General features: G+C 38.3%; 23 protein-coding genes and 1 long non-coding RNA gene across 33 annotated transcripts in view; 17 read left to right on the forward strand and 7 right to left on the reverse strand.

Moving 5' to 3' along the window:
- Positions 1-3,357: 3,357 nt before the first annotated feature.
- Positions 3,358-12,760, forward strand: LOC131780427 (interferon regulatory factor 4-like). Of its 2 annotated transcripts, XM_066167497.1 has the most exons (10): positions 3,358-3,481; positions 3,766-3,842; positions 4,014-4,405; positions 7,096-7,226; positions 9,409-9,556; positions 10,153-10,253; positions 10,789-10,825; positions 10,939-10,973; positions 11,064-11,145; positions 11,781-12,760. In XM_066167497.1, the coding sequence occupies exons 3-10, from the start codon at positions 4,021-4,023 to the stop codon at positions 11,936-11,938; spliced, it is 1,077 nt and encodes a 358-aa protein (XP_066023594.1). In that variant the 5' UTR covers positions 3,358-3,481; positions 3,766-3,842; positions 4,014-4,020; the 3' UTR covers positions 11,939-12,760. The 2 variants fall into 2 exon arrangements, with proteins under 2 accessions (XP_066023594.1, XP_066023593.1); XM_066167496.1 differs by lacking the exon at positions 3,766-3,842 and having other exon boundaries at positions 3,429-3,481.
- A 1,272-nt stretch (positions 12,761-14,032) lies between these two features.
- LOC131780445 (interferon regulatory factor 2) lies at positions 14,033-21,976 on the forward strand. The gene is made up of 5 exons (XM_059097054.2): positions 14,033-14,138; positions 14,965-16,552; positions 18,692-18,732; positions 19,582-19,705; positions 20,837-21,976. Exons 2-5 carry the CDS (start codon positions 16,162-16,164, stop codon positions 20,983-20,985), a joined length of 705 nt encoding a protein of 234 aa, XP_058953037.2. The 5' UTR covers positions 14,033-14,138; positions 14,965-16,161; the 3' UTR covers positions 20,986-21,976.
- Positions 21,977-26,158: 4,182 nt separating this feature from the next.
- On the forward strand, positions 26,159-26,929 carry LOC131780466 (transcription factor VBP-like). Its single transcript, XM_059097071.2, has one exon. It carries the CDS (start codon positions 26,159-26,161, stop codon positions 26,927-26,929), a length of 771 nt encoding a protein of 256 aa, XP_058953054.1.
- Positions 26,930-30,612: 3,683 nt separating this feature from the next.
- On the forward strand, positions 30,613-35,587 carry LOC131780447 (uncharacterized). Its single transcript, XM_059097057.2, has 6 exons — positions 30,613-30,804; positions 30,963-31,305; positions 32,488-32,640; positions 32,819-32,935; positions 33,738-33,851; positions 34,733-35,587. The coding sequence occupies exons 1-6, from the start codon at positions 30,781-30,783 to the stop codon at positions 35,101-35,103; spliced, it is 1,122 nt and encodes a 373-aa protein (XP_058953040.2). The 5' UTR covers positions 30,613-30,780; the 3' UTR covers positions 35,104-35,587.
- A 3,140-nt stretch (positions 35,588-38,727) lies between these two features.
- LOC131780465 (uromodulin-like) lies at positions 38,728-43,117 on the reverse strand. The gene is made up of 6 exons (XM_066166358.1): positions 42,990-43,117; positions 42,533-42,863; positions 40,767-40,919; positions 40,276-40,392; positions 39,532-39,651; positions 38,728-39,095 (listed from the first exon to the last, which is right to left on the reverse strand). The coding sequence occupies exons 1-6, from the start codon at positions 43,002-43,004 to the stop codon at positions 38,728-38,730; spliced, it is 1,104 nt and encodes a 367-aa protein (XP_066022455.1). The 5' UTR covers positions 43,005-43,117.
- A 1,723-nt stretch (positions 43,118-44,840) lies between these two features.
- LOC131780469 (uncharacterized) lies at positions 44,841-67,010 on the reverse strand. 2 transcript variants are annotated; one of them, XM_066167524.1, is made up of 28 exons: positions 66,952-67,010; positions 65,974-66,289; positions 64,586-65,352; positions 64,139-64,173; positions 63,605-63,619; positions 62,521-62,739; positions 62,355-62,396; positions 61,717-61,772; positions 60,718-60,907; positions 60,244-60,399; positions 59,469-59,761; positions 58,998-59,078; positions 58,233-58,360; positions 57,811-57,882; positions 57,610-57,668; positions 56,773-56,855; positions 56,175-56,289; positions 54,411-54,478; positions 53,741-53,808; positions 53,199-53,339; positions 52,762-52,836; positions 52,210-52,299; positions 51,694-51,765; positions 50,289-50,458; positions 49,305-49,412; positions 48,471-48,830; positions 47,747-47,863; positions 44,841-46,370 (listed from the first exon to the last, which is right to left on the reverse strand). In XM_066167524.1, the coding sequence occupies exons 2-28, from the start codon at positions 66,270-66,272 to the stop codon at positions 46,272-46,274; spliced, it is 3,978 nt and encodes a 1,325-aa protein (XP_066023621.1). In that variant the 5' UTR covers positions 66,273-66,289; positions 66,952-67,010; the 3' UTR covers positions 44,841-46,271. The 2 variants fall into 2 exon arrangements, with proteins under 2 accessions (XP_066023621.1, XP_058953058.2); XM_059097075.2 differs by having other exon boundaries at positions 64,139-64,176.
- Positions 67,011-67,147: 137 nt separating this feature from the next.
- On the forward strand, positions 67,148-105,803 carry LOC131780473 (uncharacterized). Of its 2 annotated transcripts, XM_059097078.2 has the most exons (66): positions 67,148-67,389; positions 67,836-67,908; positions 68,452-68,562; positions 68,989-69,113; positions 70,458-70,641; positions 71,582-71,986; positions 72,277-72,405; positions 72,828-72,913; positions 73,994-74,060; positions 74,181-74,225; positions 74,758-74,897; positions 75,584-75,803; positions 76,291-76,388; positions 77,025-77,102; positions 77,910-77,943; positions 78,426-78,529; positions 78,706-78,787; positions 79,491-79,604; positions 79,888-79,956; positions 80,272-80,403; positions 80,785-80,836; positions 81,105-81,165; positions 81,678-81,768; positions 82,278-82,415; positions 82,626-82,778; positions 82,922-82,981; positions 83,409-83,560; positions 84,019-84,112; positions 84,393-84,443; positions 84,691-84,791; positions 85,245-85,407; positions 85,599-85,696; positions 86,001-86,067; positions 86,533-86,588; positions 87,058-87,132; positions 87,631-87,715; positions 88,102-88,164; positions 88,324-88,462; positions 88,848-88,912; positions 89,189-89,302; positions 89,931-89,983; positions 90,439-90,537; positions 91,564-91,653; positions 93,612-94,025; positions 94,535-94,598; positions 94,737-94,832; positions 94,981-95,118; positions 95,302-95,409; positions 96,030-96,100; positions 97,247-97,310; positions 97,963-98,062; positions 98,401-98,456; positions 98,531-98,631; positions 99,041-99,141; positions 99,738-99,826; positions 100,224-100,289; positions 100,891-101,004; positions 101,267-101,323; positions 101,741-101,836; positions 102,064-102,109; positions 102,258-102,313; positions 102,917-103,003; positions 103,104-103,161; positions 103,713-103,913; positions 104,094-104,140; positions 104,661-105,803. In XM_059097078.2, the coding sequence occupies exons 1-66, from the start codon at positions 67,250-67,252 to the stop codon at positions 104,754-104,756; spliced, it is 6,882 nt and encodes a 2,293-aa protein (XP_058953061.2). In that variant the 5' UTR covers positions 67,148-67,249; the 3' UTR covers positions 104,757-105,803. The 2 variants fall into 2 exon arrangements, with proteins under 2 accessions (XP_058953061.2, XP_058953062.2); XM_059097079.2 differs by lacking the exons at positions 67,148-67,389; positions 67,836-67,908; positions 68,452-68,562; ... (3 more) ...; positions 72,277-72,405; positions 72,828-72,913 and adding an exon at positions 73,387-73,516 and having other exon boundaries at positions 104,661-105,800.
- On the reverse strand, positions 105,745-110,797 carry LOC131780462 (origin recognition complex subunit 5). The gene is made up of 5 exons (XM_066166359.1): positions 110,594-110,797; positions 109,034-109,549; positions 108,236-108,440; positions 106,976-107,200; positions 105,745-106,272 (listed from the first exon to the last, which is right to left on the reverse strand). The coding sequence occupies exons 1-5, from the start codon at positions 110,795-110,797 to the stop codon at positions 106,022-106,024; spliced, it is 1,401 nt and encodes a 466-aa protein (XP_066022456.1). The 3' UTR covers positions 105,745-106,021.
- A 281-nt stretch (positions 110,798-111,078) lies between these two features.
- On the forward strand, positions 111,079-113,755 carry LOC131780475 (cholesterol 24-hydroxylase-like). Its single transcript, XM_059097080.2, has 4 exons — positions 111,079-111,687; positions 111,981-112,314; positions 112,909-112,981; positions 113,120-113,755. The coding sequence occupies exons 1-4, from the start codon at positions 111,079-111,081 to the stop codon at positions 113,625-113,627; spliced, it is 1,524 nt and encodes a 507-aa protein (XP_058953063.2). The 3' UTR covers positions 113,628-113,755.
- Positions 113,756-113,772: 17 nt separating this feature from the next.
- On the reverse strand, positions 113,773-121,134 carry LOC131780476 (endoribonuclease LACTB2-like). Its single transcript, XM_059097081.2, has 7 exons — positions 120,961-121,134; positions 119,949-120,115; positions 118,703-118,929; positions 116,431-116,583; positions 115,676-115,747; positions 114,748-114,829; positions 113,773-114,348 (listed from the first exon to the last, which is right to left on the reverse strand). Exons 1-7 carry the CDS (start codon positions 121,131-121,133, stop codon positions 114,302-114,304), a joined length of 921 nt encoding a protein of 306 aa, XP_058953064.2. The 5' UTR covers position 121,134; the 3' UTR covers positions 113,773-114,301.
- Positions 121,135-121,193: 59 nt separating this feature from the next.
- On the forward strand, positions 121,194-124,520 carry LOC131780439 (sperm microtubule associated protein 2-like). Its single transcript, XM_059097048.2, has 5 exons — positions 121,194-121,321; positions 121,394-121,457; positions 121,876-121,940; positions 122,545-122,611; positions 123,418-124,520. Exons 1-5 carry the CDS (start codon positions 121,246-121,248, stop codon positions 123,980-123,982), a joined length of 837 nt encoding a protein of 278 aa, XP_058953031.1. The 5' UTR covers positions 121,194-121,245; the 3' UTR covers positions 123,983-124,520.
- Positions 124,521-124,590: 70 nt separating this feature from the next.
- Positions 124,591-132,118, reverse strand: LOC131780461 (exosome complex component MTR3). The gene is made up of 11 exons (XM_059097067.2): positions 132,000-132,118; positions 131,865-131,922; positions 131,516-131,594; positions 131,016-131,061; positions 130,511-130,576; positions 129,599-129,661; positions 129,292-129,352; positions 128,542-128,627; positions 128,187-128,231; positions 127,434-127,544; positions 124,591-126,715 (listed from the first exon to the last, which is right to left on the reverse strand). The coding sequence occupies exons 1-11, from the start codon at positions 132,084-132,086 to the stop codon at positions 126,611-126,613; spliced, it is 807 nt and encodes a 268-aa protein (XP_058953050.2). The 5' UTR covers positions 132,087-132,118; the 3' UTR covers positions 124,591-126,610.
- A 447-nt stretch (positions 132,119-132,565) lies between these two features.
- LOC136281009 (uncharacterized) lies at positions 132,566-134,646 on the forward strand. Its single transcript, XR_010717519.1, has 2 exons — positions 132,566-132,917; positions 133,143-134,646. It is a non-coding gene; the product is annotated as an uncharacterized lncRNA (long non-coding RNA).
- Positions 134,647-142,104: 7,458 nt separating this feature from the next.
- Positions 142,105-153,881, forward strand: LOC136276880 (uncharacterized). The gene is made up of 4 exons (XM_066166946.1): positions 142,105-142,182; positions 142,261-142,331; positions 146,273-150,759; positions 152,115-153,881. The coding sequence occupies exons 3-4, from the start codon at positions 146,312-146,314 to the stop codon at positions 152,131-152,133; spliced, it is 4,467 nt and encodes a 1,488-aa protein (XP_066023043.1). The 5' UTR covers positions 142,105-142,182; positions 142,261-142,331; positions 146,273-146,311; the 3' UTR covers positions 152,134-153,881.
- Positions 153,882-159,370: 5,489 nt separating this feature from the next.
- Positions 159,371-167,503, forward strand: LOC131780433 (uncharacterized). 2 transcript variants are annotated; one of them, XM_066166945.1, is made up of 4 exons: positions 159,429-159,495; positions 161,324-161,418; positions 161,582-166,311; positions 166,875-167,503. In XM_066166945.1, exons 3-4 carry the CDS (start codon positions 161,724-161,726, stop codon positions 166,901-166,903), a joined length of 4,617 nt encoding a protein of 1,538 aa, XP_066023042.1. In that variant the 5' UTR covers positions 159,429-159,495; positions 161,324-161,418; positions 161,582-161,723; the 3' UTR covers positions 166,904-167,503. The 2 variants fall into 2 exon arrangements, with proteins under 2 accessions (XP_058953023.2, XP_066023042.1); XM_059097040.2 differs by lacking the exon at positions 161,324-161,418 and having other exon boundaries at positions 159,371-159,495.
- Positions 167,504-170,401: 2,898 nt separating this feature from the next.
- LOC131780460 (uncharacterized) lies at positions 170,402-187,088 on the forward strand. Its single transcript, XM_066166360.1, is given in 6 exon segments — positions 170,402-170,695; positions 170,697-172,035; positions 172,038-172,300; positions 172,302-174,987; positions 180,976-185,688; positions 186,629-187,088. Coding segments are annotated over 6 exon segments (9,348 nt in total). The 3' UTR covers positions 186,682-187,088.
- A 3,083-nt stretch (positions 187,089-190,171) lies between these two features.
- Positions 190,172-197,129, reverse strand: LOC136281000 (exosome complex component MTR3-like). Of its 2 annotated transcripts, none has more exons than XR_010717514.1 (11): positions 196,986-197,129; positions 196,851-196,908; positions 196,502-196,580; positions 196,002-196,047; positions 195,497-195,562; positions 194,585-194,647; positions 194,278-194,338; positions 193,527-193,612; positions 193,177-193,221; positions 192,240-192,417; positions 190,172-191,164 (listed from the first exon to the last, which is right to left on the reverse strand). XR_010717514.1 is itself a non-coding variant. In XM_066167120.1 (11 exons), exons 1-11 carry the CDS (start codon positions 197,070-197,072, stop codon positions 191,060-191,062), a joined length of 807 nt encoding a protein of 268 aa, XP_066023217.1. In that variant the 5' UTR covers positions 197,073-197,129; the 3' UTR covers positions 190,172-191,059. The 2 variants fall into 2 exon arrangements, 1 of the variants encoding a protein (XP_066023217.1); XM_066167120.1 differs by lacking the exon at positions 192,240-192,417 and adding an exon at positions 192,471-192,581.
- Positions 197,130-197,631: 502 nt separating this feature from the next.
- LOC131780434 (uncharacterized) lies at positions 197,632-210,248 on the forward strand. Of its 4 annotated transcripts, XM_066166993.1 has the most exons (4): positions 197,677-197,711; positions 199,831-199,920; positions 201,820-206,309; positions 207,640-210,248. In XM_066166993.1, the coding sequence occupies exons 3-4, from the start codon at positions 201,859-201,861 to the stop codon at positions 207,656-207,658; spliced, it is 4,470 nt and encodes a 1,489-aa protein (XP_066023090.1). In that variant the 5' UTR covers positions 197,677-197,711; positions 199,831-199,920; positions 201,820-201,858; the 3' UTR covers positions 207,659-210,248. The 4 variants fall into 4 exon arrangements, with proteins under 4 accessions (XP_066023092.1, XP_066023090.1, XP_066023093.1 ...); XM_066166995.1 differs by lacking the exon at positions 199,831-199,920 and having other exon boundaries at positions 197,632-197,711; XM_066166996.1 differs by lacking the exons at positions 197,677-197,711; positions 199,831-199,920 and adding an exon at positions 197,806-197,835.
- A 2,379-nt stretch (positions 210,249-212,627) lies between these two features.
- LOC136280972 (uncharacterized) lies at positions 212,628-220,937 on the forward strand. The gene is made up of 3 exons (XM_066166992.1): positions 212,628-212,697; positions 215,016-219,745; positions 220,309-220,937. The coding sequence occupies exons 2-3, from the start codon at positions 215,158-215,160 to the stop codon at positions 220,335-220,337; spliced, it is 4,617 nt and encodes a 1,538-aa protein (XP_066023089.1). The 5' UTR covers positions 212,628-212,697; positions 215,016-215,157; the 3' UTR covers positions 220,338-220,937.
- Positions 220,938-223,829: 2,892 nt separating this feature from the next.
- Positions 223,830-238,541, forward strand: LOC136280702 (uncharacterized; the record flags this gene model as incomplete). The annotated part of the gene is made up of 2 exons (XM_066166361.1): positions 223,830-228,375; positions 234,481-238,541. Coding segments are annotated over exons 1-2 (8,607 nt in total), but the record flags the coding sequence as incomplete, so codon positions are not given.
- An 8,455-nt stretch (positions 238,542-246,996) lies between these two features.
- On the forward strand, positions 246,997-255,173 carry LOC136280898 (uncharacterized). Its single transcript, XM_066166680.1, has 3 exons — positions 246,997-247,125; positions 249,541-254,304; positions 254,722-255,173. Exons 2-3 carry the CDS (start codon positions 249,699-249,701, stop codon positions 254,748-254,750), a joined length of 4,635 nt encoding a protein of 1,544 aa, XP_066022777.1. The 5' UTR covers positions 246,997-247,125; positions 249,541-249,698; the 3' UTR covers positions 254,751-255,173.
- A 4,261-nt stretch (positions 255,174-259,434) lies between these two features.
- On the forward strand, positions 259,435-270,029 carry LOC131780429 (uncharacterized). 2 transcript variants are annotated; one of them, XM_066166681.1, is made up of 3 exons: positions 259,435-259,547; positions 263,947-268,401; positions 269,342-270,029. In XM_066166681.1, the coding sequence occupies exons 2-3, from the start codon at positions 263,973-263,975 to the stop codon at positions 269,392-269,394; spliced, it is 4,482 nt and encodes a 1,493-aa protein (XP_066022778.1). In that variant the 5' UTR covers positions 259,435-259,547; positions 263,947-263,972; the 3' UTR covers positions 269,395-270,029. The 2 variants fall into 2 exon arrangements, with proteins under 2 accessions (XP_066022778.1, XP_066022779.1); XM_066166682.1 differs by lacking the exon at positions 259,435-259,547 and adding an exon at positions 261,037-261,196.
- A 1,735-nt stretch (positions 270,030-271,764) lies between these two features.
- On the reverse strand, positions 271,765-280,610 carry LOC136280900 (exosome complex component MTR3-like). Its single transcript, XM_066166685.1, has 11 exons — positions 280,495-280,610; positions 280,360-280,417; positions 279,961-280,039; positions 279,456-279,501; positions 278,951-279,016; positions 278,028-278,090; positions 277,646-277,706; positions 276,581-276,666; positions 276,232-276,276; positions 275,479-275,589; positions 271,765-274,039 (listed from the first exon to the last, which is right to left on the reverse strand). The coding sequence occupies exons 1-11, from the start codon at positions 280,579-280,581 to the stop codon at positions 273,935-273,937; spliced, it is 807 nt and encodes a 268-aa protein (XP_066022782.1). The 5' UTR covers positions 280,582-280,610; the 3' UTR covers positions 271,765-273,934.
- Positions 280,611-281,096: 486 nt separating this feature from the next.
- LOC136280899 (uncharacterized) overlaps positions 281,097-284,634 on the forward strand; it is a 15,279-nt gene continuing 11,741 nt past the window's right edge. Inside the window, exons 1-2 of the mRNA XM_066166684.1 lie at positions 281,097-281,163; positions 281,242-281,319. The gene's annotated coding sequence lies outside the window, so the exon portion shown is untranslated. The remainder of the gene's footprint in view (positions 281,164-281,241; positions 281,320-284,634) is intronic.

Raw genomic sequence — 284,634 nt, forward strand, 5'->3', positions numbered from 1 at the left:
CATATTCAGACTGTAAGCAGCTGCTAGGATTTGCTACGATTTCATGTTATCCTTTAATCTTGGTGGGTGATCATATTTGAGGTTATGCCAATGAGAATGGCTGCAAATGTCATCTTCTTCCTGTCTGGGTATTGTAATGAGACAATCGAATACGCATAACATACCGGCATTCACACCCAAGACAATTGTTTCGACATAACTGTACGGCCTTGGAGATAAAGGACAAGACAACAAGTAGTCACCGCCTTTAATTGAGTTTAATTTTCAGTCTGAAGTTAATAGAAGTCAAAATCCTTTCATTTAAAAAGTTCGGCTTGGTTTCGAGCTTTCATGGAGATAGCACGGTTATCGCAGCGATGAGAAGCAATCGTTTGGTTTTACCCCGGTTACAGAGATCTCAGTAGGCAGACTTGCCCTGCAGCATCGCAGTTCAACAAACCAAACGTTTTAACCTTTAAACGGAGCCAGCCTGATTCAGTGGCGCTTGGTGGGACAAACCAAGTGGGAAAATGAACATGAAGGTGCTTGTGCCGGTGAAATGTAACAAGTGATGATTGTCTACTTAAACTGAGCACCTTTTGGCTTTCTACCATCTCATTTGAATGAGTCGTGAGAGAAATCCTTTGGTGATTAAAACCACTCACGAAAGCTGATGTCAATTATTCCCCATGTAACCTCACACAATCCTTTACGGCAAGAAAAAATTGTTAGAGCGTGTTTCACCGTAATGACCTTGCTTGCTTCAATTTGAATCTAAATAGTCTCGTTATTGGCAAGTCTTTTTTTAAGGACTCTTTTATTTTGGGGACTTCCTATTTGCGAATTTAAAAGTATAGTGATATTTTTCAAATCAAGAAGGACTTCTGTTACAGCTTAACCGTATATTTCTAAAACTGAGCATTCTGCAAAACTGTAAAAAAATTTATTACATTGTCAAAGTGATTACATTAGCGGAGTCGAGACAAATAGTCAAGATATATAGTAAGTTTAAGGCTTTCTTACCTTTTTCAGCTACCCACTGCAACTGAAATATGAAGTGAAGCAATCATATGCATTAAAGATCAGGGCCTAACGAACGCTTGGGGTCGATCACGAAGATGGCGTCATTGAGATCGCTGCGGTTGCTGCTGGGTATCTGGGATTGGGAGGAGGGGTTAAGCTCCCTCCCCTCCCCCTCTTACCTCCCATGTTGAACCTTATGTGGTGAGGTTCGCTTAAACCCTTCCTGGTTTTACAAACAGGCGCAGAATTTTGATCAATTAGTCATAAGTTGGTTGTGGATTCCAAGGGTGTTGCAACTTTATGCTTTTAAGTTTTCAACGCCAAATGCTGGGATAGGAAAATTACCTAAATGTAAAATTCTAACCTATTTTTCTAATGAATTTTATCATCTATTTCTTGATTACGGCACTTCTTTAGATGTGAAACAAACACACACTTTTTTGTCACGACTTTGTGGACCGTACAGTACACCCTTAGGGAGGATTCAAAGCAGTACACCAGCCCCCCTCCTCCCCCTCTTAAGAGGACACTTGATTGCTAAAGTTGGTGTCTGCTTGATTGTTACGAAACCAAAACTTTCAAGGCGTACTTGGAGCTTGTAGACCGTTTAAAGGCTAAGAAGCGACTCAAGTAGGAACTCCATCAACTCTCTTGTAAGCGGACACCCTTGTGAATTGGGAAAAGTGTCCGTGTCTGCTGCTCTGTGAAAGGTCATATTTTTGTTGATTTGCAAATTAAAGGGAAATTTCATTGCCAAAAGTCTATTATTATTCATGGGTGTCCGCTCACAAGAGAGCGGAAAGAAAAGAAAAATCCAATTTTCACTTTCATAAGTGTTCGCGTCCGCTTTCGAGAATGTGTAAATGCAGAGTTAGGCTGGGAGGGACGGCGGGGAATTAAAATTTGGAAACTGTTCGCTTATGGTGGTGTCCTTCACCGGAGGGTTGATGTATTTAAAACAGGTCTTGCTCGGCCATTTTTTCACGCTTAATAAGTTTACTCTCCTGTTCCACGTCCACAACTTAACATGTTTGATGGAGCGTTCTCACAACTTCTTCAAATCAGATTCCGCGTTTCCACTGAAACTTATATCGTTGTTACCCTACCGCGACAAGAAGTTCTTTTACCGATGGTCTTTTGAACTTGTCGCTCTAGAGCTATATTGTGAGCGGACGAAGTCTCGTTTTAGTAATTTGCAAACAAAATTAATCACCAATTGATGTTTTCAATTCCCTTCGGCCAAGCTCTGATCCTTCTGGCTCCATTTGAGTTAGTGTCCCTCGAATCCGATTTGATGACACCTCCAGTAGCTTGAATTAACCAATGCTCCATTAGATTTGGCTCTACAGAGTATTTGAAGCAGTCAAAAATGCTGTCAAAATCAGGTATTGAAAAAAAAATTTATTTCAAAGTAATTCTAAAGCAATTTTTGTTCTGCGAAATCTTTGTCAAGTGTACCTTGGTAACCTTGCCCAGTCACGAGTACCCGTGGTGTGGCCCTCTTTGAACGCGGAAGTTGAATTTACAAGCTATTTTTAAACTATTAGTGCTTAGGTGTGTTGAGGGGTGCGGCTAGGAATTGATACGCCTTTCATTCAAAAGATTAAATCGGATAATCTAACACCGCGAAAAAGCGACCGAGCTTGGTGTAAAGATGGCACAGATAGATCATTCAAAATCGAGACCAGATAATACAACCTTCGTCGAATAGTATGAAAAAAGAAATGTTAACTGTTGGTTAACGGCAGCGACCTTTTCGGTGAAAATGATAAAAAATAGACGATTTTGTCATACAAAATACTAATTTGCATTATGATAAGTTTTCCTGGAAGCGGAAGTCATTCACTCCACGTGGAATACTTGATTTTTCATAGAATAACCCTGCCCTTCAATCAAATGGATCGAAAGCTGAAAACAAAAGAAGACGAAATATTATCAGCGACGATCTCTTGCTGTTTCAGTTTAAGCGTGGTTTACTTCGGGTGAACATATTGAATTCTCGACTAAACACAGCTTCCTGTCTGTCTCGAGGAGCCGACGGTCCAAAGACCGGACCTGTCACGCAAACTTCATCCCTGACTTTCGCACCAAGGGTTCCCTTTCGGATTTTAAAAGCCACTAAGTTGAAAATTTATATCTTTCATTTTTTAATTTTTCCACTAATGCAAAATTTACGGAAGAAATTGCTGTGCTGCCGCGTAAAACTTCATCTTCGCCGGTGAAGTATGACCTTCTGAATCAACACTGACTAATTTGTGAATATATTAGCATAACAAGAGCATAAAGCTTGGTTAAATTTAGCACATGATCGATGATGATAAGAGGTAAAGCTTAGCTCAATAGATGTCATTTTCCTCATTTCATCGGGAATATTTTGTTAGTTAGAACTCTGATGCAGTAAATTATCCAATAACTGCATGGAGTAGGGAAATTCGCCAGAGATGAGCGACTCACAAGACCGTGACACAAGTGTTGTTTGGTAAATATTACACTCGATATCATCGCGAAAGAAGAATAACCTTTCGCTTAGCCATTCATACAAGGTTTCGCAACTATTTCTTTCGTTTCTGAAACGAAGTTATTTCGTATTCGGTTTCTTGTTTAATCTTTCACTTTTTGTGACCCTAATAGTTGAAAACAACAAACTAACTCTGGCTCTGATTTCAGCGCCATACATTATGCGACTTTAAATAGAGTAAATAACAAGTATGGAAAATACGTAAGAATCAGGTTATTCAGTTTTTCTCGCTTTTAACTTTCTAGACAAAATAAATAACAGATCAACGGGAAATACCGTACGTTGATTGGTCAAAACATAGTGACGTCAATTCTCGGAAAAGGTAGGGGACTCCCCAAAATATCATGTGAAAGCTAAAAAGTGTCACTTGCCTCGACACTCAACTGAAACGTAAGCTGCATAGAGTACAGAAGTCTCTTCCATTTGAAACAAAGGCTTAAGATTTTTTTCACTACAAAGTCGCAGTACCTTTACTCAGGACATTATTCCACAGCAATTTCATGATGCCAGCGGAAAGACTTCGGCTTCGCGCATGGATTGAAAAACAAGCAGACAGCGGAAAGCTACCGGGTCTCGAGTGGGACGATCGAGAGAAAGGCATCTTTAAAGTATCGTGGAAGCATGCCTCAAGGCAGTGCTGGTCCTACCCTAAAGACGCCTGCGTCTTCGAAGGTTGGGCCATACACAGTGGTCGCTACAGGAAAGGACACGACAGACCTGATCCGCGGCGTTGGAAGGCGAATTTTCGATGTGCTCTGAACGCCCTCCCGGACATCGTCGAGCTTCCAAATCAAGGAATAGCACGAGGCCAAGACGCTTATAAAGTCTATCAGATAGTGAAGAAAACAGCCAAGAAAGACTTACATAACAAACGACAAAACAAGGGTGAGTAGCGTGCGTGAAGTTCAGTTTATAAACAACCACGGCGCTTAGCAGCTGCGAATTTACTAAAATTATACAAGTCCAGAATGCTTATCGAATCGATTTTTTTTTATACTGATTTGTTTACGTGTTAAATTTACCGAATGCTTCCCTAGGAACAGTTTCTCTGAAAGAGACTGCCCCAATAGTCGGGAAAATATAACAGAAAACGTCTACGCTTCGTATTCGTTTGTCTGGATCATTGACTGACGTGACCTAAGCCGGAAATTTTAAACTTTCATGCACATTTTACCCTGTATTTCAGTTTCCTTGAAGAGAAGTCGTGGAAATAGTCGTTCGATAGTTTACCACAATTCTCTGTTGATTTTAATGAATATTTCTTCCGACATCTTTTGGAAAGCGTGAGGGAAAAGTCAAACCACACAACAAAGCGTGACCAATTCCGAGAAAGATACGATAAATTGTTTATGAGAGCTTTTCCGAGAAAGAACTTAAATTAACTCAATTTGCATATATACTTTAATAACTGAAATGACTGAGTTCTTATAAGCTTTTCACCAAGAAATGGCGCGAGCTTTAGCAAAATTATGATACGAAAAAGAATATTTTGAGATCTAGAAAGATGATTCGTTTCATACTTCCTGGTTGGCACGCCTCAAGGAGTCGTCCGGAAGAGCTCTCAGTTCTCCATGAATTAACAAGAAACAAGAAGACGCCCGAGAGCTCAAACAAGAATTGCATATCCAAGCTAAAACGTTTTCTTTGTAATTTCGCGAGCTTCGCCTAAAAAGGGCAACTGGAGTCGCCAATGTGTATTTCAGACATAGCTAGTTGACGCGGGAATAATCTTGTCGAGTGGTTCGGGATGGTAAGTAGCCTTTAAATTCAAGCTTCGAACCAAGGGTTGAACTTATTCGTATTAGGTTCCTAGTTGCACTCTTTGTTTGAAACTAGGAGGGTTCGGAAGTCTTAACGAATCTTTCAATATCGTCGTAGAATACTGAGATGCGATCTTATTGGACCACTCACGGTGTTAGGTATCTTCATTATTATGCAACAGTCGCGTATCCTAGCTGACGCGTGGAAACTGTGTCCTCAATAGACTCGGGGAATAAACTTTGCTGAGAAAACGCCTTCACACGCGAACTTGCATCGCCGAGAAAAGCAATAAAGCAACTGATTTAATGTGTGACTTAGACTCTAAGAATAGTTAACAGCACGAACGTTGCAAAACCTAGTTGCATTTGTTGCTTGCGGTGACAAATGTGTTCAAAACACTGACACGACGCTCTCGGTTATTAGAATCAGTCTGGTATATCATAAATATCGTGATATTGTAACTAGAATGTACGTTTTCTAGACAGGATTTGTTTCTAAGAAGTGCATATCATAAATCACTGCTGCAATGATACCCAGCTCCATTGTGTACAGCTTTTCAAAAGGTATACAATATTGGTCCACATCATCAGAATAGGCATTGCTTTGTACAACTGCAGAAGCTTAGATCAATTTTAAGAGCGAGAATTCAATCTTTCAAACGTGGCATTACGCATTGCACCCTGGAGTGGAGTAAAGTATTCAAAATTAGGGTCGAAGAATGCGGAATGTGGTCAGTATCGAATCTTTCTCTGGCAAACCCCGCCTCATTCTATGATGAGATGAATGTCATCAGCCTAACTAAACCCTGTTGATCAAGCTATTTACTTACCCGTGGGAAAACGAATTAAGGGCGTCTAAATTTAAGGCGAGCTAACTCTGTGTCAAGAGGCATTGCTTAGGCAATGCGGAATTTGTTGCCTTTGTTTTATTTTAGAGTAAACTACGATGTATTTAGGATCTTCTTCAAAAAAGGGCAATGATATGATGAGTGCACATAAGTCTGCGTCGTTGGGTGTAATTGAAGCGGTGGCTTCGTAACTCACGTCATTCGTATCTAAAAACGACAAACAGGGCCGGTCAAAGAAAAACACTTCAAAAATGTTTGCCGACGGTTCTTCGAGTGATTTTTGTAAACCTACGTTCTTTTAGCTCAGTGCTGTTTTAGTAAAGAATTCACACGTAGCTTCGGAGTACCGTCTCCTGGAAATTTCGGAGCCGCTCTTAGTTCACCTTATTGGCAACCTTATAACCTGAAACGTATCGTGGGCAGCTCTGCTGTGTTGCTGTCTTACCTCTTTACACTCATCAGATAATCAAATAAAAGGGGTGATCAATGCCGAAATGAACTGATTAACAGCTGCAAATCGTTTCTGTATATGCAAACTTTTCATAAAAGTCATCATCTTTTTATACGGTTTAGTTTGCTGAGCTACGCATGACTAACTAAGGTTCAAGAGCCCCAAAGAGATTGAAAAGACACATACTGTTAACCGTTGCTTCCAACTGAGAGGAACAAGAAATAGTTTGACATAACAGAGGGTTTGAGTTGGTTGAGGATAACAATCAATAGACTGATGAATGCTCTTCAAAAGGAATGGCTTTAATTTCGATTTGGCGAGAAGTCTTCGAAGAACGAGGTCGAGTGAACGATTTCCTTCTTCCAGAAGCTCCAAAAGTCGAGTCGAAATTCTTGTTTTACCATCTTCTGTACTTAAATCAGCTTAGCTTTTAGCCAACGTTGAACTGCAAGAACATGCCAGAATAAATGTATGATCTGAATAATTTTTGATCTGTAATTATTTGTTTGTCTCCAGCGCCTACAGCATGTGCCTCAACCAGCACTGCTACAACTCCAAATGTGACACCTCCGACGAGAGAACACTCCTCAGCAAAGAGAGCGGCTAGAAGTGATCCTGGCCCGATGAGGAACAGGCAGAGTATAGGGGTAAGTGATCTTGGTTAAAAATTACGGCGATCACAGTGGGATATTAACAGTTTGTTTAAGGGGCAAACTCTCCTGTTTAGTTTACTTTTCCCAGAGAAGCGGCGGTCTAAACAGAGTCAAATGCTCTCTACACACCTCATAGTAGACAAGCGATTACAGTGAGAGATTCACCGACTGTTTAAGAGATAAACTACTAGTAAGCTGTCTTTTTCCTATCACAGAGCAACGGCAGTCAAAACAGAGTCAAATTCTGGAAAACACTTCACAAATATCGTTCAGTCTATGTCTTTGCAAAACACACATTAACAATTAACTGACCCCAGCTAACTTTATAGATCGTTTTAAGGTTGAAAATATAGGTTTTTATCGTTTGAGGATTGCCGACTTATATGGCTAGTTAGAGGCTAGATCAATGTCAAATAGAGTTTAGGATGGCAATCTCAGTTGTATTCAAATCGGAAGAGCGACACAAATCTTAAAAGCCACATTTGAAAAATGCATTTTGGTTCGTTTAGAATCGTCCTTCCAACTAAAAATTTGTGTCCACGATAAATACCTTTTAACGCTCTTGAATTTTACCTTCAAGCAAAACCCATTGGCAAAACTAAAGGTTACAACATCATTGTAATTAATTTTTACATTCGATTTTAATTGTATGATGATACTTCTTGGAAAAAGGCCCGATTTGAACAAGCCGAAGATCCAGCGCGTCTGTTGACGAACAGAAACGTTTGTTCAAGGGTGACTCGCTCTTTTTTTGTTTTTTGTTTTTTTTTTTTTTGTGGCCAAAAATTCAGCGAAAGGTGTAAGAATAATGCACGTTTTTTTTAAATCATCTACCTGAAAATACAAACAAATATTTCCGGGAAAAAATGCCCCTAAATTAAAGACGTTCTTGCGTAATCCAAGACAATAAACACCCCTTACAACTAATTCTTGGAATTCTTATTAACTAGAAAGCTCAATTCTGTGTTTATCTTCAAAACTTCAGATCACGAGTTAAAAAAATAACAGACATGATAATTTATTTTCTTAGAATGTGGAGATCTAAAAGCTTTTTAGAAAACAAAAGGAGAATCGTTCAACTGAAAGAGGAAATTGAAAGTTTTGTGGTGCGAACCGTTTGTGGTTTCGCTTTCTTTAAGTTCTTCAGTTCGTTTCAGTGTAATCGTTGTGAAAATACAATTGGATTTGCGTTGCAGCTTATTTCAGTTTCGAAAGCTGAATGAAGGACGTCATATGAACGGTGAATCTTTTAAATTTGTCCGGATCGTACGGGTTTGTTTGAATTCATAGGGAAAGAAAAATCGCGGGGAAAACCGTATTAGCACAGTGCAAGTGTGCAACAATACAAAACTATTTTTCTACGACATTAATTACCTATTTCTTTGAAATAGCGCCCTCGGTTTAACTTTATTGCGCTATTCGTGTTTTTCGTATCTTTTACTGAATAAAAGCAGGAAAAGCACTCTTTGTTTATTATGAGCTCTTTCGCTTCCTTGTGAGTGATCGGATGATTTGAGTGAAAGTTTTAGTCCATTCGTTTGTCCAAGTCCCTTTTTCATTAAAGACGAAATGAAATAATACCTGAATTTTACAAAGGGAAACAATATGTGGAACTCTGATGCGCGCCGCTATAAAAATGAGGAGTGACTCTAAGTCCATGCAGCTAATTGTGGGTCTCTTCGGTGCACCATAAATGTACTATATTCAGAATAATTGACTTTAACTAAAAACTTCCTGTGAAATCATACGCAAGCTTGCAACCTTGGACACAATTGCATCACTAAGAATTTAGTGTTGCAACGCGCTAGATCCTCAGGGAATCTATTTTGGTGAGAGTTCTTCCTCCTTTTCCATCGCTGTAACCCATATTGTCTCCAAGGAACTTAACTCCATGTCATTCAAGTCACATCTGCATACATTAGTGCGCCAAACTTACGCATTATTTATTTATAAAGTTTATCATAAAGTTTATTTTAAAAACTGCGCCTCATTTGCGAGATTATTTTTTACAGCGAGAGTGTCTCTAAGTCAGTGCGGTTTGCTAACGATTCTTCGTTGTAAATTAATCTTTTCCTAACCATGAACATCCGTACTCGGTGTTTTTCAGAGTTAAATGAAAGAGAAACCACACCAAACACTCTCACCCCGTGACTCACCACATTTTCTCGTTACACAGGAAACACCAAGGAAGGCTCCTTATTACCCTCTATCGGGTACTAAACCCTTCAATGGCTTTGGGTTTTGGCCAACCTTTCACACCTGGCCACATCTGTTGGATCACGATTACATGACCCCATGGTTCGACCCAAGGCCTGAAATGAAAGGTAGATATTGCAAATACTATGCACTTCAGTGTTTATAAATCAAGGGATGGTTTCATTTAAGTCGCAAAATGCTCGAATAACTTATTCAAGGCTAGATAAAACTATTGTGATTAATAGCAATAAATGGGAGGTTTATTAGATCTTCACTGGTGCATTACACAAAGGTTGAAGCTTTCTTGATTATATTTCAGCTCTCGATGGTTTATCTTTAATCTTTGGGTTTTGTTCTTTTCTTTGCGCTATTTATGTACACCGCCGATTTTTCCTTAATATTTTCCTCTGCGTTTTGTCATGCCATGTAAATTTTTGGTTTCCTGTTTCCACAAAGCCATTTTTGTTGCTTCTGATTAGCTAAATTTGGTAAGTGCTATGGTTCGGCAAACTAAAGAAAACTGATACTAGCTAGGATGCTATCTCCTTCTGTGTTGAGTGAATTGTTTTGTTCGTCCGCCTCGTTCTCTCTCCAGATTAATCTGATAGCTTCTAGCTATCCCCAAAATAGGTATCACCGATCTACTGCCGCTACTGGAAACGCAGTTCTCATGCAAAGTACTGACATTGTCTTGTACCCAACTTTTGGTGTCTTCTTCCTTTAGACATTGGCGTTATGACTCAACCAGGTATTAAACAGGAACCTTTGTCTCCAGATGATGGGATGATGCCTTCATGCTCACGAGACCTTAATGAATTGGATGAGGTAATTCATCATGGCCCACCTGTTAAGTAGGAGTGGAGATAATTCATCCATGCATCTACTAATTTTTCGAGCTACTGAAAAAATCTAGTGAACGGGCAAGAGGGCTTAAACTGAGCTAAGAATCACTGTATTATTCACCCAGTGCCCTTACCATTCGGTCTCAATGACTTTTTTTCCTGAACTTGAATTTTAAAGTCTGATTGCATCCTCTTTAGAGAAGAAGTCTCTTCAATAGCTGTTCTAGGACACCTTGTGCCTGAAGGTTCAATATTTTCTTTAACCCCTTCACTCCCATAGGTGATTAAAACAGAATTTCTCCTTACATTATCAATACAATATCAAGCAGACCTGTGATGAGAATAAAGAAAAATATTAATTAGGGGATTATTAGTTGATCCAATACCAAATTCTCCAAACTAACATCACAAGACTTGTATGGCAGACAGTAAGAAGAATTACTAATGAGATCTTGGGAGTTAAAGGGTTAATGCCAGACACCTAAGACACTGAACAGTAGGTTCCTTTTGTTTTCCAGAGTTCCACAGAGGGCGCCAAAGTAATAGTCAAAGAGGGTACGTTGATGCTGTGAAGTTGCTTTTATCAATATACTGTCCCGATTGTATTCAGCAGTGTTCTAGCTTGCTGACTTAAATGCTAACCTTTCCTTCCTTATTTCCCTTTTCAGAAGACGAAGTCCCCAGTGATCAAGAAATCATCGATGTAAGAAAATTTTACAACTGACACACACTTTGAAGATGATATTCTTAAAAGGGATAACCCAATAAGATCTATTTTTCCCTTTCTCTATAGTTGGTGGACCAAATGTCAGAGCAGAGTGGGTCTTCACTTGACGAAATGGAAGGAATGGAGGGTTCCAATGATCCTGAACAAGGTAAAAAAAGCCATGATGACAATATAAAGATCTACATGTGAAAGTTTCAAAAGCCTCTCATGTACCTTTCGCTACCAGGATAAATCGAATAGGAATTTCTCATAAAGATGTAAACACATATTTATGTGAAAAAGGAGGGGATATTGATTGATTTAAACTGAGCTAAAATGATCAGAAATGTATGGCAGACAGTTCAGAGAACTGATTTTTACATGTAGATGTTGGAGAGGACCGGGTTAATCTAACGTCTGTTTAATTTCATCACTTTAAGCAAATACCATTAAGTGTGGTTACGTTGAATTGTCAAGCAATAGAGCAGAATACAAATCGAATTTAAAAAAAGTAACAACAATAATAACAACAAAAGAACGAAAAAAATTAAAAGATAAAAGCAGAAGAAATCTCATCTGCAAAAAAAAGCTTTAATTTAAAGGTGGTTGAAAATAAATCTTGCATAGCCTTTTCTTACCGCAAGAGAACTGGGAAGATAAGAAGTTTGTTTGTTTTCTATCCCCAATTGTTTCTATCAGGCTATGCAAATGCGGAATAATTCCTCTGGTCTTCCCATAAAATGTCACCCAAAAATACACGTGAATCTAATGTCACGACTGTATTCTTTTCTTTTATTTCTGCAGAGTTCGCTGACGAGTCTTCTTCTCCAAAGAAGGGCCCTCCATTGCAGTTGGTCTTGAAGTCCGAGGGCTCAACTAACTATGGGAATGAATACTCTGCTACCCTTCCTTTGACACCAGACTCCACTCGGGAAATTTTAAGCGTCATTAACAGATCGTAAGACAGTTAAGAACTCTTGTCGAGATTTAAGTCAGTACAGTAAGCTTTAATAAGCAAAGGGAATGAATTTTCTCACATGATATAGGAGAGCAAAATAAATGATTATAAGAGGGCAACTTATGACCGGCATGAGTGACCATCCTCTTCAGTGGATGCCGGCCCAAAGGCGACAAACGTAGTGACTGCCAAGACTTCTATCTTCGTAGGTTTTGTGTCATTTTTGTTCAGGTTTAGCAGTTCCCTATGCTCACAGATTGTTTGATATAGTAAGAATCCGGTAAGTAATGTATTTTAAATTGAATTAAGTTGAGTGGTAGATACATCAGCGACCGTTTTGGAATTTAAACCTCTCTGTCATATAACTCTTTCAAGGAAAGCTCAGATTTTCTAGAAATGATCACTTCTATCGAAAAATTAGTGGTAATTCATCTTCAATCACCCGCAGATATTTTACCACCAATGTGTACATGCTTGGCATGTGCTGGCACAAAGCAGTTCTTGGATTAAGTGGCAGACATCACCAAATTTAGAAAGAGTTTACTTGTTGTTTCATCCAGTCATATTTTTTGTGAAAAAACTTTTGATCAGTTGTTGAGTAAAAATAATTTGATAATTATTGAAATTGAGTACGAGAGAAATTGTGGTAGTACTTCCTTATGTAATGACTGAAACTTAGACATCATCCACATTACCGAACCCTGTAAGAATGGTCAGTGTCAAGTTTCCTTATCACCTCGTTTGTAGTCTATAATTAGGTTCGAAACTGTACGTTAAGCTCCGTCGGAGTGTAATTCTGTCATGGAAAATAAACGAAATGTGTTTACAGGGTGAAGTAAGTTAACCGCTCAACCCCTGATGATAGCGTTTAGCATCTATTTTCTCCCAACACTCTCAGCCCTAAATCAAACATTAAGTTCAGGAGAATACAGGAAATGATCACCAACTAAAGAAGCTCTTTATTCAAATTGTTAAACAAATTCTCCTCGTCAGTACCTGACAGGGAATGTATAGAGAATAATATGGAGAATATAGATACTTTTATTAAGGTGTAAAGGTTAAGTTTATTTGTGAGGGAAGATCAAAACCACCATGAGCAAATTTTGTTTTGACCATCTTTCACCGAAAGGAAAATCTTTTTCAAGAAAGAATAATTCCTTCTAGGTCGTAATACTCTAACACCAGTTCAGACCTGTCTGGGAATACATTACAAGCATATCTTCTGAATATTCAAACCAACATATTTTTTTTTTCACGAAAGTCTTCTTGTCCAACCCTCGATTCAGTTGCAGACGGAGAATACAAAGACATCGACTTTTACCTCCAAAATTAATTTTTGGCAAAGATTGTCTATTTGAAATAAAAATAATTCACACTTTTCACACAAAACGTCGTCGCTTTTTAACATTAATTTTTAAATAATATATTTATTTTAAAATTTCTTTTAGATTTTAAGCGAAATTCCTGGCGGTATTTTATCGACAAAAGTTTGAAAAATTCGCTCCGTATGAAAAATTGAATTTTCAAAAATGTTGACATTTTGGTTTAAGTTTTCACATGCTTTGTCAGCATATCCAATAAATGCTGTGTTGCACTTTTTTTAGCTAACAATTAAAAATATCACGATTACCTCATCTCCCAGACAGAAAAACAAACGCTTTTAAGATGCTAAAGAGACTCTCTCTAATATGACTTGTTATCGTATGTCAGAGTAGTTCGAAAAATATATATTTACAAGTCATTTTGTAATGTTATGAAACGCTTACGCAGCACATTGTTAATTGTTCCGTCTATGCGATTTTTTAATTTCTTTACGAACTGAAATGTAACTTTCTGCCAAATGAATTCCTCAGATAGACATGACAGCAGCTCAATTTCATGTAAAATAAAATATTTCAATAGCCACACCAGCTTTAAAAATTTAAATAATTAATAGGTGCAGTTTGTATGATCGCCTCAAGATTGTGCTTTCTAAGCAAATTCCCACAAGACCAGGCGTTGCCATCGTAAAATAGTTAGATTAACAAAGGATATAACCAGGGGATTCCCCGTTAGTTTTGATGCCAGAAATATTTATCATTTAGCACTTAAGTGCAGCTTCAAAACATTGGGTGTGAACTTTATCGGTGTTTGTTTTTTTTCACCTCATTGCCGACTAAGCCGAAATGGTGAAGAAGGAAATGGATATACCGCGGGAGACAGAGGTAACGTGCATCAAAACTTCATTTACATCAAAAAGTTGATCTCGCATTTCAGTCTTACCACGAGCCCACATGATAAACACACGTTTCGTGACAAATTCAAGCTTTATTTGATCGAGACGAAATTGCAAATGTCATAAGTATTGCAAATTCAAATTAGCCTGCCGACGTCAGCAAGTTAAGCTCTTTGGATTAATACATTACGCCTAAGTACACTCGTCAAAACGTAACCTTACGAAGGCTGAAATGATGCTGTTTTCGGGTAACCTAGATATATCGCCCAATTCAGTGAAAGTATTTTGTACCAAAGCAAAAGATTTGTCGTCGGATTTGAAACCCATGCGGATGTTGGCAATCTGTTGTGCTAAATCCCAAGCGGCGTGTTCTGTCACGCGTTTTCTTCGACAAGACATAGAAAATACATTTCACCTGTATTTTCTGTGTCTTGTAGTTGTTGTAACTGCCCAGTTGCTCCACACAAAATCGTTTTTGTTACGTCTTTCCTTTACAAAATTACAATCGTTGACCTTGGCGTGATCGCACACATAACGGGATTGCGTGACAATCGAAAGGAAAACACTGATGTACTAGCTTTCTAGACATTATTCTTCAATTATCCTAAGGTACGGAGACCCTTTTATTTTTCCAAATACTCCGGGTTGGAAATATCTCGGCCTGAGGTGTGAAGTCATCAAATTGTATTTATTGGCTAAAGGCTAAATGCACTTCGTACAGATCTTTCGAAGCATCGATCTTCATCCAAAAACTTTGATAAATACGACCGATAAGGGCACTTGCGATCTAAAGAGCGAGAATATTCTTTTCGCAGGTCATCAAGAAATGTAATTGAAGGTGGCGCAGATATTGAAATGACTTTGTAAGAGGGCGATTAAACATAAATTTTTCTGCTTAGACTGCTGATGTGAAGCAGTAAGCTGAAGCGGAACATTTTATAACGATTATTTTATCGCTGCTTTCTACACCGCGAGAATGAAAATAATCACGAAAATTGTATCATGTTCAGCTCTTAGATAACCATCAGGTCCACTATTCGGGGATTCCCCGTCTAGGACTCTGAAGATATTTGCGTTTACATTAATCGATGGCTAGCATCTTGCGACTAGAGAAATAGTTCTAATAATAATAAAGGCTGAGACAATTTTATTTGTTTCTTTATAACATAGAACTAAGCGAAATTTGAACCGCTTATGGCCAATGCAATAAACAATTTTGGTTAAAACTCAATTCGGATGATCATCCCAACCGTTCAATTTAATGAATATACAAAAAATTTGCATTTACCGATTTAGCAAAAGCTAACTTATTGAATAGAGAAGTTACTTCTTCTTATCACAGAAGAAGTCTAGTTAGAATTGCTACCGAAAAATGAAAACGAGCTCCTCAGCGATCGAAAACTGCGTCGCTGCATTGTTTACAGCTGGTTACTTGAATAAACATGTCTTCCAAAAAGGGAAAAACCCCTTCTGGTAACAGCCGGTGCGATAAGTTATTAAATATTTACGTGGAATCACATTTGCAAATCATAACAATACCCTAAAAGAGATCATAAAAAGACATGGCGTGTAGGTTTTAGACACAAGAAAAAAATATGCTTCGAATGCAATAAGATCTTTTCAACGTGTTTTTGACAGACAGGCGGACCGGACAGGATTTCAAAGTACTGTGAGCGTTAACAATTGTCAATTGATGACGCCCCCCGCAAAGGGAAAAAACCCTTTTGAAGGGACTTCCCCTAAGACGAAAGGGCATATAAAAATTTGAGAACCCTAAAACGTCGGTAGAGTATCCTCGGCGAAACGACTGACGAAAGACCCTTTGCGCTTCAACTTAAAAGCGAAACCGAATTTTAAATCCGCTGAAATTTTTAGTTTTAAAACTTGATGTGAGCTAGTACTGGAAGAAAAAGCTATTGCCATTCATCTTGATCGGGAGAAAAAAATTGGCCTTCGACTTTAAAGTCGTTTCCTCTAAAGCGAAGGAGGGAGGGAGAGAAGGAGAAAAAAATATGCACGATTACAGCAAACTGTCGGGAACGAGAAGAATGCGTTTCCGAGAATGGTTGATCAGCAAACTCGATAGTGGAGAAATTACCGGAGTGCAGTGGCTGGATAAACGGAGAGGAGTCTTCAAAATTCCTTGGAAACACGGTTCTGGTCGAAACTGGTGTCCAACAGATGCTAATATATTCAAAGAATGGGCAAAACATTCTGGGAAGTTTGTGGAAGGCAGAGATAGAGCGGATCCTTGTAAATGGAAGACAAACTTTAGATGCACTTTAAATGCTCTTCCCGATTTCGAAGAAATTCGACAGCAAAGCATTCCGCGTGGCCCTGATGCCTACAAGATTTACAGGTTGAACAAGAAACAAACAGATCTTGTGAAGAAGGAAGAAAAAAGTAAGTTATCCGGGAAAGCGTATCTCACACAGGTTGTTCTCCGAATAAATTACATCCACGCTTTCCGGCTCATTTAGTAACATAAGACTCGTGTGGGAGAGAGAGTCCATATTTGCCTCTAGAATGTTTTGGTTCGCCAAAAGTACTTTGAGTTAACGAAATCCAGAGGGCATTACGCGCACAACTAAGAGGTTGACCTTGTCGGCAAGATAAGGGAATGCTACATAAAATTTAGCCAAACCCGCATTTACCGAATCGGTGAAGAAAACACGCTCTTTGAATAGCTTTTCAGTCACTGTGCTAGAAAGTGAAATAAGAGTACCTCGATATGAAGCAAATAGTATACTGACTACTGATAAGAAAAAAAAAACCAGATTTTTAAGAAACGCCATAAGAGTTATTGGAATTAGATTTCTTTGTTTCGGATATAAAATATTATATGTCCATTCCTCTTATCTAATATCAAGAAGGAATCTCTTTAAGTCTACCACACCTAATCCAATATTAATTCTAGCTTCAGACGCAGACGGAAATTCTACTATCAAGGAAAATATGCTAAGTTGGCACAAGTGTTGTTTTGACGAGAAATGCTTACATAAGCTCAAGCCTATTTTTCATGTCACATGATGCGTGGATGTCACATGATGCGTGGATGCCACGCTCGATCGCCCACATACTGTTCACTATTTATAGCTTTCCGCGTGATCGACCTCATATATGTGATTGTTGATTCCAAGAAAGGTCGTTGAATGCTGAACGCGTCAAAACAAACCCTCTGATCTAATTTACATTTTTCTAGTGTTTACCTTTGCCCTCAAAACCGAAAGGTTTCCACGTTTATAGATCAAGATGCAACACAAAGCGGTTTCTTTTGGAAAAACATCCGATACGAAACTACATAAGAGAGCGCCAACAACTGATTTCAGACGCTTACGATATCAGTTTAAGACATCCTGGAAACCCTTATGTGAATTATGTTCCAAATTGAAGAAAGCAATTAAAACTCATTTCCTTTGAAAAATATTCGACGAAAGAAGCTAAATTCAAAAAAACGTTACATAATCATTTCTATTTTGGCGCTATTACCTCAAAACCACTTGAATACACCGGACTAAGCCTTTGTTTAGAGAAAAATTACGTATAATAAAGCAAAGAAACAAACGAAGCGAAAGTGGTCTGGAAATTGGATTCTAAGAATTTTAATGACGATCATAACTGCCCAGACATTTTACGGAGACAAATAAATAAAAAATTATCGTAATAATTCTGTGGTCAACTGGAATGGATAATTTTCGAGCTATTTTTAATTTCCTACGCAACAGATATTTCAGCTAACCTACTGAAAGTAAGCGTTAATTTTTTAGTCTAACTTGAGCGCTCATGTTTGTCTTTCAAGATAGACTCTTGGAAACATGTGGTTTGACTGTTACCTCATGTTAGCCTGATTATTCGGATGTCTTTAATTCTGAGCACAAATTGCAAGTGCAATACTTCAACCTTATACTAGTTAGCGTACTCTCCATTTGTAAACAACTCACAATAACATTTCTGATGCTTGAAAGATTTCGCGACAATTTAAAATGCGGGCCTTTAGCACATGTGATATGTTCTCGGAAGAGACTTGGACTGTGATTAGGAAACTGCAGGTAGACTGTCTGCGTGCCAAATAGTCAATCAGGGACCTTAAGCAAACTACGACGAAGACAGCAACGAGGACGTGGCAAAACACAAGATCTAATAACCTGAACAATAGCTCAACACGTGAATTTTCAAACTTTGTACATTTCGCAGCCGTCCTCTGCACTTTGTTCATTTTGTAGCCGTTCTCTGCAAAACAGCAACATGAAATCACTAAAATTTGCGTGGTCTGAGAACAGAAGCTTTTCACACGCGTTACTCTGAAGTAAAGGTGTATCCAAGAGACAGTAAAAACCTCCAGCCATTTGGGAAATTCTAACTAAAAATAAAAAGTAGTTTTTCAATCGACGTCCCTCTCGGCGATGCTGTCGTGATTGCTTAAGGTCCTTACTTAGTTATTTTCCGAAGACGCCCATCGAATGACAATGTGTAGGCCTGTCGACTAAAACTGATCCACATTTAGAATGCACTGACATAATTTCTGACAATGTATATTTGCAGAGACTGAGGTACTTGGGTCATTTGAAAGAGTAATAGTTGAGGTATGTAACATCTTTGAAGGGGGTAAGTTTCTAAAGAAACTGTGTTGCTGCGTCGGTGGGAGAGTGTAACAGGGTAATTCAGCATTATCAACTGAGTTGATAACGTAAATGAGCAACCGTTAAATAATGGTTTTCTTGACGCGCACTTGAGGGTAAAGCAGTTGACTATCAAAGCGGAAGTCTATTATTTCTCTCACGCTCGTGACAAATAAACCTGAATTTGACAGACATTTAAATTCTTAGTTTCAGTTTTTGTATTTAGCGAGGAAAATCAATCAAATCACATGGTTATTATCTGCGCCATGTAAAAGCATGTCTTCAGATTTCAAAGAATAGCCAAACCTTCCATAATATTTCTGAGAATGCACTGAAATTTACGCTATGGACGTCATCATGTTCAAAAAGAATCGGTAACCTGGCCTCACGCGCCAAAGTAAAATGCGCGATCCGCAATACAGCCGCTTCTCCGTTATCGCCAAGAATAGTTCATTGTGTCATGGCTGCTCTTTTGTATACTCGCTTTTGTATAGCGCGTGACCTATCTCAAACCATTGCCATGAGAAGTTAAAAACGAACGAGGGGAGAAGGGGGGTGAGTCTTTGTTACGGCATAAGAATGAAGCTCGTCTACTATGCAAGATTTAAAATGGCGGCGTCTGTGATTTGAAGACAATTTTTATTAGTTATGGTTTCAGGCTGAGAGATCGAGCTGCCGTATACTCGCTGATTCTTGTAAGAGGTCCACCCGGTTTTACGATCTTTTAACCCCGTCTCCTCAAATAAGTGCATGGATCTGATAATTAATCTCACATAGTTTTTTTTTATCGAGGTTACGCTTTTATTTCGCCAGATGGTGGATGACATGTTGAATTCCCCCGGCGATGCTAAATCTGAGGAGGAACCTGTGGTGGCTCCTCGTGCAAACTCAAAATACCCAGCGTTCGAGAGTCTTGTTGCGAGCAAGTCTAATCAAGGTACGTTATCACTCTTAATTAAAAGCGAACTTCGATTAATTTAAAAGGGAAGGCTGCGATACCTTCGAGCGTCCCACAAACAGGATAGGAACCTTAAGCAAACCATGACGGCGGCGGCAACGAGGACATAGAAAAACAAAAGATCTAATTGTACATTTCTTAGCCGTCCTATGCAAAACAACAACGTGAAATCACCACAATTTGCGTCGTCTGCGAACCGAAACCGCGATGGCAAATTAGTTTAGTTTCCATTTGGAAATCAACGCTTCTTTTATACGTTATGCTGGAGTTGAGGTGTGGCGCCGTATGAGACGGTAAACACGTGCAGCCATTTTTGAAATTCTAATTAAAGGTAGAGATTTATTTTTTAATCGAAGTCTTCCTTGGCGTTGCCGTCCTGACTGCTTAACGTCCCTAATATGCCTACCAGGGCAGTGAGAAGGAAAACTAATTCTTAAAATTGTTTTCAGCTTCGTGTAGCCTTGCCTCTCCTCCCTGTAAATTAAAGCTGTTGGGTATTTCAGAGTATTGGGACCTTAGGAATAGACGATGAATCACATATCAGTTCTCACGCACCCTTTAGTGACCAGAACCTGGCGTAATAGGCTTCCCACCCCATGAAATTGTTAGACACCGTCAGATTGAAGTTTAATGCGGAACGCAAACCACATTTCCAAGTTTGTCGTTTACTGTTCTCTGTTTGCTGTTCTCGGTATACCACCTGAGAGTCATGTTGATTTTGAGCATGTATTTTGAAGCTGCCTTGTTGGATTTTAAGGTTAAGCAGCAGTTGTTGTTCAAACCTCGTAAAAAACAAAACTGTTGGCTTTTTTATATCAAAATTCAATTGAAATAAGAGACAAAGATCGTTTTTGTATATCAGTGATAGGTATACGTGGGATAACAAAACATTCCAGCATATAAAAGCTGAGGTAAATGACTTACGCGAAAACATAACTCTTGCTGTCGAAAGCGTGAGGGAATTCTCGCCAACGTAAGGCTGAAGTCTGCTCCGCAGTAAACGTCGATCTTAAGATGTTTACCGAATCATTAGGAACCATTGAATGCCTTCAAGTTAAACTGGCTTCTCAATTTCCACCAAAATCTAATACGCTGATTTTTGTTCAACAGATGTGACTCGATTTTCATATACGTGGTATTTGGCGGCTTGGAACGCCCTCGGTGTCGATATGCACGACGAAAAACAAAGCGCAACTTCTGAAGACGAATTTGTTGACGTTGAAAATGTTTCGGTTGAAAACGGAGAAATCAGCAGCTAAGGAGTCCAACCTTCTCTCCTAGAGAGATGTCTGAAATCGTCTGTGTAATCAGTGTCATAAGTTTTGAAAGCAAGTCTAAAACACGTTGAAGGACTCGGTAACCAAAAGAAAACTTCTCATTGTCCCCTCAGTGGAGACTGGGAGGGAGAAAGTCAAATACCGGGTGGTTTCATGTCTAGGTAAGGTACAAGAACAAAAGTTATGTACATAGAGTTATGTTAATATCTTGAGTGTAAATAATGTTATGGGTTGCGTGCACTTGTGAAATACTGGTAGGTTAAGATTATACTGTATGTAGTTTGAAGTGGTACAGAAAAAGTTCGAAGTAGCGCTACTAAACGTATAGTTCATAAAATGACAACTGGCCCTTTGAATCGGGGGAGGGCCAAAGTTTACCACTGAAATTTATGACTGATCTTGCCTCGTAAAAATTACAAACTTATTTCACAAAGAGCTTCTTGGAAATTCCAATCTTCCAAGATGACTGCCACCAGAGGAGAACTCCTATTACCCCCCGGGTAATAGGAAACTGCGTCTATAATAAAGCATCCCAAAGAACTGCCAGCTAATGCACCTTCTAGGTCGAAAGGGAACTTTGAAATTAGTTTAATGAACAAAACCACTAAACTAACCCACTGATGCAGAAGTCCGTTGTAACCAGTTCACTTCATAACGCTCGCTTGGCAAGATTTTAGGTTGAACTGTAATTCCGCTTCAAAGATTCATATGCAGACTACACAAGGATAATTTTTAGTGTTCCAGTCACTATTAACACCTTCCCATTTTCATAGGCAAGAATCTTATTAAGTCTACCTATTTCTAACAACTTAGGTTTTAGAATATTTGTAATAATAAGGGTTTATGATAGGTCTTCGTCACGGAGTTGGCTACTTCTTTTTCGTGCCGTAAGAACAATAACAAAAAAAATGAAGTTGATAAGAACTGTAAAATTTATCTCGTGTTTTAAGTGAATAAAGGCTTGACTCGAAAAAGTGGCGATTGTGCTTTGCATGACTGTTTTTCTGTTTTTGTGGTTTTTCGTTTAGAAGAGGAAAGATGAGTCGTTTACTGCTGCAGTGGTAAATCCAAATACAACGCCATGTTATTGGGATCAGAATTTCTTTCTTCCAAATGTACGCTCCCAAGAACCAACCTGCTCGTGGCCGTTACGAAAACTCCTTAATCCACTCTGTGAAACTCTTTAGAGCGAGTTTAAGTTTTTTTTTTTTTGTAGATCTAAATTGACTTCTGACATACCAATTTTTATGCGCAAGAAATTTTTCAACACTTAGAACATAGAGGACAAAATTGCTAAATGCTGATTGGTTGAGACAGAGGGCACTTTTCCGATAATATTTCATTGCGTAAACAACGCATAATCGACAATTTTTGCCTTGTTTTTGTATAATCTAGAGACAGAATAATTTATAACGTAAGCGCTTGGCTTGGTTTTGAACCGCAGTGGACTGACAAGGCAAGTTGCTGCACTGTATAGTAAATTTGAAACGGCTTGCATGCTTCGAATTCTTTTGGTCGCCGAGTTTGGCCCCGATCATATTAAGAAAGTCAAGCTCATCATTTCAAGATCGATTTTCTCGGAAATTCCTGAAGGGATGAAGCTTAAATGTAGCGGGGAGAATAAGCAACATTTCAGCGATCAACAACCGTCGCTAGTGAGGAGAGATTTTTTTCTAGCGTTCATTCTAATTTGGAGTGGAGGAGGTCGTATAGCTGGCAGCCACCAAGTTGCAAGCCTTGTCCACCTTTCTTCTCTTAGCGGTCTCCGGCCGAAACAAATTTCGTAAAAATACGCTTCAAACGGCCCGTGAAGGCTAAAAAATATCACAAATGCGTCCATTAAAATTTCATTGAACTTTATTGAGATATTCAGACCGAAATGTAATTTAGATATGCAATTTTCAGAGCTTTATTCGTAACACTCATATATTTTGTTCGTCTCACGTCAACTCGTATTAACCACAAACAAATAGTATGGTCTGCCTGTGCGACAACGGCAAGGGTAAAAACGACGCGAGAAAACAAAAGATTTAATGGGTAGAACAATAGCTCAGTATGTGCACTTTAAAACTTTGTGCATTTTTTGGCCGTCCTCTAAAAAAACAACAACGTAGAACCGCCAAAATTTGCGTTGTCTGAGAACAGAAACTTCCTCGACAACTTATTCAATGTTCCATTTAGTACTCAACACTGCTCACTCACGTTATGTCGAAGTTGCGATGTGCCACTGTTAGAAAAGATAAACACATCCAGCAGATGGATTTCTCTAGCTAGAAATACAATTTCTGCAAATCGATGTCTTCCACGGTGTTGCTGCCTAATGTCCTGACAAGCTGGGTTTTCTAACTTTCAGGAAATTGTCTTAAATAAGAAGGACTAGAATGCCTTGCTTGGAAAAATATTCGCAAAGCATGCAATTTGTCATCTTGGTTAAATAGGGGACAAAGATAGGGAAATGAAAACAAGAAATGATGATGGATTAGTAAAGTGCGTTCGATGTAGCTTCTTAAAAGTTTAAGGCGACATGGCTCACAGTTCTGATTCGTGTTAACTCATTTCTTTTGATCAAGAGGTTACAATATTTCTGCAGATCCTACCATGGCATCCAGGACTGAAGCCAGTCAAGATGCCCGCGTAACTTATGCGGACGTCTTCAGTCTCTATCTGAGATCGAGGCTGAGTGTGCCAGTCGGTCGAAGATGGCGTCAAAAAGCTGAAACAGTCTGGCTTCGGAACGATATTCACAGGGAATTATAAAACCCACGGGATAGATTCAACAAAATAACCAGTATGCGTTCTCTTACGTCAAACGCAATAAAATATAATCGAAATATTCAAACTGGCTCATCGTTTGTGTCTCCCTATTAACAGAAGAGCATTAAAGAGTCAGTTTTCCGGACGCAACAACTGGCAAAAAAGCAGTCTGTGTTGATTCCCACCTTTCCGAGATGTTTTCTTCATTAAAAACGTCGAATAATTGAAATCGTAAACGGCTGAGAGCGGATGACAAATGGGTTAGCTCTCGCCGATACCCTTCGGCCGAATTCATAGAAGGAATTTTATTGGGCCCCTGCAGACTTGTTTGTTTAGTTGAACGTCTCTGCAAGTACATAATAATCTAAGAGAGATCAAACACAATACAACATTTAGGAAAAACAAAACGGCTAAAGACAAAAACTGAACTTCTTGCCCTCTACCTCTGGCAATTTTTACACTCAATGTAAAATATTTGAGAACCAGAGAATTTTTTAGCGTATTTCTATCGGTTTGATTTCGGGATGATAAGAAAAGTGAGAAAAAACAAAAAAACAGGGCAGGAGACTTCAGTGTTGACACAAATTTAGGAAACAAGAAGCAGCTGAGTGACACCTGCGTCTGTAGTCTCGATTAACAATTGAACTGCATAGGAAAAACACTTTGTTTGGCCTACACAATTTGGTGAATTAACTTGTCTCAGAGAAATTGGTTTAAAGGCCACGCTCAAAGTAAGCTACAAAGGTCTATAGAAAAAAAGTAAAATAAACGAGGTTTCTAGAAAATAATGGTAAGCATTGTGAACCCAACTTTATCACATATATACTGAGATTTACTCACTGTTTTCTTCATTAGAAAATCCACCTAAAAATTCTGATAGCCGATCACAACAGCGAAATGGCCTTCTCACACGTGCGTAAAGCGTTTCGTCCAATCAGGAGAGACTTGTCAAAACATACCATTGATTTCATTCAATAACTTCAAGTCCTTGCGTGCAAACATCCATAGCGAGAAAACTTTCATACCGAAATTGCAAAAATACTTGTACTTTTAGAAAAGTACAAGAATTATATTAGAACAAGATTATATTATAGAGCAACAAAACAAAACAAAACAAAAACGCGAGCTGAGACGACAAGAGATGTGAAGCTACTCATTGAAGCTTAAAACAAGTAACTTAAAAAGGAGGGTAAAGGTAATAGACCTAATGCAGCACAAGCCATAAGCGATGATGAGATCATTATTCTCTACAAAAAAGCCCCCTGGGAATTTCAAATGGGGAAGCATTGATAAACACACTTTGGCTCTTCCATTCATTGCATTTTGATCTACCAGGGTGTGGTGAAAACAAACTCGTGCGGAAATATCGTACGTAAGCACTTAATTTACATGTTTTTTGAAATTCCCCCAAAAATTGTAAATTCTCAACCCAAGCAATTTCCGCTTCAGGCCTTTTGGAACAGAGTTACGTTTTCACGGTCAGCCACTCCGCTCTGGATGTACGTGTAGTTTCTAGTGTTAAGTGAAGTCTATATAAGACAGTCACTACTAAATTCTGTAACCTCTATGTCTCACAGTTGCCTTACCATCACCCCGTCTTCGTTAGCCATCTTTCTCTGTTTTGAATTTCAACATTAGCAATATATTTCACCAACATTTCCATTATTTTCTTTTCGTTTTTTCTTATCGTTGAGCAGCGGCGAAATACGGTCATAAGAAAATTTTGGATCTGTCAAATCAAATATTATCGATCAATTTGAGGCAAGCTTTATATTTAACAAGTTTGCTTGAAAATCTCTAATGGTATCACAAATATTTGCCACGCCGCTGTGCCTCGTGGAAGTAAAAAAAAAGAAACATAACTTCCTAGCGATCAATAATTCCCCAGGTGAAAGCAGAGCAATAATCAACAACCGGTCATTCGTTTTTGTCCATTTTTGTTTTTTTGAAGATTTGATGTTGACAAGTTGAAATGTAGTGGTGACAGCAATAGTGACAGCAGTAGTGGTACCTCCAGCCGAAGTTTGCCTTGCAGATTCTTTGCGTACTCCAATCGCAAAGCCTAACCTTGGAAACCAAATTCCTACCCTGGCAAACGTGTAAATTTGAAGAGAAATAGACTGCAACACCTGGGTGTGCACGATAACAAGTAACGCCCAGTTGGACCGAGTTCAGGACATAGGAAATCTTCTAACCAAAACAAACTCCATGTAAACTTTGCTCTGCTACTCAATGGTTTTCACACAAAAGCGAACAAGCAGATGTCTCTCGGATGCTTCTTGTTTACCGAGATTTATTTATTTGACGGGAAGGATAAAATAAACTGTAATAACACACAGAAATGGAAATGAAAAAGAACAGAAACGCACTGAACTAACGCATAACCCATCGACCTCCGAAGATGGAAAGCCGAGGATCTGTAACAGCTCGCGAAAGCTTCCCTAGTGTTTCTTTACAGTATCAAAAGCTTTTGACATCGAATGAGTACTCTGTACGCGTTTGGGACGTAAACGATCCATTTGCATTTCCCTTCAAAAGATCGAGCCTGTTTCCACCAAGACATGGCCAGACCTACAATCCAGGAATGTGGAAAAGTCAAACTCAGTTTGATAAATTTGCCAGGATGAGTATGTTCAGCGAAGGTCTATCACGCCAATCGCCACTCTTTTCACCAAAACAGCAACGTTGGCAATCTGTGGATGTGAAATACCCATACTTAACATCCCTTTATTCTACAAATGTAACTGCTCCTGCCTCTAAACTTGATAAAAAAGAGGATTCATCAGGAAGCCCGAGCTCATCTGCACAAGAGCCACCACCTATTAACAATGGGACCGCAAACTTTTCAACAGAAAAGAGTGTATTTTTGAACAATGGGATGGAAGAGAAGAAAATGGAACTATACACTGGTAAAACTACACGGCAAGACGAAGAAGGGGTACAATCCGAAGATAAGTTCAGCTTAGCTATGAGAGAAGAAGGTTACTGGGAACGGAGAAGGAAAAACAACCTTTCAGCAAAGAGGTCACGTGACGCGCGACGATTGAGAGAGCAGCAGACGCAGAAAAGGGCGACTTTCTTTGAGGAGGAAAATCTGCGTATCCGAGCAAAGATAAACGCCTTGGAGGATGAGAATCATCGTCTGAGGAGGCTTATCAGTAACCAAGTGTGATGCTTTCACCAAGGGCGAACTTCTTGAGTAACAAACATTGCTTTAAGCCATCGGAACATTTTTTGAAAACTTCTAAAACTTGCCTTAGGCGACTTCCTTTGAGGAGGAAAATCTGCGTATCCGAGTGAAGATAAACGCTTTGGAGGATGAGAATCATCGTCTGAGGAGGCTAATCAGTGACCAAGTGTGATGCTTTCACGAAGTGCGAACGTCTCGAGTAATAAACATTGCCTTGAGCCATCGGAATCTTTTTCTAAAAACTGCTAAAACTTGCCTAGTTACATAAAAAACTGGGATTTTTAGTTGAGCATGCTAAAAAAAAAACTTGCAAGAATCTAAATTTCTTCTTAAAATTATGATGACGAGAGACGGCGAATGAAAATATGCATGACATGGAAAATCATTAGTTGCAAAATGTTAACAGTGTAGAGGTAAACAGGCCACCTTGCCTTATTAAAGATGGCTCAACTTGACTTGTTTCATGCCTGTTCCAAACCTACAAAGCGGGTTTTTCTCGGCAAGTCAGAATTTCGGTGCAAATTCACAACGAATGATTAGAAATGAATGATAAGAAAAAGGGAAAAGACGAAAGACAAGAATAACTAGAAACGAAACTGAGGGAGATTTTTGCGGGATTCTGGCAAGACAATGTATTTTGTATAAAATCATTCGCCTCTTCTCCAATTAGACTTAAAGTGAGTTTTATGCAGTCCTTATATGGCAACACACGATATTATGCCATATGTGTTGTGTAACCATTGACAGCCATTTTTCAGCATGTTATCATTATAAATTTTTAACGTGTTTTTTTTCAGAGCTACGACGGGAAGTCGAGGGGACCGCTCTTAGCGCAAGCGGCACTTAAATGCAGTGTACCTAACTGTTTGCGCTTTTCCAGGCCTCTACGTTCTGAAGAGAAAAAACTTCATAAATTCTAGACTAGCCTTCCTTAAGCTGCTCACTGGGAAGGAAAATTTCCCATGTTTTTGCTTTAAGAAAATTGAAGCGACAAACCTACCGGATCTTCATTCAGGAATTAATTGAAAATCAACCGCTTGCGAAGAGAAAGCCGTTAAACTCAAGATTTATGGTTTGTTGTCCGCGATTTCAACTTTCATTGAATAGTTTTTGCCAAGTTTTAGTGTACGTAATACTTTCTATAAAATTTAACGAGGACTCGGTGAGAGCTTTTATTTAGTCATAAGCGATAGGAAAAAAATATTGTGATGAGAGAAAATAGTGTACCGCAAGTAAACAAGTGCATACGGCTCGATGTTGTTTTCTTTCGATTTTGCTGCTTTTGTCTTAGTGCGGTCTAATGACTTTATCTAATTTTTTAGAGTTAAGCCCTCACAGTGAAAATTAATTTCATAAATACAACTGACCTTTTAAGTATAAAAGTAAAAATTTCTGGTTGGGTACCCGGCCATTGCGTTCATTTATTAATAAATGAATTTCAGCCTTAATTTCTCTGGTCAACATTTCCTTGTTTTGACGGCTTTTATATGAATCAACAACTTGATCGCAAAATAAGGATCAATTCATAATTCTCCCTGAAAAACTTCACTCAAATTTTTTTGTCGTAAAAGCAATAAACTACACTTCCTATCGGCTTTACCGGCGCAGTAAACTACTTGGGATGTTGGGAGAACACTCCAGAAGTCTGTAAACCACTCAAACACGCATTAATAAAATCATATACCTGGGACTAAAAAAATAACCTTATATATTTGCGCTAATTCACTACTAAATATTTGGTAGCATTGAAAATCGGTGGATCAGTTCTTGACACATAGTCAGCAGCGACCAACCTGGATCACCAATTTTAACTCGTTAAAAGTATTTCTTATATGGCAAGGTAGTCATGAGGTAAATTTGTGCTTCATGTTTAATCTTACTAAGTCTGTATTTCATTTTATTTTGCACGGAAATGGCCATAAGCCGTGTCTTTTTGTTCTCGGAAGCCGGAAAATTCAGATAAACATCAAGTTTATTCCGATTGCTCGAACCGTACTGAGCTAGGAACATTGGTCCTCGGTCGTTCCTGTATGACACTCGCTGCGCTTAGTCCGCACTGTTACGACCTCGGGCCAATAATCACACCAGTGCGGTCCTCGCGCTCGGTTAGTAAGAAGTTAATAATCCAGTTAATAACGTCGTAAGTCGAGTAAAATTGAATGAAAGTACTTGATTATGCACGAGGAAATATTTTGTGATAACATGACCCTTTTTCGCAGTAAAATAAAAACAGATACATTTAATTTATCCAGAACGCTTGCAATCTTTGTCACTACTAAACTTCAAGTTCAAATTCAAGTTTTTCATCACTTAAATGGCATTCAGGATACACTATTCCCTACCCGAAAAATAGTGTTGTGGCAAATTGAGGCGGAAGGGAAAAAAAACAATTTCAAAATATTATTATTGTGAGGTTGAAACTTTCAAAGAGCTCATGCACAAATATTAAAGAGTACAAGAAACCTTAAATAATTGAATTTTAAAAATCATAGCCTATAATGCACACAAATGGAGACAGCAAGAAGTTGTAAAAAACAACAAGAATAAGATGTAAAAAACAGTTATGATTTGCCAAAATTTTGATTTAAGTATATACGTCAACAAAAGTCGACATCACGCATGTTCGATTTGTAATTTTATCTCACGGTTTCATATTCAAATTTTCTGCCCGTGTAGCCGAGAGCCCAGCGACAGTCTTCCGTGATATCAATGTTTATACGGATGTATCTGCTCCTGCAACTTATTGTAGTATTGTCCCTACATACAATGTAACTGGGAACACGAGCGATACAGTACAATAGGAACCAGATAAAAGAAAAAAAAGAAATTGAGCAAATGACCACAATTTATTGTTTTCTTGATGCGAGGATCGATTTTCCCTTTTAAATCAAATGCGAGGGTTGTCATTTTTCAAGATAGGATAAATAATTCTTATTTATTACTTGGTCTTTGTTCGGCAGGTGTATTTTTTGTTTTCCCACGTCCCACGGATCAATCTGCGGTGAACAGGCAACAGCGAAATTAAAATGTTTATTTTACATTGAAATTCGTTGATAAGTCGATGGTAATCGCGCACGTACCTTGATTATTGTTGGTAACTAATACTGTTTCCTATGGCGGCAGTGAAGAAAACTTAAATTTGTGCGTCAAGCAACGAAAATAAACCATTTAAAGAAGATAAAACCAATTGATTCACGCTGATTTTGGTGATCTGCTTTCTGAAAAAAAAAATTAATAGGATAAAAGAGGCACCGTAGACTCTGAATCAGAAATGCTTGCAAAATAAATTATTATTGAGCCGATTGTTTTTACCTCTGCGGCTAATGACAAATGCACTCAAAGAAGTCAAAATTTTGTTATCAAAATCTCCCTGCACATGAATAAATAAAAGGAAGATTGTTTGTAATAATATGTGACGCAAAGCAGGTTGTAAGGTGTTGCAATGAAAGGCTAGAAAAACACACTGTGACTGCTGTTGAAACTGGCGCATATTTTGTTGGAAAAAAAAAATAAAAAAAAAATCAGAAGAGAGTTGCGCCCTACTTTACTACTTATAGCTTTTATAGGTTGAAATGAGCAAACACATCGACTAACAAGCCAACCAAATTTACTGTTAGGCGGCTTATTAGTGAAAGCTTTATTCAACAGCTAATTTATTAGAGGCTGGCGTCAAGAACACGGATGTAATCGGAGTGTTAGCAATTAAGGGCAACGGAAATCTGTCCCTGACGAATAAGAGAGCAAAATTTAACCACATTTCTGACAGTACTCACGTATTCTTGGCGCTCGCTGTCGGGAACCTGAGCAAGGATTTTGCCAACGATTGACGAAAGATGAAACAGAATCACAAAACGGAGGTGAGAATCGTGCAGATTACTGTTGGTTTGTTACAATAACAGCTAATTTTGGTAAACATTCTTTTTTTTTTAAGACATTAAGAGTTACTGTGTAAACCGTATGACAATTGTAGCATTTTTACCTGCTTTTAAATGTTCGTTTATCTTTTCACATGCAGGTTAGCCGCCCAAGGTTTCGCCTATTGTCGCTTTTATGCATAGTTAGTCGTTTCATCGTGATTTTGCACAACATCGCAAATGTTACTAGCGACAGTTTGCAAAGCGGTGAGAACTGTGTATCATCTATCAAAGGAGTTGTTCTCGTGAAACACAATTACGCATCATTTGTTGTCCAGAACATGTTTGCGTGTTATTACCAGTGTAAAGGAGACAGACGATGTCAGAGCTTTAATTTTTATGAAAAGACGAAAATTTGTGAGCTGAACAACCGCACTCAGATCGTGGGACATTTGAATTTTCAGCCACAGGAGGGCGCCTTTTACATGGAGAACCCCTTCAGAGGTATGAAGTCTATTTCTTAATTTCCGTTCTTATCTGTTGTCTCATTTTGTAAATAGCAATTACCCTATGAAAACGATAGAGAACTGACCCTTCTATTCTCCAAACTGGCTACCAACACTTAACTAAAATCTGTCTTCAGAAAACACAATTCCGATGGCAGGAAAAGGCATGATACAAATTGTCTGAGCAGCGAAAGGCAGTTTCAGGCGACTTGCTTGTCTGGCAAAAAAACCTCATGAAATTGTGACAGTTACGAAAGTTTTTAAGACTTGAGGTACGGCACAAATGTGTGGGCCGGATCTATTTAAAAGTCTATAATATCATTGTTATATTATCAGTCTTTTTTTACATCTTTTGACAAAAATTTTCTCAGCTGAAAAAGTAGAAGGCTAAATGAAACTTTGGAAGATGCTAGAATTGAATAGGGTGTGCTTAATTTGAAAATTTACAGATTTCCGGCAGATTAATGAGTAAAAATTGAAATTTTAAGCCGCCATTTTCGACGCATTTGAGAGGAAGTCGGCGCTTAGTATCATTCGTCCTTAAAACAAAAGATTTTGATTTAATTAGTGTCATTGCTGTTTCCCATTACGTACAGTGTACGAAGGATCATTGAGGTAATTGCAGTCTTCATCCAGCCGTCTGTCAGCCGCGAAGTGCAATATTACATTAACATAAAAAAGATATCCATAGCGGTCGTGAATATGACCCATTCAGAAAGGATTGTTTTCAAGGACGGGGAAGTTTGATATGGACCGAAAATTGCCAAGTCATCCTCATGAAATATCAAATAAAGCCATGATTCTCGTGAGTGATCTGTAAATTTAGCAATTGCAGCAAAGACGCCTTAAAGAAATTCAAATTCCCAAGGGAATCGAACCCGTGCCTTACAGACTTATATTTGGACTAAACGTTGGAAGTGGAGCACATTTTCAAGGGTTGTTATTTCCCGTGGAGGAACCTGATAACGATTTGTATCAAATGAAATTTATTTCATTTTAAATTGCCTCTGAGAATGTATAGTTTATAGTTTGGTCCCATAGGGTGGTCACGACACTGCAATTTGTCTTCACCCGGAGATCACTGATTGATTACTGCAGCTAAGCCTTGTGCAAAATTAAAATTTTTATCTTAACCCAGAGAAGTTTTAATCACATGTCAATTTCTCTCCCGCTACTTAAGCCACTCCAGGCTCCTTTTCCGAGCTTCCTGCAATCTCCTGTCAAGAAATAAAGGAAAGTTCAGGCGGACTGGTACCTAGCGGAAGATTTTGGTTAGATTCAGGGGAGTCTGGTGACAACCTCAAGACAGCTTACTGCGATATGGAAAGAGGAGGTGAGAGCCTGTGTCATGTTTTGCCGATTCATTTACTTGTCCATCCATTTATGTGTTTATTCATGGGTTTACCTCATTTATCATCTGAAATTACAGCACGTTGCATTGTTTATTTGTCAGCAGTCTAATTCGAAAATTTAATAAGATTAATTTTCCACCCTTTGATCTACGCCTACAGTCATCGTGGAATGCACCGCCAATCCATGTCAGAATGGTGGCTCATGTGACTATCAGGGGAAGGGACAGTATACATGTCGTTGTCCACAAGGGTACAGCGGGGATCACTGCGAAAAGGGTGAGAAAATAAAATTACCAAGTAGAGTGGGATGAGAAGAACTTAAAATGGTTGTAGAATCTCAAGCATACATTTTTACTCTGTAACTTTTAGGTGTTCAGGTAAGAGAAATTATTGACAAAACCTCAAACATCAATGAAAAATAAATCAGTACAAGTATCATTGTCTAATAATGTACATAAAAAATTACGCGTTTATGATTGGCTGACAACCAGTGCATTCTCATGTAACACGAGTGCAAAGTTGTAACAGGAGTGCAAATTACAAATAGTGCGCGTACGCTTTCACAATGTCGTCTGACTTGACTTTCTGGGATGTTTTTCGTGCACATTTTTAACAAGTAATAACACGATTTCTCTTGCATTTGATGTAAAAAGCACTTGTAAATTTTCAAAGACTACAAATTAGACTTGCCTTACTGGCTCGTGCAATTTTGTTGTCTTTGATAAAGTTACTCGTGCTTTTTAACACCAAATTTCACTTGAAATTATGTTATTACTTATACTCATTATATTAATTAAAATAAGTAATTTATCGTTATTGTTTTCATCATGGATTTTATGATAAAAACTGAGATAATGACAATAATAATACTAATAATAATGATGATGATGATGATAATAATGATTAAAATAACGCATATCATCACTTTCATTATCGGTATCCTCCTTATCAATAGACATTATCATTAATTCTATCCTATTAAGAACATTTTATTTATCATTGCTCTACTGTTTGATATTTCATAGACGTCGCATGGAGATTTTAAGTGAAAAATCATCTTCTTTCATTCTTGTCATAGACGCGTGTTCCAGCCAGCCATGCTTGAACGGAGGCATATGCAATGCTACCGCGAGTGGTTTTACATGTTCATGTTCGCCATTGCTAACCGGTGTACGCTGCGAGATTGGTATAGGTAAGTTTTGCGATGAAAGCAATTTCAAAAGGCACTTTATACTTATTGTCAGAAGTAGCTTGTGATTGCATTGGTTCTGCGCAACAAGACTCAATGACTTGTATATGATATTGGCACCATCATCAGCACGATGCTGACCAATTTCAATCAGATTAAGTTTTCGCTCGTCAGATTTCACCACGCTTCAGATCCTTTGACCCCTGAGAGTGACTTGCATCTGATGGCTTCTTACAATTTCATCCCTGACTCAAATATCATGGTCAATGGAATAAAGAAAATGACCACCAACTTCAGATGCTCTTGATTATTAAACAGATTCTCCTTGTCAGTTCCTTAGAAAATTATAGAGAACAGTATGGAGAAAAAGCAAAAGGGAGGCAAAGGGTTAGTGTGGTCTGTGAACCAAGGCCGTATCAAGAGCTCATGCAGTGAACTTTCATCTGCCCCTGTATAATACCAGCTGTCCTCGTTACTAAGGTTTAGAAAACTGCTCTGTAATCTCATTTTCCCCCGTGGGATATTCCACTTCTCGTCCGTTTTTCAACCGGGTCGCGTTACTCTAATGATGGTGATTTCTAGCAGTCCACAGTATTTTCAGTTAATACACACGGGGCGGACTGTATTAAACATCAGGGCCAGCTAAAAAAATGTAGTCACAGGTCCAAACTTTACAACATTAAAACTATTTAATAATAGTAATGATAGTAATAATAATAATAAAACTAATATTGATGATGATGATAATAGCAAAAATTTATACCGCGTAGGTTCTACACTCATAATCAACTGTACTCGACAATTTCATAATGTTTATGCGTAAACTTTAAAGTTTATACTTTAAACTAAACTTTAAAGTTTTAGTTCTTTTCGTTGCTTTTCAGGGGTCGGGTGTGATAATTACATAACGAACAATGACCTTGATCGGAGTGTTCATGTACGTCAATCCAATAACAATGGTAAATGCGATAAAACGTTGTTAGAGGGCTGGTACCGCTTCAATAGCACCGCGGGCACAAGAATACCAGACTACTGTGTGAATACGACAATGTGCAACACTCATTCTCCTGGTTGGCTCAACGGGATCCACCCGACCCCGCAAGAGGGTGCCGTGAACCGCACTATTTGTTTCCATTTCGGCTCAAACTGTTGCGCGTGGACCTCAGCTATAATGATGAGGAATTGTGGGTTGTTTTCTACGTATAAACTGTCACCCACTACACAATGTTCCCTCAGGTATTGTGTGACAAATTAGACTGCGTGACACTGGAAGCTAAGTAGCATAAAGCTGAACGACTTGGCTCAGTTCGACTCAGTGGCAAAGTAGTTTCCAAAGAGGCTTTTGACTGGCCAGATCGGGGAAGTAAAAAGCTGTACTAGATACTAAAAAGAGTGATAGATGTAGATAAACTAAGGTAACCAACTGAGGACAGCTGTGGTTTCATTCAGAGCACTCACCATCATCATTTAGGTCGGGAATCAAACGTTTCGGTGGGAGATGACATGGGATAGAACATGCTTAGAGGAGTTTTACATTGCGAGTATTATTCTCACGCTTATGAAAACAGACAATTTTGTTGTTAGCTGTGTTTAAAGTCAGAGTACACATGCAAATCAAAACTACTAAATTCTACAGCTTCCTTGAAAAAAAAAAGTGATATTAGTCCACAATTTTACGAGGGAACACGCGATTAATTGTTTATTATGTAAAGGGCAAAGTTTCTTTCGCTAAGAAGGTCAAAAACGCATGTTTACGTGCAATTTTGTAAGTTCAGTTAGCGGAAATAAAACCGTAAAACGTACGAATCAGCTGAATGGAATTTCATCTTTACACAACAATACTAAAGCAATAATACCAGCCCTGCTTAAAAACCCGTGTGTAAATCTTGTTTTTCTTCCACGGCGGAAAAAGTGAAGTCAAATTAAATGCTTTTAATAACGTGACGTACGGGGATTTAATGCGACTTTTAGTCCCCGAATTACTTCGGTTTCTGTTGTGGAATGCACAGAAGAACGGCTAAATTGCTAAGAATTAGCAAAACTATGTATATAGTAGAACTCAAAACAAGGTAATTTTAAGCAGTTTTTAAAAAAGATTCCCATGGCTCAAAGCAATGTTTATTACTCAAGAAGTTCGCACTTGGTGAAAGCATCATCTCATCCTCCAAAACGTTTTTCTTTGCTCGGATACGCATATTTTCTTCCTCAAGAAAAGTCACCCTTCTCTGCGTCTGGTGCTAGTCGTAGGGCGTCACGTGACCTGTTTGCTGACCCGTTGTTCTTCTTTCTTCGTTCCCAGTAACCTTCTTCTCTCACAGCTAGGCTGGATTTATCTTCCGATTGTACCCTTCTTCGTCTTGCCGTGTAGATTTACCAGAGTGTGCAGTTCTGATTTGGTTTCTTGTATCCCGTTGAATTATTTGCAATCCTACAGTTAATAGGTAGTGGTTCTTGTGCAGACGAGCTTGAACTTCCTGATTCAGAGGCAGCAGCAGTTACACTTGGACAATAAAAAAATGTTTGGTCTGCAATCGAAACTTAACAGCGATGTTGAGTATGGGTATTTCACATCCACAGATTGTCCTAAACGTTGTACTGTGTTTGATCTCTCTAAAATCATTATGTAATCGCAGAGACGTTGAACTGAACAACCAAGTCTGCAAGGATCCAATGAAATTCCTTCTATGAATTTTGCCGAGGGCTATCGGCGAGAGCTAACCCATTTGAAATCCGCTCCCAACCGTTTATGGTTTTAGTTAACGGTATTTAGTGAGGAAAATTCATTGTGAATGAACTCAGCTGTACTTTGCCAGTTTTTGCGTCCCGAAACGTTATCAAACGCACTTTTGTTACTAGACACAAGCGGTGTCAGGGTTTGAATATTTCGACTGCCTTTTACTGCGTTCGACATAAGAGAAGGTATACTATTCATTTCTTCTGCTTTTTGACGCCATTTTCGACTGACTGACTCACTTGGCCTCGATCTCATGCAGGTATCTAGACTCGTTTCGATCCTGAATGCCATGGGAAGATCTGTAGTAACATTGCCACCATTAAATCGAAAGAATTTAGTTACTACTAATCAGAACTGTGGACTAAGCCACCACACAACGCTCGAAGGCTTAATTGTATAACGGACTTCATTACGTAGAACAAAAATAACCTTTCGAAAAATATATAGAACGCGCTGTACTACCATGATTATTCAAATGCTATCCATGGTTATTTCTAGTTTTTATTCCCGTATGTATATCTGATTTTTTGAAAAGATGGAAAACTGCACGCTTTGCGAATGCTGGATGTGTTTAAAGTTTCTTACAGCGCCACATCGCAATTTCAGTATTACTCGCGTGAACAGTGTTGAGTTCCAAATGGAAAACTGAACAATTTGTCGTCGGGATTTCCGCTCTCAAATCACGCAAATTTTGGTGATTTCACGTTGTTGCTTTTTTAAGAGGAGGGCTAAAAAATGCACAGATATTTAAAATACATGAATAAAGGGGGTAAGTTTCTAAAGAAACTGTGGTGCTGCGTCGGTGGGAGAGTATAACAGGGTAATGAAGTGTTATCACCTGAGTTGAAAACGTAAATTGGCTACCGTAATAATAATAATAATGATAATAATAATAATTTATTTCTTATAAGCGCTATTTACAATGACAGATCAATAGCGCTTTACAATTAGTATCTCTAAATACTAAAATCTCAACTAATTCAAAAAATAATTACATCTTACAGTTAACTTGGCTATATACAATTCATAACTTAACCACTATTGGAAGAATTGCCTGAAAAGAAAAGTCTTGATTGAATTCTTAAAAATTTCTACAGATCTAAGTAAAGAGTTTAAAGGCTGACGTTTCGAGCGTTAGTCCTTCGTCAGAGCCATTGGAGGAAAGTGTGGATTGTGTATGCGTTTATATGGAGAAAATGGAGCAAATAGTGGTTTTGGTTAGGTTCTCTATTAGATATCATCAAGAAAGACGACCACAACTTTTATTTATCGGACTATAAAATTCATTACAAACAGACGAGATTACATGATGATTACATGATGATTACATTATGATGCTGCAACATCCATATAAGCCATTGTCTACTGTTTTTATTGTGTACGCTCCATTTTGATTGCAAGGATGGTTGAAGATTGTGTAAGTTCGTTTTCCTTTATTGATATGTGAAGCTCTATTGGGCTGTGTGCATTTAGTGACATGGAGTAAATATGATTTCCAAACTTTAGATTTTTCTTCTGCCGTCAAACGAAATCCGCAAAGGAATACGAAGAAGGTAGTGTAAGAGAATAAGGAGGGGCCGAAAAGATAGCAAGGTACGGACTCCAGAAATTGGAAACAAATGCATGCAAAACTGATGGTGCCTAAGTGTACACTTTGGGAATTATTCTTGTAAATTATTAACCAAACTACCAATTTCAAGCTTAAGTCTTTACACCGTATCATCAGTATGTATAGTTTCCATACTGTTTTCCATACATTTTCTTAGGTGCTGAGAAGGAGAATTTGTTTAACAATCTAGAGCTTCTTTGGTATGTGATCATTTCCTTTATTCTTCGGTGTGATTCAGGGGTGATATTGTAAGGAAAATAAGATGCTATTCTATTTCGAGAATCTCCTTTTAAGGTTTTCTTCTTAATTTTCAGTACCATCAAAAGGTGAAGCTGAAAACTGTCATAAAGATAATGATAATTCCCTTCTTTTGTGACAAACGAGGGAAAAACTTATCTTGGCACAAAGAAAAATCTTATTAAAATTTAGTGTCAACTCCGTGCTCATCTTTGAAAGATTAAAGACGTAACTTTCAGCTTTGTTTTTCACAAACAAAAGGAAGTCGCCTCCCGCAGCTGGTTCTAGAAACTAAGGTTTCAGTTGGTCACGCAATAACGAAGAGTGCATGGGCCTGGTTTAACAAGCTTGTAAACGAAAAATTCTCCACAATTCTTCACATCAATGGTGACTTTCCAGTTGCAACATTTATCGCCCCAATGAAAACAAACGGTGAGAGCGACAACTCCTTCCTGGAGGGTGGGGTGACTCCCACTGAGCCAGCCAGGTGCATCTGTGTTACACATATTCTTTGGCACACAAGTTGTAGGCATCTTTGAGCCTGCAGTGCTGTTAAAGCGATACCAGCCTCCAGAAAAGGCGTCGTCACATTTCTTTGACCCACCTGATTGATATGCTATGCTGCGGTCTTCCTCTGTGTCGAGTAAGTAAGAGCTGCACTCTGCTCCTGGAAAGTAAGTCAAACTTTTTCCTTATTATCCGAATGCGTAGTCGGTATCGCTAGAAATTTCACGGTTGTTTTGCGCACATTATAGAAATAATGGTATTTTTTTCAATGGAAAGCTTCAGCTTCCCTTAAAAGTGTATGATAATATGATTTAAAAGAAACTTGATTTTCCCTCTACAACTGGTGCTGAGTGGAAAAAGTCAATATGGCACCTTAAGTATCATAGCGTATTTGGTATGAGCAATTGTTCCTAAAGAAGCATGAGAGGCTCCTGCTTTATTTTCAATGAGGGAGAGGGAGCAGCAGGGGGAGGGGCCTTAGCCCCACCCACCTCCCCCCCATCCTCCCTTAAAAATTCGATGCCTACAGTCAACGAAAGCGTACCATAAAACCGGCATCCTACAATGCAGAAGGAAAGTTGGAAACAACAACTTACCCATCTTCAGTTCACAATGTTTGCCAAACAATGGTGATGTGCAGGAGCAATTGAAACCATTTACCAAATCAATACACGTGCCTCCATTCAGACACGGATTGCTGGAGCACTCGTCAATGTCTGCGTCCGATTGAGCAATTGAAAAAACCAAAAACCAAAAGCAACTGTTTAATTAACTAACCGTTACTTCAGTTGTCCACAATATTTATGATAAATTGTTCTCGCACAATTCATAAGCCACATTAACGAGAAATACTTTTCGCGCACATTGATTTGCTAACTTGGAGATGATTTACAAAGCGCTGCTCGCCTCCAGTCTCCTTCGCAGACTTTCTTAAACTCGCTACGCAACGCTCCTCCTCACTAATGGTTGTTTAATTTAGAACTACATCACTTTCCCTTTTCTGACCGATTAGATTTTGGTTCCTAAACTCTGAAACCATTCGCACCTCTAGAGGGAATTCCATGCCACTGTCAATTTGATAACTAACAGAAAGTGACTCTTGATAAAAGACACAAGAGACTCCTTTGTTTACGCAGGAGAGCAAAACGAAATTAAACAATTAGTCTCGTACGGAACAAAATTACCAGCTAAATTCACGATAATTTGCTACATTGTCAGGAAAAGCAATTTTTTTGGTGCATTTGTTCTTAGCTTTATTAACTGTTGATAAAGTAAACTTCATTCACAAATTCATACCTAAATAATTATTCGGTGAACAATCGTTAAGAAAAAAAACTTACCAATTTCACAGTGCTCCCCAGTGTACCCTGGTAAGCATCGACACTTGTACTGTCCCTTCCCGTAGAAGTCACACTTTGCACCATTCTGGCACGGGTTACCTGAACACTCTACAATCACTGGAGAAAAAAAAATGGCTAAATCAGTAAAGGTTCACAAATAAGTTTCGGTCATAAAAATGAAATCTAGCCTGGGTCATCTTAGTTGTGTTTTATTCTTAGGGAGGTCATTTTATTTTGATATAGGCATCAGCAAACTTCCATAAAAGAGAGGAACGAAATGCGATAGACTGCTACCCCTCCCTGGCCCAACAACAGTCAACTGATAACAAAGAAGTGTGCATACCCTGATACGCAGTTGTTCAGATACTGATCCAAGATATGCCACAAGATTCGCAGACACAACTTAGCCCCTTACTCAATATTTAACATAAGGATTTTTATAAGAATTTCAACAATCCTCAAATTCACACGAAGTTTTCATTAGACCTAACCTTCTCTATCCATATCGCAATAAGCGCTTACAGGTTGATCTCCAGCTCCTTTCGAGGTTAGCCAATATCTACCACTAGGGGCCAGTCCTTCGGAGGCGTTTTTAATCTCTTGGCATGATGAGGCTGGGAGTACTGGTGACGAACCAAGGAAAGCTGTAAAGCAATAATAGTTCATTTCCGTTTTACATAAGAAAGACACTCGAGGCTAACTTCACAACAGATTATTTCATCTCCTTTTCCGACTCTGAATATCTGTTTGAATGCAAAGAAGACGATGTTTAAATTGCTGAACCTTTATTGCAAATCTGGGTCCGAACCCAACCCGACCAGCGAAATCTTACTCGAAATTCTACTCAAATATCCAATTTGAAATTGAACTGTGAGGTCTAAACAGTAAACCATTTTAAATCTGGTTTTAAATCCTACCTTGGTGACAAATATTTGTGAGCATTATATTTTCATAGGTAAATTTTTAAGATAAAAGTTTTTAGTTTCTGTGGCATACTTCGTCGTTAAAATACTAAAAATTCAACAACTGGGCTGGAGTTTCTTGTTTTATAACAGAGGGCAAAATAAATTAAAGCTGACTGGCTGAGACAGAAGGTATTTTTCATCAATTGCCGCGGCCAAAACGACTTAAAACGAGAATATTAAAAGAGGCTTAATTTTGCCTAAAGGTGTGATAATTCATAAGTAGCGAATGCTTTTTAGCAGGGCTGAAAAGAAAAACAGAACAAAACAAAAAACACGTGATATTAATACTTAATTTTACTCGGCCTCATGCTATTTACCTGTACTTAAAAGCATTTCTTTTAGTGATAATGCAGTATCCAAAATTCTGAGGGTGATGGTAATGTGATCAAAATTAAGTTAGTGTACAGTCGAAAACTTTTGTCAGGTGTCTTACTGATTTATGAATAAAAAAAATTGTCTATCCGCTTTCACAGGCAAAAGGCAGACGTTTGTCCAACGTACAATATATTTCATACAACAACCATTAAATTATTCCGTAGCTAGTTTTAACAAATGAAAGGTATCAAACGGCTTTGCTTTGTAGATGATACGTCTTGCTGATAATTTGAAATCAGCTGTTATTGCTATTTATTCATCGTCTGATTGAGAAAGCAAGCAACGGTCTTAGTTGAAAAAGTGTGCGTGGAAATAAACGTGGGCCAAAGAGACGCCCTCCTGTTTTGAGCTGAAATGAATTTACAAAAAAGAAAAATACGGCGGTGGGAAAGCTTTGAAAAAAGAAAAAAAAAACCAAACACATTTACATTCAACTTAAACGTTATATACTGACCATATTTGGAAAATGTTTATTTTTGTTTGATGTTAATATTTATCATTTGCCGTTTGATGGTCGGAAATTATGCATTACATTAAGTCTCAAAATTTTCAAAAGACGTGGAAAATATGAAATTGGTGTAAAATCAAACGGATTAGCTCTAAAAAGAGGGCACTCTGACCCTAAGCAAACATAAACTTTGATTTTCAACATTGCCTAAGAAAAAATCCCTAACTTGTCTAGGTCTATTTTCAAAAGTGCTTTTAACTTAAAATGGGTTGATATTCGGCTGCGAAAACATTCTGTGACAGAGATCCATTAAAACTGTTAGACTTAAAAACAGATTCATTTTTTGAAAGAAAAGAAAGGGCCGCTCTGCAACTCGCCCGCGTTGCGTTTGTTACTTGCAGCTTATATTATGTTATATGAGATGTTTAAGACGAAAAAAATACTCTGAATTTTAATTAATCTAAGTTACCTCGAAACGGATTTTCCAAGTAAATTATATTTGCATTTGGCACAAAATGGTACGGTCTCACCAAACGTGTTCGGTTGTTTAACTCGCACAAGTTGTTGTCTTTGTTGAAGTTTATGCTTTGGCAGATGTCATCTCCTTTGCAAAGGTAGTAACAGGAAAACATATCCTGTGTCCTAACAGCTTTGAATGCTTGTTTCAAGAGACTAAATCTTTGAATGGAAGTGACGCATTTATCACCAAGTAAACTATTGCTGAACACGATTGGCAACAATAAGATGGAGTAAAAATAGATCAGTTTGATGAAGTGTGCACGATGAAACTTTGAAAACGTCTGTGGATAAAAGCAGAGCAACATCATCTATTGGAAATAAATTGTCCCTAACTATAATAGTATGTGTGAATCGTAGAATGACGAAAATAGTCTTCAAAAGCTACTCTTTCTAATATAATTTCTTACCATTTCTGAAGGCATTTCCTGTGTGTGCTGGAGAGAAGGAAAAATTGTTGCTGAAAATTAGATTTTCTTTTCATTAAATATAGCGACAGAGAGGAAAAATAGAGCGAACGCGGGCTTTTTCCTTTGGATAAATAAACCAGAAAGCTTCCAGTTTATGCCACCTGCTTTCTTTAAGTAAGACGTAGTAGATTCGGTCAATGGCTGTGTTTTGTAATTAAATAAGCCAGGTGACAGATTGCCCCGAAATAGCCCTAACTTAATTTTTTTGTGTGTAACTTATGCGGCGTTAATAATTCGTAATTTTTATTTTTAGTTGGTGAAATTGTTTGAAAAGGAAAATGAAATGAGCAATCATTAAATCTTAAAATGAACACACATTTTTATGGTTAGATTCACCAGCTTTCTGTGTGTATCAATAATAACTTCTAGGTTTAAGATGTTACGGTAGAATATAATAACATGCGTTAAAATTGGCATGGCTAAAACGAAAGTAAACAAGTCAAAAACCTGCGATTGTCTGATTATAACTTGACATTCGTTTGTGAAATTTAACTAATAATCGGCGAACGGGAGGGATTGAAGCGAGAGAGTGTCGAAATGGAATGTATTCATTACTTTTCCCTTAACTGTATTGTGATTGTTTCCCAAACATCACGCCACTGTCTGATATGCAAAAGCAATATCAATCTTAAATCTCTATTTCTTCGTAATACGCAGTTGTTGTTAGTTGTTGTGGCTAATCGTGAGTGAATAGCATCTAATTCTCTCCTTAAAGTATCACCACTGAATCAAACCTGAAGGTCAGGAGAGTAGAGGAAATGATCAATGACTAAAAAAGCTCCTCGTTGATAAACAATTTATGCATAATTAAGGCAGCGCGCAAACAATGACCATGTTACGCGAAGCAAGGTAGGCGCTAATCCAGGTTTGACTGCCATGGCAACGCATAATTCCCACACACAGTAACACCCGGATTGGCATGGATCAGTGCTATAACAATTACACTAGGTAACACCAATTGGACCGAGCATGGACCAATTCAAAGCAGGTATAAGACAACTTTCACTTGGTGCCGAATAGACATAAAAAAGGTAGTACAGTTATCAGTGTGTATTCAATCGTTTTTTTTTCGTTTTTCATTCCTTTCAAATGAATAACCTATTCGAAACTTACATTACTAACAACAAAGAGCAATCAAAAGAACATTTCACCTGAGAAACGTAGGGCAAATGAATGATCTCTTATTGCTAAACAAATTTAACACAACATGCATGCGTGACCTGGCCCCGAAGGTTGGATAACGCTATCAACTGGATCATTCTCTATTCAGTAGATAGCGAAGGAGGTTTTGCTAACACTCGTCCACCGGATAGCGATTTATCTGCTGGATAGTGTAATTCGCCCTAAAAACAGCTGGGGCCTGATCCCCTCAAATTACCAACTACTAACCAATGCAGTTGCAGATATCAGAACTGTGCTCTGGTAGGGGCAGCCCAGGTGCCACAAGCGACCCGCTGTTATCTTTAGGCGAGTTAAATAACAGTGTTTTAAACGATGGCAAGACGTAGGTATCCAACATTTTCAACACAAGAGTCTTCTTATTGGTGATATCCAGTTATTCTTCCAAAAGCACAGGCTTGGACTTAAATAATCTGTCAGTTTCTTTATGAATAGCTAGGATAGGATTAAACCAAGATTGTGACCGGATACAGATCTCATTCCAAAGGAAGGGATTTTATCTCAGTTCATTTTTAACTCGAGGTATATCAGTTATCCCAGGACTAATGCAACATATACCGTCCGTGTTCCTTGAGGATAAATTGAGAATATCAAGACGTGAACGGCAACGGGCACTTAGAGAAACAGAGATTTAATGAGCACAGCAATAGCTCCGCACGTGCATTTAAAAAAATATTCACTCTATAGCCATCCAATTCTAAATGGCAATGTGAAAACACCAACGTCTGTGTTGACACTGATGGAAAATTAATCAGATTTGTAGATGAACTTGCCTATTTATATCGAAGCGAGGTGAGGTCTAGCACCCTTAAAAAGAGTAAACACATACAACCATTCATGACAATCTTAAGGATGCTCGAAAGGGTTTTTCGTTGTTGCAGTGTTTGTGAAACGATGGAAGATACAAAGAAGGATATTTAATGGAGTGGGCAAACTTTGTCTCCTGGCAACTCTATTGCTGGGCTATACTTTGAAGGTACTTGTGACGTCATATCAGTTACCATGGCAACGCAAAGGTCCACAAAAACGTCCACTAAATTTTAGTTTTTGTAAATTATCTGAAAAACTAATTCGGTGACCTACCATTTTTTTGTTGGAAAGTTCCCTAAATTCTTTAACTTTTCAGACAGTATGGAAAAAATTTATCTCGTAGAATTAAATATATTTAAAGAAAATGCGATTTATGGCTTACAGAAAATTCTACTGGATAATTTTTCCCGAAACTTTTATATTTGAAGTACCATCGTGAATGGTGCGTGCATGCAAAAAATCAACATAGGTCGCCAAACAAAATTTCGAGCTAGAAACAGATGTATTTCGCCGATTTTATTTCCGGTTCGCGCAATTTCAAGCAACATTTAACTTCCGGTGTGCTGATTTTTATCCATTCTGCTGACGCGTGCATCTTAGTTATGGCGTGTGTAGATTACGCGCGCGCGCGTGCATCTAAAAACCCTTTCCAGCCTCCTTAAGATAATCGAAGTTTTCTTTAGCGTCGCTGTTCCGACTGCATAAGGTCATGATAACTTAGTGGTGAGGAAAACGAATGGACGCCGCTTGAGTTGTCTACATGAGAAAAATTCGAAACACACGATTGCCTATTCCTCCAGCATATCTGAAAACGGGAGTGATTTATGAATGAATGGCCGTTTTTATGCTAGAGACGTTAAAGTTGTCTAAGACGTTAAAGTCGTCTCGAGACTTTAAATTCGAGACGGTAAACTACCGTTTTTATACTTGACGTTAAAGTCGTCTCGAGACGACTTTAACGTCTTAGACAACTTTAACGTCTCTAGCTTAAAAACGGCCAATAACTGGAGATCGATTGCCGAATAAATAAAGCCTGAATGGGGATCCAGTCCCCTAGCTTCATCGTCTCTCAGGAAAGCTCCTGGTTTTCCTGGTTAATCAGTCACGGATGAACTACATGTTTATCAGCATGGCCATGCTGCCGATTTAAAGGGAGACATTGCCTTTTCAAATCTCCATAATTCTCAACATCCTTTACAATCCAGGAAGCAACACGTGTCCTAACATGCCATGTCACGTGGTGACCTGCTTGACTAAATGGAGTCTTGCCAGACCCGAAGCGCAACCTGAGGCGAGCCACATGTAGGATTGTTTATTGGGATTAAAACGGACCTGGGAAAAAAAAAAAACAACAATAAACTTGACATATGAATCAAACCAGAAGATGAAAGTAGTCACAACAAAAGTAGTCAGTGAAAAAATTCAATGTCTTTCTAACACTTTAACTCCCAAAATATGATGGTTAATTCTCCCTTCTAGCTTCTACACAATTCCTTGTAAATTATTTACGACAGTTTGGTGTTAGATCAAGATAGCAACTTCTAGCTGATAAGTTTAAGTATTCTCATTACCTGTATGGGGAGATATCGGGATAGAGAGAAGTTACACATTAACCACTTGTGGGGGTTAAAGGTTAACTTGAATTCGAAATGGTGGAATTGCCGTAAATAAGGCTTTTCAAAACTCAAGCTTTCAAGATTACATTGTAAATGTGAAGCGACACTACCTCTTAACATAAATAACTCCAAAATGAGTTTGAAATTCCTAACCACTGACATTTCCAGAATCAAAGTACATATTATAGGTGGTAATCACACAAAGTTTCAAATAAATGAAATAAAGTGGGCGTTTGTAAGGTTTTGGGTAAATTCAATAGCCCAGGGGTCCGAATCTCGAAAGTCCCGAAACCATATTTTGAAAGAATAGAGAACCAGGTTCTGTCACCCTACTAAATTCAGCTAATACTTCTTTATTAAAATTTTCAAACCCTTTTAAACACCCATCTTAAATGGAAACATAACAGCTTTGCGGGCCTGGAGCTCTTTTCTTGAAGTTCCTGAGGGCCCGTTCCTCGAAAGTCCGGAAACTCAACAGGCCCGATACCATATCTTAGAATCAAAATTTAAACACCAGAGACGCAGGTTCTGGCACCCTAACCAATCCATTCTGTTTCTTAAGCTGAAATTTTTGCTGGACAATTTTTGAAAAATTTTAAACCCTTCTGGCGAATGAAAACATAACAGATTTGTGGGCCCGATAAGTTACCGGGACCTTCGAGGAACGAGCCCCAGGTAACTCTACGGGCCCGTAAAGCTGTTCTGTTTTCACTGAAGATGGGAATTTCAAGTTTTGAAATTTTTATAATAGATTCATCAGCTAGAGAAACAAAGTGGACTGGTTTGAGAGCCACAAACTAATTTGCTTTTATTTCAATTTTGATTTTAAAATATAGCTTCAGGCCTGATAAGTTACCGGGACTTTCGAGAAATGGGCGTCGGGTAACAAAAATGACTCTAAATAAGACCATCTTCTTAATTTTTGTCGTATGTAGTTCTTAAATCAGGTGCTTTCTTGTAGTGTAGACCCTTTTCCTCACCATTAATTTTAAAAATTTCGTTTACTTTTCATTGGAAAGGGTAGTTTGATACTGCTGAAGTAATGACGAGAAGATTTTACCACAACTCACGCATGTCACGAATATTTCGCACCTTATGTATCGCTTGAGGATTGGCAAATTGATCATACGGAATGGTTTGCATAGTGCTCGGCGAAAGAAGGCGTTTGAAATCTGGATCTGATTTGTCAACTCTGTCCTTAAACTCCAACTAAAAGAGGAGATGAAAAACATACATATGCATCATGTCGCCAAATGATCATAAGCAAAATATTTCACCTGTTACTTTATGATACGAAAAAATATAATGAGCGTTATTTTCACCGACGTAAGTGAATCAATAGTAAAAGAGTAAATAAATAACTTGATAGATAGATGGATGAGTGAATAAATAAGTAGAGAAGGAGAGACAAAAAAGTCACCCAGAGTGTTAATAAGCGAAAGATGATGTTATTCGGTGAACGAAACAGTCAAACTTGAAGAAAAGAACTCTGAGCGCTCCTAATAGAAGTCAAACCCAGGACCCTCTGACTAGTACTTCGGATGCTCTACTATTGAGCTTTAGGAGACTCGTGGCAGGCTTGGCCGCTTAACTAGGTCCACGGTGACAAACTTTCTCCATACCACAAGGATAAGATTGTCGACATGTGACGCTTCTGCTCAATGATGATGTAAATAAAGATGGCAATTTTAAGCTTAATATTTTTTAAGTGGAAGATGATGCTATTTGATGAACGAAACTAGCATACTGAGAGAAACGGAACTCCAAGTGCTCCCCATGGGAGTCAAACATACGACCTTCCGATTAAGAAACTTACTGCATTAACATCATGAAACACAAGTCTGTGTTTCTCAAACACTTCTCCTAAAGTCTTTGGTGGAGTGGGTGTTCCCTTTTTTGCGTCAGCATCTGTTTTCCCAGACGCATTGGTGGTTTCCATCATCTCGTCTGCATCTGATTTCGAGGTTGACACGTTCATTGAAGATCTTTCTTTAGAAGCAAGGATTTCTTTCATCTTCCTGTCAGCAGATGAACCTTTGTCACCGGCAGAACCATCCGTTTGAGTTTCCTCGACTGAGTCAGCGTTTTTCTGTTCTCTTTGAGAAAAATCTTCCTTATTTTGTTCACTAGATGAAGAATTACCAGCAATTTCTTCCAAAAACGCCCTGTAAATGCCCTTGAGGAAATAATAATAATAAATATAAGATTTTTGGCTGTTGGAACGAGCCTCGCTTTCTTCGCTCACCTGTCGCTTCCGTTCTTACAAACACAGTTTCCATTTTTTTTCAGTGAGGATGTGGGTGAGAATCTCGAGCAATGACAAACCAGAAGAACAGGTGATAAGTGATACAACGAATACGTCTTTTTGTATGAATGCGTCAAGAAAATATATAACCAACTTAATTAGCTGAGTTACTTTTCCAAACGATTTTTTCGAGAGTAAATGTCTGATGAAAAATGACCAGCGATTGTAATATAACTAGTCAGTAAGTAACTGCTGTGAGTTGTTCGAGTGAAAATGTCGTTCAACGATATATGGGATCATCTGATTAAATGTGACATTATCAGGGTTACAGACTTAATGTAGCGAAAAGCTTCTACCTTGCGGAGATCAATATTAGACATCTAAAAGTTTAACACTCATTCTTACAAATCTAGCAAACGTTTTCCGTTTCTTCGGTAAGACATGGACAGCTACAACCTCGCCGGCAGCATCACCACAGGCCAAGATGTTTGACCACTCAGACATCGATATACTCTGTTGAAGCGTAAAAGAAAAAAGCTCATTACCTGTTATCCTCAAGCCAAATATGACTAATTTCCTGTATAAGGGCGCTTTTTGATTGAGTGTCGTGAAAACAAAACCCGAAATTAACGGCCAATCAGAGGAAAGAAAAGTACCATCAAGAGCCAATAAGATTTCAAAGAAAAAAAAAACCACCCAAATGCCTAAAGCGCGGGAAAAGGCGAGCGACCACGTCGTGATTGGTTTAAGTTTTGCAGCACGAGTTTTCTGGACCAATGACAGAGCGAAGTAATAAAAAAAAACAACAACAAAAACAACAAAGCCATCCCGGTTTACCTTCGACACTTATTTGAAAATTACTCTTTAACCCTTTACACTCTAACATCAGTATGCATATTCTCCACACTGTTCTTTATAGATTTCCAAAGGTGCTGTCAAGGAGAATTTGTTTGCTAATCAAAAGGTTCCCTCCCTGGTGACCATTTCCTTTATTCTCATGACCTTGAAGTGAGATTCAGGAGAGATATTGTAGGGAGAAATTAGATGCTAGTCACTCTTAGGGGTTAAAGGGTTAAATGATTAATCGCCACGGTAGGCTAACTTACGGCACGAATCCGTAAATGTATAAGGAAAAAGTACGCAGGGAGACTGGGTGACGCGGTCACATTCACCAGGGAGAGGGAGGGGAAAAAAGTGCTTCCCAAGGCCAATCGCGCAATGACTGTCCTAATCTATGTAATGAAGGCCGCAAAGGTCACACTCGAAAGAGCTTGCCAAGAAGACCAAGATTGGGAGGGGCAGTGATGGGATCTATTAGCGAGCTCATTAGGAAGGCAGTCGGTGAAAAGGATGATTGTATATCGAGAATTTCCAAGACAATGTACATACCCAGATTGTGCAGTTATGCGTGGACGCTAGATTGGTCAATCTCTCATCTTTGTTGGTTTGGAATGTGAAGTATCTTGCAACGCACGGGTACGTCAGATTCTGAAATGCATCGTCTTCACAGCTCATAATATTAGCAAAACCGTACGGCCAATGAATCTCATGCGGTACACCTGTAAGTTGTGAGGCAAAAAAAGAAAAAAAGATTTAAATATCGCTCTAAAAACTCAATTTTGCTACAATGCTAATTTTGGACCTCATCGTAGAAACCAAGTTAGCCTACAAGCACGTCTCATTGTAAGCGCTTCTGCACGAGTGTTTCTTCGCCCGCAGATAAGTAAGGTTCCTTGAGAAACGCAAGTCGAAAGAGGTCTGCAAGGGGTCTAGCACTGAATCACCGAGGCCCACTGCTTACGTAAAACCACGGTTTGGGTTAGACCTTGTGTAAATGACCGGCCCTCATATTTCAGTGGTAGAAAGTACTAATCGGAAAGTCGCAAGTTCGACTTCCATTGAGAGCACTTGGAGTTCCTTTTATTTATTTATTCATTTATTTATTTATTTATTAGCGATATTTATGCAGGCTTGCTCAGTTCAGCTTCAAGCAGGTTTGAATAGAGGCCTGCTTAGGAGATATTGAAATAAAAGTTTACGTAAAAAAAGTTTACGTAAAAAAAAATGGACTTAGAAATATAAAACACTAGAGGAGCCCACAACAAATTACAATTTACACTTAAGATAAAAAGCATACATTACATTTCATAGTACAACGCATCAATTACATAAATGAAGTTTGAGAAGTTTCTTAAAATTAGGCCGGCAGTTAAGTCATGTTACGTAGTTTATTAGTCAGAGTATTTCACGCATTTGCACCTTTGTAACTAAAGGAACCTTAATATTTCGATGTTTTAGCAGGGGTAATTGCAAAAGGTCTCTATATCTGGTATTGAAGGCATAATATTTGCAGGAAAAACTAGATCCATTCAAGGGATAGGCGAGCGTGAGACCGTGTAGGCATTTAAACGCTTGGAGGCAAGTGTGATATTTCGTGTGATTTTCTAAGGAGGGCCAGCTAAAAGTACCGCCTACACTTTCTACTGTACGTCCTTCGATGATACGAGCTGTTCGAAGTTGCAATTTGTTCAGGAAGTCTCGATTTGTTTTTCCGCAGCCATCCCAGATTACTCAGCAGTAGTTGAACGGTAAAAGTATCATTGGGTCATAGAATGTGCTCCTTTTGTGTCATTCACTGAATAAGATCATCTTTCACATAAATAAAAGTGTTCATTAAGCACCCCAGTAACCACCTCTTTTAAATGGGCATAATTCACCGGTCATGTAATTCGTAACAGTTACTTTCTTTTTCATGTAAACAATAAAATGAAGCGAAGTTGATTCAAACGAGTACCTCGTTTTATGACAGCTACTGGCATCAAGGGAGACTTAAGATCCCACACTTTATACAATCGATCATAACTCCCTGGAAATCAGACACAAAGACATATAGTTAACCCTTTGACCTCAAGAGTGACTGGCATCTAATTTCTCCTCACAATATCAACCCCCGAATCAAACATAAAGGTTATGAGAATAAAGGAAATGATCACCAACTAAGGAAGCTCTTGATTGTTAGACAAATTCTCCTTGTCAGCACCTTAGGAAATGTATGGAGAACAGTATGAGGAAAATTTATACTGACGCCAGGGTGAAAAGGGGCAACTGATACAACTCACGATATCAAAAAGATCAAACGGTGAAAAATGTGACATGAAATGCGTTGTGGTATCAAGGAAACGTCCCTTCCCCCCCCCCCCCCTCCCTAACACCCACTAACTCCTGCGCTAATCTTTTCTCATCTTACTGCCACTGATGTCAACATTGCGGCATAGTTGGTATACCTGTGATCACAAAGTTTATGGTTTACCTGTCACAAGGTAGTCGGGACATTCTCGACACCAAGCGAGATCTTTGATCACTGATGAGTTCGCCAGAATATGAAGGAAAGGAGCCAGACCTGCAAAAGATGACATTAAAAATATAAAATCAGCAAACTATGCAGTAAAAAGACAAACAAACTTCCATCTCCAGAGAATTACACAAGAAGCCACCCATTGGTATCTCTTTATGAAATATTGAGATTGGAGACTTTGGAAAATCATTTATCCTTCGATGATGCCACCTATTTGAAAAGGCAGTGAATTTCTACTAAAAATAGGAAGGGAGAGCTTTAGAATATAACCTCTGCGTTGGTTAATTAATTTTCTGAGTTTCTGGTACAAATAGGACAAAAGTTTACACCATGTCTCAAAAATTGTAAAGGATGTCTCATTCATTCGTAGGCCTAAATTAAGTCTGTGTTCATTTAGTCATTATACAAATTTCTTTCCGAGACGTTCAGTAATCACCACTGCCCTACAGTAAAGGTTAAGTCTGGAAGCTATCGAAAGTCAATGGGAATGAGTACGTGTATACTCACGAAATGTTTTTCCTTCATTCTCGGTTTCCTTTAGCAACGGCGATTCTGTCGTGAGATTCCATATTGCCACCGATCCTGAAAGACGTGTCAACATTAGCATGCAATAAACCCGAAAAGGGTTCGTTCAAGGAAAATTGCTGCCCCTACCCCCTAAAAAAACAAGACACTGAGGTCGATTTTTATTGTACATTCTATCAACTCTATCACTCTAGGAATATCCAGCTTACGAAGTCAATAGTAACGATTAAGGACAAATGTTAAGCCTGAGTTGTAACACCGATACCATTCACTAAAATTGATCTTTCACTCCACAGGCGCTTTTTAGAAATTACAACTGCATAGCCAAATTACCCCGTCAAATTATATGGCAACAGGTGTCGGTGCTGTGGAGGAAACTTCTTCAAATCTATTGATTTTTAGTGCTAAAAAGTTCTCACCATCAGAAAATCCAGCCGCTATCTTCTCGTGCATGGCACAGGGAAACCACTTTGCACACCAAGCTTGACCACTCTCCCCACTATAAGCCACGCCCAAGGAACATGGAATCAACTTAGCATGGGGAATAGGACGAAACATCACTGATAATGATGAAAAGGAAGATTCATTAAAAATCTGTTTGCGTCACTGTGGTTATCTGAGACAGAACTGGCCGATAATACAGTGTATGAAACAACTATAGAATTTTACCCAAAATCAGCACTTGTTCCCGATCAGTTCTTGCACTTTGTTATACCTTTTCGAACGGTTCTCCAGCATATCATCATATAAGTCCCAGTTTGGCCAAGCCGAAATACCCATGGCGCGACCAGACCGGTGGTTTTCAACAAAAACCAAAAGAATGTGCGAGGCTACATGCTGTTTTGGATACTCACCCTAAAAACGCAATTCGCCACTTCCGCTAAATAAGGAAGTTCTTTTAAAATTAATTTTTTGCTAATCCATGAAAAAAAACTGTTTAAAATCACGTTCAAAACCACACCTGTCATAAAATTGTTCTTTGAGTCCTTCACTTTTTGGGTAGATTCCAACTCAGATGGCCAAGGAATGCTGCAAAACAAACAGCGTCATTATCACTTACATCGCTGATCCAAAAATTGAGTTGAACAGAAGAGAAGCAAACATGGCCACTACTTTAAAACTATTACCCATCTTTGATCCTTTTTTCTCCGGTAATGTTGTACTGCATCTGATTTAAGCTGTTGTAAGTCGTATCTACGCCACTCGTCTACTATTTACAGATAACTACAGAAATTCTTTTTTGCTGTATTTTTCAGTTCAATTTCGAAAGACTCTAAGACAAGCCTTCTTAAAACATGGCCAGATTACGTCTCGGTAGCCTATTTTCAATCATGAAGGATTTCAGAACAAGAAAATAAATGGATGGCGAAAAGGTGGCCTGACAGTTAACAAAATATTCACTGTTCGGAACACTGAGGTGTTTGACTTGAATTTTGTCGGTTATTGACCAACATCAAAGTGAACTCTTCTCCATTAAAACTAAATAGTTTATCATGTCTTTCGACAATTTAATCCAATCAATTTTCTGGTCAAAAATATCATCCCAATCACCGAAAAACGCTGTGTATCACAGTGTGTGCCTAGAGATGCTGTGAATCATAACTTTACAGCAAAAAGGTTTATTAAATTACCTCAGAATCCGAACCAAGCCATCGCTACATGCTACAACCATAACACCAAGACGAGGAAGACACTCTGTCTAGCAAAGATGGCATAGTAATGGAATCAAATATCTGATTGGTGCTACGTTGGAGGGGGGAACTACAAGGTAATTTGGTTTTAACAACTGAGATGATGATGGTAAATTTTCTTCTCCCTAAAGATTTTCTAAGAGCCTGTTTACTAGAAGGTGGGAGATCCCAAGTAGGTTGGGTAACTTTTCTAGCCGTGGTCGAGAAAAAGCCCGCGTTTACATACAATTTCACAACCCCAGGATCCCGGGGCGAGGTTGTTGGCGCGCTTGTAAATGGGGACCTTAAGCAAACCACGACAGCGACGGCAACGAGGACATGAAAAAACAAAAGAACTAATTGGCAGAACAATAACTTAGCACGTGCGTTTTAAAACTTTGTATATTTCTTAGCCGTCCCATGCTAAACAACAACGTGAAATTACCACAATTTGCGTCGTCTGCGAACCGAAACCGCGACGGCAAATTATTTTAATTTCCTTTTTGAAACTGAACACTTCTTTTATACGTTATGCTGAAGTTGAGGTGTGGCGCCGTATGAGACGATAAACACATGCAGCCATTTTTGAAATTCTAATTAAATGCAGAAATTCATTTTTTAATCGAAGTCTCCCTTGGCGTTGCCGTCCTGACTGCTTAAGGTCCCTAATGAAACATGAACGCCACCCCGGCTAGGCGGGTTTCCTTACCCGATAGACCGCGCAATCCGCCTGGGCGGGTTATTCCACCTATCATGTAAACGTGATCAAGATAAAAAAGAGATTAAATAGATAGGCGGGTTACTCCACCTAGGCGAGTTACCTCACCTACCTAGGGTCTCCCAGCTCCATGTAAACAGGCCCTAACGCGCGCGTTTGGAGCGTTAAGCCTTCGTCAGATTGATTAGGGAGTTTGAGAAACGACGACGGCGACGCCGTGGACAACGTAAGTTAAAAAATGAACTTATATTTTACCTACGAATCTCGCGATACTCTAAAGTCATTAAGTCTGTTTATCTCTGTCAAAACTATCTCGAAACTGAATACGGAACACAGTGTTGAAATAAAAATTTAAAAAATTCGCCGTCGCTGTTCACGTTCTCCAGACAACGCAAAGTTTGGTCATTTCACGTTGTTGTTTTGCATAGGACGCAAAGAAATTTACAAAGCTTTAGTACGCACGTGCACAACTATTGTTCTGCTCATTAAACCTTTGTTTAGTGACGTTCCCGTTGCCGTTGCCGTCGTGGTCTTCTTAAACTCTCTAATGAGGAAAGGCTGACGCTCAAAACGTCAGCTTTACAAACTTTTTACAGCGGTCAAGTTACTCAGCTGATAAGACCAAATTATCCTGTAAGGACCATGATCTGAATCGAGTCACCTAAGCAAGTCTATTTTTGGATGTTGGCTCCAAAAATTTCAAAGTGAAGAGAACGTGAGAGCCAATAAAGGCAACGAGTAAATGGCTCTCTGTCATTCCTAATGCCGCCAATCGGTATTCAAAAAATAATTTCCTACCAAATTTCAACTTCAGCAAAGCGCGTCTCATGATACAAGTGGAGGAAAAGGCAAACAACATCTTTGAATCTAGCTCCTAGTCTGACTTCGAGATCAAACAACAGGAGGGATTTTTATGGATTTCATCAGTTTTGACTAGTAAGCAATCACGTCCATCCGCCTCTCTCACCATGGGAAATGTTTATTTTAAGGGGGCATAGTGTACTTACTTGGTTTTCATCAGATAAGGAAGGTTCCCATGTTCCAGACGGACACCAGCTGATGTCCCATATGGCACCAAAGTCGTGCGCTATGCCGAGTGAGAAGGTTGGTTTCGACCCTGAACTGAAAGAGAGAAGAGCTTTCCAGCTAAATTGTGAAAAGGAAAAGGGCTTACGTTACTTGTCGAGCACTGATTCTGCAAGCCCTCTTTTGTTGGTAATAAAGGGATCCTTTAGAATAAAAATCACAACTTACAGTTGAAAAGAATTGAAAAAGAACGTTGTTTAATACAACTTAAAAATATCTGGTTGGGTAAGTAAATAAACAAATGAAATAACCATAAATGTCACCAACAGTTAAAGTCAGAGGAGGCGATTGCGACGATTTTACATGGAGTTTTGCAGTAACTGGTTAAGTGTGACCGCTAAGAAATCACTTTTATCACACAAACGAGAGTCGCACTGAATATATCTCACACTAATATCTTCTTTGTTGTAAGATGTTTTTTAAAATGAGGAATTCAGTAACAACAAAAAACATTAAGTATATCTATAATACGCGCGTTTGTAAAAAAACTCTAGCAAAAAAACTATCATTAACTCTTACCTAGCTGAGTTCACTTTTAACTGACCAACATTCCACAGTTGTATAAGTCCTTTTCTTGAAAAGCATTTATGAACATTGTGAACCTAAGATGAAATAATGCGACGCCTTAGATATGGGGCAAACATTTGAAAGAAAGTCATTTTTTTCAATTAATATATATCATACAGGAACACCGTATCAAGTAGGTCATGGTGATCAAAGTGTTTCATTTTAATATACTCTAACTGCTTCTTGAGTTCACTGAGAGGTTTCTTTGGATATTCTTTATGGCTAACTAATCTTTGAGCGAACTTCCCATCCTGTTCTTGAACAGCACAACTGGTCTTAAATGTCGCTCAGCGAGAACTAAACAGAGAAATTCTGTGCTCTTTTTTGTGCTGCGGTAGCATTATTCTCCATTAGGAGAGAAAGGGACAGTTGTGATGATCTCTGTGTGTCTTCTTAATCGGTTACCAAGTTGGTTGATTGGTTTAATCAACTGAGTTGATAACGTAAATTGGCCACTGTTGAGAGTTTCAAAGCTGACGTTTCGAGCGTTAGTCCTTCGTCTTTCGCTCTGACGAAGGGCTAACGTTCCAAACGTCAGCTTCGAAACTCTCAACGGTGGCCAATTTACGTTATCAACTCAGTTGATAATACCAAATTACATTGTTATACTCTCCCACCGACGCAATACCACAGTTTCTTCAGAAACTTACCACCTACATTCATTTACCAAGTTGGTTGATTCGTTCTTAGTACCTTGAGTTTGTTGTTACTTTGCTTTCTAAAAGACCACAGCACTTTGATCACCCTTATGAGTCATACTTTAGATTATCAGACGTTCTGTCGACTCACCTCGTCGAATGATCTATGCGTGCTAATTGCCAAATACTGATCTGAATTCTTGGTTGAGTCTAAAATACATATTACAAAATAAAGGAAGGTAAATAATGACACGTCATTAGTTTTATGGTTAATTTTTTGTACCCCATCTGAATAACTGCATCAAACTCCTAATAACACAGGTCTGAAAGGGACACAAACCAGATGAGTTACCTGGTACTGGGCACCAATCCATTGCCCAGACTGGTCCACCAACATTGAAGGTCACGTCACCATGGAGAGAACCTGACAAGAAGTAACTTTATTGGTTAGCAGCAAAGCACAAGGCATAAATTATCGGCATGAAATACAGCGGGATAAGTTATGTCATTTTTCATAGTATTTCATGTTACATTAATTTATGGTTGTAATTTTTGCTATTAGACTTGAAAAAGTGTTCTTTCTTTCATTTCGAAAATATGATGCTCATCTTTTGAAGATGATCGTTTGGTTTTTTTTTTACCAGGACAGAGCAATGTAGAATTCACTTCTTATAGTATTTTCTTCAACTCGAGTGACTTGACTCGTCCACCTAAGTGCCCCAATACACATTATTTTCAAAATTTAATTGAAAGAGGCTCCGTTGAATATCTTACTATGATCTTTAGATGTGCTTTCAAACAATGGAAGTTTTGTGCTCTCCTCTGAGCTCTGACTGTCTCCTTTTCTTCTTATTTGAAACGGTGGTGAGGTGGTTGCTTCAGGTAAATACTGGTCGACTTCACTATCAAAAGAGGAGAAAAATCGAATCAAATAAACACATTCAAAATGGTGAATAACTCGGATAATTGGTCTTCAGGCGTTTCTCATCAAAATATGATACAATATATACTAAAATAATAATGATAATAGCAAAAATGACTTTATTTTAGCTTTTCCATTAGATGGCTCTTTATCTGAAATATCTAAGTATAAATATAAGTATTGATAAACAAATTCTAAAAACTGTGGTTAGTGTATCTTGGGAAAAATTAGTTGTGACTAAGTGAATTAAGAAAGTATTTGAAGTTATCGTTGCAGAATATTTTAGATGAAGGATAATCACTATCAAGTGTATCTTTATACTTAGACGTTGTATTTGCCAAGTACCTAATGGTGTAGCAGGTTTCCAGAACATACAAAATCCAAAGGACCTTTTACAGTCATGTGATCACAGCCACAAACACATTTTTAGAGAGGGTTTTAGATCCCAAACATATCCTATTTAAGTGTAAACCTTTTTTTACAATGATCATTAGCAGAACTTTTAGTAGGCCTTATCTGGACTAAGATACACGCACTATACGGACACTTCATCCATCACACATTGGAAAATTCGAAAATGGAATACCAAACGCAATTAAACCTTGACAATGACTTACCTAAGCTCAACTTTACACCAGTATGAGGAGGAGGGTCTCAAGTTTGGGAACAGGTCCTTATGTGTATACTCTTGCTTGCGCCTAAAGATTACAACAGTAGTAACACACAATCAAATTAAGAGACCCTGAGGTACAAAATGAGTTCTTTAACAAACAAAAAAAAAGGCAACCACAAAATGCTATTTCCGAGTTGCACACAATCTCTGTTTTGACAATGGTAGGTTTAAACCGTTTGCTATGGAATTAATTGGTCAGAGGTTTTGCACTTATCAGTCTCGTTTCAAAAGTGAGGGTCGTCGTACGGGAATTTTTTGTGCAATTGATGGGCAATAAAGGAATGCAGGGGCCGCAAAAGCCATAGAAAATTAATCGATATCAACTCGGGCGTTTCATCTTTTAAGCGCACCAAAATTTCAAAGTTTCTGTCTTGCGCATATGCTTTTCATTACCACCAAGACTTTACTGTTTTACCAGCTTTCTGTTGTTGAATAACTCTCCGAGTCCTTTGCCCCAATAGGTCCAAATCTCACATCTTCACCAGACGTTCTGTTAGGCGGTTGTCTCTTTTTTCTTGGTTTCTTGAACTTTGCTCTCGTGTCATCCCAGACAACAATTTCTTCGGCATCCTCCAGGTGGTCATTTAGTTCGCTACCACTATCGTCGATCTCTTCAATCTCTACATCGTCACTGTCATCTTCACTCTCTCCTGAACTGGCAGCTTGAAAATCCAAATCACTGCTGTCGGACTTCTCCATTCCCTTTGGCTGTTAATTTACAAAAAGTAAATCACATGTAAGAGCTGGCTATTCTGATAGCCTCTCTGACCCTTTGACCCCTCACAGTGACCAGCATCTAATTTCTCCTTACAATATCTTCGCAAAATCACACTTAAATGTCACGAGAATAAAGGACATTATCACCAATTAAAAAAATTGTTGATTGTTAAAGAAATTGTCCCTAATAGTACCTTGGGAAATATATAGAGAACAGTATGGAGAATATGCGTACTGATATTAGGTTATGAAGGGTTAATCCATTACAGCACAAATGGACACGCAATGAGGTAACTGATCATGTCGAAATGAAGTAGGCTTAACACGAACAGCGGTAAGATGTCTTAGAGGTGGGGTTAAACCACTGGTTGCCGCCTGTTAATGAAACCCCGGCAGCAATGGATGTTATCAAGAACAGCCATCATTTTGCCTTAATTAATGACACTGTTCTTTGATTAAAAAATAATATTTACCATATATCCAACATGAAGATGCTTGATGTGCTTCTGGATGATTAGTAAGGATAGATACTTTTTGCCACATGCCAGACACTTGTAAGAGATTGCTTTCGCACAGGATTGCAGATGCTCTTTGAGGCTTGACACTGCCTTAAATGTTTCTGAACACCCCTGAAGAAAGTCGAGAATGAAAACAAAATATATGTAAAACCAGGAGTTTGAATAACTTTTTCCATACGCGGCTGTGCAAAAAAAAAAGGCTGCAATGCTGGCACAACCCAAACATGACAGCCTTCACATGCAGGATAAACAGACAGCAGTAAGAGGTTTCACAGGTGGCGGTAGACTAGCAACCAGCCTAATTACTGAAACTCCAGTGCAACACCCGAAAGAGTGCATAATTTTTTATGTCTGATACTCTCCGCACCTGTGTCTTACCCACAAAACATGACACACAACACTTGACTGTCATGCAGTATAAAAACTCACCACGCCAGGACAAACAATATCTGACTCTGTCTTCAGCATCTCATTCCATTTGTCCTCTTGCTCCTTTGAAACAACTCTTCCTTTAATTTTGGATATCAGCTGGCCAAGGGCTCTCTTTTCTGTCTTTTTGGCTAGATTGATTTCTTCAAGTTCTTGGTCTGTTGTTATTTGCTGCACCTTTGATATGGCCCTTTAGCGATATAATAATAATAATAATAATAATAATAATAATAATAATAATAATAAAGTAATGAAACAGATTAAATTGGCTGAATTCTAGAAGGTGAGGCTTGCATCTATGGTCTGTCGGCCTAGGATTTTGCTTTCTGGTAGCATAACTACAGCTGCATGACCCAAAAAACTGTCCTTAATTCCCATGTAAGTAGTTAAAGCGCCATGTACACTTAAAATTCAGGTTCTTTCCCCTTAAATGCATTACCCTAGGAGCAGGTCCCCTGAGTATTGGTGGGCATGGGGGCCAAAATCACAAGAAAAAAGATGGTCACTTGACAACTTGTCTCTCATTGCTTTTCCGCTTATGGCCCAAGCACTAACAAGAGCTTGAAAGTAGGTTGTCAATTTGTTGGAAATTGTTTCACTCAAACACATGTTAACACTTCTTCAATAACAGTGGAGGGTGGGGAGGGCAGCAATACTTCTCAGGAACAAGGAAGTCACCATGGCAACTGCACAGCAGGCCACTTCAAGACACCTGTCACACAACACCTACAAACTGGTATGTGGAATAAATTTTCACCCAAAAGTGGAAGGGGAGAGGACAGAAAATAGAAAGAAAAGCGGCAGGAAATTCAAGCAAAAACATGTAGCAATGCCCCTGAAAACCTCCCAGGGTTAAAGCACTGCACTGACTTGGTTTTAACCAGACCTAAATTGTAGCCCCATGAAAAGTAAGCGAGAGAGCAGGCAGCAAAGAGTGGGATTCAAGATTAAGACACCAACAAGAATACTGTGTTGCATTCCTGCAGCGTTCCACTTTACCTTGAAGCTGCCTTTCTTCTTCTTCTTCCACTTGGTAGAATTTCAGGCTCCTCTTCCTAAGAAAGCAAAAGGCTAATCAACATCAAAAGTCCTCTATCTCAGGCTTCAACTGACATTTTGTTAAGCTTTACAAAAAGTGTCTGAGTTCCAGAACACTTTAATATCAGAGTACAAGGATGAACATCAGGGTCAGATGATCAAAGAGTGGATCAAGCCATCCAGTGGATAAATTATTATCCAGTGAATAATGCACTATCTACCAGATAGAAATTTATCCAGTTAAAAGTGTTATCCATTATATATTAAGCGAAAAGGACTATGGGACATGAGAATGAACTGGCCATGTTGTTATAAGAAGCATGCTTTGATTAAAGTTGTGTTTAGAGTCAATCCTATTGTTTTGTTGGTCATTGGACCCCAAACAGCACACATCCTTTGAGCAACGTGGCCATAAGTTTTAAAAATGGAAGTGCTCAAAAATCTCACATTTTGAAAGTTAGTACAAAAGAATCCTAAGGGCATCTAGGTAGAAATAAAAAGTTTGGATATCAATGGTACAGGGATCTAAGTTGGAAGCATAAAAAAAAATGTTTCCATAGTAACTGGAAATAAGAAAAAACAATTTAATCTTGCTGTACCTCATCCTTAACCTCAGAATGATCACTGTTGATGGGTTCACTCTAGGTAGAGGAAAAAATACATTAATTACAGGAGATAAAGATGCATGAAGACAGCATACACAAAATAACATCATCTGCATCAAGTATCTTGCATTAATTAAATTGGCACAGTACAAAAAGTTACCTCTGTGTGTTTAGCCTTCATATGATATGTAAGTCCTGGATAGGACATGTATTGTTTTCCACAAATCTCACAAGGAAACTTCTCTCTCTCCTCCTCTTTTATTCCACATATTTTCACGTGGCTTTGGTATCCAAGGGCAGTCGTGAACTTCGCTCTACACCCCTGGTTTGGGCACGCTAAGGACTGTCCTGACTTCACGAGTCTTTTCAGTCTTGTAGACTGAAATAAAAGATGTAAATATTCTAGGCTGTTCATACTACAGTTAGTAAAGGCATGGGTGATGGTGAAATGTTACAAAATTTGATGCTTAAGTTTTCCATGCAATTTAACTTAATCATATGAGTGTGTTTCATTTAACTAGCAGTTTCATTGAATATCAAACAAACTCGTCTATGAAGAAAAAAAACAACTTACATCAACAACAAAAACAAATAAAATGAAGGTCATTTCCAGGAAAAACTGTTCAGTCACTGAAATTTAACACCCCCATGATGAAGATCATAGAAAATTGGAGGGCTCAGAGCAAGAACGATCCCTTGATTTTTCAGCCATTTTTGAAAGTGTCCACATGCCAAAATTCAACTACTTCTGAACACTTTCAAAAATGGCCGAAAAATCAAGGAATTGTTCTTGCTCTGAGCCTTCCAATTAAGCCTTTAACTCCCAAGATCTCCTTACTAGTTCTCCTTACTGTCTCTTGAATGATTCTCATTATGTTAGTTTCGAGAATTTGGTATTGGATCAATAAGTAATCCCATAATTAATAATTTTCTTTATTCTCATCATTTGTCTGTTTGATATTGTATTGATATTGTAAGGAGAAATTCTGTCTTGGTCACTCACAGGAATTAAAGGGTTAAACATTTACATTTATTATTATAGTGCTTCTTATTTGCAAGTTGAAAATTGTGAAGTTAATAAAATCATGTATCTCATGTATCTAGGATTTCATTCAAAATTACATACATCAATAGTTTGCTTTCCTAGATTAATTATTATAGGACCATTATTTATTGCCTTGTAAACAACTGGCATCTATTCACATGATTCTGCATCATGATGTGTTTCTAATAGGAAACATCACCTCAGCCACTTCCTTCTGTTGGAAAAAAATTAAAAGCAAAAGGTATCAATGTATGATCATCACTTAACAATGATCTAGATAACAGCATGAAAATATATGTGATACCCTTTATGATGCTGTTCAACCCTTTCAGTCCCAAAAATGCTCTTGCGTAAGGCGGTTTTGAGTGGCATGTACAATTAAGCCTGCAGAATCTTTAAGGTTTAAACGTGGGAAGTTTGTGGAATACAAAATGAAATAACTAGTTCTTGTACTTAGTAGTTTCTCAGAATAACAAAAAACAAAAGCACATTTAGTAAGTTGTTTTAAACAAAAAGGTTTTGGAGCAGTATAATGATGCAATTCTATGTAAAAAAATTAATTGAAACCAAAGTTGGGAAATTGAAGGTTAATATCACACTGCTCTCTTGTAAACACGACTTACTGTTCCTAAATAAATTCATCATAATGCAGCAACTTTTCTCAAAAGGATTCCACCTGACTGATACACTTAGTACACTACAACTAATTTTTAAACCTCAATGTTTAACAAACCTTTGATAATCTGCCCTTCTTTGCTGGTTTGGCAGCTTCTTTTCCATTAAATAATGATATGAAAGAAAGTGACTATCATGAGTAAGAACAGTACCTAGACATTTAAGAAGGACTCTTACAGTGTGACCACTGATACCAGCTTTACTTTCCAAAACTAATCACAATCAAACAACACAACATGATCAAACAACACAACAGCCGATTTATAAAGACCAATGAGGGAACACCAGTTCTTCTAACTGAAATAATAATGAGGATTGAAATGCGCTAATAGCAGTGTACCAATGTGCTACAAATAGCGACACGTAAATAATTGACCTCATCTCCTGATGAAGACTGGCAGTATTGTGGTTGATATGTTGCGATCAACATCAAAAAAGACTCTATCATGAGACAAATGAACAAAGTTTATCTCTTATCATCATTATCCTCATAAATTCACTATACCTGCTTTTTTGGTGTCTTTAGCTTTTTTCTTAGTACTTTCTTCATCATTTTCAAAATCATCATCATCATCATTATCTCTATCCTCAGCATCATCATCATCATCATCACTTTCCTGGCCAGCACTGTCATCATCATCACCATCATCATTCTCATCATCAATACCGTCACCATCCTCAATTACAATGTCAACTTCATTGGCAACATCACCTTCATGAACATTATCCTCTCCATCACCAACAATATTGGTACCTCTGTCCACTTTATCATTACCAATTCCTCTCACTTTTTCATTGCCAACATTAACAACATCAGATTCATAACTGGCAGTGTCACCTTTGCGCTTCCTTCCATGTTTTTTACAAGGTCCCTCAATAACATTACGACTTTCCTCTAATGAACTTTTTGGTTTTCTTCCTCTCTTTTTAGGGGTATTATCTGAAACACCAGCTTCACTGTCCTCTTTCCTTCGTTTGTTCCCCCTTTTATTTTTAGTTGTATCTTCCTCCTCATAAACAAAAGTGTTTTTTCGAGGAGTCCGTACTCTTGTAGAAGTTCTTCTTCCAGTGCCATCAGAATTTTCTCCTTTCTTGGGTAATTCAACTGATGGAGATAATGTTTCACTGGCATCCTTGTTCATCTCCGTCAAATCAAAAGTTACACTGTTATTGTTCTTGGCTGATGTATCTGTATTTTTCTTTGGTCTACCACGTTTCCTCTTTACGGTTCCATTTGATGAAGCAGCATTTCCCTCCATTTCATTGAAAATTCTATAAAGTAAAAATTGATCCTTACTAATAGTAGACAATTTATGCCTGGTCCAATTGTCTAGGAAATTTCTATCATTGTGGGTTTCTAGCGGAAAATATTTATTTGAAAAGTTAAATCCCACAGCTTATTTTGAATGAGGTAATGTATTAAAATTGCTGCGACAAACTCTCAAATAACTGGAAATCATTTCAAGATACAGGAGGAAGGGTGATGAAGTTTAGAGCTTAGCTTGATAGTCAAATAAAGTGACATTTATTAAGTGACATTTTATTTCAGATATTCAAATATCAGGCATCTTCTTAGGACCAGTTAAGTGCAAAATCATTTATTCAACCTGCCATGTTTGATTTGGAGCTAGAGTGGACAGTGGGGGAAGGGGTGTGGAGTGGCCAAAAGGCAGCATAACATTTCCTTAATCACCCCCACCCCTCTCCTTATTTTTTACTGTCACTCACCCCCTTAGTACAAATTTCTTTCTCTTCCCAGCCTTCCACTGCCATTAACATCAAAGAATTGGCAGCCATAATTTTCAGTTAATTAGGCCTGCTCTGAAGGCTATAACATAGTATGCATGCCCTGTGGTTTTATCACCTTAACTAATTAAACATAACATAGCTCACCCTGGACTTGCTAGTGGACTTCTACTCTCACTCCCTGAATGATCCAATGTTCTGTGTTCACGTAAAGCAATTCGAGACTGAAACGTTTGATTACACTGCTCACACTTAAACTTCCTCTCTGATGAGACCTCTTGGTGGTTGGCTCGTCTAACATGGTATTTGAGGCCCCAGAGAGACTTGAAGTCTTGATCACAGCCTTTAACAGGACATAGTACCAGCCCATTTTTTAACAGTTCCTCTTTTAGTTCATCCAAGTTTAGTTTGATAGGTAAGTCATCTGTGTCTTTTAGGAGTGACATCGCAGTAATTACTCAATCTATAAAAGATGTGGCAAATTATGAATTAATGAGCTGAATTACAAATGCTTTTTAATTATTAAACTTGGAGTCAATTAGAGCTCAAAGTAAACCAAGCAAACCACCTAGAGCATATCTAACCAAGTTGTGATTGGTTTAAGTATCGAATCTGATTAATTGAGAAGGTTGCATACATTTTCTGAACCAATCACAGAACAAAGTAAAGCAAAGCTCAAGCAATTGCATGTACTTTCAACACTTAATTTTAAATTTGTGTAAATAACAATGGTAGTCTGAGTAACATCCTATTTAAGTTTAACAAGGCAAACTGACACGACACGATTCAGCACATTATTTTCATACATTGCAGACTCCTGTTGATTAAAATTTTAAACAAATGTAACCCTGGCTTTCTGAAACATATCGATTTAACTGGAAATAAAATAAAAAAGAGAATTTAAAACAAAGAATTGCGCCGTCATGTTCAGCCCCAGCAGGTCTCGAACCAGCGACCCCAATAACCACGTTGCGAATTCGCTCGCTAAAACTAGCATGGTTTCACCTCTGCTTCTCTAGTAGAAATCTTTTCACCGGGGAAGATTGATAAATGCAATGTAAGGATATTTTGGTAAAAATTGACATTCAATTGATAGAAAATTTAACCATTTTTGTTAAAACGTACCTCTAATTTTTCTAGTTTACGTTTCAGTAGAATGCGCCATCTTGTTTCATCTGAAGCTGGTCGGCGTGGATTTCTGGTAGTCTGGAACTGAATAAACTGTAGCTTCCGGAAGCTGCCTGTGACTTCACATCCGGTGGATTATGAACTATGAAAACGAGGCTTTCGTTGGTGGACTTGGTTACCAGGTGAAATATGGCGCCCAAAACAAAAGTACTAACAGTCCTAGATCGGAATGGTGTTCTAATTGACTTCTAGAATTTATGATCGCGATCGCAACTTTTGCGTAGATTACAAGAATATGGAAGGAATTTATGAAGTATCGTCTTCTGAAAAAGTCAAATCTCTGGAAGAAGATCTAAAGAAAGAGCTGAAGGAATTACAAAATGAAGTCGAAGAGGGAAATTTCCTGAGCTCGTCTGCAGCGCCAAAGGCATTCGGGTGAGCCACTTGTTATCAGTTCAGTCTTTTTAAACCTTTGCGGTGAAAAAATCGTTATCTTGTCTGTTTGTCATCTATCTGTGTTTATATTTTTCCATTCGACATCAGTTTATGCTCAAGATCAAGTCGCGAAGTTTGAATGAAAATGATTCAAAATTACTGTCGTATTTTACTGATTCTGGTTGGTTTTTTGTAATCGACGATACAAAAAAAGGTGACAGTTTCGATTGCCGTGCTGACGATGTCACGGTATCAACTGATCAAAGTTGACTATACACTCTTATTACCAAAGATCTGAAGACTATGAATAATTCACAGACAATGAGGATAAATTATTAAATTGCTGCTGACAGCTTTGTTCTGTCCTCACTTGAGAGTGTGTGATGAATATTTGCTCTTGACAGTGATCAAAGTGTTTCCTTTTTCAATTTTTTATTCTCTAAAAGATCTGTTCCGTTGCCTAAGGATGTCGATCACTTTAAAAGAGAAAGGAAGCTTGCCATTAACAAAAGTCTTCAGGTACTGTATTTATGTATGTTTGTTGTTGTTTGTATGACTTTTTACGCCACTGTAATTTTGGTTATAATGTACATGAAAAAAATTACGAGCTTAAAAATTACGTCAGCGTTCTAATTGACAGATAGCTGTGTTAATCTTCACTTACCAATGCATACTGTCAATCACCACATACATGTGTTAAAGAAGGATTTAAGGAATGTATATTCTAGTTATGTTTATCCTGTTGGCAGGTATGCAGCAATGCATACTATCAATCACCACATACATGTGTTAAAGACAGATTTAAGGAATGTATATTCTAGTTAGTTGTTTATCCTGTTGGCATATAACTTGTTTTCCTGCCCTTCTGCGGATTTGCCTGTGGGAACCATGGGTGTCAGTGAACTTTTTTTCCTAAAGCAGCCATCTTGGTTTTGTAACATTTCAAGCTTGACAGTAAATCAGTTTATTTGATGACTTATTCCTGCTTATTCAACTGTTCTGCTATAGAGAACAACATGTTCAAGCTACACTAAATCTTTCCTGGTGGATTTTGCTCTACAGGTTCGCGAAGCTCAGCCTTTGATTATACAATCAGATGTGATGCAAGAGGAGATGACCAGCTGTTGTCAAGTAGAATATACTGCAAAGAGTATTCCACTTTTGCTTCATCAGGTCAGCTAAAAGTAAAGAGTCTTAATTACACTTCTTTGTGGTTCTCAGAATGACTGATCGCTTCATGCGATTTAAACATAATGGAATGATACTATTTTAAGAACTAGTAAAGCCTTTATACAGGCCCAAGTGGCCCATGGGGCCAGTGCTTAACTCCAGTTTTCTTAGCATGAAGCGGCTAGGAGTATTGCCACTCCCCCCTGGATGGGATGTGAGTCCATCGCAGGGTTACCACCAGCACATTTGCTGGTATCCATCTGTACACCTGGGTGAAGAGAAGCACTGTGAGAGTAAAGTGTCTCGCCTAAGAACACAACACAATGACCCCGGCCAGGGCTCAAACCCGGACCACCTGATCCAGAGTTGAGCACACTAACCATGAGGCCACCACACCTCCACTGAATTTTTGGTTTTTCTTTTTCACAGTTTTTCGTGGACAGAATAGAACACTTGGTTCAGTGTAAACACATGCACATGCTGCGCTGGGCCCGTTTCTGTGAGCACACAAAGGCCATAGAAAATCTGTTTCCTGTGTACCAGAAAAGGCTCAGGTTAGAATGCCAGACCTGCTTATTACTCACTGACAATTAAGAAGTCTTTACATCCATTACATCAGTATGCATATTATCCATACTGCTCTCTATACATTTCCTATGATACTGACAAGGAGGATACACACTCAAAACCTCTTTAGTCGGTGATCATCTCCTTTATTCTCATGACTGTAATGTTGGAGTTGGTGAGGATATTGTTAGGGGAAATTAGAAGCTGGTCAATCACAGGAATGAAAGGGTGAATTGCAGTTTTGTATTATGTGGTTTTAAAATGGGCCATCCACCATTGAATTTTTTGCATATTTGAAGAAGATTTTGGTTAGTATAGGATTATTTGGAGTCTCAAATTGCACATGAAGATAATTGTTTTATATACTTTTCTGTAGCTGAGATAAAAATTAGAGTGTACTTCTCCTTTACCCTTAGACTTTTAAGAGTGACCAGCATCTAATTTCTCCTGACATTATCATTGTAACCAAAGATTGAGATCAGGAGAATTAAGGAAATGATCACCGACTTATACTCTTTTGATTGTTAACCAAAGTCCTACTAGCAGTGCCACAGGAACTGTGTAGAGAATAGTGTGGATAAATAATGTATACTGACGTCACATATTATGTTCCTAGGCGAGCATTCCTTATGTTCCTAGTCGAGCTCTCAGGTCTACTGACCAACTTCTACCGGAGCAACCAACACACAAGCTCAAATTGACTGGCCTGAGGGCTTTCTCAGTGTGTGCGCCTTACCTCTGGAACTATTTGGTTCCATTTGAGATTAAAAGCAGCGCATCTGTCTATTTTTAAAGCTAAGCTTAAGACCAATCTTTTTCGACAAGCATATTTTTAGACTTTAAATTTTTATTTAATTATAGGTTATGATAATTTGACACTGTAAAGCGCATTTGGGCATTAGGAAAATGCGCTATAGAAATAAATTATTATTATTATTATTATTGTTATATCCGACTGAATTTGAACTTTATTTGGCGATATCCATCATACTGTATCTCATAATTGAAGATACTTCACGGTAAAGATACATGTCATAATTGTGGTAGGACTCTCTCTGTGAATAAGCGCAGTTGCACATGACTAATGAATAAAGGGGTAAGTTTCTAAAGAAACTGTGGTGCTGCGTCGGTGGGAGAGTATAGCAGGTAATTTAGTGTTAACAACTGGGTTGAAAACGTAAATTAGCCACCGTAAAGGGTAAAAAAGCTGACGTTTCGAGCGTTAGCCCTTCGGTGGCTAATTTACGTTTAATTTACGTTTTCAACCCAGTTGTTAACACTAAATTACCTGCACATGACTAACCCTTCTTTACCTCCTCTGATATTATTAGTTATATCATGGAAGAATATCAAGATTGTCTCCAGCGCGCAAGAAGGCTGGCCGTGGCATGTGAAGTAACTCTAGCGGGAGGCGATTCGGCGATGAGTGTAGTTACCATGGATGATCTACTGATTTACAGTCGATGGTTCATCTGTATGTTGCATTCAGTGAAGAATATTCATGCATTCATCAGGGTGAGTGTGTTTTTGCGAGTATAGAGCAATTTTCAACTGAGTGTCAGAAATAATCCGAGATTGTTCTGGTTTTGCTTTACTTTGCGCTGGGATTGGTCCAGAAAAACTCGCGCTATCCTCCCAATCAATCAGATACAAACTAAAATCAATCGTGACCTGGTAATGAGCGTTCTCCCTCGCTTCAAGCAATGTACTTGTTTTTACTTTGAGTTCTCATTGGCTAATGATGATGTACACCTTTCGTCTGATTGGTTGCCGGGATAACTTTGTTTGGTGTTCAACGCCCTACTCTTTAGCCCATTGTTTGGGATTTAGTGAAGGCCTGAAGGAAAGCATGAAAGTGTCTGTTTTGATTGACTGCGTTGGTGTTTTTATTGGTTTATCATTGCGTAGTGTGTAAAATTAGAGACTCTAATAGTGGAAAACGAGAAAAAAAACCTGTTGAGTAAAGTGTTGGTCATCTCGTGAGAAAAACACTTAAGAACGTGGTGCACAGATCTCGTATGATTGTGACGTATCTTGTTATTGGAAGACACATCTATTGGGGAACAAAACTCGTCTTGTCGAAAATGCGACCGATCATCGTGAGATGTAAAAAGCATCTCCTACGGAACATACCTAATACTTGCAAAAAACAAAAAATACGTCGCTGGAGAGGAGACACGTCCTTTGAGAGGCGGGGCACATCTCGCCAAAAAAAATTCGTATCCAGCGAGATGTGAGAAAAAAGTCACCGAGTGAAAAAAACGACATGCATTTCGTTAGAAACGAAAAAAAAAGACATTCGAGGAAAACAGGAAACGAGACATATCTATATCTATCTTATGAAAAATGGGACATCTCAAGAAATGTATGGCATTTCACGAGAAACCTGGTGGTTGACATTGAGAAAGTTAGGCAATTTCAATAATATATAATCAAAAAACATTTTTTTTCTCAGACGGTTGAGTGGCTTCCTTTGACACACAAGAACACTATTTTACCTCAAGTCGCTGAAAAAGAAGAAAAACCTCCTGAACAGGAACGAAAGGCCTCTGTGGGACCGCCCTCCAAAGCACGAGGCCAACTGAAGAAGATTCTCAGTCAGGTGTCGATTACGGCCCATCTCCATGTCCTGAGGCCCCAACCCACCCCTGATGCTAGTCTTCCACCACCTCCCCCTCTTAGTCTGACCCCATATCAGCTGGTGTCAGGAACGAATCCCTCCATTGCGGCTGCAGCAGCTGCTTCGGGCGGAGGGTTGGCGTCTGACGAGATAAACCTGAAGTTGCCACTACACGAGACAACTTTTACCACCATAAAGCCGCTGTTGGAGTTCTTTATGACTTGTTATGCTGTTGAGATGGTAAGGAGAGAAAACACTTGACCCTGTGTGGATATAAGTTGTTTCATTGCATATACATTTACTTTTTTTTCCAAGTGACCAAGACATACTTTATTCCTGCAGTGTCAATACAGTGTCAAGTAGACAAGTGATGAGAATGAAGAAAAATAGCAATCGATCTAAATTTTCTGAACTAACTTCTTGAGAATTGCACGGCGAACAATGAGGAGAATTGCTAATGGAATCTTTGATAGTGAAAGGGATAAACAATTTTCGTCATCATTTACACGAGTTTAACTCTTTGTTTGCAGGACATCAATCAAATCAACACTCATGCAGATGAAATGGATCTCTTTACGATGGTCTCCAGGAGATTCAAAAAAGTTTTCTCCAAACAAGAACAAATGAGAACTTTCCCCGTTTACGATGCTTCAATCGAGGTCAGTCAGATGTATGCACTTGTGCGTCTAGTAGGAAGCTACAAAGGCGTCGAAGATCCTGTAATGATAAATATTTGTTGCTTAACTTAGAAAAGAAAGTAACATTCTAGTCGAAGGATTTTGATGAATTTTGTTGACTTACACGTTAATGCGTGTCCATGGTGTGGTACATTCTCAAACTCTCGCTAGCTAGGCAATCTAAATGCAAATCGTAACCGAATAGGAAAGTTTGTTGTGATACAGCAGTGACTTTATGTACAGTGTCATGTTGAATTCAATACATCGACCTGACTGAATGTTACATAGACACATTTTTTTTTAAGAAGTAACGTAGATAGAAATATTTTCTTTCAACCTGATGCAGTGGAACGATTTATTCGTCCAGAAGTTGTTCCTCTTTGATATATCCTTTTGTTTTACAGGAGTTTGGAGATAGCAAAATAAGAAGCGAAGGAGCCTTGCACACTTTCAAACAGCAGTCGAACTGGACCTCTTTTAATTCTCTTAGGTACTGCATCTCAGCTTTTGTAATGGGAAATTATGTGACTTGCGCACAAGCAACCAGTAGTTCAGGGATTTTAATAACATTTTCTATAAAAGGATGCCGATGGCGTAATAGGCGGTTGTGCCCAGAGGGGTCTGTACCGCGTAACTGAAACACGAGAGCTTGCCCGCAGACTAAACAGACGGCAGTTAAAGGTTTTACAGGTAGCGGTAGACCGCCGGAAAACCGTTTTTCATGAAACCTCTGGTGGTAACTCGTCTTCCTGAAATCTAACACACATTAAAAAAAAAAAAAAAAAAGATGTCTAACTGTCTCCACAGCGAGAACCCCTTTCACTCAATTTGTTAGCCCTTTACACCCCACCATCAGTATGCATATTCTCCGCACTGTTCTTTATACATTTCCTAAGGTGCTAACAGGGAGAATTTGTCTAGCAATCACGCTTTTTTTAGGTGGTGATCATTTCCTTTATTCATCTGACCATAATGTGTGATTCTGGGGTGGTATTGTAAGGAGAAATCAGACGCTGGTCATGCTTGGGGTTTAAAGGGTTAAGAGAAGCGAGAGCAGATAAGAGAATGGCAAACGGTGAAAATTTGCACCAAGGTAAAAATTTCTCCCTTGGCCGTGAACAATTGGTTTTGTGATTTTTCTACGAAGTGTAGTTTTGGAAGTTTTAGGGTTTTTTTCGTGAACTTAAAGCTCGATACTACTGGAACGAGGTAATGGATGTAATTGCATGTACCTGTGGCTGATGATCAATAATTGGAAATACTCTTTTCCGGGACTTTTAGGAAATGGCTCCAAGATCTAGTTATTTGAAATCGAGTTCCCAAAGGTTACTTATTTGTCGCATTGTTTTACATGGGCAAGGAAGATTTACCAATAAACCTTTGTTCCGGCCTCATAGTGATGTTAGTATTGAGAAAGCTGACAAGAATCTGCAGATTTAATGAGCGAATTAGAATTGCCAAGATTTTCTTGTCGTTATCATCGTGAAAAACACTGCTACTTTGTATTTGCTTTACCAATATGTATAAATGGCTTATGTGAACTCTGTTGTGTTACTTTGCCCTCCTGTAGGCCAGAGCAGGCCTCAATTCAAGTTAAGGCCATGACAAAGCTGAAACATAAAGGCAACATCGATGAGGTAATATGATGCAACCTTTCCAGTTTTACCTACTGTGTGGTGTATTTTTTTTTGAGTTTAATTAATACTGATAATAACAAATGATTCTGACGTAATAATATTTCTCTCCTATCCTTTTAGTTACTTAGAGCTCATTCACGTTTCCTTCATGTACAAGATGGCCAGGTGAGGTGAAATGTGCAAAAAATAACTTGAAATGAAATGCATTGACGTCTGCTTTCACAGGACAGTGGTTTTATTTCTCATCCCTGACCTTGCTGGTAGATTTGCCTTCTATATATCATATACCTCATTGTGCCGATACAAGTACATGTAGAAAGTTACTCATAAGTTGAATGATCGCAATTCAAATGAATACCATATTTCTGTGATGACCCCAAATACCGCCATAATATAACCATATTTCATATTTAACCACTGTGAGCGACTGATGTACAGTGCACATAATTGGTAAATGACTGATAGTTCTTTATTGATGTTGGCATAAGAACTTTACTTAAAGCAAAGACTAACTGATAACTCCCTTAAAGAAAAGAAAATATCTCGAAAGTTTCCTGGCCATATTTGTGGAAAAGCCGCTGGCTTCTCTTAAATTTTTTGGGTGCGTTATATAGGACCCTATATGTAGCTTGGTGCTAAGTTCTTTATTAACACCGTTTAAAAAAAATTGTTGATTTTGAATATACTGCTTCTTTAGAGAATACTATCATCATTAAAAGAACATGCTAAAGCTGTCTTGGAGCCGCCAAAACCTCATGCAGTGTCTGTGACGACTTACCGCGCTGAGAATGACACGGCTGCAGTTTGGAAACGTATCTTCAGCTATGCTTCTGTGAGGTAAATCTTTGATATCGTAACCTTTAAGGTGTTTGACCCTTGCATTAAGCGTGGTAGTTGAGTGAATCTTCTCACTGCGTGAGATATGTCTTCTTGCGGGCGCCCGTGAATCGGTGTTTGGTCAGCAACGCTTCGGGGTGTGCACTTTTTATACCCTTCAAAGAGGAAATTTTTGTACAATTTCATAAAGATTTCCCCAAAAAAAGGCGCAGGTCACCAATGTGTTTACAGTATTGGGTTATTAGCAGATCTGCCAAACACCGGTAAAAGATTTTGTTGTTGTTAGAAATAACAAGTGTATACACTCAATTGCGGTTGGCGAGAAACCGGCTAAGGTAGGTTAGTCAATACACATAGGCGAAAAAAAGGAGAGTGTTCCGGGGAATGAAAGGTTTACATATGCTAAATTTTGGCGATTAAGCTCTTAATTTGAATCTATTGAAATTGCAGAAGTATTGTACGAGAAAACATTATTCGTCCAGCCACTTAAACATATCCAATTGTAAACTACCAGTGATTTAAAGTTAGCGCTTAGCCGGAAACCTCGCGGAATACTCTAGAGCATCACTTAGACAAGATTTAGCAAGTTTTGCGTCCAAACAAATCAACCTAAAAATGTCCATTTTCTCATCTGTATGTGGAACTCATAGCTTTTCTCTTGTCATCTTCTTTCATTTGCTGAACAGTTTGAGCTCCAAGGATGATGTTCTGGAGTTTGACACCAAAATCAGTGAAGACGACATGGGTGGTAATAGTAACTCCACTGGTGAATTTGATCTTGGTACTGCGGTGGAACTTCTCGGCTTGGATGACGAAGATGCTAAGACTCAGGCCAGTAAACTTCAAGGCGCCTACATGTCCTTTCTCCTTCTGAGGCACCTTAGGCTAAGGGATCTGCAGAGATCGGTGAGAAATGGTCCATATTTCATAAATGCCGAGAGTATATTTTTTTAATAAGCGTGTCCAAATGAATAAACCGCGAAGGGCCCACATTGCCTACGTCCTTCTAAGGCACCTTAGGCGTAGGGATCTCAATTGAGGGGTGATGAATGGTCCCCATTTCAGTATTGATAAGGGAGGGGGATCTTTTCCAATGACCGTGCCCAAGGGATTTATCCACAAGGGACCTGCAAGCCCCTTTTCCCTCTAAGATACCTCAAAGGAAGGGATCTTTAACGATCGGTAGGAAATGGCCCTTTTCACTATTTTCGGGAAATGGAGGGGGGGTCTTTGTCACTATGCGTGTCCAAATTAGTTAGCCTTAGGAAAGGTTGTAATATATTCAACCGTAGAGAACATGATTTAAATGACAGTAACCTGTCTGTAACAACTAAGAAAAGGTAAAGATTTTTTTCACAATGTACAAGGCTTCGTTTGAATTGTAATTTTTTAGTGCCTTGGCATACTCAACTACTTCAAGTCAACTGAGAGAACGTTAACGATTAATGATGGTGGCTTGTCACTGGAAGGAGGAAAACAAAAGGCGTCCAAGTGAGTCATCCGTTCTATCAAACGGGAGTAATGTGTTAAACTTGTGTGCTTGTGTGCATGAATATCAGGAAAAGCACTGTCATGTTGAAAACTCTCCTTTCTACAGTATGTTCATCACAACCATAAATTGATCGACCGCTTCCCCAATGAGGTTTTCGGGGGCGAAGCTCATCAAATAAGGGAATTACGGCGTCAAATCGACGTAAATTGGATAAAGACCCCAACTGATTGGGGGGGGGGGGATTTTGAGAGCATCCAGGGAGTTGAATGTGGGGCTGCCAAGAAAAAATTATTGACAAGTCACAACTTCTTAGCTTCATTGTCACTGTCCTTTTTTCTCTTCGTTGAGTATAAATGAGTAGAGAATCCATCTTCGACATCCTCACCAACATGTACTTCTTTACGTTGAAAATCACGTGCCTAATGACGATGCATTTATTGCCCTAGGGGAAGGGTTTGAGGAGAAATATTTGGCTCGCAGTGATGAAGTATTGAACGAACTCCGCGATGACCGAAAGGCCAAATGATGTCCCAGCCGGCTCTTCGTTCACACACGTCAGCTGTAATTTTAGTTTCCTAAAGAATTGCGTGCGTGGAACCTTATAGGTTATACGTTAAATTTTATTACCATTTCAGACATCAAGTGTTCCATGGCGGTGGAATTTCAGGTGTTGGATCACATCAGTACATTCACAACACTCCGGCTGATTACAGGTAAAATTTTAGAGGTAGTTATATCATCGGCTAAATTTATGTTTTCAGGCAGCCTGAGATCCTGAACATGACATCTTATTAACCCTTAACACCCTTAACATCAGTAAGCATATTCTCCATACTGTTCTTTATACATTTCCTAAGGTGCTGGTAAGGAGAATTTGTTTACTGATCAAAAGCTTCTTTCGTTGGTGATTATCTCTTTATTCTCATGACCTTAATGTGTGATTCAGGGCTGATATTGTAGGGAGAAATTAGTTGCTAATCACTGTTAGGATTTAAAGGGTTTAAGGGGGTAGGTTTCTTGAGAAATTGTGGCGCTGCGTCGGTGGGAGAGTATAACAAGGTAATTTGGTATCTCAACTGAGTTGATAACGTAAATTGGCCACCGTTATGAGTTTCAAAGCCGAAGTTTCGAGCACTTCGTCAGAACGAATGGTATCTGACATCTTGACATGACTTCTTGACTTGACTTCATGACATCTTAGTGTTGAGTTACGGTAGGGAACATGTCTTATTAGATTGTGAGAAGGTACAGCTGCATCGGTAAAACTTTTGAGACTTTTATCTGTATTGTGGCTAGTATGCTTTGATTTCACTGATTCTGAAAAAAAGAAATTGATAGGAGAAAAGAAACGTTTCTTTATTTCCCCCGCATCAGGCAATTTATTTATTTTAGTCCAACTTTTATTTGCTCCTGGCTATATTTAACTTTGTTACAATTTTCTTGCATGAATACTCTGGTTTTGCTTTCAAATAGGCTCTGTTGCTGATGCAGCTTTTTATTTCTATTTTATTCCTTTAAAGGGTTGAACAGTCTGAATTCATGGAGTTTTCAGAGGTGAGTGTTTTTGTGCTTAAGCCAGACTAGCGAATGCGTTAATTCTTAACACCCTAATATTAAAATTCTTTTTCTCCACACTGTTTTCTTTACTTTTCATATGGTACTGACAAGGAGAATATGTTTGACAATCACAGCATTTAACTTCTTTGGTTCTGTGATGATTTTCCGTATTCTCATAACCTTTATGGTTGATTCAGCTATGATGCTGTAAGGAGAACTTAGATTCCGGTCACTTTTAGGGAATAAAGAGTTAAGGAGACGAACGTCAAAAAAAAAAACAAAACAAAATAAAAAAACCCAACGAATAGTTGACCGTATGAATGTTGGCGGGTCATACACGTAGCAGTGTGATGTTAAGAAATCACTGAAAGTGGAGAGAAATAGCCGTTTAAGAAATGATTGGGAATCTATGACATAATGCCTTTCTTTTTGCGCCTCGGGCGTTTTAACAATTTAAGCCTGTGTTCAACCTTTTCCAGGTCGAAAATCATGATGACTTCATTACAACTGAAGAAGGTCGGGTGCATATTCAGGACCAAAGAGGCTACTACATCTTGTATGATACGGCGCTTGCAGCCTTCAAGTAAGTGCATTTTCCTTTAACACCAGCGAATGATGACGCACGGCTTGTTCCAAATTTTTTTTCCTCTTAAAAAAGAGTGTAAATAACGCGACAAACGACAAGCAAAGTTTACACAAGCTTATATGTTTTTTGTTTGTTTTTTTGTGGACGTTTAATGGTTTGATACTTTACTACAGGGAGCTGGAGACTGAACTTTTGCTTGTGGCCACCCATTTCCTTCAGAAAGACAAAGATTTGAGGCTTCCCAAAAATTCAAAGGTTAGTGATATTGATCATTCCACCATTTAGCCTTCGTCTAAATGTCCCCGTTGCATTTCAACGCTTTGATCATTATTTTTGGCGTGGTGGAAAAAAAGCGGTCACTCTTTGCGTGTCTATAATCTCTTGTTCAACACAGAATGATACATTGATTATGTTTCTAGATTACTATTACTGTAATAATAATAATAATAATGTTATTTATCTAGGGAGCTCACATCATCAAAGGTGTTATTCAGTGAGGCCCTGCCAAAAAAAAAGAAAAATGTTAAATTTGAAAGGTTAAAAATGGTTAAAAATACAATATTAAAATGTTCAATAAAATTACATTATAAAATGAGTTAATAAATTGCGGTCTTCAAGGCTTGCTTAAAAATTAAAAGTGACCTCATGTCACGTATTGACTTGTCAAGACTGTTCCATTCTCCCAGTCCTTGATATAAAAGGCGCTGTTTTCCATCAATGCGCCTAACTCACGGTAGGTAAAAATTGGATTTGCCACGAGTATTATAAGACCGTAATACCCTATAACCGGGTAGACTTGACAGTATATTTTGTGCTTATATCCTTGATATAAAAGGCGCTGTTTTCCATCAATGCGCCTAACTCGCGGTAGGTAAAAATTGGATTTGCCACGAGTATTATAAGACCGTAATACCCTATAACCGGGTAGACTTGACAGTATATTTTGTGCTTATATCAGTTTCAGGGAGATCACATTGATCTGGCAGCGTATGGTCATCAGCAAGTGGACAGATTTGCTGTTCTTTTGGATTTATGGACAAATGAAGCTGCATATTTGGAAAACAAGAGACAGGTAAATGTCCTGACTAGATACTTTCCATATATCTGTGGTATTTCCTGGCGGTGCAAAGGGCGGGTTTTACGTCATTCAGTAGGGGGAGATGTCAGCCTCATGGATATTGCGCTGGACCCAAAGTGGTGGATTGGCTTGAATTCAATTCCTTGCCTTTGTCTTTGAGCTTTTTTTAGTGAGCGAGAACCTATAATACCACAGTTCATAAATTGAAATTAAAGTTTGAGGATATCTTTTTATGTTCTTTTAATTTTTTATTTATTTATTCGTTTTGTTTTTCCAGCTGTTAGACTGTTATCTGGAGGCTTATCATCATGTCTTTGACCCAAAAGAGAAAAAACGGCTCGCTCAGGTTTGTCGAAGTCGAAATGATTGAAAATTTTTTATCAAAGATCCCTCAAAGTTTTGAGTATTTATTTCCACCTAGGTTTGAATGTCTTTTGTTTGTTTGTGTCCATTTTTCTTTTTTTATAATTGTTTAATAGTTTTTTTTAATTTCCTTGGAAGTTTTCTTCCCAATTTGATAAAAAAGACATATTGATGTCCATAGCTGGTACCTGCAGGGGCGCTGATAAGGGTTACGGCGGGAAATTTGTAGGTGATAAATTTTTCAAGTTGGACGAACTGTAGCATAGCCCATTTGATTCTCATTATTTTTCCATCTCAGATTATGGTTAATGTGATGCACTCGAGACCAAGATACGATTTTTCTGCTGACTACTTTGTGAAGACATATCGAGCTGAATGTGTCTGTCTGCGACTTCATTGCAACTTAATCAAGTCAATTCTTGACAAACAGGTGTAGTATGGAAACATGTATTTTGGCACACATTTATTCGGGGGGCACCTCCAGTTAAAAGGCATTAACTTGTTCCAACAGTTAGAGCTTTTGTTAGAGTGATTGGCTTATAATTTATCCTCACTTTATCACCCTTGATACTGTGAAAGTCATGAGAATGAGGTAAATGATCACCTATTTTAGAAGCTCCTGATTGTCTAACAAATTCTCCTTGTCTGTACCAAAAAATGTAAAGATGACAATATAGATACCTATGTTAGTGTGTAAAGTCTGTAACTACCAAACAAAATCTTAAAAATTTTACATGTATAACATTCACGTTAACTTTGATTTGCAAACGAACTCACAGAGAGATCATTCAATTTTTTTCTTCAATTTCAGATTGACGATGAGCGAGAGTACATTCAGAAAGTTTCAAGGGAAGATAATTCTAGTAAGTTGAAAATAATTATTTGATATTAGAACTTGATTATTTTAACAAGCTTTTCGCAGATCATGCTATTATTTGACAGGGGAATGCATTTATTTCTTCTGCACCTAATTATACTTGGTGTAATGAAACAGGGACACGTTTTATGAAAATTTTATGATACTTAAAAAGAAGCATTTTACAAGCCGGCAAAAGAGGAAATATAAATTTTTGACTTAATAGAATGATTTTGATGAAACCATAATCTTTTTATTTAATGTAACTCCTACAGCATTGTTTGGTCTTCCCCATCGGATCATTCCTCAACAGCATATTGCAGTGAACACCAGTCGGTAAGGAAACTGATACAGATATCTAAAGCCATTTTAACATTTTGCTTTGGTATGATAAAAAATAAATAGATTCCAAGTTGCCGTGGGTCACCAGAAGTGGTAAGAAGATCAGTGACGCACTCAGCTGTGCCTCGTATGCCACTTTTTTGTCCTTACCACAGTTGAGGTAATCTGGGATCTATTACTGAACTGACGCGAAGCAACATGAAATCTATTTGTTAATCTGATTTGAACAGGCCAATTTGTTGCGATTTTCCTCGATCACAGGTGCTCTCTCCCTAACCACATCGCTTTTGCAATACAGAAGCCTTTGAAGAGGGACTGTCGCTAGCCTTAAAAAAACACAAACGTACGAAAAAGCCAAACTTTAGCGCCAATGGTGAATTTTTTTTACAGCCATATAATAAATATATTTTCGTATTAAGCTTAAACCTTGTGGTCTTAAATTTATTCTATTTCCTGATGACGCAAGCATGTATTAAAACTTTACTATGAATTGATTTTTGTCACAGACCCGCCCTTAGATACGTCTACATGTTGGAATTCCATCCATCCCTTGGTCTAGCCAGCAGAGTATACGAGGCATTGCAGAGCGCTTTGAAGGTATGCATTTTTTCCTTATTTTTGTAACTTGCATTAAGTATTTCTTGGTGGATTTTTTGAGTACTAGGCTGTGCCTTAAAAACAAAAAAAAAATTAAACTCACTTGCTCATGCATCTGTGAATTGCACTCGGAAGCAAGTCATCAAAAACCTTTAAATCGTGAATATCATGGAAGATCCTCTTACAACACGACTTTGTAAAACTGTTGGCTGTTAGTTTGGTTAAAAAAGGGTAAAGAAACTAAGCCGCCAAGGTAATTTTTGCTCAGCAAGCATCTTCAGCACTTTCAATTTTATCGATATTATCAAGTAAGCATCCTTACACCCTGACATTTCGTTCACTTATTTATCTATTTAGTTACTTATCTACCGACTTATCTATTTATTTCTTCATGCATTTTCATTTTATGTTATTTTAACCTAATATGAATTTTTTTAATGTGGACTTTTATCTCGTAAGTGATCATGGTATTTTCCCAGTTTCTCAACGTGATTTTCGCCTCTTATTAGATGTTTATCCAGATACACAAACCAAAAAGTACAGGAGAGATGATATCACTTGAACGTCGCTTATATGAAGTAGCACAAAAGGAATGGGACAGTCAGGAACCAACTGGCCACTCATTTGCACTTCAGACACAGAAAGACGTGAGTACCACAGCCTTAAAACAAGGGGATGGGCCACTGTGAACGCTTCATTGATAACATTTTATATAAAAGGTTGATCGTTGAAGCTCCTATCGCAATTTCTGTCATAATTTCTTTTAGTCTGGTACTTTCACTATGACAAATTGAACCGATTGTCAGTAAACGTTAAAAATTAATATCTAACACCTCAATGTTGTTCTTTCATCTCAGCTCTTTTCTGAAGTATTCGTGGAAGATCCTATCTTTGTTTGTGAAGTTGCACAGTCCCTGGTAAACCAAGCTTTCAATTCCAAAAAGGGTGGACGAAAGTCTGTTAAGGAAAAACAAAAGGTACTCACGGAAACCTGGTCAAAACTGTTGGAGGTAAGCAGTGCGATGTCTTAAACGGGTACATACCCAAAAAATAGATAACTAAATAAATAACTTTTGTTTTTACCTTTTTTGCGGTGTGAGGAACTTTACAAATGGTAGAGTAAGCGGCTCATATTTTCCTTTGAATGTTTCAGGTTATAACTTTAAGACACAGGCTCATAACTGCTGCCCAGGAAACAGATGTAGTCACGAAGGTAAGTGTGTTTCCTGGACGATTACTCAGGAAGTCTTTCTCTGTTTAACACCCTATCGCGACAGCAATCCTCTGATTTACCTACATTAGTATGGATCATGGCCATAGGCCATGCAATCGCCTTGCCCAAATCCCAGGAGAGGCAAGTATATGCAAATCCTCTCAAGCCAGAACTTATCCCAGTTTCAGTATTATGAAGCGACTTGGACTATTGCTACTATCTTGTAAATGGGATATTTGTCCATGGAAGGTTGAGTTTCACAGGACAGTTTCACCAGTGTAAAAATGGCAGGATCTACGCGCATGACATTCTGCATCACAGTTAGACACTCCCATCTCTTAGAGACTTGCGCCAAGTTAGAAATTTACTCATGCTAAATTCGGTGATGCTCACCTCAAAAGAGTTAACAACATTTGTGTTTCCACAGGCATACAAGCGACAAGCCAAAGAGATTGGATTTGATGAATACCATGCGTTTCTTCGTGCCGTGTCGTTTGACTTTGCACAGGCAAAACCAGATGCTGAGATACAAAATGTTCTCATTACCGTGGTACAAGAAGATGATAGTAGGGTAGACAGGTGATAACAACCCTTTTCCTTTGTTGTTGTTCTGGTTAAGTCTATTCGGCTCTATTCAGAGCTTTTCTTTTCTAAGTGTCCCGAGACCAAAACTTAAGTAACCACTGTAACGATATAGATGTAATCGTTAATTCATTTCCGGTCTATGTTACGTCACTAATGCCATGGTAACCGGCAGACCATGCTTTCCGCTTCAGCTTTTCGACCTGTGTGTGTGTGCGTTGAATAAACAATACAGTCGTAAAACTGTTTCTGCCTTCTTGTTCTACATCCGAATAACTTTACAACCACAACGGCCAATCGGTAGAAAGGAAAACATCAGAAAGACACTTTTTGGTTTTTACCATGAAGGATCGTTTCCCAATGTCCACAATTGAATATGTTTATACCGTGTTATTCTGGTTTTCATTTTTCTTCCCCATGTCTCACTCTATCTGGGTTTCGCACTTTTTTTTCAGATACACACCAGCATATACTCCTCTGGCCATTCAAGAACTGGATGAAAAGCATTTGGGCACGTTCAGCTTTCGCACAAGAGAAGGAGTGTTGCAGGTATGTTTATAACACATCGAACAACCCAGTGTATAATTGTATAAAGATTGCACTAAACAAAGGTCTTTAGGATGTGAACGAGGTCGAGGTGCATACTTTATAAGACTATCTACAGGCGTCAAAAGCTGTCTGAAATGATGCTCGTTATTAACAGATCGAACTTCGGCTTCGCTTTTATTCGATTTTGTTAATCGCTCACATGATTACAGACCGAATTGGACTCTTCTCGGTCCTATAACCATTATCAATCGTATATGTGATCAGAATCCCTCCGTTGCAGATTATGTCAGGAACAGGCGTGGAAAAGTTACAAACGATCCTAATGGCTCAGGTCAGTACAATTGATCAACCTTATCAAATATCGATCGATTATACGAAACGGTTTATTTTCGCAAATTCTCTCTCTTTCAATACAAGCTTTGGATGGATACCTCCACCTCCATGCATACTTGTAAATTTATCAATAGTGCTCAATTCGTTTTACTTTTTTTTATATCATGTGATTTTCGGTTGGATGATTTGATCTCTTATAATTACTTTGGACACCTTGAGTATCTGACTTTTTGCTTTGCCTGTAGGTTGTTCACAAAAACCTTATCATTGCATCCATTCTTCAACTTGACGGCTGTTCAAAAATCATCAAAGCTGCAAAAGCGAAGGAAGCAGAAACCGAGAAAAGGTATTTGTCCAGAGGTTAAGTCAATTAAACTGCAAGATGAAAAATGACATTGAAGTGCTTTTTTTGACGTTGCAAACCCCAAGGGAAATTCATTCTCGAAACTATTGAGGATCGAGGATCGAGCCGCTCGAAGAACGTTTCGAGGACCTCCATCGCAGTTTCGAGAAAATAAGTTCTTTTTTTGTAAAACAATAGCGAAGGGCAAAGTACAAGCTAAGTATTTGAAGCATCTAAATTATTCTTTCATTTTAATCATTGGTTTTTTTTTTTTTTGAGAACTTTGATTTTAATGTGGCCATTTTGGAAACGCCGGGCCCTATAGGGTGCGATAAAATGACTGAAATGTCGCTTCTGATCTACTTACATGAATGAATTAAACAAAGCCTGAACAAATGCAAAATTTTGTCCTCCCAAGCGGTAACCTGATTCTCTTGAAATTTGATTCGCTTTCAGCGCTGGATTGTCCCCAGGCTCCTCGCATGACACTTCCTTTGCCAGTCGGCCTAGTTCAGGCGAGGGAACGTCTGCTCATCTTGCACCATTCTCCACCAAGAGACTGGACCGTGAGTTTGAACGTAAGCTTCAGGAGGTGTTTGTATCGGTGCAGTTGGAGAAGGTGTGTTGCAAAATAGGAAAACATCTTTTATATAAATTCTTGTTTTCTCTTTTTCAGCACAATGTTTGATTCTTCCAAAATATTGCTTTTTCCCGCTGGACTTTCGTTTATCAATTAGAAATCACGCTACATTTTTGTAATCTGTCAAATATAAAATTTCCAAAGAATAAAACAGCGTTTTGTTTTTCCAGACGTTTTTGAGAGATAAAATGTTAAATGACTATATACACAAAAAGGAACAATTGGGAACAGTCATGAAGAACATCGATGAGGTTATCAAGCTGAAAAGGTGAGTTTCTTAAGTCAGTTGTGGAAGCAAATTTGTAAAAGAGATCAATAAACCAGTTGGAGGTGGAATTTGTTCCGAACTGAACACATTAATCACAGACGAAGAACTAACGCTCAAAACGCCAGGTTAAGAAAACTCTTCACGATGGCCAATTTACATCATCAACTCAGTTGTTAAAACCAAATTATCTTAAAATATTCCCCACCTACGCAGCACCACAGTTTCTTTAGAAAATTACCCGCTTTATTCATTCATTCATTCCTAGATTATTTGTTTACTTTATTCCGACGCTTCTTTGCTTCAGAAAATTAGTCACGGATTTCTGCGAAAACCTTCACAAGAGAGTGTCCCAGTATTCCCTGCAGTCTCAGGTAGCTGTTCTGTCCTGCAAATTTCCATGTGCCAAATCGTATTGAAATACTAAGACACTGGCTGAGCCACACAATGTCTGGTGGCCGCCCGTAATTCATGTTAATATTCCTTACAACTTCGATCTCTTTCGTTTATTATCCCCATTTTGGTGCTTACCCTATCATATCAATGTTACAATTGTGTTGTTGAAGAAAATTAAGCTCTCAGAAAAAAGGTTTTCAAATTTCCTGAAGTGACTTTTTCAAGCCAAAATTAATAAAACAGGGTTAATATTCAAGACTGATTGTAGACTTCTTAGTGATTTATGTGGTATTTTGAATCTTTTTAAAACTGCCGTGGTTGGGGGAGACTCGTCATCCTCACAAATATTCGAGGCAAAAAATTGAGGTTAAACTTAGGAGTAAGGCCATTTTATTTCAGTATTTTCAATTTTTTTCTTAAATACGCTTTCCTGTATCTTGTAGATAATTGCTTATTCTGCAAGTCTGTTAAATCTTATGGCTGACTTTCCAACCACAAGGTACGTGTGAGAATTCATTGTTCAGTCCATCACACCTTATGTAACAGTTTAAAATTTCAGACAAGGAAAGAACCTTAAAAAAGCTCAGCATGCTTAGTAATATTAAACGAAGCGCGGCCATGAACAACGCTTGATCAAGTAGAACCAATCTTGTGGTTAGCAGGAGGGTGGGCTTGAAACCGGGCCGCCTGATCCTGAGACCAGCGTAATAACAATCCTGCCACGCTGGCTCCTTTACATTTTGTTGGAAGAGGTGTAGTTATACGAGGGATTTATGGGATTAGAGCCAGTCTACATTGGTCAGCGGATACGCGAGTCATAAGAACTGGGTCGAGTTTTCTTTCTTTTTTCCCCAGCAAAGCTTCGACATCGTGTACTCGACCCAGTGTTGTTTTCTCCCGCCCCAAACTTATCGTACCTTGGCCGGGTAAGAACCGTCATTAGATCCTCTTCTTTGTTTGTTTCTTAGAGATGCTCATTTTGTTATTGGCGAGGAAGATGAGAAGAAGACTGAAGAAGATGATAACTTAGTTTCTGATCCCAAGTACGTTACATTCACTTGCTGTTTTTCCCTTTTGCTGTGTTCCACCTATCTTTTTTTTCTCTCTGATTTTGTTCGTGTTTTTTTTTTAACTTTTTCTTATTGGAAGGTCTTAATATTGTATTCTCGAGGGCTTTCTTTGAATAAGCAAATTATATTAGGGAGAGCGATTTTGCTTTCGAGGGAGTCATAAATCTCAGGTTCTTGGAAAACGAGAAAATGTCTCATTAAGTGCATGTCAAAGAGGTAGAGCGATGGAATGTCGAAAGCCAGTATTTCAGCTCACAGTTTTCCTAAAGCTTCGCTCTCGGAAAACTGTTCGCTTCTTGGAACAGATAATGTCCGCGGACAAATATCCGTGCATATTTTGCACAAAATAGAGGCTATTGTGTTTATCATCGTGCAACACACATGAAAAAATTTTCACAAACAGCACGCTGTATTTATTTTTTTAAAGATTAAATCTCTACGTACACACCTTAAGCCTTACTTTTTTCTCAGGCAATTCAGACCCAGGCCTCGAAGGCTGCTGTCGTCCGATGGCAAAAGTTTACTTAACCTGTGGTTTATTCCTCATTACACCGAGGTAAAGGAAGAATATTCAATAGGTGATGAGCGGAAGGCGTAAAATAAGTTACTTATCAGCATTTTACCATTGATAACCTTACACCTTATGGAATATGAACCACCTTGCTAAGAGCTCAACAATTGTCTCAATTGAGTGTCGAAATCAATCAGAGATCGCATCGGTTTTGCTGCACTTCTCTCTTTAATTGGTTCAAAAAGCGACTTGGTCACCTGCGTTTTCCTGCGCTTTGGGAAGTTGGCCTGGTCATACTTTGAGTTCTCATTGGCTGTTAAAGATATTTTCCTTTCTTCTGATTGGCTGTTGCGATGACTTAAGCTTTTGTTTGACGAAATTCAATCGATGAGCGCTCTCAAATCATGTTCTTACTTTTTTTTAATTTTCAGGTAACAAGGATGTTTTCTAAAATGAAAGGAGATCAAAGAAACGCAGCTCTCAAAGTGATGCTGGTGAGTTGTTCCTGTCATCAAAATGATCCTGTGTTTATTTTTTCACCAATAAACCAACTTCACTTTCCCCTCAGAGTCTTTTAGTTCTATATTTAGAACACTTGTGAACAAAGATGCATTCATGATCTAAATGCGGTGTCTATTTTATTCTTGTTATAGCAACTTATTTCATCGCTTCACGACATCTGTCAGTACCTTTGTGCGCATGCCCGCCTTGGCAGCTCGCATGCCCGACTTGGATCGCAGAAGCTGGAATTTTCAGGGGTGACAGCTGACTGGGGAGGCACTGAGGGCATTGGTGAGTATACAGCTTAGAGAAAGCCTTTTAAGTAGCCTTCATCTCAATGGGATGTGGTTTACCTCTACCTTTGTCGCAATTGGCTTTTTTGTTCGGAGTATGAATCTGTGGTATTGGTTTGTTGACAATCGATGAAAAAGCGCTCTATCTGTGCTATCTGCATTACCAGCTCTCTACATTACTGCACAACCAAATTGTCGCAAATCTCTTTGTAACGAAGTCCTTAAGGTAATGGTAGTTTTAGTTTTTTTTTCGTAAGCGCACGCGGACGAAAATCCAGGTCCCTCTTACGTTTAGACTGTGCAAGGTTTAGAGATTGAATACTTTTGACACTACTCGCTGAAAATATGCTTCATCATATTTATCTCTTCACTTATTAATCCAGGTGCTGAGTTACGTGAGATTCAGAAACAAATCAACCATCTGGAAAACCCACACGATCCTCAAGAGGTACACGAATTAGTTTAGACAATTCTTCTTACTGTCTCCCATACATTTCGTACATTTTTAGTTCTGAGAATTTAGTGTCAATCTTAAAGCTTTGCGTCTCTTCACTTACCTGCTTTTCGCTTTATCGATATTGGAGGTAGAAAGAATTTATTGATCGTGGTTTTTGGGGGTGAAGGCTTACCTTGAGAGAACTGGTCAGCCAATTCAGAGTTTATTCTTACAAAATTTAATCACCTGTTTCTTAAAGCCCCAATGTTGTTCTTCGTTTTGTTGAAGGTTGCAGACTTCCTTGCCAAACGCCGTGATAATATGTTTTTGGAGTTCGACATTTCCATCAGTCACTCAGTGCGGGACACTTTCCTTTCTACTGGAAACGAAGCTGCCTATAAAGTAAGTGGAAAAGAAGCATAGATAGCGTTTTACAACCAAAGCAATCTCATAGGATAATTAAAACCCTTACATATGTTACTATCACGAAGAGCCATGTCAAACTCGAAGTAAATATACAAAGCCAGCATCAAAGGCTGTACACCGTGGAAAACACACAAATTCGTGATTGTTTCACGTCTTGTATATAATTGGTAAAAATGGCGATGCGCATTTCTTTAAACCAATCACACAGCATACATGCGAAAAAGCAATTCTAAAATATTTCCGGATTTCTTTTTTCATGCAATTGAAAATGCTCAGTCACCTTCTGGTGGTCCGATGATTCCAAAGCTGGCTTACAAGTTGCCCTGACTTGTCCTGAGTCTCTAGTTTTTGTCTCTTTATCTCTTACAAGGCTGTTTACGTGAAATCCATTTGGGTTTTTATTGCCAATTAGTGATACTTTCCTTCGATGCGATAGACCATTGTTATCACTTTGGATTTGACTTTTTTTGTCCATTTGTTTGTTTGTTTTTTTTTTTTAGCATTCAGTCGAAACGTGCTTTTCACGTGACTGTAAGCAGTTCACATTTGCCTTTTCATCATCAGACCGCGCTAACACCATGATTGTCTCTATTTCGCCTCTCAGAGTATTACAGATAACATGGAGTTCGCTCTTCAAAACCTCAGCAATCTCCCCAGGTATGATAGTAGATTGATTTGTGTAGTAGATTGATTTTCCTCTTAACAGCTTATAAATAGAGGTTTCAAAGAGGAGAAGAATAAGGCTCAATGAAATTTTCATGTCAATATACCGGTTTCATCAATGAGATGTGGCGGACCTAAGGGAGGTTTGCAGAGGAATTGTGTTCAATTTGCTTCTCGACTTTACTTGCTTTTCCTAACTCCCCTTCTCCAAACTTTTGGTTAAGTATCCACCGGTTTGTCGTGGTAATTGCCACGGTGACCGTGATCTCCTTACTGGCTTACTGGTCAAGATGTTGGTTTCCCGCCCTCCCCCCTCCCCCCCTCGTCGCTATCTTTATGGCTTCTAATACTGGCGAAAAATAATTCTAAGAAGAAAACCAAAAACATTCCATTTGCTGAATATCGCCTTTATATGCACTGTTCTTTAATTTGCTGTTCTTTTCTCGTAGACCATGCATCTATAATGCGCAGATCTCGTTACCTGAACCGTTAGAAGCAAAAGAGACTCTGGCACGAAGTTTGTATCCTTGGAGAGCCTTCCTAGAAAGGTTAGTGATGCATTGCACTTGGGTTTATTGTTTTCAAAAATCCCTTTGTCGAGATTCTGTCGGAAAATGATTAAATACAATGGATATTTGCTCCAAGAGGAGTCCTTTCTTCGCATTAATCTTTGCAGTTTCTCTTATGAAAGATGCAAGATTTATGTACCAAGCCTTGATGCAAAGAAACAAACCTGAGGACTGAGAGGAAAAATAGAACCTCTGTTAAGATGTTTGTTGCGGCAAAAAGCACGCAGAATAGAGGAATTTCCTATTGAATGTAGAATATAATCCGAGGGTTTGTTGGTTTTTTTACTTCGCTCCGTGGTTGGATTAGAAAACTCGCGCTACTCTCTCTACCAATCAGATGCAACACTTAAACAAATCAAGAATTTGTCGCCTGCGTTTTCCCGCGCTTTTGGCAGTTTGTTTGTTTTTTACTTTGAGTTCCTTTCTTCTAGTAGCCATTGTGATTGCTTTGGATTTGGTTTTACGACACTCAATTGGAAGGCACTCTTAGCAAAGTGATTCAATGAAAACTCAAAGAAAACTCTACTAACTTTCGCGAAGGGCGAAAACGGGTGGTTAAAGCTAGAGTTAATTTTGGTTTGCTTGCCATTGCAGTCAAACTAGCAACTACAGATATGGAATACTCGATGTATATAAAAAAAAAATTTCTAAACCCATTTTTCACGGGAGTTCGCAATTAGGATCGAACCCAGAAATTCTGAGTACCCGTAGAATGTTCTGACACTGAAATGCTGCGAACTCTTAGCGAGATTCCCTCTGACGAAGGAATCTTCAGCATAAGTAACACTTTACGGGGGCCAGTCTGCATTATGAACTAACTTAATTAAACAAAATTATCTTTTAATTCCCCCACCGACGAAGCACAACATTTCTCTGAAAATTTACCCATTTATTCTTGTTGAGATGGGTCCGCGATTCGGTCAAATAAATGTACTATATTATAGAATGATCAGAATGATGTTTAGCAATCCTTCCAGTATCAAGTTGTAAGCAATTTTATTTCAGGTACGGTCCTTTCCCGATGATGTACTGGCAATGGGACCTCATTGGGGAGAATATGCAGCTGTGTTTAGCTGGATTACGTGATGTGGACAGGTTAGTTGTTTGTAGGGAGTTTGCGATGTCACTACGGCCACGTGTGGTAAAACGTTGCTGAATAAACTTAATTTATTTTCCACTAAGACTTTCGCCAGACGCTCGATGCGTTCAACGTTTCTGACGGTACGACATCTTCACTTCGGCATAACATGTGGATGTAGGGTTGGGTTCCAAGTAAAAACGTGACTAAATTGATGTCGAAGTTTCCTTGCTAAGAGGACGTATAAGGCCCCGTCCACACGTATCCGGATAAATTTGAAAACGGATAAATATTTATACGGTTACGGGTTCCGTCCACACGTAAACGGCGTTTTCACACACCGAAAACGGATAAATTTGAAAACGCTCTCCAGAGTGGATAAATTTGAAAACGCTGGCTAAACGTCTCCATGTGGACGCCTTATCCGGATAAATTTAAAAACGATTTGAAAATATGACGTAACAATTCAAACCTAGTCCAACGCGTGCTCTCGGCCGATCGACCATTAATAAAAACATGGCGAATAAACAAGCTCTAGTTTCGGCAAAGGAAACAGGGCTGTTTTTCCACCAAGTTTGGAACCGATTTAGTGGCTTCAATGGCTCCTAATTTTGCACTATAAATGAAGTTTAGCATGTGAACAAATCAGTTCGATCTGGAAGAACATTCCTGTGAACCCGCGAAGTGGGGTGATTTTGGACAATTTATGCTACCTTTGGACAGTTATTAAGAAAATGTATGGCGGAGTGCGAGGATTTCTACGTCCAACAAAAATTGCTTCGGGAACCGCTTTAACACACGCAAATGCACATAGAGCACGCAGCGAAAGGTTGTACATATAATCCACTTTATTTTGCGATCTGGAAGAACTTGTCTCCTCTGGCGGTTGTAACACAGGAGCCGGCAATTATTAAAAGAAGGTTAGCTGAAAGTACACTGTTTTCCTTGTAGTGATTTTGCGACTCGTTTGTAACCTAAGACCGAGTTCGACATCGATGCGTGTGCGTGGCGGCCATGCCGTCACGGATTTCTGGCCATGCGAACACTGTTGATAAGTTTGAGAAGCCCAAGAGCACAGCCAAGAGGATTCAGGCTCAGGATACGCGAGACTGGGGGCACATGTTTTGCTCTAAAGAGCATGCTCAGTAGACGACGTCATCGTTTTCAAATCGTTTTTGCGTTTACGTGTGGACACCAAAAACGATTCACAAACGGCAACGTGCGGACGCGAATAAATTTGAAAACGGATAAATATTTATCCGTTTTCAAATTTATCCGGATACGTGTGGACGGGACCTAAGTTGGCGATTTTACGTTTTAGATCTGTATGGGATGGCTAAGAAATTTACAAATATTTAAAACGCACGTGTTCTGCTATTGTTCTGCTGATTAGATCTTTTTTTTTTTTTTTTTGCAACGATCTCATTGCCTTCGCCGTCGTGGTTTTCTTAAAGTCCCTAGTTATAAGTTGTAAATGCAGATTGTCTCTGGGAGGTCGCATGTCATTTCTTATGAAAGATAGTATTTTGAAAAAACAGTGATTTCTGAAAGTCATCCTTGTTAAGTGTATGGTCATGATTTGGCAAATGAATTCTTTTTGCTTTAGCATTTGGAAGCTGGAAGCCCTAAATCAACAAAATATTGAATTAGAATTACCCAAAATACCATATTCTGTGCTTATTTATTTTAATATTAACAAAATGGATCCGTAAATTTCACCCATTTGGCAAATATGATTCAAAAGGGATTCGAAGCTTTGTTCCCATGATATGAAGTACATAAGAAACCATTATTTTCCTCTGTGCTCTTATGGAACGTTAGCTTTTCCAAATTCGCAAAGGCTATTCATTTATTTCTCTCAACATTAAGGCGACAATTAAAACCCGCCCATGTGGCAAACTGTTTCAGTAGAAAACAATCACTCTTTGACTGGAAGATTTATAGCATAATAACGATTTGGTTTCCTGTGACGCAGACATGTCGTCAATGGTGAAATCCTTGGCGTATCCCTGCTTCTGGAAGATGTTCTTCAAAACGGCCTTCCCGAATTATTTTCACAACAACCAGACGATTCGGCAGCCTCCGGCTCCACAGGGCAGCGTTCTAGACCGAGCACGAGCACTTCCCGAAGACCTCCGAGCCGTCATGGCGACAAGCAAGACAGTAATGAAGATGAAGGTGGCAAAACCTCTGTTCCTGTAGAGACTGGTCCCTATGGAGACATCCCCAAGGGAGTGGTATCATTCAGCACCAATCCCCAAGCAGCCGTGAAACTGATAAATTTGTTTCTGTTGGTGTGTTCCCGTTTGGAACTTCTAAAAACTGACTGGGGATGTCGGAAGCTTGGAGTCAACGAGATAGCGACTTCTAGGCTCTACAGAACCATGTGGTAAGCCATCTATATCTGTTTATTTCCTTTCACTAAAACGTGTTTCAGACCAACTGATGTTAATGCGTTGTAAATATTTATGTATGTTTGTATGTATGTGGGTGCACTGAATTGACCGCTCCCCTAATGAAGCTTTTAGGGCTGATTCGAATTGAGTAGTGAATACTGTTTAAAATCCCAACTTGCAAGAGGCAGGCAAGTTGACTACACACAAAATGCAGCAAAGGAGTTGAACTCGGGAGAACCAAGAACAAATTCAGTGCGTAGCGGTGTGGAGGGTATTGGACCCGGGACCACTAGATTACATGTTCAGTGTCCTAGCAACTCGGCCACACTTCCTCCTGTGTTCCAGTCGCTCAGTGAAAAAAGCGGCTTCTATATGTTGCGTAATAGTTAACTGCTATGCCTCCTGCCTCTAAAACCGCAGTAAACTTGAGAAGTTTTGTTACTGGTGTTATACGGCCCTATTGCGAACCTGAGCTAAATTGGCGTTTCTCGTCATTTTTCAGCAAAGTGTATAAGATCGAAATCCTGCAGCCAGTGTACCAACAAGTTGCTGTTAAAATGGGCCAGGTAGGATTAGAAATATTAGTCTACAAATATTGACCCTAAACCTAACAAAGAAGGAAGACGTTATCGTCTGTTGCCACAAATGAGTGCATTGTTTATCTTTTTTTCTATTGAATTGTTATCTCAACCTTCCACCAACAGGGCCAAGAGTACGCCGCCCTTGGTGCGTTGGTGAACGACGATGAACCTTTGTCCTCTCCCCCTGGTGCAACAGAGATGGAGCTGAAAGTCAAACAGGTTTGTCCTGATTTTTGTTGGAACTGATCTAGACTGCCTCATTCAATATGGTGAAACTTTATAACAAAAATTCCTTGAAGGTTACTCTAGGAATAACGGTTAACTGTTTGTCGCTATTATTGTGTTTTCTTTTTGGCCCGTTTTGCAGCTCATTCGTTTACTGGAGAACTTAGAGTGCACCATGATTTATGACGTCATCAGGAGGATATCCCGTGAGCACACGTTGGTCGTGTCTGAGAGAGGAAGAGATGACGCAACACTGCCGACTGATCTGTGGAAGAGACCGGTAAGTTAATAATTCCCTGTGTTCACCACTTGTCTTGGCTTAGAATATGTTCTACGCTTCTTTTAGTGGTTAGTTGTATGATTATGCTTAATGTTCTCTTTAAGTTGGGAAAACGGTAATGCTGTAGAGACAGTTAAACTAAAGTGGCTTATTGCCAAATTTATTTGTTATTTTATGTTACAGGTCATGAAAGAAAATTGCACCATCGCTAAGCCTCATCTGGTGGAGAATTTCATCCAGGATCTAATGTCAGAGCACACAGAGAAGGACGAAAGTGTTTCCTTTACAAGGGTATGAGGGTTTTTTTGTGTGTATAAACACTTTTAATCCATTAGGAGAGGGGTTGACGTTTTGGTAGGGAAGTGCTGGACTTCATCCTCCACCTTAAAAGGACTGGTCTACTGGGATGATCACCTTTTACAGCCCAACATCAATATAGATATTCTCCATACTCTTCTCTATACATTTTCTGAGGTAATAAAAGGAAAATTTGTTTAATGATCACGAGCTTCTTTAGTTGGTGATCAGTTCCTTTATTCTCGTGACCTTAATGTTTGATTCGATGTTGATAAGGTGAGGAGAAATTAGATGTTAGTCACTCCTAGGGGTAGAGGGGTTAAGGGTTAGTTTCCCTCCACTTTCTTTCCCAAGATAACCTTATAGTTTCGTCTCTTCTTTGAGAAGGAGGGAAACTACTTCTGAGTGATGTTGATTCTGACGGTGATGTGAAGAATTTTATCCTCCTGTTCATTCTCTCACGCTTCTCTTTTCAAACTCATTGTCGTCTCTTTGAACTCTACAACACCTTTTTATGAGGCCCTGCGTTTCTCCATTTTTGCTGGGATTAAGCTGTATAATTCAAATACTTGCTTACAATTTTTTTGTTTATGTTTGCTTTGTTTTTTTTTAAGGACCATTTGGACAAATGCTTAGTAAAGCTAGCCTCTGAGACAATGCTGAGGGAAAGGAACTGTTTCGAGAGGTAAAATCTTACGCTTTTAGACAGAGATGATTTAAGGAACTACAAACGAATGCCACGATAAGAGATTAACAGGAAATATGTTTTAAGCAGTTATTTGCTAATTTGGGACACTATAAATACAAAAACAATTAACGTAAATTGTAAAAAAAAATTATCAACGGGTGGAGGGCAAGCCAGGTGTTACCCGGCAGCAAAGTGGAGGATTTGACCACGCTTACTTCAGATTTCTAATCTAGTCCATCAGATAAACTACGTGCTCTGTCATATCCCTGACACTGAGCACTGAAAATAACGATTTGCCTGGAAGAGCCCTCCTATAAAGAGATAATCATTTTGTTTGTTCTTGTGTTCTTTAGACAGGAAGACATAGGATGTGATCAACTGTTTGATAGGTCTGATTAGTTGAGGTGAATCGACAGAAAACAACTAAATTTGGCAAGTTTGTTCATGTAGAATGCAGGTTAGAAAGGAGTCATTTTAGATTAGAGTTGGGTAGTTGTCAGGCGTACATCGTATTTTAAAATTTTGGAAGAGAAGAGTAGAAAATTTGGCAGTTTGGTAACTGGAAGTTAAGAGCAATATTTCAGACTTAGATCTGCGAAATGAATATGAAATTTTTTTAAATAGGTTAGGCAGTAACTTTGAAAACGTAAATTTCTCATCTTGAGATTATTAACCAAAATCTAACAACACGTTTGGTCAAGAATTCCGCAATTTAGTCGCCGCAAGGTAACGTCGTGATTGCCATAGATTTCCGAATTAATGCAGTTCTTTCAGCGACGCAGTCAATTCCTAGCAGAAAGTATCAAACTGCGAAACTTACCTTCAATTGAGTGTCAAAAGTACTCAAGGATGGCATTTTTTTCGCTTGTCTTTGCTCGGTGATTTGGTCAAGAAATTCGCGCCAAAGTTTTAACTTTTCTTTCGCAGAACTAAAAACAATGTACGGTGACTTGGTAACTCTCAGTTTCCTAACCTTGACCTGAGTTCTCCTTGCGCTCCTATTTGCAGTTTGTGATATTGACATCGTGATTACTTTAGAATCGGTTTTGAGGCACTCATTCGAAAAGCGCGCTCAACTTCGATTAATATTAAACAATCTTTGGTACGTTCATTTGGACTAACTTTCGCTTGTGCTTACTCCAGCTACGCCATGTACTATGAGAACCTCCTCCGTCATCAGCATCAGTTGTTGTACATGAAGGAGCAGGTAGGTTGAATATCAACATTTTAGGTCATCAGTTTTCTTTCACTTTACCAATTGCTAATCTTGCTATGATTTAAAAAAGAAGACAATATTCACATTGAAAATAGCTCAACCTTCAGAGAATTTATTAGAACAGATACATCTGGCGTGATGATATCTGAAAAAGAATCGTTAAAGTGTAGGATAGCAATCATGCTTTTACGTCACGACTTCATATATTCTGTATGGGTAGATATTTCGAAGGGTTTCTCAAGAATATCAAAGAAAAGAGTGCGGTTTGGCACAATAGAAAACCCATTCTACGTTTATAAAGAGCACTCGTATACCCTAAGAGATATGGACTTCAATTTGTTAGGCAGCACATTTAGCGTCTGACCAACAAGTTCCAATTACAAGAGCATCAGAGCGCGCGATCTGGAATCTGAAGGTCTGCGGTTCGATTCCTCGTGGGTGCTCGGAATTTTTTCCCTCGCCCTGTACTCGTAACAAGACGAGTGAAATCTATCGCTAAGTCCTATGTTAACCACGAGATTCCAGCTCAAAATTATCGAAACTGTGGTGGATTGCTGCGATAACAAGAGATAAGGTCTCTTACCAATTAATATCTTTAGCAAAATGTCGTTGAACAGAATGAATTTCGTTTTACACTCTGCAGGAGATAAAGCAGCATCAAGATACAATTGAAGCTAACAGCTCTGCTACCATCGTGGATGTTCACTGTCAATTAGCGGACCGAAGCCATGAACAACTGCTTGGTACGTATTCCTCGGGAAACAATCGGTATCCTTGGAACTTTGCCGGACTTTTGAAACAATCCGATACATAGAGTCTAAACCACTTATGTAAAGACGAGTAAATACAGTTTAGATTTTATGTCGTAAATTAATACATTCTTCAGTCGACGGTGAGGACTATCTGGAGATATGAGGATACGGAACAATTCGGGTATGAAAAAAAGTGTGCCGGCCAACTTCTTGAAGTAAAGTTGCAGCCATTTTTAACCAGTAGTTTGTTGGCCTGTTTGCCTCCGTGCTCGTTTGCTATTTTGGAAAGTATTTTTTAATGTTTGAACTTTTTATATTTCTCTCGACAGAGATCACTGCTCTCCGAGCGAAGATTGCAGAGATGAGAGAGTCCCTCATGAATCAGGTAAGAAAAAAATTTCGTTCCCCCATAGGTAGTAAATATCATCTCACTTATTCGAATCCTTCCGTACATTTTAGGAAAAGGAACTCCGAGAGCGAATCAAGAGCGACTTTGCATTTCTAGTTCAGGAACTATTTTCCAACTGCTTTTCGATGAAAAACAGTTTCGAGGAATTCAGGTAAGATAGTCATAATACTTTTGTTGAGATGAGCCATTCGAAACCAATCCTGATGAAAGGATTCATTGTGTTCAACGACTCACCCTTGTGACTAGGTAACCTAGCCTTTAGCAAACGTCGTTCTTGTGTTACAAATTCATTCGTAATTGGTGGCGAAGGGAAGGGCGACGGGGGAAGCTCCAGCTACAAATATAAAAATTAAGGGGGGAAGGGGGGGGGAGGTGGCACAGTTCCCCGCAGTTACGGTTAATTAATAAAATGTAACCTAAGAAAGTCAGAAATGTGATCATTGTAAAGAAATTGGTCTCGATTAACATAGATCTTGACGATTTTCATTTTCCAGTTTCCAAACACGGACTTCTGTGTTTGGCATGTTACATGATATAATTCTCGTTTCCATTCCTACCAGATTATTTCTACACGATGACGTTCATGAGGGACTGAGCGACGTGCGTCGTAAAGCCGTGGAAGACATGAAAAAACTTAGAGAGAAGTCTGGAACATTAAAAGGTCTTGTTCGGCTCTTAGACTCGTTTACTAACGCAAACACAATCGATTCTCTTTAGGTCAAGATTCGTTTTTCGCAAACCCGATATCAAGTCCAGGTTCCTTGGCGTGGATCTGAGTCTTTTAATAAATTTCCCGAGATATCTCAAACGTCATCGGGCCAGTTTGATTTCGGATATGCTCCTAGAGGGTTCGTTTTTCTTCTTAACATGAAAAAAAACACACCCGTATTCTTTACTGTTCGCATGCTACTACTCCAGAGTCTACATGCATACTGTAGCTTAATGAAGAGTATGCGTCTAGTTATCTACAAAGCGTACCACTGCCAAGGGGAAGCCTCGGATCGCACGGTTACCTAGCATCTTAGAAAATATACGTGAAGAATGTGCTATCTTTGTGGTACATTTGTATGGTATAGGAATAGTCTCCTATTTTAACCATATAGTGAATTGCGCTTACTCCTGGGTGAGGTGGAAGCATGAGAGCAAATATGTCTAGATGGCTGATTTCAACCAGTATTGGCACGAAAAATCCCTCTAAGGGAGTATTAATTTATCAGTGGAGGTGATAAGTAACATTCTTTCCTTATAACTCTACAGAGGAAAGCGAAGCTGCATCGAAACAAGTTTTAGCCAAGTCAGAACAAATCAGAAAATTCCAAGAAGAAAACAAATACCTTGGACAACTGGTGAGTACAAATGTACTTTTTTTTCATTTTTTTTTCCCACTTATTTCTTAGTCATTACTAATTCTAGCAAGAATACAGAAAGACAAAATGTAAATGACAATAACAAAAAGTATGTAAAAGCGTTTCTATAACAGAATAGCAAGTAATTACCGTCGAATACCAAAAGTAAGAGAAAAGAATAGAGAACATGTACTCTATGAGGTAAGTGGGGCGGTCCAGGTAGGATGCAGCTGTAAGGAGATGTTGGACAGTAAAGGTTCTGTTTTGTTCTAGAAACGTCCATGAATATATTTTTTTTCCTGTTCTTTATTTTAAATACACAACTTTTTTGACCAATCCGAAGCAGTTTTGGTAGAAGAGTATTGAACTTGTTCCTGTCTCTTGTTTTTTTTTCCAGTTCTTAAAGATAAAGACAATGAATAATTGGAAGCGAACACGTCTCTTTATCCGGTATCACGACTCGGTAAGAATTCCATTATCCTTTTTAGTTAATTAGCTAGCTCTAAGCCAAGTGTGCAGGATTTTTTTAAACTTCGCAGAAACTTGAATCTAGATGTGCTGATTGCAAGTCAGTGGTCAAAAGTTGGGGTGACTTTTCTTTTTTTTTAGTTAAAGCCGCGTGAAGCTAAAAAAAAAAAAGGTTGCTTCGTAGAAAATCTAGTTTTCCAAGGGTGACGTATTTATGAAAAAAAAAAAAAAGGAAAGAAAGAGAATTAATTGCAGCTTGTTGAGAAAGAATTTCCAAGGGAACAAGCAAATATGTGTGAGTGGTTTGATCTACTAAGGAATTGATGATTGAAAAAACGCGAAACTACCTTAGGGGGTACCGGAGAAGTCTCAAGGAAAAGTCTGCAAAATGTCGGGGGATGAATCTCTCATCCCCCGAAATCCACGTAATACTATTTGCCATACCCATCAGCTTGGTTTTGTTCGGCCAGGGATATTTTTACCAAAGACCGTTGTTGCTTTGCATGAAGACATTTACTTTGGTTCTAGTTTTTCGATTCTTCGCTGAAAATTACTCTTTTAGATTGACGTTGATGATTTGTCTTTTTGTTTTAAAGGTCGAGAGTTTACGAGATGAGGCAGACAAAGCCAAACGAGAGTGCTTAGGAGTTAAGAAGATCGCAGAAGAGAAAGAGATACTTTTTAAACAAGAACAGGCAGCTCTGAGAAAGGTGCTTAATCTAGTCTAAACGAGTACCGTACACAAGGAAACTGTCAGCAGTTACTTTAAAAATATATATTTTACCTTTTTTCTGGTGAATAATGTTTAGATCCAAGGTGAGACTTTGAATAAATCAAACAGCAATCGTCTTTGAAGACGAATTTGAATTTGAAGGTGAACAGCCCCTTGGCAGACTATTTCCATCATTATTACTATGTACTGTTTTTATTGTCATTATCATCATCAGTATTGATTTTTTTTTTTTGGTACAGGCTCTTTCAGAGGTGGAGCGAGAGTGCCAGAAACTGCGTAAAAAGCTACAATACGAGGTAGGAGTAGACAAGAATGGTTTGAACGAGTTTCTAGTTTTCGTACAAAAAAGAGATACAAAAAAATTGAAAAGAACTGTGCTTTAGCGTATAAATGAAGTCTTTTAGTCTCAGAAACATTAGCCAGTAACTCGACTTCGTAATTTTAGCTAGTTAGCCAGCAAAAATGTGATCATTTTGATAAGGCTAATCAGTGGCGAGGTGGTCTCATACTAATGCACATAATCCTCTTAACTTTCTTACTAAATACATAGCTGGTTGCGGCCTGAAAAAGGAATTAGGAATCATATTTTGGGAATTAAAATTATCACAATACTAAATCTCCTCAATTAGCTGTAACAACTTTAACTTTTGAGTTGACTTGATTTGATTTAAACTTGGATGGTGTTAAAGTGTTTGTATGTTTCGTGTTTTCAGCAAAAGACCAAGCTGCAAAAGATGCATGCTCAGATGCAAGAAGCGCACAGTATGAGACAACTGGAGCTCGCCAAGTCGACAAACATCGATAAACTAGTGAGTGTATTGATCATCCGATTTTAAAAGAATTATTCCATTTTATAAACAAAAGCTTGTCTCAAGTTTCGCGCAAAGCGTAACTAACGCAATTTTTATCATTACACTGAGTGAAGATATTCATAAGAGTTTTTCTTTTTTCATGTATATATAACTTATATTTGGACTCAATACGATTTCCATGCGAGTATTTCAACAGATTATTGGAATTCTCTTTCTGCTTCTAGATTGCAGATCTGGAAGAGAAGGAACTGCAGCTTCGTCTTCTTACTCGTAAGTTGGCTATCATATCATTGTCGACGGATTCATTTTATTTCCCTTCATTTCATTTCTTTTTCAATTAAAAATACTTCTCGAGTTTTTTTAATTATTGTTTTTGTTTTTGTTTTTGTTTTTGTTTTTGTTTGTTTTTTTCTCATAGAAAACTTGGATAGAGATCAGCGAAGAAATCTTTTCGCGCAAGAACAATCCAAGAAGGTATTTTGATTCTGAATGCCCTCCTAGTGGTCCAGGAGTGATGGCCCGTGGCAGTGATATTAATCACAACACTGACATAACAATTTTGGCAATTGCTTTGTCATCTTTTTCCCGAACATAATACGAGCGAAAATGAGGATGCACTGAACGCAAAAGAGGAAGCTGCAATCTGTCGGCGGCTTGCTGGAGTAAATAATGAGATAAAAATACAGTCACAATTTTACTCTATCTCCCCATTCTCCTGTCGTTATGAACCTCCTCCGGGTAACATGAGCCTGCTTCGACTGTGCTCAGTCTACACCAGCAAGAAAGTGCTATCATTATCGTTTTCATCATCGCCATTGTTATCGTCATCGTTAACATTATCATTTATTTTACCATTCATATTAATTTATTTATATACTTAACTTGCTTTTGATCGGCTACAACTTCGCGTTAATCTGAATGGCAAGCCAACTTTGGAAGTAAAGTCGTGTCTAATTGATGAAAATCGTGCCTTAACCTCATTAAATACGGGCCCATTGCTGTTTTAATGTTCGCAAATTACTAGTGCGCTCTTTTTTCATTTCGTGGAATACATATAATTTTTTTTTTCTCTCTCAGGCCCTAAAGCAAATGATGCAGCAATTGGACCATGAAAGAAACTTGAAACTTGACGCTTTTGAACGCGTTGAAGATCTACAGAGACAGGTTTGTTGTGTGTTTTTTTGTTTTCTTTATTGTATGACTTGGCATTGTAAACTGGTTGTTGTTTTTGCAGATCTCCATAACTCTTTTCCCTTCCTTTCAGATTTATGAATACGAGCAACATCTGACCAGCGGCTTTTCGAGGCCAGGCTCTGGAGCAGGTAAGCTTTATGGCACAAAAATTTTCGAGTTAAAAAAGAAGTCAGTGCTGCCAATGTTGTTGCTATTTTGATGACTCTCTCCATAACGAATCGTTAGCCCCCGTATTCTATATTTAACTGAAGTAAATGTCTTGATCAGTTTTTAAGCACATAAGTTAGACTTCCAAAATCGTTTTCAAAACCCTCGATGTCATCATTGAAAGTTTGGGGTTCAGCGCGTTACATAAAACGGTGCCATTTTCCTTCATGAATCTGATCCACTTTTTAATAAACGTACTTCAGTCTGTAAATTGGTTTCAACCCCTTGAACAAGATGTTATCAGTCTCCTTCCTTCTTGAAAGAGGCGAAGCGTCGCCAGAGAACAAAGATTCACGCAGCAAGAAACGAATTATCTGCGCATTTGTTCTGGCAATAGCTCTGGTGATATGAGTCACTCTTGTGCAAAACCAAAGACCACAGGATAATTCGGATAAAATTGAAAATTCTTGGTGCTGATATAGTAACTGCGCCAAAATCATCGAAAGAATCACTATCTTTGTCACTTTTACAGGTTCTAGATCTGCATCCCGCACAGACAAACGCCCCTTGTCCTCGTACCGGACGGTGCCGGACACCTACGCCGCGTCTCCGCTGTTTGTTCCATCTACCCGTCCTTCTAAGCCTGTCAATGTGGTACAGCCGGTAGCTGGAGGAGGTTTTTGGCCACCCCCTGTGGTATTTCCACAGAGACAAGCCACTACACCGGACCCTGGTGAGTTAAATATGGTCTCAGCAATATTTGATTTTTTTTTCTCTTTTTTTTTCATTTTTTCTTTTTTTTAACAGTTAAGTGAAGATGAGAAAAGCGATATTCTACCTCTAGTATATCCAGATGTGTCTTCTGAATTTATTAATTTTATCTAATTCACCATTTTTTTTTTTGATGTTACAGTGAGTAGTTCATATTCGCCGCCTCCCAAAATTCAAAGGCCAAAAACTGTAAGTACTTAATGAGCGATATTGTTTGCCCAAGTCATTTCGTCCTTCAGATTCGAGATGAATTATGATTCTAACTTCTCAGTGAAGGACATGTGTCACATAACTGCCTTGAGCTTGAAGGATGCCGCGAAATATTTGTTTCAAAAGGACAGTAAAAGATAACATCATCCAAAACAACAACAACAACATAAAAAGGGGCAATAGAAGCAGTTTTCAATTGACTGTCAGAAACCCTGACCAATCTTATCACAGCAGCCAATCATGTTAATGGATTACATCATTATTAGCCAATGAGCACTTCTAACAAAAACAAACTACCAAAAGCGCGGGAAAACGCGGGTGACCTCGATTGGTATGCGTTTTGCGTCCGATTGGTTGAGAGAATGGCGTGATTTTTTGGGACCAATCACAGAGAGGGGTAAAGCAAAAACAAAGGAATTCCGGATTACATTCGACACCTCATTTTACGTCTCAAATTCACGGTTCAGAATGTACTAAATACTTATCTTCCTTCTTGCAGCATACTGGTCGTTTGAGAGGGAAAATTTCTGACAGTCTCTTGGGTGACGTTGAATCAGATGATCTCCCAGATACAAGACTTCCTCCAACATTTTGAACCCTTAAACTACACTAGGAAAAGCAAACAGACTCACTCTGGGCAACGTTCAGGAAAATTGAAAGCGCAATATGAGTGACACGAGTTGAAAGGAGCCTGGGGAAAAAAACTAGCACATACTCGATTTTTTCGTACAGCAGCTTGTTCACACGCTAGGGAAATGCTTTTCCTCTATAATGATTTGGCAGCACTGTAGATTAAAGGAAGTCTGTTACCTCAGTCGAATCTACAAGTTTACACCCTGAGACGCGACTTAAATCCAAGGACTCGAGAGTACGAGACTTTATTGTATTATAGACTCGAGTGATTAGTTAAATATTATCTTGAAAATGAATCAATATACGAATAACTAACACAAGGAAATTGTGTGGAAGAAAATCAAAAGCCATAGAATAGATGAATTATTTATGCCATGATTTTGGACACGTTCACACGCTGATGACAACATTTTATGAGGTTTTTACTGCAGCATGTCAATTTTATTTAGGATTTTTCTTGCAGAGAAGTTTGACGCAGGAAAATCTTGCTCCTACTTTGTTTAATTTCTTCAGGGGTACCACTACCGGTACTCTAATACATTCCAGTAAGATGGTTTGGAAGAACTATTTATGATCGTAACTGTAGGTGAGCTCTTCTACGAAAGTGTACTGTCTGCAAAAAATCCTGGTTCCGGGCGGTAATAAAAAAAATACCCCGTCGGGGTGGGGGCCAGTCACGGCTCGTTACAGATTCCATGCACCTGATTGGCTGATTTGTTGGAATCGCTTGAAGGATTAGAAGTTGTCGACACTGTGTGAAAGTTATTTATTTTGTAAGTAACTCTTCAGTTTCTCTCTGTGTTTTGTAGAATTTCCTAATGGGATCATACGACTCGTAGTCCGTTCGTGCAATTCAACGAAGGTTCCCCGAGTAACGATACTTTTCCTTCAGGAAATTTCGAAGAACCCTGCACCGAAAAAAAAAACACTTGTTTTTAAGCTAATGATGTTGTAAATAACGTAAGTCCCACACGAGCTTTGTGAACTCGGGAATTTTTATATGGAAACAAGATTTTGCACTTTTGCAGTCTCTTAAAAATAAAGTTTTCCACGATATTAATTAGATGTTTAATCTTGTTTATTCTAATAACTTTCCAGTCCAGAGTAATACCATGGAATTCATTGAATTGCACGTTCTTACGGCGCTCGATTTTCATGCGACGGCAACGCGCACATAAACAAAATGGTTGCCTTTATCATGACGAAAGCCCGCCAACGTGGTGTCTGTCAGACAAAGTCGTACAAATACTGCACAATATCAAACTCCAGTTGTCTCGCTATCTCTGAGATGGTGTTGAAGCTCACAAGGCATTTGTATTTAGGACAATCTATCTGATCATCTGCTGTGATTTGTGCCAAGAGATTCAGTGAAACAAGGGATGATATCTGACAAAGGATGTTAGCAGTTGGAGCGACCTTATCCTCCACAATACTGTAAAATATGGCCATTAGTCTGTCTATTTGGAAATTCTTTGGACCTAACGGGACAAAAAAGATTAATGACGGTTATAAACAATTCTCAATCATTAGATAGGATCAAAGGAAGGGGGAGGGGAGGGGGGGTCGGATATAAGTAATTGATCATAAGTAGATAAGTCTTCGACTGAAATTTTATTAGATCGCGCGTCTTTTCCAACGCGGAATTAAAAAATACCCTTGATCGTCAGAATGTTGACAATTTCATTCCGGATTCCCAGTTTTGTTTGTTCGGAAGTAAGCATTGAGGATCGTACTGTTAGTCTTCGGTCGCACTGAGTCACTATCGGTTGGTGTCTGGTTTGCGGAATGTAGAAAGACATTTGGAAAGCCGTCAACGACTTGAAGAATCTTACAGCGTAGCACTTCAAATTGTTAAGAAATGTTAACGCTACAACGGCACTTCCTCTACTTTTAAGACTAATACAACAGAAAGTTTTCGAGTAAGACCCTGATCAAACGATAAACATTTTCATCCAACGTCTTGACAGATGAGCATTTGACCGTTTTACTCTACTCACCTGTCTCACACCTTCATTTGATTGGCTTTCCATTTTTTATCAAACATTTTCATCTAACATCTTGCTTCGCAAGCGAATGTTGGATAATTCAGAAAGGGGCGTTGTAGCGTTTTTCGCTTAATCGGGGCTTATCGCGGGGGTGTACGGACGAGACGCAAAAAAAAAAAACGCCTCCGTTGCAAACCTCTATCAACCACACTCTTCAGACTAGAAAAGTTCAAACCCGTCAGCTGCGTGTTGGATTTCTTTTTTTTAGCCGCAGCTTTTGCTCTGTTACTTAATCCTCTTCTTCCCTGTTTGGTAAAGAACCTCCTATCTGTGTGAGCTGGGTTATACGACGCCAGATATGCTGAGAGCAACAGATACTTGGCATAGAAAGGCAGTTCCATGTGAGAACGAACTGATATACCTGCAAAGATCGCATATCTCGGATAAGACCTCTGCACTTGTTAGGAATTTAGCTGCATGATATAGAAATATTGCACATAAATCTACTGATATTTAAAAGTGCATTTAAACCCCAACTCTACAATCCACAATAAACTATCCCTCAACTGCTTTTTCTTTTGAATTCCATTTTTGACATCCTCCATGACATGCTAAACATCACTGTTCAATCCTTTAACTTATATTTATGTCAGAAGTGCTTCTCTGGTTATTTTCATTCTGGAGGTCATTTCAAGTGTTAAGGTTCCAGATATGGCTGGGTCAATGTACTATGTCCTTAGAAAAAGACAACAAATTTCTCATAAAGGTCTATGAGTACAAGAAAACTGTTAAGGACTCCAAATGAAATCACCAAATGGCTCTAACAACTCATATCTATGAGAGATTTTTCTTTTAAATAACCAGTCACTGTTCAGAAAGCAAGCCCACCCTCCTTACCCAAAGAACAAGACCAACTTGAACTTAAAATGTGTATGATGCACGTATATGTAATTTCACTCTTTCAGGATTATGTTCAATAGTGCATCAAGTTTAGTGCAAGAAAAAATATTCAAACAGTCCCTATTTTGACTTCCATTTTCTACAAGCCAAGGTGGGTGTCTGTCAGACAAGGGTGGGGAAGATGGACAAGCACCCTTTTCAGGAGAAGATGCAACGATCCTGGTTGCTTGAACCCCTCTAAACCCTTAGAGTGATCAACATCTATTTTCTCCTTTCAGTAATGCCATTGAATCATCAATTAAGATCATGAGAATAAAGGAAATGATCAACATTCTAAGAGGCTTTGATTGTTTGACAAATTCTCCTTGCCTGTACCAAAGGAAATGTATAGAGAACAATGTGGAGAATATGGGTACTGATGTTAGGGTGTCAACTCTAAATCTATTTAAAACTGGGATAAGCCATACCAGCTTAATGCAGAGCTGTCTATACTTTTTCAATTTAAATTAATGATATATGATTGAAAAATACAAAGTTAATGAAGATCATTTCCTACCCAAGGCTCCAAGGTTCTCATTGCCTGTCTGTGTTTCCTGTCCAAGGATATTCTCCCACTGAGTACTGGACACCTCCCTAAGGTAAACTGTGTGCAGAGCCCTCTTAAGATGAGGCTCAATGTTGCGCCACAGCTTACAACTGTCTGTCAACTGAGCTTCACCAGATGTGATTGGTTCACAATATTTTGGAAAATGAAGAAGAGCCTGCAGGCAGAGAAATAAATTCTTAACTGTTTAAGAAAAAGAGCAAATTAAAGTAATAAAACAAATAAATTAACAACCATTTCCTTTCAAATTAATTATTTAGCCACATGATGACGATTTCTAATGATGGTAAACCTAGTGTAGTCCAGCCTCCTTCTGCAACCACCTCTCATTAGCGAGAGGTAATATCAAAAGTTTCCAAGTCAAAGTACAACAAATGGAACCTCTTGAAGGTGATGGTCCCACCCCTCAAAAGCAACCACTTCAACCCTTTAACTCATATGACTGACCAAGACAGAATTTCTCCTTAGAATATCATTACAATATCAACCAGATAAGTGATGAGTATAAAGAAAAATAAAAAGGTTCTAATAAAGCTGACAAGTAATCTGCAGCTATATAAAGATTCTTCTCTCTGCAAGGTTTTAAAAAACATTAAATCCACACTATGTGCAGAGCCACCTTATTCATCCAAAAAGTTATGGTGATTGTACACATATCTTTCAAAACTTAACAGAAAGAGGAATTTTGATATACAGATTGCTATTCAATGATACACAATACTTCTCTCCTAGGAGGATTCCTCCACTTACCAGATGTCTAAGCTCATTCAAATCCCTACACACAGAATAAAATACACTCATGAGAAGCTGACAGTATGCTTTGAAAAATTCCACAGGATATGAAGATGGACTGTCTCTTGCCATGATCTGCAGCAATTCAGCCTTTGCATAGTCAGGAAAGTGAATGAGAAAGGGCTCATAAAACCCTGTACCAACTTGAAACTTTTCCCAAACAATTTGACTGAGCAAAATAATGCAAATATTTAGCTGAGTCAGTTCCTGGAGTCTTAAAAAGGCAGGAAGAAGATTTGCCTCAATATCTCGAAGTTGCTCTGCTTTGTCAAGCACAATGTAGAAGGTTTCCTTTGTGAGTTCCTTTGCTGATAAAGAATGTTTCAGGAGTCGTAAAAAGTCTGTCATATTTTCACATTTGGGAGGAGCATTCTGATCATCATCTTCATCCAGATCTTGTAGCTTGTATAGGATGTGCTCAAAAATCAGTCTTGCTGTAAAACTCTCAACACAGTTTACTAACACATGAGGAAGCTGTAAAATCAAAAGTATAATTTTGGCAGGACAGGTAAAATAAATTTTCCAACTTGTTGGGAGTGAGCAATTCTTTTACCTGTTGAATTTTCAAGAATTCCAAGCAATTTTAGGCAATAAGAAATGGTACTACACATGTCAAATTTTACTGGACAGGTACTGCCTGAAAAGGAGAACACTGGGCTGATTCCAGATACAATTGCTATTTTTACCTACGGTTTTATACAGCCTGAGCAGAACTTGTTGTCACTCTCATACATGAGTAAAGATTGAACAACAACCCAACTCACTAACAAATTTGATCCTTACTTGACTCTGATGCTCTTATGATGGCACCTGCTTTCCTCGTGCCCACATGATATGATTAACAATACATTTCATTGGGATAAATCAGTATGGCCAGTATACAAAGCACACCTTTGCATTCAGATCAAGAGTATGCAGCTCAACCATTCACTGACAGCTGTTTGGGTAGTTTCAATCTATTTAAGGTTACCTCTTGTGAGACCTCAGCTCCCTATTCCTGTATCCCATTCATTAACCTTTCCAGGGGGTAGCCAAGATTTTTCAAAGAGGGGATCACACTGTGTCAAACAGAGGGTACTCACCAGTTTTTCCCGCCCAAATATTGTAGGTTGTTCGATTGAAAAAAGGCTTACCAAAGGGAGGGGGGGGGGGTCACAGGTACCCTAGGACCCCACCCGTGCCAGCTAGGCCCCTGTCCTTGGACCCCAAAGAGTGACTAGCATCCAATTTCTTCTTACAATATCACCCCTACATCAAAACATTAAGGTCACGAGAATAAAATAAATGATCACCAACAAAAGAAGCTCTTGAGTGATACACAAATTCCTTAGGAAATGCATAGAAAACAGTGTAATTAGAAAAATATAATATACTATAATTAGTAAAACTCAAGTTATCATCCATTGGGTAAGACAGTCTGTTTTCACGTCAAGAGACACTTGACATCATCACGAAACGTTTTTCCTTCTTAGCAATAATCAATCGAGGATTTCTTCCTAATGAAACTTTTGCACTCACCTCTAAATCTTTTAGCAAAGTCTGCACAACAAATGATTTCCCTGTACCGATGTGTCCACAAATGAAGATCGCTGGACAAGTGTATGCCTCTCTTTTCCCAAAAAGAGTTAACAGTGCATCGATTTCATTCTTTCTGCAGATTACTTTCTTGTAAAGTTTCCCTATTTCGTCTTCATTAAACCCGAATAGCCCGCCATTCGCCATATTGGTTAACACGAGGGCACTGGAGAGAGTTGTCAAAACTTTTACTATCCAGGGGCTGTTGCGTGGATAGTTTTTAGTCGGCATTTTATGACCTCGAAATTTGAAATGTTGGTCCTTTCATCTTAAAAAAAAAAAAAAAAAAAAAAAAAGAACTCTTAAATTGCAGTGATAGGCCCATAGCTTCTTTTTTTAATACTTTCTTTCAATTTCAATGGTTTTAAATTTTGAGAATAAATCTCCTTACCCCTCTGACGTCGGGAAAAGATTGTTAGAAAATAAGGATGGCGCCCTTTATTTTCACGGTGCTGTATTTCATCTTTATAACTTTGTGTATGACGGTTTTTACCCTCGTTTTCTGCTTCGTGGTTTATTTGCAACATAAACACAAAACTCTCGACCACATTCCAGGCCCTAAGCGAGACGGATTTTTCCGAGGAAATATCCAGACAATAGAACGCTTGAAGAAACTACACGGATTCACTAACGGCTTCGAAGTTTTCAAGTTTCTTTCTCAAGAGTACGGCCCTGTAATAATCATCTGGATTTTTCATATCCCGTTTGTATACGTTTCAGGCGCAGAACTAGTCAAAAAAGTGCTGATAACATCCAATCTCCCCAAAGATGCTTGGTCTTACGATCAGCTCGGTTACTTGTTCAAAGAGAGATTTATGGGAAAAGGTCTCGTTTCGGAGACTGATCACGAAAAATGGAAATCTAAACGGCTGGTAATCAATCCTGCATTTCATAGGAAGTATTTAAAGGAACTTATGGAACAGTTTAACGCGAGTTGCGATGTTTTTTTGGCAAGATTGACTGAATTAGCTGATGGCAAAACTGAGGTGAAAATGGCAGATGAGTTTAACAGAATAACTTTGGATATAATCGGGAAGGTAAGGAGTTTAATCCTCGGTTAAGATGTAATTAAATTTTCATGTTTTAATTGAAATTCTGGAAAAACAAATGTACTCGCCATTTTACCCAATAGCAATTAGTGGGGCATACTTCGTTTTTTTTGTTCTCTCTCTCTCTCTCTGCCAGTGTTGATGCATTGTTTCTTCAGTCTATGATCAACCCAATTATCCACTACTTTTCTTCTGGTTTCATTAGCATCTTTTTGGAATTGCACAAACACCAGACACCTTTCCTATGCATATATAGAAATTATGCATTCTTTCCTTTCCAGGTAGCATTTGGAATCGATCTAAATGCAGTCAACGATCCTGATTCCTTGTTCCCAGCGGCTATCAAGGAGTGTTTAGTTGCCCCAGTTTGGTGTTTATCCCATCCTCTTCATGCTATTGACTTCACCACCTATGGCTACCAAAACACTGTGGTGGCAGCAGTTCATTTCTTACGAGATACTGGCAAGAAAATCATGGATGAGAGAAGAAAAGCAATATTAAATGGTGATGATGTTCCATCAGATATTCTTACTTATATCCTCAAGTCAGCTCCTGAAGATACTCAGTTGGACTACGAAGAAGTGTTGGATCATTTTATCACATTTTTCATTGCAGGTAGGATATAAGAAAGTGCTTGTTAATGTTATCATCCAATTTGCAATTCAAATTGTCCTTCAAATTTTAAATGATAGACCACCCAGATTTTTTTTTTTGCCCACATTCACAATTAAACAAGAATTAACCCTTTAACTCCCAAGATCTGATTATTAATTCTCCCCTTCAGCTTTTACACAATTCTTGGCAAATAAGTTAGGGGAATTTTGTACTAGATCAAGATAACAACTTCTACCTAATAAGTTTGGGTATTCTCATTTGCCCTTTGCTGGATAATGTATGAATATTATATGGAGAAGTTTCATGTTACGGTAATCACTTCTGGGAGTTAAAGGGCTAACTATTTTTTGTGAGATTAGTAATGTTGTGAATTAAATTTCAAAGCTCATGTGTCAGGGAAAAGCAAAGTAACAATCATAATTTCCTCTCTATATAACTTTATAGTAATCCATCTCATGGAATTGTGTCCAGTCTGAGGAGACAAAAAAATGTGAAAATGTTGTGTACACATGTAGGTTTAGCAGCTGTATACTGATAAAGGTTAACTAACATGAAATTTAATTTTTTTTAATTATTTTAATTCATTTGCTTCAGGCCAGGAAACCACTTCAGCAGCTTTGTCCTTCATGTTGGCTGAGGCAGCAAAGAATCCTGAAGTCGAGAACAAGTGAGTGAGGTGTTATGTAAATCTCTTTCCAACCAACATGTATTATGCATCCATTATGCCATTAAATTTCAACAGTATTCTATAAAATGTATGAATCTGTGAAATAATCAAAGAAAATTTCTCTCAAATTTGCTGCAGGTTAGTTCAAGAGGTTGATGATATCCTTGGTTCTCGTCAATATGTTTCATTTGATGACCTTGGCAAACTTAGCTACACAGGTCTTGCCATGAAAGAAACACTTCGGCTTCACCCTAGTGTCCCTGGTTTCACAAGAGTTATGGATAAGGATGGTGAATTAGGAGGCCATAGAATACCAGCAGGAACATTGATAAATATTGGGGTGTTTACTTTACACAACAGTCCCAAGTATTGGAATGAGCCTGAGAAGTTCAATCCTGAACGCTTTTCAACCTTAAATGATGAAAATGAAGCAGGACACTCACACTATGCCTACATTCCGTTTTCACTTGGCCCAAGGCACTGCATCGGTCAAACATTTGCTGAATTTGAGTTCAAAGTACTCATGTCGCGGTTTGTGAAGTCATTCAAGTTCAAACTGGTTCCTGGACAGGATTTGAACTATGAAGAACCCAAGACAACATTATCACCTAAGGACAAGATTCGTTGCACTTTGACTTTGCGTTGATTGTTGTAAAATGAACACTGTTAACATGCACGTTTGATTTATGCAATTGAAAATGTAATTATGGTAGGGACCTGGAGCACTCAGGACTGAAAAAGCAGAGTATTAAAATTTCAAAAGAGAGTACCAGTCACTTGTGTCAGTAATATTCACACTGTCTTACAGATTTATTTACATACAATCCCTTTTAATATCATCTTCAACAGAGCAAAAACTGTCTGATATCTGAGGCTTAATTTAGTAATTGATACAAATCGAAAAAATAGGTAATTTCTATTATCCTTGCATGTTCATGTACTCCTGTTGCTCCTAGTTTGCTTTGAGCATTAATCATTATGGATATTTTTTCAAAAATGTTCCTTGCAATTTACAAACAAAAGTACTTTACAGAGCATATAATATTAATTAGAATGATGCAATTAAATATGAAGAAAGAAACACACCCAGAGAACTGAAAATACTATTTTATAGCATAAAAAAGTATATAAAAGCAGGCTTTTATGTCTGCTTTTGCTGTCAAAAGAGAAGAGAGGGCCTGAACAATCAACAGACCATAGAGCTTCTGTCTGGAGATCTGGCCTGACTAAAATTAAGATTGACTTGAAGCAGTGCAGAAATCCCTATTGTGCCACTAAATGTCAAGAGGCAGACTTGATTTTCTTTTCAACGGAACAGGTTTACAGAGAGCTCTTCCATCTTTTCCCACCGCTTGACTCAATTGAGTCTAAAAGAAATTGCAAATGATAATTGTTAGAAAGTATTACAAAAGGCTGTTCATTATTTCTAACAATGACATGTTACTAGACTTAAACAGTGTGCACCACTCACACCAGCAAAACATCATTAATTAAACTAAGTTCAACTAAACAAAAATCAGAAACAGAGAACTGAAAAACTGAATTTTCCATATAATTCATTAAGTAATCACTAGCTTTTATTTCCAACTTGCTACATTTCTTTGGAGAAAAAGAAACTTCAACCATGTCTAACAAAACAGGTCAAAAACATGTTAAAGCTTTGGTGCAAATGGGTTACTGGGTTTTCTTTCTACAGAGTTGTGTGGATTGTCTCAATCATTCAAGCCATCTAAAAAGATTCAATCATGTAATTAAATAAGACTCACAAACTTGTCCTTCTTTTTCCAGTTTTGTTAGATGATGGTTGACATTGTTTTCAGCTGCTCTGTGAAGGTGCCATGGAGTTTCCTGTCAGAGATGTGTGATCACTTTAATAAATAAATAGGATTTGTACAACGTAAGAACTACATTGAACATCTTTTAAAATGTACCATCATTATTTAAGAAAACAATTTGCAATTCAGTTCACAAGATACTCGCACAGAAATCACTTTCAAATTGATAACAACCAGAAAACTATTCGATAACTAGACAATCAAACACTTGTAAAATTAATATTTAATAGAGACAATCAAATGGAATTTTCTTAATGGTAAAAGTACAGTTAAATCTTGAAAACTTGTATCCTCGCTTATTCCAAAATTGCCCTAACTCTAGTCAAAATGGATTCCACCTGGATTTCCCTTGTATATTTACTGCAATTTTAACCCTGGTAACCTGAATCCTCAGTAACTCAAACCTTCCACAAGTTCACCAATAATTTTTCACCACCAATACAGTTTAAATCTTGGAAATTTAAAAACTCCTCATTCATGCTACAATGAGAAATGAATACAATTTCTAATATCACCTTACAAAAATAATTTTGAGAACTAATACATACAGCTTAAAAAAAAATCAAGTCATACATTGATGATTGATCTGCCCGCAAAAACATCTGTCAACAAATTTTTCTGATTGCATGACGATTGTCTTACATAGGTTAAACATAAACAGTATTACTGTGCATGTGCACTGAATTAAATCAAATTTAATTTTGAATACATATTCGTTATAGACTTCAAAACTAGTCATGCTATTTCTTCTTTTGAACATCAATTATGTGTCTTGCATAGTACATTTTGTGCCACAGGTTCCATGCAAACTATTAATTATGAAAGAAATTGGTTCCGTCTTTATTTAACAAAAACTCACAACATAAACTTTTTTTACAATGTCCATTGCAGTCACTGGATTTTCCAAGCTTTCTCCTATAGCTTGAAGGATCTAAAATCAAAACACAACACATATCATACAATCACATTTCAAACAGAAACTGCTACAGCCTTTAAAACAACAGTTTATCACATGCTCAACTAATGAACTTTCTGGTCCAAATTAACAGCACAACAACCACAGAATACTGGTTCTGAGTTTTCTCTAGAAAGGAATGACTGTCATAGGGCTTAATTAAAACTTGAAGCTCTTCAGGGAGAGTCTCCACCCAAGTTGGTTAATTACTCTACACCAATATAAATATATTTGATCCAACAAACCTGCATTTAAATTGGATCTAAACCTTTCAGAGACTTTACCTGCCCTGTCTGCAGAGTATGGCAGATGAACCTGCAATTTTTTCCTTTCTTAACATACATTTTCATGTGGCAGAATAACCTTTGCATGCTCAAGATCTAGTCGAGTTCTGCGGTACTCTACAGACTGGTCAACTGCCACCAAAATTGTTCAACCCTTTACACCCGAATATCAGTATGAATATTCTCTATACTGTTCTCTGTACATTTTCTAAAGAGAAGACAAAGAGAATTTGTTTACTAATCAAGAGCTTCATTAGTTGGTGATCATTTCCTTTCTTCTTGTGACCCTGATATGTGAATTGGGGGTGATATTGTGGGGAGAATTTAGATGCTTGTCACTCCTAGGGTTCCAAGGGTTAAATGGACTTCATGTACCTGTTTTTCTCTTGCATTTCTGTGTTCAATATACTCCTTGACTTTTGTCACTCCTTCCTCTATAACTGGTCCATGCCCAGGGTAGATAAGATCTGGAGACAAGTTCAAGATGACTTCTAGAGATTTCATGTAGGTGTAAAGATCTTCAAATACCTGAAATCATTGGAAAAAGATTGGCAAGTTGACCAATATGATGGCATTACAGCAAATTTGAAACAACAATCAATTTCCTGCACTGAATTGAGTATCCTTTGGTAGAAGTTTCATTTATCCAAAGAGTTATTTTTAACTGTCAACCTTTTCACTCCCAAGATCTCATTAGCAATTCTCCTCATCATCTGCCATAAAATTCTTATGATGTTAGCTCAGAGAATTTGGTATACAATCAACTAAAAACTCACTAATTGATATTTTTCCTTATTCTCATCACTTTTCTGCTTATATTGTATTGATAATGGGAAGAGAAATTCTGTCTTGGTCAATCATTGGAGTTAATTAAAGGGTTAAGTTAAAGGTTAAGTTACTGGTATGTTACATCAAAATTTACAAAGTTCCTTTTAATTCTGACACAAATTTAAGAAAGCTTGGGAAAAAAAAACTGGCTGCTTAATTCTTCTTCCAAATTTTCTTGTATTTTCTTGTGAAACACAAGGAAAGTTTGATGTTGCATCAGATGTCATTAAGACTTGATTTCACCCGCACCTTTAAATTTTGTATGGTTGGAGTTACTTCTAAAGTTACCTTCTGTTATCAACATATACCTATGAAGGTATAATATAGATCATGGATTTTTCTGTAGCACTCTGTGCTGTTTTGATTTGACTGTTAAATGAATATCTGATTCACAATTTTTTCTTTTTTTTTTTATAATGCAAATCACTTTTCTAACACCTTCAACTCTCATATCAAATTTGTGATTCTCCTTACTGTCAACCATATTATTCTTACAATAGTGTTAGTTCAGAAAATTTAGTACTGTATCAACTAATTATCCCCTAATTTATATTTTTTTCTCTATTCTTGTCACTTATCTGGTTGATATTGTATTGATAGCGGAGCTCACAGAGTGTAGCCCCATAATTATACAAAATAGTAGTAACCCATCAAGCCAAAAAAAATTGGATGTACAACCGGACAAGGTGCTACTTTTAACATGCGTGGTCAACTGTACCGCGGCACGCCAACGCCACAGCTTTGTTCAGTAGTCCAGTGGTCAGTGCACTGGGCTCTGAGTTGGACGACCCGGCTTCTAGTCTTCTAGTAGCCGGGGCAAGACATTGTGCCCTTGAGACGTGCAGGAAAAAAATTCAAGCTCCACTTTTAGGCTTGGCTAAATATATATATTAAAGTGAGAGAAATTCTGTCCTGGTTACTCATGGGAGTTAAAGGGTTAAAATTATTTCAACTTTATTTACAATTGAGAAACTGAAAACTTTACCATGCCCAACCTTTCCTTTGTGAACCTTTCTTAACCTTTCAGCCCTAAGATCTCATTAGCAATTCTCCTTACTGTCTGTCATACAATCCTATAATGTTAGTTTGGAGTATTTGGTATTGGATCACTAATAATCCCCAAACTGATATTTTTCATTGTTTTAATTAGTACTTGTCTTCTTGACTTGATCTTGCATTGACAATGTGAAGAGAAATTCTTTCTTGGTCACTTATGGGAGTTAGAGGGTTTTGGGAAACAGTTTTCGTGTCCCTAAAAGTGACTGCTTACAGGAGGCTTAACTGTACCTCATGTTTAAAATGTGATTTGGGTTCTAGTCTGAAGACAATTTTATAACTGTTACATGGCTGGACAGATTGACATGTCAACCAGTCTGGTAAAAGTCATCCAGCCCTGAATTCAAATGGCTCTTTTGAATTTCCTGAGAACATGGATTGAAATTGTGGACTTTACCTTAATTTAAAAAAAATGAGTCGGGCTTCTCTCAGTGAATTATCAGTACCTTATTCTAACTCAAAGAAAAGAAAGAAGATTTTTTATTGCAGAACCTTTTCAGTTGTTGTCCAATATGCACCCTTCTTTTGTATGCAAGTGAGTCCTATTTAGGTTGACACAAAAGTTTAGAAATTTTCAACACTTGGTGGTCAAGTGATAAAATGCCTACTGATTGAGTTTGGTCGGGCTGGATAGGAAAATATTCGGCTCTCACTCATGACCCACTGTCCTTGCTGCACTTGGTCGGTACACCATAACCTTGAACTAAATAATTTCTCATCTGGCCCTCCCACTAAGTCAATAAGTATATAATATTGTACTTACAGTGGTACCTTGACCCAAGATACAGTCTCCTGAAAAGACAGCATTTTCTTCTTTAAGATAAAGTATCATGTGGTCTGTAGTATGACCAGGGGTGTGAAAAACTTTTAATGTTGCTCCTTCTGTCACAATTTCATCTCCATCTTTGAGGTAATTGTACTCATGCTCAGTAGTGCCACTGATCTCTTCAGTGACACCCTCTTGTGGAAGCTTTGAAATTTTCACATGACCTGTAAGTGTAAGAACAGCCATAATTCATTGGTTCCTCTTAATATTACTTTTTTTATATAATGTAACATATATCAGTTTTTTTTTTCAATTTCAATGACTTAAAATACATACATATAGCTCCTATCCTATTTGTGAGAATTCACATCGTTTGTGTAAAAAAACCACTAACTACATCACATGGTTTTTAATGATAATATTATTGTTCTCTTTGGTTCTTAGAATAAATTAATGACAGGCCTACTGCATGAAGCAATTCAACAATATAATCAGTCAACTACTGTATAGCCTTGACTTGCAGAAGCAGTTACTCAGACTGGATTCCAGGGCATGAAATTAATTTTTTTTCCTGATAGCCACTTGGCTCCTAAATTTTTCAAAGTGGTAGCCAGTTCAAAAAAAGTTGGTCGTCATTTTTTCACACTGTCAGCGTCCTACATAGACTCTCCAAAATTAAGTTCTACAAAGTTCTACAAAGTGGACACTAGGATGGATGATATACAAAATCCACCTCAACTATATCCAAGATGGCGTCTAGTCATCGGTCGAGGTGCATGTGCCGCGTTTTGGAAACAAACTTAACGAGGAAGTTTGCCATGGATTTATCTTTGCAAATCTTTTTAATTCACTACATCTCTAGGTAAGGTTATGATGAAGCATTCTAATCACCAATTTGCTGACTACTTTTGAGGATTTGGTCACCAAAGTGAAAAATTTAGTCGTATTGGCACCTGTATTAGGCACAATTTCACACCCTGGATTCATGGTCATCTCTTTTAACTGCATGATTGACCAAGACAGAATTTCTCCTTACAATATCAATAAAACATCAAGCAGACAATTCATGAGAATAAAGACAAATATCAATAAGGGAAAAATTAGTTGATTCAATACAAAATTCTCCTAAATAACATTATAAGAACTGTATTGCAGACAGTATGGAGAATTACTTTACATGAGATCTTGGGAGTGAAAGGATTAACATACCGTATATAGGTACTATTTATATGTAATACAGTACCTGAATTATCTAAGCACTTAAGAACATCAACAACTCCCCCCACATGATCTGGGTGCCAATGTGTGACGAGAATCTCTTGAATACTAGACTGACTTTCTGATAATACTTCTTTGAGTTTAGCTATGTATTCAGTTGAACCACCACTTCCTGTGTCAATCAATACTCGACTATAAGAAAACATAATAAATTCATTATTCAAAATCATTGTGAACAATAAGAATAGATATAATCGCAAATATTAAAAAAAAATTCAGTGGAATAGGATGTAAGATGATGAAATTGAGATAAAAATAAATGACTTTACAGATCTGCACATTTGTCTCAGGGATTTGCAAATAGATATTTAAATATGTAAATAGATTGAATTAAAGGACATGAGATATCTGAATATCTTGACTACAAAACACAATAACACAATAACACAAAAATAGTGTGCTATTGATATGACTAAAAAAAATCACAATTAAGCTCCTTTGACCCTTAAGAGTGACCAAAATCTACTTCGGAGATAGGAGAATAAAATCTGATTTATTCTCACCGTATCATCCCTGACTGTGAATTTATGAAAATCATATATGTGCATTGCTGTTTAGAAATTTATATGAAAGCGACCTTCACAGTAATAAACCCTATTTAAGCAGAGGAGAAAATAAGGCCTGATAAAAATTCAGGCCTGTACAAGATTTCAACCCATGACTACTACCATACCGGTGTAGTACCCTATTCGTTTTTTAAATCGCACTGTTTTCACTTCTACTTAAATAGTGTTCATTACTGCGAAGATCGTTTTCATATTCATATCATCATCCCTGACATATATGAATCCAACATTAAGGTCACATGAAAAGGAAACGATCTCCAACCTAGGAAGTTCTCGATTGTTGAACAAATTCTTCCTGCCAACACTTTAGAAAATGGATGGAGACGGTATGGAGAATATGCATACTGATGTCAAGGTGTAAAAAGGGTTAATGTTAGCTTATCCAGGCTTATCTTCGCGGGAAGCTATCACCTTTTTCCTGTCCCGACAAGATAGGTATTTGTTCCTTGGAGCGTCATGGGGCTAGGATTACATCCCAGGATGCGTAAGACACGCGGAGAGAGTTGTTCCACCGTTGGCAAGCGAACAAGATTGCCTGCAAAACCAGTGTACGCGGAAATCCATCCCGCCATCTTGTTTCCCATCTTGCTCCCATGGGTAAATACACCGACCGTCCGCAGGCTCAACCTGCTTGTTGCTATGCAGCAAGTTGCTGGAGCGTTCATAGAGACGATTCATTAGACGGTCAACACAAACATGGAAAGCGGTGAACAGGAGAAAGACAAACAAAAATCGTCTACGGCTGAAAATCAAGACAACATGGCAGCGACAAGTAAGTTTGCGCTTTTTGCTGTTTTATTCAAATTCAACGTAATTCTAAGTGAATACTTTTGCTGTCTTTCAGCTGCCTCTCGAATAGACGTCCTGTCCCGGGCGAAGCCTGTTCCTGTAGGATTCATCGAGGATAGGTAAGAGATCTGAGACAAATTACTATGTTAAGAATACATAACAAACAATTTAGGAAAACTTTAAAACCAAGCTCTCTTAAATTGTATACGTGTCTTTACAGGGACAGAGCGGAAACATCTCATTTGTAGGGAAATGTTTCGATTGCAAAGCAAAAACATTGAGTTATTTCTCACACTTTATTCACAAGAAAGTTAATTTTGATTAATTATTGCTTGCAATTGATCTATCTTACATTAATACACGTCCGTTATTATAGAATAAAAAGGTCGAGTCAGCTAGCTCCCAAAAAAGGGGAAGATTTGTAAAGTCACGCTCGGAATTTCTGACATGTTAGCAATGGTTCATGCGGTTATGAAAAACAATACCCCGATATGTGGTGACTTACTAATTTGTTGCCCGCTGAAATTATGTTTTCAGGCGATCAGTATACTGGGATAATAACTTTGCAAAGGACTGGGATAACATACAATCGACTAAAAGTGGTAAAGTGTCTCGATAAATAAACAATTAAACGAAATTTGACTCTCATAATTATTATGGGTAAAAATTTCGCAATTTGTCGTATTTTAGAGTAACACTGGTCTCCTGCTGTCCTAAAGAAAACAAACATTTTTGTTCTTAGCAACCAAAATTAGCTTTTTCAATAGATAACACAGCTTCAAGAAAAATAGAGATGTTTTAAGAGTTTTTTCAGGCCTTTTTTTTTTAATCAGTTCGAGTGGAGTGCTGCTTTATTCTTATATTTATTTAATAGAGCACAGGCTGATTAGAGCATCTGGTTGAAACATTCGAAACAATAGCTCTACTGCATCCGATCTATCGATGGAAAATGATTTACCATGGGGCCACTGAAGAAAACCAAATTTACGTATGATTTTTTAATGAAATCAGGTACAACTGTTTGTGAGGTTTCTACGTTATTTATCATGGTTAGAAGGTGAAAATTCAATCGATGCTCAAAATGTCCAGGGCCTTAAAGGAATATTGACTGAGTTATGCCTTTGATGCTTTCCTTTCAAGCATATAGATAACATTCACCTGATCCAGTTGAAATATTTTTAACTCATTTTTATTATAAATCAACAGTGTTAAGTGACAGACAAGCACAACTTGTTTATAGCAAACAACTTCACAAAGATTACGTAGGAGACAGGTAAGGCAAATTACAACAGTATATATATATATATATATATATATATATTGTGCACAATTTACTGCAACTCTATAGTGATTTCAAAATTAATCAAACTATAAGAAAATGCTTGAATAAATTGGTTATTGCCAAATCAATTTGAACACTAATAAGACAGTGTAATCATGCCAGTGCATTTGGACAGTACTCATCACCTGTGCTTGCGGTTGTTGCCCATTTTTCCGAGTCAACTGTTGTTTCCTATGGAAATGTAAAACCAATGACCAGTTTGTTTCTCAAATTTTGTTATGCTGTAGTTTTGGTAATTAGATAACAGGGCTGCATGTCCTTGACTTCTGTTTGTAATCAATCATACTTGTTATTAACAAATTAAACTCCTATCTTGCAGTCATTCAATTTTTTTTATCACTTGTATAATTACAGATCAAATTTCAAGTTTCTAAATCAACATCAACAAGAGACCCGCTTTAAATGCACTGATCATTCTGTAGAGTTGTAGTTTACAGAATGAAGTGAATTTAATTAAAACAGTTAACAAACTTGAAAATTTTACCCTTTGAAAAATTTTTTGTAGATTCACAAATTGTAATAATGCTTCTTACACCTGTCACACCCTACTGTTACATCCGATAAGGTGCTGACAAGGAGAATTTGTTTACCAATCATGAGCTCCTTTGGTTGGTGATCATTTTCTCCATTCTTATGACCTTCACATGTGATTCAGGGGTCATACTGTTAGGAGAAACTGGATGCTAATCACTTTAACGGGTCAAAGATATTAATGATGACTATTGTATACTTAACAGAAAAAGTGCAATCTGGCCAGTAAGTGAGGCAGCAATGAAAGCCACGGCATCACAGAGACTGGAAACCCTGTCAGAGGCAAAAGCTCTTCATCGCGACTACCAACCTTGTCAGCAAGTGCAAAGACTTGTCAGTGAAGCAGCTATGAAGGCTGAGCCTTCTCAACGAACTGAATTCCTTGCACAACCCAAAACTTATGCTCCCTTAAAAATCAAGTCAAATAGTGATTGGGATTGGAGTGAGTGGGAATCTGATTTGACAGAAGCTGCCAAGAATGCAACAGCATCAGAAAGAGTTCTTGTGCTTTCAAATCCTAAGATGCCACACCGCAATTACAAAGAGGGGCGTCCTGTGATCTGGGAAGTGTCACAGACAGCCCAGAAGGCTCTCCCATCTCTCAGAGTTCAGCAACTTGCGAGGCCGAAAAGCCGCAGTCAGTACAATGAAGACTATGATGCTAATGCATGGAAAGTCTCACAGGGGGCAAAAGCGGCACAGGCAACTCCCAGAATAGAAGAACTTGCTTTACCAATCCCTAGAAAAGTCAGAAGTAAAAAAGTTGTGTGATCCATTCTAATAATTTATTTATTGATTATCAATTCACTCCAAATTTCTCTACTATGATATGTTATGCACACTGCATTTACCATTGATCTCTTTGTGGTGCAATGAATACCTTTCCTCAATAAATGACATATCTACCCTCTGCTGATATTTTAGCATAGTTATGACAGAAAAAAATTAACAGAAGAATGATTTCTAGTTATTGAAAACTCTGAGTTACTTTGCACCCATATGAACCTTGCTGACACTGCCCAGTAGGCTTCACGCCTTGGCCATTGCGTGACCTTATTGCGTGACAAGTTCTGAGTCTGTATTTTACAAGCAATTTACAATTTGATTCTGATAAACGGATCTGAATGTTTTATGACTGACAGTTCATTTCTTTAAGTAATCATATTTTCTACTGTAAAGCAGGTTCTATTGTCTCTAATGCAGTAGCACACGCGTTCTTTTGCATGTCACGCAACGTTTCCCGTGAATAACAGGAGTGTATGAACTACTTAAACCACGACCAGGACTATCCTGTTTCAGAGTAAACATATTTTTATTTAAATCAATCTTGGTTTTGTTTTAAGTAATAAGCCCAGGTCTCAAAAATTAAAAATGGCTTATTAAAAAGTAGTAAAACGATTTACAACATCGACCGAATAACTAATGGCTTTTCAGTATCTTTCGAGGTGATTCCTTGGTACTGCGCATAAAATTGACGTAAGCGCGAGTATTCCGAGAACGCGGTATTGTTTTTCAATAAATGGACCAGGTAAAGAGGTACGATGATCTTAGGCTAATGAACGAGCACGGTGACTTTTTTTTGTTGCATAATTTTGGTGTACAAATTGTCCCCTTTAAACTGGCAAAAAAAATTGATCCAAAGGAAAAAAAGATATGGCTAAAAGCGTCCACAAAGCCCGTTACTCGATAGCGCAAATTATGACTTTGAAAACAATTACTCGAACGTTTTGAGTCTAAAATTGCGTGATTTTTTCACAAATTATAATCAAATTGTTCCATACGCTCGAGACTTTCTATCTATCAAGTTTTGTTTTTTGTTTTAATGTTACTTTAACAGGGCTAAAAATTAACTCCAGTGCTCGGTGGCCAGTCGGGCCAGCTTCCTTGAATTCTTAGTGGCCCATCCCAAAATGAAATGGCCCTCGATTTCCTCTAGTTTAAAATGAAAAACTTGAACAAATGCCCCATGGCTTTTGACGGAGCGTTAACTAAAAGGAAAGAACAAGCTCATAAAATCACTGTTAAAACGGCTCGGAATTTCCACTTCAGAACTAAAAAAATCGCTAAAATGGATGATCTTAGAGTCCAGACAAAGAAAAGAAGAGAAAGGTAGTCCAATTAAACTACATATTGAGTTTTATTTTCAACTTTGTACTTCGCATAATTTACATTGCAACTATTCGAAATTCTGTAGCATAGTCGCACATCGGGCGTTCAAACCTCAACTTTTGGTGGCCCTGGTCAGTTTTAACTCGCCACTGGCGACCGTGCGACCGCCAATTTTTAGCCCTGCTTTAAACAACCTTGCTTCCAGCTACCTCAAAATGTACTGTGAACCGATCGATGAAATCACGGGTTCTTTCTATACGTTTCTTCAGGTTGAACGTGAAACGAGGAAGAAATAACACCTTGACTTAGCAGGAGGAGATTATAAGTTTCCGACAAAAATAAACTTGTTGTGCTGCGTCGGCGGGCAAGTAGGTAAACTCTTGCTGAATATCACATAGGAATTAATCAGTGATAAAGGTACAAAAATAGAAGGAAAAAAATTCAGCGCTTCCCCTGTGGGAAAAACGAGTTCGACTTGCGTGAGGGTATCAGGAAAATCTTTTTTCAAACCAAAGACTTTGTTCTTAGCACCATTTTGAAGCGGAGAAATCAAGCGTCTCGAAAAATGGTATATTATAAAAAGGCCCCAATGTTGCTAAATGGAAATTTAGCTAACGACTCTGGACAGGAAGCAATCTTTGTAGAACGAGAACTACTCAAAGTGAATTTGTTTGTTTTGTTTTTTGTTTTGTTTTGTTTTGTTTTTCTGCGTAAAAAAAAGAGCGAGTTTTATTTATCTCAAAACACAAATGTTTACTCATCTAAAAAAAACGATGACCCTTTTTGTGAAACAGATTTAAAGAACTTTTACACCTCCAAGATTCATGGCGGAAATACCGGGCAAAGCTTCGGATGAAAGCGACCTCGCATCACCCGCGGAGGGAGCACTGGACTTCGACAACGACAATGTTAGAGGGGAGCTGTACCAATTTAAACTGAGATTCGTGAAATAATTATATATGGGAGATGTGGGAAAGTAGTGTTTCATATTGTAAAATAAAGCTTTTAAGTCTTTAAGTTTTAGATCTCACTTCATGAGTTTTCTTGAGAGCTTCCAAAGTATACCCGGCGATTCACAACAAAATACCCTCCAGAGCTCCAGCGGGTGCCAGGTCTTATTGGAAGCACTGGATGTAGGCACTGTTTCATCCCCAAAGCAAACTTGAGTAGATCTCCGACAACAGAAGACATGTCTCATCTTTTCGCAAAGATCCTTGACATTACAGCTCACTGCTATTCTCTCATGATAGGATATTAAGCTTGTCATAAATACCGCAGAAAACGTTCAAATTAGCTTTTACAATTGGAATTCACAGTTCGCTTTACAGTGTTAACAAGAGATTCTTGAAGAACTGGAAAAATTCTTGCACAACCTTCCATACCACACTTAATGGCCTGAAGAAAAAAAAAAGGGATAGATGAAAATTACAAAATATAAAACTATATATTAAGGAACTTTGTTGAACATTGATTATAGATCATTCTGTGTTCTTTAATATAGAGTTAATTTCAATATCTTACGTTATTTTTTGCCAGGGGAGGGGTGGCAGAGCTCCATCATTTATTTCAACAGGATTGCACTCAGTAAAATAACATATTGTGGGACTATTTTTTCGCAAAGACGTGTTAGTAGCTATTTCTATGAGCACTGATTGTCAAAAGTTGTACTCAGAGAGAAGATCAAATCCTGTAACAGATGGCAAAGAAGTTTGCTGTGCAAAGAAACCATTCAAAAGCCATTTAACATGTGGAAAATTTGGGAAGGGGTATGTGAATTGGCCAAGTACAGTATATGATCCACACCCCCCTCCCTTCCCCCACCCTCCCCCCTACCAACATTGATTTCAAAACACTCAGAAGTACCACAATTAATAATAAATAAAAATTCACGATAATTTTGCACCATGCAAAATTAATAATTTATGGCCTTCCTTGTTCTTGAGATGCAATTTATCCAATGGTGCAGGTGATCTGGTGTTGCATTTTCAACTGCTGTTTAAAACTGGCAAGTGTGTAATTGCCATGTGAGTATAGAGCCAGAAATTACGCTACTCTTGAAATTTTTCCCCTAGGTATAAAAGTCAAAGATCTAATGCAACACACAACTAATTACCTTGATGGACTGATCCTGAGTCAATTCACCATCTTGTAACAAACCAGATATGACATTCATAGTAGGAAGAAAAGCTATGGTGACCCTTCCATCAATATCTGAAGATGAAGTCTAACAAAAGACCCATAATTCATTAAGAAGAGATGGAATAAAACTTGTATTATCTAACATTTATTTTCAAGTCAAAATAATACTCTTGCCATGAAATTTCAAAGGACAAAGAGAAGTCAAAAAGTGCAAAACATCATGTGTTTGAAACTTGTACAGTGACCTAAAGGAAGGTTATTGAAAAGAGGTTTGAAAGCTAAGCAGTGTTGAATTAATCTAGAAAATTTGGCTTTATCAATTGAGTTGATAATGTAGATTGGCTGCTGTAAAGAGCTTCAAAGCTGGCATTTCAAGCATCAGCCCTTCGTTACAGCCACATCAAACTAACCTGTTCCATTGCTGACTCTGTGCGAAATAGTTAACAGCACAATAGAAATGACAGAGTGAAAAACAAGAAAAGTTAGGGCCTGAGTCATGTAAATAGTTCTTAGGAAGTTCATTACACAATCTGTCCCAGACCTCCCTATCTTTTCACCTCTCTACAACTATGGTGCTGTTTACTATTAAAAATAATTGTCCTTTGTTTCATTTACTGAGCATCTACAACAGACTGGAATCAAATAGAAAAGAATATAACCAGTAATAGGCATTGTACCTATTATAAGTAATCCATTAAACCATTATTTTTGTTCACTTTATCTTTACCTCTTGAAATGTGGGATCCACCAGTGACGTGTCACCTTTCTGCACCTGTGGAAATCATAAACAATCAGTGAACCCTTTTACTTCCAAGACCATTTCATAATTTTTATTTTTAAAATTTTTTGATCATAATTCTACACCTAATTTCATGCTGCAAGCTTAAGATAAAAAAAAGGTACATCAACAGTATAATAGAGTTGTATGCTCAACCACCTCAAGCTAAAAAGAACTTGTTGACAAGCATGCAAGACCATACAATTAATGTGAGCCATACCATACTAAATCCATAAACTAAAATATCAAAATTGAAATGATCTACATGTAGCACCAAAATTTCTAAGCAGAGTTGTTTCCTTACCAAAGAACATGAAGAAACAAGGTCATACATTTCTATTCCAGCCTCTCCTAGGGCCAGTGATGCACAAATTATGCCAGCAGAAAGAGCTGTGTGTACATGAAATAACAAGATTGGTTACAAATTAAATAAATATACAAAAGTAAACTTCAATTACTCAAGTTCTATTGTATGAGATCATACATGTGGATTTTTCAAAATGCTGGAGACTTTCAACCGAGATAATTTACACAACTGCTACATATTGATGAAAATTTTACCACAATTCTTTTCTGATGAAAGATGACAGTTTCAAATTGCAAATAAACTCATATGGAATGTATAAAACAAACAAGAAGTATACACTTAACAGTGTACCACATCAAGCAGCATGAGAAAGCAGTAAAGAACTATGAGTGAGCAATAAGAAATTATCAGGTTGGATTTAAAAGGATGGTTTAATGAAAAAAGCATCAATTTTTATAAACTCAAGCTGAGCTTACTACATATAATATACATGTATTGTGGTTTGAAAGACTAGTTTAGGTAAAAATGACCACTAAATGTCTTAATTAATTTTTCCTTTGTTTGTTCACAATACAGCCAGAGCTACAAAGAGAATGTTCCCTATCCAAAAGTAAGTACCACGTTGTGCATATAACCATAATTTGAAATCATTTTGACCATTCCAGCTCATTTTAGCATTTACACTACCGACAACAGATTCCTACACTTTTGCACAACAAAATGCAGTTGTCATGCCCACTGACTAACCATTTCCATCATTTTCTAAGACAGTAATATAGATGTCAACTTGAGCTTTGGGGAACTTCTCCTATGAATTACAAAAAAATTCGATCAGTTTTTATCCTTGAAACTAAGTTTAAGTATGTCATGTTGACATAGAGTTTTTAGAGCCCATGATTAGGTTTATTTGTTTCTTGAGGGGCCCACTATTATCATTTTAATTTTGTGTTAAGTAAAATAAAAACAAAGGAAAAAACTACCATAAACAGTTTACATTATCAACTGTGTTTGTAACTGCTGAGTCATCAGAATACAAAAATTCTTGAAAACATACCAAGCAAACGGCTGGCTGGAGAGCTTGAACAATAAATGAAGATAGCTCCTTTTCTTCTGAATCCTGAACAACAGAAATGAAAAAAAAAAAAAAAAAGAGTCTCATACGGCTATTTCCAGTCATTAGTTTATAATGAAAGTAATTGAATGCTAGAGAGTTTGTGGATTGAAGGATTTTGAAATTTAGCAAAGAAAAAAAGAAAAGAAAAAAAGATCACTTTCAGACAACCAAAGAGAGGGGAATCAACTATTTTCGAAACAGAAAACTACAGAACATAAATGGTGTTGAACCTCTAAATAAAAAAGGAAAAATTTTGTACATGTGGCTTGCACAATGATTAACTACTGAACACAAGCTTCCAATTTTGTAAATCAGCAAATTTACAGAATATAGTTGTTAACTAAAGATATCTTTCTTTCTATCAGCCATGATGGCAAAAATTGTTCAAAGTTGGGAGTGCTGCCCTCACTAAATGTACCTCATGGAGCTGTTTGAAGGTCAATTGGCATAAACTCAAGGTTAAATTTCAAACCAAGTTTCTTTATCCTATGTTCAAAAGCCTCTTCAGGATTCTTTATTCTTTATAGAGAATTCAATAATCATATTCTAGACAAATGAATTATATTGAATTTTCTTTTAAAGTTTTCAGATCTGAAATCAGATTTCACACTAATCCTGGGTTATCCTAATTCAGCTTTGAACAACCTGGTCCTAGAGTATAAGAGGTTGCCAGTAAACTTTCAGGAAATCAGGAAAAAAAGCAAAGGGTCATCTTCATTAATTAACCAGCTTCCCAGAAAAGGAAGTTAACAAAGCCCCCAATTATATCTTAAATGAAAAAAATTATAGCTGCTTCATCAAATCATTTAGTTCATAAAATAATCTTCCCTCACAACAGCTAGTGATAATCACCTGCATGTGTTGTCGCCTTTGCCAGCATGAAAATGGTGCAAACTTGAACTCACAAGTCAACTTTCCCTGTAAAACAAGACTTCTAGGTTATTTCTAAGACATTAAAAAGACAGAATAAGCAGAACATCCCACAGCGCGCTACACATATTTCATTGATATAATAAATTCAGTATATTTCGTGGACATATTGCAGACTTTATCACTAATTTCCTTTCAAAAGTTCTTCAATCCAGCTTCAATTTCCTTATCTTGAATCATGTAGAACTTTTCATGTTTGATACTAAAATTTCTGTTTAGGAAACCTAAAGTCAGCAAATGATCACATTAACAAAATACACCAAAAACCAAACTATCACAATATCTATCATAATGATAATTAAACATCTTCTAAACTGCTCATTATTCAAAAGAACTTTTATGAAGCATTCTGCATAATAGCTGTACTGTTAAATGTACATTATTATATAGTGACTTATAAATTATATTATATCTATTTTACTATTACCCTTTCACTAAACTCTTGCTGTCTCTGTGATTCTCTTGGCCCATATCTAACACTGAGTCAAGAGGCAAAAATGATTTTTTTTGTTCTTATTCTAAACTGAAATGATTAAAAAAAAAGAAGTATTGAACATGAAAGTTCTCACTTGACATTTCTTTCTTTGTGTCCAGTACAAATAATCAATAAACATGTTTCTATAAATCATACATTGTTAATAAAGTCAGCAATGAACAGAGCATCAAAAGGGCAATTTGCAACATTGTATCTTTTTGAACACATCAACCTGACTGTCACAAACCTTGACAATGATTTTCAATTTTTGATTTGAATTGGAAACACAAAGACACAAAGAAAACAATTATCCTTTATTCAAAGGATCTAAATTTTTCAAAAGGACAATATCCCAGAGGAGGGATGTCTACCCTGTCCCTTTGGAACGTTGTGGAGATGGATCGATTAATTTGTAAAAGTACATGTTCATGTACATAATCGTATAAGGATACACAGCACATGTGACTTTGGTGTTCTGCATTTCAATGTAAGCTGAGCCTCTGGCTTGACTGACTACCCCTGAACGCAAAACTGTAACAATAATAATAATTATTGTAATAGTAATTATAATAATTGTACTAGTTTTAATCATAGTTATAAAGAACTTCTTCGTATAATTTTGTTTCATAAGAATTATTTTAGTATAATTATTATACATATTATGATACACTCGCTTTTTTTGTTTTTTGTTTTTAATTTTTCAGAACTTAATGCTTTGTTTTGATGGGTGCGTTCATAAAACTTCATATTTCATCGTTTCCCTTAAATTACTTCAGTTTATCTGTTGAGGAGTCAACTTACACATCGGTCGAAGTTCGTCTGTTTTCCGGCCATCTCTTCGTAAACCGTCACCAGTTATCTGAAGTGAGAGACAAAGTCATGAACGAAGGAACACAGTGAAAGCTGAAAAAGAAGAGGATACTATTCCTTTCGTACCAGAGGTTTATCAAATGCCTTTCTTCCTGTGAAAATGACGGGCTGGGTGACTTCAGGCCCTGCGATTCTCCTGTTATCGACCGGCATCGTGCTACATAACAGATTCAGAAACTCAATTATCGTCAGGCGTTCCGAGCCCTATGTGGAAGCCTGGATTCGAAAAGATGGTTAGGGTAGGGAGGGAGAAAAACTTCTCTTCTGTGTTTTTCATCATTGATCCCGTTGCTACGTTGCTAGGGAAACCAAAGTAAAATAACCAAGAGTAGAAAAGGATCAATTGATTCGGGAATGATTTCATCTGCTTTCAGATCACTTATAGTGAACAACATATCCTCGATTCATCGAAAAAGATTGCTTCTGCACAAATTCGCTATCACTTGAGGACCCCTTGAGAAGTCCAACATGATCTCGAGACCGAAATTACGATTATCGTTATTTCTAAATTGGCACCAAATTTATGGATATAGTAATTTCGTGGCACTCTTTACCAATCCTCTTTAAACGTCTTAAATAAAGAGAAGGACTCGGTTCCACTGTCTTACAACATTCAAGATGGCGGAGGAAAGGGGTAAATGTGCGTTCAGTTGTGATCAGCATGATCTCGACACCAAAATAACGATTACTGTTATTTCTAAATTGGCCCTGAAATAACGAATATCATAATTTCAGGGCATGTCTGAGACCTTCGGGCTCGAAGCTTGGGAACTAGTATTCAGGGAAAGATAAAATGGCGGCTTACGGCGGCGAAGGAAATCTCAGTAGTTTAATATTTAGCGTGAAAAGGCTTGGGTGTTGTGATCTGGTTCTCAAGTAAAAAAAAAATCACGGTCTGCAATGGCCCTACCACCTTTTGAACAACAAGAAAACATTGAAACGGTGGTAAAAAGCAGCAAGTTTCGAAGTCTAAACGAAAGATGGGTAAGCTGAGTTTCAGTCAAATATCATGACATTTGGGATGTAATTTCGATACCGAATAAATAGTTCTACATGGTTATACACGCATAGGATTCTGTTGTGTTCACGTGAAGGCCATTTCAGCCATTCCTGCCACTTGTAAGTGGTAGGAAATAAAAGATATGTATAGTTGTTTCGTATTGAAGCCCTGTGAAATCAAAAATTTGATTTATTTCTTCTTTGTTTTAGGTGGTCATTATCCATTACTTTTGGAAGTCGATGCTGATGAGAAAGAAAAAATGTTTATGACTATTTCTTCTCTCGAACATTTTACTATTTAGGTACCAAATAATCTTGATATTGAAGATCATTGCATCCATTATGAAAAAATTACCCTTGATTGCTTTGTCAACTGGAATGTATAATGTAATATACCTTGTGATTTGTGGGATTTTCACAAGTAAACTAGAAATACTTGAAGAGGGTAATGATGTACTTAATGCAGAGCATTTGGTACAAAGTCTGCTTTGCTGTAATCTACCTGAAGGTGCTTTTTATATGCTAGTAAGACTTGCACAGCCCAGTCAAAATGTTTTTGAGTAGTAGAAAAGCTGGCCAAACCTCTTCCTGAAAAGCAGTCTGAAAAATGTGAAGTTAGCAGAAGGTACTTCATTGTAGGCGGCCAAATTGTAAGCTGCCAGCCCATTTTAAGTGAGCAGTAAAACTCAAGATTGGCTATTTTAGCTAATTTTATTGAGAACCAAATTCCCAGCAACGGGCACAATTTTACTGGGCTATTTGTTATTTAACTACTTAGTAATATTCTTATTAAAATTTACTGCATTCCTTTCTAATAATTTGCTGTTGATTGTATGCTGTATATAGCTTATGATTTGTGTGATTTTCACAAGTAAATTAGAAATACCTGAAGATGGTAATGATGTACTAGATAATGTACTTGATGCAAAGCTATTTTGGTGCAAAGTGTGTGCCTTGTCTGTAGGTGATTTTGCATGCTAATAAGACTTGTAATTCAAATAATACACATCAGCTGGAGTGGGAATATTAAAAGAAAAATAATAATATTTAGCTATACCAAGTTCTGGTTTTATGTCCAAAGTGTGTGCCTTGTCCATAGGTGATTTTGCATGCTAATAAGACTTGTAATTCAAATAATACACATCAGCTGGAGTGGGAATATTAAAAGAAAAATAATAATATTTAGCTATACCAAGTTCTGGTTTTATGTCCAAATTAAGCACTTAGTTGAAGATCACTGCACTGCTCAGGTCCAGAAGGCTGAAAGAGTACTGTCTGCTGTTAGTTTGATTTTTGTCATTTCTATTGATTTATTTTATTTATCAATGTTTCTTTGAATTGTAATTCATTGATCTCTTTCAATAGTGCAAGTTCGCTCATGTAACCTAATCTCCCACTTATGTATGTATGTATGGATGAGCTCAGTCAAAATGTTTTTGAGTGGAAGGCAAGCTGGTGATAGTAATAGGCAGCAGAGGCTGAACCTTGTCTTGAATGGAAGTGTGAAAAGTGTGAAGTTAGCGGCAGCTATATTGTGGCAGGCAGCCAAATTGTCAGCTGTGGCACATTTTGACTGGGCTGATTGTGTGTAGTATATATGTGCACTTCTTTTAGGGTGTTAAACAGGTTAAAGTACCAAGAAATCCTCTGTGATAACTTGATAATTCAAGATGTAAAAATTTTAAATAATAAGGTAAAGCTTGATCATTCTTAAGAGTTTCCATTTGTTCTGGAAATTTGGGGGAGGGTCAGGGGAGCATTATTTATACATAAATAATGTACATAAAAAGTAAAAAAAAAGGCCCAAGGTAAAATCCCAATTTGTTTTAAGAGTTAATTTTATTAAGAGAAAACCCTGGATATAGCTTGGGATTTGTGTGATTTTCAAAAATTGTTAGGAACCTTGTTAATTTTCAGCTTCAAGAACACAAGTACATAATCTTTAGTGCAGCCCTCTTTTCTCCCCGCCATTATTCTAATTTTTTTATCAAGTTTCCTTTTTCTTGTGTTCAATTAATTTATTGTCTTTACAGGTGAAATTTTAATATCTGCTAGCACAATTATCTCTGCTAAGAGTGTCTACCATCACTCTTGCCGGTTTCAAGCCCAAAATGCTGCAAACTAGCTGAAACTACATGTATTTCGTAAAATTGCAATGAAATCTATCTAAAAACACCAAAATCCGGCAGAACGCACGAGTTTTTGCCAAATTTTACGCAAAAGTTGACAAAAGCGCTCAATTCGACCTGAAAAACACTTTTTTTTTGCAAAAATCAGCCTATTTTACATTCAAAAGCACGATGTCTTTAACAAAATAGGGATACAATCCATGTGAAAACACTTATTCCAGCTAAAACGCAGTGTTCTCAGTAAAATTTGGGGAAAAAACGCGTAAAAACCGTCAGAAACACGACAAATTGGGCTGATTTTACCCACTTTTTGTGTAAATAGCTGCCAAAACCCTCTAAACTAGCTGGAACTACATGTTTTTCACAAGATCGCCATAAAATCTTGAAACGTTGCTTTAGGGACCTTAATGCCTCCAAAACGAGTTTTTACTTTAAAAAAAATGGAATGAACAAAGATGTTAAAGGGGAAAAAGCTGTGAGAAAGGAGAAGTTTAGTGTTGCTGTTTGATATGCCGCCCAGATATATCAATTTATTAATTTAACGCCTTTAGCCGTGGGCAAAAGTTTTTCTCTAGACTAAGAGGACCCTCCCTATGTTGACGAACCTCAATAACTCGTTGATTTTACTGTTTTTACACAGATTTGATTTTAACCATATTCGCCAAAATAACTGCCAAAACACGGCAAACCAGTATCTCGGCCAAGAGCGATATTGGCCATTTCACACATCCTTATTAGATATGAATTTTATTAAAGATTGTCATTCTAGCATATGTTGGCTAGTTACCACAGGTTTCTTGATTTTCATGGGAAAGTGGCATTGGTTGGTACCATGACCAATCTCCTCGACTTTCCCATGATTTTCATAGGATGTTAGCGACCCATACTTCGAACCTCAGTTGTTTTTTTTTTTTTTACATTGGCGCGAGTTTCACAACTTTCTTGTGGTTTGGCATTGACTCAGAGTTGGGCTTATTTTTATGGCTAATCCATCGGCGACTTTCTCATGATTTTCTTGGGTTCTCAACAGTGACACGCACTTTGGAACCATAATTTTATAAATATGTCAACACTGGCAAATACTGCTAAAATCTACACTCTACTAAACTCCATGTACCACAATATCCACACAACTGCGTGTGCCTACTTGAAAATCCTAACCCTAACCCTAAAACTATCCAGTTAGCCTAGTATTGTATTGCTGGTTTGAGTGACTAAACTGGCTCAAATGATCCAGCTGCTTAAAAATCTAAGCACAGAGTAAGTTTAAAAGATTCAATTTTGTAAGGTTTCGAAACAGTTCCAAAATTAACATGCACATAGCTCAGTGTAAAACATCGAAGCTTCTAGGACTTCTTATGATTCCTACGAACGTACACACCTAATGCACGTAAATTTGCCTTTGTTGTCCTCGAACGATCACGTCTTCATGGTAACGTGGTGTAAGAACTGTACAGCACTTTATAAATATATGTTTTACTTGACGGTAAAAGTTTGAATCCGTACAAGGAAACGTAACGGAAACAGGCGATGATAATATTCCGTTGACAGAAATGCAACGGAAACGTGTCGTCATATTTCCGTTCAGGAATCATAACGGAAACATAACAGGTCCAAGGAAGAAGTGAATGATGTGGAAACATAGAGTTTCATTTTTCCGAATTACGGAATCATGCTATTTCGTCCTGTGCTCACTCTAACTCTGTGCTATCCTAAACCTAACCCAAACCCCAAACCAATCCTAAGCTATGGTAAAGGGTTTAAGTCAGGGTTGAGGATAGGGTTAGGGCAGGAGCCCATTACCTGGTTAGGGTTAGAGTTTGGGTTGCTTCGGGTCAGAGGGGTTTAGTGTTACAATCAGGGTTAGGGCTAGGGTAAAATTATGCTTAGAGTTAGCGGGGTTTAGTGTTAGAATTAGGGTTAAGGCTAGGATGAGGCTATGCTTAGGGTTGGCGTTAATATTTTTCTACAAGCATTCAATTGCAGGGTTTTTGGTATTGTGTTTGTAAATTTCAGTAACTACTTGAAAGTTTACTGAAAAACAAACGATAGGCCGACTGGTACACTTACAGGATAGATAGAGAAGGTTGGGGTTAGGGTTAGGGTTAGGGTTAGGGTTAGGGTTAGGTCTAGGTTAAGGGCTATAGGTTAGGGTTTAGGGTTAGGTTTTAGGGTTATGGTGTGGGGCTAGGGTTAGGGTTAGGGTTTAGGCTTAGTGTTAGGGTTAGAGGGTCTGCGGTTGAGGTTAGGGCTAGGGTGAAGGTTTGGGGTTAGGGTTTGGGGGTAGGGTAAGTGTTTAGGGTAAGGGTGTAAGCCTCTTCAAAAATATTTTTAAGAAGATTTTGTCACCTTTTTCACTTAAATAACCACCTGAAGAATTTTGACCAGTTAGATTAGTTGAAGCGGTTGGATTAATTTTGATTGGGGTTTAATAACTTTTAGTAGTTGGATGATTATTTTTACCAGTTGAACCACTGTAATATGCTGGATCTTTTTAACTAATGTTACCATCCTTACCTGAATTATTTGAACCAATTTCACTGGTTACACATGCATTATCCAGTTAGACCATTTCAACTGGTTGGATTATTTAAACCAGTTTGTCCATTTTAGATATTGGCATCATTTTATCAAGTTGGATCATGTTAACCAGTCGCACCATTTTACTAAGTGAGATCGTTTCTTCCGATTGGACCATGTCACGTATTTAAAATCTTTTCACCGTTTAAACCATTTTATCTTGTTTTGGCTGGTTGGACCATGTTAACCAGTTGCATCATTTTGACTGGAGTGAAAAGTTCCGTTCTTAACCCGAGCCCTAACCCTAACCCGGGGTTAGGGGTAGGGTTAGGATAGCTCGCAGCTAGAGTTAGGGCTTGGGTAGGGTGGGATTATGATTAGGCTGAGGGTCACAATTTTTTCTGAAAACATCCAATTTTGTTTTGGTATTGTGTTTGGCTCTAAACTTTAACAACTACTTGAAAGTTTGCTTGAAATCAAAATATACCATTTTTTGCCAAAATAACTGCCAAAATGCGCCATTCGGGCCTTTTTATCAATTTACACTTGGTTTAAGCTTGGTTTTTGTGTTTTCCCACAGACTCTTAAACTATTTTGCTGAGAAAATTTTTTGCATCGTTTTTTAAACTGAAATAAGCTTATTTTTGCAAAAAAAACAAACGTGTTTTTCAGTCGAATTTAGTGTTTTTGTCAACTTTAGCGAAAAATTTTGCAAAAATCGTACATTTCTGCCGTATTTGGAGTTTTTTGACAGATTTCGTCGCGATCTTGTGAAAAACATGTAGTTTCAAGCTAGTTTTCAGTGTTTTGGCAGTTATCTTGGCAAAAAATGGGTAAGTCAGCGCAATTGTTTTTTTTTTTGGTTTTTAAGGTTTTGTTTGCCCAAATTTTACTGAGAACACTGTGTGTTAGCTTGTCTCCATTGTTTTTTCGCAGATTTTGCTGAAAACATAACGTTTCAGCTTGTTTGCATCGTTTTTGGTCGTGAAATAAGCTAATTTTTGCAAAAGGAAAAAAACCTGTTTTTCAGCCCAAATTGACATAAAGGATACAGAGGAACATTTGCTTATTGCCTTTTTTTTTTGTCCTTACTCATGAAGTTGATTTTGGCATTTCAAACAAAAACTCTGCTAGAGCATTAATTGAATGACATATCATGCATTAACTTTGAAGCAAGAACACTTTTTTTTTAATTCAGAAAAATACCTTTTTATTTTTTTTAAGGACTGCTGGATATAACCTGTACAACCAAGATGAATTTACATTCATTATTTGTCATAACTTACACTAAATTAGAAATTCAAGTATGAAATGAGGGTACTAGCCCTTTAATAGTGTTCAAAATTTCCATATGCAGGGGTACTTGTGGCTACTGGAGAAGAATCAGTCTTTAACCCTTCACCCCCCCCCCCCAAGGGAGATAATAAGTACAGATATCCTCTTCCCTAGGGGCAACTAGCTCAAAAGTGAGTGATCTCAAGGGCCCTCCAAAAACGTTTTCTACAGCAATAACTAAGCTCTACAGAAGCACACTATGCAGACAAAAGGTGTAAGAGAATCAATGAATTCTTTAATTCTTGGTCCCTCCCAGGCCAACCTATTGTACAAATCTCATGACATCTGTTCCAGTTTCATCAGTCAATTTTTCAAGCTTCAAGCTTTTCCTGCAATTATGTACTTGTTCTTGAAGCTGAAAACTAACAAGGTTCCTGTAAATTAAGTTTACATAACAACCTAACAATTTGTGAAAATCACACAAATCCCAAGCTATATCCAGAATTATGCTCTTAATAAAATAAACTTTTAAAGCAAATTGGGATTTTGCCCTAGTTCTTTTTATTTTTTTGTTACTTTTTAAATACATTTGTATAAATAATGCTCCCCTAACTCTCCCCAAAACTTTTAGAACAGATGCAAACTCTTAAGAATGATCAAGCTTTACCTTATTATTAAAAATTTTTACATCTTAGACTACCAAGTTATCACAGAGGTTTTTTTCGGTACTTTGACCTGTTTAACACCTAAAAAGAAGAACACATACATAACACACACACAATCAGCCAGGTCAAAATGTGCTGCAGCCAACAATAATTGTTGGCCACCTACAATGAAATAGCTGCCAATTTCACACATGTCAGACTTCTATTCAGGACAAGATTTGGCCTCTGCTGCCTATTACTATTGCCAGCTTGCCTGCCACTCAAAATTTCAACTGAGATTGTACATACATACATGTGGGATTAGGTTACACGAGCGAACCTGCACTATTGAAAGAGGTCAATGAATTATAACTCAAAGAAACATTGATAAATAAAATAAATCAATAGAAATGACAAAAATTAAACTAACAGCAGACAGCTTTTTTTTGGCCTTCGGGGCCTGATCAGTGCAGTGATCTTCAACTAAGTGCTTAATTTGGACATAAAACCAAAACTTGTTATGGTTAAATATTATTATTTTTCTTTCAATATTCCCATTCCAGCTGATGTATATTATTTGAATAACAAATCTTATTAGCATGTTAAAATCACCTGAGGACAAGGCATACACTTTGTGCCAAAATTGCTTTGCATCAAGTACGTTATCTAGTACATCATTACCATCTTCAGGTATTTCTAGTTTACTCTTGAAAATCACACAAATCATAAGCTATATACAGCATACAATTGGCAGCAAATTATTAAAAAGGAATGCAGTAATCTTTAATAATAAGAGTAGCTAAATAACAAATAGCCTAGTCAAAATGTGCCAGTAACCAGGGATTTGGCTTTCCACACAGAACATTTGTTAGGCGTCTAGTCTGGACAAGGTTTGGTCTCTACCTTCTGTTACTATAGCCAGCTTGCCTACTTCTAAAAAACGTTTTGACTAAGCTGAAAAAAATGTTTGAGAGAAAAATGGCCACAACAAGCCCACTTACTGCAAAATAAGAAACATAAAAGTAACACTTCAAATTAATACAGAATATAAGCCTTGCAGGATTTGGCTCTCAATAAAATTAGTTAAAATAGCCGATCTTGAGTTTAACTACTCACTCAAAATGGGCTGACAGCCTGCAATTTGGCCACCTACAATGAAGTATCTTCCACTGACTTCACACCTTTCAGACTGCTTTTCAGGATGAGGTTTGGCCTCTGCTGCCTATAATTACAACAGCCAGCTTGACTACTACTAAAGAACATTTTGACTGGGCTGTGCAAGTGTTACTAGCATATAAAAAGCACCTTCAGGTAGATTACAGCAAAGCAGACTTTGTACCAAAACACTTTGCATTAAGTACATCATTACCCTCTACAGGTATTTCTAGTTTACATGTGAAAATCCCACAAATCTCAAGGTATATTACATCATACATGTTGACAAAGCAATCAGGGGTACATTTTTCATAATAGGATGCAATGGTCTTCAGTATCAAGATTATTTGGTACCTAAATAGTAAAATGTTCGAGAGAAGAAATAATCATAAACATTTTTTCTTTCTCATCAGCATCGACTTCCAAAAGTAATGGATAATGACCACCTAAAACAAAGAAGAAATAAATCAAATTTTTGATTTCACAGGGCTTCAATACGAAACAACTATACATATCTTTTATTTCCTACCACTTACAAGTGGCAGGAATGGCTGAAATGGCCTTCACGTGAACACAACAGAATCCTATGCGTGTATAACCATGTAGAACTATTTATTCGGTATCGAAATTACATCCCAAATGTCATGATATTTGACTGAAACTCAGCTTACCCATCTTTCGTTTAGACTTCGAAACTTGCTGCTTTTTACCACCGTTTCAATGTTTTCTTGTTGTTCAAAAGGTGGTAGGGCCATTGCAGACCGTGATTTTTTTTTTACTTGAGAACCAGATCACAACACCCAAGCCTTTTCACGCTAAATATTAAACTACTGAGATTTCCTTCGCCGCCGTAAGCCGCCATTTTATCTTTCCCTGAATACTAGTTCCCAAGCTTCGAGCCCAAAGGTCTCAGACATGCACTGAAATTATGATATTCGTTATTTCAGGGCCAATTTAGAAATAACGGTAATCGTTATTTTGGTGTCGAGATCATGCTGATCACAACTGAACGCACATTTACCCCTTTCCTCCGCCATCTTGAATGTTGTAAGACAGTGGAACCGAGTCCTTCTCTTTATTTAAGACGTTTAAAGAGGATTGGTAAAGAGTGCCACGAAATTACTATATCCATAAATTTGGTGCCAATTTAGAAATAACGATAATCGTAATTTCGGTCTCGAGATCATGTTGGAGAAGTCGCTCTTGTCCCGACGGAGGTTTCGAGTATATAAGAAACTTTTTTTCGCTTCATAATATTAGCTGAACAACGCTTTTAAACAATCTAGAGTCTTTTTTAAGCGAATAAAATTTAGAAGGTCACGAAAATACAGAGAACGACCACATCTGAGCCTTTCTGAGCCTTGTCTGAGCGTGCCACTAATCCCCTGGGGAGGAGGTTCCGTGAAAGGGCAGTAGGAGACTGGAGAAGAGAGAAATTGAAACTGGTGGAATTTTAGGTACTTCCGCCTTCGATTTTCGTTTGGACCTTGGGTATTAAAGCCATGTTATAAGTAGAGTTTTAGTGTGGTAAGTGTATTCAGTTATGTTAGATTTTTGCGTGAAAAGGAATAGAAAATCATTGTTAAATCATCAATTGCTTCTTAGCTTTCGATTCCCAGGACTTCACGAGGTTTTCAAGCATCGATGGTGGCTTCTACGTCAGAAAATTTACGAAGGTAAAGGAAGTTTCCTTTTATTCTAAACTTTAGTTAGAATTTCCCGAAGAGCTGAGAATATATCGTTGTGGTGATTTAAGAATGGTTCAGGACTGTTTCAAAACTATTTCAGTCGCGGCGCCGAATGTGTTGCGATCGGAAAGAGTTTCATTTCAGAATACGAATTCGCTATTAGATAACTCTAAATCCTGATTTCTTTATTGATATAAATAATAAATATCTTTTTTTTTCTGTTTGAATTTTGCGACCTTAGATGATATCATTGAAAAAGTTAAATTAGGAAAAAGTTAAGATAAAACATATTTCTTCAAGTTCACGGAAAAGTCAGGGAATTTCACTTTGAGTCTGGAAAAATTCCCATATTCGAATGAAGTTTGCATGGAACAGTGAAAATTCCAGTGAAATGAAGTTTATCATTTTCTCTTGGCCCTCGCTCCTCTTTTTTGTGATGTCGATGTTACTCGTGTACATTGTTTAAAATAGTTGACAGCGTATCCTTTCCCTTTGAGTTCAAGTAGTGGCTTAATTGAGAATGAAATTATACATTTTTTCTTTCTTCTATTTTCGTTGTTGTCTAACGTTTTAAATTATTTGGTACATTGCACGGACATGAAAGGTGTTGGATTAGAAGAATATTGTTAATGAAATTGAGCAACAAGCTGATGTCTGGTTTCCAAGGAAATCAATAATTTTTCCATGTTACCTTTAGGAACTATCAATTCATGTACAGGTGTACCATGTATGTGACTTGCTAAAGGTATAAATAGATAGGATGGCTATCAGGGAAGGGGAGGATAGCTAATCTGTGTCCTCAGGAGCACAAAATTATTAAAATTGAAATTTGGACTTTCAACACTATTTTATTCATAAAATTCAAGGAAGTAACTTTTAAAGGAAATTGAGTACCACTGAATTCCAGATTGACAATTTTCACTTTGGGAGGGCAATGTTTCTCAGGGTAACCGATTGCTTTATGAATATTCCAGTGTTTTAAAGGAACATGCTACCAGGGCTTGTTCTCATTCAAACCTCTTGAATTACATCATCAATAATGCTAACTACATATAGGGAACTTAACCCTATAACTCCTATGATCTAGTAAAGCCTTTTTATGAGCCCAAGTGGCCCATGGGGCTGGTGCTTAACTCCAGTTTTCTTAGCATGAAGCGGCTAGAAGTATTGTTACTCCCCCCTGGATGGGATGCTAGTCCATCGCAGGGTTACCCCCAGCACATTTGCGGGTACCCATTTGTACACCTGGGTGAAGAGAAGCTCTGTAAGAGTAAAGTGTCTTGCCTAAGAACACAACACAATGACCCCAGCCAAGGCTCGAACCCGGACCACCTGATCCGGAGTCGAGCACACTAACCATGAGGCCTCCACCTATGATCTAGTGACCAAGGCATAATTTCTCCTCACAGTATCAATACAATATCAAGCAGAAGATCAATGAGAATAATGAAAAACATCAATTAGGGGATAATTGGTTTATCCAATTTCAAGTTCTCCAAACCAACAGCATAAGAATTGTATGGCAGACATAAAAAGCAGAAAGTAAAAAGAGAAAGCTCTATAAATTTTGCAAGATAGGGATTGTTTTGCATGTGTATTACAAATACATTGAGATGTAAATTGATGTATAAATTGACATGTACATTAACCCTTATTTAATTTGCTCCAAACAATCATATCTACTTTGTACGACAACCATTTTCATCAACCTCTCCTTGTCAATTGTAAGCACACATGTATGCAGAGGATCTTTTGTGGCCAAAGATGATAAAAATTTTATTTTTAAGTGAGAGATTATTATCAACATGAGAAAAACTATTCTTATTGACATGAAAACATGTATTGTTAACATTGTTAACATTATTATGTAACTATTGAGGACTTGTTTGAATAAAAGATGATTTTAAAATGCATGCAACTCAGAAAATTTAACCATGACTTCAAATTAAGACTCAAAGCTATTTCATTTTAATTAGAGTTTCTTCATCTGAAACAAAAGTTGAATTTAACCTCAGTTATGTTAAGTAAAATCATCATATGAATAAACCTGGTCACCATGACAAAATAGTCAGGGTTTTCATTTGAGCCTGAGGGTGAATGCTTTGTCTGGTTATTTTTCATTCCATGTCTATTACTTTGATGCCAATATTTGAGGTTTTGTTTTTGTTTTTTTCTTAATCGCTATAATTTTTTTTTTCAGTAAGCATCTCATGAACTTACTGACCAGAGGATCACAGAATAAACAATTAATTTCTTTAAACCTGCCAAACTACTTTTCTTTTTTTGCTAATCAGGAAGAATGTTTCATTGGTTTCTCTTTTCATTTAAACAAAATTGGGGTGACTATTTGTTATAATTCTTGCTAAAAAAGAGAATTTGTGTCAACTTCAGCCCTGCCTGTGAAACTGATTCTTGGGTTCTAAAAAGGTTGTCACAGCATTTCTGAGTTTTCTATCTTAAAAATTTCTCGAAGGGCATTCCCTTGACCCCCCCAGGTAGCTTGTGCCTTCAGGACTTGTGAGACACCTTGCCACAACAAAAAATGTCACTTCCAGTGCTTTTAGAAATATGTCCACTACTTTACAGAAATGTTGAAAATCCTGAAAAGTTGTCTTCATATAAATAATTTTTTGAGGTACAATAACACTGCTAATAATTACAAGTAATAATTAGTGAACTGAGGTAGAGTAAGTAAATTGGGATCAGTTGATACCAGCTGCAGAATGTGATGTTTAACTCTGAAATGTCACAGAATACTTGATTTGATAAGCTATTCAGGTGACGTCTTTCTAAGTTCCCCAATCCAGCATGTACATGTACACTATAGGTCAGGTAGAAGTTGAATTATGAAAAAAAAATGACTGATATGTAGAGCTGTTTCACTTCTCTGGATTGTGTAACGTGTTGTTTGAATGATTGTTTTTTAACTCTTGAAAAAGAGGAAGAAGAAGGGGCAGGGCTTGCTATTTTCTTGGAAATTCCAAACTGAAATTCACACTAATTAAACCTATAGAAATTGCTGCCAACAGGTACACAACACCACACATGTATCAGAACATCCTTGCAGAAATTGTACATGTAGCTCTCATTGGGTATATCAAAGTGCCAAAGACAGATTGAAGCTATCTAAAATTTCAAACATTTTTGTGTGGATGTATACTCAGTTAACCACTCCCTAAATAGGGCTTTTCAGGGCCAAAATGGAAAAATTGGACTGAAATACTGAAACACAGAAGTGGCATATGTGTCAAATACACTGTATGTAATATGTACGATTGCTTCAGATTCCACCGGTTGCTTTATTTGAGTACCAGTCATATCACATTTTTTTGTCAAAATTTTAAGGGATTAAGCTGAGATTTAGCTCTTGTCTGCTGGAATGTGGTGTCCATCAGCAAAAATATTTCCTGAAACTTAAATGCTATATTAAGGCAACTGTATAGTAGCAAAGTGTGAAAATTTCTCCTTCCTGCTTAGCCACATTGAAAAAGAAAAATCCATAAAGCTGCTATTTCATTTCTTGGAGGACTTCCCCTGGGATCTTTCAACTCAAATAAAAAAAGTATTCTGCTTTGTGAGACTGAACCCTTAAAGAAGGTTTGGTGGCTTTAGAAAGGAAATGAAGTTTTGTTAACTGAAGGTAGAATGTGATGAACTTTCACACCAAAGGCATTTCTAATACATTTTGGAGCCCAATGTCCATTGTTTATCACTGGTCAATTTTCATGTTAAGATACATCTAGAAACCTTACGATCCTTTACATTAGAGAGCTTTGATACAAGTGGAACTGGACATGACTGAAAGGGCTTTGAATTAATGGCAGATTTCCCCATGATACACCTTGCCTGCCTGCCTACTAAATCCAGATTTTCTTCTTGCATAACATACATACATGAGAATGTACCATGTTCTTTTCTTTCCTTTTTAGGTAGAATTGGAGGACTGTGCCTTTTAATTTTGAGTTAAAATGGCGGCTTCTGCACCCTCACCCCTGGTCAGCTCCACAGAGAAGACAAATGGAGCCAAGCTCAGCAGACTTCTCATAGATGGTGGAACCACAGTTTTAAAAATGGTTTTTGACAGCCATCATTCTCCCGCAAACCTGGCTATGGATCTCACAGCCAACCATCCAAAACTGTGCAGTCTACTGAAGAGAAGGGTTTTACATAAGCCTCAGTGGGACAAACTGTTTCCACCCAGTGGTAGCACACCAGATTCAAACAATTTTGACATAACTCTTCTTTTTCTTCTGCTGACTGAGATTTGTGGGCTTTCCCCTCCTCCCTCAGGGTGGCACAAAAAACCACCCTTGAGTGACACTACCTTAGAGGCTAACCTTGCTCGCATAAAGTTCTTTCGAAATGAGTTATATGGTCACGTGTCCACCACTGGCATCGACTCATCAACATTCTCCCATCTTTGGAGGGAAATAAGTGACGTTCTTGTTGCTCTTGGGCTAAATCAAGCAGACGTAGATAGACTAAAGGTTGAGTACTGTGGAGAGGAAGATTATCTTCAAATGTTGTGTGAGTGGGCTGATAGTGAGAAGGATCTTAAGTCACAACTAAAAGAAATAAACCAAACTATCGATATGGTACACCAAAACCAAACACAGGATGCTGAGATACTACAGCAAATGAAGTCGGAGCTGCATGGAGTATGTCACACTCAAACCAAAATACAAGAAGAGGTATTAGAAGTGAAAAAGAGTATTGAAGACTTAAACCAAAGAGAGCAGGCTAACAGAACAGAAGATATTCTGAACGTCCTTGCAAAGTCCGAGTTTAAAGGGGACATTGAGTTTCATGTGTCAAGATTCCAGGAAGGAACTCGCGAGTGGATCTTTAAAAAAATTGAGGGTTGGCTTGATGACAGAAGTTCCCCAAATCGTGTGATGGTCATTAGTGGAAATGCAGGAATGGGAAAGTCGGTTATCTCAGCGGTCACTTGCAAGAGAATGCAAGAAGCTGGAAGACTGTCAGGGAGCCACTTCTGTCAACACAACAACATACGCTATCGAAATCCTCAGTTGATGCTTCAATCTTTGGCCAGTCATCTCTGTCGCGCATCACCAGAATACAAAGAGGCTCTTTTTGAGCAGCTGTCAAGAAATTTGGGTATAGAAATCAACAGCATGGGGGTGGAGGAACTTTTTTCATTACTTTTCAAGGAGCCTCTCAGCAAAATCGCTGATCCCGGTAGAAACCTTCTCTTGGTGTTGGATGCCTTGGATGAAAGTGAGTACAAGGGGCGCAATGAATTGTTGGATGTGATAGTTAACCACTTCATCAAGCTTCCTCAATGGATTCGCTTTCTTGTGACTACGAGACCAGAAGTTAACATTTCGAATAGCCTTAGCGACTTACAGCCTCTGTACCTGGAAACGAGTGACGATGACAACAAAAGGGACATTCGACTGTTCTTGGAGAAGCAGCTAGACCAGGTTATTCCAAACAGTGATAAAGAAGCTGTTTTAAATGCTCTGGTTGAAAAGTCCGATGGTGTCATCTTGTATGCGTACTTTTTAGTAGACTTTATTAAGAAAAACGTTCCTCTACCAACACCCAACCATTTCGATGGCAGCTTGCCATTAGGTCTCTCTTCTGCTTACCTGTCCTATTTTAAACGCTTGGAGAAAGAGTTTTGTAAAGAATTGGAAATCGACGAAGACAAGTTTTTAAGTTTTCTATCTGTTGTTATAGCTGCAAAAGAACCTTTGCCACTTGGATTTATCCCCAAGATGTTTCAGTTTCGTGCAATTTCCTCGCATCGGAAGGTGAATAAGGTTATTTCCTGCATCTCTACCCTTCTACCAGTTATTGAGGGACGTATTCACACATTTCACAAGTCTGTAAAAGACTGGCTTGTAGACACAACCATTCACAGACGTCACGAGTTTACAGTGGGTAGAGATGAAGGTAGTCAGACCCTTTCAAGGCTTTGTGAAACTGAGTTCAACGATTTGAAACGCAAAGGGATTCATGATGGAGATTTCAGTGACACCGAGATATATGCCCTGACGTATGGTGTGCAGCACCTACTGGATGTGATGGGAGACAAAGAAATTCCCCACAAACTTGAAGAACTTGTCGAAAATTATGTGACAGATCTAGAACTTGTGTATGCAAAGCTTTGCATTGATAGTGATTCAGGATTTCAGGATATCTTGAGTATTAAAAAACTAGAATCTTTTGAAGTTCTGCCTTCTGCTGTAAAATTTGCTGTGACCTCCGCCATTTCTGTGATGAGAAAATACAAATCTAGGCTTCGTTGCCATCCACAGCAGTTTTTTCAAGCAATACTTAACGAAGGAAGCCCACAATTTTCCTCAAAGGCCAATCATGTCCTCAAAGAAAGATATCCAGAGATACCATACATCGAAATCGTGAACAAAGAGGATAGTTACGGGCAAATGGGAATTCAAGCACGATTTGACTGTAATAGTTTGGTAGCATGTTTTGACGTGTCTCCAGAAATGGATTACATGGTTTGTGAGTGCGTTGACAAAAGCATTCAGCTCTGGTCGCTGCAAAGTGGCGATCGACTCTGGTTGCGTTCCGCATTCATAGAAAAGTCATTTGGCATTCCAAGGTATGCCATGCACTGTGCCGTTCGCAATGAGACAGAATTGGTTCTTAGTTACTTTGGCTTGGCGTGGGAGTCATCAATGTCATTTTACCGTTCTGTTGCATTTCACCCTGACGGTGATTATGTCATACCTGGAAGTTTAAGAGATGTTTTCACCTTGAACGGAGATGTACAACCACTCTTTCCTGAAAGTAATTGCTTCTTCAACATATGTGCATTTTGCGGAGATAGGTCTAAAATGTTGACAGATTGCCCTGCAAATCCAAGAGATGTTATTTTGTGGAATATGTCAGATGGAACAGAGATTGCTCATTTTGAGTGCACAAAGAATATGACATCATTTGCATTTTCTCCTGACGGGACATTGGTGGCAATATCTGATAAATCAGAACATATTAGCTTGTATAAGTTAAGTAATATGAACATTCATTTTATTTGTGACATTGCTAGTCCCAGCATTTGTTCGCTGATGCATTTTTCCCCTGATAACCAGGAGATTGTTTGTGGATTTTTGGGCGATAATGCTGAGTTTGAGCTACTTTGCCACAGACGTAAAGTCCCTTCCTTCTGCGAAGATGAGTGCCCAGAAAGTGCATCCTGTTTTCAAGAAATCGAAGATGTCTCGTGGTGGCCATGGGAGTGTAAATCCTTCGATGAGAGTAAATTCCTGATTTCGGAATCTAGAGACCAGATTAACACAATGCTATCAGAGGCAATTCCCTTCTTCAGGTCAGGATTTATCTCAGTGGTTAACAAACAATCTGTTGTCGTTTGTAGCCCCTTTCATAAAGAAATTTTTATGATTCATCATGATCAATTTGAAGATTTTCCCGGCCATGACAGAAGTGAAGGAAAACGGCATTGTAGTAACTTGAATGTGACACTTTCTGTGGATGGAAGTTATTGTTACATCAGAGAAACCTCCTATAGTTCTTGGGAAAGAAAACTCGAAGGTGATATGCTTTCCATGGTGTATGTCTATTTCGAGGGCAAGAAAACTGTTCAGAAATTTCAGACTGCGTTGGACCTACTACCTGTGAAAGAAGGAGTGCTTCTGATGAAGGAAGCAGTCGGCAACATACTTGAGTTGTGGGATTTTGAATTATCACAATGTGTTCGATCTTTCTCAGAAATCGATTCATTGGAAAGGTTGTTTCCTGTGTCTGATGAACTAGTAGGTTGTCAAAGACCTTGTAAGATTAACTGCTCCAAAGTGGACGTTTTAAGCATTGCAAATAGTGAGATTGTTTTTTCAACTATGGTGGAGGGTAACATTACTTCTGTTGCTTGCAATAGCAAGTTTCAATTCGTAGCCTGTAGCGAGAAAGTTTGCCATCCTGTAGTTTTTCCTGTAGGCAGGGTCATTACAATAGCAGTTTGGAATAAAAAGGAGCATTTGTGGAAGAGAAACATTCTTCATGATGAGGGATGTACACGTCCTCGCGCTTTAATTTCAAACAATGGAGATTTTGTTGTTACTTGGTATTCACATGAAAGAGGTAGTGGATTACAAATCTTGAATGCAGCTACAGGAATCACAATGCACGATATACCATGTGAACATAAAATCATTATCTATGCTGAAATGTATTGTGAACTTCTCAATGATGGAGTGCACTTTGTATGCTGTTGCCATGACCAAGTTGCGCGATTGTTTCACGGAAACTCTGGCAACCTCATAGGCCTGATAGACATGGAGCGAATGCCATTAATGCTAACAAATTGTCTTAACAAACCTCTGTTTGCCGCTGTTTTTGAGAGGAATTCCTTCCGACTCTTTCAAGTGCATCTTCCAAAGATGAAAAACAATGAAAGGAAAGTGAAAAGGTTAGTGGCGTAAACATTTTTCAATGTTTAGTTAGACCTATAAAATCATTGGTGTAATGAAAAGACAGGCCTCAAAAACTCAAACTGTTGTGACTAGATACCGCTGACCCCTTATTCCAACTTATTTGCATGATTTCAAGTTTTGCGGGGGTTTGCGTTTTTAGGGTCTGTGTTTTTGTGAGACCGAGAATCATCTCCCAACTGAGAACTGGTAATTTTTAATTGTCTAGGTTGGGGAGATGAGAGGGATTTGGCTGTGTTACAAGAACATTTAACTGATCCCCCGCTAAGGCTCTGTAGTGTTCTAGTGATCCCCCCTCAATGGCAGTCAAATTCCTATAGTTCTCCCTTTATACTCTGTCCACTGAATCCCCCCTTACCCCTTTTCCCGTTTTCTCCCTTCCCCCTTTTCCCCCTTTCCCCTTTTCCCCTTTCCCCCCCTTTCCCCCTTTCTCCCTTTTGCCCCTTTTCCCCCTTTCTCCCTTTCCCCCTTTTGCCCCTTTTCCCCTTTTCCCCTTTTCCCCTTTTCCCCCTTTCCCCCTTTCCCCCTTTCCCCCTTTTCCCCCTTTTCCCCTTTTCCCCTTTTCCCCTTTTCTCCCTTTCCCCCTTTTCCCCCTTTTCCCCCCTCATCCCCTTCCATCTGTTTGGCAATAAATAATGTGTGGTTTTTAGCCAGGTACTAATAGGTGTGATTAACCCTCTAACTCCCAAGAGTGACTAAGAGAGAATATCTCCTTAGAATGTTAATACATTATCAAGAAGACAAGTCATGAGAATAAAGAAGAATATTAATTAGGGGATTATTAGTTGATCCAAAAACAAATTCTCCAAACTAACATCACAAGAACTGTATGGGAGAGAGTACAGAGAACTGCTTATGAGATCTTGGGAGTTAAAGGGTTAACTATATTTTTGCACCCGTCACCCAGAATGTTCTCATACAGTAAGACTCAATAGGGGCAAAAGTAATAAGGTATCTTTGTTTTGCAGCATGATCATTGTAGTGCTTATTTGTTGACCAGTATTATTAAACTCCACGATGTTTTTGTTGCCCTGAAAATGGCTCTGTGAAAATGGCTCTCCAAGCATGGGTTATTCTTACTAGCTATTGATACTATATAGTGGCTAATTGATGATTAACTTAAAATAGTTGAATGATAACATTTGAAATTTGAAAAGGGGACAGTGGGAAGGCTTTTGTCCCTACCATAACGTGTTCCTTGTCAGAGGAGAGATGTTCGTCCCAAGCAAGCTAAAGATGATTGATTGATTGATCATCGAATAAGGACCTTACCATTGGCTATCTTTTAACCCAATTTTGACATAATTTGACTTACTTAATATTTTTGTTTCAGGATGAAACTTCAGCAGTAAAAAAGCGACAACATCAACGTTGTCCATTCTGGTCGGTGGATCTTGGGGGACTGGCTAAAGAACGGACGATATGCTCTAAAGAAATTACCATAATGTGACATGTACAATGATTATTTTCTTTTTGATACAGAACTCTTTTCTAATGGTAGAAATCTAGATGACAGTCTGCTAAAGAAGAGTTAACTGGAAATCATCATGGCAAAGACGTATACATGTATGTTTAAATGTGCTCTTTTTGTTACAAAATAGTGCAACACTTTTATCATTTTAAATAGGAGTATTGTAGAAGGCACAGTGGCCAAATTGAGAGCGTGCCGAAGTTTGGCTTGAGAGGCCTGGGGTAAAGACCTGGCTGGGTCAGTGCGTTGTTTTTTTGAAGAACATACTTCACTTTCATACTGCCCGTTGCAAGGGAATATTACAGTTCTTTGTGAAATTACAATAGCTCTTGATTTCACTTTTTTAAAACTTAAAGGGGAAATTTATTAAATGCTGATTGGCCGAGAAAGGGGGCATTTTTCACTAAGTTTGGTGATTACCCTGGGCAAAAGTCCATAAAATTGATTGTTTCTCATGATGCTTATCAAAAGTAAAATAATTATTTTGTATCTGTCTGTCTTTAAAAGCAACATATCCAAATATTATTTAGCAAGACTGGTTTCATTGCTTTAGCTTTCAGCTGATTGGCAGGTTTTACAGTTCATTAAGGCTAACTGAAAACTGAACTGGCTTCCTGAAATTTCAAAACAGCGTATGTTTTTGACCTTCTTTACTACCTTAAAAAAATTGTGCCCTTTATAATTTAAACAAGCTAGTAATTGCATGTTTCCTCACAAAAATTAAGGATTGATATAAGTGCTTTCAGGAAACCTAATACTTTTTCTTCAAGAGACTAAGCAACTGCATTTGTAACTAAGGGGGAAAGTTTTTTAAGAAACTGTGGTGCTGCGCCAGTGGGAGAGTATAGCAGCATAATTTAGTATCATCAACTAAGTTGATAACATAAATTTGCCACCATAGAGAGTATTGAAACTGACATTTACAGCATTAGCCCTTCACCATTCACTCTGACAAAGGCTTTATGCTTGAAATGTCAGCTTTAAAATTTTTTATGGTGACCAATTTTCTATATCAACTGTCATTGTAACTGCTGAGTCATCAGAATACAAAAAATTCTTGAAAACATCTCAAGCAAACTGCTGGCTGAAGAGCTTGGACAACAAATGAAGATAGCTCCTTCTCTTTTGAATCCTGAACAACAGAAATGATAAGTCTCATACAGCTATTTTCAGTGATTAGTTTACAAAGTAATTGAATGCTAGAGAGTTTTTGGATTGAAAGATTTTGAAATTTAACAAAGATCATCTTTGTGAGTGAGGTTTTGGAAAAAAAAAGTAAATAAAAAATAACACAACTATTTTCATGAGAGGAAACAACAGAGCATTAATAGCATTGAACCTCTAAATAAAGTAATAAAAATGTTGGAGCTTGATCCATGATTAACTACTAAACACAGGCTTCTAATTTGGTCACTTTTTCCAGCAAATTAACAGGATGTAGTTGCTAAGATATCTTTCTTTCTACCAGCCATGATGGCAAAAATTGTTCAAACTTGGGAAAGCTGCTCTTTCTAAATTTACCTCAGGGAGTCTCCACCCAGGTCTGAGATGTTTGAAGGTCAATTAGTGCTAACCCAAGGTTAAATTTTAATCAAAGTTTCTTTATTTCTACATTCAAAAGCCTCTTTAGGATAATTTTCTCCATTCCTTATAGAGCATCCAATAATCATATTCTAGACAAATAAATTAAACTGAATTAGATTTCACATTAATCCTGGGTAATCTAAACTCAGCTTTGAACAACCTGGCTCTGGGTTATAAATGGTTGCCAGCAAACTTTCAGGAAATCTGGACAAAAAGCTAATGTCCTCTTGATTAATTGCCCAGCTTCCCATAAAAGAAAGTTAAGAAAGCTCCAAATTATATCTTGCATGAAAAAATATTATAGCTACCACATCAAATCGTTTAGTTCCTTATATCAATTATCTTCCCTCACAACAACTAGTTGTAATCAGCTGCATGTGTTGTCACATATGCCAGCATGAAAATAGTGCAAACTTGAACTCACAAGCCAGCTTTCCCTTTAAAACAAAACTTGAAGGTTATTTCTGATACATTAACCCTTTAACTCCCAAGATCTAATTGTTAATTCTCCCTTCTAGCTTCAACTCATTCCCTTGTAAATTAGTCACAAGAATTTGGTGATAGATCAAGATAATAACTTCTACCCGTCTAAGTTTGCGTATTCTCATTACCTGCTTGCTTAATAATGTATGGATATTATAGGGAGAAGTGACATGTTAATCACTTCTGGGAGTTAAAGGTTTAAAAAGAAAGAATAAACAAAACATCAAAACATCATATAGTGCATTATACATAATTCAGGGCGTGAAATTAATTTTTTTTTCTAATAGCCACTTGGCTCCTAAATTTTTCAAAGTGGTAGCCAATGCAAAAAAAGTTGGGCGCCATTTTTAAAGGCAAACAAAAACTCTTTTTTTATTTATTTATTTATTTTTTTTTAACGCTGTCAGCGTTTTAGATAGACCTCCATAATTAAGTTCTGCAAAGTGGACACTAGGATAGGTGATATACAACGTTCAAGTTCACCTAAATCCAAGATGGCGTCTAATTATCGATCGAGATGCGTGTGCTGCGTTTTGGAAATTAAACAAACTTAACAAGGACGTTTCTCTTTGAAAATCTTTCAAATTCTCTATATCTCTAAGTATGGTTATGATGAAGCATTCTAGTCGCCAATTTGGCGACTAATTTTCAGGATTTGGTCGCCAAAGTAAAAAATGTAGTCGCATTGGCGCCTGTATCAGGCGCAATTTCACGCCCTGTAATTCATTGACATAATAATAAATCCAGTATATTTGGTGGACATATTGCAGACTCTATCATTAATTTCCTATTAAAAGTTCTTCAATCTGGTTTTAATTTCATTACCTTGAATCATGTTGAAATTTTTGTGTCTGGTACTAAACAAAAGTCAAAGTCAACAAATGATCACATTCAGCAATGAACAATTAGAATCAAAGAGCAAATTGGCAACTTTGTATCATTTTGAACACATCAACCTGACTGTCACAAACCTTGACATTGATTTTCAATTTTTTATTTCAATTTGAAACACAAAGCCATAAAGAAGACAATAATGTTTTATTCAAGGGATCCAAATTTTTTGAAAGGGCAAAGTCCCAGGTGGGAATTGTTTACCCTTCAGCTTTGGCCTTTGAAACTTCTGGAGATTTTCAAGTACAAGTTCCATTACATAGTCTTGTAATACATAGCACATGTAACTTTGGTGTTCTGTATTTCAATATAGGCTGAGCCCCTAACTTAACTAAATACCCCTGAATGTAAAACTGTAAAATGTAGTAAAAGAGGAACTTAGCATTAATACTAACAGTAAAACTAAATAAAAGTACCTCAATATCAACCAAAACAGACACACTTAATTACACCATTTACTGGTTAAAGTGACTACCATACCAGGCTAGTTGATCTGATCTCCGACTTGGAGCAGTCCTTTCAGAATTTTATGCATTACCAAATTAATTCCTTGGAGTCTGAATAATATCTTTGCGATAACAACTGTTTCCTCAGGCAACTTTTTCACACAGGCGACACAAATCTCTGTTTTAAGTTTCCAATACCTAGTGCTTTGTACAGATGACCACCTTCATGAAACTTCTCCTTCATGAAACTTCCCCATTATATTTTTATGTTTCCTATGAACTACTTAAATTTATCTGTTGCTAGGGTCAACTTACACGAAGTTCGTCTGTTTTCAGGCCATCTAATCGTAAACCATCTTCACTAATCTGAAGTAAGAGACGAAATCATTTAACCAAGGAACACATCGAAAGTTGAAAAAGAAGAGGATTCTATTCCTTTAGCACCAGAGGTTTATCGAATGCTTTTTGTACCGTTAAAATGAATGGTTGGGTGACTTCAGGTCCTGCAATTCTGTTACCAACAGGCGACAGAAACACAACTTTCGCTAGGCGTTCCAATCTTAACGCGAAGGACTGGGCCTGAAGGGTAGTTGGTCAGCATTAGATTCCATCCACCAAAACCCCCTCGGTCGAAAGGGACTGAGTTGAAATATTTAATGACTTGCAAAACATAACCGAAGATTCTCGGAAATCCGCAAGTGATGTAGCCGAACATCCGAAGCTGTAAATCCCATGACTTGGCAAAGACGTGGCATGGCTTGGATGATACCACAATTGTGGAATCATTCGGGTTAATTTAATGCTAACACCTTCCTCGGACAGAAGTCACAAAATACTCGGGGAAGATGCATGAGATATTTAAGGAGCAAAAATTCGTTTTTTACTGGTGTGCCTTTCCTGATTTTTGGAAGGAAAGTGTTCAATTGCCAGTACGGCATAGATAGAACAGCAGGAGAGAAAAGGAAGAGAAAAGATGCAGAAGAAGTACTGTATATAATAATTTCTTTTTATCCTCAACCTTTGTGTTACTGTCAACTATGGCTTGCTAATTCGAAAGGTCAAATACATGAATGGGTCATATGACATTGATCTCAGAATACTTTTATGACAAACGTGATAACAGTTCAATCTTGGCTAAATTGAAGATGGTTTAGAAGTTAACAGTTATAAGAACTTTTCACTAACATATGCTGCTGACAAAGGAGAAAATGTATGCAATTCTGCATTTTTTGCTTTCTATCAAGCAATCATATGTTGGCTCCTTATCACGCCAGACACTTCCGTTTTGTCACATTTCAAAAAATGACTTGAGAAATACACTGTTGCTCATCTTACACTGTTATATTTACCTATTACAGAAGGCCGGAAAAAAAGATTTTGTTTTCAAAAATTGTGTCTTGGACAAGAAAATAAGATTTCTTGTCCAAGACACAAGGAAGTTTGACTGCAAAGCACAAATAAAAATGTGAGAAATTTTATTTTTTTCAGAGAACAAGGTAGTTCTACTCATATATAAACAGAACAAATCCGGTTTAATAAATCAGATATGCGGCATGACTCCTTTTCTTCCATCCCCACTCAAAACAAGCAAACACACCTATATAGGTTCCAGTCTGGTCTGCAAATGAAAAGGAGGAAGGTGATCACTGCAAAATTAAGCATTAGGGTTCTTATTTATAACATATTGATTATTGTATACTGATATCAAGAAATTAAGGTTACAAGTAGCAGTCAGCTGAGTTATAGTTTGAGTTTTATCAAGTCCATTACTTTGTTAAATTTAGAGTAACCTTGTCTTGAGTGAGGGAAATTGAGGAGCTGTAATATACTTATCATCAATTAGGGACCACAAAGAAAAATTTATTTATAGAGACTTTTGAAGGAGAGGGGTAAGACTTGTGACAAGCTGGCAGACATATAGATAAACTTTACTGCTAAATGGGTTACAATATTAAGTGCTCAGTATTTGGATCAGCTATGGCTCAACTTAAACTTTGCTTTAGCTTCAAGTTTAATCCTTTGTGGTTTCCTTTCTCTGTGTTTATTTTTCAAGTTATGTTACACAGAAGAACACAAAAATGACAAGGAATGCTTTTGAATATTAAGAGGCTGGAATAAGCAAGAAACCAAAACTGAATTTTAAACAGTACAAAGTTAATTTGATCTTCCAATGTTATTTAATTTTAACCATTAATAGAATTTTCTATTTAAATTTATCCCCTCCATTTTTCTGGATATTGTGAGTAAAAACAAACAATTATCACAAAATGCATGGTATACAATGGTTTGATTCACCAATGTGGCAAAGGCTTTTCACTGTCTATCCATAAAAAGGGAAATAATTTGTAAAATGTAAGACATTCTGCATCTTGAGTGTATACTTATCCATCCATGTGAAATGAAAGGTTACTTGAAATAAATGTGAAAGATTTATAGGATTTTCAGACCCATGATAACAATTACTGATGTGCTGATTTGTTGTACTTAAAGGTTATGATTTTAGTAGAAATAGTGGAAGAAATTTCTGGACCTGGAATTTTGTTGCAAATGTCTGTTTAAGTCAGTTTAAGTCAGTTAAAAACTCTCCTATCTCAAGATTACATGATTGCCACACCAGAACCTTTTGTATTCTATATTGTGCACCATGTTATGATTACGGTCTCAATAATAAAAGGTGCTGACTCAAGAACTTTGCAAAATATCACTACATACAAAGAAATAGATTGTGGTTTTGTACTCCAAATAGCAGGTCACATCAGTCTTCTGTAAGGAAGTAGCAGAAATTGCTATGGTGGTTTTGGTGGATGGAGAGAAACATCCACCAAAACCACTTTATTCTATGTGTTACGAGTTATGATAATCATTATGAACGTTTGGTCGCTCAGCAATTGTGCACCATAAAAAATAATTAGCCAGAGCACTAACTGCTAATTAGTGGTATAAATCTTTTGTCTCCCTGAACATCTAACAGTGGCTATAGATAAAATTAAAAAAATATATTGTTGATGGTTTTGGTCAAAGTTTTGGTGGATGTTCCCTAATGACATCCACCAAAACTACGTAACATCTGGGCACCTTTTAAATACGTGAAATATCTGCATAAAATTGCGTAAAATGTTTTACAATACTACAATCGAACAATAAATTAATACTTACCATTTCTTGAGTAAAAAGTTTTGACGCAATTTCCCAAACAAATAATACACTTAGATCATCGGGATAAGTCGGCATGTTGTCGTAGCTTCGTAATTTTCATTTAGTATAACAAGTCATGAGTTGTCCATCATTCCATCTCAGTCCCTCTCGACCAAGGTGGTTTTGGTGGATGGAATCTAATGCTGACCAGGGTAGTTGGAGAGGGAAGGGTGAGAAGCAATTCTCGGCAATAAAATCAGCAGAAAACCAAAATGAAAAGAGACCGGGACAGCTTTACTTTGACTATCAATTACTCCCTCTGTTTGAGGAAATGTTACAAAATATCATATCTTAGGTTCACTTGAAAAGTAATGATCTCCTTATTTATTGGTAATCGATTTTTGTGACATTTCACCGAAGGACATCTAATAGATCAGATATATTTTTCAAAGTTAAGTCTTTTAATCACACAAGAACCATAAGGTAATTTAGACGGAAAAGGAAAAGCCATGTGTCAATTCTCGCCCCCTTAACCCCCCAACCCCCTCCTCCCTGGCCGACTTTCGGCAGTAGGAGGAATATGGCGAAGAGACTGGATGAAAGTTCCTGCGTAAACAAAGGGTGTGCATCGAGCGATGAACAAGCGAACAGACGACTTGAAGGAAGATTCTGCAAGCGTCCGCAATAAACAGCAGCAAGTGCAGGTTGGTGGTGAAAGTTAGAAACTACGAAACGAAATTTACTTTAGAATCGTCACTACTTTGTTGTTTTCACTCGTGAGGGAGCTTTCTGAGTTTTCCTTGGGTGACTTCCGCATCAGAAATCTGTTACGTAGGAGTGGATTTGTTTTGCACTCAAAGTTACTGGGTGAATTGCTTCAGATCAGGGGGATACGTTTAGGATATCATATTAGGCATGCAACTAATTACACTCAACGCTGATGGAAAGGGGAAACACTACAAATAGATTTCTGCGATGAGATGGGAAAGTTTGAGTTGTTGTGTATGCATCTTGGCCATAGTTAGTAGAGGATTTAAGTCCCTGCGTTATTTAGTGTTTCAAATCCGTTCTGGTTGAGTTAGTTATCTCTTTATTCGAGTTTACTTCTACTTTAGACCTCATTTAAAAAGTCTATGAGGAAAATGAATTGCTTTCAATACAATCCGTGTCGCAAACTTACAAAGCTAATTTGCTAGATCTCGCGGTTACTTCACTGCGCACCAAGGTTCAATCGCTTGACAAAAATTCAAAGAATTCATCGTCTGTGTCTATTTTCAAGTATTTATTTTATGCGCTAAGCAAAAGTTTTTTTTTTTCAATTAAGTAGTCTTAAATGTGCTAGGAACTTATATCCAGATAATGTTAAGCACGCAAGTTGCATATCATCCACTTTTTGCCTTCAGTTCGTACTTTCTAGATAAAAGCTGCGATGCGGTTTATTGGTTTTGAATAAAGAGAGAGAGAAAATAATTACTTCTTTGTTGTCTGCGGTTAATCCTTGACAAAAGCTTACACAAATGAAATTAGCGAAAGGTGCATTGTCTACAGCATCAAAGACGTACAAAAGGAAAAGTTCTTGTTTTTCGCATGACTCGCAAAATTATGCGGTTCTCATCCATTGTCATTTAGTACATTTACCAGTCACTCTACTCTCGAATAAAACTAATCTGAATGAACTAATTTGAATAAGATGGAAGATAAGATTTTTAGGTTGAGAATGCGACCTATTATTCCCATGAAAATCCGGCCTACATTTCACCCATTGCACGAACAGATAAACATATTCACATATTTATGAAGGCTTACACTAGTCTCACCTGAATGACCAGGTTACATGATCAAGAATTGTTTTTCTGTTTGAGGAAAATATTAAATAAAATCAACAGTTACCTTGAGAGGTCACTCTGTTCAATATCATTCTTGTCATGAAAATCATCATCATGTGGTGTTATACATTCTACAGGGGGTTTTTATGTTGACCGAGTCTTAAGTTCTCTGGTAATCTTAGTAGCATATAGTCACCTAGTTTAACAAAACTCACTGCTGCATGCCAAAAGGTAATATTCGTTTGTAAAAAACCGCTATGAAAGCCACCATTGCGTGTTTCCTAAACAGAAAAGGTTCGGTTGAACTTGACCGGCACAGATTTCTCACTTAAGCCTAAATTTAAGTTAACTATGCACATGAGCTGCAAATAGCAAACGCTAGTAGAGGCGGCTTGTGTAAATATAATTGACTACATTATTGAATTTTCAAAGTTACGAGAAAACTAGGAAGAAGCACAATCGATCATAATCGAAAGGGCAATGGTAGGTGAATAAAATATATCAGCTGATTAGATAACAAGAAAAGGTACATCAGTGAGAAGGGATAGATAATTGATTACAAGAGTGGCTACAAAATACATCAGATAACTCGATGAATGTTGCGACATTAAACGTTTGAGATTGCTGATTCGAATTCGCAGATGTAAAATCATTTACAATGGCAGAGTAGGCACGTACTAAACCTGATGTCTTTTTTATGCGACAGAACCCAGCTTTGTCGAAAGGAAATGAGTTTGATACCAATCCGTAGTTCTTTGGTTTCATAAAAAAGGCGAAAAATTACCTGTGATAGACAATCGTGTGAGTTTCCCCAATTGTCATATTTTATGACTTGAGACCTTCTTCTAATAGCTGACATGATGATTATCCTTCTTGGCTTTGCTTTTGAGCGACAGTATTATGGTCTTTAAACATGTTATTTACGAATTTATGAAGAATCTTTTTATTACTTTTTACATTTTAGAACAACATTCGGCCACAAACATCCAATCAAGGCACTCTTGCACTGACCGTTTTGTAAGAAGAATACAGTGGAAATTTTGAAGGCAGGGTCTTGTTCTGACAATTAAGCTTCCCTAGAGAATCCATGCCCTAAAGCACCAGGTATGGCAGCTGCCACACCTTCATCACTTGCCAGTTCTGTAGAGAAGACGAATGGAGCCAAGCTCAGCAGACTTCTTATTGATGGCGGTACAGCGGTTTTGAGGAAATGCTTCGATACCTTTCACCCCCCTACCAAACTAGCTGCTGGTCTCAGTTCTCACTACACAACACTGCACACTCTTTTCAAGAAAAAGGTTCTGCGTTTAGCCCAGTGGTACCAACTTTTCCCACCTAGTGGGGATCCACCTGATTCTAAAGAATTTGATATCACTCTCCTGTTTCTCCTTTTGACCAACATGTGTGGCCTCACCCCTCCATCCTTAGGATGGCACGCGATGCCACCTATTAGTGACACCTCTTTCGAGGCTAACCTTGCTCGAGTGAAGTTTTTCCGCAATGAGTTGTATGGCCACGTGTCCACCACTGGCGTTGAAATGTCAGTGTTTTTGTCCCTGTGGCCGAAAATTCGCGCAGTCCTTGTTGATCTTGGGTTTGACCAGGTAGAAATAGATAGATTAGAAGCCGAACATAGTGGAGAGGAAGACTATATTGACTTGTTACGTGAGTGGTCTGAGAGTGAAGAAGATACGTGGTCACAGCTGAGGGATATACGGAATTTCCAGATACAGATGCACGAAGACGTTGCAGATCTACGTCAAAACCAAAAAGAAGACCAGAAAACACTTGAGGATACCAAGTCTAAATTGGAGAAATTGTCCCACTGCCAGGCAAAAACTCTTGAGGCTGTTGAAGAAATGCAAGTAGGAATCGAAGAATTTAAACAGGTAGCTGAGTACGAAAAGAAGAAGAGAGAAGATCATTGGGAAGTTGAGGCCCTTAAAAACCTAGCGAAGGTCGACTTCCGAGGGGATATTGAATATCATGCGCAAAGATTCCAGGAAGGAACCCGTGAGTGGATCTTCCGACAGATGGATGAATGGTTAGACGACAAAAGCTCTGAAAATCGAGTAATGGTCATCAGTGGCAATGCTGGCATGGGAAAGTCAGTTATCTCCGCTGTTGCGTGTAAGAGAATGCAAAAAGCTGGTCGACTGTCAGGGAGCCACTTCTGTCAGCACAACAAAGTGCGCTATCGAAATCCACAGCTGATGCTTCAATCCTTGGCCTGTCATTTGACGCACACCTTACCCGAGTACAAGGAAGCTCTCGTGGAAAAACTATCAAGGAATCTGGGGGTACCACTCAACAGCATGGGTGTCGAAGAGCTCTTTGCTCTGCTTTTGAAGGAACCTCTTAATGCTGTTAAAGATCCAGGAAGAAACATCTTAATGGTAATAGATGGCTTGGACGAAAGTGAATATCAAGGACGCAACGAGCTTCTCGATGTCGTTGGCAAGCATTTTTTTAAGCTCCCAAAATGGATTCGATTTCTCGTGACAGCCCGACCAGAAATAAACATTACGGAGAGCCTGAAGCATCTGCAACCCATACACCTGAACCAAAAACAGGAAGAGAACTTAAGCGACATCAAACGTTTCTTTCAACTACGTCTGGGAAAGCAACTTGAGCAAGAACATAAGAATGTGCTCTTGGACAAACTGGTTCAAAGGACTGAGGGTATTTTCCTATTTGCATATTTTCTTAGTGCTGCACTCGAAGAGAATGCCTCGCCAATTACCGTCGAGGAGGTGGAGAGCAGATTGCCTTCGGGTATTTCATCCGTTTATCTTGATCATTTTAAACGGTTAGAAAAGGAACTTTGCAAAGAGTTAAAGATTGAAGAAGAACAAGTGTTACATTTCCTATGCGCCCTAGCCGCTTCCAGAGAGCCTCTACCATTGGCCTTGGCCTCCAGAATACTACAACCTACTGGGAACTGTTCCACTGCCAGACGAAAGGTAAATGAAATAATCGCCTGTATCTCTTCTCTTTTGCCAATCTGCCACGATCGAGTTCACTTCATCCATAAGTCCGTGAAAGATTGGTTAACAAATACGTCGTCGTATGGTCAGCATGAATTCATCGTGGACGAGAAGGAAGGGCATCAGATCCTCTTCGACCTTTGCACTGCTGAGCTTGACAAAATTAAAGACAAGAAGCTTCTTGATTCCCATTTCAACGACGCTGAACAGTACGCATTGCAACATGGTGTCCAGCATATGACCGAGCTGGATGGACTGGGTGATCATTCAACTACCTACAACGTAGATCACCTGGTAAAATCCTATGTCATAGATTTAGAACTCATTTTTCGCAGACTTTGTGTGAACAGCGTGGTTCCTTCAGATGATCTCCAACGTGTTCAAAGGAACGTCGACCTCGCCTCACTGCAAGAGGGAACTTATTCTTTGTTAAGCTCTCTGTCAAAAGCCCTTCGAAAACATTCCTATCTGTTGAAGGACCACCCACAAGCTTTGTTTCAAATTTTGGTCAACGAGGGCTCCCCCGAGCTATCTCTTGGAGCAGCAGCAATCCTTGAAAACAAGCTTCCTCATGCCTTGTACATGAAATACCTAGACAAAGAAGAAGAACAAGAAGTAGTGCAAGGTCGATTTTATTGTTCAGGTACTGTGGCATGCTTTGATGTTTCACCCGAAATGGATTATATGGTGTGTGAATGCCAAGATGGAACAATTCACCTGTGGTCTCTTCACACAGGGAATGAAGAATGGAAGAGACCATCCTTATTTGCGAAAGAATTCACGGCCTTATCTCGTTGGGGTAGTTCCTCGCACGATGAAGGAGCATATCGTTGGGTGCAATCTGGTTTGACTTTTTATCGATCAGTAGTTTTTGATGCTAGTGGAAAATATGTCTTACCAGGATGCTTGCGAAATGTGTACACCCTAGGTGGAGAGTCCTATGAGCTTTTTCCGAAAAGTGATTGTGTTTTTTCAAATTGTGCGTTTTCTAGAAACAGGAGAAAATTTTTAACTGACAGTAGTAATGATCCCAAAAAAATCTCTCTGTGGAACATAGACGATGGCGCCGAATTATGCTGCATGCTTTTGGATGAAAACGTTGCATGTCTCGCTATTTCCCCAGATGGGTCAGTCCTCACAGCTGCAGATATTACTGGACGCGTGTACATTCGTCATTGCGACACATTGCAAGGATGGAAGTTCAAATATGTTCCATGTGGACTAATGCACCTTGCCTTCGATGGTAATTACATATTCGCTTTTGGTTCTCTAGGTTTTGTGCTCGCAGAAATTGGATCTCATATTTCATACGCTTGGGTTTGGAATGGCGAACATGATTACCAACTGTTCTCCCTCAGAAGTGAAGATCAACTCTCTTCCTCGACAGGTGTCTCATCGCTCTCATTTCAGCGAGGCAAATTTCTGTTATGGCCAAGTGATTCAAGTACTTTAGATTTAACTGATTTTTACGAGGAAAATGCGGGGACTTGTCTGGTGCAGAGTGTAAGCCGTATTTTTCCAGATTTAAAAGCAGGATTTTACACAAGGCTATCAGACAATTCAATACTGGCGGGTAGCCCATCTTTCAACTACGTCGCCTTGGTGGACGTCAGTCATCCAGATTGTTCCTTTAAAAGCCCAGCAGTCAATGAGGTGATGCTTTCACCTGAGGGAGATACTCTGTACTCCATTTGTTCGGATGAGAGGTCTTGTGAAGTGACCGTTTTAAGATTGTCGAATCGAGAAATTTTGATGCCGAAGAGGTCTTTTGCTTTTCCGTCTCTATTTTTTGTGCCTATGAAGGAAGGTGTTTTACTATGTATGGGGAATGGAGTACCAGAGCTGTGGAATTTCGAATTAACGAGATGCATACGACCTCTTTCCAAACTGAGTGGTTATGAAAAGCTTACTCTTATATCACAGGAACTGATAGCCTGTCAAAGTCAAGACCATTCATTTGAAGGAACAGATATACCGGATGTGGTAGTTTATTATCCACCAGAGGAGACAACATTTTTTTTAATGTCATTAAAAGGGTCATCTAATCCAGTTAAATTATATCTGAGAGGCTCAACCACCTTTAAATTGCTCAAAGTAGACATCTTCAACGTCACCAGTGGGGAGTTTATTTATTCTGGGAAAACAAAAGTTATTTGCGAAGAAAATATTGAATTTGTTTACTTCAATGTTCGGGGTGACTTTCTTGTCTGCACTTGTGAGGAAATAGACGATGACTTGTTTGACATAATAGAGTTGAAAATTTGGTTGAGAAAGAACGACTCCCAGAAAAATTCGTGGGAAAGAAAGAGTAGAAAGTATTTTGAAGAACCGTTTTGGCCCCGGCTTATTATTTCGCCCAAAGAAGAGTTTGTTGTGACTTGGGGTTCCCTCGATGCAGGTCGTGGATTACATATCCTCGATGCCAGATGCGGTGAAACGAGGCACAATTTGCTGAAAAACCGCGTTGACATCGTCGACTGCAAATTTGCTTGTGACGACGAGTCTTTGCTTTGCTGCACTAGCGACAACTTCCTTCGATTGTTTCAAGTAAGAACCGGTGACTTGCTCTGCGTGCTCGACATAAAGGAGAGACCGTTCAGTTTGGGGGTCTGCGCACGTGAAGATCTAATAGCCGTTGGTTTGTCGTCGGGTAGATTAAAATTCATCCGCGTGGAGCTACCGAGGAGAAAAGAATCAGAACGTAAAGGTATAACAGTAATGGATCTATAGACGTTCGCTTTTAGTCTGTTATTATTCACTTAAGTTAATAATGATGATACAAATCATAATTAAACAAGACAGTTGATTTTCAAAGCTACTGAAGTACTTATTCACACTGTTTCATTCAATAATTTTGGTTTACACTGCTTGTTCATTTCTTAAGACGCAATAAGAAGAGAAAGGATGAGTTAACCTTTTACATTCTAACATCAGTATGCATATTCTCCATACTTTTATTTATACATTTCCTTAGGTGCTGACAAAGAGAGTTTGTCTAACAATCAAAAGCTTCTTTTGGTGGTGATCATTTCCTTCATTCTCCTGACCTTAACGTGTGGTTCAGGGTTGATATTGTAGGGAGAAATTTAATGCTGGTCACTCCTAGGGTTTAAAGGCTTATGGACGGGTTTTTGTTAACTTATCCTTTTTAGAGAACTAAGCTGATATTCAAACGTCCTTCAATGAATAAAATTTTGTGGCCATTGAGATGTATTTCGGAACTCTGCACCAATTCACTTTGAAGTTAACATGTCTGTTAATCACTTGCAGGCTCACTGACCAAAACCAAATGGAAGTGAATGGAAGAATCTTAAAGCATTTTTGCTGCTCTCGAGAATCGTCACGTAACATTGAAACAACTCTCAAAAAGGAATCCACAGAACGATATTGACTGTACGTCGATGAGTACAATGACATCAGGACTCCTCCGACGCCTTCTTCACCTTAAGAATCCAACATTCGAGACCTCATACGTTTGCTCGGGTTTGCATTTTTTTTTCTTTTTGTTATGAGGATTTCAGTTTAGCTTGCACTGAAGAAATTCGTTAAATTCAGTTTGAGCTGAAGAATTCAAACATCTCAATCGACGTAGAAGAGAAAATGCACCAGCGGGGCTTCAAATGTTGTCGTTTTTGGCTAATAGCTTGAGGGCAATTAAACACGTGACTTGTTTTCAAGTGCGGCTTGTTTTCTTCCTCTCAACTTTAACTCTTCATTCATACTCGAAGTATGATTGTCTTTTGAATTTATTGTCGCGAGAAAATGTCATGCAATGTTTTGGTCTGGACATTGCATTATAGAACGCTGATAGACAGGAGAAAAAAGTGTCCCAAGCACTCTAGTGAAACCTTTTAGCTCGGAATCTTTGCAGGGCATCAACTGTTCATGCTTCTCTTCACCCGAATCTCCCCCCAACCCTCCTCCCGTAACCCAGCTAAAGATAAAAACATACTAAAAAAAGACACTCATACGCTTAAGAAGTCTTGCGGTTAACTGAGGCAGACTGATCCTTTGTTTTTCTCTGGAGTGCATCGGCGTAAAAATGAACTAAAGTCAGTCATTCATGTAATTTGCTGCTATACACATTTTTACAAAACAAATAAAGAGCACGGCAGCTCTTGTTTTCAATATTTTAAACTGATCGTACCACTGAGCACTGATGATTGAAGAGGAGATTGAGACAAACTGAAAAATATCTATCGGCGAACACAGGTAATACCAGAATTCCTATCAAGATTTTTTTTTCTGGGTGTGAATGCTCCCGCTCTCAACGCGTGAATGCGCAGTCTCGTTTGAAAAATAATCGACCGCTTTACATTGACGAAACATCCCTATCCCACACCCTTTACTTGTCAATGATTTTGCCAGATTATTTGTGAGCGTTGAGGAAAAAAGGTTAGGGTCTGCGTGGAGCTTTTAATTTTGACAAGGCACACAGCGTAAGCCGGAGGTCGTTCAAATGAATAGCAATCGTAGATCAATCGTGCGATCTTTCTCGAAACTGTGCTCGGCCATTAACTACTGCATCAATTTCTAAACACAATTTTGAAATTCCGGTGCACAACTATGTTGTAAAGAATGAGCATATCGTACTTTTAATGATAATGAAACTTTTAATGCCACTCTGTAATAGAATAGAAAGCACAAATTCTAAAGCTATTTCTTAACATTTCTGAAATTATCATGATGATGCGTCTGGTTGCAGTAAATACTACTGTTAATTCCTATTTCAATTCAATGAATGCCGAATAACTTCAAACTCTGTATTGGCGCTTAAGATGTGATAATGAAATTCTTTCTGCGGTAAATTTCCCCTCAGTCTCCCAACCAATGAAGTTCGTGATTAAGTCTTACCGTGCACATTTATCGTAATGTATTTCATACTTTTATCAAGATAAAATGTTGGTTGAAACTTTGCACTAACGTTTTGAATTCAAGGGTAATTTAACCATGCCTCAGGTATTAGTCTCTTAGCGTGAAACCGAACCGTCAATCATTTCTGTTCAATTTAGCTGGATCAAATTATGCAAATAACTAGTATGTCTAAAAGATAGTAATGTTGAGGCACGTCCTGTTCATAGTTAGTTTCCAAAACTAAGATTTAAGAGTACCCTTCTCACCTCGAACGATATTCTGTCCGAGCACTGGATTCCGGGTATAGTTTACTGCATACCAAGACGATTTTTTTAAAATTTTATTTTCATGGGGTGGGTTGTGATTAATGTTAAAAAACTCAGATTGGTCTAAAGTATTTGTTTCGATGGCCTGTTTTCTTATATAATGATGCGCCAACAGTGTCTAAGGATGCACAAACTTCTTTTCTGCTCTATCATTATCTGAACTTATCATCATTATCATCTGAACTTATGTCTGATAACGTTAAGCACACAAGTTGTAAATTATACGCTTTTTTGCCTTCGTACCTTCTAGATAAAAGCAGTGATGCGGTTTACTGGTTTTAAATAAGGAGAGAGAGAAAATAATTACTTCTTTGTTGTCTGTTGTTAATCACATCACAAAAGCCTACACAAACTAAATTAGCGAAAGATGCATTCTCTACAGCATCAAAGACGTACAAAAAGAAAAGTTCTTATTTTTCGCGTGACTCAAAAAATTGTGTAGTTCTCGCCACTGTCATTCAGTATATTTACAAGTTAATATATTCTCGAATAACTAATCAAAATGAACTCATTTGAATAAGCTTATTGCGCAATATAAACATGTTTACATATCATGGAAGGCCTGCTCTATTCTCACCCGAACAATGAGGCGACATGATCAAGAATTGTTTTTGTGTTTGAAGAAAATTTTAAATAGAATCAATAGTTACTCTGTGAGGTCACTCTGTTCAACAGCATTCTTGTCATGAAAAGTATCATCGTGTGGTGTTATATATTGCGTAGGGGATTTTTATGTTAACCAAGTCTCGAGTTTTCTGGTGATCTTAGTATCATATAGTCATCTACTTGAACTTGACTGGCACAGATTCTTCACTCATGCCCTTATTCAGGTTAACTATTCACATACGATGCAAATAGCAAACGCTGATCGAGGCGGCTTGTGTAAATATAATTGACTAGATTATTGAATTTTCAAAGTAACGAGAAAACTAGGGAGAGGTACAATCGATAACACTTGAAAGGGTAGTGGTGAATGAAATATATCTGCTGACTGCATAACAAAAAAGGGTGTATTGGTAAGAAGGGAAAGATAATTGATTACAAGATTGGCTAGAAATACGTCAGATAACTAGATGAAAGTAGCGACATGAAACGTTTAAGATTGCTGTTTCAAATTCGCAGATGTAAAATCATTAACAGCGGCAGAGTAGGCACGTACTAAACCCAGTCTCTTTTTTATGCTAGAGAACAACCCCCTTGAAGGAAATGAGTTTGATACCAATCCGTAGAGCTTCTTTGGTTTCAGAAAAAAAAGGCCAAAAATTACCTGTGATAGACAATCGTATGAATTTTCCCTGTTTATGACTACAGACCTTCTTTTATAATAGAGGATATGATAATTATCCTTTAATTTGCAAGCAAACTAGCCTTCTTGGCTTTGCTTTTGAGCGATAATGTTAAGGTCTTAAAACATGTTATCTATTAATTTATGAAGCATCTTTTCATTACTTTCACACAGGTACAGGTTATTTTAGAACATCATTTGACTACAAATATCCAATAAAGGCACTCTTACAACGACTGTTTCATAAGAAGAACACAGTGGAGATGTTGAGGACCGAGTCTTATTCTGACGAGTAAGCTTCGCTAAAGAATCCACGCCCTAAAGCGCCAGGTATGGCAGCTGCCACACCTTCATCACTTGCCAGTTCTGTAGAAAAGACGAATGGAGCTAAGCTCTGCAGACTTCTCATTGATGGTGGTACAGCGGTTTTGAGGAAATGGTTCAATACCTTTCACCCCCCCGGCAAACTAGCTGCTGGTCTCAGCTCTCACTACGCAACACTGCACACTCTTTTCAAGAAAAAGGTTCTGCGTTTAGCCCAGTGGGACCAACTTTTCCCACCTAATGGGGATCCACCTGATTCCAAAGAATTTGATATCACTCTTTTGTTTCTCCTTTTTTTCTCCTCTCCACATGTGTGGCTTCACCCCTCCCTCGTCAGGATGGCACGCGATGCCACCTGTTGGTGACACCTCTTTCGAGGCTAACCTTGCTCGAGTGAAGTTTTTCCGCAATGAGCTGTATGGCCACGTGTCGACCACTGGTGTTGAAATGTCAGTGTTTTTGTCTCTGTGGCAGGAAATTAGCGCAGTCCTTGTTGATCTTGGGTTTGACCAGGTAGAAATAGATAGATTAGAAGCGGAACATAGTGGAGAGGAGGACTGTATGGACTTGTTACGTGAGTGGTCTGAAAGTGAAGAAGATACGTGGTCACAGCTGAGGGATATACGGAATTTCCAGATACAGATGCATGAAGACGTTGCAGATCTGCGTCAAAACCAAATAGAAGACCAGAAAATACTTGAGGATACCAAGTTTAGGTTGGAGAAATTGTCCCAATGCCAGGCAAAAACTCTTGAGGCTGTTGAAGAAATGCAAGTAGGTATCGAAGAATTTAAACAGGTAGCTGAGTACGAAAAGAAGAAGAGAGAAGTTCATTGGGAAGCTGAGGCCCTTAAAAACCTAGCGAAGGTTGACTTCCGGGGGGACATTGAATATCATGCGCAAAGATTCCAGGAAGGAACCCGTGAGTGGATTTTCCAAAAGATTGATGAATGGTCAGACGACAAAAGCTCCGAAAATCGAGTAATGGTCATCAGTTGTAATGCTGGCATGGGAAAGTCAGTTATCTCCGCTGTTGCGTGTAAGAGAATGCAAGAAGCTGGTCGACTGTCAGGAAGCCACTTCTGTCAGCACAACAACGTGCGCTATCGAAATCCGCAGCTGATGCTTCAATCCTTGGCCTGTCATTTGACTCACACCTTACCCGAGTACAAGGAAGCTCTCGTGGAAAAACTATCACGGAATCTGGGGGCACCACTCAACAGCATGGGTGTCGAAGCGCTCTTTGCTCTGCTTTTGAAGGAACCTCTTAATGCTGTTAAAGATCCTGGAAGAAACATCTTGATGGTGATAGATGGCTTGGACGAAAGTGAATATCAAGGACGCAATGAGCTTCTCGATGTCATTGGTAAGCATTTTTTTAAGCTCCCAAAATGGATTCGATTTCTCGTGACAGCCCGACCAGAAATAAACATTACGGAGAGCCTGAAGCATCTGCAACCCATACACCTTAACCAAAAACAGGAAGAGAACTTAAGCGACATTAAGCGCTTCTTTGAACTACGTCTGGGAAACCAACTTGAGCAAGAACGTGAGAATGTGCTCTTGGACAAACTGGTTGAAAGGACCGAAAGTATTTTCCTGTTTGCATATTTTCTTAGTGCTGTACTCGAAGAGAATGCCTCCCAATTACTCTCGAGGAGGTGGAGAGCAGATTGCCTTCGGGTATTTCATCGGTTTATCTCGATCATTTTAAACGGTTAGAAAAGGAACTTTGCAAAGAGTTAAAGATTGAAGAAGAACAAGTGTTACGTTTCCTATGCGCCCTAACCGCTTCCAGAGAGCCCCTGCCGTTGGCCTTTGCCTCCAGAACATTACAACCTTCTGGGAACTGTTCCACTGCCAGGCGAAAAGTAAATAAAATAATCGCCTGTATCTCTTCTCTTTTGGCCAATCTGCCACAATCGAGTTCACTTCATCCATAAGTCTGTGAAAGATTAGTTAACAAATACGTCGTCGTATGGTCAGCATGAATTCATCGTGGACGAGAAAGAGGGGCATAAGATCCTCTTTGACCTTTGCACTGCTGAGCTTGACAAAATTAAAGACAAGAAGCTTCTTGATTCCCAGTTCAACGACGCTGAACAGTACGCATTGCAACATGGTGTCCAGCATATGACCGAGCTGGATGGACTGGGTGATCATTCAACAAACTACATCGTAGATCACCTGGTAAATTCCTACGTCATAGATTTAGAACTCATTTTTTGTAGACTTTGTGTGAACAGCGTGGTTCCTTCAGATGATCTCCAAAGTGTTCAAAGGAACGTCAACGTTGCTTTAATGCAAGAGGGAACTTATTCTCTGTTACGCCATCTTTCAAAAGCTCTTCGAAAACATTCCTATCTGTTGAAGGACCACCCACAAGCTTTGTTTCAAAGTCTGGTCAACGAAGGCTCCCCCGAGCTATCCCTTAGAGCAGCAACAATCCTTGAAAACAAGCTTCCTCATGCCTCTTACATGAAATGCTTAGACAAAGACGAAGAACAAGGAGTAGTGAAAGGTCGATTTTACTGTTCAGATACCGTAGCATGCTTCGATGTTTCACCTGGAATGGATTATATGGTGTGCGGATGCCGAGACGGAACAATTCATCTCTGGTCTCTTCAGACAGGGAATGAAGAATGGAAGCGACCTTCCCTAATTGCGAAAGAATTTCAGAGCTCATCGCGTTGGGAAAGTCTATTACAGGATGAAGGAACATATCGTGGGGTGCAATATGGTTTGTCTTTTTATCGCTCAGTAGTTTTTGATGCAAGTGGGAAATATGTCCTACCGGGATGCCTGCGAAATGTTTATACTCTCGATGGAGAATCATATGAGCGTTTTCCAAAAAGCGATTGCGTTTTTTCAAATTGTGCGTTTTCTGGAGACAGAAGAACAATTTTAACTGACTGTGGTGATGATCCAAAGAAACTCTCCTTGTGGAGCATGGAAGATGGCATGAAGCTATGGTGCATATCTTGGCAAGAAAACATTGCATCTTTTACTATTTCCCAAGATGGATCACTCGTCGCAGTTGCAGATAATCCTGGGTCTGTGTTTATTATTGATTTGGAAACAAGGCAAGAACGATGCTTGTGGAAGATCAATTATTCCCCTTGTGGACTGATCCACCTCGCCTTCAATGTTAAGTTCACCTTTGCCTGTGGTTATCTAGGTTTCATGTCCGAGCAGTTTGGATGCAATAACTACAGCTGGGTGTGGAATTATGGGAATGAGTACCAAACATGTTCATTCCATAAGGAAGATCTATTCTCTTCCTCAGAAGGCGTCTCACCGCCGTTGTTTCAGAAAGGGAATTTTTTTTTATGGCCCATTGATTCAAGCACTTTGGACTTAGATGATTTTTACCAGCAAAATAGAGGGAATTGTCTGGTGCAGAGTGTAAGCCGTGTTTTCCCAGATTTAAGAGCAGGGTTTTACAGGAGGTTATCAGACAATTCAATACTGGCCAGTAGCCCATCTTTCAACTACGTTGCGTTGGTAGATGTGAGTCATCGAGATTGTTCTTCTGAAAGCTCAGCAATCAGTGAGGTGATGCTTTCACCTGAGGGAGATACCCTGTATTCCATTTGTTCGGATAACAGTTCTTCTGAAGTGACCGTTTTAAGATTGTCGAATCAAGAAATTTTAACGCCGAAGAAGTCTTTCGAATTTCCGTCCCCGTTTCTTCTCCCTGTGAAGAAAGGCGTTGTACTTAGTATGGGGAATGGAGTGCCAGAGCTGTGGAATTTTGAATTGACCAGACGCATTCGATCTCTTCCCAAATTGAGGGGCTATGAAAGACTTTCTCTTATAACAAATGAACTCATAGCCTGTCAAAGGCAAAGCCGTTATTTAACATCTGAAGGAACAGATCTGCCGGAAGTGGTAGTTTCATATTCACCAGACCCATATGATTTTTCACTGATGGAACTGAGCTATCGTCTTTTAAGCCCTATCGCCTTTAAGATGCTTGAAGTAGACATCTTAAACGTTGCCAGTGAGGAGTTTATCTATTCTTGGAAAACAAAGGTTTTTTACGACGCCAGAATTGAATTTGTTTACTGCAATGTTCGGGGTGAATTTCTCGTCTGTAGTTGCGAGGAAACAGTCGATGGCCTTCTTGCCATAGAAGAGTTGACATTATGGTTGAGAAAGAAAAACTCCCACAAAAATTTGTGGGAAAGGAAGAGTAAAAAGTATCATGGAGAATCTTTTTCGCCCAGGTTAATTTTATCGCCCAAAGAAGAGTTTGTTGTGACTTGGGATTCCCTCTATGCAGGTTATGGATTACATATCCTTGATGCCAGATGCGGTGAAACGAGGCACAATCTGCTTAAAAACCACGATGACATTGTTGACTGCAAATTTGCTTGTGACGGTGAGTCTTTGCTTTGCTGCACTAGCGACAACTTCCTTCGATTGTTTCAAATAAGAAACGGTGGCCTGCTCTGCATACTCGACACAGAGGAGAGGCCGTTCAGTTTGGGGGCCTCCGCACGTGAGGATCTTGTAGCCGTTGGTTTGTTGTTGGGTAGATTGAAATTTATCCATGTGGAGCTACCAAGGAGAAAAGAATCAGAACGTGAAGGTATAACAGTAATGGATCTACAGGCGTTCGCTTTTAGTCTGTTGTTATTCACTATATATATACAGTTAATAATGACGGTACAAATCATAATTAAATAAGATAGTTGATTTTATTAGCCCTTACTTATTCAGACTGTTTTATTCAATAATTTTCTTAGCTTAGTTGAATCAATGGATTTATCTTTTTTATTGTAATTATTTTAGAGTCCACTGGTGGTTTACAATAGGAAGGGAAAGGATAAGTTTAGGCCGGGTTTTGTTAATTTATGTTCTTCGAAAAACAAAGCTGAAATTCAAACGTCCTTCAATGAACAATGTTTTGAGACTATCGAGATGTATTTCGGAACTCTGCACCAATTCACTTTGAAGTTAAAATGTGTGTTTATCACTTGCAGGCTTACTGACCAAAACTAAATGGAAGTGAACGGAAGAAGATCAGAGAATTTTTGCTGCTCTCAAGAATCGTCACGCATAATTTTGAACTAACTCTAAAATACCAATCCACCGAACACTATTGACTGTACGTCGATCAGTACAATGATATGGACGATTTCGATATTTTAAAGCCCAGATACAGCGGTTTGTTCGCCTAGTTGGACACTAGCGGGAGAAAAGCGGTCAAACGTCTGCGCATATTTAAAGGCAGCAGCGGTGTGGAACCAAACTGTCATACACTCCCGCATTTTCAATTAGATTTGGCGCAGAAAAGCGCCAGAATTGAAAACATCAAACCATGTAATTCCTGAGGTCACCATAACCATGGAGTCGAGAGTTCTTTTGTATGGTAACGATTACTGATTAAGAAAGCTGTGTGAAAAAAAATCTTATCTGAGCAGAAAGTCAACCTCAGATGAAAATATCGCCTTAAGCGGTGACAAGTTCAAACCGTAAAGAAAAACAAAAAATATCAGTGGCGGCTGTGAAATTTTCCCCCGACGCCTTTTTCACCTGAAGAATCCAGCATGCCAGACTTGATACATTTGCTCGGTTTGCATTTTTTTCGTTTTTGTTTGTAGGATTTTAGTTTAGATTGTACTAAAGAAATCCGAGAACCTTTTTCGTTGTAAAATAGAAACCTTCGCCTTCGCCTGCCACAAGTTGAGCTGAGAAAATCAAACATCTAAAGCGACGCAGAAGTGAAAATGCAGCAGCGGGGCTTCATTTTTGCTTTAATGTTGTTGTGTTAGGCTAAAATTTTGAGGGCAATTAAACGCGTGAATTAGCAAATGTGACTTGTTTTCTTTTCCTTAACCTTAATTTTTCATTCACACTCGAAGTATGATTGTCTTTCGAATTCAGTGTAACGAAAGTGTCTTGCAATGGTATGGTCTAGACATTGCATTATACAACGCCGGCAGATGGGAGAAAAAAGTATCCCATGCACTGTAATGGAACCTTTTTGCTTCTTGCATGGCTTAGGAATATGGAGACGTACAGGTTTTCTTGCAACCTTTACTTTCCTTGACGCACTATGGTTACAGTTATGGCTGGTGACCGGTGTGAACTAAAGTCTTCAACGCTTCGCAATCTTTAGAAGGCATCAACTCCTCTGTTCATGTGTCTCTCCACCCCAATCTCCCCCCAAACCCTTCCCCCTCCCTCCTGACCTACTAAACAAAGACACACATCCTTTAGAAGTCTTGCGGTTAACCGCAGCAGACTAATCTTTTGTTTTTCTCTGGTGTGCATTGGCGTAAACATGAGCTGAAGTCAGTTATTTATACAAATTGCTGCTATGCACATTTTTACAAGACAAATAAAGAGCACGTCGTGTCTTGTTTTCAATATTTTAAGCTGATCGAAAAGCTGAGCACTGATGATTGAAGAGGAGGTTGAGACAAACTATAAAAATATCTATCGGCGAACAACGGTAATATCAGAATTCCTATTTTTTTTTTTTTTTCAGGGCGCAAATACTCCTGCTCTCAATGCGCGAATGTGTTGTTTCGTTTGTAAGATAATCAATCGCTTAGCATTGACGAAACATCCCTATCCCACACACTTATTTGAGAGTGTTGAGGAAAAAAGGTTAGAGTCTGCGTCAAGCTTTTAATATTGACAATGCATACAGCGTAAGCTGGAGGTCGTTCAAATGAATAGAAGCTCCATGGAAAGGAATCGTAGGTCAATCATGCGATCTTTCTCGAAACTGTTCTCGGCCATTAACTTCTACGCCAATTTCCAAACACAATTTTGAAATTCCAGTGGACAATTATGTTGCGAAGAATGAGCATGCCATACTTTTAATGAATAGGCCACTCTGATATAGAATGGAGAGCACAGATTTTAAAGCTATTTCCTAACATCTCTGAAATATTGATGCGTCTGGTTGTGATAAAATACTACTGTTAATTCAGTCGCTAACATGATCTACAAATCAGGTGCAATTATTTCCCATCTCCCAGCAAAATAGACTATATTGATGCTCCTATCATGAGAATTTATATGAAAGTAATATCATCAAAATTGGACTTTGTAGCCTGTCCAAGTTCCTATTTCAATTCAATGAATGCCGAGTAACTTCAAACCCTGTGTTAGCGCTTAAGATGTGATAATGAAATTCTTTCTGCGGTAAATTTCTCTTCAGTCACCCAACGAATGAAGTTCGTAAATTAGTCTTACCGTGCACATTTATTGTAATGTATTTCATGCTTTTATCAACGTAAAATGTTACTGCAGACTTTGCGCCAACATTTTGAATGCAAAGGTAATTAAATCATGCCCCAGGCATTAGTCTCTTAGCGTGAAACCGAACTATCAATCATCTCTGTTCAATTTAGCTGGATCAAATTATGCAAATACTTCCCACGACTCTGAAATTGCTGTTGGCAACGGAGTCGAACTAAAAAGTAACTATTCTTAAGCTGTGTAAAAACCAGCTACCGGCGTTGAGTATATACAGTTAAGTACACGTTCAGTACTGGAGAGAGTATTGTAAAGGTAAGAATGATTGCTAATGTTTGTTTCCGAGAATTGTAATTCTCTCAAATGATGCATTTGTCGAGCGCTCCTTAGCATTTACAACATTCAGCATGTTTTATTTCTTTAATGCGGTAAGGAAGGATTTGAGAATACATAAACGTTTTAAACTAAATTCTCGCCCATTGTTGTTTTGTTCAATCTTTTCTCTATTTATTTCACGTTGAGTTGAAAATGCTTCACATTTACATGCGCATCACACACCCTGCCTCTTAGGCGAGACAGCGATACAAGTGGTTAAATTTTTAATCAGGCTTCTCTCTTTTGTGCAGTCGTATAGATCAATCAGTTTGACATTATCAAATAGTATGTGTAAAAATTTTTCGTATGGTGAGCGAATTGTTCGCATAGAGCCGGAGTTTTCTTCAGAATTCGCTACAAAAGACCGATCCAAACCCAAGCAAAAAACAAGACAAAGAGACTTTTATCTCCAACCTTTCTTTTAAGATATTTTTTGTGAACTGACTAGCATGACTTATCGTTATTAAGAAATTAATCTTGGTGAGCATTATTGGACCGAGTGTGTTATTCTTTACAATGTAAAACTTGCCATGACATAAAGCAGAATTTCACACGGGAAGAAATTTGGCGAAACATTGTTTGATTTTCTTCCCACGTCAAGGAAAATTATTCAAAATTCATTTTGCGGCAATATATTTTATCGTTTATTCAAAGTCTCTGTTTCATGGTGGGAAATAACATGACCATTGAGATAAACAGTTCTCTGTCCGTTCAGGGAGAAGAAAAGCTTGCTTTAAACTTCATCCTAAACTTTTAATGCGATCGCTGGTTGAAGTTAATTATTTCTTACTTCGAAGTGAAATTTGAAAGGTTATTGGCCTTTAAGATCGATCTTTCGACCGAAGCGTCAAATTGGTTCTTAACTTGTGAGCAGGCTGTAACACGGCAGCGAGATCAAAGACGACAACAAAGGGCCCGGGAAGAAAACCTCGCTAGTTCGTAACTCTTTCTCGCTGCTTTATCGCTTGTACCGAATATGGCTGACTTCTTCTTACTTTCCAGACATTGAGAGTAAGGGAGAATTCTCGAACCTGCATGAAATAGTTTTCCGCAGAATTCTTGTCAAAATGTGTCTGCATTTTTTCGTAGGTACCTAGTAAGTTTTAAAAAGTAGCTGTTGTACATAACAGCAAAAAATGTAGCAAAAGCTATCAGGCTTTCAAGTCAAACTAATGACACTTGTTTTGATATTGCGATATTTTTGGAAAATTATCCTGTTCAAAGATTGTTTGATATTTAAATTTGAAGAAAACAGTGTTTTTCTCTCGTTTTACCGCGTCGTTAAAACAGTTATACTTTCATTCCTATTCCTCTCCAAACGAGAGCGACTTAGCCATTCACTTATTCGTGGCTTCGTTATGGCTATTCATTCGTGATCGTGAACATTCTTATCTGAATTCGGTGTATCCCTCATGCTAATATTGATATCATGGTATTGATCTCATAGTTTTCTTCGTTATATCGTACCTCTACTGTTACTGGTCAAAAGGACGCGTTTACCATCCCTCCAACGTACGCAATAGAACCGGCGCTGCTATCGTTTAGGAATAATCAATGTGTTATCTCATTCTGACGGATCGATGTGAGCAGAAAGAGCCAGATATCTGAAGTAAGACAGGAGATGACATACTCCGAGGTCAATTGCTGATTTAAAGCACTATTTAGGAAGAAAATTATTAAGTCGAAGCAAGACCATTTTTAAATCAATCCAGCTCAAAGGAAGCTCTCTGTAAATGTAAATTAACAATTGGTTCATGCTTTAGCGTGCACTATTGAATTATGGAGCACATGGGAAGTTTGGAGAGCACGAAAGAAGCATAAATATATTATTTTCCCCGCGCTAACAATGGCCGCTCACGCGAAAAAAAAATTTTTGGCGAAGCGACTTGCTCACGCTATCAGCGTGCACTATCGGGATTTTGAGCACGCTTACGTATACTGAATTTGATTGCGCGGCTCTGCTAACTATGTTAACAAGCACACAGAAGTATAACGAATGTCTACGGCTATTAATGACATACATGAAAAAAATTACTCAGTTCTGATTGGTTAAGATAGATGCAGTTTTCAGGTAATTCAGAAGAGGGTTAATTCCGTGCAAAGAATTAACAAACCAGACATTCTTATTGGTCAAACATCGAAGAAACTCCACAGATAGCCAATCAAATGCGAGCCTTGGATGTCGCAACATTTGGATACGCTGAAAATTTGCGGGCGACACAATGGCCGGCGTTTTAAGTAGGTTTTCTTTCGCCGTCGAACAACAATAACGCAGCTGAAAAACCTCGGAAACGACGATTCCATTCATCGAAATGGATTCGGACAGACTTAACAATTCCTTCAACTGTCTAACCGGACTTTAATTTTTTTTGCGCCTTAAAGATTTGAAAATAGCATTGTATATTATTGTTTTGAGCGTACGTCGTTGTTTTGACCAAACGCATCATGTCATCATTACGCATCATTACAGGACCCCAAGGACAACAGTGTTACACACTGATGGGTTTTTCAATCCTGTATAAAAATTCGTTATTATTATTATTATTATCACTTGCAGATTTAAATAAATTATTTTTGCACTTGATGCGCGCGCTTTGCTTCTGCATAATTATGATAAGCTATCTCGTATTTTTTCATGTATATTATTAATACATAATTACATGATTTTTCTCGTGCAATTTGGAATAAATAAGCACTCATCAACTTTTCAGAGACCACAAGTTGCACTCGCCCTACGGGATCGTGCAATTTTGTTAGTCTTTGAAAAGATTTACTCGTGCCCATTTATTCAATATTGCACTCGAAATCATATGATTACTTGTGCTAATAAATATGATTTTAATCTTTGAGATCTTTTGCTCCTTTAGAGTTAAATCACTCTCCTTAAATTATTTTAGGCAACTATTTCCAGTCGAGGTAGCGTTTATGCAACCATTTTCATACAAGGTAGCGTTTAACTTGTTGTTATCTGGGTTCCGTATCAATTTAGGATTGAAAATAGCATCTGTACCAGTAATGGCGACTTCTACATCCACACTACTGGCAAGCTCTGTAGAGAAGACAAATGGCGCCAAACTCAGCAGACTTCTTATTGATGGCGGAACAGCGGTTCTGAGGAACGTTTTTGATCATTATCACGCCCCTGCAAACCTTGTTACTGATCTCAATTCTCACCGTAAAACTCTCCATTCTCTCTTGCGAAGAAGAATCCTAAAAAAGCCGCAATGGGACATACTGTTCCCACCGCCTGGGGTAGCTCCAGACTCCAAATCATTTGACATCACATTGTTGTTCCTCCTTCTTACCAACATTTGTGGCCTATCTTGTCCATCCTCAGGATGGCATTCTAAGCCACACGCGAGTGATAATTCCTTTGAAGCAAACCTTGCTCGCATCAAGTTTTATCGCAATGAGTTGTATGGCCATGTCACAACCACTAGTGTTAAGGAGTCAACTTTTAACAATCTTTGGCAGGAGATAAGTTCTGTTCTCGTTGCTCTTGGACTGGATAAAGCGGAGATAGATAGATTGAAAGACGAACACTTTGGGGAGGAAGACTACATTGATACACTTCTCGATTGGGCTAACAGTGAGGAGGATATCAAATCACATCTAAGAGACATCAGACGTAACCAGACGGAAACCCAGGAAATCGTTTCTAAGGTGCTGCAGACCCAACACGATTGTGGCAAAGTGCTTGAGGAAAACAAGTCAAAACTAGAAGAACTAGAAGAAAGCCAAGCTACAACTCGGGAAGTTGTTCAAGAACAACATGAAACACTGAAAACAGATTTTCAAGAAGTCAAGTGGGAGATCGAGCAGTTGAAGAAAAAACAAGAGAGAGAAAGATCGGATAAAATTCTCAAGAATCTGATGCAAGTGGAGTTTAAAGGAGACATCGAACATCACGTGAAAAGATTCCAAGAAGGTACACGGGAGTGGATCTTCAAAAAAGTTGAAGACTGGATGAATGACAGGAACTCCCCAAACCGTGTAATGGTCATTAGTGGAAATGCAGGAATGGGAAAGTCAGTTATTTCTGCTATCATTTGCAAAAGAATTCAGGAAGCAGGACGTTTGTCGGGAAGCCACTTCTGTCAGCATAACAATGCACGGTATAGCAAACCTCAACTTATGCTTCAGTCCTTGGCTATTCACTTGTCTCGAACTCTGCCAGAATACAAGAGAGCTCTCGTGGAACAGCTATCAAGGAATCTGGGGTTGGAACTAAACAGCATGGGTGTTGAAGAGTTGTTTACTTTGCTTTTCATGGAGCCTCTAACTAAAGTTAGCAACCCTGGCGAAAGCCTCTTGATGGTGGTCGATGGCCTGGATGAAAGTGAATACAAAGGGCGCAATGACCTTCTCAACGTGGTTGCCAACCAGTTTTGTAAGCTTCCAGAATGGATTCGACTTTTAGTGACGACGCGACCAGAGATAAACATTGCTGACAGCCTTAAGCGTTTAAAGCCCATTATACTCGAGGAAAACAAAGAGGAGAACATAAGGGACATTAAGCTGTTCCTTGAGATGCGTCTGAGCCATCAAATGAAGGAAACAGAGAAGAGCTCTATTTTGGAGAATCTGGTTAAAAAATCCGAGGGTGTATTCCTTTATGCTTATTATCTCATTGATTTTATCGAAGAGAATGTGCTGTTTCTCACACTTGAGCACCTGGAAGGAAGCTTGCCGCTGGGAATCTCATCTGTTTATCTATGTCATTTTAAACGGTTAGAAAAGGAACTTTGTGAAGAGTTAAAGATAGAAGAAGAGCAGGTGTTTCGCTTTCTTTCTGCCTTGACAGCCTCTCGTGAACCATTGCCTATAGCTTTCGTTTCGAATATGTTCGATTCGGATGGAAAATCCTTCACTGCTCATCGTACAATAAAGAAGGCGATCGCTTGTATCTCTACACTTTTGCCTTTACGCAATGATCGTCTTCACTTTTTCCACAAGTCGGTGAAAGAGTGGTTGTCTGGCTCTTCTGTCTATGGTGACCATGAGTTTATCCTGGATGAAAAGAAAGGACACGAAATTCTCTTTAACCTATGTAAGATTGAGCTTGAAAACGTAAAGAGAAGGAGCATTCACAATTGCACTTTCAGTGACACTGAAACATACGCATTGCAGCATGGTGTCCAGCACATGATTGAAGTGGATTCATTTATCAGAGACCCAGTAACTACTGGGGTTGATGGTCTTATCGAGGCTTTCGTAACAGATTTGAAACTTGTTTACGCTAAACTTTGTGTAAATAGCAATTGCCCCTCGGAGGATCTCTACAATGTGCAAAAACACGTTCGACCTGCTCTGTCACATGAAGAAGTTTGTTCCAACTTGGACCTTCTTCAGGATGTTCTTAGAAAGCATTCTTTTCTTTTAAGAGACCATCCTCTGCTGTTTTTTCAAAGCTTGGTCAACGAAGGCCTACCTGAACTGTCTTCCATAGCCGCGTCGATCCTTGACAATGATCTTTCTCATGTGTCATACCTCAAGTACGTGCACACAGGAGAAGGAAATGGTGCTGTCAAAGCTCGTTTTTACGGTTCTCATCGGGTGGCATGTTTTGATGTTTCAGCTGACATGAACTTCATGGTCTGTGAATGCCGTGATGGAACAGTCCATTTGTGGTCTCTTAAAACAGGGAACATCCAATGGAAAAGACCTTCTTTTATCACAAGACAATATGTGGGGGTTCATCCTTATGGCGTGTTTAGTGATTTGGGTGCTTATCGTCCAATTGGTGGTTACGTCTTGACTTTTTACAACTCTGTGATCTTTCATCCAAATGGAAAATATGTCCTACCGGGGAACCTCAGGAACGTTTACAATTTGAGTGGAGACTGTGTAGAGCTTTTCATCGACAGTGAGTGCAAATTCGCTCACTGCGTATTCCCCAAGGATAAGAAAGCAATGTTAACCGACCGTTTTGATAATCCTAAACAATTATCTTTGTGGAGTATGGAGGATGGGACAGAACTGAACCGTTTTACGTGTGAAGAAACCATTTCAGCTTTTACAATTTCAGAAGATGGTTCAACAATCGCTTTTGCCGACTTAACAGGTTCTATCTATTTGCAGGTAATAGATAGATGGAATGCACCTGTTTTGCTCAAGCGCATTAGCAAGGCTTGTGGATTAATGCATTTCAGCCCAGATGGCGAGGTTCTTTGTTGTGGCCACCTTCCATGTGAGATAGAACATGTTGGAATGAATAATTACGGCTGGACGTTTGATCATCACCGGAAATTCACATTTTGCGATTTGACAAATCTTGCTGCCCTTTGTTCATCAGGTAAAATTCTCTTGTGGCCAATTCAGTCAGGAAATTCGGTACTCGACTACTTTTCCAACTGGGTTGATGATATACGTGGTGTTTTTCCATGCTTCTCTGCAGGATTCTTCAAGAAGCTGGACAGTACAACAGTATTGACGGGTGGTCCATCCTTTAACTACATCGTCGCAGTCAATGTCGATGTTCTAAGTGCAACCAATTCTGCCCCAACTAAAATGAAGGTCAGAGAAATTGTAATGTCTGTGGAGGGAGACGCTATATATTCTATTAGCTCAAGTGATGATGATTACAATGCTAGCGAGGTACTAGTGACTGTTGTAAGAATGTCGAGTAGAGAAATTTTAACGAAAAAAACTTTCACCTGTGGATGTGTGTCTCTTTTACCTACCAAGTCAGGTATTATCCTGTCTGTTGGCCAAGATACTCCACAACTGTGGAGTTTTGATCTCCTGGAATGTATTAAACCTCTTACCAAACTGCGTGGTGTAGAGAAACTAACTTTTTTATCGAGTGAGGCGATAGCTTGTCAAAGACACCGCCGCATCATAACATCAGAGGAATTGTGGGGCTTGGAGTGGTCTCGATTAAGCAAGGATGAAGATGAATCATTGACACCAAATGTTGCATTAGAGACTGAAATTAGCCATTTCTCACCTGAAGTCGGCGATGTTTCATCTGATGAAGAGAATGCTGTGGATGATTCTTTATGGGCGGGTGACTCAACACGTTTCAGCGATTCCCATTGTCTTGGCTCATTTACCTTTATTGCCTGTCAGTTATTTCGAATGCTCGTTGTAGACATATTCAACGCAGTTACCGGAGAGTTTGTTTCATCAATGAAGACGACTGTGAGTCCTAACGACAAAATACATTCTGTTTTAGTCAATCTTCGTAGCCAAATCCTATTATGTTTCGTTGAGGAAATATTTGATGTTGTACATAAGGAAAAAATAAGATTCAGCTTGAGCGAAAATAACTGTGGAGTACCCATTTGGTGCAGACATTCAGAGAGGTGCGAGGAGTCTCCTTTCGATCCTTATTTTATCTTCTCTCCTAGCGAAGAGTTTCTCGTTACGTGGGGATCGCTAGATTCAGGCTATGGACTTCATATTCTTGACACAAAAACTGGAAAAACATGCTACACCTTCATTGAAGATCATGACAACATTGTCGACTGCAAGTTCGTTGATAACGCCGATATTCTGATTAGCTGCACTCGTGACAATTTCCTTCGTTTGCTCAATGTGAGGTCAGGCGAACAGCTCAGCATGCTAGACATTGGGGAGCAACCGTTCAGCTTAGATGCCTGCCTCAGTAATCATCTTGTTGCTATTGGATTGTCAAAAACCCGAATGAAATTTGTTCAAGTGGAATTACCAAGAGCCAAAGAAGTTGTAGAAAACAAAGGTTAGAAAATGATTTATATATTCGGTTAAGATTGGTGAAATCTAAGGATGAAAGAGAACTGAAATAATATTAAGTTGAAACCAAACACCATAACGCATAGGGTACAAATAGTTGTCCTCTGGTAATAAGAGGAAGGTAGAATCTTGAGGTATAATTTACTCGTAAGTGCCATCTCCTTACTTGTAAGAGGCAAGCTTGCATATATCTCACCAGCCCGATTTGAGCACTGATAGGATAGGGTACACGTCATGCTTATGATTGGACAGTGTAATAGGACAGTTAAAGAGACGGTTAAGACGTCATGCTTGTGTAAGTGGACCGAACACATCGTGTGCGCGCGCTTTTGTCAAGCATTTCATCGATGTAAATCGATATCTTGGTTTTGTCATAATTTTTATTAATTAGTAGCAGGACTTCATGTCGTTCAATTCTTTCTGTAATCATACTCGAGGTTAACAAATCGGACTCCCGCCTCGCGGTGGTCCGATTTCGTTAATCACTCGTATGATTACGGAACGAATCGGACTTCAGTCAGTCCCATTACAGTTATTAGTCAGGTAGCATTGCTATATGGGATCAATATCAGTATCTGGGCAACTGCCCACCTACCCCTCCCCTAACTCAACAACAGTCAATTGACAACAAGTTAAGGTTAATGTTGGGTTAGGGGAGGGGTAGGTGGGCAGTTGCCCAGATACTGATATTGATCCGCTGTATGTCCTTTAAAATGATAAAGCATACTGATAATTATTTGTAGCTTATTAAATTGCTCGCCCATTCCACACTAACCAGTAGATCAAGTCATTAAAACTCAAAGTCAGTCATGTTGATACTAAAAAAACTTACCATCTCACTTATTCTATTTACAATAATTAACCTTAATATTATCCTGCAATGATGTCATTGTTGTAACTGGTGGTTATTTTTCCTCTTTTTTTAGGTTCAATTACCAGTTGGAATGAAGCAAGCCGGACAGAATGGAAGCTCAACTAGAAGAGCTTTTCTGTCAGCTCATCACACATTACTGAGAACGCACAGTCTCTTTTACTCGGTAAACTACGGCTGGCATTGTATGTAAAGCGCCCTACGCGCTAGGAAGGAGATTTCTAAGAATATTCGTAAACATATGCAGTTTTAACCGTATCTAATGGCTTTTTATTTTCCAAAAGATTAGAAATCTTAAATGGGCACCCGAGGGGTTCACCTCTTGTTGCCTTCCTCGTGTAATCGATACTACACACTACTGATTACGTGCCCGACTGGCTACAATAGATTTTGCTCGCAAATGAGGAAGTACGTATCAACTGCACATACAATCTTTTTCTTTGATTTTGGCACGAATTTGCTTAAAGGAGTACTGGAAAAGAGAGCACAATTAAAGTTAACTGTTGTTGTTTCTATAACCATTTTAAAATTATATACACAACCATTTCCAATTTCGAGTGTTACGCAAGTTGCGAAGATTTCATGAAGTATTTACCTCAGACCTTTTATCCAAGTAAAGACCTGATACATCCCTCCAAGTAATTTTTCCAAATTTTGTTTGTCCGTTTATTAGTTTGTTTGTTTTTATAAACAGAAAGATAAAGCAGCCCACACTCTGCTGTGTTCTCTTGTGTCTCTGTCTACTTTATGAGTGCTCATCACTTTCTATGATCCAAGATCTTGTTTCTGTGATTACCTTGAACATCGAATGAAAAATGGAAGTTAAGGGAAAATCATTGAGAAGAGGCTCTTCTCACTAACTTAGTTCTGCGAAACACTCGAAATGTCCTTAAAACTTTTGTGGTATTTTCGCTGTGATGAAAGCGGAGTATATAGTTTGCGTCTCAGAAATTACTGGTCAGCGCGGAATCAATGTCTTCAGGCCAAAGTTGTCTTGAATACAGAATTGAAATTATTATCATTGTTAATCATCAGTACTTTTAACATACTTCCACTCCTACTATTGCTATTATCATTTTCATTATATTTATCATCATTGTTATCATTATTCTTTTTAAGGAACTTTCTTTGAAAATGCTTCCAGTAATTTAAAAAGTGCCTCGTGTTTTCAAGCCCCCCCCCCCCAGAAAAAACCGACCTATTATGAACATTCTGTTGACTCTGCTTGTTTATGGTGTTTTTATAACTTATTTATTTTACTATGAATTCTCTGGACGTAGGACTCATATACTCACACACACAAAAGAGGAAAATGACTGCCTTTTATAAGTTAAGTGAACAGATGTGATATCAACCCGTTCCTCATTCTACTTCAAGTCGGAACGAGAAAAACTATCAAATCAAACATGTACATGTAAATCAAACATGTTCACACAAGTATTGACAGCTGACATCTCAGACGAGCGCTCAACTGGCAAAGCCTTTATTGCCATTCAATCAGCGGTAGGATTTGTGATAAACACCAATGCATTAACTATTTATATAAAATAACAAGCGAAGGAAACGGCATGGTATACAGGAATCAGAGTAGTAACATAAGCTACTGAATACACAAAAGCCAATCAATATGTAACACATTTTGTCATCTGTGTACTTAATCTTCTTCTTTCTCGAATGGCCAATCCTTAGGAGTTACTCCTCGATTATCTGGTACGCAAGCGATGAACAGAGTTGAGAAAATGCATGTCTTGTCCAGTATAATTAAAATATCCTCTGTGATTGCTTAAGTCTGCCGAAAGGACCCTCTGTCGACTTGTAAGCCGATTTTTCCAGTTTGAGTTAAAGACTGTCAGTGATGTTTACCGGTGGTCAAAGAATAAGTCCGAGGCGAGAGATTTGATATGAAGAGTAAGAGAATTTCTTCAAGTCATCTGTTCTTAATTTACATTGTAATTCTTTCCGCTGCTTCTTAATTTCAAATTGAAAAAGACAGTGTTTATGGTCAGGAAAAGTTTGAAATTGATCTGAAAAATTTAGGACGACAAGTCATCTATTATTTTTATCGTCTAATCATCTTGCGCTATTGTAGTGTTAAAGCGGAAGACAGATATCGTTTACCTATGTTCAGGTGAATTGGAAATTGATCTCGCAATTTCAGGATGACCATATGGTCGTCTGTTCCTTTTATCGTCATTCATCTTGCGCCACTGTAGGACATAGAGTTAAGTATGAACTGGACCATTAGACCCTTGGATTATCGGACCATTTTTTGGACCCTTTTTTGGACCTTTCTTTGGACCATATTATCGTGGGGAGGTAGACCACTAGTACTTAGGGAGCGGTGGGATGCAGTATATTAGTGCGCAAGGCGGGGTGGGAGGTGGTTGTATTAGTAAATGCTACTGATTGATGTAGTTTTAAATGGTCCAAAAAATGGTAAACATATTTTTATTTAATCAATCTCAGTTTTGTTAAAAGTCATAAGCCCATCTCTCAAAAATTAAAAATGATTGATTGAAAATCGCTGAAATGATTTAAGACATCGACCGAATTAATTAGCTATACTAAAAAGTGATACAGGATTTCCAGTATCGTTAGAGGCGATTCCTCAGTATTGCACTGCGCATCTTGTAATGCGCATAAAAATCACGTAATCAGGCGAATAAGCGCGCGCGCATTCCGAGAACACGGTATTGTTTTTCACAAAATAGACCAGGTAAAGAGGTACGATTGTCTCTGGGTAATGAACGAGCACGGTGACCTATATTTTTTGTTCCATAATTTTGGTGTACAGATCGTCCCCTTTAAGCTAGACAAGTATCAAAATTTAATCGAAGGGAAAAAGAGATATGGCTAAAAGCGTGCACAAAACCTGTTAATCGATTTTGCAAATTATAACCTTGAAAGCAACGACTCGAGGAACGTTCTGAGTCGATGTAGTTTAAAAATTGCGTAATTTTTTCACAAATTATGTATCAAGTTGTTCCATACGCTCGAGACTTTCTACCTATTAAGTTTTTTTAAAATGTTACTTTAAGCACCCATGCTTCCAGAAATGTACTGTGAACCGATCGATAAAATGTCGCGTGTGCTTAGTGCCAGAACAGGCATAAGTGGGGTTAGAATTAATTTGACCTATCTTTTACATTGTATTCTTCAACACAGTCATTGGTAGGGAATATTTACGGAAAGTTAAAAAAACTGAATTGTTCAACAACTTTTTTTTCTGAGGAATCACCTTGAGCACCATACCCCTGTTATTTCAGTTCGTAGAGGGTCTCAATGGGGTTAACCGTTGGCCGTAATACGGCCAAAACATTTAGCCATTAGGCGTAAAAATTGAAAAATTTTAACTGTTAGTCGTAAAAAAGTTAACCGTAAAAAATATGTCTGGTGGAAACAATGGAAAGATGTTAACCGTTAGCCGTAAATTGGCCAAAATTTTAACCGTTAGCCGTAAAAGCCATCACCCTATTGAGACCCTCTTCAAACCGATCACAACTCTTTGTTGTCGTTGTCAGTAATAATAAATAATGCTGTCGGCACAAACAATATTTTAGTTTCTAAGAACTAGAAGATAATTCTCAAATATCTGGGATCTGGTAACTACTCAAAGCACGTTTATTTCCGCTGTACACTGTTTTTGTATTTTCCAACTTCTCGGCTTTTTTGGTGCCTTGCATCAAAAAATTTCTCACTTATTGCCTCTTAGTAAATGACCTATCATGCTCTATATGCATTGTTAACTTAATCACAAGCGCTAAGCTTTTGCAGCCTCACGTAACTGTTTCACGATTTCTGGACATCAATTTGGTGTCGAAGTATATTTAAACTGCTTGCGTATCGCTACGAAGTTCAGCGATTGATCGGCTGCAGGGAAACTTTGGAGGCAAAGGTATATAAATATAGATATTTTGATCCTCTTCCATTTCCTACAAACGCAACTTAAGACTCACGTATAGTTCGTTTCTTGTTTTTGTACTTGTCACGGTTTTTTTTTTCCTCCACTTTCCTAACCTGCGAATAGTCTATCCCCGTCAAAGCGTAAACTTGTTGTGCAGAGGGAGCACTGTCTTTCGATAAGGACAATGTAAGAGGTGAGGTGTACCCATTTCAACAGAGATTTGTGAAGTTAACTGAAAAGAGTTATCTGGGGGAGATGTGGGGATGGAGTGTTTCATATTATTAAATACAGCTTTAATTAAGTCTTTAGGTTTTAGATCTCACTTCTTGAGTTTGCTTGAGAGCTTGCAAAGTATACCCGGCGATTTACAACAGAATACCCGCCGGAGCTCCAGCGGGCGCCGGGTCTTTTTGGAAGCTCTAGATATAGGCACTGTTTCATCCCCAAAGCAAACTTTAGTAGATCTCCGACAACAGAAGACATGTCTCATCTTTTAGCAAAGATCCTTGACATTACAGCTCACTGCTTTTCCCTCAAGATAGGATTTTAAGCTTGACATATATACTACAGAAAACTTTCAAATTAGCTTTTATCGTTGGAATTCACAGTTCGCTTTACAGTGTTAACGAGCGGTTCTTGAAGAACTGGAAAAATTCTTGCACAACCCTCCATACCACACTTTATGGCCTGAGGATAAAAAAAAAAGTGATAGATGAAAATTACAATATAAAACTAAATATTAAGGAACTTTGTTGAACATTGATGATACGTCATTCTGTGTTCTTTAATGAAGAAATGTAAAATGGTTTCCGTGTTTACATAGCCCTGACGACGCGAAGCGGAGTGGTTTCCAGCTTATCGAGTGTTCTCCCAACCTCCCGCGAGTTTACATCAGGCTATGTAAACACGGAAACCATTTTACATTTCTTTTATAAAATAACTAATGAAAGAGGAACGAAAACCGCGTTCACATACGCTCATGTAAAATGGTTTTATGGCCAATCAGAGCACGCGTACTATTTGAATTATTTTATAATATAGAGTTAATTTCAATATCTTACATTATTTTTTGCCAGGGGAGGGGTGGCAGAGCCCCATCATTTATTTCAACAGGATTGCACTCAGTAAAATAACATATTGTGGGACTATTTCTTGCAAATACGTGTTAATAGCTATTTCTTTGAGCACTAATTGTCAAAAGTTGTACTCAGAGAGAAGATCAAATCCTGTAACAGATGGCAAAGAAGTTTGCTGTGCAAAGAAACTATTCAAAAACCATTTAACATGTGGAAAATTTGAGAAGGGGTATGTGAATTGGCCAAGTACAGTATATGATCCACCCCCCACCCCCTTCACCCTATCCCCTTCACCCCATCCCCCTACCCCCTTCACCCTATCCCCCTACCCACTTCACCCTATCCCCATTCCCCCTACTCCCTTCACCCTACCCCCCTTCACCCTACCCCTTTCACCCTATCCCCCTTCCCCCTACCCACTTCACCCTATCCCCCTTCACCCTACCCCCTTCATCCCTATCCCCCTTCACCCTTTCCCCTTCACCCTTTCCCCTTCACCCTACCCCCTTCACCCTATACCCCTTCACCCTATCCCCCTTCACCCTACCCCCTTCACCTTTATCCCCCTTCACCCTATCCTCCTTTACCCTTCCCCCTTCACCCTAACCTCTCCCCCCTACCCCCCCCCCCCAACATTAACTTCAAAACACTCAGAAGTACCACCATTAATAATAAAGAAAACTCACAATAATTTTGCACCATGCAAATTTGTCATTGCTAGAACTTTCTTTTATGGTCTTCCTTGTTCTTGAGATTCAATTTATCCAATGGTGCAGGTGATCTGGCGTAGCATTTTCAACTGATGTTTAAAACTGGCAAGTGTGTAATCTGCCATGTGAGTATACAGCCAGAAATTATGCTACTCTGAAAATTTAAATATAAAAGTCAAAGATCAGATGCAACACATAACTAATTACTTTGTTGGACTGATCCTGTGTCAATTCACCATCTTGTGACAAACCAGATATGACATTCATAGTAGGAAGAAATGCTATGGTGACCCTTCCATCAATATCTGAAGATGAAGTCTAATAAAAGACTGATAATTCATTAAGAAGAGATGAAAATAAAACTTGCATTATCTAAGAAGTCAAAAAGTGCAAAGCATCATGCGTTTGAAACTTGTACAGTGGCCTAAAGGTAGGTTATTGAAAAGAGGTTTGAAAGCTGAACAATGTTGAATTAATCTAGAAAATTTGGCTTTATCAATTGAGTTGATAATGTAGATTGGCCACTGTAAAGAGTTTCAAAGCTGACATTTCAAGCATCAGCCCTTCGTCAGAGCCACATCAAACTAACCTGTTCCAGTGCTGACTCTGTGTGAAATAGTTAACAGCACAATAGAAATGACAGAGTGAAAAACAAGAAAAGTCAGGGCCTGAGTCATGTATGGTAAATAGTTCTTAGGGAGTTCATTGTGCAACCTGTCCCAGACCTCCCTATCTTTTCACCTCTCTGCAACTATGGTGCTGTTTACTATTAGAAATAATTGTGCTTTGTTTCATTTACTGAGCATCTTCAACAGACTGGAATCAAAAAGAAAAGAATATGACCTGTAATAAGTATTATACCTATTATAAGTAATCCACTAAACCTTTATTTTTGTTCACTAAATATCTTTACCTCTTGAAATGTGGGATCCACCAGTGATGCGTCACCTTTCTGCACCTGTGGAAGTCATAAACGATCAGTGAACCCTTTTACTTCCAAGAAAATTTCATAATTTTTATTTTTTTAAATTTTTTGATAATAATTCTACATATAATTTCATGCTGCAAACTTAAGATAAAAAAAAGGTACATCAACAGTATAATAGAGTTGTATGCTCAACCACCTCAGGCTAAAAAGAAATTGTTGACAAGCATGCAAGGCCATACAATTAATGTGAGTCATACCATACTAAATCCATAAACTAAAATATCAAAATTGAAATGATCTTGCACCAAAATTTTTAAGCAGAGTTGTTTCCTTACCAAAGAACAGGAGGAAACAAGGTCATACATTTCTATTCCAGCCTCTCCAAGGGCCAGTGATGCACAAATTATTCCAGCAGAAAGAGCTGTGTGTACATGAAATAACAAGATTGGTTACAAATTAAATAAATATACAAAAGTCAACTTTAATTACTCAAGTTCTATTGTATGAGATCATACATGTGGATTTTTCAAAATGCTGGAGACTTTATCCTGAGATAATTTACATGACTGCTACATATTGGTGAAAATTTTACCACAATTCTTTTCTGATGAAAGATGACAGTTACAGATTGCAAATTAACTCATATGGAATGTAAGAAACAAACAAGAAGTGTACAATTAACAGTGTACCACATCAAGCAGCATGAGAAAGCAGTAAAGAACTATGAGTGAGCAATCAGAAATTATCAGGTTGGATTTAAAAGGATGGTTTAATGAAAAAAGCATCAATTTTTATAAACTCAAGCTGAGCTTACTACATATAATATACATGTATTGTGGTTTGAAAGACTAGTTTAGGTAAAAATGACCACTAAATGTCTTAATTTAATTTTTCCTTTGTTTGTTCACAATACAGCCAGAGCTACAAAGAGAATGTTCCCTATCCAAAAGTAAGTACCACGTTGTGCATATAACCATAATTTGAAATCATTTTGACCATTCCAGCTCATTTTAGCATTTACACTACCGACAACAGATTCCTACACTTTTGCACAACAAAATGCAGTTGTCATGCCCACTGACTAACCATTTCCATCATTTTCTAAGACAGTAATATAGATGTCAACTTGAGCTTTGGGGAACTTCTCCTATGAATTACAAAAAAATTCGATCAGTTTTTATCCTTGAAACTAAGTTTAAGTATGTCATGTTGACATAGAGTTTTTAGAGCCCATGATTAGGTTTATTTGTTTCTTGAGGGGCCCACTATTATCATTTTAATTTTGTGTTAAGTAAAATAAAAACAAAGGAAAAAACTACCATAAACAGTTTACATTATCAACTGTGTTTGTAACTGCTGAGTCATCAGAATACAAAAATTCTTGAAAACATACCAAGCAAACGGCTGGCTGGAGAGCTTGAACAATAAATGAAGATAGCTCCTTTTCTTCTGAATCCTGAACAACAGAAATGAAAAAAAAAAAAAAAAAGAGTCTCATACGGCTATTTCCAGTCATTAGTTTATAATGAAAGTAATTGAATGCTAGAGAGTTTGTGGATTGAAGGATTTTGAAATTTAGCAAAGAAAAAAAGAAAAGAAAAAAAGATCACTTTCAGACAACCAAAGAGAGGGGAATCAACTATTTTTGAAACAGAAAACTACAGAACATAAATGGTGTTGAACCTCTAAATAAAAAAGGAAAAATTTTGTACATGTGGCTTGCACAATGATTAACTACTGAACACAAGCTTCCAATTTTGTAAATCAGCAAATTTACAGAATATAGTTGTTAACTAAAGATATCTTTCTTTCTATCAGCCATGATGGCAAAAATTGTTCAAAGTTGGGAGTGCTGCCCTCACTAAATGTACCTCATGGAGCTGTTTGAAGGTCAATTGGCATAAACTCAAGGTTAAATTTCAAACCAAGTTTCTTTATCCTATGTTCAAAAGCCTCTTCAGGATTCTTTATTCTTTATAGAGAATTCAATAATCATATTCTAGACAAATGAATTATATTGAATTTTCTTTTAAAGTTTTCAGATCTGAAATCAGATTTCACACTAATCCTGGGTTATCCTAATTCAGCTTTGAACAACCTGGTCCTAGAGTATAAGAGGTTGCCAGTAAACTTTCAGGAAATCAGGACAAAAAGCAAAGGGTCATCTTCATTAATTAACCAGCTTCCCAGAAAAGGAAGTTAACAAAGCCCCCAATTATATCTTAAATGAAAAAAATTATAGCTGCTTCATCAAATCATTTAGTTCATAAAATAATCTTCCCTCACAACAGCTAGTGATAATCACCTGCATGTGTTGTCGCCTTTGCCAGCATGAAAATGGTGCAAACTTGAACTCACAAGTCAACTTTCCCTGTAAAATAAGACTTCTAGGTTATTTCTAAGACATTAAAAAGACAGAATAAGCAGAACATCCCACAGCGCGCTACACATATTTCATTGATATAATAAATTCAGTATATTTCGTAGACATATTGCAGACTTTATCACTAATTTCCTTTCAAAAGTTCTTCAATCCAGCTTCAATTTCCTTATCTTGAATCATGTAGAACTTTTCATGTTTGATACTAAAATTTCTGTTTAGGAAACCTAAAGTCAGCAAATGATCACATTAACAAAATACACCAAAAACCAAACTATCACAATATCTATCATAATGATAATTAAACATCTTCTAAACTGCTCATTATTCAAAAGAACTTTTATGAAGCATTCTGCATAATAGCTGTACTGTTAAATGTACATTATTATATAGTGACTTATAAATTATATTATATCTATTTTACTATTACCCTTTCACTAAACTCTTGCTGTCTCTGTGATTCTCTTGGCCCATATCTAACACTGAGTCAAGAGGCAAAAATGATTTTTTTTGTTCTTATTCTAAACTGAAATGATTAAAAAAAAAGAAGTATTGAACATGAAAGTTCTCACTTGACATTTCTTTCTTTGTGTCCAGTACAAATAATCAATAAACATGTTTCTATAAATCATACATTGTTAATAAAGTCAACAATGAACAGAGCATCAAAAGGGCAATTTGCAACATTGTATCTTTTTGAACACATCAACCTGACTGTCACAAACCTTGACAATGATTTTCAATTTTTGATTTGAATTGGAAACACAAAGACACAAAGAAAACAATTATCCTTTATTCAAAGGATCTAAATTTTTCAAAAGGACAATATCCCAGAGGAGGGATGTCTACCCTGTCCCTTTGGAACGTTGTGGAGATGGATCGATTAATTTGTAAAAGTACATGTTCATGTACATAATCGTATAAGGATACACAGCACATGTGACTTTGGTGTTCTGCATTTCAATGTAAGCTGAGCCTCTGGCTTGACTGACTACCCCTGAACGCAAAACTGTAACAATAATAATAATTATTGTAATAGTAATTATAATAATTGTACTAGTTTTAATCATAGTTATAAAGAACTTCTTCGTATAATTTTGTTTCATAAGAATTATTTTAGTATAATTATTATACATATTATGATACACTCGCTTTTTTTGTTTTTTGTTTTTAATTTTTCAGAACTTAATGCTTTGTTTTGATGGGTGCGTTCATAAAACTTCATATTTCATCGTTTCCCTTAAATTACTTCAGTTTATCTGTTGAGGAGTCAACTTACACATCGGTCGAAGTTCGTCTGTTTTCCGGCCATCTCTTCGTAAACCGTCACCAGTTATCTGAAGTGAGAGACAAAGTCATGAACGAAGGAACACAGTGAAAGCTGAAAAAGAAGAGGATACTATTCCTTTCGTACCAGAGGTTTATCAAATGCCTTTCTTCCTGTGAAAATGACGGGCTGGGTGACTTCAGGCCCTGCGATTCTCCTGTTATCGACCGGCATCGTGCTACATAACAGATTCAGAAACTCAATTATCGTCAGGCGTTCCGAGCCTGACGTGGAAGCCTGGATTCGAAAAGATGGTTAGGGTAGGGAGGGAGAAAAACTTCTCTTCTGTGTTCTTCCTCATTGATCCCGTTGCTAGGTTGCTAGGGAAACCAAAGTAAAATAACCAAGAGTAGAAAAGGATCAATTGATTCGAGAATGATTTCATCTGCTTTCAGATCTCTTATAGTGAACAACATATCCTCGATTCATCGAAAAAGATTGCTTCTGCACAAATTCGCTATCACTTGAGGACCCCTTGAGAAGTCGCTCTTGTCCCGACGGAGGTTTCGAGTTTATAAGAAACTTTTTTTCGCTTCATAATATTAGCTGAACAACGCTTTTAAACAATCTAGAGTCTTTTTTAAGCGAATAAAATTTAGAAGGTAACGAAAACACAGAGAACGACCACATCCGAGCCTTTCTGAGCCTTGTCTGAGCGTGCCACTAATCCCCTGGGGAGGAGGTTCCGTGAGAGGGCAGTAAGAGACTGGACAAGAGAGAAGGTGAAACTGGTGGAATTTTAGGTATTTCCGCCTTCAATTTTCAGTTGGGCCTTCGGCATAAAAGCTATGCTTTAAGAAGCGTTTTAGTGTGGTAAGTGTATTCAGTTATGTTAGATTTTTGCATGAAAAGGGATAGAAAATCGATGTTAAATCATCAATTGCTTCTTAGATTTCGATTCCCAAGATTCTACGTCAGAAAATTTAAGAATTCGAAGGTAAAGGAAGTTTCCTTTTATTCTAAACTTTCGTTAGAATTTCCTGAAGAGCTGAGAATGTATCGCTGTGGTGATTTAAGCGTAGTTCAGGACTGTTTTAAAATTGTTTCAGTCGCGGTGTCGACCTGAATATGTTGCGATCGAAAAGAGTTTCATTTCAGAATACAAATTAGCAATTGAATAACTCGAAATCCTGATTTCTTTATTGACAGCATAAATATCCTGTTTTTTTAATTATTTCTCTGTTTTGAATTTTGCGATCTGAGATGATATCATTCAAAAAAGTTAAATCAGGAAAAAGTTCGGATGAAACATATTTCTTCAAGGTCACGGAAAAGTCGTGGAATTTCACCTTGAGTCTGGAGAAATTCACATGTTTGAATGAAGTCTGCATGGAACAGTGAAAATCCAAGTAAAAAGAAGTTTATCGTCTTTTCTTGGCCCTCGCTTTTCCTTTTTGTGATGTCGATGTTACTCGTGCACATTGTTAAAAACAGTTGACAGCGTATCCTTTCTCTTTGAGTTCAAGTAGTGGCTTAATTGAGAATGAAATCAAATATTTTCCCTCCTATTTTCATTGTTGTCTAACACTTTAAATTCTTTGGTACACTGCACGGAAATGAAAGGCGTTGGATTGGTAGAATATTGTTAATGAAATCGAGCAAGAAACTGATGTCTGGTTTCCAAGGAAATCAATAATTTTTCCATGTTACCTCAAGGAACTATCAATTCATGTACAGGTGTACCTTGTGTGTGACTTGCTAAAGGCACACATTTATGGGTGGATAGGATGGCTATGAGGGAAGGGGAGGAAGGCCAATCTGTGCCCTCAGGAGAAAAGAACTATTGAAATTGAAATTTGGATTTTTGACCACTATTTTATTCATAAAATTCAAGAATGTAATAAAGGAAATTGTACTGCTGAATTCCAGACTGACAATTTTCACTTTGGGAGGGCAATGTTTCTCAGGGTAACCAATTGTTTTGTGAATATTTCAATGTTTTAAAGGAACATGCTACTAGGCTTCTTCTCATTCAAACCTCTTGAATTACATCGTCAATAATGCTAACTACATTTAAGGAACTTAACCCTTTAACTCCTATGATCTAGTGATCGAGGCATAATTTCTCCACACAATATCAATACAATATCAAGCGGAAGAGCGATGAGAATAAAGAAAAATATCAATTTGGGAATTATTGGTGGATTCAATATCAAATTTTCTGAACCAACAGCATAAGAATTGTGTGGCAGACCTTACAAACAGAAAGTAAAGAGAAAGCTCCATAAATTTTGCAAGATAGGGATTTGTGATGCATTGTGTATTACATGTACATTCAAATGTAAATTGACTTATAAATTGACATGTACATTGACCTTTATTTAAGTTGCTCTAAACAATCATATCTACTTTGTACGACAACCATCTTCATTGATAACCATTTTCATCAATCTGACAACCTTGACAATAGTAAGCACACAGATATACAGAGGATCTTTTGTGGCCAAAGGTGATACAAATTTCATTTTCAAGTGAGAGATTATTATCAACACAAGAAAAAATATTCTTATCCACTAGAAAACATGTATTGTTAACATTGTTAACATTATGATGTAACTATTACGGACTTGTTTGAATAAAAGATGATTTTAAAATGCATCTTAAGAGCAGTGATCACAGATTGTATGCAACTCAGAAAATCTAACCATGACTTCAAATTAATATTCAAAGGTATTTCATTTTAATTCGAGTTTCTTCATCTGAAGCAAAAGTTGAAATTAACCTCAGTTATGTTAAGTAAAACTACCATTATGGTTAAACCTGGTTACCATTACAAAATAGTCAAGGTTTTCATTTGAGCCTGAGGCCAGACGCTTCATCTGGTTATTTTTCATTCCATTGCTAGTACTTTGATGCCAATATTTTAGCTTCTGTTTTTGTTTGTTTGTTTGTTTGTTTTTTTTTTTAATCACTATAATTTTTTTTCACTAAGCATCTCATGAACTTGCTGACCAGGGCCGAGTTGTTCAAAGCTGGGCCAAGATAAGCTGGGCCAAGATAAGCTGGGCCAAGATAACCTGGGGTTAGTGTGAAATTTGATTTTAGATCTGAAAGCATGAAGAGTCAATTCAGTTTATTTCTTTTTTACTACAATTCAATAATTGAATGCTCTAAAAACAATGGGTAAAATTATTCCAAAACAGCTTTTGAACAGAGAAATATAGAAACCCGGATTAAAATTTAACCCAGGGTTAGCACTAATCAGCCTTTGAACAACTGGGCCCAAAGGATCACAGAATAGACAATTAATTTGTCTAAACCTGCTACACTACTTTTCTTTCTTTGCTAATCATGCGGAATATTTGATTGGTTTCTCTTTTCATTTAAACAAAATTGGGGTGACTATTTGTTATCATTCCTACTCAAAAAGAGAATTTGTGTAAACTTCAGCCCTACCTGGGAAGCCGATTCTTGGATTCTCAAAAGGTTGAAACAGCATTTCTGAGTTTTCTATCTTACAAATTTCTTGAAGGGCATTCCCTTGACCCCCCTAGGTAGCTTGTGCCTTCAGGACTTGCAAGGCACCTTGCCACAACAAAAAATATGTCATTTCCAGAGCTTTCAGGAATATGTCCACTACTTTACAGAAATGTTGAAAACCCTGAAAAGTTGTCTTCATATAAATTATTTTTTGAAGTACAAAAACACTGCCAATAATTACAAGTTAGTGAACTGAGGTAGAGTAAGAAAATTGGGATCCGTTGATACCAGCTGCAGAATGTGATGTTTAGCTCTGAAATGTCACAGAATACTTGATTTGATAAGTTATTCAGGTGACGTCTTTCTAAGTTACCCAATCCAGCATGTACATGTACACTATAGGTCAGGCAGAAATTGAATTATGAAAAAAAATTTGACTGATATGAAGAGTTGTTTCACTTCTCTGGATTGTGTAACATGTTGTTCGAATGATTGTTTTTTAACTCTTGAAAAAGAAGAAGAATAAGGGGCAGGGCTTGCTATTTTGTTGGAAATTCCAAACTGAAATTCACACTAATTAAACCTATAAAAATTGCTACCAACAGGTACACAACACCACACATGTATCAGAACATCCTTACAGAAATTGTACATGCAGCTCTCATTGGATATATCAAAGTGCCAAAGACAGAAACTGTCAAAATTTCAAACATTTTTGAGTGGATGTATACTCAATTGACCACTCCCTAAATAGGGCTTTTCAGGGCCAAAATGAACAAATTGGACTGAAACACTGAAACACAGAAGTGGAATATGTGTCAAATACACTGTATGTAACATGTACAATTGCTTCAGATTCCACTAGTTGCTTTATTTGAGTACCAATCATATCAGATTTTTTTTCAAAATTTTGAGAGATTAAGCAGAGATTTAGCTCTTACACAAAGTAATCAATTGTCTGCTGAAATATGGCGTCCATCAGCAAAAATATTTTTTGAAAAATCAATACCATATTAAGGTAACTGTATAGTAGCAAAGTGTGAAAATTTCTCCTTCCTGCTTAGCCACATTGAAAAAAGAAAGATTGTTTTGAGGACCTACCTTGGGATCTTTCAACTCAAACAAAAAAAGTGTTCTGCTTTGTGAGACTGAACCCCTAAAGAAGGTTTGGTGGCTTTAAAAAGGAAATGAAGTTTTGTTAACTGAAGGTAGAATGTAATGAACTTTCTCACCAAAGGCATTTCTAATACATCTTGGAGCCCAATGTCCATTGTTTATCACTGGTCGATTTTCATGCTAAGATACATTTAGAAACCTTATGATCCTTTACATTAGAGAGCTTTGATATGAGTAGAATTGGACATGATTGAAAGGGCTTTGAATTAATTGCAGATTTCCCCATGATACACCTTGCCTGCCTGCCTACTAAATCCAGATTTTCTTCTTGCATAACATACATACATACATGAGAATGTACCATGTTCTTTTCTTTCCTTTTTAGGTAGAATTGGAGGACTGTGCCTTTCAATTTTGAGTTAAAATGGCAGCTTCTGCACCCTCACCCCTGGTGAGCTCCACAGAGAAGACAAATGGAGCCAAGCTCAGCAGACTTCTCATAGATGGTGGAACCACAGTTTTAAAAATGGTTTTTGACAGCCATCATTCTCCCGCAAACCTGGCTATGGATCTCACTGCTAACTATCCAAAACTGTGCAATCTACTGAAGAGAAGGGTTTTACATAAGCCTCAGTGGGACAAACTGTTTCCACCCAGTGGGAGTACACCAGATTCAAACAATTTTGACATAACTCTTCTTTTTCTTCTGCTGACTGAGATTTGTGGGCTTTCTCCTCCCCCCTCAGGGTGGCACAAAAAACCACCCTTGAGTGACACTACCTTAGAGGCTAACCTTGCTCGCATAAAGTTCTTTCGAAATGAGTTATATGGTCACGTGTCCACCACTGGCATCGACTCATCAACATTCTCCCATCTTTGGAGGGAAATAAGTGACGTTCTTGTTGCTCTTGGGCTAAATAAAGCAGACGTAGATAGACTAAAGGCTGAGTACTGTGGAGAGGAAGATTATCTTCAAATGTTGTTTGAGTGGGCTGATAGTGAGAAGGATCTTAAGTCACAACTAAAAGAAATCAACCAAACTATCGATATGGTACACCAAAACCAAACACAGGGTGCTGAGATGCTACAGCAAATTAAGTCAGAGCTGCATGGAGTATGTCACACTCAAACCAAAATACAAGAAGAGGTATTAGAAGTGAAAAAAAGTATTGAAGACTTAAACCAAAGAGGGCAGGCTAACAGAACAGAAGAGATTCTGAACGTCCTTGCAAAGTCCGAGTTTGAAGGGGACATTGAGTTTCATGTGTCAAGATTCCAGGAAGGAACTCGTGAGTGGATCTTTAAAAAAATCGAGGGTTGGCTTGATGACAGAAGTTCCCCAAATCGTGTGATGGTCATTAGTGGAAATGCAGGGATGGGAAAGTCGGTTATCTCAGCAGTCACTTGCAAGAGAATGCAAGAAGCTGGAAGACTGTCGGGGAGCCACTTCTGTCAACACAACAACGTGCGCTATCGAAATCCTCAGTTGATGCTTCAATCTTTGGCCAGTCACCTATGTCGCGCATTACCAGAATACAAAGAGGCTCTTTTTGAGCAGCTGTCAAGAAATTTGGGCATGGAAATCAACAGCATGGGAGTAGAGGAACTTTTTGCATTACTTTTCAAGGAGCCGCTCAGCAAAATCACTGATCCCGGTAGAAACCTTCTCTTGGTGTTGGACGCCTTGGATGAAAGTGAGCACAAGGGGCGCAATGAATTGTTGGATGTGATAGTTAACCACTTCGTCAAGCTTCCTCGATGGATTCGCTTTCTTGTGACCACGAGACCAGAAGTTATCATTTCTAATAGCCTTAGCGACTTACAACCTCTGTACCTGGAAACAAGTGACGATGACAACAAAAGGGACATTCGACTGTTCTTGGAGAAGCAGCTAGACCAAGTAATTCCAAACAGTGATAAAGAAGCTGTTTTAAATGCTCTGGTTGAGAAGTCCGATGGTGTCATCTTGTATGCGTACTTTTTAGTAGACTTTATTCAGAAAAACGTTCCTCTACCAACACCCAACCATTTAGATGGCAGCTTGCCATTAGGTATCTCTTCTGTTTACCTGTCCTATTTTAAACGCTTGGAGAAAGAGTTTTGTAAAGAATTGGAAATCGACGAAGAAAATTTTTTAGGTTTTCTATCTGTTGTTATGGCTGCAAAAGAACCTTTGCCACTTGGATTTATCCCCAAGATGTTTCAGTTTCGTGCAATTTCCTCACATCGGAAGGTGAACAAGGTTATTTCCTGCATTTCTACCCTTCTACCAGTTATTGACGGACGTATTCACATATTTCACAAGTCTGTCAAAGACTGGCTTATAGACACAACCATTCGTGGACGTCACGAGTTTACAGTGGGTAGAGATGAAGGTAGTCAGATCCTTTCAAGGCTTTGTGAAACTGAGTTCAACGATTTGAAGCGCAAAGGGATTCATGGTGGAGATTTCAGTGACACCGAGATATATGCCCTGCGGTATGGTGTACAGCACCTACTGGATGTGATGGGAGACAAAGAAATTCCCCACAAACTTGAAGAACTTGTCGAAAATTACGTGACAGATCTAGAACTTGTGTATGCAAAGCTTTGCATTGATAGTGATTCAGGATTTCAGGATATCTTGAGTATTAAAAAACTAGAATCTTTTGAAGTTTTGCCTTCTGCTGTAAAATTTGCTGTGACCTCCGCCATTACTGTAATGAGAAAATACAAAGCTAGGCTTCGTTGCCATCCACAGCAGTTTTTTCAAGCAATACTTAACGAAGGAGGCCCGCAATTTTCCTCAAAGGCCAATCATGTCCTCAAAGAAAGATATCCAGAGATACCCTACATCGAAATCGTGAACAAAGAGGATAGTTACGGACAAACGGGAATTCAAGCGCGATTTGACTGTAATAGTTTGGTAGCATGTTTTGATGTGTCTCCAGAAATGGATTACATGGTTTGTGAGTGCGTTGACAAAAGCATTCAGCTCTGGTCGCTGCAAAGTGGCGATCGACTCTGGTTGCATTCCGCATTCATAGAAAAGTCATTTGGCATTCCAAGGTTTGCCCCGAACTGTGCCGTTCGCAATGTGAGGGAGTTGACTCTTGATTTCTTTGGCTGGACGTGGGAGTCATCAATGTCATTTTACCGTTCTGTTGCATTTCACCCTGACGGTGATTATGTCATACCTGGAAGTTTAAGAGATGTGTTCACCTTGAACGGAGATGTACAGCAACTCTTTCCTCAAAGTAATTGCTTCTTCAACATATGTGCATTTTGCGGAGATAGGTCTAAAATATTGACAGATTGCCCTGCAAATCCAAGAGATGTTGTTTTGTGGAGTATGTCAGATGGAAGAGAGATTACTCGTTTCGAGTGCACAAAGAATATGACGTCATTTGCATTTTCTCCTGACGGGACATTGGTGGCAATATCTGATAAATCAAAACATATTAGCTTGTATAAGTTAAGTAACATGAACATTCATTTTATTTGTGATATTGCTAGTCCCAGCATTTGTTCGCTGATGCATTTTTCTCCTGATAACCAGGAGATTATTTGTGGATTTTTGGGCGATAATGCCCAGTTTGAGCTACTTTGCCACAGACGTAAAGTCCCTTCCTTCTGCGAAGATGAGTGCCTAGAAAGTGCATCCTGTTTTCAAGAAATCGAAGATGTCTCGTGGTGGCCATGGGAGTGTAAATCCTTCGATGAGAGTAAATTCCTGATTTCGGAATCTAAAGACCACATTAACACAATGCTATCGGAGGCAATTCCCTTCTTCAGGTCAGGATTTCTCTCAGTGGTTAACAAACAAACTGTTGTCGTTTGTAGCCCCTTTCATAAAGAAATTTTTATGATCCATCATGATCAATTTGAAGATTGCCCCAGCCATGACAGAAGTGAAGGAAAACAGTATTGTGGTGACATGAATGTGACACTTTCTGTGGATGGAAGTTGTTGTTACATTAGAGAAACCTCCCATAGTTCTTGGGAAAGAAAACTCATAGGTGATATGCTTTCCATGGTGTATGTCTATTTTGAGAGCAAGAAAACTGTTCGAAAATTTCAGACTGCGTTGGACCTGCTACCTGTGAAAGAAGGAGTGCTTCTGATGAAGAAAGCAGTCGGCAACATACTTGAGTTGTGGGATTTTGAATTATCACGATGTGTTCGATCTTTCTCACAAATCGATTCATTGGAAAGGTTGTTTCCTGTGTCTGATGAACTAGTAGGTTGTCAAAGACCTTGTAAGAATAACTGCTCCAAAGTGGACGTTTTAAGCATTGCAAATAGTGAGATTGTTTTTTCAACTATGGTGGAGGGTAACATTACTTCAGTTGCTTGCAATAGCAAGTTTCAATTCGTAGCCTGTAGCGAGAAAGTTTGCCGTCCTGTAGTCTTTCCTGTAGGCAGTGTCATTACAATAGCAGTTTGGAATAAAAAGGAGCATTTGTGGAAGAGAAACATTCTTCATGATGAGACGGGATGTACACGTCCTCGCGCTTTAATTTCAAACAATGGAGACTTTGTTGTTACATGGTGTTCACGTGAAAGAGGTAGTGGATTACAAATCTTGAATGCAGCTACAGGAATTACAATGCACGATATACCATGTGAACATAAAATCATTATCTATGCTGAAATGTATTGTGAACTTCTCAATGATGGAGTGCACTTTGTATGCTGTTGCCATGACCAAGTTGCGCGATTGTTTCACGGAAACTCTGGCAACCTCATAGGCCTGATAGACATGGAGCGAATGCCATTAATGCTAACAAATTGTCTTAACAAACCTCTGTTTGCCGCTGTTTTTGAGAGGAATTCCTTCCGGCTCTTTCAAGTGCATCTTCCAAAGATGAAAAACAATGAAAGGAAAGTGAAAAGGTTAGTGGCGTAAACATTTTTCAATGTTTAGTTAGACCTATAAAATCATTGGTGTAATGAAAAGACAGACCTCAAAAACTCAAACTGTTGTGACTAGATACCGCTGACCCCTTATTCCAACTTATTTGCATGATTTCAAGTTTTGCGGGGGTTTGCGTTTTAAGGGTCTGTTTTTTTGTGAGACCGAGAATCATCTCCCAACTGAGAACTGGTAATTTTTAATTGTCTAGGTTGGGGAGATGAGAGGGATTTGGCTGTGTTACAAGAACATTTAACTGATCCCCCGCTAAGGCTCTGTAGTGTTCTAGTGATCCCCCCTCAATGGCAGTCAAATTCCTATAGTTCTCCCTTTATACTCTGTCCACTGAATCCCCCCTTACCCCTTTTCTCCCTTCCCCCTTTTCCCCCTTTCCCCCCCTTTCCCCCTTTTCCCCCTTTCTCCCTTTTGCCCCTTTTGCCCCTTTTGCCCCTTTCTCCCTTTCCCCCTTTTGCCCCTTTTGCCCCTTTTGCCCCTTTTGCCCCTTTCCCCCTTTCCCCCTTTTGCCCTTTTTCCCCTTTTCCCCTTTTCTCCCTTTCCCCCTTTTCCCCCTTTTCCCCCCTCTTCCCCTTCCATCTGTTTGGCAACAAATAATGAGTGGTTTCTAGCCAGGTACTAATAGGTGTGATTAACCCTCTAACTCCCATGAGTGACTAAGAGAGAATATCTCCTTAGAATGTTAATACATTATCAAGAAGACAAGTGATGAGAATAAAGAAGAATATTAATTAGGGGATTATTAGTTGATCCAAAAACAAATTCTCCAAACTAACATCACAAGAACTGTATGGGAGAGAGTACAGAGAACTGCTTATGAGATCTTGGGAGTTAAAGGGTTAACTATATTTTTGCACCCGTCACCCAGAATGTTCTCATGCAGTAAGACTCAATAGGGGCAAAAGTAATAAGGTATCTTTGTTTTGCAGCATGATCATTCAGTAGTGCTTATTTGTTGACCAGTATTATTAAACTCCACGATGTTTTTGTTGCCCTGAAAATGGCTCTGTGAAAATGGCTCTCCAAGCATGGGTTATTCTTACTAGCTATTGATACTATATAGTGGCTAATTGATGATTAACTTAAAATAGTTGAATGATAACATTTGAAATCTGAAAAGGGGACAGTTGGAAGGCTTTTGTCCCTACCATAACGTGTTCCTTGTCAGAGGAGAGATGTTCGTCCCAAGCAAGCTAAAGATGATTGATTGATTGATCATCGAATAAGGACCTTACCATTGGCTATCTTTAAACCCAATTTTGACATAATTTGACTTACTTAATATTTTTGTTTCAGGATGAAACTTCAGCAGTAAGAAAGCAACAACACCAACGTTGTCCATTCTGGTCGGCGGATCTTGGGGGACTGGCTAAAGAACGGACAATGTGCTCTAAAGAAATTACCATAATGTGACATGTACAATGATTATTACCTTCCATTTTTTGTTTGTTTGTTTTCTTTGAAAACACTTCAAGGCACTGCATTGTGATATCAGTTTAAGTGGGCTTCAAAGTATGGTGAACATGCCACATAGTTTTTTCTTTTTGATACAGAACTCTTTTCTAATCGTAGAAATCTAGATGACAGTCTGCTAAAGAAGAGTTAACTGGAAATCATCATGGCAAAGACGTATACATGTATGTTTCAATGTGCTCTTTTCGTTACAAAATAGTGCAACACTTTTATCATTTTAAATAGGAGTATTGTAGAAGGCACAGTAGCCAAATTGAGAGTGTGCTGAAGTTTGGCTTGAGAGGCCTGGGGTAAAGACCTGGCTGGGTCAGTGCATTGTTTTTTTGAAGAACATACTTTACTTTCATACTGCCTGTTGCAAGGGAATATTACAGTTCTTTGTGAAATTACAATAGCTCTTGATTTCACTTTTTTAAAACTTAAAGGGGAAATTTATTAAATGCTGATTGGCCGAGAAAGGGGGCATTTTTCACTAAGTTTGGTGATTACCCTGGGCAAAAGTCCATAAAATTGATTGCTTCTCATGATGCTTATCAAAAGTAAAATAATTATTTTGTATCTGTCTGCAATGCAAAAGCAACATATCCAAATATTATTTAGCAGGACTGGTTTCATTGCTTTAGCTTTCAGCTGATTGGCAGGTTTTACAGTTCATTAAGGCTAACTGAAAACTGAACTGGCTTCCTGAAATTTCAAAACAGCGTATGTTTTTGACCTTCTTTACTACCTTAAAAAAATTGTGCCCTTTATAATTTAAACAAACTAGTAATTGCATGTTTCCTCACAAAAATTAAGGATTGATATAAGTGCTTTCAGGAAACCTAATACTTTTTCTTCAAGAGACTAAGCAACTGCATTTGTAACTAAGGGGGAAAGTTTTTTAAGAAACTGTGGTGCTGCGCCAGTGGGAGAGTATAGCTGCATAATGCAGTATCATCACCGAAGTTGATAACATAAATTTGCCACCATAGAGAGTATTGAAACTGACATTTACAGCATTAGCCCTTCACCATTCACTCTGACAAAGGCTTTATGCTTGAAATGTCAGCTTTAAAATTTTTTATGGTGACCAATTTTCTATATCAACTGTCATTGTAACTGCTGAGTCATCAGAATACAAAAAATTCTTGAAAACATCTCAAGCAAACTGCTGGCTGAAGAGCTTGGACAACAAATGAAGATAGCTCCTTCTCTTTTGAATCCTGAACAACAGAAATGATAAGTCTCATACAGCTATTTTCAGTGATTAGTTTACAAAGTAATTGAATGCTAGAGAGTTTTTGGATTGAAAGATTTTTAAATTTAACAAAGATCATCTTTGTGAGTGAGGTTTTGGAAAAAAAAAGTAAATAAAAAATAACACTTTCAAACAACTTAAGAGAGAGGCAACTATTTTCATGAGAGGAAACAACAGAGCATTAATAGCATTGAACCTCTAAATAAAGTAATAAAAATGTTGGAGCTTGATCCATGATTAACTACTAAACACAGGCTTCTAATTTGGTCACTTTTTCCAGCAAATTAACAGGATGTAGTTGCTAAGATATCTTTCTTTCTACCAGCCATGATGGCAAAAATTGTTCAAACTTGGGAAAGCTGCTCTTTCTAAATTTACCTCAGGGAGTCTCCACCCAGGTCTGAGATGTTTGAAGGTCAATTAGTGCTAACCCAAGGTTAAATTTTAATCAAAGTTTCTTTATTTCTACATTCAAAAGCCTCTTTAGGATAATTTTGTCCATTCCTTATAGAGCATCCAATAATCATATTCTAGACAAATAAATTAAACTGAATTAGATTTCACATTAATCCTGGGTAATCTAAACTCAGCTTTGAACAACCTGGCTCTGGGTTATAAATGGTTGCCAGCAAACTTTCAGGAAATCTGGACAAAAAGCTAATGTCCTCTTGATTAATTGCCCAGCTTCCCATAAAAGAAAGTTAAGAAAGCTCCGAATTATATCTTGCATGAAAAAATATTATAGCTACCACATCAAATCGTTTAGTTCCTTATATCAATTATCTTCCCTCACAACAACTAGTTGTAATCAGCTGCATGTGTTGTCACATATGCCAGCATGAAAATAGTGCAAACTTGAACTCACAAGCCAGCTTTCCCTTTAAAACAAAACTTGAAGGTTATTTCTGATACATTAACCCTTTAACTCCCAAGATCTAATTGTTAATTCTCCCTTCTAGCTTCAACTCATTCCCTTGTAAATTAGTCACAAGAATTTGGTGATAGATCAAGATAATAACTTCTACCCGTCTAAGTTTGCGTATTCTCATTACCTGCTTGCTTAATAATGTATGGATATTATAGGGAGAAGTTACATGTTAATCACTTCTGGGAGTTAAAGGTTTAAAAAGAAAGAATAAACAAAACATCAAAACATCATACAGTGCATTATACATAATTCAGGGCGTGAAATTAATTTTTTTTTCTAATAGCCACTTGGCTCCTAAATTTTTCAAAGTGGTAGCCAATGCAAAAAAAGTTGGGCGCCATTTTTAAAGACAAACAAAACCTTTTTTTTTTTTTTTTTTTTTTTTTTTTTTTAACGCTGTCAGCGTTTTAGATAGACATCCAAAATTAAGTTCTGCAAAGTGGACACTAGGATAGGTGATATACAACGTTCAAGTTCACCTAAATCCAAGATGGCGTCTCGATCGAGATGCGTGTGCTGCGTTTTGGAAATTAAACAAACTTAACAAGGACGTTTCTCTTTGAAAATCTTTCAAATTCTCTATATCTCTAAGTATGGTTATGATCAAGCATTCTAGTCGCCAATTTGGCGACTACTTTTCAGGATTTGGTCGATTTTAATTCATTGATATAATAATAAATCCAGTATATTTGGTGGACATATTGCAGACTCTATCATTAATTTCCTATTAAAAGTTCTTCAATCTGGTTTTAATTTCATTACCTTGAATCATGTTGAGATTTTTGTGTCTGGTACTAAACAAAAGTCAAAGTCAACAAATGATCACATTAAAAAAAATACACTAAAAACCAAACTAACACAATATCTAAGATAAACATCTTCTAAACTGCTTATTATTCAAAAGAACTTTTACTAAGCATTCTACATACTAGCTGTACTGTTAAATGTACATTATTGTATAATGACTTATAAAATTATACCATTAGCCTTTCACCAAACTCTTGGTGTCTCTGTGATTCTCTCGGCCCATATCTAACACTGAATCCAAGTAAAACTGATTTGTTATTTTTATTCTAAACTGAAATGATGAACAAAAGGAAATATTGAACATGAAAGTCCTCACTTGACATTTCTTTCTCAGTGTCCAGTACTAACAATCAATGAACATGTTTCTATAAATATTGCATTGAGAATCAAAGAGCAAATTGGCAACATTGTATCATTTTGAACACATCAACCTGACTGTCACAAACCTTGACATTGATTTTCAATTTTTTATTTAAATTTGAAACACAAAGCCACAAAGAAGACAATAATGTTTTATTCAAGGGATCCAAATTTTTTGAAAGGACAAAGTCCCAGGTGGGAATTGTTTACCCTTCAGCTTTGGCCTTTGAAACTTCTGGAGATTTTCAAGTACAAGTTCCATTACATAGTCTTGTAATACATAGCACATGTAACTTTGGTGTTCTGCATTTCAATATAGGCTGAGCCCCTAACTTGACTAAATACCCCTGAATGCAAAACTGTAAAATGTAGTAAAAGAGGAACTTAGCATTAATACTAACAGTAAAAATAAATAAAAGTACCTCAATATCAACCAAAACAGACACACTTAATTACACCATTTACTGGTTAAAGTGACCATCATACTAGGCTAGTTGATCTGATCTCCGACTTGGAGCAGTCCTTTCAGAATTTTATGCATTACCAAATTAATTCCTTGGAGTCTGAATAATATCTTTGCGATAACAATTGTTTCCTCGGGCAACTTTTTCACACAGGCGACACAAATCTCTGTTTTAAGTTTCTGATACCTAGTGCTTTGTACAGATGACCACCTTCATGAAACTTCTCCTTCATGAAACTTCCCCATTATATTTTTATGTTTCCTATGAACTACTTAAATTTATCTGTTGCTAGGGTCAACTTACACATAGGTCGAAGTTCGTCTGTTTTCTGGCCATCTAATCGTAAACCATCTTCACTAATCTGAAGTAAGAGACGAAATCACTCGACCAAGGAACACATCGAAAGTTGAAAAAGAAGAGGATTCTATTCCTTTAGCACCAGAGGTTTATCGAATGCTTTTGTACCGTAAAAATGAATGGTTGGGTGACTTCAGGTCCTGCAATTCTATTACCAACAGGCATCGTGCTGCAAAGACAGAAACACAACTTTCGCTAGGCGTTCCAATCTTAACGCTAAGGACTGGGCCTGAAGGGTAGTTCGAGAGGGAAGGGTGAGAAGCAATTCTCGGCAATAAAATCAGCAGAAAAAAAAAATGAAAAGAGACCGGGACAGCTTTACTTTGACTATCAATTACTCCCTCTGTTTGAGGAAATGTTACAAAATATCGTATCTTAGGTTCACTTGAAAAGTAATGATCCCCTTATTTATTGGTAATCGATTTTTGTGACATTTCACCGAAGGACATCTAATAGATCAGATATATTTTTCAAAGTTAAGTCTTTTAATCACACAAGAACCATAAGGTAATTTAGACGGAAAAGGAAAAGCCATGTGTCAATTCTCGCCCCCTTAACCCCCCAACCCCCTCCTCCCTGGCCGACTTTCGGCAGTAGGAGGAATATGGCGAAGAGACTGGATGAAAGTTCCTGCGTGAACAAAGGGTGTGCATCGAGCGATGAACAAGCGAACAGACGACTTGAAGGAAGATCTTGCAAGCGTCTGCAATAAACAGCAGCAAGTGCAGGTTGGTGGTGAAAGTTAGAAACTACGAAACGAAATTTACTATAGAATCGTCACTACTTTGTTGTTTTCACTCGTGAGGGAGCTTTCTGAGTTTTCCTTGGGTGACTTCCGCATCAGAAATCTGTTACGTAGGAGTGGATTTGTTTTGCACTCAAATTTACTGGGTGAATTGCTCCAGATCTGGGGAATAGGTTCAGGATATCATATTAGGATTTCTATTTATTACATTCAACGCTGATGGAAAGGGGAAACACTACAAATAGATTTCTGTGATGAGATGGGAAAGCTTGAGTTATTGTGTATGCATCTTGGCCAATTTAAGTCCCTGCGTTATTTAGTGTTTCAAATCCGTTCTGGTTGAGTTAGTTATCTCTTTCTTCGAGTTTACTTCTACTATAGACCTCATTTAAAAAGTCTATGAGAAAAATAAATTGCGTTCAACACAATCCGTGTCGCAAACTTACAAAGCTAATTTGCTAGATCTCGCGGTTACTTCACTGCGCACCAAGGTTCAATCGCTTGACAAAAATTCAAAGAATTCATCGTCTGTGTCTATTTTCAAGTATTTATTTTATGCGCTAAGCAAAAGTTTTTTTTTTCAATTAAGTAGTCTTAAATGTGCGAGGAACTTATATCCAGATAACGTTAAGTACGCAAGTTGCATATCATCCACTTTTTGCCTTCAGTTCGTACTTTCTAGATAAAAGCTGCGATGCGGTTTATTGGTTTTGAATAAAGAGAGAGAGAAAATAATTACTTCTTTGTTGTCTGCGGTTAATCCTTGACAAAAGCTTACACAAATGAAATTAGCGAAAGGTGCATTGTCCACAGCATCAAAGACGTACAAAAAGGAAAAGTTCTTGTTTTTCGCATGACTCGCAAAATTATGCGGTTCTCATCCATTGCCATTTAGTACATTTACCAGTCACTCTACTCTCGAATAAAACTAATCTGAATGAACTAATTTGAATAAGATGGAAGATAAGATTTTTAGGTTGAGAATGCGATCTATTATTCCCATGAAAATCCGGCTTACATTTCCCCCATTGCACGAACAGGTAAACATATTCACATATTTAGGAAGGCTTACACTAGTCTCACCTGAATGACCAGGTTACATCACAGGACGAAATTGCAAGAATCCGTAAACGGAAACGTGGCAGAAACATGTTAAACCGTTCTGGAAACACGACGGATAACCTGTGTTTCCGTTACCGGTTTCGTGACGTTTTCTCGCGTTTCCGTTGCTGCGTATACAACGGAACCGGACCACTTTTTGTGCATGTTAAACATAACGGAAATATGGAGTTGCATGTTTCCGCCACGTTTCAGAAATACGGAAACATGTGATTTCGTCCTGTGCATGATCAAGAATTGTTTTTCTGTTTGAGGAAAATATTAAATAAAATCAACAGTTACCTTGAGAGGTCACTCTGTTCAATATCATTCTTGTCATGAAAATCATCATCATGTGGTGTTATACATTCTACAGGGGGTTTTTATGTTGACCGAGTCTTAAGTTCTCTGGTAATCTTAGTAGCATATAGTCACCTAGTTTAACAAAACTCACTGCTGCATGCCAAAAGGTAATATTCGTTTGTAAAAAACCGCTATGAAAGCCACCATTGCATGTTTTCTAAACAGAAAAGGTTCGGTTGAACTTGACCGGCACAGATTTCTCACTTAAGCCTAAATTTAAGTTAACTATGCACATGAGCTGCAAATAGCAAATGCTAGTAGAGGCGGCTTGTGTAAATATAATTGACTACATTATTGAATTTTCAAAGTTACGAGGAAACTAGGAAGAAGCACAATCGATCATAATCGAAAGGGCAATGGTAGGTGAATAAAACATATCAGCTGATTAGATAACAAGAAAAGGTACATCAGTGAGAAGGGATAGATAATTGATTACAAGAGTGGCTACAAAATACATCAGATAACTCGATGAATGTTGCGACATTAAACGTTTGAGATTGCTGATTCGAATTCGCAGATGTAAAATCATTTACAATGGCAGAGTAGGCACGTACTAAACCTGATGTCTTTTTTATGCGACAGAACCCAGCTTTGTCGAAAGGAAATGAGTTTGATACCAATCCGTAGTTCTTTGGTTTCATAAAAAAGGCGAAAAATTACCTGTGATAGACAATCGTGTGAGTTTCCCCAATTGTCATATTTTATGACTTGAGACCTTCTTCTAATAGCTGACATGATGATTATCCTTCTTGGCTTTGCTTTTGAGCGACAGTATTATGGTCTCTAAACATGTTATTTACGAATTTATGAAGAATCTTTTTATTACTTTTTACATTTTAGAACAACATTCGGCCATAAACATCCAATCAAGGCACTCTTGCACTGACCGTTTTGTAAGAAGAATACAGTGGAAATTTTGAAGGCAGGGTCTTGTTCTGACAATTAAGCTTCCCTAGAGAATCCATGCCCTAAAGCACCAGGTATGGCAGCTGCCACACCTTCATCACTTGCCAGTTCTGTAGAGAAGACGAATGGAGCCAAGCTCAGCAGACTTCTTATTGATGGCGGTACAGCGGTTTTGAGGAAATGCTTCGATACCTTTCACCCCCCTACCAAACTAGCTGCTGGTCTCAGTTCTCACTACACAACACTGCACACTCTTTTCAAGAAAAAGGTTCTGCGTTTAGCCCAGTGGTACCAACTTTTCCCACCTAGTGGGGATCCACCTGATTCTAAAGAATTTGATATCACTCTCCTGTTTCTCCTTTTGACCAACATGTGTGGCCTCACCCCTCCATCCTTAGGATGGCACGCGATGCCACCTATTAGTGACACCTCTTTCGAGGCTAACCTTGCTCGAGTGAAGTTTTTCCGCAATGAGTTGTATGGCCACGTGTCCACTACTGGCGTTGAAATGTCAGTGTTTTTGTCCCTGTGGCCGAAAATTCGCGCAGTCCTTGTTGATCTTGGGTTTGACCAGGTAGAAATAGATAGATTAGAAGCCGAACATAGTGGAGAGGAAGACTATATTGACTTGTTACGTGAGTGGTCTGAGAGTGAAGAAGATACGTGGTCACAGCTGAGGGATATACGGAATTTCCAGATACAGATGCACGAAGACGTTGCAGATCTACGTCAAAACCAAAAAGAAGACCAGAAAACACTTGAGGATACCAAGTCTAAATTGGAGAAATTGTCCCACTGCCAGGCAAAAACTCTTGAGGCTGTTGAAGAAATGCAAGTAGGAATCGAAGAATTTAAACAGGTAGCTGAGTACGAAAAGAAGAAGAGAGAAGATCATTGGGAAGTTGAGGCCCTTAAAAACCTAGCGAAGGTCGACTTCCGAGGGGATATTGAATATCATGCGCAAAGATTCCAGGAAGGAACCCGTGAGTGGATCTTCCGACAGATGGATGAATGGTTAGACGACAAAAGCTCCGAAAATCGAGTAATGGTCATCAGTGGCAATGCTGGCATGGGAAAGTCAGTTATCTCCGCTGTTGCGTGTAAGAGAATGCAAAAAGCTGGTCGACTGTCAGGGAGCCACTTCTGTCAGCACAACAAAGTGCGCTATCGAAATCCACAGCTGATGCTTCAATCCTTGGCCTGTCATTTGACGCACACCTTACCCGAGTACAAGGAAGCTCTCGTGGAAAAACTATCAAGGAATCTGGGGGTACCACTCAACAGCATGGGTGTCGAAGAGCTCTTTGCTCTGCTTTTGAAGGAACCTCTTAATGCTGTTAAAGATCCAGGAAGAAACATCTTAATGGTAATAGATGGCTTGGACGAAAGTGAATATCAAGGACGCAACGAGCTTCTCGATGTCGTTGGCAAGCATTTTTTTAAGCTCCCAAAATGGATTCGATTTCTCGTGACAGCCCGACCAGAAATAAACATTACGGAGAGCCTGAAGCATCTGCAACCCATACACCTGAACCAAAAACAGGAAGAGAACTTAAGCGACATCAAACGTTTCTTTCAACTACGTCTGGGAAAGCAACTTGAGCAAGAACATAAGAATGTGCTCTTGGACAAACTGGTTCAAAGGACTGAGGGTATTTTCCTATTTGCATATTTTCTTAGTGCTGCACTCGAAGAGAATGCCTCGCCAATTACCGTCGAGGAGGTGGAGAGCAGATTGCCTTCGGGTATTTCATCCGTTTATCTTGATCATTTTAAACGGTTAGAAAAGGAACTTTGCAAAGAGTTAAAGATTGAAGAAGAACAAGTGTTACATTTCCTATGCGCCCTAGCCGCTTCCAGAGAGCCTCTACCATTGGCCTTGGCCTCCAGAATACTACAACCTACTGGGAACTGTTCCACTGCCAGACGAAAGGTAAATGAAATAATCGCCTGTATCTCTTCTCTTTTGCCAATCTGCCACGATCGAGTTCACTTCATCCATAAGTCCGTGAAAGATTGGTTAACAAATACGTCGTCGTATGGTCAGCATGAATTCATCGTGGACGAGAAGGAAGGGCATCAGATCCTCTTCGACCTTTGCACTGCTGAGCTTGACAAAATTAAAGACAAGAAGCTTCTTGATTCCCATTTCAACGACGCTGAACAGTACGCATTGCAACATGGTGTCCAGCATATGACCGAGCTGGATGGACTGGGTGATCATTCAACTACCTACAACGTAGATCACCTGGTAAAATCCTATGTCATAGATTTAGAACTCATTTTTCGCAGACTTTGTGTGAACAGCGTGGTTCCTTCAGATGATCTCCAACGTGTTCAAAGGAACGTCGACCTCGCCTCACTGCAAGAGGGAACTTATTCTTTGTTAAGCTCTCTGTCAAAAGCCCTTCGAAAACATTCCTATCTGTTGAAGGACCACCCACAAGCTTTGTTTCAAATTTTGGTCAACGAGGGCTCCCCCGAGCTATCTCTTAGAGCAGCAGCAATCCTTGAAAACAAGCTTCCTCATGCCTTGTACATGAAATACTTAGACAAAGAAGAAGAACAAGAAGTAGTGCAAGGTCGATTTTATTGTTCAGGTACTGTGGCATGCTTTGATGTTTCACCCGAAATGGATTATATGGTGTGTGAATGCCAAGATGGAACAATTCACCTGTGGTCTCTTCACACAGGGAATGAAGAATGGAAGAGACCATCCTTATTTGCGAAAGAATTCACGGCCTTATCTCGTTGGGGTAGTTCCTCGCACGATGAAGGAGCATATCGTTGGGTGCAATCTGGTTTGACTTTTTATCGATCAGTAGTTTTTGATGCTAGTGGAAAATATGTCTTACCAGGATGCTTGCGAAATGTGTACACCCTAGGTGGAGAGTCCTATGAGCTTTTTCCGAAAAGTGATTGTGTTTTTTCAAATTGTGCGTTTTCTAGAAACAGGAGAAAATTTTTAACTGACAGTAGTAATGATCCCAAAAAAATCTCTCTGTGGAACATAGACGATGGCGCCGAATTATGCTGCATGCTTTTGGATGAAAACGTTGCATGTCTCGCTATTTCCCCAGATGGGTCAGTCCTCACAGCTGCAGATATTACTGGACGCGTGTACATTCGTCATTGCGACACATTGCAAGGATGGAAGTTCAAATATGTTCCATGTGGACTAATGCACCTTGCCTTCGATGGTAATTACATATTCGCTTTTGGTTCTCTAGGTTTTGTGCTCGCAGAAATTGGATCTCATATTTCATACGCTTGGGTTTGGAATGGCGAACATGATTACCAACTGTTCTCCCTCAGAAGTGAAGATCAACTCTCTTCCTCGACAGGTGTCTCATCGCTCTCATTTCAGCGAGGCAAATTTCTGTTATGGCCAAGTGATTCAAGTACTTTAGATTTAACTGATTTTTACGAGGAAAATGCGGGGACTTGTCTGGTGCAGAGTGTAAGCCGTATTTTTCCAGATTTAAAAGCAGGATTTTACACAAGGCTATCAGACAATTCAATACTGGCGGGTAGCCCATCTTTCAACTACGTCGCCTTGGTGGACGTCAGTCATCCAGATTGTTCCTTTAAAAGCCCAGCAGTCAATGAGGTGATGCTTTCACCTGAGGGAGATACTCTGTACTCCATTTGTTCGGATGAGAGGTCTTGTGAAGTGACCGTTTTAAGATTGTCGAATCGAGAAATTTTGATGCCGAAGAGGTCTTTTGCTTTTCCGTCTCTATTTTTTGTGCCTATGAAGGAAGGTGTTTTACTATGTATGGGGAATGGAGTACCAGAGCTGTGGAATTTCGAATTAACGAGATGCATACGACCTCTTTCCAAACTGAGTGGTTATGAAAAGCTTACTCTTATATCACAGGAACTGATAGCCTGTCAAAGTCAAGACCATTCATTTGAAGGAACAGATATACCGGATGTGGTAGTTTATTATCCACCAGAGGAGACAACATTTTTTTTAATGTCATCAAAAGGGTCATCTAATCCAGTTAAATTATATCTGAGAGGCTCAACCACCTTTAAATTGCTCAAAGTAGACATCTTCAACGTCACCAGTGGGGAGTTTATTTATTCTGGGAAAACAAAAGTTATTTGCGAAGAAAATATTGAATTTGTTTACTTCAATGTTCGGGGTGACTTTCTTGTCTGCACTTGTGAGGAAATAGACGATGACTTGTTTGACATAACAGAGTTGAAAATTTGGTTGAGAAAGAACGACTCCCAGAAAAATTCGTGGGAAAGAAAGAGTAGAAAGTATTTTGAAGAACCGTTTTGGCCCCGGCTTATTATTTCGCCCAAAGAAGAGTTTGTTGTGACTTGGGGTTCCCTCGATGCAGGTCGTGGATTACATATCCTCGATGCCAGATGCGGTGAAACGAGGCACAATTTGCTGAAAAACCGCGTTGACATCGTCGACTGCAAATTTGCTTGTGACGACGAGTCTTTGCTTTGCTGCACTAGCGACAACTTCCTTCGATTGTTTCAAGTAAGAACCGGTGACTTGCTCTGCGTGCTCGACATAAAGGAGAGACCGTTCAGTTTGGGGGTCTGCGCACGTGAAGATCTAATAGCCGTTGGTTTGTCGTCGGGTAGATTAAAATTCATCCGCGTGGAGCTACCGAGGAGAAAAGAATCAGAACGTAAAGGTATAACAGTAATGGATCTATAGACGTTCGCTTTTAGTCTGTTATTATTCACTTAAGTTAATAATGATGATACAAATCATAATTAAACAAGACAGTTGATTTTCAAAGCTACTGAAGTACTTATTCACACTGTTTCATTCAATAATTTTGGTTTACACTGCTTGTTCATTTCTTAAGACGCAATAAGAAGAGAAAGGATGAGTTAACCTTTTACATTCTAACATCAGTATGCATATTCTCCATACTTTTATTTATACATTTCCTTAGGTGCTGACAAAGAGAGTTTGTCTAACAATCAAAAGCTTCTTTTGGTGGTGATCATTTCCTTCATTCTCCTGACCTTAACGTGTGGTTCAGGGTTGATATTGTAGGGAGAAATTTAATGCTGGTCACTCCTAGGGTTTAAAGGCTTATGGACGGGTTTTTGTTAACTTATCCTTTTTAGAGAACTAAGCTGATATTCAAACGTCCTTCAATGAATAAAATTTTGTGGCCATTGAGATGTATTTCGGAACTCTGCACCAATTCACTTTGAAGTTAACATGTCTGTTAATCACTTGCAGGCTCACTGACCAAAACCAAATGGAAGTGAATGGAAGAATCTTAAAGCATTTTTGCTGCTCTCGAGAATCGTCACGTAACATTGAAACAACTCTCAAAAAGGAATCCACAGAACGATATTGACTGTACGTCGATGAGTACAATGACATCAGGACTCCTCCGACGCCTTCTTCACCTTAAGAATCCAACATTCGAGACCTCATACGTTTGCTCGGGTTTGCATTTTTTTTTCTTTTTGTTATGAGGATTTCAGTTTAGCTTGCACTGAAGAAATTCGATAAATTCAGTTTGAGCTGAAGAATTCAAACATCTCAATCGACGTAGAAGAGAAAATGCACCAGCGGGGCTTCAAATGTTGTCGTTTTTGGCTAATAGCTTGAGGGCAATTAAACACGTGACTTGTTTTCAAGTGCGGCTTGTTTTCTTCCTCTCAACTTTAACTCTTCATTCATACTCGAAGTATGATTGTCTTTTGAATTTATTGTCGCGAGAAAATGTCATGCAATGTTTTGGTCTGGACATTGCATTATAGAACGCTGATAGACAGGAGAAAAAAGTGTCCCAAGCACTCTAGTGAAACCTTTTAGCTCGGAATCTTTGCAGGGCATCAACTGTTCATGCTTCTCTTCACCCGAATCTCCCCCCAACCCTCCTCCCGTAACCCAGCTAAAGATAAAAACATACTAAAAAAAGACACTCATACGCTTAAGAAGTCTTGCGGTTAACTGAGGCAGACTGATCCTTTGTTTTTCTCTGGAGTGCATCGGCGTAAAAATGAACTAAAGTCAGTCATTCATGTAATTTGCTGCTATACACATTTTTACAAAACAAATAAAGAGCACGGCAGCTCTTGTTTTCAATATTTTAAACTGATCGTACCACTGAGCACTGATGATTGAAGAGGAGATTGAGACAAACTGAAAAATATCTATCGGCGAACACAGGTAATACCAGAATTCCTATCAAGATTTTTTTTTCTGGGTGTGAATGCTCCCGCTCTCAACGCGTGAATGCGCAGTCTCGTTTGAAAAATAATCGACCGCTTTACATTGACGAAACATCCCTATCCCACACCCTTTACTTGTCAATGATTTTAACAGATTATTTGTGAGCGTTGAGGAAAAAAGGTTAGGGTCTGCGTGGAGCTTTTAATTTTGACAAGGCACACAGCGTAAGCCGGAGGTCGTTCAAATGAATAGCAATCGTAGATCAATCGTGCGATCTTTCTCGAAACTGTGCTCGGCCATTAACTACTGCATCAATTTCTAAACACAATTTTGAAATTCCGGTGCACAACTATGTTGTAAAGAATGAGCATATCGTACTTTTAATGATAATTAAACTTTTAATGCCACTTTGTAATAGAATAGAAAGCACAAATTCTAAAGCTATTTCTTAACATTTCTGAAATGATCATGATGATGCGTCTGGTTGCAGTAAATACTACTGTTAATTCCTATTTCAATTCAATGAATGCCGAATAACTTCAAACTCTGTATTGGCGCTTAAGATGTGAAAATGAAATTCTTTCTGCGGTAAATTTCTCCTCAGTCTCCCAGCCAATGAAGTTCGTGATTAAGTCTTACCGTGCACATTTATCGTAATGTATTTCATACTTTTATCAAGATAAATGTTGGTTGAAACTTTGCACCAACGTTTTGAATTCAAGGGTAATTTAACCATGCCTCAGGTATTAGTCTCTTAGCGTAAAACCGAACCGTCAATCATTTCTGTTCAATTTAGCTGGATCAAACTATGCAAATAACTAGTATGTCTAAAAGATAGTAATGTTGCGGCACGTCCTGTTCATAGTTAGTTTCCAAAACTAAGATTTAAGAGTACCCTTCTCACCTCGAACGACATTCTGTCCGAGCACTGGATTCCGGGTATAGTTTACTGCATACCAAGACGATTTTTTTAAAATTTTATTTTCATGGGGTGGGTTGTGATTAATGTTAAAAAAAAACTCTGATTGGTCTAAGGTATTTGTTTCGATGGCCTGTTTTCTTATATAATGATGCGCCAACAGCGTCTAAGGATGCACAAACTTCTTTTCTGCTCTATCATTATCTGAACTTATCATCATTATCATCTGAACTTATGTCTGATAACGTTAAGCACACAAGTCGTAAATTATCCGCTTTTTGCCTTCGTACCTTCTAGATCAAAGCAGTGATGCGGTTTACTGGTTTTAAATAAGGAGAGAGAGAAAATAATTACTTCTTTGTTGTCTGTTGTTAATCACATCACAAAAGCCTACACAAACTAAATTAGCGAAAGATGCATTCTCTACAGCATCAAAGACGTACGAAAAGAAAAGTTCTTATTTTTCGCGTGACTCAAAAAATTATGTAGTTGTCATTCAGTACATTTACAAGTTAATATATTAACTAATCAAAATGAACTCATTTGAATAAGCTTATTGCGCAATATAAACATGTTTACATATCATGGAAGGCCAGCTCTATTCTCACCCGAACAATGAGGCGACATGATCAAGAATTGTTTTTGTGTTTGAAGAAAATTTTAAATAGAATCAATAGTTACTCTGTGAGGTCACTCTGTTCAACAGCATTCTTGTCATGAAAAGTATCATCATGTGGTGTTATATATTGCGTAGGGGATTTTTATGTTAACCAAGTCTCGAGTTTTCTGGTGATCTTAGTATCATATAGTCACCTACTTGAACTTGATCGGCACAGATTCTTCACTCATGCCTTAATTTAGGTTAACTATTCACATAAGATGCAAATAGCAAACGCTGATCGAGGCGGCTTGTGTAAATATAATTGATTAGATTATTGAATTTTCAAAGTAACGAGAAAACTAGGGAGAAGTAAAATCGATAACACTTGAAAGGGTAGTGGTGAATGAAATACATCTGCTGACTGCATAACAAAAAAGGGTGCATTGGTAAGAAGGGAAAGATAATTGATTACAAGATTGGCTAGAAATACGTCAGATAACTAGATGAAAGTAGCGACATGAAACGTTTAAGATTGCTGTTTCAAATTCGCAGATGTAAAATCATTTACAGCGGCAGAGTAGGCACGTACTAAACCCAGTCTCTTTTTTATGCTAGAGAACAACCCCCTTGAAAGTAAATGAGTTTGATACCAATCCGTAGAGCTTCTTTGGTTTCAGAAAAAAAAGGCCAAAAATTACCTGTGATAGACAATCGTATGAATTTTCCCTATTGTCGTGTTTATGACTACAGACCTTCTTTCATAATAGAGGATATGATGATTATCCTTTAATTTGCAAGCAAACTAGCCTTCTTGGCTTTGCTTTTGAGCGACAATGTTAAGATCTTTAAACATGTTATCTATTTATTTATGAAGCATCTTTTCATTACTTTCACACAGGTACAGGTTATTTTAGAACATCATTTGACTACAAATATCCAATAAAGGTCCTCTTACAAGGACTGTTTCATAAGAGGAACACAGTGGAGATTTTGAGGACCGAGTCTTATTCTGACTAGTAAGCTTCGCCAAAGAATCCACGCCCTAAAGCACCAGGTATGGCAGCTGCCACACCTTCATCACTTGCCAGTTCTGTGGAAAAGACGAATGGAGCTAAGCTCTGCAGACTTCTTATTGATGGTGGTACAGCGGTTTTGAGGAAATGGCTCGATACCTTTCACCCCCCCGGCAAACTAGCTGCTGGTCTCAGCTCTCACCACACAACACTGCACACTCTTTTCAAGAAAAAGGTTCTGCGTTTAGCCCAGTGGGACCAACTTTTCCCACCCAGTGGGGATCCACCTGATTCCAAAGAATTTGATATCACTCTTTTGTTTCTCCTTTTGACCAACATGTGTGGCCTCACCCCTCCCTCCTCAGGATGGCACGCGATGCCACCTGTTGGTGACACCTCTTTCGTGGCTAATCTTGCTCGAGTGAAGGTTTTCCGCAATGAGCTGTATGGCCACGTGTCGACCACTGGTGTTGAAATGTCAGTGTTTTTGTCTCTGTGGCAGGAAATTCGCGCAGTCCTTGTTGATCTTGGGTTTGACCAGGTAGAAATAGATAGATTAGAAGCGGAACATAGTGGAGAGGAAGACTGTATTGACTTGTTACGTGAGTGGTCTGAAAGTGAAGAAGATACGAAGTCACAGCTGAGGGATATACGGAATTTCCAGATACAGATGCATGAAGACGTTGCAGATCTACGTCAAAACCAAATAGAAGACCAGAAAATACTCGAGGATACCAAGTTTAGGTTGGAGAAATTGTCCCAATGCCAGGTAAAAACTCTTGAGGCTGTTGAAGAAATGCAAGTAGGTATCGAAGAATTTAAACAGGTAGCTGAGTACGAAAAGAAGAAGAGAGAAGATCATTGGGAAGCTGAGGCCCTTAAAAACCTAGCGAAGGTTGACTTCCGGGGGGACATTGAATATCATGCGCAAAGATTCCAGGAAGGAACCCGTGAGTGGATCTTCCAAAAGATTGATGAATGGTTAGACGACAAAAGCTCCGAAAATCGAGTAATGGTCATCAGTGGTAATGCTGGTATGGGAAAGTCAGTTATCTCCGCTGTTGCGTGTACGAGAATGCAAGAAGCTGGTCGACTGTCAGGAAGCCACTTCTGTCAGCACAACAACATGTGCTATCGAAATCCGCAGCTGATGCTTCAATCCTTGGCCTGTCATTTGACTCACACCTTACCCGAGTACAAGGAAGCTCTCGTGGAAAAACTATCACGGAATCTGGGGGCACCGCTCAACAGCATGGGTGTCGAAGCGCTCTTTGCTCTGCTTTTGAAGGAGCCTCTTAATGCTGTTAAAGATCCTGGAAGAAACATCTTGATGGTGATAGATGGCTTGGACGAAAGTGAATATCAAGGACGCAACGAGCTTCTCGATGTCATTGGTAAGCATTTTTTTAAGCTCCCAAAATGGATTCGATTTCTAGTGACAGCCCGACCAGAAATAAACATTACGGAGAGCCTGAAGCATCTGCAACCCATGCACCTTAACCAAAAACAGGAAGAGAACTTAAGCGACATTAAGCGCTTCTTTGAACTACGTCTGGGAAACCAATTTGAGCAAGAACGTAAGAATGTGCTCTTGGACAAACTGGTTGAAAGGACCGAAGGTATTTTCCTGTTTGCATATTTTCTTAGTGCTGTACTCGAAGAGAATGCCTCGCCAATTACTCTCGAGGAGGTGGAGAGCAGATTGCCTTTGGGTATTTCATCCGTTTATCTCGATCATTTTAAACGGTTAGAAAAGGAACTTTGCAAAGAGTTAAAGATTGGAGAAGAACAAGTGTTACGTTTCCTATGCGCCCTAACCGCTTCTAGAGAGCCCCTGCCGTTGGCCTTTGCCTCCAGAACACTACAACCTTCTGGGAACTGTTCCACTGCCAGGCGAAAAGTAAATAAAATAATCGCCTGTATCTCTTCTCTTTTGCCAATCTGCCACGATCGAGTTCACTTCATCCATAAGTCTGTGAAAGATTGGTTAACAAATACGTCGTCGTATGGTCGACATGAATTCATCGTGGACGAGAAGGAAGGGCATCAGATCCTCTTCGACCTTTGCACTGCTGAGCTTGACAAAATTAAAGACAAGAAGCTTCTTGATTCCCAGTTCAACGACGCTGAACAGTACGCATTGCAACATGGTGTCCAGCATATGACGGAGCTGGATGGACTGGGTGATCATTCAACAAACTACATTGTAGATCACCTGGTAAATTCCTACGTCATAGATTTAGAACTCATTTTTTGTAGACTTTGTGTGAACAGCGTGGTTCCTTCAGATGATCTCCAAAGTGTTCAAAGGAACGTCAACGTTGCTTCACTGCAAGAGGGAACTTATTCTCTGTTACGCCATCTGTCAAAAACCCTTCGAAAACATTCCTATCTGTTGAAGGACCACCCACAAGCTTTGTTTCAAAGTCTGGTCAACGAAGGCTCCCCCGAGCTATCCCCTAGAGCAGCAACAATCCTTGAAAACAAGCTTCCTCATACCTCTTACATGAAATGCTTAGACAAAGACGAAGAACAAGGAGTAGTGAAAGGTCGATTTTACTGTTCATATACCGTAGCATGCTTCGATGTTTCACCTGGAATGGATTATATGGTGTGCGAATGCCGAGACGGAACAATTCATCTCTGGTCTCTTCAGACAGGGAATGAAGAATGGAAGCGATCTTCCCTAACTGCGAAAGAATTTCAGAGCTCATCGCGTTGGGAAAGTCTATTACAGGATGAAGGAGCATATCGTGGGGTACAATATGGTTTGTCTTTTTATCGCTCAGTAGTTTTTGATGCAAGTGGGAAATATGTCCTACCGGGATGCCTGCGAAATGTTTATACTCTCGATGGAGAATCATATGAGCGTTTTCCAAAAAGCGATTGCGTTTTTTCAAATTGTGCGTTTTCTGGAGACAGAAGAACAATTTTAACTGACTGTGGTGATGATCCAAAGAAACTCTCCTTGTGGAGCATGGAAGATGGCATGAAGCTATGGTGCATATCTTTGCAAGAAAACATTGCATCTTTTTCTATTTCCCAAGATGGATCACTCGTCGCAGTTGCAGATAATCCTGGGTCTGTGTTTATTATTGATTTGGAAACAAGGCAAGAACGATGTTTGAGGAAGATCAATTATTCCCCTTGTGGACTGATCCACCTCGCCTTCAATGTTAAGTACACCTTTGCCTGTGGTTATCTAGGTTTCATGTCCGAGCAGTTTGGATGCAATAACTACAGCTGGGTGTGGAATTATGGGAATGAGTACCAAACATGTTCATTCCAAAAGGAAGATCTATTCTCTTCCTCAGCAGGCGTCTCACCGCCGTTGTTTCAGAAAGGCAATTTTTTTTTATGGCCCATTGATTCAAGCACTTTGGACTTTGATGATTTTTATCAGCAAAATAGAGGGAATTGTCTGGTGCAGAGTGTAAGTCGTGTTTTTCCAGATTTAAGAGCAGGGTTTTACACGAGGTTATCAGACAATTCGATACTGGCCAGTAGCCCATCTTTCAACTACGTTGCGTTGGTAGACGTGAGTCATCTAGATTGTTCTTCTGAAAGCTCAGCAATCAATGAGGTGATGCTTTCACCTGAGGGAGATACTCTGTATTCCCTTTGTTCGGATAACAGTTCTTCTGAAGTGACCGTTTTAAGATTGTCGAATCAAGAAATTTTAACGTCGAAGGCTTTCGTTTTTTCGTCTCCGTTTCTTCTCCCTGTGAAGAAAGGCGTTGTAATTAGTATGGGGAATGGAGTGCCAGAGCTGTGGAATTTTAAATTGACCGGACGTATTCGACCTCTTCCCAAATTGAGTGGCTATGAAAGACTTTCTCTTATATCACCTGAACTCATAGCCTGTCAATCTGAAAATCTGTTATCTGAAGGAACATATTCACCAGACTCATATGTTTTTTCGCTGATGGAACTGAGCTATCATCTTTTAAGCCCCATCGCCTTTAAGATGCTTGAAGTAGACATCTTCGACGTTACCAGTGAGGAGTTTATCTATTCTTGGAAAACAAAAGTTTTTTACGACGCCAGAATTGAATTTGTTTACTGCAATGTTCGGGGTGAATTTCTCGTCTGTAGTTGCGAGGAAACAGTCGATGGCCTTCTTGCCATAGAAGAGTTGACATTATGGTGGAGAAAGAAAAACTCCCACAAAAATTTGTGGGAAAGGAAGAGTAAAAAGTATCATGGAGAATCTTTTTCGCCCAGGTTAATTTTATCGCCCAAAGAAGAGTTTGTTGTGACTTGGGATTCCCTCAATGCAGGTTATGGATTACATATCCTTGATGCCAGATGCGGTGAAACGAGGCACAATCTGCTTAAAAACCACGATGACATTGTTGATTGCAAATTTGCTTGTGACGGTGAGTCTTTGCTTTGCTGCACTAGCGACAACTTCCTTCGATTGTTTCAAATAAGAACCGGTGGCCTGCTCTGCATACTCGACATAGAGGAAAGGCCGTTCAGTTTGGGGGCCTCCGCACGTGAGGATCTTGTAGCCGTTGGTTTGTTGTTGGGTAGATTGAAATTTATCCATGTGGAGCTACCAAGAAGAAAAGAATCAGAACGTGAAGGTATAACAGTAATGGATCTACAGGCGTTCGCTTTTAGTCTGTTGTTATTCACTATATATATACAGTTAATAATGACGGTACAAATCATAATTAAATAAGATAGTTGATTTTATTAGCCCTTACTTATTCAGACTGTTTTATTCAATAATTTTCTTAGCTTAGTTGAATCAATGGATTTATCTTTTTTATTGTAATTATTTTAGAGTCCACTGACAGTTTACATTGCTTGTTCATTTCTTGCTCAATAGAAAGGGAAAGGATAAGTTTAGGCCGGGTTTTGTTAATTTATGTTCTTCGAAAAACAAAGCTGAAATTCAAACGTCCTTTAATGAACAATGTTTTGAGACTATCGAGATGTATTTCGGAACTCTGCACCAATTCACTTTGAAGTTAAAATGTGTGTTTATCACTTGCAGGCTTACTGACCAAGACTAAATGGAAGTGAACGGAAGAAGATCAGAGAATTTTTGCTGCTCTCAAGAATCGTCACGCATAATTTTGAACTAACTCTAAATTACCAATCCACCGAACACTATTGACTGTACGTCGATCAGTACAATGATATGGACGATTTCGATATTTTAAAGCCCAGATACAGCGGTTTGTTCGCCTAGTTGGACACTAGCGGGAGCAAAGCGGTCAAACGTCTGCGCATATTTAAAGGCAGCAGCGGTGTGGAACCAAACTGTCATACACTCCCGCATTTTCAATAAGATTTGGCGCAAAAAAGCGCCAGAATTGAAAACATCAAACCATGTAATTCCTGAGGTCACCATAACCATGGAGTCGAGAGTTCTTTTACATGGTAACTATTACTGATTAAGAAAGCTGTGTGAAAAAAATCTTATCTGAGCAGACAGTCAACCTCAGATGAAAATATCGCCTTAAGCGGTGACAGGTCAAACCGTAAAGAAAAACATAAAAAATATCAGTGGCGGCTGTGAAATTTTTCCCCGACGCCTTCTTCACCTGAAGAATCCAGCATTCGAGACTTGATACATTTGCTCGGTTTGCATTTTTTTCGTTTTTGTTTGTAGGATTTTAGTTTAGATTGTACTAAAGAAATCCGAGAACTTTTTCGTTGTAAAATAGAAACCTTCGCCTTCGCCTGCCACAAGTTGAGCTGAGAAAATCAAACATCTAAAGCGACGCAGAAGTGAAAATGCAGCAGCGGGGCTTCATTTTTGCTTTGATGTTTTTGTGTTAGGCTAAAAGTTTGAGGGCAATTAAGCGCGTGAATTAGCAAATGTGACTTGTTTTCTTTTTATTAACCTTAATTTTTCATTCACACTCGAAGTATGATTGTCTTTCGAATTCAGTGTAACGAAAGTGTCTTGCAATGGTATGGTCTAGACATTGCATTATAGAACGCCGGCAGATGGGAGAAAAAAGTATCCCATGCACTGTAATGGAACCTTTTTGCTTCTTGCATGGCTTAGGAATATGGAGACGTACAGGTTTTCTTGCAACCTTTACTTTCCTTGACGCACTATGGTTACAGTTATGGCTGGTGACCGGTGTGAACAAAAGTCTTCAACGCTTCGCAATCTTTAGAGGGCATCAACTCCTCTGTTCATGTGTCTCTCCACCCCAATCTCCCCCCAAACCCTTCCCCCTCCCCCCTGACATACTAAACAAAGACACACATCCTTTAGAAGTCTTGCGGTTAACCGCAGCAGACTAATCTTTTGTTTTTCTCTGGTGTGCATTGGCGTAAAAATGAGCTGAAGTCAGTTATTTATACAAATTGCTGCTATGCACATTTTTACAAGACAAATAAAGAGCACGTCGTGTCTTGTTTTCAATATTTTAAGCTGATCGAAAAGCTGAGCACTGATGATTGAAGAGGAGGTTGAGACAAACTATAAAAATATCTATCGGCGAACAACGGTAATATCAGAATTCCTATTAATTTTTTTTTCAGGGCGCAAATACTCCTGCTCTCAATGCGCGAATGCGCGGTTTCGTTTGTAAGATAATCAATCGCGTAGCATTGACGAAACATCCCTATCCCACACACTTATTTGAGAGTGTTGAGGAAAAAAGGTTAGAGTCTGCGTGAAGCTTTTAATATTGAAAATGCATACAGCGTAAGCTGGAGGTCGTTCAAATGAATAGAAGCTCCATGGAAAGGAATCGTAGATCAATCATGCGATCTTTCTCGAAACTGTTCTCGGTCATTAACTTCTACGCCAATTTCCAAACACAATTTTGATATTCCAGTGGACAATTATGTTGTGAAGAATGAGCATGCCGTACTTTTAATGAATAGGCCACTCTGATATAGAATGGAGAGCACAGATTTTAAAGCTATTTCCTAACATTTCTGAAATATTGATGCGTCTGGTTGTGATAAAATACTACTGTTAATTCATTCGCTAACATGATGTACAAATCAGGTGCAATTATTTCCCATCTCCCAGCAAAATAGATTATATTGATGCTCCTATCATGAGAATTTATATGAAAGTAATATCATCAAAATTGGACTTTGTAGCCTGTTCAAGTTCCTGTTTCAATTCAATGAATGCCGAATAACTTCAAACCCTGTATTAGCGCTTAAGAAGTGATAATGAAATTCTTTCTGCGGTAAATTTCTCTTCAGTCACCCAACGAATGAAGTTCGTAATTTAGTCTTACCGTGCACATTTATTGTTATGTATTTCATGCTTTTATCAACGTAAAATGTTACTGCAGACTTTGCGCCAACATTTTGAATGCAAAGGTAATTAAATCATGCCCCAGGCATTAGTCTCTTGGCGTGAAACCGAACTATCAATCATCTCTGTTCAATTTAGCTGGATCAAATTATGCAAATAAAAACTACTTCCCACGACTCTGAAATTGCTGTTGGCAACGGAGTCGAACTAAAGAGTAACTATTCTTAAGCTGTGTAAAAACCAGCTACCGGCGTTGAGTATATACAGTTAAGTACACGTTCAGTACTGGAGAGAGTAATGTAAAGGTAAGAATGATTGCTAATGTTTGTTTCCGAGAATTGTAATTCTCTCAAATGATGCATTTGTCGAGCGTTCCTTAGCATTTACAACATTCAGCATGTTTTATTTCTTTAATGCGGTAAGGAAGGATTTGAGAATACATAAACGTTTTAAACTAAATTCTCGCCCATTGTTGTTTTGTCCAATCATTTCTCTATTTATTTCACGTTGAGTTGAAAATGCTTCACATTTACATGCGCATCACAAACCCTGCCTCTTAGGCGAGACAGCGATACAAGTGGTTAAATTTTTAATCAGGCTTCTCTCTTTTGTGCAGTCGTATAGATCAATCAGTTTGACATTATCGAATAGTATGTGTAAAAATTTTTCGTATGGCGAGCGAATTGTTCGCATAGAGCCGGAGTTTTCTTCAGAATTCGCTACAAAAGACCGATCCAAACCCAAGCAAAAAATAAGACAAAGAGACTTTTATCTCCAACCTTTCTTTTAAGATATTTTTTGTGAACTGACTAGCATGACTTATCGTTATTAAGAAATTAATCTTGGTGAGCATTAGTGGACCGAGTGTGTTATTCTTTACAATGTAAAACTTGCCATGACATAAAGCAGAATTTCACACGGGAAGAAATTTGGCGAAACATTGTTTGATTTTCTTCCCACGTCAAGGAAAATTATTCAAAATTCATTTTGCGGCAATATATTTTATCGTTTATTCAAAGTCTCTGTTTCATGGTGGGAAATAACATGACCATTGAGATAAAGAGTTCTCTGTCCGTTCAGGGAGAAGAAAAGCTTGCTTTAAACTTCATCCTAAACTTTCAATGCGATCGCTGGTTGAAGTTAATTATTTCTTACTTCGAAGTGAAATTTGAAAGGTTATTGGCCTTTAAGTTCGATCTTTTGACCGAAGCGTCAAATTGGTTCTTAACTTGTGAGCAGGCTGTAACACGGTAGCGAGATCAAAGACGACAACAAAGGGCCAGGGAAGAAAACCTCGCTAGTTCGTAACTCTTTCTCGCTGCTTTATCGCTTGTACCGAATATGGCTGCCTTCTTCTTACTTTTCAGACATTGAGAGTAAGGGAGAATTCTCGAACCTGCATGAAATAGTTTTCCGCAGAATTCTTGTCAAAATGTGTCTGCATTTTTTCGTAGGTACCTGATGATTTTTAAAAAGTAGCTGTTGTACATAACAGCAAAAAATATAGCAAAAGCTATCAGGCTTTCAAGTCAAACTAATGACACTTGTTTTGATATTGCGATATTTTTGGAAAATTATCCTGTTCAAAGATTGTTTGATATTTAAATTTGAAGAAAACAGTGTTTTTCTCTCGTTTTACCGCGTCGTTAAAACACAGTTATACTTTCATTCCTATTCCTCTCCAAACGAGAGCGACTTAGCCATTTACCTATTCGTGGCTTCGTTATGGCTATTCATTCGTGATCGTGAACATTCTTATCTGAATTCGGTGTATCCCTCGCGCTAATATTGATATCATGGTATTGATCTCATAGTTTTCTGCGTTATATCGTACCTCTACTGTTACTGGTCAAAAGGACGCGTTTACCATCCCTCTTCAACGTACGCAATAGAACCGGCGCTGCTATCGTTTAGGAATAATCAATGTGTTATTTTATTCTGACGGATCGATGTGAGCAGAAAGAGCCAGATATCTGAAGTAAGACAAGAGATGACATACTCCGAGGTTAATTGCTGATTTAAAGCTATATTTAGGAAGAAAATTATAAAGTCGAAGCAAGACCATTTTTAAATCAATCCAGCTCAAAGGAAGCTCTCTGTAAATATAAATTAACAATTGATTCATGCTTTAGCGTGCACTATCGAATTATGGAGCACATCGAAGTTTGGAGAGCACGAAAGAAGTGTAAATATATTATTTTTCCCCGCGCTAACAATGGCCGCTCGCGCGAAAAAACATTTCTGGCGAAGCGATTTGCTCACGCTATCAGCGTGCACTATCGGGATTTTGAGCACGCTTACGTATACTGAATTTGATTGCGCGGCTTTGCTAGCTATGTTATAATAGCTATTAACAAGCACACAGAAGTATAACGAATGTCTATGGCTACCAATGACATACATGAAAAAATTACTCAGTTCTGATTGGTTAAGATAAATGCAGTTTTCAGGTAATTCAGAAGAGGGTTAATTCCGTGCAAAGAAGTAGCAAACCAGACATTCTTATTGGTCAAATATCAAAGAAACTCCACAGATAGCCGATCAAATGCGAGCCTTGGATGTCGCAACATTTGGATACGTTGAAAATTTGCGAGCGACACAATGGCCGGCGTTTTAAGTAGGTTTTCTTTCGCCGTCGAACAACAATAGAGCAGCTAGAAAACAGCTCTAACAACGAAATCACTGTAAAAAGCACTGCTTTTTGGTTGTCGGTTTGGAAAAAGTGGTGTTAAGAGAAGGGAATTGCCAAGAAAAGAAAAAATTACGAGCCGACCCAGCTTAACACTTTACTCGAGCGATTCTACACCGAAATTAAAAACAAACATGGTTAAACCTCGGAAACGACGATTCCATTCATCGAAATGGATTCGGACATAGACTCAACAATCCTTGAACTGTTCAACCGGACTTCGAACTTTGCGCCTTAAAGATGTGAAAATATCCTTTTATAATATTGTTTTGAGCGTACGTAGTTGTTTTGACCAAACACACCATGTCACTTGCAGATTTCAATAAATTATTTTTGCACTTGATGCGCGCGCTTTGCTTCTGCATAGTTATGATAAGCTATCTCGTATTTTTTCACGAATATTATTAATACATAATCACATGATTTTTCTCGTGCAATTTGGAATAAATAAGCACTCATTAACTTTTTCAGAGACCACAAGTTGCACTCGCCCTACGGGATCGTGCAATTTGTCAATTTTGTTAGTCTTTGAAAAGATTTACGCGTGCCTATTTATTCAAAATTGCACTCGAAATCATGTGATTACCTGTACTAATAAACATGATTTTAATCTTTGAAATCTTTTGCTCATTTAGAGTTAAATCATTCTCCTAAATTTTTTTTTTCAACTATTTCCAGTCGAGGTAGCGTTTAGGCAACCATTTTCATTCGAGGTAGTGTTTAACTTGTTTTTATCTGGGTTCCGTATCAATTTAGGATTGAAAATAGCATCTGTACCAGTAATGGCGACTTCTACATCCACACCACTGGCAAGCTCTGTGGAGAAGACAAATGGCGCCAAACTCAGCAGACTTCTTATTGATGGCGGAACAACGGTTCTAAGGAACGTTTTTGATCATTATCACGCCCCTGCAAACCTTGTTACTGATCTCTATTCTCACCGTAAAACTCTCCATTCTCTCTTGCGAGGAAGAATCCTAAAAAAGCGACAATGGGACATACTGTTCCCACCGTCTGGGGTTGCTCCAGACTCCAAATCATTTGACATCACATTGTTGTTCATCCTTCTTACCAACATTTGTGGCCTATCTTGTCCATCCTCAGGATGGCATTCTAAGCCACACGCGAGTGATAACTCCTTTGAAGCAAACCTTGCTCGCATCAAGTTTTATCGCAATGAGTTGTATGGCCATGTCACAACCACTAGTGTTGACGAGTCAACTTTTAACAATCTTTGGCAGGAGATAAGTTCTGTTCTCGTTGCTCTTGGACTGGATAAAGCGGAGATAGATAGATTGAAAGATGAACACTTCGGGGAGGAAGACTATATTAATGCACTTCTCGATTGGGCTAGCAGTGATGAGGATATCAAATCACAGCTAAGAGACATCAGACGTAACCAGACCGAAACCCGGGAAATTGTTTCTAAGGTGCTGCAGGCCCAACACGATTGTGGCAAAGTTCTTGAGGAAAACAAGTCAAAACTAGAAGAACTAGCAGAAAACCAAGCTACAACTCGGGAAGTTGTTCAAGAACAACATGAAACACTGAAAACAGATTTTCAAGAAGTCAAGCGCGAGATCGAGCAGTTGAAGAAAAAACAAGAGAGAGAAAGATCGGATAAAATTCTCAAGAATCTGATGCAAGCGGAGTTTAAAGGAGACATCGAGCATCACGTGAAAAGATTCCAAGAAGGTACACGGGAGTGGATCTTCAAAAAAGTCGAAGACTGGCTGAATGACCGGAACTCCCCAAACCGTGTAATGGTCATTAGTGGAAATGCAGGAATGGGAAAGTCAGTTATTTCTGCTATCATTTGCAAAAGAATTCAAGAAGCAGGACGTTTGTCGGGAAGCCACTTCTGTCAGCATAACAATGCACGGTATAGCAAACCTCAACTTATGCTTCAGTCCTTGGCTATTCACTTGTCTCGAACCCTACCAGAATACAAGAGAGCTCTCGTGGAACAGCTATCAAGGAATCTGGGGTTGGAACTCAATAGCATGGGTGTTGAAGAGTTGTTTACTTTGCTTTTCATGGAGCCTCTAACTAAAGTTAGCAATCCTGGCGAAAGCCTCTTGATGGTGGTCGATGGCCTGGATGAAAGTGAATACAAGGGGCGCAATGACCTTCTCAACGTGGTTGCCAACCAGTTTTGTAAGCTTCCAGAATGGATTCGACTTTTAGTGACGACGCGACCAGAGATAAACATTGCTGACAGCCTTAAGCGTTTAAAGCCCATTATACTCGAGGAAAACAAAGAGGAGAACATAAGGGACATTAAGCTGTTTCTTGAGATGCGTCTGAGCCATCAAATGAAGGAAACAGAGAAGAGCTCTATTTTGGAGAATCTGGTTAAAAAATCCGAGGGTGTATTCCTTTATGCTTATTATCTCATTGATTTTATCCAAAAGAATGTGCTGTTTCTCACACTTGAGCACCTGGAAGGAACCTTGCCGCTGGGAATTTCATCTGTTTATCTATGTCATTTTAAACGGTTAGAAAAGGAACTTTGTGAAGAGTTAAAGATAGAAGAAGAGCAGGTATTTCGCTTTCTTTCTGCCTTGACAGCCTCTCGTGAACCATTGCCTATAGCTTTCGTTTCGAATATGTTCGATTCGGATGGAAAATCCTTCACTGCTCACCGTACAATAACGAAGGCGATCGCTTGTATCTCTACACTTTTGCCTTTACGCAATGATCGTCTTCACTTTTTCCACAAGTCGGTGAAAGACTGGTTGTCTGGCTCTTCTGTCTATGGTGACCATGAGTTTATCCTAGATGAAAAGAAAGGACACGAAATTCTCTTCAACCTATGTAAGATTGAGCTTGAAAACGTAAAGAGAAGGAGCATTCACAATTGCACTTTCAGTGACACTGAAACATACGCATTACAGCATGGTGTCAAGCACATGATTGAAGTGGATTCATTTATCAGAGACCCAGTAACTACTGGGGTTGACGGTCTTATCGAAGCTTTCGTAACAGATTTGAAACTCGTTTACGCTAAACTTTGTGTGAATAGCAATTGCCCCTCGGAGGATCTCTACAATGTGCAAAAACGCGTTCAACTCGCTCTGCCACATGAAGAAGTTTGTTCCAACTTGGACCTTCTTCAGGATGTTCTTAGAAAGCATTCTTTTCTTTTAAGGGACCATCCTCTGCTGTTTTTTCAAAGTTTGATCAACGAAGGCCTACCTGAACTGTCTTCCATAGCCGCGTCGATCCTTGACAATGATCTTTCTCATGTGTCATACCTTAAGTACGTGCACACAGGAGAAGGAAATGGTGCTGTTAAAGCTCGTTTTTCCGATTCTCATCGGGTGGCATGTTTTGATGTTTCAGCTGACATGAACTTCATGGTCTGTGAATGCCGTGATGGAACAGTCCATTTGTGGTCTCTTAAAACAGGGAACATCCAATGGAAAAGACCTTCTTTTATCACAAGACAATATGTGGGGGTTCATCCTTATGGCGTGTTTAGTGATTTGGGTGCTTATCGTCCAATTGGTGGTTACGTCTTGACTTTTTACAACTCTGTGATCTTTCATCCAAATGGAAAATACGTCCTACCGGGGAACCTCAGGAACGTTTACAATTTGAGTGGAGACTGTGTAGAGCTTTTCATCGACAGTGAGTGCAAATTCGCTCACTGCGTATTCCCCAAGGATAAGAAAGCAATGTTAACCGACCGTTTTGATAATCCTAAACAACTATCTTTGTGGAGTATGGAGGATGGGACAGAACTGAACCGTTTTACGTGTGAAGAAACCATTTCAGCTTTTACGATTTCCGAAGATGGCTCAAAAATCGCTTTTGCCGACTTAACAGGTTCTATCTACTTGCAGCAAATAGGTAGATGGAATGCACCTGTTTTTCTCAAGTGCATTAGCAAGGCTTGTGGATTAATGCATTTCAGCCCAGATGGCGAGGTTCTTTGTTGTGGCCACCTTCCATGTGAGATAGAACATGTTGGAATGAATAATTACGGCTGGACGTTTGATCATCACCGGAAATTCACATTTTGCGATTTGACAAATCTTGCTGCCCTTTGTTCATCAGGTAAAATTCTCTTGTGGCCAATTCAGTCAGGAAATTCGGTACTCGACTACTTTTCCAACTGGGTTGATGATATACGTGGTGTTTTTCCATGCTTCTCTGCAGGATTCTTCAAGAAGCTGGACAGTACAACAGTATTGACGGGTGGTCCATCCTTTAACTACATCGTCGCAGTCAATGTCGATGTTCTAAGTGCAACCAATTCCACCTCCGCCAAAATGAAGGTCAGAGAAATTGTAATGTCTGTGGAGGGAGACGCTATATATTCTATTAGCTCAAGTGATGATGATTACAATGCTAGCGAGGTACTAGTGACTGTTGTAAGAATGTCGAGTAAAGAAATTTTAACGAAAAAAACTTTCACCTGTGGATGTGTGTCTCTTTTACCTACCAAGTCAGGTATTATCCTGTCTGTTGGCCAAGATACTCCACAACTGTGGAGTTTTGATCTCCTGGAATGTATTAAACCTCTTACCAAACTGCGTGGTGTAGAGAAACTACCTTTTTTATCGAGTGAGGCGATAGCTTGTCAAAGACACCGCCGCATCATAACATCAGAGGAATTGTGGGGCTTGGAGTGGTCTCGATTAAGCAAGGATGAAGATGAATCATTGACACCAAATGTTGCATTAGAGACTGAAATTAGCCATTTCTCACCTGAAGTCGGCGATGTTTCATCTAATGAAGAGAATGCTGTGGATGATTCTTTATGGGCGGGTGACTCAACACGTTTCAGCGATTCCCATTGTCTTGGCTCATTTACCTTTATTGCCTGTCAGTTATTTCGAATGCTCGATGTAGACATATTCAACGCAGTTACCGGAGAGTTTGTTTCATCAATGAAGACGACTGTGAGTCCTAACGACAAAATACATTCTGTTTTAGTCAATCTTCGTAGCCAAATCCTATTATGTTTCGTTGAGGAAATATTTGATGTTGTACATAAGGAAAAAATAAGATTCAGCTTGAGCGAAAATAACTGTGGAGTACCCATTTGGTGCAGACATTCAGAGAGGTGCGAGGATTCTCCTTTCGATCCTTATTTTATCTTCTCTCCTGGCGAAGAGTTTCTCATTACGTGGGGATCGCTAGATTCAGGCTATGGACTGCACATTCTTGACACAAAAACTGGAAAATCATGCCACACCTTCATTGAAGATCATGACGACATTGTCGGCTGTAAGTTCGTTGATAACGGCGATATTCTTATTAGCTGCACAAGTGACAATTTCCTTCGTTTGCTCAATGTGAGGTCAGGCGAACAGCTCAGCATGCTAGACATTGGGGAGCAACCGTTCAGCTTAGGTGCCTGCCTCAGTAATCATCTTGTTGCCATTGGATTGTCAGGAACCCGAATGAAATTCGTTCAAGTGGAATTACCAAGAGCCAGAGAAGTTGCAGAAAACAAAGGTTAGAAACTGATTTATATGCTCGGTTATGATTGGTGGCATTTAAGGATGAAAGAGAACTGAAATAATATTAAGTTGAAACCAAATACCATAACGCATAGGGTACAAATAGTTGTCCACTGGCAATAAGAGGAAGGTAGAATTATGCGGTATAATTTACTCGTAAGTGCCATCTCTTTACTAATAAGAGGCAAGCTTGCATATATCTCACCAGCCCGATTTGAGCACTGATAGGATAGGGTACACGTCATGCTTATGATTGGACAGTGTAATAGGACAGTTAAAGGGACGGTTAAGACGTCATGCTTGTGTAAGTGGACCGAACGCATCGTGTGCGCGCGCTTTTGTCAAGCATTTCATCGAGGTAAATCGATGTCTTGGTTTTGTCATAATTTTTATTAATTGGTAACAGGACTTCATGTCGTTCAATTCTGTCTGTAATCATACTCGAGGTTAACAAATCGGACTCCCGCCTCGCGGTCGTCCGATTTCGTTAATCACTCGTATGATTACGGAACGAATCGGACTTCAGTCAGTCCCATTACAGTTATTAGTCAGGTAGCATAGCTATATGGGATCAATATCAGTATCTGGGCAACTGCCCACCTACCCCTCCCCTAACTCCACAACAGTCAATTGACAACAAGTTAAGGTTAATGTTGGGTTAGGGGAGGGGTAGGTGGGCAGTTGCCCAGATACTGATATTGATCCGCTGTATGTCCTTTAAAATGATAAAGCATACTGATAATTATTTGTAGCTTATTAAATTTCTCGCCCATTCCACACTAACCTGTAGATCAAGTCATTAAAACTCAAAGTCAGTCATGTTGATACTAAAAAAAACTTACCTTCTCTCTTACTCTATTTACAGTAATTAACCTTAATGTTATCCTGCAATGATGTCATTGTTGTAACTTGTGGTTATTTTTTTTTCTTTTTTTAGGTTCAATTACCAGTTGGAATGAAGCAAGCCGGACAGAATGGAAACTCAACTAGAAGAGCTTTTCTGTCAGCTTATCACACATTACTGAGAACGCACAGTCTCTTTTACTCGGTAAACTACGGCTGGCATTGTATGTAAAGCGCCCTACGCGCTAGGAAGGAGATTTCTAAGAATATTCATAAACATATGCAGTTTTAACCGTATTTAATGGCTTTTTATTTTTCAAAAGATTGGAAATCTTAAATGGACACTCAAGGGGTTCACCTCTTGTTGCTTGACTCATGTAATCGATACTACACACAACTGATTACGTACCTGACTGGCTACAATAGGTTTTGCTCGCAAATAAGGAAATACTTATCAACTGTACATAAGATTTTTTCACCGATTTTGGCACGAATTTGATTAAAGGATTACTGGAAAAGAGAGCACAATTACAATTTACTGTTGTTTTACAACCGTTTTTAGTTTATATACACAACTATTTCCAATTTCAAGTGTTGCTCAAATTACGAAGATTTCATCAAGCGTTTACCTCAGACCTTTTTTCTAAGAAAAGATTTGATACATCCCTCCAAGTAATTTTTCCAAATATTTTTTGTCCGTTTATTATTTTGTTTGTTTTTATTAACAGAAAGATGAAGCAGCCCGCACTCTGCTATGTTGTCTTGTGTCTCTGTGTACTTTATGAGTGCTATATCACTTTTTATGATCCAAGATCTTGTTTCCGTGATTACCTTTAGCATCAAATGCAAAATGGTAGTAAAGGGAAAATCATTGAGAAGAGGCTTTTTCCACCAACCTAGTTCTGCGAAACACTCCAAATGTCCTTAAAAACCTTTGTAGTATTTTCGCTGTGATGAAAGCGGAGTATATAATTTGCGTCTCAGAAATTATTGGTCGGTGCGGAATCAATGTCTTCAGGCCAAAGTTGTCTTGAATACAGAATTGAAATTATCATTATTAATAATCATTGCTTTTAACACACTTTCACTCCCTTAAGAAAATATACGACATGACACGCTTCGACAGCAACTGATGGATGATTCGTGATAACTTGTGGCTATCATCAAGCACTGGCTCAAGTCACCTTAAAAGGCACACGCATGACTCAACAGTGGAGGATCAAAAACGGGAATTGGCGATATTTTTAATAACAAATATAGTCCAGTGTTCAGGTGCTAGTTTCGCATTTGCATGACAGAAAAATAAAGAAACTCTTCGGCCCAGCGCAAAATTTTGACATAAATATAGTCAGTCGAAAAAGCGCTCAAAATAATTTGTATGATCCAGTGAAAACTCCAGTAATCAGTAGCATTTACTAAAACAACAACCACTCACCTCTCCTTGCGTACTAATAGTATGTCCTGCCTACCACCCCTCCCTGAGTACGGTTAGATTGCATCCCACCCCTCCCCTAAGTACAAACGGTCTGCCTCCTCCCGATAAAACGGTCCAAAAAATGGTGCAAAAAATAGTCCAAGGGTCCAATGGTCCAGTCCATATTTTATCCTATGCGGACATCAAACCGTTCCTCATTCCACTTCTACCTTGGAACAAAAACAAGTTTTAAATCAAACATATCAGTATTGGCAGCTGATATTGTCGGACGACCACAAAACTGGCAAAAGCCTTTATGACCATTTCATCGGCGGTTAGGTTGGAAAATAAGGAATGCTGGAGTTCAAAACCAGAACCGGACTTCTCGGAATATCTGGAATTCTTGAAATGACTGAAAAATGATAAATTTAAAAACATAATAAATTGATAAATAAATAAATAAGAATATAATGAAAATGAATAATTAATTTATAATTAATTAATTGATGGTAAATTCATAACTTAATTAGATAATTAAATACAAAAATTTTCTCTGAGGATCCCGTGACGTTAAATAAATAACCACTTATCGGCACTGTTCATGGTGATGCACATACTAGAAATAGTAATAACCATCAGTAGTAGTAGAAAAAGTAATAAATGTCCAGTGTTCGTCGGACTAATTTTCATCCACCACAGCAAAACCAAAGGTACTCATGCACAGTTTTTTCAGAATTTGAAATGCCTTGCCACCCAGCTTGAGCCGTTGCTAGTGTTTGTTACCGATGGAGAAAGTGCACTGTCAGATGCTCTGTCTGATAGTTTTCCTAGTGCCACTCATCTTCGTTGCTTTTTCTATTTCCGTAAAAAACATCGAGGCTAAGCTTGTATCTCTCGGCGTAAAGGAGCACAACAATATATCGAGTACAGTTTTGGAAAGCAAGAAGGAGCAGTTCACGAGATGGGTTTTCCGGATGCCACCAGCGAAGATATGTTCCATGCTGTTCTGGCTTCATTGCAGGAACCGTGAGCTAGAAGGGAACAAAAAGAGTGTGGGACATCGAGTTTCCGTAATTGGATGCTTCATCGAGCCCGGATAATGAAGGAGTCCATGATCGCATCTGTCCGGACAAAGGCAGGTCTTGGGTACCGACCAGATAAATTTTACACAAACGATTCTGAAAACACCAACCGTCGCTTGAGACACAAAACGGGAGAAAAAGAATTAGGCGAGACAGCTTTTGCCAAGGCTGTTAGAGAATTAATTGAAGATGAACAGGAAACTGAGCTTGTTCTAGCTGTTTTTAATGGATCTGAGTTCTACCAAATAAAAGAGCCTTTTAACAAGTTCCAAATTTCGAGAGATGAGCGGTTTGCTATGAAGGGGAACAACGGAAGAAGAAAGAAGAAAGCGTCTATGCTGCTGATATAAAAGACTTACATGACATTACTGACAACCCGTGTGGGGCTCAGGCATGTTTTGTCCTATGCGAAATACACAATAATCATTAAAATAAAATTTACTCACCAAAAATACAATGAAAGGTGCACTTGATGCTCATATTGCAGAAGAAATGTGAGGAAAGCAGATCGTCTTTGATTCGCACCTTACAGGTGTGGCTGGGAGACTGGAAGGGTGACTCGTTCTCTCTAATAGAATGTGGCAAGAACTTTGGGAAAGGCTCGGAGAAGTAATATTTTACGTATGGTTTCGGGCAAGAGACGATGATTTATTGTTTCGTAATATTTTAAAAAGTGCATTGGTTTTCAGATCACGCAGATCGATCTGTAAACTATGAAATTATTTGATATGAGCACAACAGTCCGATTTCTCGAAAAGTTTTAATGCTTGGTTTTTGTTAAATGCTCCGGATATTAAAATATCATCACCTTGTTTTTGCGCGAACTGATTAAATCGTTTAAAAACTTCTTTCTTATTAATAAAACACAGTTTTAGCAGTTTTAGAGATAACTTTGAAAGAGGCGTTGCTCTTAAAAATTACTGGCGCGTGGAGATTTATATTCTTGATAAAGTTAATGAACACGACATGGTTCAAGGTTTCTTTCCAAACAATAATAAACACGTCCGTGACAATAAAACAACAAGCAGTGTTGGCGTGACAGTCTGGCAGTTTATCGATTGACAAGTAATAATTAAACGAGACCCGCCTACCCTGATTTAAAAAAAATACAATCATAAACTCCTGGCGAAGGTAACAAAGTTACAACACATGAAGACAAGGAAAGCTACAATACAAGAAATTATTAAACGGGAGAGATGGGAGGGAACTGAAAAATCGAGCGAGCTGGTGATGCGCCTGAGGCGAGAACCGAGACTGATTGAGTCGCAAGGCTGCGGGTTAGAACATAGTGAGCAATGAACGGAAGTGCGTCATTAGACTGTCAATTTCCCCAGATAAATTTAGTTGTTTTATCTTACACAAACCACTTAGAATAGAACCTCCTTCAAAGAGGGAATAATGCGGTCGCACTTTGGGTTCGCTCGCCAAGTACGTATCGTATTTACGTCCACTTTTCCACTTAGCACCCACAGTGCTCGAGGTCTGTCAATAATTAACCACGCTTCTGGTTTATTTACCTTGAAGTAATCTTCGGCATCAGTTTTTAGACTGTGAGCTACATGTAATTCTACTACGTGCATCCCAGTGAACAGTGCCCTAGGTAGTTATTTTTTTGTTACGTCGCATGGTCCCCTTCATCTTATCGAGAGAAATTTTGCACTCTTTTGTTTTATTTATAAAGAACTGGTTGTCCTCTTTTTCCCTTGTATTTTTATTTTTACCATATTTTTTATTTAATTAATTAACTATTTATTTATTAAAGTTTATATTTTAAATCATTAATTAATTTCAATATTTTCTATTTTTTCGGTCATCCCGGGAGTTCCGCGTATTTCGAGTATTCCGGTTTCGGTTCCGAATTCCGGCATTCTACATTTTCCAACGTAACTAATCGGCGGTAAGATTTGTATGAACTATTTAGATAGAATAACAACCGAGGGAAACGGCATGGTACACTGGAATCAGAGGAGTAACGTAAACTACTGAATACACAAAAGCCAATCGATAGGCAACACATATTTTCAACTGTGTAGTTAATCTTCTTCTTTCTCGGATGGCCAATCCTTAAGAATTATTCCTCGATTATCAGGTACGTAAGCCATGATTACAGTTGAGAGCATGCATCTCTTGCCCAGCATACTTAAATTATCCACAAAGACTTGTATCGACCTGTAAGCCGGTTTTTTTCGATATGAGTTAAAGTAAAATCAGTAAAATGGCTTCGACTTTCGGCGATGTTTTCCGGTCGTTAAAGAACAAGTCCGAGGCGAGAGATTTCATTTGACGAGTAAGAGAATTTCTTCAAGTCATCTGTTCTTAATTTACATCCGCTGCTTTTTAATTTCAAATTGAAAGAGACAGTGTTTAGTTATGGTCAGGTGAAGCTTGGAATTGATATCGTAATTTTAGGCCAACACGTCCTCTGAAATGCGTCGGGTAATGCTCAAATTTGTATCAAGAACAGTGCGATATATAACTTGACTAACGCTCATCATGATCGACAAGTGCACGGTTATGGTTAATTTAGGTTAATAAGCCAATTTAATAAACGTAAGATAAAAATGTAGGTAGGAAGTTGTGACTCAGTAGGAAAAATTAAAAGACTGCCAGCCCCAGAGGCGTGAGGGCAATCATGTAAGCTGCCTATTGCTGTCTTGAAGCAACAATTAATATCGAGGCGCACTACAATTCCTGAACGAAAATCATGGGTTAACAGATGGAGAAGAAAAACTGATTTTATGTCAATCGTATACATCATCATCTGTAAATGGAATTCAATCACTAAATGCGGCGAAGATCGGGATATCATTCCCCTCAGTTCTTGTCTGTCAACAACTATCGATTGTCAACAAACTTAATGCTGTTTGTCTGGTTGCTTGAGTGGTTTTTACGTGACGTCACTTGCAGAAGAAGAGCATTACGACGGCTTTCCGCATAGTAACTCTGCATTTGAAGCTAGTATCGCCATGTCACGTTATGTCACGCTATGCCACGCCATGTGTAAAAATAAATTGCGAACACACTGACTTTACAAAACTGAGCCATCTATACTTTGCCTTTTTGTTTCCCATCTGGACTGAAAAATGTCAAATGATTTGTGACAGAACGTTTCTGGCTTTAAAGATCTTTATGATGTTTCAAAATTTTACCAATGGACTATGCTTTAATATTTCTCAACACTGTTTCATTCAATAATTTTGGTTTACACTGCTTGTTCATTTCTTAAGACGCAATAAGAAGAGAAAGGATGAGTTAACCTTTTACATTCTAACATCAGTATGCATATTCTACATACTTTTATTTATACATTTCCTTAGGTGCTGACAAAGAGAGTTTGTCTAACAATCAAAAGCTTCTTTTGGTGGTGATCATTTCCTTCATTCTCATGACCTTAACGTGCGGTTCAGGGTTGATATTGTAGGGAGAAATTTAATGCTGGTCACCCCTAGGGTTGAAAGGCTTATGGACAAGTTTTTGTTAACTTATGTTTTTTAGAGAACTAAGCTGATATTCAAACGTCCTTCAATGAATAAAATTTTGTGGCCATTGAGATGTATTTCGGAACTCTCCACCCATTCACTTTAAAGTTAACATGTCTGTTTATCACTTGCAGGCTCACTGACCAAAACCAAATGGAAGTGAATGGAAGAATTTTAAAGCATTTTTGCTGCTCTCGAGAATCGTCACGTAACATTGAAACAACTCTCAAAAAGGAATCCACAGAACGATATTGACTGTACGTCGATCAGTACAATGACATGTGGACTCCTCCGACGCCTTCTTCACCCTAAGAATCCAACATTCGAGACCTCATACGTTTGCTCGGGTTTGCATTTTTTTTTCTTTTTGTTATGAGGATTTCAGTTTAGCTTGCATTGAAGAAATTCGATAAATTTTTCTTCGTAAAATACAAAGGCTCGCCTTCAGCTGCTATTGATGTCAATTCCACAGTTTGAGCTAAAGAATTCAAACATCTCAATCGACGTAGAAGAGAAAATGCACCATCGGGGCTTCAAATGTTGTCGTTTTTGACCAATAGCTTGAGGGCAATTAAACACGTGACTTGTTTTCAAGTGTGGCTTGTTTTCTTCCTCTTAACTTTAACCCTTCATTCATACTCGAAGTATGATTGTCTTTTGAATTTATTGTCACGAGAAAATGTCATGCAATGTTTTGGTCTGGACATTGCATTATAGAACGCCGGTAGACAGGAGAAAAAAGTGTCCCAGGCACTCTAGTGAAACCTTTTAGCTCGGAATCTTTGCAGGGCATCAACTCCTCTGTTCATGCTTCTCTTCACCCCAATCTCCCCCCAACCCTCCTCCCGTAACCCAGCTAAAGATAAAAACTTAAGAAGTCTTGCGGTTAACCGAGGCAGACTGATCCTTTGTTTTTCTCTGGAGTGCATCGGCGTAAAAATGAGCTAAAGTCAGTCATTCATGTAATTTGCTGCTATACACATTTTTACAATACAAATAAAGAGCACGGCAGCTCTTGTTTTCAATATTTTAAACTGGTCGTACCACTGAGCACTGATGATTGAAGAGGAGATTGAGACAAACTGAAAAATATCTATCGGCGAACACAGGTAATACCAGAATTCCTATCAAGATTTTTTTTCTGGGTGTAAATACTCCCGCTCTCAATGCGTGAATGTGCAGTTTCGTTTGAAAGATAATCGACCGCTTTACATTGACGAAACATCCCTATCCCACACCCTTTACTTGTCAATGATTTTGCCAGATTATTTGTTAGCGTTGAGGAAAAAAGATTAGGGTCTGCGTGGAGCTTTTAATTTTGACAAGACACACAGCGTAAGCAAGAGGTCGTTCAAATGAATAGCAATCGTAGATCAATCGTGCGATCTTTCTCGAAACTGTGCTCGGCCATTAACTACTGCATCAATTTCTAAACACAATTTTGAAATTCCGGTGCACAACTATGTTGTAAAGAATGAGCATATCGTACTTTTAATGATAATGAAACTTTTAATGCCACTCTGTAATAGAATAGAAAGCACAAATTCTAAAGCTATTTCTTAACATTTCTGAAATTATCATGATGATGCGTCTGGTTGCAGTAAATACTACTGTTAATTCCTATTTCAATTCAATGAATGCCGAATAACTTCAAACTCTGTATTGGCGCTTAAGATGTGATAATGAAATTCTTTCTGCGGTAAATTTCTCCTCAGTCTCCCAACCAATGAAGTTCGTGATTAAGTCTTACCGTGCACATTTATCGTAATGTATTTCATACTTTTATCAAGATAAAATGTTGGTTGAAACTTTGCACTAACGTTTTGAATTCAAGGGTAATTTAACCATGCCTCAGGTATTAGTCTCTTAGCGTGAAACCGAACCGTCAATCATTTCTGTTCAATTTAGCTGGATCAAATTATGCAAATAACTAGTATGTCTAAAAGATAGTAATGTTGCGGCACCTCCTGTTCATAGTTAGTTTCCAAAACTAAGATTTAAGAGTACCCTTCTCACCTCGAACGACATTCTGTCCGAGCACTGGATTCCGGGTATAGTTTACTGCATACCAAGACGATTTTTTTAAAATTTTATTTTCATGGGGTGGGTTGTGATTAATGTTAAAAAAAAACTCTGATTGGTCTAAGGTATTTGTTTCGATGGCCTGCTTTCTTATATAATGATGCGCCAACATTGTCTAAGGATGCATAAACTTCTTTTCTGCTCTATCATTATCTGAACTTATCATTGATAACGTTAAGCACACAAGTTGTAAATTATCCGCTTTTTGCCTTCGTACCTTCTAGATCAAAGCAGTGATGCGGTTTACTGGTTTTAAATAAGGAGAGAGAGAAAATAATTACTTCTTTGTTGTCTGTTGTTAATCACATCACAAAAGCCTACACAAACTAAATTAGCGAAAGATGCATTCTCTACAGCATCAAAGACGTACGAAAAGAAAAGTTCTTATTTTTCGCGTGACTCAAAAAATTATGTAGTTCTCGCCACCGTCATTCGGTACATTTACAAGTTAATATATTCTCGAATAACTGATCAAAATGAACTCATTTGAATAAGCTTATTGCGCAATATAAACATGTTTACATATCATGGAAGGCCAGCTCTATTCTCACCCGAACAATGAGGCGACATGATCAAGAATTGTTTTTGTGTTTGAAGAAAATTTTAAATAGAATCAATAGTTACTCTGTGAGGTAACTCTGTTCAACAGCATTCTTGTCATGAAAAGTATCATCATGTGGTGTTATATATTGCGCAGGGGATTTTTATGTTAACCAAGTCTCGAGTTTTCTGGTGATCTTAGTATCATATAGTCACCTACTTGAACTTGACCGGCACAGATTCTTCACTCATACCTTAATTTAGGTTAACTATTCACATAAGTTGCAAATAGCAAACGCTGATCGAGGCGGCTTGTGTAAATATAATTGACTGGATTATTGAATTTTCAAAGTAACGAGAAAACTAGGGAGAAGTACAATCGATAACACTTGAAATGGTAGTGGTGAATGAAATATATCTGCTGACAGCATAACAAAAAAGGGTGCATTGGTAAGAAGGGAAAGATAATTGATTACAAGATTGGCCAGAAATACATCAGATAACTAGATGAAAGTAGCGACATGAAACGTTTAAGATTGCTGATTCAAATTCGCAGATGTAAAATCATTTACAGCGGCAGAGTAGGCACGTACTAAACCCAGTCTCTTTTTTTATGCTAGAGAACAACCCCCTTGAAAGGAAATGAGTTTGATACCAATCCGTAGAGCTTCTTTGGTTTCAGAAAAAAAAGGCCAAAAATTACCTGTGATAGACAATCGTATGAATTTTCCTTATTGTCATGTTTATGACTACAGACCTTCTTTTATAATAGCGGATATGATGATTTTCCTTTAATTTCCAAGCAAATTAGCCTTCTTGGCTTTGCTTTTGAGCGACAATGTTACGGTCTTTAAACGTGTTGTCTATAAATTTATGAAGCATCTTTCATTACTTTCACACAGGTACAGGTTATTTTAGAACATCATTTGACCACAAATATCCAATAAAGGCACTCTTACAACGACTGTTTCATAAGAAGAACGCAGTGGAGATGTTGAGGACCGAGTCTTATTCTGACGAGTAAGCTTCGCTAAAGAATCCACGCCCTAAAGCACCAGGTATGGCAGCTGCCACACCTTCATCACTTGCCAGTTCTGTAGAGAAGACGAATGGAGCCAAGCTCAGCAGACTTCTTATTGATGGCGGTACAGCGGTTTTGAGGAAATGCTTCAATACCTTTCACCCCCCTACCAAACTAGCTGCTGGTCTCAGCTCTCACTTCACAACACTGCACACTCTTTTCAAGAAAAAGGTTCTGCGTTTAGCCCAGTGGGACCAACTTTTCCCACCTACTGGGGATCCACCTGATTCTAAAGAATTTGATATCACTCTCCTGTTTCTCCTTTTGACCAACATGTGTGGCCTCACCCCTCCCTCCTCAGGATGGCACGCGATGCCACCTATTAGTGACACCTCTTTCGCGGCTAACCTTGCTCGAATGAAGTTTTTCCGCAATAAGTTGTATGGCCACGTGTCCACCACTGGCGTTGAAATGTCAGTGTTTTTGTCTCTGTGGCGGGATATTAGCGCAGTCCTTGTTGGTCTTGGGTTTGACCAGGTAGAAATAGATAGATTAGAAGCCGAACATAGTGGAGAGGAAGACTATATTGACTTGTTACGTGAGTGGTCTGAGAGTGAAGAAGATACGTGGTCACAGCTGAGGGATATACGGAATTTCCAGATACAGATGCATGAAGACGTTGCAGATCTACGTCAAAACCAAAAGGAAGACCAGAAAACACTTGAGGATACCAAGTCTAAATTGGAGAAATTGTCCCACTGCCAGGCAAAAACTCTTGAGGCTGTTGAAGAAATGCAAGTAGGTATCGAAGAATTTAAACAGGTAGCTGAGTACGAAAAGAAGAAGAGAGAAGATCATTGGGAAGTTGAGGCCCTTAAAAACCTAGCGAAGGTCGACTTCCGAAGGGATATTGAATATCATGCGCAAAGATTCCAGGAAGGAACCCGTGAGTGGATCTTCCGACAGATGGATGAATGGTTAGACGACAAAAGCTCCGAAAATCGAGTAATGGTCATCAGTGGCAATGCTGGCATGGGAAAGTCAGTTATTTCCGCTGTTGCGTGTAAGAGAATGCAAAAAGCTGGTCGACTGTCAGGGAGCCACTTCTGTCAGCACAACAAAGTGCGCTATCGAAATCCGCAGCTGATGCTTCAATCCTTGGCCTGTCATTTGACGCACACCTTACCCGAGTACAAGGAAGCTCTCGTGGAAAAACTATCAAGGAATCTGGGAGTACCACTCAACAGCATGGGTGTCGAAGAGCTCTTTGCTCTGCTTTTGAAGGAACCTCTTAATGCTGTTAAAGATCCAGGAAGAAACATCTTAATGGTAATAGATGGCTTGGACGAAAGTGAATATCAAGGACGCAACGAGCTTCTCGATGTCGTTGGCAAGCATTTTTTTAAGCTCCCAAAATGGATTCGATTTCTAGTGACAGCCCGACCAGAAATAAACATTACGGAGAGCCTGAAGCATCTGCAACCCATACACCTGAACCAAAAACAGGAAGAGAACTTTAGCGACATCAAGCGTTTCTTTCAACTACGTCTGGGAAAGCAACTTGAGCAAGAACATAAGAATGTGCTCTTGGACAAACTGGTTCAAAGGACTGAGGGTATTTTCCTATTTGCATATTTTCTTAGTGCTGCACTCGAAGAGAATGCCTCGCCAATTACCGTCGAGGAGGTGGAGAGCAGATTGCCTTCGGGTATTTCATCCGTTTATCTTGATCATTTTAAACGGTTAGAAAAGGAACTTTGCAAAGAGTTCAAGATTGAAGAAGAACAAGTGTTACATTTCCTATGCGCCCTAGCCGCTTCCAGAGAGCCTCTACCATTGGCCTTGGCCTCCAGAATACTACAACCTACTGGGAACTGTTCCACTGCCAGGCGAAAAGTAAATAAAATAATCGCCTGTATCTCTTCTCTTTTGCCAATCTGCCACGATCGAGTTCACTTCATCCACAAGTCCGTGAAAGATTGGTTAACAAATACGTCGTCGTATGGTCAACATGAATTCATCGTGGACGAGAAGGAAGGGCATCAGATCCTCTTCGACCTTTGCACTGCTGAGCTTGACAAAATTAAAGACAAGAAGCTTCTTGATTCCCAGTTCAACGACGCTGAAAAGTACGCATTGCAACATGGTGTCCAGCATATGACGGAGCTGGATGGACTGGGTGATCATTCAACAAACTACATCGTAGATCACCTGGTAAATTCCTACGTCATAGATTTAGAACTCATTTTTTGTAGACTTTGTGTGAACAGTGTGGTTCCTTCAGATGATCTCCAAAGTGTTCAAAGGAACGTCAACGTTGCTTCACTGCAAGAGGGAACTTATTCTCTGTTTCGCCATCTGTCAAAAACCCTTCGAAAACATTCCTATCTGTTGAAGGACCACCCACAAGCTTTGTTTCAAAGTCTGGTCAACGAAGGCTCCCCCAAGCTATCCCTTAGAGCAGCAACAATCCTTGAAAACAAGCTTCCTCATGCCTCTTACATGAAATGCTTAGACAAAGACGAAGAACAAGGAGTAGTGAAAGGTCGATTTTACTGTTTAGATACCGTAGCATGCTTCGATGTTTCACCTGGAATGGATTATATGGTGTGCGAATGCCGAGACGGAACAATTCATCTCTGGTCTCTTCAGACAGGGAATGAAGAATGGAAGCGACCTTCCCTAATTGCGAAAGAATTTCAGAGCTCATCGCGTTGGGAAAGTCTATTACAGGATGAAGGAGCATATCGTGGGGTGCAATATGGTTTGTCTTTTTATCGCTCAGTAGTTTTTGATGCAAGTGGGAAATATGTCCTACCGGGATGCCTGCGAAATGTTTATACTCTCGATGGAGAATCATATGAGCGTTTTCCAAAAAGCGATTGCGTTTTTTCAAATTGTGCGTTTTCTGGAGACAGAAGAACAATTTTAACTGACTGTGGTGATGATCCAAAGAAACTCTCCTTGTGGAGCATGGAAGATGGCATGAGGCTATGGTGCAAATCTTTGCAAGAAAACATTGCATCGTTTTCTATTTCCCAAGATGGATCACTCGTCGCAGTTGCAGATAATCCTGGGTCTGTGTTTATTCTTGATTTGGAAACAAGGCAAGAACGATGTTTGTGGAGGATCAATTATTCCCCTTGTGGATTGATGCACCTCGCCTTCAATGTTAAGTACACCTTTGCCTGTGGTTATCTCGGTTTCATGTCCGAGCAGTTTGGATGCAATAACTACAGCTGGGTGTGGAATTATGGGAATGAGTACCAAACATGTTCATTCCAAAAGGAAGATCTGTTCTCTTCCTCAGCAGGCGTCTCACCGCCGTTGTTTCAGAAAGGCAATTTTTTTTTATGGCCCATTGATTCAAGCACTTTGGACTTAGATGATTTTTACCAGCAAAATAGAGGGAATTGTCTGGTGCAGAGTGTAAGCCGTCTTTTTCCAGATTTAAGAGCAGGGTTTTACACGAGGTTATCAGACAATTCAATACTGGCCAGTAGCCCATCTTTCAACTGCGTTGCGTTGGTAGACGTGAGTCATCGAGATTGTTCTTCTGAAAGCTCAGCAATCAGTGAGGTGATACTTTCACCTGAGGGAGATACTCTGTATTCCATTTGTTCGGATAACAGTTCTTATGAAGTGACCGTTTTAAGATTGTCGAATCAAGAAATTTTAACGCCGAAGAAGTCTTTCGAATTTCCGTCTCCATTTCTTCTCCCTGTGAAGAAAGGCGTCGTACTTAGTATGGGGAATGGATTGCCAGAGCTGTGGAATTTTAAATTTACCAGACTTATTCGACCTCTTCCCAAATTGAGTGGCTATGAAAGACTTTCTCTTATAACAAATGAACTCATAGCCTGTCAAAGGCAAAGCCGTTATTTAACGGAAAAGAAGCTTACATGTGAAAATCTGTTACCTGAAGGAACAGATCTGCCGGAAGCGGTTTCATATTCACCAGACCCATATGATGTTTCACTGATGGAACAGAGCTGTCATCTTTTAAGCCCCATCGCCTTTAAGATGCTTGAAGTAGACATCTTTAACGTTGCCAGTGAGGAGTTAATCTATTCTGGGAAAACAAAGGTTTTTTACGACGCCAGAATTGAATTTGTTCACTGCAATGTTCGGGGTGAATTTCTCGTCTGTAGTTGCGAGGAAACAGTCGATGGCCTTCTTGCCATAGAAGAGTTGACATTATGGTTGAGAAAGAAAAACTCCCAAAAAAATTTGTGGGAAAGGAAGAGTAAAAAGTATCATGGAGAATCTTTTTCGCCCAGGTTAATTTTATCGCCCAAAGAAGAGTTTGTTGTGACTTGGGATTCCCTCTATGCAGGTTATGGATTACATATCCTTGATGCCAGATGCGGTGAAACGAGGCACAATCTACTTAAAAACCGCGATGACATTGTTGACTGCAAATTTGCTTGTGACGGTGATTCCTTGCTTTGCTGCACTAGCGACAACTTCCTTCGATTGTTTCAAATAAGAACCGGTGGCCTGCTCTGCATACTCGACATAGAGGAGAGACCGTTCGGTTTGGGGGCCTGCGCACGTGAAGATCTTGTAGCCGTTGGTTTGTCGTCAGGTAGATTGAAATTTATCCATGTGGAGCTACCGAGGAGAAAAGAATCAGACTGTAAAGGTATAAAAGTAACGGATCGAGAGGCGTTCGCTTTTGATCTGTTATTGTTCACTTAAGTTAATGATGATGGTACAAATCATAATTAAACAAGACAGTCGATTTTCTAAGCCCTTAAAGTACTTATTCACACTGTTTTATTCAATAATTTTCTTAGCTGAGTTGAATCAATGTATTTATCTTTTTTATTGTAATTCTTTTAGAATCTACTGACGGTTTGCATTGCTTGTTCATTTCTAAATACACATTAGGAAGAGAAAGGATGAGTTAAGGCCGGGTTTTTGTTAACTTATGTTTTTCAGAAAACTAGGCTGAAATTCAAACGTCCTTCAATTAATAAAATTTTGTGGCCATCGAGATGTATTTCGGAACTCTGCACCAATTCACTTTGAAGTTAACATGTCTGTTTATCGCTTGCAGGCTCACTGACCAAAACCAAATGGAAGTGAATGGAAGAATCTTAAAGCATTTTTGCTGCTCTCGAGAATCGTCTCGTAACATTGAAACAACTCTCAAAAAGGAATCCACATAACAATATTGACTTTACGTCGATCAGCACAATGATATGTGGACTTCTCCTCCGACGCCCTCTTCACCTCAAGATTCCAACATTCGAGACTTGATAAATATGCTCGGTTTGCATCTGTTTTTCTTTTTGTTGTGAGGATTTTAGTTTTGTCTGAACTCAAGAAATTCGACAACTTTTTCTTTGTAAACACAAACCTTCGCCTTCGGCTGCTATTGATGTCAATTCCACAGTTTTAGCTGAAGAAGTCAAACATCTCAAGCGACGCAGAAGTGAAAATACAGCAGCGGGGCTTCATTTTGTTTAAATGTTGTCGCGTCAGGCTAAAAGCTTGAGGTAAATTAAATGCGTGAATTAGCAAATGTGACTTGTTTTCTTTTTCTTAACCTTAACTCTTCATTCACACTCGAAGTATGATTGTTTTTCGAATTCAGTGTAACAAAAGTGTCTTGCAATAGTGTGGTCTGGGCATTGCCTTATAGAACACCGGCAGACGGGAGAAAAAAGTATCCCAGGCACAATAATGGAACCTTTGTCTCCCCCCGACCCTCCCTCCCCCCCCCTACACCAGCTAAAGATAAAAAACATACTAAAAAAAAGAAAACACACGTCAGACGTCTTGCGGTTTACCGAGGCAGACTGATCCTTTGTTTTTCTCTGGTGTGCATCGGCGAAAAAATGAGCTGAAGTCAGTCATTCATGTAATTTGCTGCTAATGTACATTTTTACGATACAAAAGAAGAGCGCGGCATATCTTGTTTTCAATATTTTAAACTGATCCTACAACTTAGCACTAGTGATTGAAGAGGAGATTGAGACAAACTGAAAAAAATCTATCGGCGAGCAAAGGTAATATCAGAATTCCTATCAAAATTTTTTCTGGGCGCAAATACTCCTGCTTTCAATGCGTGAATGCGCGGTTTCGTTTGTTAGATAATCGATCTCTTAACACTGACGAAACATCCCTCAATCAATCTGCTCATCAATGACTTTGCGAGATTATTTGAGAATGTTGAGGAAAAAAGTTTAGGGTCTGTCTGAAGCTTTTAACCCTTTCACTCTCAAGATCTAATTAGTAATTCTCCTTACTATCTGTCATACAATTCTTAGAATGTTAGTTTAGAGAATTTGGTCTTGGATCAACTCATAATCCCATAACTGATATTCTTCTCTATTCTTATCACCTGCCTGCTTGATATTGTATTGATATTGTAAGGAGAAATTCTGTCTTGGTCACTTCTGGGAGTGAAAGGGTTAACAATAACAATGCATACATCGTAAGCAAGAGGTCGTTCAGGAGAATAGAAGCTCCAAGGAAAGCAATCATAGATCAATCATGCGATCTTTCTCGAAACTATTCTCGGTCATTAACTTCTATGCCAATTTCCAAACACAATTTTGAAATTCCTGTGGACAATTTTGTTGTGAAGAATGAGCATACCTTACTTTTAATGAATAGGCCACTCTGATATTGAATAGAGAGCACAAATTTTAAAGATTTTTTTCTAGTTTTTCTGAAATATTGATGCGTCTGGTTGCAGTAAATACTACTGTTAATTCAGTCGCTAACATGACCTACAAATCAGGTGCAATTGTATCTCCTAGCAAAATAGACTATATTGATGCTCCTATCATGAAAATGTATATGACAGTAATATCATCAAAATTGGACTTTGTAGCTTGTCCAAGTTCCTGTTTCAATTCAATGAATGCCGTATGACTTCAAACCCTGTGTTAACGCTTAAGATGTGATAATGAAATTCTTTCTGCGGTAAATTTCTCTTCAGTCACCCAAAGAATGAAGTTCGTGATTTAGTCTTACCACACATTTATCGAAATGTATTTCATACTTTTATCAACGTAAAATGTTCGTGCAGACTTTGCACCAACATTTTGAATGTAAAGGTAATTAAATCATGCCCCAGGCATTAGTCTCTAAGCGTGAAACCGAACTATCAATCATCTCTGTTCAATTTAGCTGGATCAAATTATGCAAATAAAAACTACTTCCCACGACTCTGAAATTGCTGTTGGCAATGGAGACGAACTAAAGTAACTATTCTTAAGCTGTGTGAAAACCTGCTACCGGCGTTGAGTATATACAGTTGAGTACACGTTCAGTACTGGAGAGAGTATTGTATAGGTAAAAATGATTGCTAATGTTTCTTTCCGAGAATTTGTTATTTTCTCAAGTGATGTCTTTGTCAAGTGTTCCTTGGCATTTATAGCATTCAGCATGTTTTATTTCTTTAATGCGGTGAAGAGGAACTTAAGAATACATGGACGTTTTTAACTAAATTCTCGCCCATTGGTTATTTTGTCCAATCATTTCTTTATTTATTTCACGTTGAGTTGAAAATGCTTCGCATTCACATACGCATCACAAGCTCTGCCTCTGAGGCGAGACAGCGATAAAGTGGTTAAATTTTTAATCAAGCTTCTCTCTTTTGTGTAGTCGTATAGATCAATCAGCTTGACATCATTGAAGAGTATGTGTAAAAAGTTTTCGCATGGCGAGCGAATTGTTCGTATAGAGCCAAGGTCTTCATCAGAATTCTCCGCAAAAGTCTGATTCAAACCCCAGCAACAAACAAGACAAAGAGATTTTTACCTCCAACCCTTTTTTAAAATATTATTTGTGAACTGACTAGTATGACTTATCATTATTAAGAAATAAATCTTGGCGAGCATTAGTGGACCAAGTGTTATTCTTTATAATGTAAAACTCAACATACTCTTGCTTGCCATGGCACAAAGCAGAATTTCACACGGGAAGAAATTTGGCGAAACATTGTTTTATTTTCTTCGCTCGTCGAGGAAAATTGTTCGAAGTTCATTCTGCAGCAATATATTTGATCGTTTATGCAAAGTCTCTTTCATGGCGGGAAATAACGTGACCATTGAGATATACAGTTCTCTGTCCGTCCACGGAGAAGAAAAGCTTGCTTTAAACTTCATCCTAAACTTTCAATGCGATCGCTGGTTGAAGTTAACCATTTCTGGACATTACATTGTAGAACGCCGGCAGACGGGAGAAAAAAGTGTCCCAGGCACTATGATGGAACCTTTTTGCTCGGAATCTTTGCAGGGCATCAATTCCTCTGTTCATGTTTCTCTTCACCCCAGTCTCCCCCCCCCCCAAACCTCCTCTACCCCTTTCTTGCTAAAGATAAAAACGTACTAAAAAACAACAACAACAACAACAACAAGCTTCTATTACCAAACTGAGAAGTTAAACTTAATTTACACACGTAACATATTAATACAAAAAAAGGTAACATTTATTCAGAATAACTGAAAAGCTAATCTAGCTGAGTAAAAGTAAATAATGTTTAAATATAGGACGCAAGAAGACACATAAAAATTAAGACACATACAATTAAGTAGTCTTGCGGTTAACTACGACAGACTGACCATATGTTTTTCATGCATGTTTTTTTTGCATCGGCGTAAAAATGAGCTGAAGTCAGTCATTCATGTAGTTTGTTGCTGTGCACATTTTTAAATGCAAATAAAGCGCATGACATGTCTTGTTTTCAATTTTTTAAACTGATCGTACAACTGAGAACTATTGATTGAAGAGGAGATTGAGACAAACTGACTAATATCTATCGGCGAACAAAGGTAATATCAGAATTCCTATCAAAATTTTTTTCTGGGCGCAAATACTCCTGCTTTTAATGCGTGAATGCGCGGTTTCGTTTGTAAGATAATCGATCGCTTAGCACTGACGAGACATCCCTGTCCCACACCCTTTGCTCATCAATGACTTTGCGAGATTATTTGAGAGTGTTGAGGAAAAAAGGTTAGGGTCTGCGTGGAGCTTTTAATATTGACAATGCATACAGCGTAAGCAAGAGGTCGTTCAGATGGATAGAAGCTCCAAGGAAAGCAATCGTAGATCAATCATGCGATCTTTCTCGAAACTATTCTCGGTCATTAACTTCTATGCCAATATCCAAACACAATTTTGAAATTCCAGTGGACAATTATGTTGTGAAGAATAAGCATGCAGTACTTTTAATGAATAGGCCATTCTGATGTAGAAGAGAGAGCACAAATGTGAAAGCTATTTCCTAACATTTCTGAAATATTGATGCGTCTGGTTGAAGTAAATACTACTGTTAATTCAGTCGCTAACATGATCTACAAATCAGGTGCAATTATTTCCCATCTCCCAGCAAAATAGATTATATTGATGCTCCTATTGTGAGATTTATCTGAAAGTAATATCATTAAAATTGGACTTTGCAGCCTGTCCAAGTTCCTGTTTTAATTCAATGAATGCCGAATAACTTCAAACCCTGTATTAGCGCTTAAGATGTGATAATGAAATTCTTTCTGCGGTAAATTTCTCTTCAGTCACCCAACGAATGAAGTTCGTAATTTAGTCTTACCGTGCACATTTATTGTAATGTATTTCAAGCTTTTATCAATGTAAAATGTTAGAAAAGACTTTGTGCCAACATTTTGAATGCAAAGGTAATTAAATCATGCCTCAGGTATTAGCTCTTGGCGTGAAACCGAACTGCCAATCATCTCTGTTAAATTTAGCCGGATCAAATTATACAAATAAAAACTACTTCCCACACATCTGAAATTGCTGTGGACGATGGAGTCGTACTGAAGTACCCATTCTTAAAGCTGTGTAAAAACCTGCTACCGGCTTCGAGTACATACAGTTGAGTACACGTTCCGTACTGGAGAGAGTATTGTAAAGGTAAGAATGATTGGTAATGTTTCTTTCCGAGAAATTGTTATTTTGTCAAGTGATGTCTTCGTCAAGCGTTCCTTGGTATTTATAGCATTCGAGTGAATACATGGACGTTTTTAACTAAATTCTCGCCCATTGGTTATTTTGTCCAATCATTTCTCTGTTTATTCACGTTGAGTTGAAAATGCTTCGCATTCACATGCGCATCACAAGCCCTACCTCTCAGGCGGGACAGCGATACAAGTGGTTAAATTTTTAATCAAGCTTCTCTCTTTTGTGTTGCCGTATAGAGTCGTATAGATCAATCAGCTTGACATTATCAAATAGTGTGTGTAAAAAGTTTTCGCATGGCGAACGAATTGTTCGCATAGAAACAAGGTTTTCATCAGAATCTGCTGCAAAAGACCGATTCAAACCCAAGCAAAAAACAAGGCAAAGAGATTTTTATCTCCAACCTTTCTTTTAAGATATTATTTGTGAACTGACTAGTATGACTTATCGTTATTAAGAAATAAATCTTGATGAGCATTAGTGGACCGAGTGTGTAATTCTTTACAATGTAAAACTCAACATACTCTTGCTTGCCATGACATAAAGCAGAATTTCACAGGGGAAGAAATTTAGCGAAACATTGTTTGATTTTCCTCCCACGTCAAGGAAAATTATTCAAAGTTCATTTTGCGGCAATATATTTTATCGTTTATTCAAAGTCTCTGTTTCATGGTGGGAAATAACATGACCATTGAGATAAACAGTTCTCTGTCCATTCAGGGAGAAGAAAAGCTTGCTTTAAACTTCATCCTAAACTTTCAATGCGATCGCTGGTTGAAGTTAATTATTTCTTACTTCGAAGTGAAATTTGAAAGGTTATTGGCCTTTAAGATCGATCTTTCGACCAAAGCGTCAAATTGGTTCTTAACTTGTGAGCAGGCTGTAACGCGGTAGCGAGATCAAAGACGACAACAAAGGGCCAGGGAAGAAAACCTCGCTAGTTCGCTGCTTTATTGCTTGTACCGAATATGGCTGCCTTCTTCTTACTTTTAAGACATTGAGAGTAAGGGAGAATTCTCGAACCTGCATGAAATAGTTTTCCGCAGAATTCTTGTCAAAATGTGTCTGCATTTTTTCGTAGGTACCTGGTAAGTTTTAAAAAGTAGCTGTTGTACATAACAGCAAAAAATATAGCAAAAGCTATCAGGCTTTCAAGTCAAACTAATGACACTTGTTTTGATATTGCGATATTTTTGGAAAATTATCCTGCTCAAAGATTGTTTGATATTTAAATTTGAAGAAAACAGTGTTTTTCTCTCGTTTACCGCGTTGTTAAAACACAGTTATACTTTCATTCCTATTCCTCTCCAAACGAGAGCGACTTAGCCATTCAACTATTCGTGGCTTCGTTATGGCTATTCGTCCGTGATCGTGAACATTCTTATCTGAATTCGGTGTATCCCTCGCGCTAATATTGATATCATGGTATTGATCTCATAGTTTTCTTCGTTATATCGTACCTCTACTGTTACTGGTCAAAAGGACGCGTTTACCATCCCTCTTCAACGTACGCACCAGAACCGGCGCTGCTATCGTTTAGGAATAATCAATGTGTTATCTCATTCTGACGGATCGATGCGAGCAGAAAGAGCCAGATATCTGAAGTAAGACAGGAAATGACATACTCCGAGGTTAATTGCTGATTTAAAGCACTATTTAGGAAGAAAATTATAAAATCGAAGCAAGACCATTTTTAAATCAATCCAGCTCAAAGGAAGCTCTCTGTAAATTTTATAATAAAGTTCGGATATAACGCGCGCTGTCACTGGTTGAAAGAGCGTGCTCTATGAGAGTATAGAGCATAGAGCTGAGCTACAGCTGTCACGCCATCTGCAAATTGTACTATGTTCGAGCTTTTCCGGGACTTCTTTTTACCTTTTTTCCAATAATTGAAAGTGAAATTTCGGAACTGAAGCGAGCCGGCAAGTAGCAACAGAAGAATCAAACAAAGGTTTGTAAACATACCAGGCGTCGTAATTTACGTTATTAAAACGTGAGCAGATACGAAAATCCTCAAAGGAAAAACAAAATAAACATTCCGAATTTTAAAGATTTGCACGCTCAGTTAGATTGCAAGCTTACGTACGGTAATAAAAATCAAACACAGCTAATACTCGTATAGAATATAAAGTTCAGTGTTCAAAAACAAAACAGAACAAAACAGAAATAATGAAAAATATAACCGTCGGCAAACTGGCATAATTGTTAAAATTCATACTAATTATGACGGTGTCTGAGCGAATATGATCATGCTGAAGTTCATCGCGGCTTGCTCATCATGGCGATCTCCGGTCATCACAGTAAAGCAAGCCTCAGAAACTGCATCGGCCGCCCTTCGAGTGAAAAAATAAGAGCTTACTCTGATATCCTTTCCAATACGTTGAGTGGCAATTCACATCAGTCACTGCAGCCGAGTATTGCGGCGCTGTCATCACGAGCGATCTTCATGTTCCGGTGAATTCGGCTGTCGTTCATTCAAAAAACACTCGCCCTGAACAGTTTGTTTTCTACCTTGTCATGTGGGAAAAACTCGCGTGTTTTTATGAGCCATAATTCGGCTGAAGTTCACTGAACATTTCACTTCAAGATTCTGTATTAGAGACTTAAAAACTTCAGGCAAAAGTGTTAAATTCGACTTGCCGAACTATTTTAGTTTGTAAACTATCGTAGAATGTGAACTTTGATGGTTTTTGAACTTTTGACAGCTTTAGTCTTGTACAGCCAATCGGATTATCTGAACCATTCTAACAGGGATTCTGATTGGCTCATTGTAGCGTGCTCTATGAGAGTATAGAGCATGCTGACAACACTGTTGTTCGCTTTGGAAATAAAGTTTGTTTTGAAAATTGAAAGTAATGCTTGGGTAATTTAACGGATTCTTTATTATAAAACAAATAAAGAAGCCTTGACTGTGCTCTGTTCTGTTATAAAGCACTTAGGAAGCGGCTAGAGCACTCACTACGTCTCGTGTTTCTCCCTACACTTCTTTCGTGCTCTAGCCACTTCCTGTGTGCTTTATAACAGAACAGAGCACAGTTAAGGCTTCTCTATTTATTAAATGGAGCACATGGAAGTTTGGAGAGCACGAAAGAAGCGTAAATATATTATTTTTCACCGCGCTAACAATGGCCGCTCGCGCGAAAAAAAATTTTCTGGCGAAGCGATTTGCTCACGCTATCAGCGTGCACTATCGGGATTTTGAGCACGCGCACGTATACTGAATATGATTGCGCGGCTCTGCTAGCTATGTTATAATAGCTATTAACAAGCACACAGAGGTATAACGAATGTCTAAGGCTACTAATGACAAACATGAAAAAATTACTCAGTTCTGATTGTTTAAGATAAATGCAGTTTTCAGGTAATTCAGAAGAGGGTTAATTCCGTGCAAAGAAGTAACAAACCAGACATTCTTATTGGTCAAACATCAAAGAAACTTCACAGATAGCCAATCAAATGCGAGCCTTGGATGTCGCAACATTTGGATACGCTGAAAATTTGCGAGCGACATAATGGCCGGCGTTTTAAGTAGGTTTTCTTTCGCCGTCGAACAACAATAAAGCAGCTGATAAACAGCTCTAACAACGAAATCACTGTAAAAAGCACTGCTTTTTGGTTGTCGGTTTGGAAAGTGGTGTTAAGAGAAGGGAATTGCCAAGAAAGGAAAAAATTACGAGCCGATCCAGCTTAACACTTTACTCGAGCGATTCTACGCCGAAATTAAAAACAAACATGGTTAAACCTCGCAAACGACGATTCCATTCATCGAAATGGATTCGGATATAGACTCAACAATCCTTGAACTGTTCAACCGGACTTCGAACTTTGCGCCTTAAAGATGTGAAAATATCCTTTTATAATATTGTTTTGAGCGTACGTAGTTGTTTTGACCAAACGCACCATGTCACTTGCAGATTTCAATAAATTATTTTTGCACTTGATGCGCGCGCTTTGCTTCTGCATAGTTATGATAAGCTATCTCGTATTTTTTCATGTATATTATTAATACATAATCACATGATTTTTCTCGTGCAATTTGGAATAAATAAGCACTCATTAACTTTTTCAGAGACCACAAGTTGTACTCGCCCTACGGGATCGTGCGATTTGTCAATTTTGTTAGTCTTTGAAAAGATTTACTCGTGCCTATTTATTCAAAATTGCACTCGAAATCATGTGACTACCTGTACTAATAAACATGATTTTAATCTTTGAAATCTTTTGCTCATTTAGAGTTAAATAATTCTCCTAAATTTTTTTTTTCAACTATTTCCAGTCGAGGCAGCGTTTAGGCACCCATTTTCATTCGAGGTAGTGTTTAACTTGTTGTTATCTGGGTTCCGTATCAATTTAGGATTGAAAATAGCATCTGTACCAGTAATGGCGACTTCTATATCCACACCACTGGCAAGCTCTGTGGAGAAGACAAATGGCGCCAAACTCAGCAGACTTCTTATTGATGGCGGAACAACGGTTCTAAGGAATGCTTTTGATCATTATCACGCCCCTGAAAACCTTGTTACTGGTCTCAATTCTCACCTTAAAACTCTCCATTCTCTTTTGCGAAGAAGAATCCTAAAAGAGCCGCAATGGGACTTACTATTCCCACCGTCTGGGGTTGCTCCAGACTCCAAATCATTTGACATCACATTGTTGTTCCTCCTTCTTACCAACATTTGTGACCTATCTTGTCCATCCTCAGGATGGCATTCTAAGCCACACGCGAGTGATAATTCCTTTGAAGCAAACCTTGTTCGCATCAAGTTTTATCGCAATGAGTTGTATGGCCATGTCACAACCACTAGTGTTGACGAGTCAACTTTTAACAATCTTTGGCAGGAGATAAGTTCTGTTCTCGTTGCTCTTGGACTGGATAAAGTGGAGGTAGATAGATTGAAAGATGAAGGCTGTGGGGAGGAAAGAGAAAGAAAAAAACAAGAGAGAGAAAGATCGGATAAAATTCTGAAGAATCTGATGAAAGCGGAGTTTAAAGGAGACATCGAACATCACGTGAAAAGATTCCAAGAAGGTACACGGGGGTGGATCTTCAAAAGAGTTGAAGACTGGCTGAATGACAGGAATTCCCCAAACCGTGTTATGGTCATTAGTGGAAATGCAGGAATGGGAAAGTCAGTTATATCTGCTATTATTTGCGAAAGAATTAAGGGTGCAGGACGTCTGTCGGGAAGCCACTTCTGTCAGCATAACAATGCAAGGTATAGCAAACCTCAACTTATGCTTCAATCCTTGGCTATTCACTTGTCTCGAACCCTACCAGAATACAAGAGGGCTCTCGTGGAACAGCTATCAAGGAATCTGGGGTTGGAACTCAACAGCATGGATGTTGAAGAGTTGTTTACTTTGCTTTTTATGGAGCCTCTAACTACAGTTAGAAACCCTGACGAAAGCCTCTTGATGGTGGTAGATGGCCTGGATGAAAGCGAATATAAAGGGCGCAATGACCTTCTCAACGTAGTTGCTAACCAGTTTTGTAAGCTTCCAGAATGGATTCGACTTTTAGTGACGACGCGACCAGAGATAAACATTGCTGACAACCTTAAGCGTTTAAAGCCCATTATACTCGAGGAAAACAAAGAGGAGAACATAAGGGACATTAAGCTTTTCCTTGAGATGCGTCTGAGCCATCGAATGAAGGAAACACAGAAGAGCTCTATTTTGGAGAATCTGGTCAAAAAATCCGAGGGTGTATTCCTTTATGCTTATTATCTCGTCGATTTTATCGAAGAGAATGTGCCCTTTCTCACACTTGAGCACCTGGAAGGACGCTTGCCGCTGGGAATTTCATCTGTTTATCTATGTCATTTTAAACGGTTAGAAAAGGAACTTTGTGAAGAGTTAAAGATAGAAGAAGAACAGGTGTTTCGCTTTCTTTCTGCCTTGACAGCCTCTCGTGAGCCATTGCCTATAGCTTTCGTTTCGAATATGTTCGATTCGGATGGAAAATCCGTCACAGCTCACCGTACAATAAAGAAGGCGATCGCTTGTATCTCTACACTTTTGCCTTTACGCAATGATCGTCTTCACTTTTTCCACAAGTCGGTAAAAGACTGGTTGTCTGGTTCTTCTGTCTATGGTGACCATGAGTTTATCCTAGATGAAAAGAAAGGGCACGAAATTCTCTTCAACCTATGCAAGATTGAGCTTGAAAACGTAAAGAGAAGGAGCATTCACGATTGCACTTTCAGTGACGCTGAAACATACGCATTACTGCATGGTGTCCAGCACATGATTGAAGTGGATTCATTTATCAGAGACCCAGTAACTACTCAGGTTGATGGTCTGATCGAGGCTTTCGTAACAGATCTGAAACTCGTTTTCGCTAAGCTTTGTGTGAATAGCAATCGCCCCTCGGAGGATCTCCACAATGTGCAAAAACACGTTCGACCCGCTCTGCCGCAAGAAGTTTGTTCCAACTTGGACCTTCTTCAGGATTTTCTTAGAAAACATTCTTTTCTTTTAAGAGACCATCCTCTGCTGTTTTTTCAAAGCTTGGTCAACGAAGGCCTTCCTGAACTGTCTTCCATAGCCGCTTCGATCCTTGACAATGATCTTTCTCATGTGTCATACCTTAAGTACGTGCACACAGAAGAAGGAAATGGTGCTGTCAAAGCTCGTTTTTACGGTTCTCATCGGGTGGCATGTTTTGATGTTTCACCTGATATGAACTTCATGGTCTGTGAATGCCGAGATGGAACAGTCCATTTGTGGTCTCTTAAAACAGGGAACATTCAATGGAAAAGACCTTCCTTTATCACAAGACAATATGAGGGGGTACATCCTTATGGCTGGAATAGTGATTTTGGTGCTTATCGTCAAATTGGTGGTTACGTTTTGACTTTTTACAACTCTGTGATCTTTCATCCAAATGGAAAATATGTCCTACCCGGGAACCTCAGGAATGTTTACACTTTGAATGGAGACTGTGTAGAGCTTTTCATCGACAGTGAGTGCAAATTCGCTCACTGCGTATTCCCCAAGGATAAGAAAGTAATGTTAACCGACCGTTTTGATAATCCCAAACAACTATCTTTGTGGAGTATGGAGGATGGAACAGAACTGAACCGTTTTACGTGTGAAGAAACCATTTCAGCTTTTACAATTTCCGAAGATAGCTCAAAAATCGCTTTTGGCGACTTAACAGGTTCTATCTATTTGCAGCAAATAGATAGAAGGAATGCACCTGTTTTGCACAAGTGCATTAGCAAGGCTTGTGGATTAATGCATTTCAGCCCAGATGGTGAAGTTCTTTGTTGTGGCCACCTTCCGTGTGAGATAGAACATGTTGGAGTGGGCATTTACGGCTGGATGTTTGATCATCACCAGACATTCACATTTTGCGATTTTACAAATCTTGTTGCCTTTCGTTCATCAGGTAAAATTCTCTTGTGGCCAATTCAGTCAGGAAATTCCATACCAGACTACTTTTCCAACTGGGTTGATGACATACGTAGTGTTTTTCCATGCTTCTCTGCAGGATTCTTCAAGAAGCTGAACGGCACGACAATATTAACGGGTGGTCCATCCTTTAACTACATCGTCGCAGTCGATGTCGATGTTCTGAGTGCAACCAATTCTGCCTCCACCAAAATGAAAGTCAGAGAAATTGTAATGTCTGTAGAGGGAGACACTATGTATTCTATTAGCTCATGTGATAATGATTACAATGATAGCAAGGTACTAGTGACCGTTGTGAGAATTTCGAGTAAAGAAATTTTAACGGAAAAAACTTTCATCTATGGAAGTGTGTCTCTTTTACCCACCAAGTCAGGTATTGTCCTGTCTGTTGGCCAAGATACTCCACAACTCTGGAGTTTTGACCTCTTGGAATGTATTAAACCTCTTGCCAAACTGAGTGGTACGGAAAAACTGACTTTTTTATCAAATGAGGCGATAGCTTGTCAAAGACACTGCCGCACGATGACACCTGAGGATTTTTGGGGCTTGAAGCTCCCTCGATTCAGCGAAGATAAAGATGAATCATTGACACCAAATGTTGCATTGGAGACTGAAATTAGCGATTTCTCACCAGAAGTCGGCGATGTTTCATCTGATGAAGAGGATGCTCTAACTGTGGATGATTCTTCACGGGTGGATGATTCGACACGTTTCATCGATCCAGCACTTAGTCTTGGCATAGTTACCTCAATTGTCTGTGAATCATGTCGAATGCTTGATGTAGACATATTCAACGCAGTTACCGGAGAGTTTGTTTCATCGATGAAGACAACGGTGATTCCCAACGACAAAGTACATTCTGTTTTAGTCAATCTTCGTGGCCAGATCCTATTATGTTTCGTTGAGGAAATAGTTGATGAGGTATATGAGGAAAAAATAAAATTCAGCTTAAGCGAAAATAACCACGGAACACCCATTTGGTGGAGACATTCACAAAGGATCGAGGATTCTCCTTTCGACCCTTATTTTATCTTCTCTCCAAGCGAAGAGTTTCTCATTACGTGGGGATCGCTAGATTCAGGCTATGGACTGCACATCCTTGACACAAAAACCGGAAAAACATGCCACACCTTCGTTGAAGATCACGACGACATTGTCGACTGCAAGTTCGTTGTTAACGGCGATATTCTGATTAGCTGCACTCGTGACAATTTCCTTCGTTTGCTCAATGTGAGGTCAGGCGAACAGCTCAGCATGCTAGACATTGGGGAGCAACCGTTCAGCTTAGGTGCCTGCCTCAGTAATCATCTTGTTGCCATTGGATTGTCAGGAACCCGAATGAAATTCGTTCAAGTGGAATTACCAAGAGCCAAAGAAGTTGTAGAAAACAAAGGTTAGAAACTGATTTATATACTCGGTTATGATTGGTAACATCTAAGGATGAAAGAGAACTGAAATAATATTAAGTTGAAACCAAATACCATAACGCATAGGGTACAAATAGTTGTCCTCTGGTAATAAGAGGAAGGTAGAATCTTGAGGTATAATTTACTCGTAAGTGCCATCTCCTTACTAGTAAGAGGCAAGCTTGCATATATCTCACCAGCCCGATTTGAGCACTGATAGGATAGGGTACACGTCATGCTTATGATTGGACAGTGTAATAGGACAGTTAAAGGGACGGTTAAGACGTCATGGTTGTGTAAGTGGACCGAAAGCATCGTGTGCGCGCGCTTTTGTCCAGCATTTCATCGAGATAAATCGATGTCTTGGTTTTGCCATAATTTTTATTAATTGGTAACAGGACTTCATGTCGTTCAATTCTGTCTGTAATCATACTCGAGGTTAACAAATCGGACTCCTGCCTCGCGGTCGTCCGATTTCGTTAATCACTCGTATGATTACGGAACGAATCGGACTTCAGTCAGTCCCATTACAGTTATTAGTCAGGTAGCATTGCTATATGGGATCAATATCAGTATCTGGGCAACTGCCCACCTTCCCCTCCCCTAACTCAACAACAGTTAATTGACAACAAGTTAAGGTTAATGTTGGGTTAGGGGAGGGGTAGGTGGGCAGTTGCCCAGATACTGATATTGACCCGCTGTATGTCCTTTAAAATGATAAAGCATACTGATAATTATTTGTAGCTTATTAAATTGCTCGCCCATTCCACACTAACCTGTAGATCAAGTCATTAAAACTCAAAGTCAGTCATGTTGATACTAAAAAAACTTACCATCTCACTTATTCTATTTACAATAATTAACCTTAATGTTATCCTGCAATTATGTCATTGTTGTAACTGGTTGTTATTTTTCCTCTTTTTTTAGGTTCAATTACTAGTTGGAATGAAGCAAGCCGGACAGAATGGAAGCTCAACTAGAAGAGCTTTTCTGTCAGCTTATCACACATTACTGAGAACGCATAGTCTCTTTTACTCGATAAACCACGGCTGGCATTGTATGTAAAGCGCCCTACGCGCTAGGAAGGAGATTTCTTAGAATATTCGTAAACATATGCAGTTTTAACCGTATCTAATGGCTTTTTATTTTCTAAAAGATTAGAATTCTTAAATGGGCACTCGAGGGGTTCACCTCTTGTTGCCTTCCTCGTGTAATCGATACTATACACTACTGATTACGTGCCCGACTGGCTACAATAGGTTTTGGTCGCAAATGAGGAAGTACGTATCAACTGCACATACAATCTTTTTCTTTGATTTTGGCACGAATTTGCCTAAAGGAGTACTGGAAAAGAGAGCACAATTAAAGTTAACTGTTGTTGTTTCTACAACCATTTTAAAATTATATACACAACCATTTCCAATTTCGAGTGTTACGCAAATTGCGAAGATTTCATGAAGTATTTACCTCAGACCTTTTTTCCAAGAAAAGACCTGATACATCCCTCCAAGTAATTTTTCCAAATTTTGTGTGTCCGTTTATTAGTTTGTTTGTTTTTATAAACAGAAAGATAAAGCAACCCACACTCTGCTGTGTTCTCTTGTGTCTCTGTCTACTTTATGAGTGCTCATCACTTTCTATGATCCAAGATCTTGTTTCTGTGATTACCTTTAACATCGAATGAAAAATGGAAGTTAAGGGAAAATCATTGAGAAGAGGCTCTTCCCACTAACTTAGTTCTGCGAAAATCTCGAAATGTCCTTAAAACTTTTGTGGTATTTTCGCTGTGATGAAAGCGGAGTATATAATTTGCGTCTCAGAAATTACTGGTCAGCGCGGAATCATTGTCTTCAGGCCAAAGTTGTCTTGAATACAGAATTGAAATTATTATCATTGTTAATCATCAGTACTTTTAACATACTTCCACTCCTACTATTGCTATTATCATTTTCATTATATTTATCATCATTGTTATCATTATTCTTTTTAAGGAACTTTCTTTGAAAATGCTTCCAGTAATTTAAAAAGTGCCTCGTGTTTTCAAGCCCCCCCCCCCCCAGAAAAAAACCGACCTATTATGAACATTCTGTTGACTCTGCTTGTTTATGGTGTTTTTATAATTTATTTATTTAACTATGAATTCTCTGGACGTAGGACTCATATACTTACACACACAAAAGAGGAAAATGACTGCCTTTTATAAGTTAAGTGAACAGATGTGATATCAACCCGTCCCTCATTCTACTTCAAGTCGGAACGAGAAAAACTATCAAATCAAACATGTACATGTAAATCAAACATGTTCACACAAGTATTGACAGCTGACATCTCAGACGAGCGCTCAACTAGCAAAAGCCTTTATGGCCATTCAATCAGCGGTAGGATTTGTGATAAACACCAATGCATTAACTATTTAGATAAAATAACAAGCGAAGGAAACGGCACGGTATACAGGAATCAGAGTAGTAACCTAAGCTACTGAATACACAAAAGCCAATCAATATGTAACACATTTTGTCATCTGTGTACTTAATCTTCTTCTTTCTCGAATGGCCAATTCTTAAGAGTTACTCCTCGATTATCTGGTACGCAAGCGATGAACAGAGTTGAGAAAATGCATATCTTGTCCAGTATAATTAAAATATCCTCTGTGATTGCTTAAGTCTGCCGAAAGGACCCTCTGTCGACTTGTAAGCCGATTTTTCCAGTTTGAGTTAAAGACTTTAAGTGATGTTTACCGGTCGTCAAAGAATAAGTCCGAGGCAAGAGATTTGATATGAAGAGTAAGAGAATTTCTTCAAGTCATCTGTTCTTAATTTACATTGTAATTCTTTCCGCTGCTTCTTAATTTCAAATTGAAAAAGACAGTGTTTATGGTCAGGAAAAGTTTGAAATTGATCTGAAAATTTTAGGACGACAAGTCATCTATTATTTTTATCGTCTAATCATCTTGCATTATTGTAGTGTTAAAGCGGAAGACAGATATCGTTTACCTATGTTCAGGTGAATTGGAAATTGATCTCGCAATTTCAGGATGACCATATGGTCGTCTGTTCCTTTTATCGTCATTCATCTTGCGCCCCTGTAGGACATAGGGTTAAGTATGAACTGGACCATTAGACCCTTGGATTATCGGACCATTTTTTGGACCCTTTTTTGGACCTTTCTTTGGACCATTTTATCGTGGGGAGGTAGACCATTAGTACTTAGGGAGGGGTGGGATGCAGTCTATTAGTGCGCAAGGCGGGGTGGGAGGTGGTTGTATTAGTAAATGCTACTGATTGATGGAGTTTTAAATAGTCCAAAAAATGGTAAACATATTTTTATTTAATCAATCTCAGTTTTGTCATAAGTCATAAGCCCATCTCTCAAAAATGAAAAAAAAAATGATTGATTGAAAATCGCTGAAATGATTTAAGACATCGACCGAATTAATAAGCTATACTAAAGGGAAGGGAAAAAGAGATATGGCTAAAAGCGTGCACAAAACCTGTTAATCGATTTTGCAAATTATAACCTTGAAAGCAACGACTCGAGGAACGTTCTGAGTCGATGTAGTTTAAAAATTGCGCAATTTTTTCACAAATTATGTATCAAATTGTTCCATACGCTCGAGACTTTCTACCTATCAAGTTTTTTTAAAATGTTACTTTAAGCACTCATGCTTCCAGAAATGTACTGTGAACCGATCGATAAAATGTCGCGCGTGCTTAGTGCCAGAACAGGCATAAGTGGGGTTAGAATTAATTTGTCCTATCTTTTACATTGTATTCTTCAACACAGACATTGGTAGGGAATATTTAAGGAAAGTTAAAAAAACTGAATTGTTCAACAACTTTTTTTTCTGAGGAATCACCTTGAGCACCATCCCCTGTTATTTCAGTTCGCAGAGGGTCTCAATGGGGTTAACCGTTGGCCGTAATACGGCCAAAACATTTAGCCATTAGGCGTAAAAATTGAAAAATTTTAACCGTTAGTCGTAAAAAAGTTAACCGTAAAAAATATGTCTGGTGGAAACAGTGGAAAGATGTTAACCGTTAGCCGTAAATTGGCCAAAATTTTAACCGTTAGCCGTAAAAGCCATCACCCTATTGAGACCCTCTTCAAACCGATCACAATTCTTTGTTGTCGTTGTCAGTAATAATAAATAATGCTGTCGGCACAAAAAATATTTTAGTTTCTAAGAACTAGAAGATAATTCTCAAATATCTAGGATCTGGTAACTACTCAAAGCACGTTTATTTCCGCTGTACACTGTTTTTGTATTTTCCAACTTCTCGGCCTTTTTGGTGCCTTGCATCGAAAAATTTCTCACTTATTGCCTCTTAGTAAATGACCTATCATGCTCTATGTGCATTGTTAACTTAATCACAAGAGCTAAGCTTTTGCAGCCTCACGTAACTGTTTCACGATTTCTGGACATCAATTTGGTGTCGAAGTATATTTAAACTGCTTGCGTATCGCTACGAAGTTCAGCGATTGATCACTGCAGGGAAACTTTGGAGACAAAGGTATATAAATATAGATATTTTGATCCTCTTCCATTTCCTACAAACGCAACTTAAGACTCACGTATAGGTCGTTTCTTTTTTTTGTACTTGTCACGGTTTTTTTTCCCTCCACTTTCCTAACCTGCGAATAGGCTATCCCCGTCAAAGCGGAAAAAAGGGTTTTGCCCAAGAAATAGTCCAGGCTGGTGAGCGAAGTGAGTGGGGTAGCTTTTGCATTTTTCTTTTTCCCTTATCTTTTTGGGCGCGGTAACAAAAGATATTTTCTGAGATCTGAAGGATTCATACAGAGAAATTGTTATGAAAAGGCACCAATGTAAGACCCCTAACTGAGAATTTAGCTAACGACTCTGGACAGGAAACAATCTTTGAAGAATGAGAATAACTCATTGTGTATTATTTTTGTTTGTTTGTTTTTGTTTTATGTTTTTGCTAAGTCAAACAAAGGGCGAGTTTTATTTACCTCAAGGCACAATAAACGATTACTATTTTTGTAAAACAGATTTATAGAATATTTACGCTTCCAGAATTCATGGCGGAAATACCGGGCAAACCTCCGAACGAAAGCGAGCTATCATCACCTGCAGAGGGAGCACTGTCTTTCGATAAGGACAATGTAAGAGGTGAGGTGTACCCATTTCAACAGAAATTTGTGATGCTAACTGAAAAGAGTTATCTGGGGGAGATGTGGGGATGGAGTGTTTCATATTATTAAATAAAGCCTTAATTAAGTCTTTAGGTTTTAGATCTCACTTCTTGAGTTTGCTTGAGAGCTTCCAAAGTATACCCGGCGATTCACAACAGAATACCCGCCGGAGCTCTAGCGGGTGCCGGGTCTTTTTGGAAGCACTAGATATAGGCACAGTTTCATCCCCAAAGCAAACTTGAGTAGATCTCCGACAACAGAAGGCATGTCTCATCTTTTAGCAAAGATCCTTGACATTACAGCTCGCTGCTTATCCCTCGGGATAGGATTTTAAGCTTGTCATATATACTACAGAAAACTTTTAAATTAGCTTTTACCGTTGGAATTCACAGTTCGCTTTACAGTGTTAACGAGCGATTCTTGAAGAACTGGAAAACTTCTTGCACAACTCTCCATACCACACTTTATGGCCTGAGGATAAAAAAAAGTGATAGATGAAAGTTACAATATAAAACTAAATATTAAGGAACTTTGTTGAACACTGATTATGCATCATTCTGTGTTTTTTAATGAAGAAATGTAAAATGGTTTCCGTGTTTACATAGCCAAATGTAAACACGCGGGAGGTTGGGAAAACACGAGATAAGCGTGGAAAACCACGACGCGAAGCGGAGTGGTTTCCAGCTTATCGAGCGCGCGTACTATTTGAATTATTTTATAATATAGAGTTAATTTCAATATCTTCCAGCTTATCAGAGCGCGCGTACTATATGAATTATTTTATAATATAGAGTTAATTTCAATATCTTACATTGTTTTTTTGCCAGGGGAGGGGTGGCGGAGCCCCATCATTTATTTCAACAGGATTGCACTCAGTAAAATAACATATTGTGGGACTACTTCTCGCAAATACGTGTTAATAGCTATTTCTATGTGCACTTATTGTAAAAAGTTGTACTCAGAGAGAAGATCAAATCCTGTAACAGATGGCAAAGAAGTTTGCTGTGCAAAGAAACTATTTAAAAACCATTTAACATGTCGAAAATTTGGGAAGGGGTATGTGAATTGGCCAAGTACAGTATATGATCCACCCCCCTACCCCCCTTCACTCTACCCCCCTTCACCCCATCCCCATACCCCCTTCATCCTACCCCCTTCACCCTACCCCCTTCACCCTACCCCCTTCACCCTACCCCCTTCACCCTATCCCCTTCACCCTATCCCCTTCACCCCATCCCCCTACCCACTTCACCCTATCCCCATTCCCCCTACTCCCTTCACCCTACCCACTTCACCCTAACCCCCTACCCACTTCACCCTAACCCCCTACCCACTTCATCCTATCCCCATTCCCCCTTCACCCTATCCCCCTTCACTCCACCCCCTTCACCCTATCCCCCTTCACCCTATCCCCTTCACCCTATTCTCCTACCCACTTCACCCTATCACCCTACTCCCTTCACCCTATCCCCCTTCACCCTATCCCCCTTCACCCTACCCCCTTCACCCTATCCCACTTCCCCCTACCCACTTAACCCTATCCCCCTTCACCCTACCCTTTCACCCTGTCCCCCTTCACCCTACCCTTTCACCCTAACCCCTTCCCCCTACCCCCCCCAACATTAACTTCAAAACACTCAGAAGTATCAGCATTAATAATAAAGAAAATTCACAATAATTTTACACCATGCAAATTTGTAATTACTAGAACTTTCTTTTATGGTCTTCCTTGTACTTGAGATTCAATTTTTCCAATGGTGCAGGTGATCTGGTGTTGCATTTTCAACTGATGTTTAAAACTGGCAGGTGTGTAATCTGCCATGTGAGTATACAGCCAGAAATTATGCTACTCTGAAAATTTTCCCCTTGGTATAAAAGTCAAAGATTAGATGCAACACATAACTAATTACCTTGTTGGACTGATCCTGTGTCAATTCACCATCTTGTGACAAACCAGATATGACATTCATAGTGGGAAGAAAGGCTATGGTGACCCTTCCATCAATATCTGAAGATGAAGTCTAACAAAATACCCAGAATTCATCAAGAAGAGATGGAATAAAACTTGTATTATCTAACGTTTATTTTCAAGTCAAAATAATACTCTTGCCATGAAATTTCAAAGGACAAAGAGAAGTCAAAAAGTGCAAAGCATCACGTGTTTGAAACTTGTACAGTGGCCTAAAGGTAGGTTATTGAAAAGAGGTTTGAAAGCTAAGCAGTGTTGAATTAATCTAGAAAATTTGGCTTTATCAATTGGGTTGATAATGTAGATTGGCCGCTGTAAAGAGCTTCAAAGCTGGCATTTCAAGCATCAGCCCTTCATTACAGCCACATCAAACTAACCTGTTCCAGTGCTGACTCTGTGTGAAATAGTTAACAGCACAATAGAAATGACAGAGTGAAAAACAAGAAAAGTTAGGGCCTGGGTCACGTAAATAGTTCTTAGGAAGTTCATTACACAATCTGTCCCAGACCTCCCTATCTTTTCACCCCTCTGCAACTATGGTGCTGTTTACTAATAAAAATAATTGTGCTTTGTTTCACTTACTGAGCATCTACAACAGACTGGAATCAAATAGAAAAGAATATGACCTGTAATAAGTATTGTACCTATTATAAGTAATCCATTAAACCATTATTTTTGTTCACTTTATCTTTACCTCTTGAAATGTGGGATCCACCAGTGATGTGTCACCTTTCTGCACCTGTGGAAGTCATAAACGATCAGTGAACCCTTTTACTTCCAAGACCATTTCATAATTTTTATTTTTTTAAATTTTTTCATAATAATTCTACATGTAACTTCAAGTTGCAAACTTAAGATAAAAAAAGGTACATGAACAGTATAACAGAATTGTATGCTCAACCACCTCAAGCTAAAATGAACTTGTTGACAAGCATCCAAGACCATACAATTAATGTGAGTCATACCATACTAAATCCATAAACTAAAATGTCAAAATTGAAATGATCTAGCACCAAAATTTCTAAGCAGAGTTGTTTCCTTACCAAAGAACAGGAAGAAACAAGGTCATACATTTCTATTCCAGCCTCTCCTAGGGCCAGTGATGCACAAATTATGCCAGCAGAAAGAGCTGTGTGTACATGAAATAACAAGATTGGTTACAAATTAAATAAATATACAGAAGTCAACTTTAATTACTCAAGTTTTATTGTATGAGATCATACATGTGGATTTTTCAAAATGCTGGAGACTTTCAACCAAGATAATTTACGTGACTGCTACATATTGATGAAAATTTTACCACAATTCTTTTCTGATGAAAGATGACAATTTCAGATTAACAAATAGATTCCAAGTTGCTGTGCATCTGTTCAGTAATAGATCACAGATGACCTCAAAATGTGATAAGAACAAAAAAGTGGCACACAAGGCGCAGCCGACCATGTCACTGATGCTCTTACCACATTTTGACATCCTCTGTGATCTATTACTGAACAGACGCATAGCAACTTGGAATCTATTTGTTTTATATATTAAAGAATTAAAATATACGGAAAAAAGTTTTAATGATGGTGTCATCTATACGTCTGTCCTCCTATAGATCATAAGTGAGAACCAATCAGAATACATGCATAACTGAGCTTATTATATAATTGCAAATTAACTCATATGGAATATAAGAAACAAACAAGAAGTGTACATTTAACAGTGTACCACATCAAGCAGCATGAGAAAGTAGTAAAGAACTATGAGTGAGCAATCAGAAATTATCAGGTTGGATTTAAAAGGATGGTTTAATGTAAAACATCAATTTTTATAAACTCAATCTGAGCTTACTACAAATAATATACATGTATTGTGGTTTGAAAGACTAGTTTAGGTAAAAATGACCACTAAATGTCTTAATTTAATTTTTCCTTTGTTTGTTCACAATACGGCCAGAGCTACAAAGAGAATGTTCCCTATCCAAAAGTAATTACCACATTGTGCATATAACCATAATTCGAAATCATTTTGACCATTCCAGCTCATTTTAGCATTTACACTACCAACAACAGATTCCTACACTTTTGCATAACAAAACACAGTTGTCATGCCCACTGACTAACCATTTCCATCATTTTCTAAGACAGTAATATAGATGTCAACTTGAGCTTTGGGGAACTTCTCCTATGAATTACAAAAAGAACATGCCAGCATTATTTGCCAATTCAAAACTAATTTAAAAAAAAAACGAAAAACTGAGGTTGAGTTAGCAAAAATTCGATCAGTTTTTATCCTTGAAACTAAGTTTAAGTATGTCATGTTGACATAGAGTTTTTAGAGCCCATGATTAGGTTTATTTGTTTCTTGAGGAGCCATTTATCATTTTAATTTCATGTTAAGTAAAATAAAAAACAAAGGAAAAAAATTACCATAGCCAGTTTACATTATCAACTGTGTTTGTAACTGCTGAGTCATCAGAATAAAAAAAAATTTGTGAAAACATACCAAGCAAACTGCTGGCTGGAGAGCTTGGACAATAAATAAAGATAGCTCCTTTTCTTCTGAATCCTGAAAAAAAGAAATGAAAAAAAAGAGTCTCATACAGCTATTTTCAGTCATTAGTTTATAATGAAAGTAACTGAATGCTAGAGAGTTTGTGGATTGAAGAATTTTGAAATTTAGCAAAGAAAAAAAAGAAAAGAAAAAAAGATCACTTTCAGACAACCAAAGAGAGGGGAGTCAACTATTTTCATAACAGAAAACAACAGAGCATTAATGGTGTTGAACCTCTTAATAAAGAAGTAAAAATGTTGTACATGTGACTTGCACAATGATTAACTGCCGAACACAAGCTTCCAATTTTGTGCCTTTCTCAGAAAATTTACAGAAAATACCGGTAGTAATGCTAACTAAAGATATCTTTCTTTCTACCAGCTATGATGGTAAAAACTGTTCAAACTTGGGAGTGCTGCTCTCACTAAATGTACCTCATGGAGTTGTTAGAAGGTCAATTGGCATTAACTCAAGGTTAAATTTCAAACCAAGTTTCTTTATTCCTATGTTCAAAAGCCTCTTTGGGACAATTTTCTTTATTCTTTGTAGAGAATTCAATAATCATATTCTAGAAAAACAAATTATATTGAATTTTCTTTTAAAGCTTTGGGATCTGAAGTCAGATTTCACACTAATCCTGGATTATCCTAATTCAGCTTTGAACAACCTGGTCCTAGAATATAAAAGGTTGCCAGTAAACTTTCAGGAAATCTGGACAAAAAAGCTAAGGGTCCTCTTCATTAATTACCCTGCTTCCCAGAAAAGGAAGTTAACAAAGCTCCCAATTGTATCTTAAAAGAAAAAAACTATAGCTGCTTCATCAAATTATTTAGTTCCCAAAGTAATCTTCCCTCACAACAGCTAGTGATAATCACCTGCATGTGTTGTCGCCTTTGCCAGCATGAAAATGGTACAAACTTGAACTCACAAGTCAACTTTCCCTGTAAAATAAGACTTGTAGGTTATTTCTAAGATGTTAAAAAGACAGAATAAGCAGAACATCCTACGGTGCACTACACATATTTCATTGATATAATAAATTCAGTATATTTGGTGGACATATTGCAGACTTTATCATTAATTTCCTTTCAAAAGTTCTTCAATCCAGCTTCAATTTCCTTATCTTGAATCATGTAGAACTTTTCATGTTTGATACTAAAATTTCTGTTTAGGAAACCTAAAGTCAGCAAATGATCACATTAACAAAATACACCAAAAACCAAACTATCACAATATCTATCATAATGATAATTAAACATCTTCTAAACTGCTCATTATTCAAAAGAACTTTTATGAAGCATTCTGCATAATAGCTGTACTGTTAAATGTACATTATTATATAGTGACTTATAAATTATATTATATCTATTTTACTATTACCCTTTCACTAAACTCTTGCTGTCTCTGTGATTCTCTTGGCCCATATCTGACACTGAGTCAAGAGGCAAAAATGATTTTTTTTGTTCTTATTCTAAACTGAAATGATTAAAAAAAGAAGTATTGAACATGAAAGTTCTCACTTGACATTTCTTTCTTTGTGTCCAGTACTAATAATCAATAAACATGTTTCTATAAATCATACATTGTTAATAAAGTCAGCAATGAACAGAGCATCAAAGAGGCAATTTGCAACATTGTATCTTTTTGAACACATCAACCTGACTGTCACAAACCTTGACAATGATTTTCAATTTTCGATTTTAATTGGAAACACAAAGACACAAAGAAAACAATTATCCTTTATTCAAAGGATCTAAATTTTTCAAAAGGACAATATCCCAGAGGAGGGATGTCTACCCTTTACCTTTGGTCTTTGAAATGTTGTGGAGAAGGATCGATTAATTTATAAAAGTACATGTTCATGTACATAATCGTATAAGGATACACAGCACATGTGACTTTGGTGTTCTGCATTTCAATGTATGCTGAGCCTCTGGCTTGACTGACTACCCCTGAACGCAAAACTGTAACAATAATAATAATTATTGTAATAGTAATTATAATAATTGTACTAGTTTTAATCATAGTTATAAAGTACTTCTTCATATAATTTTGTTTCATAAGTACTATTTTAGTTTAATTATCATAAATATTATGATACACTCGCTTTTGCCAACAGCTTACACCAAGCGATGTTAGGAGACAAAAATCTCTGATTTTTGGTTTGTTTTGTTTTTAATTTTTCAGTATTTAATGCTCTGTGTTGATGATTGCGTTCATAAAACTTCATATTTCATCGCTTCTCTTAAATTACTTCAGTTTATCTGTTGCGGAGTCAACTTACACATCGGTCGTAGTTCGTCTGTTTTCCGGCCATCTCTTCGTAAACCGTCACCAGTTATCTGAAGTGAGAGACAAAGTCATGAACGAAGGAACACAGTGAAAGCTGAAAAAGAAGAGGATACTATTCCTTACGTACCAGAGGTTTATCGAATGCCTTTGTTCCTGTGAAAATGACGGGCTGGGTGACTTCGGGCCCTGCGATTCTCCTGTTATCGACCGGCATCGCGCTGCATAACAGATTCAGAAACTCAATTATCGTCAGGCGTTCCAAGCCTGGCGTGGAAGCCTGGATTCGAAAAGATGGTTAGGGTAGGGAGGGAGAAAAACTTATCTTCTGTGTTCTTCCTCATTGATCCCGTTGCTAGGTTGCTAGGGAAACCAAAGTAAAATAACCAAGAGTAGAAAAGGATCAATTGATTCGGGAATGATTTCATCTGCTTTCAGATCACTTATAGTGAACAACTTATCCTCAATTCATCGAAAAAGATCACTTAAGGACCCCTTGAGAAGTCGCTCTTGTCCCGACGGAGATTTCGAGTTCATAGGAAACTTTTATTCGCTACATAATATTAACTGAACAACGCTTTAAAACAATCTAGAGTCTTTTTTAAGCGAATAAAATTTAGATTTAAATTTCTGAGCCTTTCTGAGCCATGTCAGAGCGTGCCACTAATCCCCTGGGGAGCAGGTTCGGTGAGAGGGCAGTAGGAGACTGGAGAAGAGAGAAATTGAAACAGGTGGAATTTTAGGTACTTCATTTGGACTTTTGGTTTAAAAGCCGTATTCCAAGTAGAGTTTTAGTGTGGTAAGTGTATTCAGTTATGTTAGATTTGTGCATGAAAAGGGATAGAAAATCGATGTTAAATCATCAATTGCTTCTTAGATTTCGATTCCCAGGACTTCACGAGGTTTTTCAAGCATCGATGGTGGCTTCTACGTCAGAAAATTTAAGAATTCGAAGGTAAAGGAAGTTTCATTTTATTCTAAACTTTCGTTAGAATTTCCTGACGAGCTGAGAATGTATCGCTGTGGTGATTTAAGCGTAGTTCAGGACTGTTTTAAAACTGTTTCAGTCGCGGCGTCGACCTGAATATGTTGCGATCGAAAAGAGTTTCATTTCAGAATACAAATTAGCAATTGAATAACTCGAAATCCTGATTTCCTTATTGATCGCATAAATATCCAGTTTTTTTTAATTATTTCTCTGTTTTGAATTTTGCGATCTGAGATGATATCATTCAAAAAAGTTAAATCAGGAAAAAGTTCGGATGAAACATATTTCTCCAAGGTCACGGAAAAGTCGTGGAATTTCACCTTGAGTCTGGAGAAATCCACATGTTTGAATGAAGTCTGCATGGAACAATGAAAATCCAAGTAAAAAGAAGTTTATCGTCTTTTCTTGGCCCTCGCTTTTCCTTTTTGTGATGTCGATGTTACTCGTGCACATTGTTAAAAACAGTTGACAGCGTATCCTTTCCCTTTGAGTTCAAGTAGTGGCTTAATTGAGAATGAAATCATATATTTTCCCTCCTATTTTCATTGTTGTCTAACATTTTAAATTCTTTGGTACATTGCACGGACATGAAAGGTGTTAGATTAGTAGAATGTTGTGAATGAAATCGAGCAAGAAGCTGATGTCTGGTTTCCAAGGAAATCAATAATTTTTCCATGTTACCCTTGCGAACTGAATTCCCAGTTTTCTGGGAATTCCTAGGAATTCCTAGGAATTCCTAGGAATTCTCAAAAATTCCCAATTATGCAAATGACCCTTGCAAACTGAATTCCCAGTTTTCTGGGAATTTCTGGGAATTTCTGGGAATTCCTAGGAATTCCTAGGAATTCCTAGGAATTCTCAAAAATTCCCACTTATGCAAATTAACTCTGATTTAAAAAGCTTGGAATTACTGGGAATTTCTGGGAAAGGAAGACTCCAGTTTTGTGAGGACTTGGAATCCCTAGGAATTCCTAGGAATTCTCAGCTTTACAAACTACCTATAATTTAAGAAGTGTGGAACTCTTGGGAATTTCTGGGAATTGAATTTGAGGCAATTTTAATACCCTGAGGTCCACATAAATTCTAAGAATTTCTCAATACCTTGAATGTGAAGGTTTTAAGAAAAAGAGTAATTTCAGAGGCTTAAAACTTTGGCTCAATAAAAGGTATGCTATACAAAACTTACCAAGAGATATACATACATGTACACGTTTATTACTTAACGATCATGAAATTTATTACTCAAACTAAGTTTTAGTAAATCTTTACATTAATATGGATTTTCTCATGAACCAGCTGTCAGTTATGTTAAATGGAAACTGCCAACTTCCACAATAATTAACAATAATTACATTGTTATCTTACTTCCCTAACCTACATTACTGGTTGCCTTTGTTAGAAAACCTTGGAACAGTCAAGCTCAGTTGCCTCAAATGCTGTCAGAGACTTTTTGTTGACAATACTTTTAATAGAAATTTCATGCCTTATACAAACAAATTCAACACCTAATTAATCTTTCTTTTTTCATGATTGTTGTTGCTGCTTTTTTTCAGTTTTTTGCTCTATTTTCATGACTAATTGCTGTAATTTGTTTTGCTGTTTTTATTCTTACAAAACATTTTTGTAAGAGTTCCAATACTTGTGGATCATCCACACACTTTGCAAACATTTGGCATGCAGACAAGACAGAGGTAGTCAATGTACCCTTTGAGGAAAAACACCTTTTATATGACGTCTTCAATTTACTTTATTTGAAACTCTGATCTGAAAATATTTGTCAACAAGACTTGTTAGTAGTGAGAAGTACCAACCAAGTTTCCTTTCATAACTTAATTTCTTAAATGTCCCAATCACTGGATCTCCCAAAAAAATATTACATCTTTTTATTTTTGGTGCAAATTACAAGTCCTTCTTTATATAAAAATGAAAAGTGCTAGTCATACTTCAATAATAACATGCAGCTCTTAAGTTTACTTGTTGTTCTTTTCTGTCTGTCAGCTATCAACAAAATTGTTTTATACTTCGGGCAGTGCATAACTATTTGTGGACCAGAGTTCCAACGCACCTCTGTAATCGCATATAGCTACTCCTGTCTCTTGTACAAATGTTTCTCCTTTGTAAGACGCACTCTACTCTGTTGTCAATACCGCTTTAAGTTCAGTGGAACTGACTGAGGAATCGAGATGGCGGTGTTGGAACGTGTTGCCGAACGCTTGCTACGGTCAAGCTTTGTAGATTTAGGTACTGGTACACTGGGATCATCTATGTATCTCTTACACTTCCGAATGTGGTATCCTTCTTTTATAAATATGAGGGTAAAAGACGATTTGTAGTCGCATTCAAAACTGTGATTGGCTTGTGTTATTTCTCACCTTTGCCATTAACACAACTCAAGTGAGTTTCGAGTCTTTGTTTCCTCGACAACTTTCGGCCACAAATCGTGCATTTGTAATACGATCGATTCTTGTCGATTATTTCTACATAGAGTGAGCTCACATCTTTATTTATATCACCAAGCTATCCATCTTCTAGAAGCAGAGAACCGGACGAAGAAGTCAGAATAAAGTTGGGCGCTTCTCTTAACACTGCAATCGGCAAGCCAGCGGATTCACTTTGCTAGCCAATGACAAGTCCTAAAAGATCCACGTGATCATGCCCGTGATCGGAAACAAAGAAGACTCCATTTGGCGCTCATCTTTGAATGTACTTTTCATCGGTTGATCGCTTTTCTCAACTGTTTTGCTTAATATAACATTTCTAAAGATAGCTTTTATTGTGGTTCAATGGGAAAACGAGAATAGCGTGAGTGTTGTAAAAGAGAAGAAAGTCGTTGGCGCCGTGGAGTTAAAAGAAGGGACAACAGTTGACATATGGACCTGTACAAACAAGGGTCGAGTGGCCATCTGTAAAGCTACGATTTTGAAAGTTTGTGGTGAGTAAAAATTGCGATATTTGTTGTGATCAAAATCTTATAAAAGAATAGATGTAGCGGGTTTAATTAAGCTTACATAACGCTCGGCGCAGCTGAAACTAGAATAATTCTGAGAATCGAATCGGTCACTTGCATGCCGCAGTTTCTTAAGCTTATGCTTTACAATGAAATAAACCTATCAGTAAGGTTTCAAGATTCCTCTAGTCACGTTTGGGAACATTCAAGATTCATAACAAACCTTAGTATATAAAGAAGCCCTCCTTGGTAAAAACAAAATAATGTATTCAGCCCTTTTTAAGTAAAATCCATGAGAGAGATGTACTAACTCCATAACAGAGATTTCTCAATTT

The sequence above is a fragment of the Pocillopora verrucosa genome, chromosome 5 (genome assembly GCF_036669915.1).
Source record: "Pocillopora verrucosa isolate sample1 chromosome 5, ASM3666991v2, whole genome shotgun sequence".
NCBI classification, from domain to species: Eukaryota; Metazoa; Cnidaria; class Anthozoa; order Scleractinia; family Pocilloporidae; genus Pocillopora; species Pocillopora verrucosa.

Excerpts from the sequence above, each read along its gene's own strand:
- LOC131780427 (XM_066167496.1), top strand. The coding sequence starts at position 3,444 with ATGAGCGACTCACAAGACCGTGACACAAGTGTTGTTTG. Across the intron at positions 3,482-4,013 it reads CGTGACACAAGTGTTGTTTG|CAATTTCATGATGCCAGCGG; the intron begins GTAAATATTACA and ends ATTATTCCACAG. Across the intron at positions 9,557-10,152 it reads CCCAAGGCCTGAAATGAAAG|ACATTGGCGTTATGACTCAA; the intron begins GTAGATATTGCA and ends TTCTTCCTTTAG.
- LOC131780445 (XM_059097054.2), top strand. The coding sequence starts at position 16,162 with ATGCACGATTACAGCAAACTGTCGGGAACGAGAAGAATGCGTTTCCGA. Across the intron at positions 16,553-18,691 it reads TGTGAAGAAGGAAGAAAAAA|AGACTGAGGTACTTGGGTCA; the intron begins GTAAGTTATCCG and ends GTATATTTGCAG. Across the intron at positions 18,733-19,581 it reads TTGAAAGAGTAATAGTTGAG|ATGGTGGATGACATGTTGAA; the intron begins GTATGTAACATC and ends TTATTTCGCCAG.
- LOC131780466 (XM_059097071.2), top strand. The coding sequence starts at position 26,159 with ATGGAAAGCCGAGGATCTGTAACAGCTCGCGAAAGCTTCCCTAGTGTT.
- LOC131780447 (XM_059097057.2), top strand. The coding sequence starts at position 30,781 with ATGAAACAGAATCACAAAACGGAG. Across the intron at positions 30,805-30,962 it reads AACAGAATCACAAAACGGAG|GTTAGCCGCCCAAGGTTTCG; the intron begins GTGAGAATCGTG and ends TTTCACATGCAG. Across the intron at positions 31,306-32,487 it reads CATGGAGAACCCCTTCAGAG|CCACTCCAGGCTCCTTTTCC; the intron begins GTATGAAGTCTA and ends CCGCTACTTAAG.
- LOC131780465 (XM_066166358.1), bottom strand. Across the intron at positions 40,920-42,532 it reads CTTGGAAAATCCGTTTCGAG|CTTTCCTTGGTTCGTCACCA; the intron begins GTAACTTAGATT and ends ATTGCTTTACAG. Across the intron at positions 40,393-40,766 it reads TTGCGATATGGATAGAGAAG|TGATTGTAGAGTGTTCAGGT; the intron begins GTTAGGTCTAAT and ends TTTTTTCTCCAG.
- LOC131780469 (XM_059097075.2), bottom strand. The coding sequence starts at position 66,272 with ATGTCACTCCTAAAAGACACAGATGACTTACCTATCAAACTAAACTTG. Across the intron at positions 62,397-62,520 it reads TGAAGGCTAAACACACAGAG|AGTGAACCCATCAACAGTGA; the intron begins GTAACTTTTTGT and ends TCCTCTACCTAG. Across the intron at positions 49,413-50,288 it reads CGCATAACTGCACAATCTGG|AGTATATCGATGTCTGAGTG; the intron begins GTATGTACATTG and ends ACGCTTCAACAG.
- LOC131780473 (XM_059097078.2), top strand. The coding sequence starts at position 67,250 with ATGGAAGGAATTTATGAAGTATCGTCTTCTGAAAAAGTCAAATCTCTG. Across the intron at positions 84,792-85,244 it reads GAAGCAGAAACCGAGAAAAG|CGCTGGATTGTCCCCAGGCT; the intron begins GTATTTGTCCAG and ends ATTCGCTTTCAG. Across the intron at positions 88,913-89,188 it reads ACCCACACGATCCTCAAGAG|GTTGCAGACTTCCTTGCCAA; the intron begins GTACACGAATTA and ends GTTTTGTTGAAG.
- LOC131780462 (XM_066166359.1), bottom strand. The coding sequence starts at position 110,797 with ATGGCGAATGGCGGGCTATTCGGGTTTAATGAAGACGAAATAGGGAAA. Across the intron at positions 109,550-110,593 it reads CTTTGCTAAAAGATTTAGAG|CTTCCTCATGTGTTAGTAAA; the intron begins GTGAGTGCAAAA and ends TTGATTTTACAG. Across the intron at positions 108,441-109,033 it reads TGAATGAGCTTAGACATCTG|GCTCTTCTTCATTTTCCAAA; the intron begins GTAAGTGGAGGA and ends CTCTGCCTGCAG.
- LOC131780475 (XM_059097080.2), top strand. The coding sequence starts at position 111,079 with ATGGCGCCCTTTATTTTCACGGTGCTGTATTTCATCTTTATAACTTTG. Across the intron at positions 111,688-111,980 it reads CTTTGGATATAATCGGGAAG|GTAGCATTTGGAATCGATCT; the intron begins GTAAGGAGTTTA and ends TTTCCTTTCCAG. Across the intron at positions 112,982-113,119 it reads AATCCTGAAGTCGAGAACAA|GTTAGTTCAAGAGGTTGATG; the intron begins GTGAGTGAGGTG and ends AATTTGCTGCAG.
- LOC131780476 (XM_059097081.2), bottom strand. The coding sequence starts at position 121,133 with ATGGGAAACAAGATGGCGGGATGGATTTCCGCGTACACTGGTTTTGCA. Across the intron at positions 120,116-120,960 it reads CTTGTCGGGACAGGAAAAAG|TCGAGTATTGATTGACACAG; the intron begins GTGATAGCTTCC and ends GTTTTCTTATAG. Across the intron at positions 115,748-116,430 it reads GAAATGCAAGAGAAAAACAG|ATCCTTCAAGCTATAGGAGA; the intron begins GTACATGAAGTC and ends TTTTGATTTTAG.
- LOC131780439 (XM_059097048.2), top strand. The coding sequence starts at position 121,246 with ATGGAAAGCGGTGAACAGGAGAAAGACAAACAAAAATCGTCTACGGCT. Across the intron at positions 121,458-121,875 it reads GTAGGATTCATCGAGGATAG|GCGATCAGTATACTGGGATA; the intron begins GTAAGAGATCTG and ends TTATGTTTTCAG. Across the intron at positions 121,941-122,544 it reads CATACAATCGACTAAAAGTG|TGTTAAGTGACAGACAAGCA; the intron begins GTAAAGTGTCTC and ends ATAAATCAACAG.
- LOC131780461 (XM_059097067.2), bottom strand. The coding sequence starts at position 132,086 with ATGCCGGTCGATAACAGGAGAATCGCAGGGCCTGAAGTCACCCAGCCC. Across the intron at positions 131,595-131,864 it reads AGACGAACTTCGACCGATGT|TTTTGCGTTCAGGGGTAGTC; the intron begins GTAAGTTGACTC and ends TTATTGTTACAG. Across the intron at positions 131,062-131,515 it reads ACCAAAGTCACATGTGCTGT|ATATGGGCCAAGAGAATCAC; the intron begins GTATCCTTATAC and ends ACTCAGTGTTAG.
- LOC136276880 (XM_066166946.1), top strand. The coding sequence starts at position 146,312 with ATGGCGGCTTCTGCACCCTCACCCCTGGTCAGCTCCACAGAGAAGACA.
- LOC131780433 (XM_059097040.2), top strand. The coding sequence starts at position 161,724 with ATGGCAGCTGCCACACCTTCATCACTTGCCAGTTCTGTAGAGAAGACG. Across the intron at positions 166,312-166,874 it reads AAAAGAATCAGAACGTAAAG|GCTCACTGACCAAAACCAAA; the intron begins GTATAACAGTAA and ends AATCACTTGCAG.
- LOC136281000 (XM_066167120.1), bottom strand. The coding sequence starts at position 197,072 with ATGCCGGTCGATAACAGGAGAATCGCAGGGCCTGAAGTCACCCAGCCC. Across the intron at positions 194,339-194,584 it reads TCCAGCCAGCCGTTTGCTTG|GAGAAGTTCCCCAAAGCTCA; the intron begins GTATGTTTTCAA and ends TGTAATTCATAG. Across the intron at positions 193,613-194,277 it reads CTTAGAAAATGATGGAAATG|CTCTTTCTGCTGGAATAATT; the intron begins GTTAGTCAGTGG and ends ATGTACACACAG.
- LOC131780434 (XM_066166995.1), top strand. The coding sequence starts at position 201,859 with ATGGCAGCTTCTGCACCCTCACCCCTGGTGAGCTCCACAGAGAAGACA.
- LOC136280972 (XM_066166992.1), top strand. The coding sequence starts at position 215,158 with ATGGCAGCTGCCACACCTTCATCACTTGCCAGTTCTGTAGAGAAGACG. Across the intron at positions 219,746-220,308 it reads AAAAGAATCAGAACGTAAAG|GCTCACTGACCAAAACCAAA; the intron begins GTATAACAGTAA and ends AATCACTTGCAG.
- LOC136280898 (XM_066166680.1), top strand. The coding sequence starts at position 249,699 with ATGGCAGCTGCCACACCTTCATCACTTGCCAGTTCTGTAGAGAAGACG. Across the intron at positions 254,305-254,721 it reads AAAAGAATCAGACTGTAAAG|GCTCACTGACCAAAACCAAA; the intron begins GTATAAAAGTAA and ends TATCGCTTGCAG.
- LOC131780429 (XM_066166681.1), top strand. The coding sequence starts at position 263,973 with ATGGCGACTTCTATATCCACACCACTGGCAAGCTCTGTGGAGAAGACA. Across the intron at positions 268,402-269,341 it reads AGAAGTTGTAGAAAACAAAG|GTTCAATTACTAGTTGGAAT; the intron begins GTTAGAAACTGA and ends CTCTTTTTTTAG.
- LOC136280900 (XM_066166685.1), bottom strand. The coding sequence starts at position 280,581 with ATGCCGGTCGATAACAGGAGAATCGCAGGGCCCGAAGTCACCCAGCCC. Across the intron at positions 277,707-278,027 it reads TCCAGCCAGCAGTTTGCTTG|GAGAAGTTCCCCAAAGCTCA; the intron begins GTATGTTTTCAC and ends TGTAATTCATAG. Across the intron at positions 276,277-276,580 it reads TTGTTTCTTCCTGTTCTTTG|GTGCAGAAAGGTGACACATC; the intron begins GTAAGGAAACAA and ends TGACTTCCACAG.